Raw genomic sequence first — 288,358 nt, 5'->3', positions numbered from 1 at the left:
ATAACCCATTAGTGAATCGCTCCTATGGACTATCCAGTGATTGCTTTTAGCAATGGGTGTTCTTAGATACCTACTGTGGAAACACTTATAAGTGTGAGACTTTGTCAAAAACAAAACAATTAAAGAGATATCTGGCAAAATGGGTTATAATTGGTTGGAAGGGGAAGACTCTGGAGATGGTGTCTGTGTGGTTTTGGAGAAGCAATTATGTGACCTTGTTTGTGCTAGTACTTCCTCCTCATTCAACTTCAAGGCCCAAATTTGTTTTGTGATGCACTCATTTTCTAATAGATAGACTGGTGATGTTATGAAATAGGGGGACAATTTCAAGTCTCTAACCTCATGTTGAAATAGTGTCAAATGTCATTTCTTGTGATAATCTTTCGGAGCAAAATTTGAAACATGACAGGACAGGATGTAACAAAGGAACAAAACTGTAGACCCATAAAAAATACATAATTGATAGGTCTATCAGATGACATCTGCAATATGTCATTTGTTTGTAATTTGACAAAATATGCACTGGAAGGGCATCTTACATCTTAAACTTTTTCAACCTGAAGATGGAAACTTTCATGAAAACTCTATCTACTGAAAAATGTGTGCATCACAAACATTCGACTTTGGAGCCCTTGAGTATTATTTTCTGCCAAGTAATAACTAATAATACAAATTGCCTGGTGAAAGGATGACATAGTTGAGAGAAATAAAGAATTAAAACAACTAAGTTTGTGGGTACAACCATGGTTAAATTTTTCTTGATAAATGTTGGTTACAAGTGAGAAGTGTGGTCTGGCCATTAGAATGAGTATACTCTTCTCGTCTCCAAGAGAGTGCTGGGTTGCTGGTCTGCATAATTTGAAACTGAAGGAGACAGTTATTGTATTTTCCATTCCATTTAGGATCTCTTTATTGTACCCATGATGCTACGGTCAGGAATTTATTGGTCTTGACAAAACAGAATTTTGATGAGTTGAACAGGATGGGGAGTGGTGTAATAACTTGCCATATTTAAGATGACTCCTCTTAGGTTATTAAAGTTGATGAGGCATATAATTGGGTTTCAGCCTGATGATAGGATAAGGGGGTGCCATGTGCTTCATTTCCCACGATGGTTGATTGGGGGGGGGGGGAGGGGGGTTAGAAAATTTGCAAGTGAAAATTTGAGAACTTTGTTATTGAATCTGGAAGTAGTTGGTTTTCTTTCATCTGTTTAAAAGCAAAGTACTAATAATAAACCAAAAGTGACAGGTACTTTGAAATGTTTCGATGGGAACTCTAGTTTTCCATAAAATGACATATTTTTGTATTATTATTTTTTTTTATCTTAATCCATTTTTGTATGCACACATTATAATAATAATAATAATAATAAACCGAGTCCCAATGCGCTGTACAAAGTCAGAAAGAAAAAACAGACAAAACTAGTTGGGGTTTAACAAGTGAGTTTTGAGAAGGCGTTTGAATTTATCCAGAGTTTTAGCGTCTTTGATGTTGCGGGGGAGTTTGTTCCAAAGAGTAGGAGAAGACGTTGAAAATGCACGCTGGCCGTAAGACTTAGTAGAAGTGGATGAACAGGCAAGTAGAGATTGTGATTGAGAGCGGAGATTTCGAGAAGGCTGGTATTTGTGAACAAGTTCTTGCAAGTATGTAGGTGCGTGGCCATGGATACAGCTGTATGTCAGAAGAAGGGTTTTGTAAGCAATCCATTGTCTAACTGGAAGCCAGTGCAAGTCCAAGAAAATAGGTGAAATGTGGTCACAGGTTTTGGATCATGTGACCAATCTGGCTGCTGAGTTCTGAACTCGCTGAAGTTTGGAGATTCCGGAGTCAGGTAGACCGAGAAGAAGACTATTACAAAAATCAAGGTGGGATGTAATGAAGGCGTGAACCAGTTTTTCCGTGGTGGATTTGTCAAGAAGATTGCGAATTTGTCAAATTTTGTGTAATGCGAGGTACGAAGATTTGCAGATATTTTTCACATGGATGTCCGTTCGAAGATCGTTCTGAATAGTGACACCGAGATCTCATACTCTCTGAACCGGTTCTATTGGAAAACTGCCAATTGAGATAGGTGAAAGTGTGGTAGAGCTTCTGAAGCGAGATGTAATGTGAATGACCTCGGTCTTCTCTTCATCCAGTTTTAGCTTGTTGGCGACAGACCATTCTAGCTGTGAGATGGTAGTTGGGCGATCTTGCTCGTTAGTGATGACGTATACCTGGGTGTTGTCGGCGTACAACATTCTATTGATATCATGGCCCTCGATGATGTCTTCGAGGGGGGATGTGTAGAGAGTGAAACATAACGGTCCCAAAACAGATCCTTGATGAACACCGCAGAATGGCACTTGAGGGTTCGAAAGAGCACCATTGATGACGACACTCTGGGTGCGATTTTCTAGATAGGATTCAAACCAACCGATAGCCGTATCTGTTCGTAAGACGCTGAAGCATGATGTTATGGTCGATCGTGTCAAAGGCAGATGAATAATCAAGGAGGACAAGATAGCTTCTTGCCCCTTATCGGCTGCCAGGAGTAGGTCGTTTTGAACACGTAGAAGGGCAGTCTCAACACTATGATGTTTTCTGTAAGCGGACTGGAAGTGTCCATGAAGATTGTTGTCGGTGAGGTAATTTTGAAGTTGGGCAGCGGCTGCACGTTCTATTGTCTTTGAAAGAAACGAAAGGTTTGCAATGGGCCTGTAGTTCTTGAGTTGTTCTGTGTCCAGGTTAGGTTTCTTAAGCAAGGGAGTGATGTGGGCGTTTTTCATTGCTTCTGGGAAATGACCATGCAGCAGAGAATGATTGACGATATTCGTGATGATAGGAACGAGCTCGTCTAAACACATCTTCAAAATCCATGTGGGAATCGGATCAAGCCTGGATGTAGAAGAGGGGGAAGCAGCAATGATGTTTCTCACTGAGTTCTGTGAAAGTGGTTCAAACTGATGAAAGGTAGTCATGCATGAGTCGAATACTGGTTTAGAAACTACGAGCTCAGGAGTTTCGTCAAGTTCTGTAGTTATGTTCCGCGTTTTCTGGACGAAGAACTTAGAGAAATGTTCAACAAGAGGTTCAGATGACAAATCGGCCGACGGGAGGGTTTTTGAAGAGGCTGGTGTGCATAATTTGTCAACCTTGCGAAAAAGTTGGCGGGAGTCACAGTCCTTCAGTTGGTTCCTGTGATATTCCGATTTAGTCTCGGTTATAAGTTGATTGTAGTGATAGCTCTGCTCTTTAAGTAGTTGTTTGTGAACCATCAATCTTTAAGACATCCACCTGCGTTCGCACTTACGCAGTTGTCTCTTTGCTTTGCGAATATCTTCATTGTACCAGGGAGCATGAGGGCATGATGAAATGGTACGCCAGATTTGAGGGGCATGCTTGTCCAGAAGATCTCCCAGACTTGTATCATATTGATGAACAAGAGAGTCTAGGTCAGTGCCTGGAGTTGTAGATATTGGTGAGGCCAGAACATCTTGGCGAAAAGCCTCAATATCAATATTATTTCACCTTGTAAGGCTGGAATGCACGATTGGATTTCAAATCTATTTCCTCAAAGAGCAGTAGTCTTTTTAGCTGGAAACATTTTTGTGGATGTTTTTTTGCATGCACCAGTACCAACCCAATCCCAATTAAACTTTTATCTCTATCAAATAATCACTTAAAGCTATGCCATGTTTGAAAATGTCTGATGAGAAATGAAAATATTTGCAAAGGTTCCATAATTGGAAAAGGGATTGTAGAGTGTTTGTTTGCCGATACTTCGTTACACGCGAACTCACTCACTTATCTTGTAATAGCAGTGAGTCATGTGCTACACTCATCAATCTTTCCAACTCATCTGAAGGGAGGGTTAAGAAAAATTAACAGACACAACAAATCCTTTGTGAAGTAATCGTCATGATGACCTTAACACCACAAATAGCGGAGGGAATGAAAACCTTTCATCATTGGGTGGGAGACCCTGTGTAAATCTGTGGAACGTGACTCAAGTTATGTACGCTTATTGCCTCAAAACAAATCACTGTGGAATCCTTTTTGTTTTGTTTTGGGCTGTCCCCAGTGGGAGTTTGGTTTTCTTGTTGGTGTGGGATACACACATTGTTGGGAGCTAGGGGTATTGGGCAGGCGGCACCTGGGAATTGGGGGAATTCTTACAAGGGGTGTTTTTACCTGATGAGTTTTTGGATTGAAGTTTCTCTTTTGTTTGTTGGTGGAGTTCACTGAAGGTGGTGGTTTTAAATCTAATTATAGATTATGATATTTAGTGGAATGAGTTTTGCCCGAGAGCTTCTGTAACAAAACCTTGGTGTTTTCAAGGTTTTTCCCAAATCGTGCCTTTAAACTGAATCCTTATGTGGCTGGTGCTCATTGATGTTTTGGAATCAAGAAATCTATAAAAATGTAAGCATAGACCCAATGAAGGATTTGAAATTTAACATCCCAATTAGCGTTTTAGGGAATTTGCATAATTAATAAGCCTTCTCATCTCACTGCATCTCTTCAGTAATCCACAATTTATGAATCTTTTAAGGTGTGTATAAAACAAATTTGCTCAGAGAAAATTCTCAGGTTTAGTTTTTAGGTTAATGTAAAAAAAAAAAAGTTCAATAACTTCCCTTTAAGCCAAGTTGATGACAGCCAAATATCCTCCTGGCTTGGGTTTCAATTTCAGAGATCTATTGACAGGTGTATTACATATTTAAGATTCACCAAAATAGGATGGAGGTACTGGCTTCTGGTGGGTCAAAGACATGGCTAAACTATGTGCAGGCATACAGGTCATCATTTAAGTGTCGGTAAAGTTAGTGATGGGCACACAAAATGATACCTTATTAATGTCAAGTTTAAACAGTGTGCTCTCATTGTTGTTCCTATAGAAAGAAGAGATGAATTACTGTCTGCCTGGTGAATTGTTCTTCAGATTTAGAGAAATAATACTCTTTGCCTGCATTCTCTTGTGCTGAGTAGAGTTTGCCCACGCTGAAGCTTCTTGAAATTTATAACTCCAGCGGTTACTAAAATGTGGAACATGTCAAGTCCTTATAAATTTGGATCCAATGCTCAGACCTGTTTGTCAGGAATAACACTAGCCACAAAGAAAGGAATGCCCCTTTTCACTCCGTGCAAAAAAACAGCCTGACAAATTAATACTACTATGTTGTAATAAAATGGCTGCAAACAAATCATAGCTGAATGAAGTAGAGACTTTTTTCAGTTGACTGCGAATCTAAATTTTGCAGACTTTTCACTGAAGAGACAGTACTTGAACTCAAAAGCATCTAATTTGCAAAGATAACTTTACATCTGAGCATTTCTCTGGAAGGGCCCTTGCAATCTCATCATTCTGTCATCTTGCTTCAAGTGTGACAGTCACCTCTTGTCAACAATGTCCTCAACACCTCCTTAGCACCAAGGATGCGGTTTCCAGACGTATTTGTTATCTTAGAGTTATAAAAAGAAAAGGTTGTTCATCAGTGTTTCTACAACTGCTGTCCTGCCACCATGGAATGCTACGTCTCACTCCGTCTCACTCCATCTCACTCCGGGAGGGCTATTGCAGCTCATCTTCAAGTGTGTTGTTTCTACAGGATCCCTTACTGTTTCCCCTGCAGGGTTATCAGTCAAGAGAAATACTACCCACGATGGGTCAATATTGTCTTTGTAACAATGAATTCAACCAATGGTCAGATATCTGGACTGTTTTTTGAGGAACCGGGCATGATATTCCTCCAATGTACTTCTAGTCTTCTTGTTTTCCTAAGGGTGAATATACACGTAAATCGTTCCTGAGGAACTGAATTTTTATCCCTCGAACCCTCTTTTGCTTTTGAGTCATCTTGAAAAATGTCGTCTTAATAATGCATTGATTAATGCTTGATGACTTAAGGGTGATTTTGTAAGTGGGGGTTAATTTAGTAATGACTTTAAAACAAGATTTGAATGCGCACTTTGCTTTGTCTTTACTACCTTTAACAAATCCTGTAACCATCCATTGAGGTACCTTTTTAGACTTTCCTTTTTTATTGTGTTGAGACTAACTAAAGATTAGAATGATGAGCTTGCATAGACTTACTCCAGTCACCTGTCTAACCAGAATTGACAAGTCGTTTTCTTTACAACCCACTCTACAATAGTAAAGAGGTTACAACAGATCCACTAAAACCCTACTGAGTATCTTTTTGCTCAGATGAACGATGTGAATAAGAACCAACTTAGGTTTGCCGTCTCCCAAATCGGTCACTCGGTCCTGCCACCCCAGACTCAATAGTCATCACAATCTGGTTCTAAATTTCATTGTTAAAGTAAAGTAAACCCAATCTTTGCGGTCAGTAATCGTTTCTCTTGAATTCCATAGGCTTATTTATACAACAAATGTTCTTATTCCCCCTCCAGAGCTTGATTTGATTCTTATCTTGTACAATCTCATTTCCTTCCTTAATGAAAGGGTCCCTTGGGCTTTATTTTGGTCATTACTCCTGTAATAGTACCTGATGATATCAGTGCAATGCTCACCGATTGTTACTTTGTCCCAAAGCTGGGTCAGGGGAGGGGAGCAAACTTACAAAGAACCAGGTCCCAATTTCATCCAGCTGTTCAGCATAAACAAAAAATTGCCTTGCAAAGAAAAATATTGCAAAAAACAAGTAAACAGCCCAAATACTTTGTAACATGTAGGTCTTTTGTGTTGTATTGGTTGCCTGCTAATTTTTACTTAGCATTATTTCAAGCGGGGACTAGTTTATGAAATTTCCCCCAGTTCTTGGTGTGAACTGTAAACAAAAATTAAAATAATCTCAGGAGAAATCACATAATGACTCTTAAACCGTCTTTAGATGTGAACTGCTGTTGTTGTGCCCTAGAATAGGCTAGATGTTTGACCTAAAATCCCCTGCTGTCGGCCACTGATTCACAAAGAAGATTTTGGGATTATGAGAGGCTTTTCTATTTGGTTAATTCAGATGAAGTTAATATGGATGTAACCATGGATCTATGTTGGTTTCTTTGACAATAACATGACAGTTAGTCTGATAGAGTAGCCACCCCCCCCCCCCCCCCCCCCACGATCTCATTAAAAAAATTGTTTTCAGGTGAGTTTTCTGGTATTGAAAGTAACCATGATGGTGCCAAACTGTTTTCAAAAAAGATTTTCTTTAACTGTCATTCAGTTTTAAAGTCAATTGTGAAACCATTGCTCCCGGCAAATACTTCTGTTCTGTTAGTTATAATGTGTTTTCAACTTTGAGGGAAATAATGAATGGCAGTTTGAGATACTTTTCAAGGAAAAGTGGTCATCATTATTGAAAAGCAAAACAAAAAAGGGTCCTCAAAGATTCACTCTCAGGGGTCCCCAAGATTCACTCTCAAGGGTCCCCAAGGATTGACTCTCATGGGTCCCCCAAGATTCACTCTCAAGGGTCAGATTCACTCTCAAGGGTTCCTCAAGATTCACTCTCAAGGGTCCCCAAAGATTCACTCTCAAGGGTTCCCCAAAGATTCACTATCAAGGGTCCCCCAAGATTCAATGTCAAGGGTCCCCCAAGATTCACTCTCAAGGGTCCCCCAAGATTCACTCTCAAGGGTCCCCCAAGATTCAATGTCAAGGGTCCCCCAAGAGTCACTCTCAAGGGTTCCCCAAAGATTCACTATCAAGGGTCCCCCAAGATTCAATGTCAAGGGTCCCCCAAGATTCACTCTCAAGGGTCGCCCAAGATTCACTCTCAAGGGTCCCCCAAGATTCAATGTCAAGGGTCCCCCAAGAGTCACTCCCAAGGGTTCCCCAAAGATTCACTATCAAGGGTCCCCCAAGATTCAATGTCAAGGGTCCCCCAAGATTCACTCTCAAGGGTCCCCCAAGATTCACTCTCAAGGGTCCCCCAAGATTCACTATCAAGGGTCTTCTTTGCAAACCTCATCATCCCCTACTAATGATGACAGCCTGAGCCACTAACTGCGCACTGTTGTTTTCCCCCATCACCAATTATTATCCTAGAACCCAGTAACGTCCAATCACTCGATACCAATTAGACAATTATACCAGCCAGGCTTAAATGAACTTCCCCAGGGGAGAGAAACATAATTCGATTGTTCCAGACTGGTGAAAAACCATTTCTGATGGGTTTACAGAAGAAGCGGCTTGACATTGTATATACAGGTCTTTTAGGGAAAGTGCAGCGAACTTCTCTTTGTACTTTCCTCCTCAGACATGGTTTTCACTGATTGATGAAAAAACCTAGCAATACGGTGAACAATTAACAGAAACTTCCTATCTGAATGTTTGCATTCGTGCCTCATTGATCATTGGAATAAAACCTGGCTCCTGTAAGTTATGTCTACAGTACATGAACTGTGTGTTAAAAGAAGATTACACACTTATCTAGACGCCTACATTAACAAGCACATTATCAAAGCCGCCTATAGCCTATTACAGCAGGTCTAGAGTGCTGACAGGTGGCTTGACTCATGAGAGTCCAAAGTATTTTACTTGATGTGTTACAAAATATTAATTTCCCATAAAATGGATAAATCGCAAGGATGGCTGTCCTTTTATTGACGATGATGAGCTTAAGTGATGATACCACATTTTATATTGATTCTCAGTGAAGACTGAAAATCAAATTGGATTCAATCAAATTGTCATTATGAAGTTTCTGTTTAGAAGGGTTTTAGAAGCTCTTTTAAAGTATTTAGAGGTGGGAATAGAAAGAAACGAAAACATGTAGAAACTGTTTGTTTTGAGTTAACAACCCTTGTGGATGTTTTTCCTATTCCCAATGAATTGTTTTGGAATAAAACCACATGTACTGCAGTTACATGGTTTTAGCACTCTGTGGTCCTTCCTCTATGGTTTGAGGGAGAATTATTATCAAGCATTGAGTGGTCACACATTCCAGGCATTTCACCCTCAGTGGTCGTGATTAGAAAAAGAAGAAGAAGCCAGATTCGGATTGCTTTGGAATGTTGTCAAATATGCGGATATCTTTTCTTCTTGTAATTACCACAGGGCAATTTCAATCAAAGCTGGCTAGTTCTGTTGTCTCTGGCTTGTTACAATAACAGACACGAGCATTACAGGGAGGTTGTTGACAAGTAAACAGTGGTTGTTGATGAGTAAATAACTGATTGAGAAGGTGACTGAAGACACAAGACAGACCTAGACAAGACACTGAGCGATGTCAAGAGAGGACAACCCAAGCCCCCTCTGAAGGTCCTCTTTATAAAAGCAATGTAGAGAGAGTGGACTGAAGATGGTGTTAACACTAACAGAGAAGGGTAAAAAGGCTGTTTCACTTTGTGTTCATTGTGTTGGTAGGGGTAAAGGACCTGAGGAAGTCTTGAAGATTTGCGAGACGTTATCGGCTTCGCTTTGATGTCTTAAGGCCAGAGTGGTTTTTGTTGAAGTGCAGGGGCTTCTGCATTCTGTTGAGCTTGTACAAAGCAATCAGCATACATGCGTAAGATGGCATAGAGGACAACCCACTTTTGTACACCTACTGTTTTCTCCCATTTCTGCATTGGAATGAGGGTTGTTTTGCTGTTTTATGTGACTTGAAGAGTTGGCTTAGCAATGTTTTCTCTGTGCACTTTCTTACGAGAGAGAAGAAGTTAAAACAGAGGAGGAACCCTATTTGCCTATTTACATAGCACTAGTAAACCTTGTGCACATGACGTTATATTTGAGTAGGGCACCCATGGCTTGAGGTCAAAAGAAGGTTGCTCATTGACACGTCTTGTGCGTGCATATGTAACTGTGTTTCGATTGTCTCATCACGTTTTAACTCTAAGATGGCAGTGTGAAGAGTGATTATAGCGTCAATGCATTACTGGATTTTGTTTGGGTGCGAATAACCACATACTCTAGGCAGCAAAGTGCAAACCTGGATCATGGCCCCATTTTATGGAGGAATCAGAAAATATTTCCTATATGTTTGCTGCTTAGCTAAAAGGATACCAGTCACGAATGAAATTGGGCCCTGGAAAAAGTGTTTTTAAATTCGCCGAAGGATAAAAAGTTGATGAAAAGTTAACATACTAACTAAGCTATGGATATTTAGAAGACGTCCAGACACTTTAGTAATGGCAAACACTCTGCTTCAAGTTAGGATCCTTCATTCTCCTGGCAACAGAGCAAGTACACTTTGGGGATCATTGAGGAAACCTCCAACTCTTCTCAGAATTCATTAAAGCTCAGTTCATACACCATGCCAATGCAAGTGTAAAGCAAATGTTGATGACAACATGCATCATTCAGAAGTGTTAAGCACCATTCAGCTTGAGCGAAATGTTTGTTGCAAATCAGGGGCGTCAAATTCATTTTGATTGAGCATATCTTTTTGTACCTCCACCAGGCAAATATTCAAATCGAGCTCTGAGAGTCCACCTAAGCCAAAGTTGTTAGTCTACATGGACTCCAGTTTAACCGTAGTAACATGGAGTGGGCTTGACCTTGTTGCCTGGGACCTTTGTTTACTTCAATAATTCAATTACTGAAATACAAGTGTGCGATAATGTGTTACTCTTTGTCAACATGACTAATGGTTAGCAATTGCCCATCAATAATGTACTCATTTGCTTAGTAAGTTGTTACCATGCTGTCATGAAAACAGTAGAGGAATTGTGAACTAGGAGAACCACCAGAAAATGTAGCCATAATCTGTTTGGACTCAATCAGCCTTATCCCTCCTACTCCTAGTACTAATTTCCAGCAGGGAGATGACCAACCATTAATAACCATTAACTGCAATGTTGTGTATGGTTGCACAGCTGTGCACAGAACTTTGTGTTTACTTAGTGGATATGCATTCACTATACAGGGCCAGGCTAGCATAGTTTATCTACCATTCCTAACCACAGTGATAGGTTATGAATGGTCAGACAGCTTTCTAGGAAAGCCTGGATTTTTGTCATTTTCAATCAGGATTCAATTATGAATGCTTTGTGTGAAGTTGTTTGTAGAGAGGATGATTGTCACTGGTCTACTGTTGTTCTATTATAAACATCATCATCACAGGATGGGCCTGGAGAAGAAAACCACACTCCCAAACTGTTTAGTGGATACAAGCTTTCTTAATCATTTGGATTGTGAGTAGCTTGAGCCAGACATTTATTATAAACCCTCACAAGTGTGGAATTGGTTTTGACAATAGGCAGTTATCATGGCTTGATTGTTGAGGGTTAATAATGAAAGGAGGGAGAGAGGGGAACTATTATTAGCCACCCTCACAATGGTCAACCCCTGTAGTTAGATTCTAACTCTTTAAAAATAGGCCTCCTCCCCCACCAACCAACAAAATATTAACTAGTTTCAAATCCCACTCCCTAAGAAGTGGAAAGTAGCAAACAAAAATGAGTTGAACTAAAGTTAACCTGTTCCTGTTGGACTTTTTCTTCCGCTGCCATGGGGAGAGTTACCATGACTGGCTTCTGTGTTATTCTACCATGCGTTCCCACTTGGACTTATATTCCGCGACGTTGCATAGCATTTTACAGCGAGTGTGGTAGCTGTAGATTTACAGCGCGGAGCTGTTCACATTGGACTGTTTATTGGCCTGTGGCTGCGCAGTAGTCTACAGCGACCCCTTTTGGCCTGTTAGTTTTATATCACGGTCGTGGTATTGAAGTTGACATGGATGTCAGTCTACGGTGCGTCCCCATGAGATTTAATTTTGTAATTCTGCAGAAAAGTTGGGGTAATTTAACAAAAACAAGTCCAAAAGGAACCTGGCTTTAGTCACCAGCAGATGGACAGCATATCAAGCAGTCAATGCATTGGGAAAGCATGACAGAAGAATGGTTCATATGTTGGTCAGGGTGGATGTCCAGACTGTGTGGTTTGAACGATTCAAAAGATGGCACCTTGTCTCTCTTTAAGCTGAAGCTTAAGGAATTATCAGGGGTCAGTGACCAGACTCTAGAATGGAGATGTTTAATCGTATTCAATGGGTGATTTAGAATTGGAGGTTAAAGCCACATTGACAGTTAGAGAAGCCTTAATTCGAAGCCTTAAATCATGAATTCTTCTCCTTGTCTTCTAGCACTGGTCTAAACCAGTTACAATCAAGTTTTCACAGATCAGTTTGAATGAATCATGTAACCTTTGTTTACTTCTTGAAAGACCTAAATTCCATCTCTGCTGCATCATCCTCAGAACAAAGGAGGTAAAAATGAAATCATTAAAACTTAAACCCAAATTAATTCCTCTGTAATGCTTTTGTTATTTTAAATAACTAATCATAATGGCTGTGGTCATGTAGGACCATTGGATACTCCATGATTTATGTGACTTATGAATGCCTACTCTATACTGTACTCTACAAGTGCTTATGGACCATTGGATACCTGCATGATTTATGTGACTTATGAATGCCTACTCTATATTGAACTCTACAAGTGCTTATGGACCAATTCCCATTTTGTGCTCACCATACATGTAGTTGTCAAATCTTTTTCTTTGTCTGACAAAGGATAGACAATTTTTCGTGACTGTCCGCAAGCTTGATCCAAAGTGAGCCTGGAGCTGTACGAATTAATCATGGCAGCTGAAATCCGAAGTCCAATCCACCATGGCCATTAATAGCCACACGATGTAAATACAACTGACAAGTGCCGAAATAGATTCATCCTCAAGCTACTGTTTTGCCAGGGATTATAATTTTCCAACATTGTATCAAGATAAAGCGGCTTTAACAAGACTTTCCACAGGCGTACAAATTACTTTACCACAATCTACCGCTGTTTGCCAAACAACAATCTTAAATTGAACTGACAAGCTCCAAGACAAAGCTACATTATTATTAGGAGAAGAATGGCCCAATAGCAATGTTTGGACAAGGATCTTGGTTCTCTTTCTTGCAGACAACATATCAAAACATCAGCCAAGATTCCTCACCTTCAGACAATTAATGAGAAATCCAAATACCAACTCAGAATTAACAGACAATGGGGAAGGATGCACACCCATTGTGGTTGACATATTTTTCAAAGAATTACCTCCACCCAATTATCCTTTGTTTGCCTGGCACCCCACTTGCCCCTTGTGTTGTTTCTTACCATTGTACGAATGTCCTTAGTGGGTACCCACTGGGGAAGTTCTTAAGGAATCCTTTGGTTTACCCAGTGTGCTGAGTTGCTTCTCAGAAGTTTATGTTTGTCCAAGTCTTTAGAAGTCAGTGACTTGTTAAGACCTATGTTTTTAAAGGTAAAGGCCTACGCTTAGGAATTATGACAGTATTCAAATCTTCAGTTATTTTGACTTGTATAAAATAATACATTCCTAACCCTTCACAGTTGACAGAAAAACTTAAGGTTACAAGTGGTATATTTGGCTTGCAGTAACACCTTATGTTTATCAACTTGCTGGGTAGATTAGGCCAAATCAAAAATAATACCAGTTGATTGTCCCCTCCTGCATCCTTTTTTTTTGAGGCCACATCCTTTTTTTGTTTACTATTTATTATTTTACATTTTGTTTTCAAAAAGACAAATTCTCTGTGTATTTCTTATTTAAGTAGGATTTGAAACTTTGCATGGTGGAAGTAAGATATAGAAAAGTTTGCGGTAACACCATGTAATAACAATCTCTCAATGAGTTGGGGTGGTTCTGAATTAATGAGTTAATCCAACGGTTCTTTTCAGAACCACCCCAACTCATTGAGAGGTTTCTTATTTAACTTACTTTAAAGTAAGTGGTGACTTTAAACTGAAGAATGGTGGCCAATTTGAATTAAAATGCTTGGCAGCCACCTTTGAAAGAAAGAAAAAAGAAAAAAAACCTTTATCCTCCTCTTTTTTTAAACACCCGGACGATCAACTGGTATTCTTTTTTACTTGGCCTTATGTTCCTTTGAGAACTTGCCTTGCTATATATTATACTATCATGGACGCGGAGTAGATTTTTCAGAAATCAGGAGGCTTCTCTAATACCGCAAGGTATATTTTTTTCGGGAGTAATTCGGGACTAGACTTCTCAGTTCGTCAAGTGGATTATGTTTCAGTCGAACTTAACTCAGTAGGTTGGTAAAATAGTATGATATATAATGTGCCTTTAATAACCTGTGTGAAGTCATTGAGTGTTCCTCACATTTAATTATAAAGATTCATAGATTTTATATTCTTGTTTTGTTAGAGTATCAGAATCTAGATCAACTTGGTAAACACTCTCTTGATGAAATCTGGACTATGGCACACGCGATAAAACAAAACAATAAATCTTGAAATCTGTCATTAGTCTCACCCGTTGTGATCAAGTTTTCCCCTGATACTCTTAACATTTCATCACTGCCTAGTGCTGGTTTTAATACCACTCTGATTGATTCCAGTTTGTACACTGAATTATTGCTCCATTTTATTTTACGCTCCACGTTCCATTTGAACATTTGGTGGCGTCTTTTTCTTCAGGTTTCATGATTGAGATTCCAAAACACAATATTTTTAGATCTAGATTGATTTTTGAGCCTGGTATAAAGTAGAACATGACTCTTGTCGCGATGTTGTTTTTTGGTCAGCTAACATTTGGAAATTGTTAATTCCTAAGTAAAGTTTTATAGTGAGGAGATTTGTTAGAAAATATTTATATCAGAAAGCTCTGCTGAATTCTTGGTAAAATAAACTAGTTTTATTATATACTTTTTAATTTGTCACTTGAAAATGATTTTCCAATTGAATGAAGTAGTATTCCAGAAGCAATTCATATTAGGGGAAATATTTTAAATTATGTTTTAAAATAAAGGTCTGTATTAAAAATAAATTAAATGTGAATGGATCTATGAGTGGTGTAAAAATTGACCACACTGGGCTGAAATATTAGTCATAACATCTGAAAAACCTCTAAAATCTTAGTCATGACTAAACTTATGTAGGTTATGGTACTGCAGGCTGAATTCAAAGTTGCTTATCATTGGAACTGGCATGCAGGTCTAAGTAAGGTTTAGTGGGGGGGGGGGGGAGAGGAAAAAGAGAAAATATAAAAGGAAGACGATCCTTTTTAATGAATTTTCTTATTGAAATACTTTTTTTTTTTCTTTTTCATACTGCTCTGTCAAAAATTTTCATTGAATTCAATTAAAATTGTAAAACCTCTGTTGATGTTGGTTAAACTCTTTTTATGAATTATCAATGTTTAATTTTCCGTTAAACTTACTCAGAATACTAGTAGGGAAATACACTACTTAAAAATGTGTCCCTTTTTAAAATTTGTTTGGATGGGAATTAAAAGTACAAGTCCACCATCTGAAGCTCTTCTGAGTTCTGTTGTAATGGTCAAGTGCAGTTAGGGATAAAGCTGGGATTATTTCTACCCGATTACACAGCGCTTCCTATCTGCAAAATTACTCCACAATAGTGATCAGCGTTCTGCACCTGCCTTGAAACTCAATACTTCTGCTGGTTATCTCAGCTAATAAATATCATTATTCTTCAGCATGTGCTGGTTCTGTTTATCAAACGGTTCTCCAGTTTGTTTAAATTGATTGAGGATTTACTGGCAAAGCTTGTCAAAATTGTGTCTTATTTGTTCAAGGATTCGGCCGACTCTGAGGTAGAATCTTGGAGAGTCATTGTAATTGAAGGTGCCATCTGTTAATGGACACGTTCCCAATGCATGAGAGCTTTAAAGATATTCAGTCTGACATATGGAGGATGATGAAACACCTAGAGAAGTGGTCATTCAAATATGCATACATGTAGGTAACTGAATGTACCCCCCCCCCACCAACCAACCAGAATAAGAAGCTGTCCAAGGAATTAGGATTAAGGAGATGATGGTTTGTTCATGTGGATAATAACTATGGAGGGAGGATGTTTTTCCAATTGTGGTTCTTGCATTTCTTAAGAAGGTTTGGCTCGCACCTCATTGTTTTGTTGCTTGACACTGCGCCTAGTTCTCCCTTGCCAATAGACTGTAGTATGAATCACCAGTTTAGCTTAGGAGACATACGCCTGTTATGTTCTCCTGGGCACCCCACTGTTGTTTTACTTTGTTTTCTTAAATATTTTTAATGTATGTACATGTGCTTGTAAATGTGATTGCCCGAATAAATATTATTATTATATTATTAGTTGATCTCTGGATCAGGGCTTTGTGCTGTCTTAATCAGGCTTGACTTTGAAATTGAAATAGCACTGTCCCTATACCATCTCTCTCATGGTTCTGGACAGGAAATATTGATGTAATTCAGTGCAGGTGTGAGTCAAGTACAGAACCAACAAAGGTTACCGCTCTTCTTTTTGTCGTTAACAGGTCTTTGTAAGTTTATGAATTTAATTTATTCAGTTTTGTGGGAGACGGAGATAGCATAAGGCTGAAGATGAAAGGGCCATCGTCATGGGGGGGGGGGTATAAGATTGTGAAATTACAGTCGGCACCTTCAGAAGGTGTCATTGGAGTTCATCTTATCGGGAGTAATGACCAGAAGAAAATATATTCCATTACAGTAATATCAGGATTGATCATGCTGGCATGGATAACACGACGTTTGTGTGCCAATGTAATTTGTGGTTGGTCCGAGCATTGTCAAAAGGTGTTTCTGGATGAGGGGTAGACGGGCTCCGTCGCGCTCGATGCGAGACGTGACATGAAATAAAGACTTCTGTTCATGTGTGTGTCTATGCAAATTGATTTCTACGACAGAGGATCCGCTTCCTTAAGTGTACCCGGCCTAGACCGTGACTCAGGGAGGTTAGCATAGACTAGGCTAAGTAGTTGAATCTTTGTAGGGGGTCATTTGTGGTCAAAACCAAACTATTCACAGTTTTTTTATATTGTATCTGGCAAAGTTTAATAGCTCACCACACCTGTATAAGTTTTCTAATGGCCTGAACCTGAATTGAAGCATAGACAGCTTGAATGGGGTACTGGTTTAATGTATCTGTATCTTGATTCAGCACGTACTTGAGAATTAACTAAGAGATCTGGTCATAACAGAGCAAGGCTGCTGCAGTTAGAACTTCACCTCTGGGGGGTTGTTGGCAATGACCCGGGTAGCATGTATGGGGCAAGTTGCAAACTGAAGGGGTGCAAGATAATGGCCATTCTAGAGCTGTCCATTGTCCTGCCAAATACTGAACTATTGAGGGTCAAGTGGTAATTTGAGTCTCTGGCTGCAGAGAATGGTACTGGGAAAAACGGGTCATTTCTCTGCAGAAATGTCTGTAGTGTCTTTGCTCCTGTTATAAGTTGGTATGAATGTGGATGATGTAGTGTATAATGTGTTTGTTTGTGTGAAGTCATACTGCTTGATAAACCTCATTGCAGCAAAATGCTGACTGGGTTATTTGAAAGAGAGTGCATTGATAAAAAGCTGGTTGGCAGACTTGTCCTGGCATGTGTAGTGACTAATTAAAATGCTATTGTCCACACTGTATAGCTTTCAATGGCTATTCACAGCACAGTCTCCAGATTTAAACCCAATCTTCAGCAGCCAGATTAAACCAAAAGACCCCCAAAACGAGTTTGAAAGAGCGTGTATCATTTTATTGTACATTAACCCAGCTCAATAAAACTGTAGGCCTACATATGGTATCAATATCAGTACATGTAGTATGGACTTTTTTATGAACTGGCCCTGGAAAAATAAGTTGATTCAGTGTTGTTTGTTAACATTGTGGCAGTAATGTCTATTCCTACACACAACTTCCTTGACTTATGGAGTGAAGAATAGAAAGATGTTTCATTCATGGTTCCTTTCTTTTTTCTGAATCCCGAACATCAAGGTTTAATAATTCTGACGTTTCTAAAGAATAAACATCCCTCAAACCATAGTTTACTCCCAGTAAACATCCACACATGGGCAAGCCACTTGAAGATGTAGTTTTGGTTTACAGTCATTTAAGAAAAGTCGTTGAGAATTGTTTGCTCTCTTTAGAGGAAAGAACAGCAAACAAAAGAGCTTTACTTACTGGAAGGGTGAACTGTTCTTATTGACTTGTAGAACATGAGACCATGTCTAGTTCCTGTGTACCTATGCTTAAAACACACTGCCTGATGTGTCAATCAAAGATTAACCACTTCCAGTGAAATTTGGCCTTTTTAAAAAAGTTGTAAATGTTTCTTAGTATTAGCTAAGATGTGAGGGAAATTGTATTTCTTTGAATGATGTTTTAAAGTTCTTACATTTTATCAAGCTACCTGCAAGTTCACAGTGTGTGCCGCTATTGCACTGCAACGAATCAGACTGAACCCATATTGACAAAAAGGATGGGCTTGATGGATCAGTTGGTGAAACACATGATCCAATAGTTTAAAGGTTGCTGGTTCACAACTTCATCAATTCATTTTTTCTTTATTCACCTATGATTCATTAAAAGTAAAACTTAATACTGTACAAAGTTTTTTGCAGTTTTCAATCTTGTATTTTCCCGAGATTTGATACAGTGTTTGTGTCTATATACTAATGTTTTCTGGATTTTCACAGAGAAGTTTTTCACAGCCTAATTCTTAATCCTTACTCTTTGGTTAGTTGCAAGGTTAAGTACAAAACAATAGACTTTGTTAATCCCTATTCTGACAAGGCTGCCACCCTCTCACATTAAATCAGCATAATCCTCACAATACACAATCCCTGTTAAATCCCCACACCATCCAGAACAACACTGAAATCAAGGTCCTCTAATCCTCTAGTTAGATCCCTCAACCTAAACCCACCCACCATCAAATTCAAATACCCCCATTTTGTAAAATGAACTGTGCTAAATTTGCATTTCTAAAGACCTTGCTGAGACTGTTCTATTATTGGTAGGGGCTTTGTTGTGGTGACTCACCCACAGGTGTGCATGGCAGCTTTTGTTGGTGGGGGAATGCAACATTGAAATTGAGAATGGGATCATTATGGTAGAGAGTGTAGTTTGGTAGGGGTTGTGCTAAAGATAGGACACACACCGCTTGTCAATACAGGATCTTAGACTGAGGGCAAACATACACAAGATTCTCATTCTCTCATGGACTATTACTTCTAAATCCTGGATCCAGTTTCTCTTATCAAAGTGAAACTTTTATATGATTTACTCTAAGTGAACAAGTGGTAAGTTTCATAAAATATTGTTCTTTAAAATGTAGTTTGGTGTTAAATGAAAAAAGTTTTTTGGTGCAAGCTTGTTTGAGTTCTCGTTGGCGATAACAGTCTGTTTCTAAATTGTATGTTTAAAGTACGTATTTAGCGATTGATTATTTGAAATTATTCACATCTGTTTTGACTTCAGTGCACTGCAGTCTGGAGCTGTATTTCGATGAAGAAATTTACCTCATGGGTAAAAACTAAGTTTACTAAAATATAAGTAAGAACGGGTCCTACTACTTGCCGTCAACTCGCCGTCAACTCACTTGCGCCGTCAACTCGCCGTCAACTCCTCCAATATACATTAAAAATCCACAAAAGAAGCATAGAACTGTAAAGTATCAGCTCAAAGAGAATTCGCGAAAGTTTTAGGTCATATTTCGGAATAAAAATTGAGTTTTTTTCTCGTGAAAAAATTATCTCGAAACAGCAAAACCGTCGGCCGCCATCTTGCTTTTTCACATTGATTAGTCTTGGCCCAAGATGTCAATGATTGGTACTTTTTTTTTATCAACACAAAGTCGTTTTGATGAATGAATTTTTACCGAAAACCATGAGAAATATGTAGTTTAGCCCAGACTTAACACTTCCGTGTCCCATTTATAAATTTTTAATGTAAATTTAATGAGTTGACGGCACGAAAATGAGTTGACGGCGAGTTGACGGCAAGTCGGCGAGTTGACGGCAAGTAGTAGGACCGGTAAGAACAGAGTGTACATGTACATGTACTGTATGAAGTATTGATGCATTGAACCCCAAATGTTTTCATTTGTCAGTGATGGTCAGTGCAGGTCAAAACATCAGGCTAGTTGTACTCCTTCTATTTACCCTTAGGAGAACCGGAGAACAATTTAATCATGTGTTAGAGATAATTATTTGTTGGGGAATATTCAGTTGTGTACCTTTATATGGACATCCACAAAGACGGTCCCCAATCAGCTAGAATATTATGTGGTAAAAATAAATTCTGCCACTTGGGAGAAGTCTGGAATTTTGTTTCAGAAATGTAAATTAACCTCTTACCAAGTATTTGGTAGTCAAGGGTTAATATCCATTTCTGATAACAAAATTCCAAACGTTGTTAGACAATCAAAGCAATTTAACCTTAGTAGTGTGGGGGGGGGAGGGGAGATGGGGCTGGGAGGTGTGTTAAGCGAAGCTAGTGTGGAAAATAACCACAATATTTGGAGTTGAGTGTACTGGAGCGCTACCCAATTACTGGTACATTGTTCCTGGCCTAGTGCAGAGAGTATTTCATTTCAGTTGCTTTTCATAGCTGTGTAGTCCTACGCGACAAGTCTTTATGCCCCCCAACTGGGCGCAAAATAAGCCAACTAAAGAACCTCATTATAATGCGTCAAGGTTTGCTGAATGCCTTAGACCTTTTAAACTCTAAAGATATATACATGGGGGGGGGGGGGTTGAAAATTAATGCGCGATGTTTGCAAAACATCTACCTTAATCTACGTTGATTTTGTTTTTTGTTTTTTAACAGTTGTGAACTTTAGTTTAGAGCCAGCATTGTGTTTGTTGCCAGTAACTTTACTTAATCAGGGCGAATTGAAAAATGAAAGTTGTACATGCGCTGGGTGTATAGAACTTACACTTCCATTTTATGATGTTATTTGGGTCAAAAAGACTTTTCCATTGTTTGAAATTACCAACAGTCATTGAAATAAACTTAGTCCTTAAAATAACCTTGTCAAATCTTTGTATTTTTACTGACTATGCCCTAGATGTATAATGTGCCTTGTCAAATCTTTGTATTTTTACTGATTATGCCCTAGATGTATAATGTGCATACATTTTGAGTATAGAGGAAAATAAAGGGATATAACCTCTGACATCAGTTACTATAAACCATTGCCCTAATGGTACAGCATTATCTTAGTTCAGTAGGCCTATATATTGTTTTTGTTTTGGAGTAACCGTCAGAAGTCATCCTAAAAGTGCAAGAACCTAATTCTAACCATTTCATGATCTTGTAAGTTTCTACACCCGCAATGTACAAAATTGTGTTTGCCATGCACGTATTGTATGTATACATTCAGTTAAAACGTTAACAATGTATGCATGTATCGTACACGCACTGGAGTGTATTGGATTCCAGTCTGACTTAAGAATTGTAAATTGACTCGGTCAACTCTCTGTACCCTTTTAACATTCAAATCATGTCGTGGTGTATGACAAGCGTTGTTGTGCTATACTGCAAACTAGCTTCCTATGTGTGTCAGATATCATTTATTTATATCACTGCTGATTGGTTCTGGTCATGCTGATCGAACGGAGTTGTCTTTTCATTATCCCCCTACAGACTTCTTCATGATGTGCAATGCTTGTAATGTTCCCCAAATGCAACAGTAATAGTGTTAACTGATCTCCGCTTAAAGTGAATGGGATCAGACTATGTAGCCCTTAAACCTCGGTTTGGTTTCATTGATGTGCATAGAAGGAAAAAGAAAACAAATCAAATAGCTGACCTTTAGTTGAAAGCAGCCTGGTTGCAAGCAGAAATATACTTGAATGTCTCTGGTTCAATTTATAATAGGGTTACAGTATGTAGTTGTCACATAGTCATAGTGAGACTGGAGTGAACTTGAAATGACCTTTGAATGGTTATAGTGTGATGAGAATCAGATGCCCAGAATTATAGTTTGTCTTATTTTCAGAATCGAGCTGGAAACTACATACCGGTACATGATGTAGTATCGAAAATTGAAAACATGTGAGGGCATTGTCCAAAGATGGAGGAGGTATTATTGTCTACCTTTATTGTGACAGAATTTAATCACTTGCTGAAATCTAGACCTTTATAATATGGAAAAGCCAGATTTTACTTTGTGATTACATTCTGCGGCATCCTCAAAGAAATGATTCAATTCTTGTCACTTGAAATTTGTTCGCAATGAACACAAGACATAGAAACTCGTTGGACCAAGTCTTTTAAAATACTTTGACAAAACTTCTTAACAACGTGGATTGATCCATGTATAGACGCCAACCTCGTCGGCTGTGGCAGGACCTTGCCTCATTTGCACAAACGGGCAGAAATTATTAATGTGGGAATGAGACTTTGCAGGTGAAGCATCCTGTATTGGATACAGTTATCCATATTGGACTACAATGTTACAGCGTCTCGGCAGTCGTGCTTGGCAAAATAATGTAATGCATGTTCCACCAATAAATTAGCAAGGATCAGAGTGTGGCTCTTTAGCCTGAAATTCTCTATGAACAAAAGCTGTCTGCTTTATTGAACCTTTGGTTAAAAACAATGTCAAAAATTGTAACAATACAATAATTACAGTCAGTTTGAGTGGTTTGTAAATGGCTGATGTTTTGATTCAAATATGTTAACAGTTGAAGTGCAAAATCTATACAACGATATTTTAATGTGAGTTTCCCCTGTAATTTAAAAGTCTTCAAATAATAATAAGTCCAGAAAATATCAGCCAAGAAGAGGCCCAAGAAGATTCAATAATATTAAATTTAGAATCTGCATTGGAGATATTTCTCATGGCATCTTGAATTCATGGCGGTCTCCTGGTAGATTGCTCTCAGCATATCCGCCCTAAGGCGGCGAATTCCCAACTAGGCAGAAAGCTAATATCTGTGCTGAAATTGCTCATGGACCCGAATAAGACTGAGTCAAATCATGGTGAGAGCAAGTCACGCAATCTGGCGCCGTAATCAAACCTATGTAGCATTGGGCCAATGTTAGGTACACTGCACACACATGATGCATCTTACTTGATTAGGTTTGTGCACTCATTACGTGTTAATACAGAGATCCTTACCTTACATGTCTCATATAACTGCTAAGCACATTGCAATCTACTTAGCTCAGAATAGTTTGCTTTGAACAAGTCACTGTCTGCAAAAAAAGACATTCTTCAAACAGCATGACGTCTAACAAATTACTACCTTCAAGTAAATGTGAATGTTTTGATTTCTATAATGAGGATTACCTGGACCTGGTTGCCTGTAAGGTTTCTTGTATGACGTGGCCTTAAAATAAGTAGGACTGGACATTTAGCACGATTGAAGAATTCTTTCCCGTGCTGCGATTGATCTGAGATTTGAGAAGAATGGGGTTTTGAAGGCTAGTATGCAAAGTATAAAAAGTATCCAGATTTGGGAAGTAACTGGGCTGTTATTTTACCGTTTCAAAAAAACCACTTGTTCCTTTTTGTTTGTTCTCAACTTTTAGTTTTAAAATACAAACACTTTTTACCATCACAAAAAACAAAATTTGGTGAGGCACTTTTTGAAGTTGAGACTATCAACACCTCTTCTCCCTATACAGTCTAATATTCTCCAACAACCTGGTCAACACCTTAACACTCTACCCTACTATTGCATTTCAGGCAATTCTACATCCTCTACAATTGAGTACACTACACCAGCCTGCTCAATAATGTGCTGTGTACATAGCCCTTAGGCTGTTCCACACTTGCCTATTGTGTCTGCCTGAGGAATAGCTGCTAACACCCCTATTCTCTGCCTTTGTGTCCCACCTATACAAGGACTGTGGCCAGTGCTTATTACTTTCCAAGACTTCCCCCACCATCTACTCCCCTGGCACTTTTCTCCCTGAAGGAGCCCAAAAAATCCAGCAGATTTTTGTGTATATCGTTTTGGATTATTCACTGTCCAAATAACCGTGGCGTGAGAAGGTGCAGAAATTATTTTGTGGCGTAAAAACTGCTCAGTCGCTGTACTTTGGTATTTGTCATGCATGGAATTGGGTGCATTATACCTATAGAAACATAACTGTAGACCCTGCTTTTGTGATTCCTTCAGTCAAGTGGATGACTGCTTTCTTTCTGTCATCGTGTTTCTTGTGTCTTGATACTGAAATAATACTGAATATTATTGCAACGTGACAACAAGATTGGGGTTCTCTCTCCCTTGTGTGTGAATTTCAGAGCACTTTTGTTGCATTTGTTTGGGTTTGTTGAAGGGGTTGAGTGAAGAGATAGTGATACAATGTATTGCCATCGCGCCGACACCATTACTTGTATAAAATCTCATCACATTGATGTGTTATGGGGCACAAGAAAGTGCACAATTTTTTGTAGGGGCACTTCTGGTCAAATCAAACTGTAGTTTCCGTATTCCGTAAACCCCTTTTCATAGCTCTCAGCTGTAGATGTCCTTTTCTTTTTAAAATAAGATAATTTTACATCAAGGTAAGTTGTTGTACATTTTAAAAACAAGCTATTGTAACATTTTCTTTCCAATATGTTTTATATAAAAGTCCAGATTTCAAAGTGGATCCAACTCATTACTCCACTGCCTACATATTTGTTTGCTTTTCATGATTGATTAAGTGCAGGCCTATGCTACTGTACTTGTGTTTTTGAATGACACTGAATGCTCTTGCTGCCAAATCAACATTGGCACTTACTTGTCAAACCTGGTCCTATAAGGCACTTTAAATTCAGTTTCTCGGAACGACTCCTTAATGATTTCTTGCATGTGATGTTGTTGTTCTCCATGATAGATGTTTACACATACCCACATGTACGTGGAGTAAATTTTTTCAATATTTTTTTGAGGTTTTTAATCAGACACTTCTCACCATAAGAAAACTTATCTGGGTGTTGTTTACATCTCCAGCACGTTCTCCATTATTGTTAAATTCCAAAGAAATTTGAGCCATTGCAGGTTGTACATTTCCCATTTCAAAATCCACAATGTAGGGTGGGAAATATTGCACGCTTGGCACTTTCTGGCTTTATTGATGTGATTGGTGCCATCCTGTCTCAGTGACAGTATGACTTGATAATTTATGAGCAAACCCAAACATTCAAGAAAGATATTGACAAGAAGTGTTTTAGGGGGAATCATTCCTGTCTACTTCTAACTCTTCAAATCGTAACTTATTTGGTTAAATTGTTAACAATTCCCATAACCTTCACATTTTCTCACCATTTGATAGAGACTGTAGATAATGTATTTATTAAGCCAGGTCAGTTAGGTTTTATGGCTTCTTTGTGGTTTAGAGTAGTTTTGCGGCTGTTTCTAAAACTCCTTGTTGTTTTAGTAAAGTGTTTGGGAGTTGTGTTTCTATTGTTTACAAGGGCACACAATCATTGCTTGACCTCTATGGTTTAGATGTATTATGGTTCATGATGTATAAACTAAGCTCCCCTAATTCACTACCCCCCTTGAGACTCATAATGTGGGTTTTATTGCATTGTGGTTTTACAATTATCATATATCCTTACTGCCAACCATCTGCATCCAAGAAATAAACAAATAAACACAAAACAAATACGTAAACAAATAAATAAATAAATAAAACACAAACTAGCAATTAAACATCAAGAAAATAAAGAAAAAGGGGAAACAATCCAACAAAAACAAGAGGTTTTCGCTCCCTTCTTGCTGCATGTTTCACAAACACAGCTCCATGACCGGTCCCCACCAGTAGTCAACCCAGTTGAGAGCTGCTCTATTTTGTCTGAACGAGTGCCAAGTTTCACAGTTATTGACCAACTGTTATATCTTGCTCACCATTCATGAATAAATACCCCGTCCTTAACCTTGACAAATTTCTTGCACTTAGACCAAAAGCGTCAAAATTTTGCCTTGCTTGAGTTGTCGCCTAAATGCATTAAAGTATTTTAAGCTAAAAGCAACTTTTCCATATTTTGGGATTCAAAGGCTTAGAACCACTCAGGGTTTTTTTCAGTGTCATAAAAATATTGATTAAATGCTCCATGTCGGTCAATACGTCGCCAATCCTTGTAAACTGGACGTTGGAGCGTGTTGAATGGCGCACCTACCCTGGCGCCGTCCATCAATTAAATCTTGGCATCAATTAATTCCAGACCAACAAGACATGTCTTTTCCTCTCTGTGCCTTTCTAGAAGGGTGGAATCCTCCCACCTCTGTGTGCATAGGTAGGCCTGTGACAGGTGAATCATGGGTTATTACATTGATAATCTCATTTTATGCTTGGTAGAGTTCAAGGCGCTGTGTTCATCTTTCAGTATCGGAACCAGCTTCTTCAATACTGTATCCAAAGACAAGAGCTTAGAATCCCTGCTGTGTCCACACAAACGTTTTCATGGGGGGGGGGGGGCAAGCGAAGGCAAAGGCGTCATTTAGGGGGGGGGGGTCCTATTATTGGTCGAACTGCTCATTTGTGCATTTTTCTGAATCTCATGGGGGAGGGGCCTTAATACATCGGGTGTAAGCCTACACGGTCATCCTGTATTGATTCATCATCACTCTTTCTCTCGTTCTGAGAGCACTATTGTTCTCATATTGTTTCAGGTTATTATTGCTTTTCTGAAACTTAATAATGCTTAGGCTATGGTTCATGTCTACCCAGCAGCAGGACCCAATGTTATGGCTCATAGGATTGACGCTTACCACAGCACTAAGTTTTTCATAGGTTAGCGGCCGAGTAATTTTTGCGTGTTTGCTAATTTCCTATATAAAATCTTAAACGGGCTTGAAGGGATGCATCTAGAAGTCTGAGCAGGTGATATTGACACTAGGCCTAATTGACACTGGTGTATAAAGACAATGCTACAATCATGAGTCACCTTAGAATAGAGAAGACAAAGCTCTATTTTGTTCTTCTAACACGAACTGGGAGATTAATATTTCTTGGAATAAGTTTACACCCCCTTTTGATAAAAATTGTAGAGTAGGCGTGACCATCATCATTGAAGATGTCTTCAAAACCTTAATAGTAAGAATAAAGTCCATCTTAGAAGATCTATAAATCCTGAGGGATCTGGTTGTTTCATCTTCATCACCAAGATTGCATGTAATCATATGGATGAGATGACCTCCTTTTGTCTCCAACTTCACTAGAGAGACTCCCATGGATGATCAGTCAGCTTCTACTGGTCAACCTGCTTTGTCTTAAACGCTCCAGTGACGTTTCCTCCTCCTAATGGGAGTCACCCATGCAGCTTTTGACTGATGTGATTTGACCATGCATACTTGCCTGCTCTTAAAATGAATATCTGGAGGATTTGAGACTCAGTGTCCAGCAAGGAGTGACATGTACAATAACACGGCATGGTTTGAAACCAACTTTCTATAATTATGAGAAGACATGTGGACTATTGGGGATACACAACCCATGTTCATCTGAAAAGGATTAGGGTGTAGGTTATATGTGAATGGTAAGCAACTTGTGTGTACATTTGATTGCCAGTGCTGCATACTCCTAAGGAGTTGTGGTTGTTGTAGGAATGCTCAATAGGGGCTTGATGGACAGCCTTTGGTAATAGTTTTGAAAGGCCCTTTAGGAGCCTACTTGGCTTGAGCAATCATATATTAGATCCACATCAGTATGATAGGAGTACATCATGTCCCCTCTTGGTGTCGTATCACTAATCACTGATTGATTAATAATGTATTATGGATGAGTTGCTTGTCAGGGGCTCCCTTAAGAGATTATATGGCAATTAAACATTATTTACATCTCTCTAATTAACTATAAGAGGACCAGTGGGCATACCATTCCTTAAATATTCCAACACGATACACCAATGAGCCATCAGAGAGTTTTAGAGCAGTAGTCTTCATCAGCAGTCAAGTCCAGATTAAAGGAATAACCAAGGATGAAGTTGCCATAGACTACGGAGAACCATCAAGGGAAGGAATGCATGGGATAGAAGTTAAATGTCAGAGTGGCTTAGGGAAATATTTATAGACTGACTATGATCATGTTTTGTGCACATTGAATGTGAAATGACAGGCATGGAATTACACTAAGGTCTTGGCCTTTCAGGACTATTTCAAAAGTTTCCCATAGACTTACAAATTATTCCAATGGAAGTACCCTTTATTTGCAAAATGAAGATGGCAGTGCCCTACCAAACATGAATAACCATGTCTGTATTTAAGTAGTAACGGATACATTTTGTGTTGTATTTTGCTATGACATCATTCACTGATTGTTGAATGGAACCATAGCCGATACATCAATCTACCCCCTCCCCTACCCCGCCTCTCCAAACATTATATTGCTGCAGATCAAAACCAATATCTGCATATACAATTGTGTTTCTTTTCTTTCTCACACTAAGAGAGAGGGGAAGAGAGACCGAGCAATCCAGCATAGGACGTATTTAAATTGGACTCGGATTCCCTGTGCTGATAATGGGATCGCATCACTGAGTTATAAATATTAATCAAAATCATTTTGGAAATTGGTTTGGGAATAGAAATATGAATCTGGAGGGGGGGGGGGGTAGTGGTGTCGTTGTTAATTTCATTATTCCTTAAATGAGTGAGTCATCAATACAAATACAGGTAAAGGGCATGAGTCTATAAACCCCTTCTTGCTTCACATCACAATATTTATCAATCCCTCAATTTGTGCCTATTTGCCCTGGTTTTCTCTCTCTCTCTGCCCTCTCTGTTTCTAGGTCCTGTTGTCTGTAGGGCATATCATGTTGCACAATCCATAGAATGCTTTAAGGCATGCCGGCACACCGATGTCTTCAGAGACTAACACCCTTTTTTCTCTTACATCGTGTGGTTTTTTTTCTCTTCTTCTTTCCCCAGACAAAAAATTAATGCTAACCCCCTTCTTATAATCTATGGAGATTATTTATTAAATCAACAGCCAGTTAATAAAATGAAATATGTTGATATCTGTAACCTAAGATGTCCTCTCACATTTCCAAAATCCCATAACATGATTTATCTCACTTTTGTACGTGTAATATACCCGCATTGCCATTTCTCTGTCAATAGGATTATAATACTATGCACCAAACAGCGGTTAGAAAGTCTACACTCTTATTTGCATATGGACATTGCCAATGGGCCACCCTCAATCTTTGTTTTCTTTTCTATTCTACCCACTGCTTTAATTAGTAGATCACGGCCTGTACTGAACTTGTGTAAATTATTTTAATCTTCTTGTACAACCTGGAGGGTTGTGTAACCTGGAACGTCCAACGCTTGGCTTGTATTTGTTTTACTTGGAAGGTGGAGGGCTTTCATACAGTGTTCCCTGGCAAACATTTTGCTGGGTTTATGTTGTACACGAAGCCACCGGTGTCCTGCAGTGATTTGCTGCCTTCAACCGGTCAGCTATAGCGCAAACTTTGTATACATATGTATGTCTGATATCAATTACCCACCCTGGTGGCATAATTGTGCGTGGCAGTAGGGCACTACTCAGTGATGACGACGTGTGTAAATGTTGAGCCACTCACAGCCAGCAGCCTGGTCAGGTTTGACTGTGGTCTTCTCGTAGTCAGCACTAGGGTTTGGTGTAAGGTTGCGTGTATACCGTGTGACAGGATCACATGGGTGTGTTTAATGCATGATTAGTATGTGTTAGTACATTCCAAGATCCAAATACAAGAGATTGTCGTATTAACTAGCAAATATGATGGATACTTTATCGCTGGACACACCAATGCGATTCTTGTGAAGGAGTTTATGTCTAAGATGCTTTTGATGATTTAGAGAACTTTACTGGAAAAGCAGGTAAGTGCCAAATAAAACAATGTATTTGAATGAATTAATAGACGTGAACTGAACTTTAGGTTCTTCAAAGACCTATTCATCTTTCGTTTGAACCACAGTGATTTGCTATCGACCGGCACCTTGAAGAGTCCTTCAGATACTGTGCAGCACCATAGTCATTGGTCTTTTATTATTATTTAATCAAAATACATTTTAATCAATTGTAAGTTTCTTGGAGAAAAATAAGCATTGAAGACATTTATTTCTTTTTTTAGCAAGTGATAATTTCTTAATCATTGTTCAAACACAAAGATGTAAATTTAACACTGTTTTGTTGTATATGCGATTTCAGCTGCTGTTTTGTCAAATAATAATGTTTCACTTTTGAATCATTTAAGAAGAATAACAAAAACTCGAGGGAATGTACTTTAATTAGTTTCACATACAATTAATGGTTTCACAAACTCACTACCTAATGACAACGTTATTTTGTACTCAAATGACATCATTTTTTTTTCATTTCTTTTTTAATAGGGTTTAGTTTCAAAAAAACTGGAAGAATATTCATGTAGTCTTTCAATATTTTCAGAAAAAAAGTCAAAATTCACAATTTGTGTTTGTTTCATGACCATTGTGTATTTAATTTACTTTCTTGCTGGATTTAGTTTCACTATCAGTTTAAAGGCACTGTACATGTTTGGTAGTTACTCAAAACAAATACATGTGTTTGTATTAACTTAAAAACTGACTTGGTAATGAGCATTGGAGAGCTATTGATAGTATAAAACATTGTGGGAAACGACTCCCTCTGAAGTAATTTAGTTTTTGAGAAAGAGGTAATTTCTCACTAAAATAATAAAAGACTTCTAGCTTAGAGGTATTTTATTCCTATCTGAAAGCACTCAAATTCGTTCAACAAGGGTGTTTTTTCTTTTCATCATTTTTTTGCAACTCCGATGACCAATTGAGCTCAAATTTTCACAGGCTTGTTATTTTATGCTTATGATGGGATACACCAAGTGAGGACACTGGTCTTTGACAATTACCAAACGTGTACCTTCCCTTTAATATCTTTAATTGTTTACATAATAAAAAAAACATTATGACAAGTACATACACATATTTTGATTAAAATATATAAATATGAACTTAGATTCTGTTATGCAACCACAGATTGCAGAACATTTCCTGGTATAATATTTATTCACTTCAAAATTCCTCCTCAAATGCTATTCAATAAATCTCCAACCTTTAATACACAGAGGTAGGTGGGGACGTTTGGTCAAATTATTTTTTTAATAACAATGACGTTTTCAACAAATATCTGATATTCTCTTTTAAAGCATGTTGTATCACAAATAGTTTCGTATGCCAACTTCAAAAGGGTAAATTTATCAAATTTTGAACATAAATTTGTGAAATTGTTACAAACAATAGGTTTTGAAAGCTTAAATGTATTTTATTACAAATGTACATTGATTTCATATGTACATACTTCAAAAGAAAAAAGACAATTTAGAACATGAACATTATTAGATTGGTACAAACGATACGTTTCTGGGCTTCCCCCGAAAACATAACAAGCAGCGGAAAACAATTCTAAATTTGTATTTGAAAACCTGATTAAAATTAGTATTTACAAGTGGCTTGTCTCACATTATAGGCCTGTTAGTTAAGTATGGTTTTTGTTTTTATGGTACTTCTTTATTAGGGTATTATAAATTTCTACTGAACCATTTTAATGTCCACTAAGTCAATGACCAGAGCGGTGGGCGATTCCCTCATCAGTGAAGTAACAGGCCTTTTAACATAAACCAACGAGTCCTACCTTAGAAATCTGCCAGCAAGGCAATTAAAACATACTCCTTTATGAATGAGGCTCGAAATGGCTCTACAATATCAATACAGACTTAATGAATGACTTCAACCTCTCTAGTCGAGGTTAAAAGCAATATTTGGTTGTCAGTCTCTAGGCTAGCTGCTAAGCGCTTGTTGGTTATCGACGCACCGAGCTTTAACCAATAGATTTAATGTCAATTAAAGATAATCATAGGCTTTGTAAGTGGGTCAATGTAATAATGGATCAGATGCTGAAAGGAAAATATTGTTTGTATTTGTATGGCCCTGTTAGTTAGCACCAGCGTAATGGGTGGGGGGGGGGGGAGGGGTTCTGAGATGAATAATTAGGCAGCTCATAAGAAAGGACGTCTGTGGTGCATGGGTAAATGCTGGTCTAGTGTAAAGGCATCATGACAGCTGCAGTCATTATAAGATGGGAAGCTACCGGTACAAAAACGCACATGACTAACTTAAGAAATGCACTGAGCATTCTTCAGTTTATGTTTCTGGCTCACTTGGCCCATATTAATTTAACTTAAGGAACCCAATGGATTTATACTTCCTTTAAACACAAAAACAAAATGTATTAATTTCTTTGCAAATAGTCAATTAGGCAGGTCATCTCATATTTTTCTTCCTTTTGCTTAACTTTTCTTCACTTATCGAAAAGCCTCAGAATACATTACTAGAAAATTCACTTCACTAATGGTTGTTTGACTTATTAATTGATTGATACTTTATTGATAGATTGATTAAATGATACAATGCCCTCTTGGCAAATGGAATTTTCCAGGATGAAACCACTAGAAGGTTATTACAGATATAGCCACTCTCTATGCGCCCCTGTTTCTAACCAAGTGTGCTGATTTATATTTTCACATGTATTAAGCTTCTCAAATCAATATTTAGAAACATTTATACATATTATGTAAATCATGTTGTCAAAATGACAGTCTTTGTTTTTTCATTTCTGATTGACATTTGAGGGGAGATTTTGTTTGTTTTTAAAATTTATGTTATGAGAAAACCTCTGCAGCAGAATTCACATGGAATGTGCTTGTTAATATTAATGGTAGGATCGAAGAAATAATACTGTGAAGAAACAAAACAAAGTTATCTTTTAAGATTGCTGCAAAAGAATATAGATAAAATGATCTAGGTTTTTTGTAGCCATTGAAAAAGACTCTGCTAGTGTCAAAACGTCAGGCCATTAACTTTATTGCAAGAAGCACAATGTGTTATGATAGGTAGATTGTGAACTGCCTATCACCATCACATTTGGAATTTGCAAATATTCTATTTCAACTATTCCTAAGCTGGAGGTTGTGTACCCTGGCTGTAACTTTCAAAGTATGTGGCTCAAGCCAAGCCAGTATCTTCCCTGCAGTGTAGAGTCTGCAAGACCTCCTCAAACAAGTACACATCAGCAGGGCATCTCTTAATGGTTTTTTTTTCCTTCTTTTATTGATGAAGACTGATGAGACTCAGTATGTCTCAAACATCAGCCCCAAGCTTTGTATACATACACCTTCTCTCTACATCATTCAAACTGAAGGAAACATTTATTTAAAAACTCCGATATTTATTCAGAGGAAGCTGAGGTTTAAACAGGAATGGCCCTAAGAAAAAGAAACATACCACACACCAACTTGGACATAATTTTGGGACATTACTTCCCCTTTAGACATCAGGTTAGTCTGCCCTCTGTGGCTAGACTAAGTTGTTGATGCATTCGTGATTCCAGGGTGCTACTTATTTACCCAAACTATCAAGTCAATAATTAAAAGATTATTAGCGCCACAGTTAGTGGCAGTTACATCAATAGATGGACTGCTAATTGTGAGTTGGTGTCAAAAGGGAATCGCTCAGTGCTCAGAGTGTGATTGTGTTGGCAGCAGGCTTTCTTATATCATTCCTAGGGCTTCAGTTCCGCAGATTGTTTACTGGACATCAGTCAGATGTTCGGACAAGGAAGAGGGATCAGTGGTGTAACTCTGTTGCTCGTCTTGTGAACGATAAAGAGATAAATTCTGTTTTGTAATGAGAAAAGGTTGTTGAGCTGCTGTTGATGGTTTGTAAAGTACTCAAGCTTCGAGAGCTGTTATTGTGGTACAAAGTTAACACAACTTAAAGCTCCTGTACGCCCGCTCCTCCATAGTTTGTTATTTGCTTAAAAGCAAGTTAAACCACTATGGAAATTGGGGGGTGTCTTTGCTGTTGCTGAGTGAATAGCTTGCAGAATTCTGATTTTTTAACTGTGAATGATCCAAATTGGTTAAATACTTCTTCTTCTTCTTTTCAAAAGAAATCATGCAACCATTCACTGATGCCTAAAAGCTTTTTCTCCATCTAGGCCTTTTTTGCCCACAGATGTACTCAATATCCTTCTGTCCTATGTCATTCCATGTCAACATGGTTGGACTTACATATTGGAATACCTGACCCTGTGATAAGCAAGAACTACAAACCTCAATCCTTCTCAATCCTTTACTTTAGCAAAGAGAAGAGAATACAGAAGAACTTGGGAGGGTTAGGATTATCATGACTGATAAAGGTTATAAAAATGCTAGTTTATTATTCAATTATGTAAACTCTGGAACATTGCTTGCTTCGTGTACAGTGCTACCCTTTGCTTGTCGTCGAGCCAACTTCAAAGTCTGTAATCCTACTCAACATCTTGGCAAAAGGCTGCTCCAACATCTTGGCAAAAGGCTGCTCCATTGAATGTTCTCAAAATGTCACTGCTTCTGTGACTTATTGGATTAACTAGGAGTCTGTAAAAGACATGAATGTCATGTCTGATCATTTCTTTTCATCTGAATGACATTTATGATACCATTTAAACATTCCATCATTATGATAGAAGCTATAGGCTTTCATAGAAACACTAATGTCCACTGTTTTGTTGGGATGCTTGATGGATGACCTGTTTACCGCGTTAAGCTTCCATTGATGGAGCGAGAGGTACATTCCAGCATGAATATCCCCATACAATGCCGAGGTGTCTGTCTTTATCAAGAGGGAACCGGTTGTAGTGATTCCATCCCTCGTACACGGCCCAGACTCTCTTTGTGTCTGCCGCACTCCACCGATGAATGGACAGCGGCTTTCTTTTGAGACTCATGTCCGGTCGAATCCATCGTCTTGGCATAAACAGACGTAATTAGAGGCCGGACAACAACAAGTTTAATGACCGGCAAACGGAGGAAGCAAAAGGTACATAGTTTGTACGCTGGGTGGTGTGTGGTGCGTTTTGGTAGGAGCCCAGAGGGTAAAGAAGTGTTTTTCAGTTGGGTACAGGTGAAAAGTATCTTGTAATGGGCTTAAGTAGAGCAGAACCCTGTGGCAGTAGGTTTAGTGTTGTGCTAGGGGTGTCGAGGTGTGTGGGTTTTTAATTGAAGTTGTAATGGAGGAAACCCTATTTGGAGAGATGGAGCCAAATTGGTGATAATCTAGTTTGAGAAAAGAAGCACTTGGAGAATTGAAAGTGGATCTAGAGGTAGAACGTCCATGTGGGGACATTGTGCACTGGTGTGTGGACTGAACTCAATAACTACAACTAGCACAGGTAACTTAGGCATTGTATTTCTTGCTGTAAATGCTGAGTGGTTAAATCATTCAAGAATGGACCAGGGATTATTTTGTCTGATTTGCATTTTTCATTTTAGGGGTTGCATTTTTTACACAGTTGAATGTTTACTTAAAAAACAATCAAAATCCCCTAGAGCCTTTCAAGTTTCTTGAGAAAGTAAACCATTCACCATAGTGTGAGGAGAAAGAGATGACAACTTGTGTCTGAATCTCTAGTTATGTATTTGTGATGATGCACCGAGTCTGTTAACCTCCTGAACTGTAACATCTGGGAGGTACTGAGTCAGCAACAAGGAGGGAACCAACGCCAACAAACAATTTCAATTTTCAAACAATTTTCACGCAATTCAAAACTCATCATTGGCTAGATTAAAATAAAATAAAAACATGTATGTCACGATAAGCAAATTTATATGACAGAAAATTTGATGACCCTTTAGTTCATCTTCCCAGCCTTCACATTCAAGGGAAGCTTTTCAAGTATTAAGCCTACAATGTGTTTGTATCCTTGGTACACTATCTGTTATGACATTCTGGTCAATACTGTACATGGACAAAGTGACTGAAGTCAACTCAATAGTGGAGGTTGCTTGATTATGAGCTTGGCCTTCAGACTAAGATATTGAAATAATTTGATTTAATTTGACGAAGAATTAAATGAAGTGGTATTCACTTTGTTAAGATCAGAAATCCTATTATGGTTTAGGTGCTAACATTTTTGTGGGTGACAAAGTTCATTGTTAATGAAGTTGTGTTTTCCTCTTCAGTGGATATAATAGTTATCCAAATATTTGTGGTTTCACTGTAGTGTGGAAATCTCTGTTCATAAAGAATAAATGTTGTAACTAGTGATCATATTGACAGATTTGCATTTTATTGTTTTCACTTTATTGTCTTTGATGTGGGTGGTCCTATTTTTTGATCAGCGAGATTATCAGAGTTATGGCAATTTCTCCTTCAACACCCTCGGTAAAAGGTTGTTGCAACTATTACCAAATTTAATACCAAAGTGTTGCTGAGAATTCCCAAGTGCTGTAAATCATCACTATGGATAAAGAGAAACATTTTTGGCATTTTGTGGTTTGGCAAAAAACTATGGTATCCCTTCATGAGAACGAAAGCTTGGTACCTTGACTCGTTTGTATTGTTTCTGTGCTCTGATACCTTCATACTAACCTCATCCTGCCACACATGATGATCACAAATCATATTTCTCAATTTATAACACCATTGTGCCGCCAAACCACAAAGCAATAAATGCAGATGGTAAATAATACCAAGGAAACTGCAGGTTCTGCGTGATATAATTTGAAATACCCATTTTGTGAGAAAGTCAATAAAGACGGTGCACTAGTGGAACTTGGTGCTTGAATGTGTCTGTTCAGCCGTGATGCTTTATTCTTCCTGTATCCAAAGAAACTGTTTCAACTTGTCAAGTGTAATACCATTTGGCACCAACTCTTATGTTGGTCACCGTCTGCTGGGCCTCAATGCAACAGCAAAATAGACCATCAAAGTTTTCTATGGAACCTTTTCATTTCATCATCAAGGAAAAGATGATATTGTGATCCATCAGAAACGCAGAAGGTCATGAATAGGGAGTGATTTGTGGCTATAAATTGTGACGTTTGAAGTGCGTGGATATTGTGACATTCCTGAACTGTTTTTTTTTGTGTGTGACTGTAAGTCACTTGTACTTGGAACAGTAACATAAAAAACCTACATTGTACATGTACATATGCACTCTCCAACTAGAGCAGTGCAGATTGACTGGGATTCAAACAGGACACAAATATTCACTGGCAGCCAATTACATGTATACAACTAGAGTTTCTGCTTAAGTGTTTCAGCTATTATCCTGCTTGTGCAAAGGTCCTAACTGTAAGTTATTTTTATCATGTATCTTGTATTGTAGAAGTGTTATAGGTTTATGTGCACCTCATACACAGTTATAAACAGTTGAACTTTCTTATGTAAAATTAAAATTGCGCCTAAGATTGATTTGACACTTTTCATGGTGAAGATAAAGAAGAACCAGTGTTCGATCAGCGTTTCGATCAGAATGTCTGATCATCTTCAATAAAGATGATCCTGTGGGTGTGTAGCAAAACAAATGCATTGTTGGGTAACTGTCTATTTTCAAATACTTTGATGCAAGTCTCATTTGAATCCTGCACATTGCAGGCCTGTGATTGAATGGAGGCCATTGTCGCCGTTGCCCTGGGCTAGGCCATGATGCCCCTTTAAAACTTTCCGATAGACTTCAAGATTTTCCAATGGAAGTGCCCATTGCAAAATGAAAATGGCCTTGCCCTCTCAAAGATGAACCTATGGGCTAGTCATTGGGATCCCTAAAAGTGCATAATTTTGTTTGCTAGCAATGTTATGTGAATGTGAACTGTAGGTTTCCAAGTGTTTGTACTTAGTTGTGCAACACTTGCATGACCTTATCCATGCTCGGTGGTTCGAGGTGAACCATTTGCCTCCTCCATAATTGTACAGTGAACATCATATGCCACTACCAAACCGTGTGCAATGGGAGACAGTCAACAGCAAAAGGATACCCTTTTAAAGTTCTGTTTATTTTTTCTGATCATTTGAGACCCAATTATTATGATTACTAGCTCAAGGATTTATGCCCTAATTTAATCACTGACATTGTAATCCATCTTTACAAGAAGCAGTCACCAAAAGCATGTTCAATAATCTCTCACATCCAACATTCACAGTCAACGGATAAAACTTAATCATGCTAATGAAATCCCGCCACTTCCACGCACTTAACAGGTCCGGCAATCGTGCTATTTGTGCCAACCAGTAAACCTTGTATTATCTTTCCTTCTTTCCCTTAATTTCCTTGTACCATCTAGATTCCGGGACTCATCTTTAATCACAAATGTTACCCTGGGCGATCGTTGCCAATGCTAGAACGAGGTTGCTAATGAATGACACACTCATGTAACAGACTGCTAATATCTCCCTATAGGGCTCAGACGCTTAATGTTTCCCTCACATAGACCCCCATGAAATCTCATATCATTCTCTCCATGTCTGCCCCCTTACCGTGTTCCCCCTGCAGTGATACTCTGCTACATGATTGAAGGTGGTGTAACACCTCAGTTATTGGTCTGGTATTGGGTGCGTGGGTAGCTGAGTAGCTAGCTTCTACTAGCTTCTAGGTACAGGTGCATGAAGGGTGTAATGTGCATGCCCTCCCCTGGCTAGTAAACTCTAGAGTAGTGACTGAGTCTGATACAAGGCTAGTAGGAGATGGAATAGGGAGGGATTATGAGTAGGGTGTGTGGTATTTAGGTCGTTACCCTTCGGTACAGCTACTCTACCAATACCATCAGTGGCTTTTGTGTACATTATTAGCCCTTTGGCGTTCAAACGCAAGCAACCCATTGGACTTGATTGTGGGATACTCTGGGGGTAGCTGTGTCATTTTACTGGGATTTGATGTCTGTGTTAACATTAAGCTCTGCTGTATTCTTCAGTCTGTGTAAGTGTATGGATGGAGTCAATAGTGCATTCTAACTAGTGTTATTTATAATTACTAGTAAGATGATGGATGCTATTAGCATTGTGTGTTGCATGTTAAGTTTGATTTATTTGTCATATGAGATTAATACCAGTTAATAGTTGAACACCATTAAGTTTAACGCATAAAAGAGATTGCCAATTTTGGCGCGTTTCCACAGTTCGTTGAGTTATGTATTCTCTTTGGGTCTGGTCATTGAACTAAATTTAAACCTGTTGAAGATATTCATCAATGTTGAGTTTTTCAAACGTTGAGTTGACAGTTCATTTGTTACTAAGAGGTCTGCTTTGGGTATCGTACCATCATGCTGTAAAACTACACTACCCTGTCTGTAATGTTAAATCAACCCAGTGCTTTTGTGCCTTCAATATACAATTTGATGTAAAAAGTTCAAGGAGGGTGTTAACCCTGAGTGTATGCATAAATCTGGCCTTTCACATTCAGGGTCAGCCATTCAACTCGGCTCAAATCCATTCAGAAAATTGAGTAAGACCATATTTTTTTGTCGTTCTGATCAAATAAAAACCCAATATTATCTTTGTGTTGAATCCTCTTAAGGCTTCCCTCCTTTCAACAAACAAAAATTACATGTTGGAATAAAATTTGCCGAATAATTCATCATTGCCTTCCATCCAATAAATAAATGTATGTTTAGATAGGAGGGAATTGACGTGGTAGGAGATTAATCACGATCTTTAAAGGGAGTCGTTGGGACGGGCGTTGGCCTCGCATGACTGCTAGTGTCACATCTCATCCATAAATGCATGATAGCAACCAAGAGATAAAGACACGGAGCATAGAACCACTACTGCCAGAACGTAGAGTCAGTAAGGCTGGAGTAACATACCCCCCCCCCCCCCTCCATCGTGCCCTTAAGGCCCCTCTAGAATGAACATGGCTGCCTCTTCAGACCTATCAAGTTATCACTCAAGTGGCGAGACTGTTCTCCAGCGGCCAGTCACCCCTGTCCAGTGATCCTTCTTCGTCTTGGGAAACACACACGGCTAGCCGAGGGTTAATCTGATGCTTAAGTGCAGTGTAACTCGGTCTGGGCTGCCTGGTTGGAAGGAGAATGAAGAGGACTACTAAACCACATCACCGGACCATGGAGCTCAGACCGTTGTGGTATTTCATCTGTATTTACTTGAAGTCAGAGGAGCTCAGACCATAGAGCTCAGACCGTTGTGGTATTTCATCTGTATTTACTTGAAGTCTTAGGGTTGCAGCACTTAGTCAAGAACCTGGAGTCTTCATGAGTGCAGTTCTTTGAATTTCAAATCAATTTTGAGGATTTAAAATCAGGAATGGCACTAACTTGATCAATTAGATAACACGGGTATTGACACCCTTCTATAGAGTCTTGGCCTTGATTTAATTGTGTTGAATTTATCTTTTTTGAGTATTCATCGATTTTCTTCACAATATTTTGTTTAACGTTATCCTTGAGATATTTCTGTCAAAAGACGACATTAACGGGTCCCTCAGAAGATGTTTTAAAAGTTGAAACCATTGAAACCAACTCCTTGAAATCTATTATGCGTTGTTTGACTAGGAATTAAATTAAGAAGCAAACATGTAGGTGCGTCTTATCTTCAAAGTTGTTGATGTTTATACTGATTGTAAGTTTCTAGAAGACCCCCCTTGACTGGGGTGTGAGCCACAATGATGTAATATGATTGGTCAACAATCTAACTGACCTCAAGTAGTGTCTGATGGTATTGGTCAATAAGGGTTAGGACCACAGCTGGGCTTTCCTCTGATTGGTTGACAGAGGCAAGCGTGGGTAAACTGGTTGTGCTCTGTCTTGTCCTTGGACATTGTGGCTGTTTGTTTGTCTTTAAAGTTTTGCTGTTTTCCCCTTATCAGACCATCATTATTTCTAGGTGTGATCTGTATATTAGCATGGATGTAGAACTACAGTCAGGGAGGTAGAACCATGGAGGTAGAATTAGTTAAAACAGTCACGGGAGGTAGAACCATGGAGGTAGAACTAGTTAAAACAGTCACGGGAGGTAGAACCATGGAGGTAGAACTAGTTAAAACAGTCACGGGAGGTAGAACCATGGAGGTAGAACTAGTTAAAACAGTCACGGGAGGTAGAACCATGGAGGTAGAACTAGTTAAAACAGTCACGGGAGGTAGAACCATGGAGGTAGAACTAGTTTAAACAGTCACGGGAGGTAGAACCATGGAGGTAGAACTAGTTAAAACAGTCACGGGAGGTAGAACCATGGAGGTAGAACTAGTTAAAACAGTCACGGGAGGTAGAACCATGGAGGTAGAACTAGTTGAAACAGTCACGGGAGGTAGAACCATGGAGGTAGAACTAGTTAAAACAGTCACAGGAGGTAGAACCATGGAGGTAGAACTAGTTAAAACAGTCAGGGGAGGTAGAACCATGGAGGTAGAACTAGTTCAAACAGTCACGGGAGGTAGAACCATGGAGGTAGAACTAGTTGAAACAGTCACGGGAGGTAGAACCATGGATGTAGAACTAGTTAAAACAGTCACAGGAGGTAGAACCATGGAGGTAGAACTAGTTAAAACAGTCACGGGAGGTAGAACCATGGAGGTAGAACTAGTTAAAACAGTCACGGGAGGTAGAACCATGGAGGTAGAACTAGTTAAAACAGTCACGGGAGGTAGAACCATGGAGGTAGAACTAGTTAAAACAGTCACGGGAGGTAGAACCATGGAGGTAGAACTAGTTAAAATAGTCACGGGAGGTAGAACCATGGAGGTAGAACTAGTTAAAACAGTCACGGGAGGTAGAACCATGGAGGTAGAACTAGTTAAAACAGTCACGGGAGGTAGAACCATGGAGGTAGAACTAGTTGAAACAGTCACGGGAGGTAGAACCATGGATGTAGAACTAGTTAAAACAGTCACGGGAGGTAGAACCATGGAGGTAGAACTAGTTAAAACAGTCACGGGAGGTAGAACCATGGAGGTAGAACTAGTTAAAACAGTCACGGGAGGTAGAACCATAGAGGTAGAACTAGTTAAAACAGTCACGGGAGGTAGAACCATGGAGGTAGAACTAGTTAAAACAGTCACGGGAGGTAGAACCATGGATGTAGAACTAGTTAAAACAGTCACGGGAGGTAGAACCATGGAGGTAGAACTAGTTAAAACAGTCACGGGAGGTAGAACCATGGATGTAGAACTAGTTGAAACAGTCACGGGAGGTAGAACCATGGAGGTAGAGCTAGTTAAAACAGTCACGGGAGGTAGAACCATGGAGGTAGAACTAGTTGAAACAGTCACGGGAGGTAGAACCATGGAGGTAGAACTAGTTAAAACAGTCACGGGAGGTAGAACCATGGAGGTAGAACTAGTTAAAACAGTCACGGGAGGTAGAACCATGGAGGTAGAGCTAGTTAAAACAGTCACGGGAGGTAGAACCATGGAGGTAGAACTAGTTAAAACAGTCACGGGAGGTAGAACCATGGATGTAGAACTAGTTAAAACAGTCACGGGAGGTAGAACCATGGAGGTAGAACTAGTTAAAACAGTCACGGGAGGTAGAACCATGGAGGTAGAACTAGTTAAAACAGTCACGGGAGGTAGAACCATGGAGGTAGAACTAGTTAAAACAGTCACGGGAGGTAGAACCATGGAGGTAGAACTAGTTAAAACAGTCACGGGAGGTAGAACCATGGATGTAGAACTAGTTAAAACAGTCACGGGAGGTAGAACCATGGAGGTAGAACTAGTTAAAACAGTCACAGGAGGTAGAACCATGGAGGTAGAACTAGTTAAAACAGTCACGGGAGGTAGAACCATGGATGTAGAACTAGTTAAAACAGTCACGGGAGGTAGAACCATGGAGGTAGAACTAGTTAAAACAGTCACGGGAGGTAGAACCATGGAGGTAGAACTAGTTAAAACAGTCACGGGAGGTAGAACCATGGAGGTAGAACTAGTTAAAACAGTCACGGGAGGTAGAACCATGGAGGTAGAACTAGTTAAAACAGTCACAGGAGGTAGAACCATGGAGGTAGAACTAGTTAAAACAGTCACGGGAGGTAGAACCATGGAGGTAGAACTAGTTCAAACAGTCACGGGAGGTAGAACCATGGAGGTAGAACTAGTTAAAACAGTCACGGGAGGTAGAACCATGGAGGTAGAACTAGTTAAAACAGTCACGGGAGGTAGAACCATGGAGGTAGAACTAGTTAAAACAGTCACGGGAGGTAGAACCATGGATGTAGAACTAGTTAAAACAGTCACGGGAGGTAGAACCATGGAGGTAGAACTAGTTAAAACAGTCACGGGAGGTAGAACCATGGAGGTAGAACTAGTTAAAACAGTCACGGGAGGTAGAACCATGGAGGTAGAACTAGTTTAAACAGTCACGGGAGGTAGAACCATGGAGGTAGAACTAGTTAAAACAGTCACGGGAGGTAGAACCATGGAGGTAGAACTAGTTAAAACAGTCACGGGAGGTAGAACCATGGAGGTAGAACTAGTTAAAACAGTCACGGGAGGTAGAACCATGGAGGTAGAACTAGTTAAAACAGTCACGGAGGAATATCATGATTGCCTCAAAAGTTACCACATGTGTGATTTTGTGAAGCTCTGTGATCTTATGGATTGAGAATTTTCGAATCTTAGGGATGTTTTTGCCAGTTTGAACTGACTTCATGGGGGAGGACAACGCCCCTTCTGTATGGCTAAAAGAAAAAGGCTACCTCAGGCTGGCATTGAAATAAGACTCTCGTCAAGCTCCATTATCCTTACTTTATATCCGCGTAAATATTTGGTTTCCGTCTCTAAACATCAATATCTCATTCTGTAACAATGTTAGTACAATCCTAAAACATGCTCGGAATTGTTGGAATGTAATGGTTTGATGACAAGATAGGAGCCTCCCATCTAGTAATGTATCAATCGCAACGATTATCTTTAACCCAGCCAGACCATGTCCAGAGATACGCTTTGTTTTTATGGTTTCAGCCAGCGATTAAGCAGTGTGCAAACACATTTGTGCCCCTTTAGTGAGTCTGTAACTTTGGGTTGGTTCAAAAACCTAGTTCAAAGAATCACAGTTGAATGACGTGCAGAGGTAATGGAATGTGGTAGACTGCTATAAAGCTTGGGTGTTTAGTTTACCTGGTCTAGGCTTAATAAGTAAATGGACAAACATTGCCCACAGACTGGCAGCAATTGTGTATTTAAAGCAGTATTCAAAGTAACTCAATGGACACAGGTGGCTGGGTTTCTCAACAACATCTGCTCTTTTAGACTGCTTTGGATTCTATTTTCAACAAGATTTCTTTGATTTTAAGGTAGGCTCAATTGTTATCACAAAAATAAATGGTCTGTTTAGTAATAGCCCTTAAACAATTTTTGGTGACAGTAATGTTGTATTTTAAATTGAATAACACGGTGAACATCTAAAGACTAGTGTTTGCATGGTGTATTGGGAAGCAGTAAATAACACACATGAAGGGAGTTTCAACTGGGCTTATTGTAGATCTATGGAGCTGTTACTGTTAGTGTTAAATGGAGAAAAAAGTTGCTCAGAATCTAAATTATCTAAGTAAAAATATACAAAATACCTTTCACAAGTGATGAACTTTGCAAATATACATAGCGATGACACTACAATGTATGGCTGGTAACCTTGCCATTGTGCTGAGGAGCAAAGTGTTGTGCTTTTGAACAGCTTTTATGAAATTGGTCCAGCTGGTCTTAAGAAGTTTGAAGTGGATCACAATTAAGGGGTACCACTGTGATTGATTTTAGACTCATTAGTTCACCAAGTGGAGATTCACTCATCTGCAGAGAGTTGTATCAAATGATGCGCCATTAAGAATACATCAGCATCTAATTGATTATTTATATATTGATGATTCGGTACTTGAAGGAGCTTCTGTTTCCATCCTCAATCTTCATCTTGAGCTCCTCCTCACTGTATGACTACATGTAGGCTTACTGCCTCCTCTTTAGAAGCTCTGTTTCCATCTTCAATCTTCATCTTGAGCTCCTCCTCACTGTATGACTACATGTAGGCTTACTGCCTCCTCTTTAGAAGCTCTGTTTCCATCTTCAATCTTCATCTTGAGCTCCTCCTCACTGTATGACTACATGTAGGCTTACTGTCTCCTCTTTAGAAGCTCTGTTTCTATCCTCAATCTTCATCTTGAGCTCCTCCTCACTGTATGACTACATGTAGGCTTACTGCCTCCTCTTTAGAAGCTCTGTTTCCATCCTCAATCTTCATCTTGAGCTCCTCCTCACTGTATGACTACATGTAGGCTTACTGCCTCCTCTTTAGAAGCTGATGGATTGGTTCCGATGGTACCTACTTGAAATGTACAAAATTAATGTAGATTAATGGAGCTATGAGGGAAGAAGTACATCATTTAGTAACAATGACTGTTTGCAAAACATATCAGGAGTCAAGAGATCTTAACTTATGAAGTTACAGTTCTGCAAAATGTTAGTTTCATTGCAACATGATCTTTAGAGATTAGTCTTAGACAAGGCCTTTCCCTGCTCTACTATCTGTCCAATTCTCATAGTTTGTGTAGCTGCATTAATCAGTTGATCCTAGATCCTTAAAAGTGTTACCATAAAGGCATACATTTATAGCAAAACCTTGTGTGATGCTTAGAGGCATAATTCTACATGGACACATTTGAAAGAAATGTACGTGATTAAAGTACGCTTCGTGATGACACATGTAATTCCAGCCCAATATCCTTGTTGGCTAATACTGCACAATGTCATTCAGCTTTCACTGATAACTCATAGCGCTGCAATCCTTCATCCCATTCAAAGTGCGTGCTCACAACAAAAGCATGAAACTCATCTTTGCAGGGGTACATGTTGTGAACAAACGCTGACACATTTTATCTGTAGTCTTGCGTTAGGGGGATAAGGATGCAGTAATTGGAGATGATGGAACGTGTTGAGACAGTAGTGGGTGATAATGTTGCATCCTAGGCTTACCTCAAGGCTGTAATGCCCTGGTAATCTACTCACTGACAAAGTTTTAAAGGTCATGACCATAGTAACCTTAATACTTCAACAAAAATAGATTCTCTTCTAGACCTTTCTTAGAGTCTAGAAGGATAAAGAAATTTTGAAATTAGAGATTAAGGTATTTTCTTACTGATGACAAAATCACATGTTAGTCTTTATATGTAACGGGAATGGACGGATGGGCATTCCTAGGATAGAATTGGCAAACAGTGAAAGCACAGCCGTGTAGAAAGACACAAGGCCATAGTGCATATTATCTCTATAGATTCACAATGAATAATGCAATCTACAGAGATCAGCTCGTCATGGATGCATGGATCTCTCTACCTTTACCCTTTAAATAATGAATGGAACGTCTGCTTGCTTCTTACAAATAAAGGGGGGTACATGTATGCTTAGACCACCCCAAATAGAGCCCTAGTTATTATTCAATCACATTACACCTCTGGAGGCATCGTCTGTTCGTGGTATTTGACAAACCATAGCAGAGTTGAAAACATTTTCACAATGTAATGTTTAAATTTTGCAATGCAACAATAACATTGTTTAGTGCTATTTTTAACCCTCCATGGTCTCTTCTTAAATAAATAGATGCTGAGGATTTTGACACAAAGGTTACAGAGATTTTAACAAGTATTTTGTGATGCTTGGGGCTTAGTTATGAATCATTTGATTATAGATGAGAGCTCTTGAAGATTGCCACATTACATTAAGCGTACAATGAGTTTACAAACTTGGCTCTAAATTGGATAATCCTAAAATCCAATTGAGATCCGTGTTGTATTTTCCCCTTTAAGACCTACCAGTGCTCAGTGCCCTACAATCTTCATGACTAATATCCCAATCTTAGTGTCTCCCACTGGTCCTGTTAGAGGCTCATTTGTAATCTGTAATTAAAGCCAGTTTTTCTTCTCCATCTTTCCCTCTCCTCTTTGTGTCGTCTTTGTGGCCTACAGGAAGATCTGCCTACATTGTAAGTGTCCTCGGGAGGACCATTACATCATGTCTGGGGATCAAGAGAAGACAGTTAGTAGAATGATGACTGATTTTCAGAGGAACTCAACATCTGATGACGACAGTGGATGCGTGTTGGAGGAGTATACATGGGTGCCTCCAGGCCTCAAACCAGAACAGGTACATTTCCTTTTGGCTACTTGTTAACAAAAAAATCTATTATAAGAATTATTGGTAAGATTGTTTAATAGTGTATCTCTATTTGAGTTGAGGATGGAGCTCTGAAAGACTGATTTGTAGCTTCTAGGGAATAGGAACGCGTTGCCTAGATGTTTATTCTTTGATTATGAGAAACATGATGGGATACCTTTGTAGGTAGGCAACCCTATCCCAGTAATATGCTTGTGGAGGTGCTTAAAGGATTTGGGTACTTTTTGTAACACTAACACAATGTCCACAGGTTTTAATTAAACTTACACAGTTTGAAGATAATGATAGTAGAAAGCTTCCCTGAAAATATAAGATGCTGAGGTGCTGTAGTTTTTGAGAAATGAGTAAAACAATGCCATACAAATGTTTTTATGCTTAAAAAAAATTGTCTCGTGATCAGTGAGACAAAAATTATTTGCATGCTATTGTTTTACTCATATCTCAAACACTACAGCACCTCAGCAAATAATATTTTCTGGGAAGCTTTCTACTATCATTATCTTCAAACTGTGTAAGTTCAGTGTAAGTCTGTGGACGTCTTGTTTTTTTGTCCCATGTAGACCCTTAAACACTTTTCAGTGCATGTATAAAACATTATAAGTATTTGTTACTTTTGAATCAAAGTTCACATCTATTCAAAACCAAAATCTATATGGAAGAAAAGAAATGTTAATTAGTGGCTATTTATAGTAGGCATTCCAGTGATCGATTTCCCTTGTATAGCAAAACAAAATGCTACACAAATTGTATCAGTTGATACTCAAAAATTGCCATTTTGCCACTCAATATTAGCATTCAATGTGCACAAAATACGTCAGTCTTGATGCTTTGCTATGCACAAGTGCTGATTTAATAATAATAATGAAGTCTTATAAAGCGCCGGTACTACCAAACAAGGTACTCAAGGCGCTGAGTATATACAAACTATCAGAGAGATACATGTAGGTTATTGCAGTGATGAAATCGTTCCCTGGTTTCTTTTAATCTGCTCCCGGGGTAGGAATTAGTTTTTTCTTTTTTTCTATTCAATGTATTTTTAAAACCACAAATTTTATACAATATTTTCAGCCAGGTGCAATTAGTAAAGGGTTTCATTATTTATTTCAAATGTTTGCCCTAATCTTAAACACCTTGTTCTTATTTTCCCCTATCTCTAGGTTCACCAGTACATGAGTGCTCTTCCAGACAATAAGATCCCATATGTAAACAGCGATGGTGAGAAGTATCGCATCAAGTCTCTGATGCAGCAGCTACCACCTCATGACAACGAGGGACGCTACTGTAATGGGTTGAGTGAAGAGGAGAAGAGGGAACTAAAGCTATTCAGCACCCAGCGGAAGAGGGAGGCTCTAGGAAGGGGATCAGCAAGACCTTTACCTCTTACCCTGGCAGGATGTGTCTGTTATCAGGTGGGTACAGGGCTCTACCAGGCTAATGGGGGGGGGGGGGGGGGGGCTCTAGGAAGGGGATCAGCAAGACCTTTACCTCTTACCCTGGCAGGTTGTGTCTGTTATCAGGTGGGTACAGGGCTCTACCAGGCTAATGGGGGGCTCTAGGAAGGGGATCAGCAAGACCTTTACCTCTTACCCTGGCAGGTTGTGTCTGTTATCAGGTGGGTACAGGGCTCTACCAGGCTAATGGGGGGCTCTAGGAAGGGGATCAGCAAGACCTTTACCTCTTACCCTGGCAGGATGTGTCTGTTATCAGGCGGGTACAGGGCTCTACCAGGCTAATGGGGGGGGGGGGGCTCTAGGAAGGGGATCAGCAAGACCTTTACCTCTTACCCTGGCAGGTTGTGTCTGTTATCAGGTGGGTACAGGGCTCTACCAGGCTAATGGGGGGGGGGGGGCTCTAGGAAGGGGATCAGCAACACCTTTACCTCTTACCCTGGCAGGATGTGTCTGTTATCAGGTGGGTACAGGGCTCTACCAGGCTAATGGGGGGGGGGGCTCTAGGAAGGGGATCAGCAAGATCTTTACCTCTTACCCTGGCAGGATGTGTCTGTTATCAGGTGGGTACAGGGCTCTACCAGGCTAAGGGGGGGGGGGGGGGCTCTAGGAAGGGGATCAGCAAGACCTTTACCTCTTACCCTGGCAGGATGTGTCTGTTATCAGGTGGGTACAGGGCTCTACCAGGCTAAGGGGGGGGGGGGGCTCTAGGAAGGGGATCAGCAAGACCTTTACCTCTTACCCTGGCAGGGTGTGTCTGTTATCAGGTGGGTACAGGGCTCTACCAGGCTAATGGGGGGAGGGGTTCTAGGAAGGGGATCAGCAAGACCTTTACCTCTTACCCTGGCAGGTTGTGTCTGTTATCAGGTGGGTACAGGGCTCTACTAGGCTAATGGGGGGCTCTAGGAAGGGGATCAGCAAGACCTTTACCTCTTACCCTGGCAGGTTGTGTCTGTTATCAGGTGGGTACAGGGCTCTACCAGGCTAATGGGGGGGCTCTAGGAAGGGGATCAGCAAGACCTTTACCTCTTACCCTGGCAGGTTGTGTCTGTTATCAGGTGGGTACAGGGCTCTACTAGGCTAATGGGGGGCTCTAGGAAGGGGATCAGCAAGATCTTTACCTCTTACCCTGGCAGGTTGTGTCTGTTATCAGGTGGGTACAGGGCTCTACTAGGCTAATGGGGGTGGCTCTAGGAAAGGGATTGTATTGGGGCTGATGGTCTAATCCAATATAGAAATATCACAGCCTCTTTGGGTTCCCATTTATACAATTGAGTTAAGAGAACCAATTAATTGTTGAAAGATTTACACTTTCAAATTTATTTTTTGGGGTTGAACAAAGAATTGACTAGAGTGGGATTCGAACCAACGACCTCCGGATTAACGTGCCGGCGCTCTACCAACTGAGCTATCTAGCCCTATATTGGCGTTGTCCCTATTTTGTCAATATCTTTGTTCGGGGGTGCCAGTCAGAAGCCATACAACCGTTAAGTGCCGTGTAGCCAGGGATCACACCCAAATTACGATACAACCTGGGAAGCGGCAGCTAGGGGATCACCTTAAGGGGATGCGACTTTTTGTTTCAGATAGCAATATAAACCACAAGGGAAACTGACTGGGTAAATTTGTAAATGATTTTTGGGTTTGAACAAAGAATTGACTAGAGTGGGATTCTAACCAACGACCTCCGTATTAACGCCAACTGAGCTATCTAGCCCTATATTGGCGGTGTCCCTATTTTGTCAATATCTTTGTTCGGGGGTGCCAGTCAGAAGCCATACAACCGTTAAGTGCCGTGTAGCCAGGGATCACACCCAAATTACGATACAACCTGGGAAGCGGCAGCTAGGGGATCACCTTAAGGGGATGCGACTTTTTGTTTCAGATAGCAATATAAACCACAAGGGAAACTGACTGGGTAAATTTGTAAATGATTTTTGGGTTTGAACAAAGAATTGACTAGAGTGGGATTCTAACCAACGACCTCCGTATTAACGCCAACTGAGCTATCTAGCCCTATATTGGCGGTGTCCCTATTTTGTCAATATCTTTGTTCGGGGGTGCCAGTCAGAAGCCATACAACCGTTAAGTGCCGTGTAGCGAGGGATCACACCCAAATTACGATACAACCTGGGAAGCGGCAGCTAGGGGATCACCTTAAGGGGATGCGACTTTTTGTTTCAGACATAAATATAAACCACAAGGGAAACTGACTGGGTACATTTGTAAATGATTTTTGGGGTAGAACAAAGAATTGACTAGATAACTTGATAACTTTCAAATTTATACACAACATTAGAATTGAAGAATAAAAATCGTTCTCAAGAAAATTGTACCAGTGCCAATTTGTACAAAGTAAAGTCACAAGTAAAAAATGTGTTTCTTCTATTGCTTGATCATCAATGATACTATGTCTCGACGAGTGACATTGAAAGACTTATCAAATGTGAAAACTTCAAATGCAAAATGGATACATATATCTGTTTTATCATTGAAAACAGTAACTAGTCATACTGCGTGTGTGTATTATAACTGAAACAGTAACTAGACTTTACCGCTACGGTTGCCTGACTGTCACGAAGGCTGTATAACATCCCCGGTATCCAGCCAAGCTTTTGACATTCAAACAACAGGCTAGTGTTATTAAAGCAACACGGTCAGATACCTTACACGAAGTACCAGCGCTCCACAGTGTGAGATCATATTGATGTAATCAAGCCACACAGCGTGGGGTATTGAGAATGACCAAAACAGAAAGAAAACTCTAGCTGGGCGCTGTTTTATGCCTGAGTCAAAGCAACCAGTAAATGGCAGTGGGTATATACAGGCATACCTGATCAGATGAAATGCTATATTTGTCCCCCAAAAGAGGGGGGGGGGAAGAGATGAGTTAAATTAGTTTGAAAATGGGAAAACTTACTTAACTTTACATTGAAATAAACTAAATAATAAACCTCCTGAAAAGACAACTTGATTTACAAGAGAACTAAACATAGGCCTTGAATTACACAGGCCACTCATGCCATTACTTCTGATGCCTCTAGGCCTTGAATTACACAGGCCACTCATGCCATTACTTCTGATGCCTCTAGTCTTGGCCTTGGTGTTTCCATACACTTGAAGATTTTGCAATATGAAGTGCACCTTACAAAATGAAAATGGCCTTGCCCTCTCAAAGATGAAATTGCAGGCTCGTGGTGTATTGGAGATTGTAATGAAATGGGAGCCCATTTCAGACCATTATTGACTCAACTGACTAAAAAGTGGCACAATTCGAGGAAGCACTTGATGAATACAAGTGTTTAATATAAAGTGATTTATTTAAAAACTTGTCATTAAGCAGGGCAATGAATGGAAATTAATTCCTAACATTTCTAAAGTTTGTTAGTTCAGGGTTTTCGCTCTGATTGTCTGCAAACCTTCATCGGCTGGCAATTAATTATAGCGTTTCAATCTGAAGTGCCTTCCAGTTTTCACCATTTATCAACCTGATTAAAACCAACACTCACTCTCCGACACTCACTCCCAGACACCCTGTGTCATCATCAACACCAGACTAAATCAGTGTTATGGCGCGCTGAGCGACTTACATTAATGTATGACCATGTGTTTTGTGTATACATTAGGACATGGTGGAAGTGTGGCATGAACAGTTAGGCTACCTAGACCTGATGATATAAAACAAGAAACTCTTGACTCGTGACGCCACTTACCCTTGATAAATGATGCGTATACGTTGCTTGAATTATGTATAGATCCGCTTTGATTTACAAAGGGCTGACATTATATGAGTCAACCCCTGGTACATCAAGCTCTTACTTCTCATAATGGGAAAATTATGGATGAGCCAATAAAGGATTTTGTAATTTGTAAATCTTGTGTTAAAACCAGGCACTTCTTACTCAGCTCAATATTAGGATTATTTGCTTGTCATATAGATGGGAAGAATAGCTTTCAAGTATCACCTGTATAAGATAATTATCAGTCTATATGAATATATGTCTCGTTAACTCATGAAGAAATCCACCAATATGAGAATTCTAAATTGTATTTAAGAAGGGAATGTAACTATTCTGTATTTTATGTGCCATTGTTTGTGAAATTAACTTGTAGCTTCTGCAAACTTTAGACAATCTTGTTTCTTGGCCTTAAAACTCCTTGAGAAACCCAGCTTTGTCCTCATTCAGGCTTGTATTCAACCATCCTCAGCATTACCTTGTATACTAAACCTCTGCTTGGCTTCTCAATCCATCCTACAGTGTGGTAATGCAATCTGCGGTGGTGATATCGCAATCTCAGCCTCTAGGGCTGGTCATAACGCCTGCTGGCACCCGGCATGCTTTGTCTGTACCGTCTGCAAGGAACAACTAGTAGACCTGATATATTTCTTCCGTGATGGCAAGATACATTGTGGCAGACACCATGCGGAGTCCCTTAAGCCTCGCTGTGCCGCTTGTGATGAGGTGAGTCCACAATTCAAGTTAATAACCCAGAAATTACTATGAGTCACATTTATATTAAAAGGGTGGAAATAATAGCTGTTAGTTAGCAGACAAAATGAGAAGCTGTTTAAGGTTGGTTTTGATGAATGGACTTGATTTCAGTGATGAATTCATCATAACTGGACATCAGAGCCCAATTTCATCACAGCTGCTCAAGCAGAAAATATTGCTTACCAATGATCTACTTAGCAGAAATGAGCAGGACATCAGTCACGAATTGTACATTGGTACATTAGTAAGCGGTTTCTGGTTTAAGCAAAATGTTGCTACGCTTAGCTACTTTTTGTGCTAAAGCAGTTCTGTTAAACTGTGCCTAGGCCTCAAAAATTCATCTTTGATAGGGCAAGGCTACTTTGATTTTGTTAAGACCATTTTCGTTGGAAAATCTTTTAAGATTAAAGGAAACTTTGAAGGGACGACAAGGTCAAGACCAGGGCAACCGTAGCCATGGCTTCAGCGGCCTGTTTGTTCTTCGCCTTGGATGTTTCTTGAGTTTGCCTCTTAAAGCAATACTTACATATATTTATAGCTAATTCGGTTACTTACATATATTTATAGCTAATAGGCACAACAAAAGTGTAACCGATTTCCTTTAGTTTTTCACTTTTTATTTGGTGAAAAACATAAAGCACCACTCAACATCAGTTATGATGTATTAATATTTGTGTATACTTGTATTTCTATGTTTTTTAACGTGGACAATAAATCAAATCTAATCTAATCAAATCTAATCTAATCTAATCTAATCTAATCTAATCTAATCTAATCTAATCTAATCTAATCTAATCTAATCTAATCCATTTACCAATAGAAGTGAGAGTGAATTGGTAACGATTGAAGATGTATGCAAACTGGCAGCTGAAATCTACTCACAATGCTTTATGACTACTAAGTTTGACTAGAATGACAGTAATGCAAATGGTCTTTGTATCCTAGCTAATGAATCAGCTGAATGTGGAGGGTGCTCGGTCATTGGCAAACTGACAAATACTTTGCAGGGAAATTCCGAGATTTGTATCTGTTGTCAGATTATGTTATCTGCCAAGTGGCTTTGATGCAATTCTGTGTTGAGAGTGGTGTAAACAGAGTGTTGTAACATTAACATGTTTATTGCCTGGAGGTTATTTTTGACAAGTATTTATTTGTTATTTTGTATCTTTAGATCATCTTTGCTGATGAGTGTACCGAGGCAGAAGGTCGCAGCTGGCATATGAAACACTTTTGTTGTTTTGAGTGCGACAAAGAGCTTGGTGGTGAGCGTTACATCATGCGGGAAGGGAAACCCTACTGTTGTACATGCTTTGAGACCATGTTTGCTGAGTACTGCGATACCTGTGGGGAACCTATTGGTGTAGACCAGGGGCAGATGTCACACGAGGGCCAACATTGGCACGCCACCCAGAAATGCTTTCAATGCTGTACTTGTGGGACGTCGCTACTAGGCCGACCTTTCTTGCCCAAGCATGGACTGATCTACTGCAGTGGAACTTGCAGCAGAGGAGAGAAAGCTCCACAGGAGATGGATGATCCCATGGGATTAGGATCTCCCAAGATGAGCCGTAGTCGACGTCCAATCAACGTAGAGGAGCTCAATCTAGACAACTTGTCTGTAGTGAAGAAAGAGGAGGAGAGGACCCAGCAGTCTATTCATAGATCTCGGAATCTATCTCGTCATTCTCTCCCTGACTTAAGGAGACAATCTCAGACAGCGGCTGAAGATAGGAGACGAGCTAGTGTAAGAACTGCTGCTGAAAAGAGACGTAATAGCACAGCTTCTGCACAGAGTCGCCACTTAAAGACAGATAAGGCTGACAGTCAATATCAACCTCCCCCAAACACGGAACAGATACAGCGTAGAGGGGCAAGCGAAGTAAGAACTGCCACCAATACAATTGGAGGCTCTCAGCGAACTCGCTCCACGCACAGCATCAATGATGAGCGCTATATAATCCCTCGGACTGATAGTAGTTATAGACATGGTCTGGTACCCAAGACTAATGCTAACTATCATAATGGAATGAGAAGGCCTGAAACAATGGGACACTACGGAACCCAACCAAGGAATCCACGTGAGAATGATTACTTTGACAGGAAATCCAACGTGTACCACTCAGAGAGAGTAACTGGACGATCTCGATCAGAGGTCACTTTAGACCAGAGAGCTGCCATGGATCGTTACGCTCGCGGGCGTAGACGTGGTTACCATGATGACTACATCTCAAGCTCATCATCTTCAGAAGATGAGGATTATTTCAGTCCGAGTGATCAGGGCAAGCCAAGGATTCGATATGTAGAGACCTACGCAAGGGCGCGGTCACAGTCACAACCATCCAATCAGAAACAGCCTGGTAGTCGCAAGAAATCCAAGAGGAAAACAAAGAACTGTATCGTTTCCTGAGTGCGGGGGAGGTGTAAAACTTTGAACTGTATTGTTTCCTGAGTGCTGGACGTTATAAAACAAAGAACTGTATTGTTTCCTGAGTGGTGGACGTTATAAAACAAAGAACTGTATCGTTTCCTGAGTGGTGGACGTTATAAAACTTTGAACTGTATCGTTTCCTGAGTGCTGGACGTTATAAAACTTTGAACTGTATTGTTTCCTGAGTGGTGGACGTTATAAAACAAAGAACTGTATCGTTTCCTGAGTGCTGGACGTTATAAAACAAAGAACTGTATCGTTTCCTGAGTGCTGGACGTTATAAAACAAAGAACTGTATCGTTTCCTGAGTGCTGGACGTTATAAAACTTTGAACTGTATTGTTTCCTGAGTGGTGGACGTTATAAAACAAAGAACTGTATCGTTTCCTGAGTGCTGGACGTTATAAAACAAAGAACTGTATCGTTTCCTGAGTGCTGGACGTTATAAAACAAAGAACTGTATCGTTTCCTGAGTACTGAATGTTGTAAAACTATAAGTAATGTGCTGTGTGGCATTGTAAAAAGATTAATTGTTTGGCCATGTACAAAAGAATAATAATCGTCTTATAAATACAGAAAGTTTGGGGTTTTGTTTGCATTCATGTTCATATTTCTATAATAAAATCTTGCATGTGTGATTTGGTTTTGGAGGAGCATGCAAAGGATTCAGTGCATTGTTATTTCACTATTTGAAGGAAGACTTTTTTATATGAGATGTCTATTGTGTTTGCCCCTTAGATTCAGTTGTGAATTATGATTATTGTCAGTGTAGTTATTATAAACTAAAGGCTTTTATGATAATATTATTAAAAACAACTTAAAAATAATTAGGAGCTTCTGTTCTATGAAAATACAGCCTTCCATCATGAAATAAGTCACTTTTTTAGGGGGGGGGAGTTGTGGCTCAGCTCTTGAATTTTGTAAGATTCAAGTAAGTACGTCAGGCTTGGAATTACACAGAGGTCATGACCTTTGAGTTGCCCTCTGCATAATGAAAATGACCTTGCCCTCTTAATGCTGAAATTGCAAGCCTGAGTATGGGTATATGTTACAATGTTTTTGTACAAATGCTACTTGATTCATCTATTTAGAATTGGAAGAAGTTGTCTTTATTGGGACCAAAGAAATAAATCAACAATTCGCTGCTAAAATCACTTTTTAAACCTACTCTCTGCAACCGGTTTTAGTTTTAGTTTTAGTAAAATGAAATATTTTTCTAAGTGAGTACTCAAGGCTAGTAACCAAGTACCATAAAAGGTAAAAAGCTAAACAAAAAAAGAGTAAGATTGGCCATTGGCCTTCATTACGTTAAAGCTTAAAATACAGAAGTGCTTCTGTTTTGAGTGTAATGGTCTTTATATTACTGACCAAAAGCTTTGCTGAACAAATTTGTTGTATCTTTTCTTTTAAAAATGCACAAAGTTTTGTTATCCAATGGCACTTTGCAAAATGCTTTTAATTCTTCTTTAAAAAGAAGAATTCTCTGATTCGCTTTAATAATGATAATTGCATAAGTAAATTACGAACAAATAATTCAATGCATTTATTAATGAATGGAGAGAAAAACTTGATTCAAAAATTAAGCAATTTTAAAAAACTTATAAAACTTTCTTGAATTTGTTAGGACACATTTTAACTTTTGAAAAGCAACTCTTGAGTTGTATTTGACCTTGCCTGGAATTATGCAGATGTTCTTTTGTAACAAATGCTCTTTTTTATTGTGTACAGGTTTAAACCTTACAGTACTTCTGACTTTCTAAACACTGTGTTAATAACCATATCATGTTTTTGCTGTTGACTATTTTCTATATTGACAAATTGAATAATGTTGTGAACTTTTTTGACGTTTGGTGAAGGTGACATCACTTTTAACTATCACCATAGGTAGAATCACTGTGGATAGTTTCTTGTTGTTTTTGAAACCATGACATTCAGATTGGATTGGACTGTAGTTTACATTCAGCCATAGTGAGGCTTTGGAATGCTAGATGGCAGCAGACTTACCAGGTAAATTTCTGTTGTTTATTTAGTTCTGATCAATGGGTTTACCTAGTATTTAAAGTCTGCTGCCACCAAGTGTCCCCAGAAGACTCATGTTGGATTACTTTATAACTTTGTTGTGAGGAGAGATCACTCAAACCATTCTATTTCTTGTACTCTTTTACCAGCCGCTTGCTTTGAAGATTTAGGAAACTATCAGAATGTCTCAAGAAGATGTCTGAAGAACTCAAAATAAGAGTTCGGTTCTTTTCATACGACTTGTAAGCAGAAATGATACACAAAATGCTGACCCGACTTGAAGTTGACCTGAACTCAAAGAAAATGTTTGTAAATCAATCAATCTCTTTCTGGTTATCCAACTTATATCCAGAAAGCATTGAGAGTTTCTACGAGTCAAATTGACTGGACATTTATAGTTACTCAATGAAGTCTGTAGAGCAGACTCGCCATAAGCTGTAAACTCTTTCATTATCAAAGGCCCATCTTATGTACTAGAACAAGACACGTATTAGCTTTGTGATACATTTTTTCAAAACGCTACATTTTTGTCCATAAAGCAGACATTTATAATTGATTCAGTAAGGTAAAATTTAAGTTTGTTGATGTTCATACAAACCCCAATAATTATAAATTTTATGTAAAATGTTAAAAATATGTGTTTGTATAAAAATATTAAATAAGACCATTTGGAAAAATAGAATTGAAAGCTGTTGTTTTCATTGTTATTTGTATGTGTTCAGATAAAACAGAACCAGAAATGTGAGCTTCATGGCCAGACATTAATTCTTATTCTAGGGTTCACCCTTATGGACGTGTGGTAGGCCTGATACCGTTAGTCCTCACTTTCCAATCAAACAGAAAACAAGATTTGGATCAAACCCAATGTCACAGTTTAACCTCATGGAGACATGTGTATATAGTATTTCCCTCCTCAGTAGCTGTGAGCTTAGTAATAGTTTGCTGACCTCATGAATAGTTCATCAGTGGGCAGGGCTAGTACTATAGGTAGTTATTCTGTGTCTTTGTTATATTATTTAAATGCTTTGCCTTATTTGGGTCTGCAGTGGTAAGTTACACCCAGAAATTCCTTAGGGCATTATGTTCCGTTCAAGTATGACGTTTTGAATGGGTGAAATTTTGGGGTATGTTGAGTACATGGGTGTGGTCAGGGAGAGTGAGTGTATGCTAGCTGTGTGTTGGATAGAGGGAGGTCATTCTAGCAGCGTCTTAGATAGAGAGAGGATGTGATCCTTGTTGATCCAGTGACAGAAAATTGCACTGGGTGTTAGTCTCTGCAAATCTTTGTGATTGTGCGCCATTGCCAAAATCAGAGCAGATTTTCAGGCTGCTATTAATCGTAAGGCAAATTGGTTGAAGTGAGGAGACAACAATTCTGAGAGCTGGACTTCAAGAGCTATACTATTATGGAAACCGTAAGTAAATTTCTTGTTTTTATTGCATGCTTACTGCATTTCAAACTTTACTAAAATCAAGTGCATGATGCTATTTTTGTTCCAAGAAAAAGTTTAGTTTTAAATTGATGTGGTTTGAAAAATGCAAGTCATGGCTATTTTCAATGCTTAATACATTTATTCAAAAGGCGTGTTCATCTAATTCTCTATTGTTTGGGAACTTGGAAATATTCATCAATTTTTGTGTAAGAAAGTTTATGAAAGATTCATGGAAATCGTTGAGCAGTTTAGTATTCATTTGTTGGACAAATTTATTAGAAGATTTTGGTTTACTTTTTCCAACAAATAGATGGTTTTCACCCCTGGGTGTGAGTAATTTGGAACAAAAGAAGCAATGCCAGACTGAGTGTCGGCCGAGGCTAATAAGACGTCCCGAGTCATAGTTGCTACATTTAGCAGCAGAGGGCGCAACAACTTTGTGAGAACTTTGTGAACTTTGAACTTTGTGACTGGTTTGAGTTTACTATGTGGAAGCTGGGATTGTCTCTAGCTTTAATCTTTGTGGAGTGGAAAGTGGACGCCAGTCGCCTATAATCCGGTGGGAACGTTTCTTTACTTATTAGGCCTATTGTATATTATCGTAGCGTCATACGTTATCGACCCTCATATGTTTTCGAACCCCCAACTTTGATTCCCGTTTACCGCGAGATTGTGCAAGCTGCACCGGTTGCAGAAGCTATGCAGTTTACTTACGGTCTGTATTTTTATCAGGCTTAATCATGCTGAGAATAAAGTTTCCTGACGTTGGTTATGCTCAAATATTTATAAAATGATTGATTTTTGGTATAAATCACTAGTGCATTATTATGCCAACATTCAAATGAGTCAAAGAAACATCATCCAACCTCGAAAGTTCAAAACAAAATTACTATCTGTAAGATTGAGTTTCTTTCATCCTGTTTTAGTCACTTAAATAGATGGATCACGTGAGGTGGTTACTTTTTGGGATTCTATGGTGTGCCAATATGAGGAAAAAATTTAAATATTTTAAGTGAAAATTACAAAAAATCTATATTAAAGAGAATATATCAAAGATTGGTTTGTTATCTCCTGAAACAAAACATTACTGGTCTAAAATGGGGGAAAACGGATTGTTATGAAGTGTGTGTGTTTTAAGGGGGGTGGGGTGTTTTTACTACCATGCCTTATGATATCTCTCGATTCTAATATAGTAGCCATAATGCCTTGGGACAAAAATGTAATTAAATTTGTTAAGTAGTAATTGAATAATATTTTGATTTATTTTGCAAGCCATACTACTAGCTTCGGAATATTCAATAAAATACCAACCAATGAAAGGTGTGAAAACATATGACGTTGCTCCAATGTCGTGCATGCATAATCACTGTTAATGGCGGACTGTCTCTCGCAACGTAAAACCAAAACTTTAAAAATTTCAGCACACCATGAAGTGTAAGTGTTATTGTTAAAAAATTGGATAGATGATTTGAAAAAAAAATCATTCAGTTTTTGATTGTGAAAAATTTTCCTGTTATCCTACTGAAAACACATGACACCAGGATAATAAATAGTTATCTCAGTAACTCGGAAACGCGGATGGTCACTTTAAGCTTCCGTAGTTTACCGCTAATGTGAAATATATTTATGCGGAGAGAATAGTCCAAAGGACGTAACTGTTATTACTTATTATTGTTGACTTTGATTGAGTGTGATCAATAACCTATAAAAAAGTCGCCAGTGTTACTGTCGCTCTTTTGAAGGGAGTTGATATTTGTAAATAATTTTGGGGAGTAAAGTCTGCCCCAAGTTCATAGCTGAACTTTGCTTGTCCTTTGTGTATAACAAAAACGTTAACCAGGCTTAGAGCAGTGAACACTCTAGAGCTGTGGGTTTTTGGGATTTCTTTGATTGTAAATATTAAGTACATGTACCTCCAAATGTTGATCGAGGGCATAGTTTGTGTATATTAGAAAAGGTGCCATAATAAAGGTAACTGTTAAACTGGGATTAATTTATCCAGTCAAATAGTTTCCTTTAATTGGACTAAAGTTTATGTCGGCAGGAATTGGACACAGTCTGTTTTATTGAAAACCTTTCTGAATTTGAGAAGTCCTTTTGGAACAGGTCGTGACCAAAGTATTTAGATCATTCATTGATTTGGATTTCATTTAATACCGATTTGTGAGATAGACGCTACTTAGTGACGGTTGGAGAGAAGTGTAATTAAACTTGTAATTATTTATTGTAAATATGTAACTCTTGTGTCACTTGTCTATAATTAATGAGTTTGCCTAGATTGTCTTTCGGTCATGGGTGCCTTGCGGGGTAAGCTGTGACACCCACAACCTTGCAAACTGTGCCCAATTTCATAAAGCTGCTTAGCATTAAAACCTTATACATAAAATTATGCTTACCAGGGTTACCAGCCTAGGTACCATGTCATTATATACAAACTCTATTTGGGGTCCTGCTAATATTTGCTTAGCATTTTTATACAACATATTTTTAGACACGCAAAACCTAAACGAATTTCACTGTACAAATATTTGTTTTTTTTACAAGTGACAATAAAACATTCTATTCTATTCTATTCTATTCTATTCATTCTAAAATGATAAGGCAACATCCTAGGCAGCTGGGATGGCAGGTGTCCTAACCAGTAGACTATGCCAGTAGATTCTCCTTCAATTCCATGGGATTTACAAAGCATGAGGTGTACATTGTAATTAGTACACATTTGTATTCAAATTCAAAGGGCAACACCAACATTCCTTATCCCATATGTGTTTAAAATAAACATTCCTAACCCCAACCCTAACCCTAAATATTCCTGACCTCAACCCATGGGACAGCCATTGATCAAAGTCATAATTTTATCCAAGTGAATGTAATTACTGGTGACATTGGCATCAAATACACCAATACATGTACATGTATTAGTCTTTGAATATATGTATTACTGCCACCACATATTCACTGGGTATCTGTTTCGGTCACAATGAATGAGAAATTGGCTGTAAGATTCTGCATATTTCCCCATGCAATTATCGTACAGAAATTACCATTTGAACTATAAACAGGAAAATACAAAGACAGACCTCACTTTTTAGAATGCTTTAAAAGAAGCCATATTTATTTGCGTTTGTTCCAAGATTTCAATACTATAAAAAATACATAATTCCAATAAATTGCTATTATATGTAGGCCTTAATGATTTTATTTTCCAATCTTCATTTCAAGGAAGGATCATTGTTAGAGATGTTAAATTGTTTATGTCATAATTCTGATTTATAGGCACTTTTAAAAAATAAAAGTCACCTGTGAAAGTTTCAAGTTTCAGCTGCATACTTTCAAGATGTTTCCATCAAAACGTTGTATCATAGGGCTCTATGGTTGCAACAACTGCATCTCTGGCTGCAGCATGGCTAATCTCAAGCTCCAAATCTCGCCTTATTGATTTCTTATCAAGAGGGACACTTCAGTTGAAACAATTTCACAGGATATTTACGTCCATTACCATCAGATAGAAATTATTCAATATGTTTGTAGTCATTACCAATGCATGACCCTACCATGATGGTAACAACTTTTTTCTTCCCATATAAAATAAAATAGATCACATACGTCAAATTTTAATAAGTAAAAACATACATGACAATGGGAGAGTTTCTGGGACGCAGACTTACCGGGTAAATCCATTGTTCTCAGAATTACCGCATGTTCAGAACTACGTAAACAATGGAAATTTACCCGGTATGTCTGCTGCCACCTAGCGTTGGAAAGTCTCCTATAGAATCTGATAAAAATTTACAACAATTTGAATTTAAAGACAAATGATGACGTTTTGGGGCAATTCTGTTCATTCACATTAGTGTAACTCAATTTTGGTTTCTTGAATGCACAAATAATTTTCACCCCAGTACATTTCCTATTGTTCACTGCACATACAGGAATATGAAAATAGTGCAAAGTTCAGAAAGGCAATTTCACACGTTTTCACGCAAAACTAATTATTTGGTCATACAGAAAAATCTCTAGCAGTGTTGGGAAATATTCTGTATCAGAGCCCACCTACTCATTTGTTATTAACAAAATGCGCTATCAATGAGAAAAATAGAACAAAATCATAATATAATATAATTTCATAATCATAATATAATATAATTTCATAATCATAATATAATATAATTTGTTGAATTATAACATGTACATGTATATAATATAATTTTGTAAAACGTAACCTTAAAGATTAATTTATTCACAATTATGTATCTGATTAGAATTTCCAACGTAAACCAGTGATCACAATCAGCTTTATCTCCCTGTAAGATTCCGGTTACCCAAGTTAACACTCACCAACTTAAATACAAGCGGTCAATTTAGGTTAACACTTTCTTTCTCCCTTAGGTGACCGCTTTACTTCTTTCCCAAACATTTGAAGGTTCAATAAGATTTAGAGAAAATGCTGAAATTACAGAGTACCCTGAGAATTCACATGGCTAGATAAAAATCAGGTAAACTTTCTTAAAATTTGTTGAATTAGGTACTGGGTGTGTTTGAGGCTTGATTTGGATGACATCACCGACGACGTGTTAGTTTAATCTTAACATCATAATGAGCTTTCATAACAATGTGATTAGACACAACTACAGGATGGTCAGGATGTAACTCTAAATGGTATCTTCTCAACAGACGAGCAAGTAACACCTTCTCCTCATTCATAGCAAAGTTCTGACCGATACAATTCCTGTATGAGAAAGAAGTAAATTCAAAGCAACGTTTATTTCCACACAATCATCATCAAAAAGAAAAGAAACTACAGTCAATAAGGAACCTCCTACAAAAGAAAACACAACAACAGCTTTGAAGTGTGTGTGTTGAAGTGTGGGCCAACAGCTAGCAACAGTAGTAAGATGCGAACCAGTTTTATAAATACTGACATGTAATATCATGAAGGGAAGTAGGTTTTACTTGTATTCCTATGGTTGTTATCACATACTATTTGAGAATACACCATGGATTAATGTTGTTGGAAGAAGAGTTGGCTTTGGAACAAGCCTTCTGGGGTTTTTTCCTATTATTTTAACTTGTGTATTACAGTCAGAGTTGTAGCAAGGTTTTTATAAGTGGGGCAGCAATTCATTATTCATCATCCAATCCATTTGTTGAGTAGCATAGCGCCCTCTCGTGACCATGTTTGGTTTACATACTTTGTGATTCTCCAGTGAATGGAACAGATAAATCCTCACTCTCTAATAAAGTCACACTGTTCTGATTAAAGATTACTGCTCTTTAGTGTCAAACTAAATTGCCAAAATGCTCGTCTACACAACACCATTTACAAATCAGCAACCATCAACCCTGGCAGTGGTTGGGGTGGGGGGGGGGGGGGGTATATCACCACTTCCCAAAGGGAAAAACTTTTAAGGTAATATTAGTTCTACTTATTGGTATGAACATCGTGTCCTGTGCAGACACCGTATACATGCAACATGAGAATTCCACTGTTGGCTGACAAAACTAATGACATTTTTTCCATCTTATTCTTTACCGAAATTTCTTGACAGATCTCGTCAGCTAAAAGACTCGCCACTGTGACTTGGTTTAGGCAATCTTAGTTAAAATATGTATTGTTTAAATCCTTGAATCTGCCCAACATGAGTAATAATTGGGGCGACCATGGGCAGCCAACCACCCCTGTTGCTAAAGAGCTGGGCCTTGTTGTCACTAGTCTCTTGAAGACAACTAAAGCACACTAGTTGAAATGTTGACAACATGAGTAATAATTGGGGCGACCATGGGCAGCCAACCACCCCTGTTGCTAAAGAGCTTGGCCCTATGTTGTCACTAGTCTCTTGAAGACAACTAAAGCACACTAGTTGAAATGTTGACAACATGAGTAATAATTGGGGCGACCATGGGCAGCCAACCACCCGTTGCTAAAGAGCTGGGCCTTGTTGTCACTAGTCTCTTGAAGACAACTAAAGCACACTAGTTGAAATGTTGACAACATGCGTAATAATTGGGGCGACCATGGGCAGCCAACCACCCCTGTTGCTAAAGAGCTGGGCCCTATGTTGTCACTAGTCTCTTGAAGACAACTAAAGCACACTAGTTGAAATGTTGATAACATGAGTAATAATTGGGGCGACCATGGGCAGCCAACCACCCCTGTTGCTAAAGAGCTGGGCATTGTTGTCACTAGTCTCTTGAAGACACTAGTCTCTTGAAGACAACTAAAGCACACTAGTTGAAATGTTGACGACATGAATAATAATTGGGGCGACCATGGGCAGCCAACCACCCCTGTTGCTAAAGAGCTGGGCCCTATGTTGTCACTAGTCTCTTCAAGACAACTAAAGCACACTAGTTGAAATGTTGACAACATGAGTAATAATCGGGGTGACCATGGGCAGCCAACCACCCCTGTTGCTAAAGAGCTGGGCCTTGTTGTCACTAGTCTCTTGAAGACAACTAAAGCACACTAGTTGAAATGTTGACAACATGAGTAATAATTGGGCGACCATGGGCAGCCAACCACCCCTGTTGCTAAAGAGCTGGGCCCTATGTTGTCACTAGTCTCTTGAAGACAACTAAAGCACACTAGTTGAAATGTTGATAACATGAGTAATAATTGGGGCGACCATGGGCAGCCAACCACCCCTGTTGCTAAAGAGCTGGGCCTTGTTGTCACTAGTCTCTTGAAGACAACTAAAGCACACTAGTTGAAATGTTGATAACATGAGTAATAATCGGGGTGACCATGGGCAGCCAACCACCCCTGTTGCTAAAGAGCTGGCCCTAGTTGTCATTAGTCTCTTGAAGACAACTAAAGCAGACTAGTTGAAATGTTGATAACAAACCAAGAAGATTTTCTATAAGAGCCAGAAATCTTCCTAAATAGACATGATGCCCCTAATGTCACTTGAGTACAACAAATATTTGATCATTGTCCACCAGTTTGGGTGTTGAGTTACCCCTACGTGTTGGATTTTTTTAAAATTAGGAAGGATTCTAATAAATCATTCAAGGATGGTAGAATTAAAGAAATAAAGTTTGAACTTTAAGGATCCTAGTTGTTTGAAATGATAATTATTAGGACACTTTACCTTGGTCCAGCTGCAAATGGAATGTATGAGAAAGGGTCCATCTTCTGAACATTCTCTTGAGAGAAACGATCTGGAATGAAATCCTGAAAATGAAAAGAGGAAGACACAGTAGTTGGCATGTGTAATATTATAGTTTAGTAGGCTTGAATGGTGTGGTATTAACATAGAGGAGGTTTGCCGTAACACTACGTGTATGTTAAGCTTGGGCGATATCACGATATTATCGAATATCGCGATATTAATTTGGAAATGATTTCAATATCGGATGGATTTGGTTTTAATCAATATATCGCGATATATCGTGATATTCGCGATACATCGCGATATCGATTAATCATCGCGATGTATTTGCTAGCTTAGACATCTTGCAGCCCATGGGTTTGGAGTAAAACCAGAAGACTAGGTCATTAGAACACCTCTCTTATGCTATGACTGTCTCTTCTACAACTTTCACTTGGAGTTTGAAGACTGATGATGTCAAATTTAATTAATCGCGTTTATATCGAATATCGCGATATATTGTCGGTGATATATCGTGAATAAAATAAACCGATATCGCCCAAGCTTAGTGTATGTAAATATTTAGTTTGCTGTGTGTATTCTTGTTCTTTTGGAACTTGCTTATAATAATAATAATAATGAACAGTTTTTATATAGCACAAAACCACAATAAAGTCTCAAAGCGCTTAAGGAAAGTGAAAGAGTGAATACCAGGACTGTTGAATACAACAATTACAGGAAATACAGAAACTACAAAAAGCATACAATGAAAAAAACAACAAGCTTTATTCAACTAACGCAGGGTAGATTTCAGAATTCGGGAGACCACTCAGTTTTGATTATATGTCTCAATGTTTCAACTAGCTTGCTCTAATCATTGCAGGAGAATGAAGAGTGTAAGACATGCTGGTCTATTTATAGAAACATTTACTGCTCTGATTGGTTCTTCTGAAAGGGGAACTGTGATTGGAGGGCTCAGTCACTGCTTGCACACATTGTTCAAATTCAAGTTCCAGAAAAATAAAAAAGTTGAAAGAAAGAGTAGAATACAAATGTTAGCTGCTTTGAGTGCTATGGTTGAAACTATAACGCCCGAGGTGATCCTTGGACTTTGGAGCGTACTACTTTCCAGAGGTGAAGCCAATGAAAAAAAGACCGCTCCTGGATCACCGAGGGAGTCATAGTTTTAACCATAGCATGAATAAAAGCATTAATTATTTGTTTTATGATACTCCATACATATATTGTGCCTAGACATCTTGGTACGATGAAGCTGCTGTTGCCATGGTTATAGTACATTTGCTACGGGTCTGGTACCTTGTTTGCTGTGTGTACTGTGTAAAGCATGTTGAGTTTGCACAGCCTTACCAAAAATAGGACATATCATGTGACCTGCTCTAAACCAATCAAAAAGGCATAATCTTTGTATGGGGTATTATAAATTATAACATCAAATGTTAACTAGTGAAATGACAAGTTTCCTGTTCCTATTGAGTGGTCAAGACTATTCTGTGTTTAACACATGTTCACTTGTGAAATGACAAGCTACCTGGTCCTATTGAGTGGTCAAGACTATTCTGTGTTTAACATTTCATGTTAACTAGTAAAATGAGAAGCTATCTGGTCCTACTGAGTGGTCAAGACTATTCTGTGTTTAACATTTCATGTTCACTAGTGAAATGACAAGCTATCTGGTCCTACTGAGTGGTCAAGACTATTCTGTGTTTAACACTTCATGTTCACTAGTGAAATGACAAGCTACCTGGTCCTACTGAGTGGTCAAGAGTATTCTGTGTTTAACATTTCATGTTAACTAGTAAAATGACAAGCTACCTGGTCTTACTGAGTGGTCAAGAGTATTCTGTGTTTAACATTTCATGTTAACTAGTAAAATGACAAGCTATCTGGTCTTACTGAGTGGTCAAGACTATTCTGTGTTTAACATTTCATGTTAACTAGTAAAATGACAAGCTACCTGGTCCTATTGAGTGGTCAAGACTATTCTGTGTTTAACACATGTTCACTTGTGAAATGACAAGCAACCTGGTCCTATTGAGTGGTCAAGACTATTCTGTGTTTAACATTTCATGTTAACTAGTAAAATGAGAAGCTATCTGGTCCTACTGAGTGGTCAAGACTATTCTGTGTTTAACATTTCATGTTCACTAGTGAAATGACAAGCTATCTGGTCCTACTGAGTGGTCAAGACTATTCTGTGTTTAACACTTCATGTTCACTAGTGAAATGACAAGCTACCTGGTCCTACTGAGTGGTCAAGAGTATTCTGTGTTTAACATTTCATGTTAACTAGTAAAATGACAAGCTACCTGGTCTTACTGAGTGGTCAAGAGTATTCTGTGTTTAACATTTCATGTTAACTAGTAAAATGACAAGCTATCTGGTCTTACTGAGTGGTCAAGACTATTCTGTGTTTAACATTTCATGTTAACTAGTAAAATGACAAGCTACCTGGTCCTATTGAGTGGTCAAGACTATTCTGTGTTTAACACATGTTCACTTGTGAAATGACAAGCTACCTGGTCCTATTGAGTGGTCAAGACTATTCTGTGTTTAACATTTCATGTTAACTAGTAAAATGAGAAGCTATCTGGTCCTACTGAGTGGTCAAGACTATTCTGTGTTTAACATTTCATGTTCACTAGTGAAATGACAAGCTATCTGGTCCTACTGAGTGGTCAAGACTATTCTGTGTTTAACACTTCATGTTCACTAGTGAAATGACAAGCTACCTGGTCCTACTGAGTGGTCAAGAGTATTCTGTGTTTAACATTTCATGTTAACTAGTAAAATGACAAGCTACCTGGTCTTACTGAGTGGTCAAGAGTATTCTGTGTTTAACATTTCATGTTAACTAGTAAAATGACAAGCTATCTGGTCTTACTGAGTGGTCAAGACTATTCTGTGTTTAACATTTCATGTTAACTAGTAAAATGACAAGCTATCTGGTCCTACTGAGTGGTCAAGAGTATTCTGTGTTTGACATGTTCACTAGTGAAATGACAAGCTACCTGGTCCTATTGAGTGGTCAAGACTATTCTGTGTTTAACATTTCATGTTAACTAGTGAAATGACAAGCTACCTGGTCCTATTGAGTGGTCAAGACTATTCTGTGTTTAACATATTATGTTCACTAGTGAAATGACAAGCTACCTCGTCCTATTGAGTGGTCAAGACTATTCTGTGTTTAACATTTTATTCCTTCCATCATTCATGATTAATATACCTCGCTAACAAACTGTGAAGTTTGATTGGTCGAAAACCAATAATGTGACGCGCAACAAAAACGCATGTTACATGGCTCGCAACGGGCCGGGTAACATGTAAAGTGATGTACACCGGTGTACCTTGATCGTTCCCAGCATTGGTCGATTTCGCGCTGTGTACGAAACACCCGCGGGTTCGAGGGAATTGTTTCTCGTTCGTCTGCTTATTAAACAATGAATAGTCCGTCGTAATAATGTCTGATGATGACAACAGAACTTCGAGAAGAGGAATAACAATTATACAAAGGTATAACAAAACAATTGTTGCACGTTGTGACTGTGGTCCATGGGTTTTGTACACCCTCGAAGGAAAATGGCACCCTCGGCTTCGCTTCGGGTTCCATTTTCCCCCTCGAGTGTACAAAACGCCATGGACCCCGTCCCAGCGTGCAACAATCGTATAATGAACTAAATCTCACCATATGATCAGTCCATACAACCGGATTATGATGTAGGTTGTAGATAGATACATCAAGCGTCGTCCCAGCTGGGAGAATCTTACCATCGATTTCAACCTCTTTCTGGATGACTCTTTGAATGAATGGCACTGGTGGGTACAACCTCATTGACTCCTTCAAACACTGGACTAGATACTTCAACTTCCCTAAGTCATCCCTGAGGAATAAAGAAAAGGAAATCATGGATGACTCTTTATAATTCATCCCTGAATTATAAAGAAAAGGAAATCATGTCACTTCGAAGTCCAAAACGTGCATCATGTATTTAGTTAAAGTTTACATTCATTTATAATGTCCAATGCCTGTCATAAATGACACTCTTGGCGCTGAATTATCAAATCTGGTGAAGATTGTTAAGAAAGATTCTTTAAATCAAGGGGTTAGGTCAAAAGCTGCAAGACCATCTCAGACATATCAGGGAGGGCCTCTTTATTATTGTTTTGTTCTTAAGTAATCTGGGTTCTTTAACATCCCATCTAAAGGTTGTCTTGCTCAAGGACATAAGTGATGATACCAGGACATAAACCTACAGGACATGAGAACAAGAACTTGAGTTTTACGAGTTAGGCACAAAACATCACATGAAAGGGATATACAGAGTAAGCTTAATGCAGAGTACAAATAGCAGTAGATCTGGGCCCAATTTCCTGAAGCCTGTAAGCACAAAAAATTGCTTAGCAGGAAAGACTTAGCTTTCTTAGCAACAAAAGGTTACCAGCCAAAATACCATACAATTACCGTTGCTGTGTTTGGTACCTCTGGTTTTTATTTGCTTAGCCAAGAAATTTGCTAAGCAGAATTTTCTACTTTTACAGCTTTATGAATCTGGGCCATGAACAAATATTTACACACACGGCATTATGCGAGTTCTAGCTTTTCCTGTAACTCATTCCTGGAAATCAGGCAAACTTTTCCTATTAATTCAATCTGTTCCTATTGATTCAATCTATTCCTATATATTCACCATTCAATGACATCAGAGTCTCGATCTTTCAACAAATCATCAATTTCTTGCTGGACTTTCTTCTGATGTTGAGGATGCTTTGCCATAAGGTACAGTACCCAAGTCAGGCTGCTGGAGGTGGTGTCATGACCCTCAAAGAGAAATGTATCTACTTCATTACGTATCTCTAGATCCGTCAAGCCTTCACCATCCGAGTCTCGAGCTGAGAGAAGGATGTCCAAGAAATCAAGATACCTGCGGCTGGACGATGTACCGTTTCCATTTAAGCCATTCTTTTCCTAAAGAAGAAAGGGTTCAAGCAGAGATTGAAAAACTGTAAAATATGAATAGAAATAACCCATCACACTATTCTGCAATTCATCAAATGGCATGTACAAAAAAATGACAGGTGACTCTGTTACATGAACACAGGTGTCAAAAATCTGGTTTTGTAAAGATTTTCTTTGAATTTAAAACTTGCGGCAAACAGAACAAAATAAAACTGCATTATATTTCTGTAAACCAGTAACTGATAAGATTCAAGTTGTGGTGAATACTTATTATAAATCCCTGAAAATGTTGCAATGTGACCAAGTAATAAATCATAGGGGAAACTGACTGGGTAAATTTGAAATAACTTGGGGTTTAAAACAGTTTACTAGAAAGGGACTCAAACCTGAAACCTGCACATTATCGTGATGGTGCTCTATACCAATTGGGCTATCTAGTCCTAATGCTAGAGGAGTCGTTATTTTGTCAATATCTTTGTTTGGGGTAGCAGTCAGAAGGCATTCAACCTGTAACTGCCGTATAACCAAGGATCAAACCCAAGCTTATGATTCAACCTTGGAAGTAGCAGCAGAGGAATCACCTAACGGGATGCAACTTTTTATATCAAAATATCAAGTAACAAATCACAATGGAAAATGTCTGAGTACATTTTAAACCATTTATGAGGAACAAAGACAGCAGTTTCCCTTGTGGTTTATAACTTGATAAATGAGTACCGAAGTAAAGAAAGTATTTATAACTACTTACTATTTCAGCACGACGATCACGAATTATATCATCGGAAAACTGATGCACAAAATCACATTTTTTATGATACTTCCTTCCGAGACTAGACATGTTGAATAGAACATCAAAATACATCCAGAAATTGCTGCCAGAGGGAACACATTCAAATAAAAGTTTAAAAACATGGGGAAATGTCCTGCCATCTCTTGGATATTTACAGGATATTTACTACTACTCTTTATCTCTGGTCATTGACATTGAACAGGGTCTCCAAGGTACACATTCAGTTATGATGCACTCAATTTACAATAGAGGAAGTCCCTACCAACAAAAGTCTCTAACCTCACTTAAAAATGGAGAGTCCTTTTATTTGGTTTTCTTTTCTCTTTCAGGGTGAATTTTAAAACATTACATCCTTGGCTGTTAACATTAAAGTGGGTCTGTACAGTTTGTCAAAAGGTCAAATTACAGTTTACTTTGATTGATTGACAAGGAAATTCAGGAGGAAAGTACAAGATTCTCGTACACAATGAAACTACCCATTATATTGAAATGATGCATTGTTGGATGGTTTTGGATGTTACCAATCTTCACACTGGAGGGGTATTTCTCAACAAGAGGTTAGAGACTTAATGTTTTCTTTTTCACTAGGAATAGTGATTCTGAATCCGACCACAAAGCCCCTCTTTAAGGAATGTAAAATAAAGTGCTTGGCCCAAGATATAAGGAAAAACCTACAGGAGAAATCCGTTTGGTGTACCCCCTCCCCCATTGTGGATTCATTGTGTTCTGGGAACCTCAAGAAGTCATAAAGGATTGTAAAGGAAGAGGTTCCGTACTAGAAGAACTAGAAGAAAATAGTGTCTTAAGTATGGATCATTGAGGGGGATGTACCCTCAGCCCTTATGTCTTGCATAAAACAATCATGCTGAGTATAGAAACCAATGCAAGATAAATGGGCTCCTATTCCAAATGGTATTGAAACGGCCCACTGTGGTAAAGCACTGACAATTACCCCTATATCAACGACATAGACTGTACAAATCATGCCGCATGTATTGAAACGGCTCACTGTGGTAAAGCAGACAATTACCCCTATATCAACGACATAGACTGTACAAATCATGCCGCATGTATTGAAACGGCTGACTGTGGTAAAGCAGACAATTACCCCTATATCAACGACATAGACTGTACAAATCCTGCCGCATGTATTGAAACGGCTCACTGTGGTAAAGCAGACAATTACCCCTATATCAACGACATAGACTGTACAAATCATGCCGCATGTATTGAAACGGCTGACTGTGGTAAAGCAGACAATTACCCCTATATCAACGACATAGACTGTACAAATCATGCCGCATGTATTGAAACGGCTGACTGTGGTAAAGCAGACAATTACCCCTATATCAACGACATAGACCGTACAAATCATGCCGCATGTATTGAAACGGCTCACTATGGTAAAGCAGACAATTACCCCTATATCAACGACATAGACTGTACAAATCATGCCGCATGTATTGAAACGGCTGACTGTGGTAAAGCAGACAATTACCCCTATATCAACGACATAGACTGTACAAATCATGCCGCATGTATTGAAACGGCTGACTGACAATTACCCCTATATCAACGACATAGACTGTACAAATCATGCCGCATGTATTGAAACGGCTGACTATGGTAAAGCAGACAATTACCCCTATATCAACGACATAGACTGTACAAATCATGCCGCATGTATTGAAACGGCTGACTGACAATTACCCCTATATCAACGACATAGACTGTACAAATCATGCCGCATGTATTGAAACGGCTGACTGTGGTAAAGCAGACAATTACCCCTATATCATTGACATAGACTGTACAAATCATGCCGCATGTATTGAAACGGCTCACTGTGGTAAAGCAGACAATTACCCCTATATCAATGACATAGACTGTACAAATCATGCCGCATGTATTGAAACGGCTGACTATGGTAAAGCAGACAATTACCCCTATATCAACGACATAAACTGTACAAATCCTGCTGCATGTTATAAACATTGCGATTTGTTTCCTTCGCACACTAAGCAATGCAAATGGGAACTAAAGGGTGTCCAAAATGCTTGAATACATGTAAGACGCCGACAGTCTCTTGGCAAAGAATTTGGTATTGAAATGAGTTAACCCAAGTTACTTACAAGCATCGCTCTATTGTATCTGCAGTCAGTTCATTCACAGCTTCAACATAAGGGTGTTTACTGAAACAAAATGGCAGATGTCAAAATGTTTTAAGAATTGCCTTCTCTTTTAAGGTTGATGAACAGGAGATTTCACACGTTTATGATTGTGAATCAAATCTTGTGGAATGTTGATACGTGTGCCTCACACTTTCCCATCAAATGTACTTCAACTTGTTAGTCCTAATATCAGTAACCACACAAGTGCAAGTGCAATACAGAGAAATATAGGGCATCCGATGGGGCCAAAGGAAGAGTTGAATATGTGAGGCCATTCCTATTCCATGAGCACACGTGTGATAATGAATTTATCTTCAAGCAAACTTGACGCGTTGATGATTGCAACACCTGGTATTGAAACGGCTGCATGTTTTGTGTATACTTGGCTTCAAACAACACAGTCATTACATGGTGTTACCGCAAAACTTTCTATATCGTATTTCCACCATGCAAAGTTTCAAATCCAACTTAAACAGCACAGAGTTATAACAGATCAATATGCAGGGTGTGATATGGGCTATGTGGTACATGTATATGCAGGGTGTGATATGGGCTATGTGGTACATGTATATGCAGGGTGTGATATGGGCTATGTGGTACATGTATATGCAGGGTGTGATATGGGCTATGTGGTACATGTATATGCAGGGTGTGATATGGGCTATGTGGTACATGTATATGTTTATATCACACTCCTTGTTGCTATGGATCTACCAATCAAAATCAAGGATTCAAGTTTGCTTGACGATAACATTCATAGAACACCAGAGCCCAATTTCATAGAGCTGCTTAAGCACAAAAGTACCTACGCACAACAATGCTTACCAGAATAAGGTTACCAGCCAAAATACCATAAGGCACCATTTCTGACTGGTGTCCTGCTCATGTTTGCTTACCAGAAATTGTTAAGCAATATTTGTCTTAATAATTTTGGTTTTACCCTTACACTGATGTGTGTTAGCACTGTATACTCAGTTCCCTGAGTATGGTGTCGTGGACGAGCCGATAAGAGTACACTGATGTGTGTTAGCACTGTATACTCAGTTCCCTGAGTATGGTGTCGTGGACGAGCCGATAAGAGTACACTGATGTGTGTTAGCACTGTATACTCAGTTCCCTGAGTATGGTGTCGTGGACGAGCCGATAAGAGTACACTGATGTGTGTTAGCACTGTATACTCAGTTCCCTGAGTATGGTGTCGTGGACGAGCCAATAAGAGTACACTGATGTGTGTTAGCACTGTATACTCAGTACCCTGAGTATGGTGTCGTGGACGAGCCGATAAGAGTACCAAACTAAAGCTCTACGGTACTTCTGTTCAGCAGAGTGTGGGTTCGAGTCCCGGTTGTGATACTTGTGTCCCTGTGCAAACTCATATTAAAATTGCACAGACTGTATACCCCCAGGTACATTAGCTAGGGTGGTTCAAGGAATGACTTAAGGCCCAGTGATCAGGGGTAATCATTTTGGTGTGATAAGCGCTATATAAAAACTGGTTATTATGTTACTATTATTATTATTATAGGTTTTCAAAAGCAAATGAGCAGCCAATTTCATTTTCATGCGATTTCGTTTTGAGTTGAGTCAAATTCCTTTAGCTCTCTTTTCAATTTAGTGTATCATCATTCTTTTTCGTACCACACCATCATCATTCAATTTAGTACAGCTAGTTCGAGATTTTGCTCATTGTGTTATTTTCAATTTTGTAAAGAGGCAATCAAGTTCGCTAAATGAGAATTCAAATAAGTACGACTTAAGAAATACAAATAAACAGATAAACTGTACTAGGCAACTGTTAAAAAAACTGTTAAATTAAATGACGCAACACTATTCTTGACTTTTCATGAAACAAAATCGAATGACCCTTTTGAGTAGCATTTGACTTTGCGCGAAATAGAATAGCTTGGAGGTTTAATTGGCTGCTCATTTTTCGAAATTGACCGAGAAAACCTATATATTATTAATGTTATAATACAGTGCTAACAAACATCAGTGTTAATGTAAATCCAAAATTAATATTCTTTATCCTAGATGCAAGTTTAACATAATAGTAAATAACTTTCTGCTTAAGAAACTCTATGACATTGAACCCAGATACTGAGAGGTTCACTGTATTCATGATTCTAATCCATTACATCCTCACTCAGTTGTCTGGCAGTTCATCTCCTTAGAGAAGACGCATCTCAGCAGGATATCCAGGGTGCATTTGCTCACATTCTTAGTCACCTCAAAATACTCTCCAGTGTCCACCATCCCCTCCATCTTAGACTGTTGGGAAAAACACACACCAGGGGTGAGAGTGGCCACTAATAGAAATGTCTGAAACTAGTATTCAGATCTCATCAGGTCATGCTGAAATGATGGCATGAGCACCTTTTGATAAACCCCTAAGCTATAGATTCCTCCAAGAAGCTTAGGGAACAGTATCCTTAGCATAAGGAACTCTGTATGTACGAATGTTAATTACTTCAATTAGGGAATAAAAGAGTAGCGACGAGTTCTTAAACGGCTGTTTAAAACTGGCAGGGTCATTGCTGTGCGGCAAAGACCGTGCAAGGTTTTAAACGGCCGTTTAAGAACGAGCCCCTACTCTTTTATTCCCATTCATAAATGCCTTTTTGGTTAAAAGGCATAATAAAGTAAGAAACTCAGTAAAACTTATCTGTTTCCGACGTCCATGAGCTCTGTAAGTCATTGTGTTGTATTGTTATGACTGAGACGACAGTTTCCGGATCCGTTGGTGCGCGTATAGTCTTTGGTGCAAGACGTTCTTGTTTTCCTTTCACACACAGCGCGGCCAACTCACCGACAGTGACGGCATCACCCATAACAAGAAACGTCTTGCACCAAAACTAGACGACCAGTTATAAACAGAGCTCTAGCTGGTCATTATGTTAAATCTATATTGATTTTATTGTGTACCCCAGATGTCGGGCAACAGATCTATGGATCACAGTATGTATTTGCTTTTGTTGTCCCTTGCCCATCTCGGGGTATATTGTCTTGTAATTTGTTTTGTACTGTGATGGCAAAAATAATAATAATAATAATAATAATAATAATCAACCGTTTAAACAGCCCCACGTGACGCGATCTCCACGAAATGGAATAGCGAAACTGTCTGAGGTATTTATAAATGGAGGTTTTTCATATCGGTGTAAATATTCCAATTTTAACTGTGAACCTACCAGTAAGACATCAACTGCCTCGTTGAAAACTCCCATATAAGATTTCAGGATGTCAAAGTGAAAAGCAGGAGTTAGAAGGCGGCGGTTTCGAAGCCACTTGTCTCCCTTTGCTAGTAGAAGACTCTCTCCAAGCCAAGGTAATGTAAAGCGATAGCTAGGTTGTCCTTGCTGTAGAGGCTTTGGATCTGTCAGGCAAAGGATTTATCCATAAAACCATGACAAAAATAATTATTTTTAATACTGCAAAATACTATCAAAGGCTTTGACAACAACTTTGCTAGGTTTGAAGTGGATGCAATTTCTGGCAAGCAAGATTGTACATTCATCTAAAAGAGAAATTACATCTTTTATGTTATCGCCAAATAAAATCAAGAATCGTCATAAAATAACAGCTGAAAGTGCTGGGATGTGACTCTTCCATCGTATCAAAAGTTGTGCGATCTCCCTAAATGTAAGGTTTAAGATTTCGAACATAAAGCTGGGTAAAAAAAACCTGTTAGTGTTAGAAAGACTCTGCTAGGGTCGAAACATGCCACTAACTATTTTTGTCGCATATAGGACTCTGTGTTTTTAAAAACGATACCACTACCTTTCTCTATTCCATGTTCAACCCCATGTTTTATCTATGAGTATCGCATTAACATGGCTATTTATATACTTGTCTAAGATGGGTATGAAATGCAATCTAGCCAAAATCAACACATGGATAAATAAATCTGCTTATACCTAATTCTCTGGTCTATGTTCAATATCAATAATGAGAATCAATTAAACATTTTGATTGAAAATAATCTCTGCATTAGTCACCTCCATTCTTCATGATTGGTCGCATGATGTCCGGATGGTTGGCCGTTAACACTCCCCCTGATGGGCCCATGAAAAAGTAGAAACCTCTGGGATGTTTAGCGGTTAATTCTCTATGGAACTTCAATCCAGCCTCTGCACCCTCCCTGCGCACTTTAGAATCAAACATTGGATGCTGCAAATGAAGACACGTTTAAAACATGACTAATGTTACATTAATTTGTTGAAGATTGAAGATTAAAAGATTTGTTAGTGTAAGTCCTGTTGTTACCAGTGTTTATGTATTTACTTATATGTTCTCATAAATACATCCTCCATCCAACCTTAACCCTGGTAACTCAATTATACCAAATTATTAAGCTTCCGTCCCACATCCCACATCTGTGTGGGTACACCCAGGTCCATAAATCAGCCATGTGGTATGCACACCAATAACCCAATGGACCAGGCATTTGACCATCACCATGAACTGGTCAGGGACCAAGCTTCCCCTATATAATGTCCTTACTTTCCTAAAGTCAGTCTCTTCTCTAGTCTGCTCTCATCGACAGACCCTCCTGGTTTAGCCCAGTGTGAAGTCTTAGGCCGTATCCGAATTGGCGGCTACGGCTACGGCTACCGCTGGATTGCCGCGTCATCATGCATTGAAGTATAGGACACCCTTAGCAACACCCCTGGCAACGGTCGTAGCCGCAGCCGTAGCCACCAATTCGGACACGGCCTTACATTGTGAGCCCCATCCAGTGTACTTCTGTTACTGCCTTCTTTACTGATTAATACTCTCTAAACACCTTTGTTAAGCCTAATACAGTAGTTTAAATAAAATACTCTGTATCGTTAAGCCCAAAGATACGAGTTTGTAGTTTCATTCTTATTGGCCTGCCTGCTGTTACATTTATAGTGACACCTGCAACTTTAGCGTGTTAGTGTTACATTAGGGAACAAAAGTATGCTAACTCTGGTCAGCTGGATGTGGTAAGTATAATGTTGCGCTTAGCAATTTTTTGTATCAAAAGCAGTTGTATGAAATAGAATAGAGGTAGATCCAGCCAGTTACTCAGTGGATACTTGGCACTTGGTAGGTTTTCCTCCTGAAACTTCCGCTGGGGAACTTAACACTCCCTTTCAAATTTGTGTTTTGCATTTCGGTTTTACAAGAACAACCGAATTACAACCAAAGATGTCAAACATTATTTTAAGGAGTTCAGCATCCCAGTTACTGAGCCTAATAGCATGGAGGTTATAGTGTGATGTTACAGGTACTGCTGGCTGAAACTCACCCACTACAGTGGGATATAACAAGCACAATGCAGCAAACAAGTGAACTTACACTGGACACTATTGGTAATTGTCAAAGACCAGTCTTCTCACTTGGTGTATCTCAACAAATAACAAACCAGTCAAAATTTAAACTCAACTGGTCATCAAAGTTGCGAGATGATAATGAACGAAAAAACACCCTTGTCACAACAAGTTGTGCGCTTTCAGATGCTTGATTTTGAGACCTCAAAATCTAATTCTGAGGTCTCAAAATCGGAGAATTACATCTTATTGAAAACTACGTTACTTCAGTAGAGGGAGCCGTTTCTCACAATGCTATCAACAGCTCCCAAATACTTGTTACCAAGTAAGGTTTTGTGCCAATAATTATTTTGAGTATTTACCAATAGTATCCAGTGCCTTTAAAAGTGCATTATAGTTTGTACAAGACATTGGCTTCATTTTATCAAATAATGGCAATTGCATCCACAAAAGGGCCACTGCAACCATGCTCCAACAATATACATACTACATGTGTATATTATATTCTGATAATATACCAAAGTCAGGTCCATACTTTTATTTTTAGCCTAGAATTACAATAACCTTATTCATCCTTTACATGTCCTACAAACCATATAGAGCAATAACCTTATTCAACCATTCAATGCCCTGGCCTAAATGCCTGGAGCCCCTCCCCATCCTCCCCCCAGGGTCCTACTAAAAGCCGACAACTCGCCGACAACGCCGACAACAAGTCCAGAGCGCCGACAACTCGCCGCCAACAAGTTTTAATTACCTCGAAAATTGCCAATATACCATAGATGTATTAGAACTATATGTGTGCTGTAATATAAACATAAATTTAATGTAAAAACTTCACGAAAAGTGTGAATTTTTAACCAGAAAAAAAACTGAACGTTCACGGAAAACGGTCGGACGCCATCTTGGCTTAAAATCGTGTTCGGACCAGTCCATTATGATGCGGGTGAGTCAGACTTAGCAATAGAGGGCGGGCGTCATGCACTGTGCACACTGCAGTGAAGGTCTTCACATGAAGCCCGCCCTCTGTTGTTGACAAGTGCTAAATCTACCCGTATCATAATGGTCTGGTCCAAACACGGTTTTTAAGCCAAGATGGCGTCCGACCGCTTTTCGTGCAAGTGAAGTTTTTTTCTGGTTAAAAATTCACACTTTTTGTGAAGTTTTTCCATTAACTTTATGTTTATATTACAGAACACATATAGTTCTAATACATCTATGGTTTATTGGCCATTTTTGAGGTAATTAAAACTTGTTGGCGGCGAGTTGTCGGCGCTCTGGACTTGTTGTCGGCGTTGTCGGCGAGTTGTCGGCTTTTAGTAGGACCGTCCCCCACGGTCACTCTGCGGCCTTTTTTAGTGCCATTTGTAACAGCAAATTTGCCAGCGTTTTTCTTAGACTAGCGACTGTGCTGTTTCACCAACACTGTATTTTTTCCAAAAAAGCCCCAGCTTATTAAGGTAACAGGTACAGTGTTACAGTGTTGGCTGGTTCCACCCCTTGCTGCCAGGTATGGCTCTCTCTTTAGTCTTTACATCAGTCGTATTATGAAATACCCAAATTACGTAATGATGATACAGTAACAGAAAACACACGTCATACCTGGTGAATATTGCCATAGAGCCAGTGGGTAGGAAGACCAGGCCATTGCTTGAGGACTGCATGAGTTTTACGTCTTTGTTGCAGAAGGCTGCCAACGAAGTACACGAAGTAAAGAATTGCTACCAATCCAATCGCAACGATCACTGAACCTACGGCCATCTTGGAAACGGCAAAGCTAGAGTCACGTCAGTCGACCCATCGTGTGTGTTTATGTGGAGGGCGACCACACGTTTGAACACTGACCGTGCGCAATGCGCAATGACGTACTCACTTGAGCGACTTGTTTGAAAGTTTAGTCTTGGTTCTAGTTGCGATAATGTTACCCTCCTCCTGCCGACGGCGTAGCTCCGCCGTCGGCAGGCAGGATCCGTTATCGCAACTATCTTGGTTCTTGATTAGTTAATAGTGCAACTGCTAATAAGGTAGCCCTATATAGGACTCTTCCTCTGTACACAGATATATGCCCCAATTTTCATGGTTTATAAAATAAACCATGATTTTGATGCTTCAATTTTTATGGTTTATAAACCATCTATAAAGATGCGTAATGTTCATGGTAACCATGATTTATAAATGTTTATTTTCATGTTCATGGTTTGTAAACTATAAACCTACACACAACAAATACTAGTGGTATAAACCATAAAAAGGATTTGGCAACACTTTCTATGGTTTACATCTAATTGCTATAAACCAAGAAAAACATGCCAAACAATTAAAACAGACAGACGGCGCCCCATAGCCGAGATCCAAACAACCGCTCTTACTTTATCACATGTAGGCCTATACAACTGCTATACAAGCTGGATTCATAGAATACGCAAAAATACATTCGGGTCATGGTTATTCGTTTCGTAAGTCACATTTAATGATTTTTTTTTTCCAGAGCTGACTCAAACAAAATAATCATCACCATAACAGCTAACACTAAAATTGCCGAAAATTACAGTAAGTTAATGTCATGTTTAAAATTGGAATGCTCTCCCTTAGGGGACGTTGTGGAAACACTCGGATAAAGCTTACCATAACTTGTTTTCAATTGTTCAGGGTGATCAGGGTCCGATATGTTGCACAGAAAATTATTGTCCTGCCTACTAAAATGTAAGAGCGAGACAACGGGGCCAAATTTCATAAAGAAAGCCAGTAAGCACAAAAACTTGCAAAGTATTGCCAGGTTTGCCAAGTATATTGATCCATGCTTAGTCAAGCGTAATGCACAGCCTTGAAATTGGGCCGAGTTGTACAAAATAATAATATTCTTAGGCCGGTTCTTTGTTTCTGATAACTACTTTGTTCTAATGCGTAACCTGTTGAACTACAAGCGTTATAAATGTGTGCATTTTATAGTAGCCTACGTCCAAACTGATATACTTTGGAGGAAAGAAGAAAACTCATAGTGTTCTACATCTACATATACATGTATGTCGGTACTCATCAAAGCCTGTTGACATCTAGATAAGGAACGGTGTGCGGTGCTTCCAGTAGTGGACACTAACAATACAGATGTTCATTTACATCTCAATACAGGAATATTTTTCCTCCACCTTCAACACACGGGACGGGAGAGCCTCCTCTGCCCCTTCTTGATTGTTGACCTCAGCAACCTTCAGGCCGTCCCCTTCACGGTGAAGGAGCATTATATATTGACGCCCTGCTTCAACCTTTGTGTTGGCACAGTCCCATGACCCGCCAAAACCCTCCACTCCTTTCAGCAGAAGAGGGAGCTCACTACCAGCACCGTTGGTATCCTTATATAGACGCACATCACACTGAGGTCTGCAGTGTAGGGACCTCTGGCTCCATGGGGACCGGGGTAGACGGCATCGACGTAAGCAACGATGGCGAGATTGACCTCATCCAACTCTATTCGTTCTACGAGGCTCTTGGCGTGCCAGCCTGGGGGAGGCAAACAGAATCCATACGCGGTGCTTGTCAAAGTAGTGGCGATCAACACCAGAGAAACAATTGCGTTGGAGATCATTGTTGGTATACCTGTTCATGGAGAAAAAAAATGCAATTTAACGTTCTTTCAAAACATGGTACCTGCCTGCGGCCGGACACCTTTGGTAATTGTCAAAGACCAGTATTCTCACTTGGTGCATCCAACAAAGGACTATGCATAACAAAAAAATGAGAAAAGTTAAACTCAATGGGAGACTTTCTGGGACGATAGAGGGCAGCAGACTTACCGGGTAAATCCATTGTTCTCAGAATTATGCGCATGTTCAGAACTACGTAAACAATAGACCTTTTCGCAAATACCGGGGCGCGCGCGTAAAGCTTGGAATTAGGTGCATTGTGGTCTAGCTGGTATCCAAATTTGATCCATATATATCCCACAATGCACCTCATTCAACAGTCTGCGCTTGCGCATTGGTATTTGCGATAAGGTCTATGGAAATTTACCCGGTATGTCTGCTGCCGCCTAGCGTTGGAAAGTCTCCTATTGGTTGTCAAAGTTGCGAGGGAACAAGAAAACACCCTTGTCGCACGGTTGTGTGCTTTCAGATGGCTTGAACTCGAGACCTCAGCTGAGTTGCATTTTCCCCGGGCTAAAGACATTTTCCCTGGTATTGCTTTTAAAAGGTGTCATTTGACAAAGATAGAAATGCAATCAACATCTGTGAGCGAAATAATCATGTGGAAAATGTATAACAGGCGTCTCTAAAGTGATTTAGATCTAGAAACTTTCTTTAGCCTACACGGCGTTTAACGTGGGGCCGAAAACGAACAGTATCAAACAAAAAACTATTCAATCAAGTTCTCCAACGTAAACCAAAAAAAACATACACAAAATATTTTTGGATTTGTTTTCTCGCAAAACTTATGGCAATTTCATGCGTGTCGCGCATCTAACACTAACGTGAACGGATAATTAGGGTTGAGCATATGCAAATTTGCACAGCTTTTTACTACAGTAAAAGAAGCCCAGACTAAAATGACATAAGCTGAAACTTTTTCTTTGCATAATTTAATTGAATGGATCTTTCATTTTAATTTTAAGTGTTAACAAACCCTCATGTTTCACAGGGGAGGTACATGTGTGCATAAATGTATATTGGACCCTGTTATGTAACCTTTATAAACTAAAAAAAAGGAAATTCCAGGGCCTTTCTGGTAGGCAATATACAACACTGGTCACATTTATTATGCTAAATTTGTTTAATTTGTGTGTCTTAATTTCCATATAAATATACCAGTTACAAAAATAACAACAGTTGAACAAGTATTGATCTGAGCCCCCTTTAAATTTCTTCACACCAAAAAGATGATAAAAATTGCAGAGTGCAACTTCCATACAAAAAAAACAAGATTTTATGGGGTTTTTTTCACTGAGCAGAGACAATTTGCCTGCAGGAAATCCAGGCTTTGTGGCTCTTTTGTAAACATGAAATTTTATGAAGTCATAGGTTGGTTAGGTGGTCTATAAATAATACTACACAATTATACGCGACTCAAAATACGAGGTTCTTAACGTAAAATAAAAAGCTTGCTACTAATTGGCATTATGTAGACTTTCACACTGCAATAAACATGTTTGTAGCCACACACAATGTACTATACACGTATAGACCTACTTACCACACGACGCTTTCCAGAGGAACTGATGATGTTGTCTGAGCAGATACAAAGTGCAAAGCTGTTGTGTTATAGCAGAAGAAATTTGCCCCATATTTATACTTTTTCAGAGTTATTTTTCAATCATAATCGACGTAATAAATACATTTTGGTCACTGACAGGTATTGGTTTTATTTTCAGCAGGCCTTGGGGGTTAGGATTCACTTAGTGTTACCATAGAGTGTTACGTTCATGTATTTAATTACAACAGCACAATTGTTTACAACATAGCCTTCAAATTTTCAAATAATTGTTTTAGCAAATTTGTTCTTGAATTTGAGATTCTCCATAAGACAGAGTGGCCGATGGGGAAAAACACTTGGGCCTATGGGAAAATCATGACTATAAACATGACTTTACTATCCTCTGCGCTGATGGGCAATCTTAACACTGAAGTTAATCGCACACCATGCAGGGGGCGAATTCACGAAGAGCCAACAATGATCTTAACTCCAAATTAATCGTAGTTGCTAAAGTAAAGTGTGATGACACAATACAAAGCACATGGTAGAACTGACAATTTGTATTGCGATGAATTTGATTGCTTTGTGCAACGAGCCCACAGCTGGAACTTGCGTGTCTGCACTGCAATGGGAAATATAATCATTCTGAAAATGGATCTATGTTTGGAAATAATCCATTTCAAACTAAACCAGGCCTACTTTTCATATGTTTAAACCCTAAATAATACATAGAGAACTTTGACCTCGTGTCAAAATAGTCTTCAGGACTGGAGACAAAATAGAGGACGGTCGATACGCCTGGCTTCTTGAGGTTTATGTAAACACTATCGAATTTCTGTGTGATGTGACACGTGGCACGATGCATGTTATGGTCTGATACAATATTACAAATTAAAAGACACTGGACAACTTTGATAATTGTCAAAGGCCAATTGTGTCACTTGTACCTCAACATAAAATGCATAAAATAACAAACCTGTGAAAACTGGAACTCAATCGGTCGTCGAAGGTGCGAGATAATAATGAATACCCTTGTGACACGAAGTTGTGTGCTTTTAGATGCTTGCTTTCGAGACCTCAAAATCTAATCTGAGGTCTCGAAATCAAATTCAAATATTTTAGTGGAAAATGACTTCTTGCTCTAAAACTGCGTTACTTCAAAGGGAACCGTTGCTCACAATGTTTAGTATAATTTTTTAAAATAATTTTAAATTACGAATAATGTCGGCTAGGCCTATAATAAGACGTTTTTAACATCAAACAGAAGTAAATTTGTAAAAAGACAATACAAAATAAGAGCAAGAGCTTATTATAATCTTGAAACGTGAACTATAAACAGTTAGTGATAGCTAATTCTGTTTTTAAAGAGTTTCCATATAATCATACACCACTTTTTTATTTTGACCAAGAAATTTCAGGGATACCCGTTGCATTAAAAGTTAGTTCACATTAAATTTTGGTAAATGTTTCACATTTTGGTTTCAATGTTTGTATATTATTGTAAAATTGAAACTAAATAAGCGAAAGTGAGTAAGATATTTTGTAAGGAGATGTTAATAGGCCTACTGTGTACCTTATTATAATGGCATCCACATTATTAAAGACACTGGACACTATTGGTAATTGTCAAAGACCAGTTTTCTCACTTGCTGTATCTCAACATATGCATACAATTAATAACGAACCTGTGAAAATTTGAGCTCAATCGGTCATCGAAGTTGCGAGATAATAATGAAAGAAAAAACACCATTGTTACACGACGTTGTGTGCTTTAAGATGTTTGATTTCGAGACCTCAAATTCTAAATCTGAGGTCTTGAAATCAAATTTGTGGAAATTTACTTCTTTCTCGAAAACTACATCACTTCAGAGATTTCTCACAATGTTTTATACTATCAACCTCTTCCCTTTATACTCAGAGTAACTCGTTACCAAATAAGGTTTTATAATAATACATATTTTGAGTAATTACCAATAGTGTCCACTGCCTTTAAGGACTAAACTTTCCTTCTAATTTTCATCTCAGTAGTTTTGAGTGAGCGGTAATTCGAAAAGCCATACCACCTAATTCCTTCCACATTGGCACTGGCCTCATTGAAGTATCTCCCGTTCAAATTGGAGTCGTAGCAGCTGGAGTACCACCAGGCTCCGTGGTTAACCTCGGCGCAGTTACCACGCCAGAAATCGTTGTCTCGGTCTTTGGTCGTAAATGCATTGTTATTATGATGTGCTAACGAGTCTCCTGAAAGATAACACACGTAGCCATAGTCATATACATGCAAAAGGGAATTGTTGGCAGGAGGTAATTTGAAGACCTTGACACTATTGGTAATTGCCAACGACCAGTCTTCTCACTTGGTGCATCTTAACATATACATGTATGCATATTAATAAACCTGCGAAAATTTGAGCTCAATCGGTCGTCGAAGTTGCGAAATAATAAATGAAAGAAAAAAAGACTCTTGTCACACGAAGTTGAGTGCTTTCAGCTGCTTGATTTCGAGACCTCAAATTCTAAATCTGAGGTCTCGAAATCAAATTCGTGGAAAATTACTTCTTTCTCGATAAATATGCGTTACTTCAGAGGGAGCCGTTTCTCACAATGTTTAATACTACCAACAGCTCCCCATTACTCGTTACCAAGCAAGGTTTTACTTTTATGCTGATAACTATTTTTAGTAATTACCAATAGTGTCCACTGCCTTTAAAACATGTACTCGTTTATTACATAACTTAGGTATCTCAGTAAAGTGTTGGTTTGGAAACCAGTTGATTGATTGGAATAGGGTAATTGGGAGAAGTGAAAAATTTATTTTTATTTTTAACCGCATTTAAAAATATGTTAGTATTTAAAATGTTCACAATTTTTAGCTTAACAATAATCACCACAAGCCGAAAACTGCTATCGAATCAGGATTGACAAGCAAATATTTTTTTATTTTACCATTTTCTCCTCTAAATTCTTACCTAATTGTTCCTCCAGAAGTATTTTAGGAAAAAGGTACACATTTTTTTAAATGACCTCATGATAACTTGATAAAGGAGTGGAAGCAAAATAAAAATAGTAGTTTAAAAAAAGTGAACTTGTTCCAGTGAAACATCTCTAACATGTAAATGGATCCACTGTTGTTATGCATGACAAGTGTTGGTTATTTCTTCTATTGTACGAACCACTGGCTTAATGAAATGATGTTGCTATTATGCAAAATATTAATGATTCTTTAATAGTCAGCACGAAGTTCTACGCATTGCTGTCTTCCGTGAACTTTTTACCAAAAGCAATAAATTATAAAAGCAATCAAAGTCTCCTATTGTGTATTATCAACTATTATATAGGGGCGACTTGTAGTTCGGCTCATGACAAGTCGATGGGAAACCAATGCGCTCAAGGATCGTTCCGAACCACTGCAACACTCAATCTTTTGACTTCTAAGTGCTTCTAGTCGCTCCAACTGTTTCGGACGTCGAACTTTTCACGCACTTTATTCAATAATTTGGTTCGGCGTGACTATGGAACGCCTGTCTGACACGGGGGGGGGGGAGGGGTTACCTGCGTTTCCTGAGAAACCGTCTACTATCAGCCTGTAATTGTCGCTCACATTGGCGATGTTGACCGAGTCATACACGGCATACCCAGTGACGTCGTCGAAGCCTGTGAGATCTACGCGGAGTTCGTACACGCCCTGAGCGGTCAGACGGTGCAAGTTGTCGTTACCAAGCCAAAACTCTCCCTCTAGACTCCCAAAGCCCCGGCTGTAGCTGGCAAAGTCCAAATAGAAATCTACACTGCCGTCCTGGCGCCGCTGGAAAACCTATCAAAGGAACGTGGTTTTTTTTATACGCGGTCTCCTTCAACTTGATAAAACTCCTTTATAATGTAAAGGCAGTGAACACTAAAATAATGTAGTTTTCGAGAAAGAAGTAATTTTCAACGAATTTGATTTCGAGACCTCAGATTTAGAATTTGAGGTCTCGAAATCAAGCATCTGGAAGCACACAACTTTTTGTCTTCTTTCTTTCATATTATCTCGCAACTTCGACGACCAATCAAGCTCAAATTTTCACAGGTTTGTTATTTTATGCATTATGCTGAGATACACCAAATGAAAAGACTGGTCTTAGACAATTACCAATAGTGTCGGACACTATTGGAATTGTCTAAGACTCACTTGGTGTGTATCAGCATCTGATTTGGAATGTCTTTTCATATTTTTAAAGGTTCCCGAAATCAATCATTTGAAAGCACACAACTTCGTGTGACAATGGTGTTTTTTTCTGCTATTGTTATCTCGCAACTTCGACGACCAATTGAGCTCAAATTTTCACAGATTTTTGTGAGCATATGGTGAGATAAACCAAGTGAGAAGACTGATCTTTGACAATACCAAAGGTGTCCAGTGTTTCAAAGATGAGTAGGCCCCTAATCTTATCCATGTTTTCTTACCGTCCATCCACCACCGTCTGTCTCCATATCACAATACACCTCGAAAGCTTCAGTAGAACCTAGAGTTTGAACCGTGTACACGCCACTGATCATCATTCCCCTCGCATGAACCTCGGAACAATCCTTTTGGAGGGTCACTGGGCAAGGGTGAATAAACCAAACTTGTTTTCTTTTCTTTTATACCGTAATTGTTATTACCTTATCTATATAATTTACTTTCTCCAAATCCTATGCAATGGAAGTTCATTGGTGTTACATAATAATAATACCGAAGTCTTCTAGCGCACGTAATATCTACCAACCAAGGTACTCAAGGCGCTGAGTATATACAAACTTTCAGAAAGATAGGTTATTGAAGTGATGAATTCTGAGATCCAGTATAGCACTTTAGGTTTTACAAGGTGCTACGGCGCATTAGCAGCCACAGCGAGGAACACCGGGGCTGACCCCTTCTCTTTTCGATAAGTGAACTGGATTCTTTTACACGCGTTACACAATACATGGGACCAACAGCTTTACGTCCCATCCGAAAGACGAAACAACGCTTGTTATTGTCTTGCTAAAGGACGCAAGTGTCACGGCTGGGGAATCGAACCCACACTCCTGATCAGAAACACAAGAATTTGAATTCGGTGCTCAAGTTAACCGCTCGGCCACGACATTTCCTTCTAAAAGTATTTTGCCCTCTCGAAATCATTGCACATCAGAGATTCGCAGTCAAATCAATCTTACGTTCGTGTTTCATGCAGATGACTGAGAAGGCAACTGACAAACTTCACCTCAAACCGGCCATTCGGCGGACTAATGAAAAGCTTACGTCAGTGCAAGTTTATCCAATAAAGTCATTGTATCCATTGAAATTATTGGCAACTGACAAACATCACCTCGAACCGGCCATAGACAATTAATGAAAAGCTTACGTCACTGCCAGTTCATTGTCCATTGAATTCATTGTATCCAATGAAATCATTGGGTATGTTAAACCAGTGCCTGTTTTAATATCAAATTAAGCATAAAGAGAGGTACCAGTCTGTCTTAAACTGCAACTAAAGAAACTCCTATGATCCCCCATATAACGACTATTATTTGTTACCAGATAGGGTCTAACTTGTTTTCAATCTATATAGACTTTGTGGCTTTCTCTTTTGTGTAGATAGTTGTCGATCTATAATATTCTTTAATTCTTTACAATTGATACAAAATTTCATTTGTGTCAAAAAAAAACGAATAGATAAGTTGAACGAATTGAAAGTGATCGAACGCGGTTATGATGACTGTAAAGAAATAAAACTTACTTCTACTATGAAGGAGTTCCACCAACATAGAAACAGATAATTGTAGCTCATCCACCTGTCGTCTTAAACCTTGTGCCTCAGAGGAGGCCGTTTCTTGATTTCTTAGTACTGTACGAAGTGTTTCCTGGACGGTCGTACAGTTGTAGCCGGTACCGGAGGAGTTCACGGGAGAGGAGCGACTACAAACAGGCGGATTGACTGTGATGTGTGGCCGGCACACACATCGTTCAGTCTCGCTTGTTGTGTAAGGTCCAATGCTATGCTGAGTTTGGGATCTTGCTTTCGTAGCAAACAAGGCTATGAAAACCAAGAGGGCAATTTTCATACATGCTGGTTGCATTTTAACGCAAACTGATAACCAATAATGCTATTTAGCAGGCAATCTCGTACTTTCAGTACAAACAAGACGACTTTAATTTGAACTTTTATTGTGGCGTACTAACAAAACTGTTTGGCCCACAGTGCAAAAACCTATTTTATTTGCACACAAATATTTTGTTTCTTTGTTAAACATTGGACCAAAACCTACCCCAACAAAGGTTGTTTTTCGATCTATTCATTGCCGTATACAGCATTGTCATTCTATGTATGAGGAAGTATATTGCATTACACTTTGTACACACGGTAAGGTAGCATCTGTTTAATAATGTTTAAACACTGTATGCTGAACTTATAAATGTATTCGTTTTTTAACTATACTTTTAATAAAACCTAAACCGAAATGTTTGTTTCATGTAAAAACTCGTAAGTTGTGAAAACTCGTAAGTTGTGGCCGAAGGAGGATCGTCTCGTTAGTTGGAGAAGTTGCTCACAGGCGACGTGTGATAACTTACTATGAGAGCATCTTGCTCGGACGGCAGCAAGGTTTTGGTTTTGTGTAGAACATTACCTGACTGCACGACGTCTTCAGAAAAATCAGCACAGCCTCAAGTCTCAAATGTTCATCATTTTGATACAGTGAAATGAATCACTGAAATATTTTGAGTAGCCCCGCCCCCCCCCCTTACAGGTAGTTAAAAACTAGCCCCTGTTCGAGGCATTATTTGTTACAAGAGCAGGCCAACGATTGTTTAGTTTTTGGTTTTCTTCATAATAGGCCTACCTTTGTGTGATAATATTTCTGAGCATTATTAACCAGGGCACATACATTTCAGTTAACATGTCAATCTTTTTGGGATCACAATGTGACGGCGGATATGCTTAGGGACCTCACGCACGAGAACGGGACTTAATGAAGTTAGTATACCCGCACTCCGGCCCTTCGATCTCCGTCGGGAAAACGGCGCACAGCTATCCGCAAAATGTTATTACATTATTATGTGCCTATACGTACGTGTCCCTCCCTCCGCGCCTGCCTCAAATTTAAACTGTTTTTTTTTTAGGCACTGGAAACTCAATGACCACTGATTCTCTCTGCCAGCTAGGGAAGCACCAAATTGGGCAGACCGACATTTTGAGTCTTGAAAGAACAACGTACGTGGCCTCCTGGAAATTCAAAGGTAGCGGGAATTTCGTTTGTCAACATTACATGCGTGATCTATTTCGGGAAGCCTCTTCCTGCGAATCAGCATGACCAATAAGGGCATTTCTCATGTCAGTATGCAGATGAGCGAAACAAATCAAAATCGTTGCCAACGCTTGACCGATGGCGTGACCAATGTTGGATTTCTTTCCACTGACCATTTATTAAAAATTAAAAATCTTAAGTATTGGTCTTACGGGATGGGGTGGGATTGGATGGGGCAGGGGCCCTAAACTTGTAGCTCAAGTATTATGTGGTTGCCAAAGCAGCCCTTGTGTAGGGTAGTGGTGGACACTTCATCTTAAGTAGTGTCTTGCCCGGAGGTGGGATTGGGTGGGATGGGTTGGGGGGAGGGGTGTGCCCCCTATATAGCTATTGGAAGCCGTTGGACACTTTCGGAACAGAAAAAAAAAAGTTCACAGATTTACAAATAACTTACAGGGTTTACAGAAGGTAATGGTGAAAGACTTCTCTTGAAATATTATTCCATGAAATGCTTTACTTTTGAGAAAACAATAACAACAATTATCAATTCTCGACATCAAAAATTACGGATTTATTAACACCATGTCATGACACGGCGAAACGTGCGGAAACAATGGGTTTACCCGTTATTTTCTCCCGACTCCGATGACCGATTGAGTCTAAGTTGTTTTGCGATTGCTTTGCAAAAGACATAGGCCTATCCTTCTACTAACTGTTTGAGCATTCTGAGCCTAAACACCTGACGTCACGCTTCGAGGCTCGTGAATAATACGCGCGCCACTGCCTCGAGACCGGTGTCAGATAATAATACTGTCCGCTCCGGACACTTTAATTAGCTCTTGTCAGGCCCGGGAGTGAGCACCGCGGGGTCGACCAAGGCCGTCGGATGGGTGGCGCACGGGGGACATGTCCCTGCCCCCCCCCACACCCACTTTTTTAGACTGGGGGTGGGGACACAGTATATCAGATGTCCCCCCACCTTTTGATTGACTGTTTCATTAGAAATATGGAGTAAAATGTAAATGAATAACACGCAAGTGCTTAATAAAGTCTTAAAGAGCCACGTAAGTAAACGATTTACGTGGGCTTCGTGAATACGGCCCCTAACTAAACGATAATAAAATCCACAACTAAGACACAACTATGAACAGCCTTGAGGGTAAAAGGTAGACCTACATTGCTTTAAAATGAAATTACAAGGGAAGACAAATAAAGAGTGATAAGAGTAATAAACGAAATCTTTCGATAGAGCCTCAGCAATGAGCTTTTTTTCTCTGGCCAATCCGCTGCGCGTAAAAACAAAAACACCTTGAAGCGTTTCATGCTAGCTTATGGTTTATTCAGTATTATGAGTGATAAATTAAAATTTCAAATGTAATATTAATGTAATATCTTACAATAGGGCCCTCGCGTTGACATTCTTCCTTGGCCAATCTGCCGTGCGTAAAAAAAGACCATCTTTAAGCGTTTTTTTTTTTGCTGAATGACGTCAGTGCAAAAGGTTAATGCAAAATTTCAACTTTGAAATTAAAAGATCATGAAAGAATGAATGCATAAAAAAAATATTCATGCCGTTTAATATCACCCCCTTTTACTCGCCTCCTGGTTAAACAAAAATTAGTGAGCAAGTGTACACAGAAATTAAATGTAAAAGAAATGGTATGGGGTACAAATAATGTAAGGTTTTTAAAGACTGCCCCCTCACTTTTCAGTAGCGATCGACGCCCTTGGGAACGACAAAGGGAAGCTATTAATCGAACGCACCAACGAACATCACTGAAACTTCTCGAAAACTTTATAGTGGTCGCTTGAGGGCGCTTCAATAAAGATGGCAGCCCCCAAGACACCACCCAGACAGAAAGTCACAGAAGGTTCCTTTTCTGTTAGCCATTCACTTGCAGAAGTCAAAACACAAAGATGTTTATTAGAAATGCTTCCCACGGAGTTGCTCATGAGCATCATGGGTTATCTTTCAACTTTAGATCTGCTGGCATTGAGAGAAGTAGATCGAATATTTTGTGAAGTAATTGATGGTTCCACTTTGTTTAGGTAACGTTGTTGTTTTGGTGTGTTTTCTTAATCTTAGCTTAGTTAGCAGCACCAGTGTTAACTCATACTTGTTACAGTGTTACTATAATGAATAGGGCCTAGTGTAGATTTCCACTACTCTAGATTCAAATACTGCCAGATATTATGGTTAGCAAACACTGATTCAAACAATAATTTTATTTATTTATTTATTTGATTCTAGAATTATCACAGCTCTACAGCCTACACATCTCAATTCTGTTTACAATTTCACTTCAGCCATCTTGATTATGCCCCAGCATGCAACTCGCTCGCACTTGAATAAGCAGTTGGTGCAGCCTGTGTACGCTGTAGCAATACCCTCACATCATGTCACATCATTAAAAATTGGATAACTTTCCGTATGGCGCCACCACTTTTTCACTCATTTTTACAAAAAGGGATTTATCATTGAGGTAAATAAGATACTATATTATTTCATATCGGATGAAAAAGTGGTGGCGACATACGGAAACTTTTCCTAAAAATTTATGAGCAGCAAAGCACATACCTAATTGGGTGTTTGATTCTGATAAAACCCAAGTTTCACTTTTGTGTGCAATCCAATTAAAATCTGACAAAAGTAATATAGTAATTAGTAAAAAATTAGCTAGTGCTCATTCATGCAGAACAGCTGAGGATTGATTTGGTAAGTATTTAAAAGCTAGGACCTTGGTCCACTGATACTTCGTGCCAGATTTTTGTAAACTTATAAAAAAAATCCATTTGGGATACATTTTTCTAAATTATCCTTTTTTTTTAAACACCCTGTAGATCAATAGACCTGCATCAGAGTTATCGAGTAACACCTCACACCCTATGGGAGCTGGGACGCCTCAACAAAATCTCCTCAATCCGATCTTTCAACATTTCCAACTGCTACTGGCTGACGGCAAGCCAGCTCAGTACATGTATACTAAATCCTAAAATGACCAACTTGAAACATCTGGACATCAGAGGCTCAAACGTTCCTATGAGAACTTTGGATAGGATCTTATCAAGTGCTCAGACTCTCAAAAGTCTCTCGTATAATCACTCAGCTCCATTTGGCGAGGTGGCGTCAAAGACATTGTCCCAACTCGTAGAGCTTAACATGGTCATCTCGCACCGCTGCGACTTTACTTTCCTCAATCATTGTGAGAGCCTTAGAGTCTTCACTCTTGACTTAAAGCATCAACTAGGAACACAAAACTCAGCTTTCAGTTACAGATATATCCCACCAATTCTACTTGAACTGCCTTTGTCATGTTTGTTAAGATTACACCACATCGATTTTCTAGGAGAAGCTCAGAAACCCTTCCGAAGCTACCGTGCCTATGGCCTTAGGTTTCCAAGAGGGGTGATGAAAGCTCTGCGCACTGTGTCGTCTTCTTTGACGGCGTGTCTGGGTGATTCAGAGGAGCTTGATTTATCCAAGATCCTCTCGCTGGAGTCAGCCAGCTCAGACGAATTCCCTATTTCTTCAAGATTTAGTTCTTTACGTCATCTCAATGTGTCTGGGACATCATTCACAAAAACAGAACTGTGTTCCGCAGGGGAAAATTTACCTCGGTTAAAAAGTCTTAACATCAGAGGATGCAAGAATGTTCTCTTGACGGTAAGCCTTTTAGGCATATGCCTCATTTGGATTTTATATCTTTTTGAGACTGTCGCAGAAAACAGGTATGTTTTTTTATTTTAAACAAAGTTAAATGCCAGCCCCTTATAAACAGGCTAATAATGATAATATTATTCTTATACATTTCTTCATTGTGTCTTCAAAGTTCTTTCAAACGGTCAGTCATTTTCAGCTCCAATTCTATCCTCTTACCAGTTTTCACGGTATTATGCCTTTTTCTTTGAATTGGGAAACAAATAATGATGCTATATATCAACTGATGCCCTTATTATCTTCATTTGTTAAAATGAAGTATGCAAACATATATTAAAACTTGATGGACATTGAAATGTTCACACCACACACCGATCTTCAATGACTTCAACTGGCCCCATTTGTTTTGAGTTTTCCCTGTTTTCACGGCAAACGAGAAAGTATGGTTTCCCGGTGAAGCCATACATGGAAGAAACATCTGCAGTGACTACAAGTGTTCTTTGAGACTCTGTGTATGACTCTATAGCCAGCAGTTGTCTTCATCTTATTCAAAATATTTTTGTATTAAATTTTTAAAATTACCATGGTAACTTGCAAAAAATAAAACAAATTAAATTAATAATAAAAAGTGTGAATAATTACTGGCTTTCAAATCTGATTTTTTAAATTTTTATTTATTTATTTATTTATTTATAATAAAGCGTATAAATAAACAGTGATAATTGAATCAACAAGCTGATGTTTAAATTTTAATATTAATAATAATATTGATATGAGGGTTAAAAAATAAATATAAAAATGTAAAAAGTTGCGCAAATCTGACAGCAGAAATGAAGACGGAAATATTTCTCTGAAGGAACTGGTATGAATTTTATTGTCATACAGCTTTCAGTCTGCTTTTGATGCTTTTGAATCTGATCGATCAATGCAGAAGACTGATTGATGGATAGCAAAAAAACCTGATCAATCGATGTAAGACTGATTATGGTATGTCTGCAAGAATGTATGCTCCCTTGGCGTTCCATTAGTAATAACCACTGACACTACTCATAAACTTTGTTTCTAAGTCATCGTTGGCACTTATTTCCAGGAGGGAGACAGGAATTTGGATCTTTCATTCCTAGAGGTCTTGGTGGAAGCCAAGTCGCCCTTAGAGCATCTTAACATCAGTCGGCTTCATCTTCATCATCCAGATGATGACAACCGTCTTACACAACTTCTTGGCCAGTTTCATGGTGTGTAAACTTACCTTACATCGTTGTATAATATGGGTAAAACCAAATTGAACATTATGTATCCCCATGCAAATTCTATTGAATCATTTTATGAGTGAGTTTGAGTGAGTATGGCACTGCACATGTACATGTACATTGCTGGTCAATCAGGGGTCGACTACATGTGCCCACTCGAACTTGCTCATAATTGGTTGAGTGGCAAAAGTTACCATAGTTACCAGATAATGTACGAGTGTGTGGGATGATGAGCAGTCTTAATTATGAACAAGCTGCCACCGAAAAGAAAGCTGGACATTGTGTTGGGAGGCAGAGCTTAAAGGCAGTGGACACTTTTGGTAATTACTCAAAATATTTATTAGCATTGCGCCTTGAACACCCAGCAGGGTGGATACGTGCGCATTACAAGTCTTATTATTATGTTATTATTATTATAGCATAAAACCTTAATGGTAACAGGTAATGAGAAGAGGTTGGTAGTATACAAATATTGACTGCTTCGAGTGCTATGGTTACAACTCCCGAGGTGATCCCCGGAGCGTTCTATTTTCCCGAGGCGAAGCGGAGAACGCTACTGGGATCACCGAGGGAGTCATAGTTTTAACCATTGCACGAGTAAAAGCAGTCAATATTTGTTTTATAACACCCCAAACATTTCTAAATACTGTACTATTATTATTAAGTTACAGACCTGAATGCTACAATCCACGGACGACGCGAATACAGATTGCAAAAACTTTTACTGTGCTGCATGTAGTGTCGTGCAATCCGAAATGGTTACAGACTATTAATGTATCATCCTCGTACACGCAACGGACGCCTGGGTACTGCACGCCGTGTGCTAGTCTTCGGACTAGCGCACGGCAAACCGACGCACTATCACACGGCCGTTCGTCTAGCAAAACTAAGACATGTCATGTGACGCGCTCTAAACCAATGAGCAGGCAGAATACTTGTAAGGGGTGTTATAATATAAAACATTGTGAGAAACGGCTCCGTCTGAAGTGGAATAGTTTTCGAGAAAGAAGTAATTTTCCATGAATTTGATTCGAGACCTCAGATTTAGAATTTTAGGTCTCGAAATCAAGCATCTAAAAGCACACAACTTCGTGTGATAAGGGTGTTTCTTTTCTTTCATTATTATCTCGCAACTACGATACCTATTGAGCTCAAATTTTCACAGGTCTGTTACTTTATGCGTATGTTGAGATACATCAAGTGAGAAGACTGGTCTTTGACAATTACCAATAGTGTCCATTGTCTTTAATAGAAGGGACAATTCATGGTCATTGGTATACTATCAATTGAATTTATTTTCCTTTTTTTAAAAGTGAGTGTGTTTTGAATGTTTCCTTAGGTCTCAAGTCCCTTTCGTTGCCGCTCTGTTGTCTGGCTGACAAAACCACATCAGAGCCACTGTGGATGAAACCATCACATAGAATCCAAACCTATAATACGAGGAGCCATCGAGATACCCAAGGTAGCACCAGCAGGCGACAACGCCTTGGCATCAGGGTCAACGAGCATGGCAGGTCAAAATCAGATTCTATGCTTCTTTGAAAAGATTTCATCTAGAAGACAAAGTATAGAGTTGGTAATGGGGGAAAACATTAAAAGTGTAAATCTAAAACCTCTTTGATTTCAACATTTTGAAGAGAATTTTTTTCATCACCAGAAAATCTCTGAGAATTGCATTTTTTATAATGAACTTGTAAAATGACCCACATTTTTGTATTTTTGCTTTCAGATGCGAAAGTTGTATGAATGAAACGACCTCCCCTGTTGACACAAAAGAGGTACATTAATTCTAACCTAATGGTCACTGAAAATTGTGCACAAAAAGTACAGCATTTTTTGGGCTGAAAAGGAAAGCATTGTCAAGCGTAAATTAAAGCTTTACAATCTTGTCATGGAACTTGAACCTTGTAATTTTTGTATTTCCTGTTACCAGAGGGTGGTCATCTTGCAGTGGTCACTACAAAGCATTATACATTTTAAGTGGTATGAGTATAACAGAGACTTTAACCCTACCAAGGTTCCATTCATTGTATTAAAATCTATGTGGATGATATTGAATGGTCATACAGTAGGAGGGTTGATTGTGTACTGTGTAGACGCAACAACCACACCATATCATACTGCAGGCTGGCACAGTGCATCTATCAATCAAACAACAGTGGATGATATTGAATGGTCATACAGTAGGAGGGTTGACTGTGTACTGTGTAGATGCAACAACCACACCATATCATACTGCAGGCTGGCACAGTGCATCTATCAATCAAACTACAGTGGATGATATTGAATGGTCAGTCAGTAGGAGGGTTGACTGTGTACTGTGTAGATGCAACAACCACACCATATCATACTGGAGGCTGACACAGTGCATCTATCAATCAAACAACAGTGGATGATATTGAATGGTCATACAGTAGGAGGATTGACTGTGTACTGTGTAGATGCAACAACCACACCATATCATATTGCAGGCTGGCACAGTGCATCTATCAATCAAACAACAGTGGATGATATTGAATGGTCAGTCAGTAGGAGGGTTGACTGTGTACTGTGTAGATGCAACAACCACACCATATCATACTGCAGGCTGACACAGTGCATCTATCAATCAACACCACAGTGGATGATATTGAATGGTCAGTCAGTAGGAGGGTTGATTGTGTACTGTGTAGACGCAACAACCACACCATATACTGCAAGCTGGCACAGTACATCTATCAATCAACACCACAGTGGATGATATTGAATGGTCAGTCAGTAGGAGGGTTGACTGTGTACTGTGTAGTATTCACACATGATATGTTGCAGGTTGGCTTAGTTTCATTCAAAACCACAGTGGATGATATGAAACGGTCAGACAGTAGGAGGGTTGACTATGCACTGTTTAGGTGCATTCACCGCATGATATAAAATAGCCTTTAGAAATGATAAAGCAGGTGTGAAGTCATTCCTTACAGTTGCACACCAAACATTTTCTTCTGATTTTCTTTTGAATGTAGGTTGACTTCAAGGGATGCATTTACTGCGGCAGTCACTTAGCTAGGGTTGTCAATGGCGCCAGGCAGTTACAGTCACTTGAGCTTGTAGGGGTGGCCTTCAAATCTGTCTTGAAAACAGAGCTACACAAATCCAGTTCCGCACCGAAGCAGGCAAATCACTGGTGAGAATGTGTTACAGGCATGATTTTGCAAGTCTCGTGTTTTTACTTCAGGCATAGAGCAACGTCCTTGCTCTATGCTTCAGGGAACCTTAAAGAATGAGTTTGTTCCTCCGATGAGACGTAAAGCCATTGGTCCTGTGTGTTGTGTAATGCACAAAAAAGAAACCAGTGCGAAAAGAGAACTGGTTCGCCCAAGTGTTTCGGGTCTGATTGGCTGTATTTTAAAACAACAGAGTTTCTGTTTATAAAAGCAGCTACACATTAGTTTAAAACAGGGTTAAAGCAGTAGCATGACCATAAACTAAGCATAGTTATAAAAATAAAATATCTTATAAAAAGGTTCAATTTTTTTTAAATGCTGTATAATGATTAAACTCTGACCTCTTAACTTTTGATCACTCTTCTCCAGTGGCCCTTCATCATTCTCATCGGTGTCTGAAGATGCTTTCCTGTGCATCTCCCGTTGGACCCAGCTCCACTCCTTGGTCTTAGCCGGTATACCAACATTTCTCCACGGTCACAGCCTCGTGGAAATCCTGAAGAACTGTAAACAGCTCCGCAGTCTAACCCTGGCCAATCTGGGACCTTCTGCTAAGTGTCAGTATCTGAAGGGTCTAGTGGAGGCATTGAAGTATGCAGACCGCCTTGAAGACCTGAGGTAAGACTTAAAGGCACTGGACACCTTTGTTAATTGTCAAAGACCAGTACTCTCACTTGGTGTATCTCAACATTTGCATCAAATAACTAAACCTGTGAAAATTTTGACTCAATTGGTCATCAAAGTTGCAAGAGAATAATGAAAGTAAAAACACCCTTGTAACACAGGTTATGTGCTTTCAGATGCTATGATTTCAAGACCTCAGCTGAGATCTCTTATACAATTTAAATATTATAGTAAGGGAGCTGTTTCTCACAATGTTTTATACTTTCAACAGCTCTCAATTGCTCATTACCAAGTTAGTTTTTATGCTAACAATTGTTTTGAATAATTACCAGTAGTGTCCGTCCCAGTGCCTTTAAAAGCAGTGGACACTATTGGTAATTACTCTTTGTATCTTATTTTATTTGTTGCATTTTCTTGTGGTGTGATATATTGTTGATTGACTCGTATTGGTGTAGCTCATTGTTGTGTTGTTGATTTATCTCAATGTTCGTATTTTATTTGTCTTATTTCACAACGTAATCTTGCTGTATTTTGCTTATCTCTTCTTATTTTGTAATAGTGTAAACAAAATTTGATATAGCATTTTGAGATTTTTTTATTTAAGACGCTTTATCAAAAATAAATTAGTATTATTTTAAGTGTCTTACTTGAAACACTATTGACTTAACAAGAAACACCAGAGCTTGAGTCCGCTGTTCTTATCCGCTCTTATTAGCAACAACGTAGTTTGGCTCAAGTAATGTCAATTAGTAGAACTTGAAGTAGGACTTTAAAAGCACTTAGCAGGCAGTGCTTCTCAAAACATCAGTGTAGGTTTAAAACCAAAAAACCTTTGCTCTTCGTTCCCTTATGAAATCATTACATCATCAATTAATAAAAAAACCTAATTGTCTTGTTTTATCTTCTCAGATTGGAGCAGAGGAATATTGATCGGATGCACTCCTTATTTGAAGCCCTTCATCAGTGTCACTCCCTCACAAGACTGTGTGTCATCTCTACAAACAGCGAGTAAGATCTTAAGTTAAGAGTAGGATTGAATGAAGGGCAGACGAGTAATCTTAATGGTATGAAACACCACAATACGTAGCCTTGTCCGAGGTGCTTTACGCAAGCACCGGCCCGCTCTGAGTTCACCAGGTAGCGTTGGACGACAAACTATATAGATACATGTACTGGCATGGTATGATATACATGTACAGTACGTGATACCGTGGGGTCGAAGCACGGTTTTTCAACCTCAAACAACGAAGCCTAGTTCGGCTTCGCCGTCTGAGGTTGTATTCATACCGTGCCAGTACATTTGTCTATGCAATTCATCGTCCAACGCTACCTGGTGAAGTCAGAGCGGGCTGGTGCTTGCGTAAAGAGCCTTGGGCAAGGCTACACAATACGAAGAAGAAAAGTTATGAACCTTGTCTTTATAAGGCCTTGACATGGTCATAATCATAATCATAATATAGTCTATATGTATCTACCAAGGCAATTGAACACACAGAAATGTTTGAAGAAAGGTTTTAAAGACAGGTTATCAGTTTCTGCCTAGCATATAGTTTGCAGAGGAAAGACTTTACTTAAAGGGCGGCTACAGGATGCTCTGAAATATACAGTTATTACATTTTTCTAATAGATGGAGTCCATAGGAAACAGAAAAAAAATATAACGAGTCTCTTACCTCACGTTAAAACATGGTAAAAAAGTGTTTTTTTCCAAAACACTCCAAGCCAAAATTCAGAAAAATGCGAGGTTAAACAAACCCGCGCGACATAGGACTTGTGAAGTCATCGGTGGCTATTTGATATGGAAAATAATGCCCTCAATTGGCCAAAGCTGGAGAACTATGCACAAACCCTATTGGGAAATTGCGCCAATGACTTCAAGGGGTCATTGCATATCATTATCATAGATAATAGAAAAAGCGGCGCGGAGAGGTGCATCTTTGACTTAGTTATTTATTACTAAATGCAAATTATTAAATGGTTATAAACCAGTTTCTACAATCCTATTTGGCCCAAAAAAGGTAATACATGTAGTTAAAATATTGAGATTATCCTGAAGCCCCTGTTTAAGAGATTTTTTTGAACTAGTGACGGAAGGGAACAAAACAAATATGAATCGGCATGGCAAGCGTGCATTCAAACATTTATGAATCGGCATGGCAAGCGTGCATTCAAACATTTATGAATCGGCATGGCAAGCGTGCATTCAAACATTTATGAATCGGCATGGCAAGCGTGCATTCAAACATTTATGAATCGGCATGGCAAGCGTGCATTCAAACATTTATGAATCGGCATGGCAAGCGTGCATTCAAACATTTATGAATCGGCATGGCAAGCGTGCATTCAAACATTTATGAATCGGCATGGCAAGCGTGCATTCAAACATTTATGAATCGGCATGGCAAGCGTGCATTCAAACATTTATGAATCGGCATGGCAAGCGTGCATTCAAACATTTTTGGGACGTGAGGCTTCTTCATTTGTTGCAAAGGAGCAAAATCTTTACTTGTAATATTTGTGTATATAATAGATGTAATATTAAGATAGAATAATTTTAGTTGTAATCATTATTTTTATCCAGAGTGGACGCACAGGACGTTTTGATGGTTTTCAATCATTGTCGGAAACTCATCCTTTTTTGTCTGATGTCCTCAGTGCCAGTCCAAGTCTGCAAGGATCTCTCAAAGGAAATCTATGCTCAGTAAGTCAGTTGCTATTCATGAGAAAATACTTGTTTGCTTAGCAAATTAAAGCAGAAAATCACCTACAGTACGAGTAGTATACTTTGCATGATTATTTGGTGGTAACCCAATTTAGCAAGGGCTTTCTTTGCTTAGCATCGTCTAACAGCGTGGTGGTAACCCAATTTAGCAAGGGCTTTCTATGCTTAGCATCATCTAACAGCGTGGTGGTAACCCAATTTAGCAAGGGCTTTCTATGCTTAGCATCGTCTAACAGCGTGGTGGTAACCCAATTTAGCAAGGGCTTTCTATGCTTAGCATAGTCTAACAGCGTGACGTTTGTTTGGTGGTAACCCAATTTAGCAAGGGCTTTCTATGCTTAGCATCGTCTAACAGCATGACGTTTGTTTGGTTCTACCCTTACATCGGTGTGTGTTAGCACTGTATACTCGGTACTTTCCCGAGTAAATTTAATGTCTTAAATCAATGCGGTACCCGCTGCTAAAATGTAGAATTCAAACTGCCTCTAACTATCGGACAATCTTGTATGTCTAGTTTGTAAGACATCTGATCTAGATTGGCAAAGGTCGTGGGGGTCGAAGTCCCACTTGAGTAATGGGAAACGGGTAAAAACAAATGATGCTTTTTTTTTATTTATCCCCGATGCAAATTTTACACCTCTTATATGGAGCTTTTAAAAAGGCAATCAATGTGTGGTGAAGAGGTTTTCAACTAGTGGTTTAAACCCACCGAGGCCTGGTTCTTGATAATTTAACGAGACGAAGTAAATTATTAAGAACCAGGCCTCGGCGGGTTTAAACAACTAGTTGAAAACCGATTCATCACGTATTTTGGTTAACCATTTTAAATTGTCTGTTTTTGTACATTTTTAATATTTGTACGTTTAACTTTTTTTAATGATTGAAAAGTACAACTCAATTCAGCCTCCTTAATGCTCTGAAGCTTTTATTCCTGAAACAAACCAATCAAAAAACGTGTGCTCACACCACTATTCTTATTGTACTCTTTAGATACAGTTTAAGTCGTCCGGCTCTCTGTGTTGCTTTTGGTCAAAATCCCCAATTCGAGGACAAGCTGCTAGAATTTGCAAAGAGAATACAAAGGGTCCACCTAAAGGAGTTTGTGTTTTACGAGAGCAGAGTTGCTACAACTCCACCTTCCTGGCCTGAATTGGAGAAGATGATTCGAGAGCAGAGTTGCTAAAACTCCACCTTCCTGGCCTGAATTGGAGAAGATGATTCGAGAGCAGAGTTGCTAAAACTCCACCTTCCTGGCCTGAATTGGAGAAGATGATTCGAGAGCAGAGTTGCTAAAACTCCACCTTCCTGGCCTGAATTGGAGAAGATGATTCGAGAGCAGAGTTGCTACAACTCCACCTTCCTGGCCTGAATTGGAGAAGATGATTCGAGAGCAGAGTTGCTAAAACTCCACCTTCCTGGCCTGAATTGGAGGAGATGATTCGAGAGCAGAGTAGCTACAACTCCACCTTCCTGGCCTGAATTGGAGAAGATGATTCGAGAGCAGAGTTGCTAAAACTCCACCTTCCTGGCCTGAATTGGAGAAGATGATTCGAGAGCAGAGTTGCTACAACTCCACCTTCCTGGCCTGAATTGGAGGAGATGATTCGAGAGCAGAGTGGCTACAACTCCACCTTCCTGGCCTGAATTGGAGAAGATGATTCGAGACGAAGAAGCAGAGTCACAATCAAGATGATCAAGACTGATCCGAGTAAAACTTCATAAAAGCTCTTCAGCAGAAAATACTGCAAAACAAGATTCTTTGCTAAGCAAAAATTGAGTTCAGCACCAGTCGCAACAATGGAATGTTGGTTGGAAATCTGTTTTTGCTGAAAAAGATTTTTTATTTATTTTTTATTTATTTATTTATTGACATCAAACAGCGGAAAGCCGCCACTTACAGGAATCGTTAAAAACTATGTATAAATATAAATATAAATATGAATATAAATATAACAATATATAACAGTAAATTACACAATATTGATAAAAACATTATTATAAGTAGACAAAAATAGAACACCGAAACCCACATCAAACAGACCAGGGAACACCAACAAGTACACAAACACACATCAGACATTAAAACAGACACATGTAGTAAGAATACACAAACAGAACAACACACGAACCCCAATTAAGTACACACAAAAAACAAAAAACAAAAAAAAAACACAAACACCAACAATAACTTAAACACAAACACACCAACAAACACCCCACCGAACAAACAAACAAACAAACAAACAGACAGACAACTTAAACAAAATTAATTTAGAAATAAACTGACCAAAATGTTAAAAGGGAGACCTGTGCTTAGCAGGTTTTTGTGTTTTGCTCTTCCTCCCACCGATTTCTGCGCTTGCTATGGCCATTCTCCACTTACTGTTCACAAGCTCTGAATTCCTGTGCTAGTTGTGTGCGAGTGAATGCCTAGTAATGCCTAGTAATGTGGAGTACACACACTTTTGCAGACAGAGTTGTGCTTGGGACTTCTTTTATTCTCTTTTCTAATGAATAACAACAGTGTAGGGACCAAGTTTAACCAAGAAAAACATTGAAGGATCCTTGGTTCCATTGTGTTAAAGCCCCCACAACTCTGGGTCTGCCTATACCCGTGGCTAACCTGCGAGATACGCATTGAATTCCCTGCTCCCGTTAGCACCAATTGTTTGTTGCTTACGCTAAGGGGGAGCAGGGGGAGGATTTCACAAAGAGTTAAGACTAGTCTTATTTCGAGTTAGGACGCATTACTCGTCCTAACTTAGGACTAGCCATACGTTTTGTACATCTCTTAGGACAAGTCCTAACTTTTTGTGAAATCGACCCCGGGACACTTATCAGTCAGATGTCTTTTCTTAGCTTTTTGGGGCCATCATCTTAAAAGCAGGTATTTGAGCAAACAAATTTTGACAGGAATTCTCATTAAACTTGTTTTTAATGTGTTTGTTAAATCATTTAAATGGAATTAAGATATTTGTACATCTCTTAATTTTCGTTATTATCTATCTAACAATTAGGCCCCAACTGCAAGGTTTTGGAAAACTAGAAACACTTTATACTGAGTACTAAAAACAATACTGAGTAAACAGTGCTAACCCACATTGGTGTAAGGGTAAAACCAAATAAATATTTTATTATCTTGATGCAACTTATCATCTATTAAATCAATGCGGTACTGCTGCTGCATGTATTTAGGATTCAAACTGCCTCTAGCTACCAGGCAACCTCGGTAGTCTAGTTGGTATGACACTGCTCTAGAATTGCAATGGTCGTGGGTTCAAATCCCACCCCAGTAATATGCCTGGTTTTTTTCACAGAACTCTGGAAAGTACAGACTTTATACAGTGTTAATACACATCGATGTAAGGGTAAAACCAAAACTTAATTTCTTTATCCAGATGCAAATTAAACATCTATTCAATGGGTGTAAAGTGTACTTCTAGGTAAAAGAATATTATTTATCTTTTATCCAACACCAATGCACTCGGGAAACAAAATCCAAAAAAGAAAACAAAATCCACAGGTATATCTATCGGAGGGGTTTGTAGAAGCCTTTGGCCATTTGTGTCTACTATTAGGGTATCCAGGCTACATGTACTGTTCAATTATGGGGTTTTTATGACAAAGATATCTCTCGTTTTGTTTGTGTGTTTGTGTGTTTGCGAGTATTGCATGTTAAGTCTTCATAAAAATTATTTTCTAACGTATATTGTAGCCTCTACTTGACAAGCGTTGCTTTCTAGAGACCCCCTTCCACATCTATATATGATTGGTTAAGTTATTTATTGTTCAGATTAAAACTATGACTAAATGTAACTTTCTCATGCTTTATTTTTTATATTGATGCATTGTCATGATTTTGCGGAAAATAGAGTTAAGTAAGGGGATTCAAACCCACAACCTTTGCCACTCTTGAGTAGATGTCTTAACACTTAAAGACACTGGACACTATTGGTAATTGTCAAAGACCAGTCTTCTTACCTGGTGTACCTCAACATATGCATAAAATCATTTGTTAGTAACAAACCTGTGAAAATTTCAACTCAATGGTCGTCGGAATTGCGAGATAACTGTGAAAGAGAAAACACCCTTGTCACATGAAGTTGTGTGCTTTCAGATGCTTGATTTCGAGACCTCAAATTCTAAATCTGAATTCTCAAAATCACATTCATGGAAAATTACTTCTTTCTTGAAAACTCATACGTCACTTCAGAGGGAGCCGGTTCTCACAATGTTTTATACTATCAACCTCTCCCCATTAATCGTTACCAAGTGAGGTTTTATGCAAATAATTGTTTTGAGTAATTACCAATAGTGTCCACTGCCTTTAACCACTGTGATTCCCTGATAGGTAGAGGCGGTTTGAATCCTTTTATAATATGGGTGAGTAAAAAAAAGCGAACATTGGTTGGGAGCTTTATTTTAAGAACAAGAAAAACCTTGAAAAAATAATGTCCATTTCTAAAAAATGTCGTGGATTAATCTTTACAACGATGAAAGAATGGGGGGATGATTGATAAAGGCGTTCCAGGGATGCTTCTTTTAATCGAAAGGCATAAAAACATTTCTATCCAACTACATTTGGATCATGTTTCATCTTAAAGAGGGCATGTGACAATGTCTTTCTTCTCACTTTTCTTTTTTAAGTGGCCCTCAAAAGGGCTGTTTGGTTTTGTTCCTATCTATGGCCGTCTTAAATTTTTACTTCCAACCTCGTTTTGTTTTGCAGTTTTTATACTGCTAAAAATCATTTATTTTCATAATTTTGTTTTATATTTAGCTATTTTGCTTGATTCTGCAAAGTAATAGTAATTAAAAAAATAAAATATGAAACAGCAGTCAAGTGATGCACTTGCCAACTCCAAAATGGTTAAGACCTAATTAATGAACATAATTGTATTCAAGGTAGTTTGGAATGACCAGGGAAACCAAGTGAACAAACTGCCTCATTTATTATTCCACACCGATTTCTAGGCTAAATATTCTAGGTATGAACATTAAATATTACCACTGTCATTTGCTTCTAAATAGAATCAATGAGCCTAAAACAGTACAACTAAATCAAGGGGGAAATAAAACATTGCAAAAATTGTTCGTTCAATGTTCTTTGAAATAGGCAATTTCGAATCCCATCATCTGCATTTTCCTTTTGGAAACATCAACAAGTACCGACACAGTACTACCATGTAAAAAAATCACATTGATGTTTTACCCTATACTAAAAGTGAATATTCGTTATCCCCGATGCAACTAAAATTTAACATCTATTAAATTTCAACATTATACTCTAAAGGTCTATCGTGTTTATGGCATTTTTTAAATAAAGAGGAATTGTAGGCTCAACTATTGGACAATTTTCTCACACATACATTTTCGATCATAAAAATATAGATGGTACAAAGTTAAGTGCACCCGCCCTCCCAAATCGGATAAAAGTAGTGTGCACGGACGGCCGGTCAGTCGAGAGTTTGTAATGGTCGGTCGGAGGGGGGCGCCCTGTACGACTAGCGCACATTGTAAAATATTGTAAACAGAAAGCAGTTCCCAGATTTGTTTTGTATCGACTTTCACACTGGCTGAGCTCTCTCCTCTTAGAACAAACAACTTGTCAGCTGCGTGACTGTGCAGTTTTTGGAACTTAAACTGCACTGGAATTCCGGTTCGACATCCATGAGGTGCAGTGGTGGTGCATGTGTGGGAAAAGTTTCCGTATGGCGCCACCACTTTTTCATTCGATATGAAATAATATAAGATCTAATTTACCTCAATGAGATATCCCGTTTTGTAAAAATGAGTGAAAAAGTGGTGGCGCCATACGGAAAGTTATCCCATGTGTGTGTTACGTAAGTTGGTGAGTTTGAAGCTAAATTCCATCTATTTCTAAACTCGACGTGGGTTTACTCTACTCCTACTCCTAGAACTATTTCGGTTATAGATATAGATAAAGAGAAAGATATAGATATAGATATATATATATAGATATAGATATAAACGTTTATTCTGTCTTTACAAGAAATTTGAAAAAGCAACTACTTGATGGATATTCATAGATTCTGCATTGCCTAGGTTATGTTATCGGAAAAGTTTCCGTATGGCGCCACCACTTTTTCATTCGAAATGAAATAAAATATAGTATCTAATTACCTCAATGAGATATTCCTTTTTCTAAAAATGAGTGAAAAAGTGGTGGCGCCATACGGAAAGTTATCCATGTTATCTTTCAACACACCTTACATTAGCCGTTGTTGTGTTTGTCTGTCAAGTCTATTGTCTGTACAATATGTGCTGGTGCTGTTCTTTTTGTGTTCGTCTGTCCATAGGTTAAGGAACAAAAGCCACGGCTTCACCTGAACCTAATTGTTGTCCAACCGCTTATTACATATAAAATTGTTGTTAATCTATTATTTATATTGCGTATACATTGTAATAGCCTACTTTATCATAAACATGTTATTGTGTAACTGAATGTAATGTTAATCTATGTATTGTAAGATGAATGGACAACGATGAAATAAATGTTAATTAATAATAATAAATTAATAATTCAATGTTGCAAATAGTGTATAATACAGAGTAATATGGACAAAATAAAAGTAAATATAAAATATATTAAAAGATGAAGCAATAAACAAAAGGCAACATCTAGGTCCGGGAAGAAGCACAGCTTTTGTTCCCCAGCCTATGAACAGACAAACCAAAAAAACAGACAGACATTAAAAATACAGGACAAAACTAACAGGACAAAATTGACAGGTGTAAGACAGAAAATAAAGCCGTTACAATTTCTACATACAAAAATAACATCAGAATCTTAGTATTCATTAAGAAAACGAGTTTTAAGTTTTTTGGTAAAAGTTGAGAGAGTACGCAATGAAACCAAACATTACTGGTCTGAAATGGGGGAAAAAGGATTGTTATGAAGTGTGAGTGCATCATTCTGTTTTCCCCCATTTCATACCAGCCATGTTTGGTTTCAGGAGATAAGAAACCCATACTGTTTTTATTTTCTCTTTTTGTTTTCATTTTCAATTCAAATATTTTAATTTTCCCCCCATATTGGCATGCCATAGAATCCCAAAAAGCAACCACAACACATAATCGATCTAGTAGAATTAAACTTAATCTTCCAGACGATAATTTTTCTTTTGAACTTCCGAGGTTGGATGTTGTTTGTTTGACTCATTTAATTGGTGGCATAATAATGCACTAGTGATTTCTAACAAAATTCATCATTTTATAAGCGTTTGAGCATAACCTACGACAGTAAACTTTAATCTCAGCATGATTAAGCCTGATGAAAATACAGACAATGATTAAACAACAGAGCTTCTGTCACAGGTGAAGCTTGCACAGTCTCACGGTAAATGGGAATCAAAGTTGGGGTCATAAATATTACTGTCAAAAACATGGTCCAAAAATACTTACTAAACTAGCATCAAGTGCTCTTATAGATGTTTGCCAAACCACTTGCCTTCTTACCTTGAACTATTTATTGGGCTAATTATCAACCAAAAAATTGATGTTTCTCTATCACAATCAGAAGATTACAATATTTTTCAGATCAGATCCGAGTATCAAACACTCAGTCACACTAAAAAAAAGTCACTGGTATGTAACTGGTTGGATTTTCCTTCCTCCCTGGTCAAACCATGGTCAAGTAAGGACGAGAAGGAGCTCGAACGACCTGCAAAACCTCAGAGTAACAAAAGAATACTCTGACAATGCCCCTGTCTGACCAGTGGAAAAAGATAGGAGACCTCCAGCTGGACGGCCGATTAACGAGTAGGATTAAATCTCTTTGTACAGAACGTGTGGTGCCGCCATTCTGCGCTCTTGCCTGCGTGTAAAGTTGAATCATTGGAGACAAGAATTGTGAATATACACGTTTTCATTTACCGTTTGTGGTGTTTCACGGAAACATGGCATATTTTTACATTTTTTGTGACTTTCCGGTCACTAGCGGTGGTTCAAAATTTGAGTATTAGCACATGAGGGTGGTTGGTATTCAATTGTGTTTTTCGATTTGGTGAGCACAAGTGTACACAATTTTGATCAGGTCTCAAAAAAGCTGTTTTCTGTATTATATCCATACGACATACGACACCATAGTTGAGTGAAGAACCAAGTGCGCATGCGCAAACTCACATACGCCAGGTCGCCCGTTGTCTGGGAAGGTATGTGGGTGATTACGAGGTGTCGTTAAACGGTTGCGGTACCACGGGTTCGACTTTTGAAGTCCCTTCGTTCGAGCTCCTTCTCTTCCTTCCTCCATGGTCAAACTGTGTAGTGTAGCAGATCTATTCCACCTTGTGACCTTGTTTGGCTGTTGTGTGACTTTCTCTTTTAAAACACCAAGCATGCATAATGACTAAATGACTGAATGGATCCCCTTGTACTGCCTGATTTGATTTCAAGGCTTTTGGTACTTTTTTGTAATACAAAACACAAATGTCCACAGATTGACACTAAACTTACACAGTACTGGAATTATCATTGTACATGCTATTTTAATTGTTGTCTCCTGAGGCAAAAACTATTTTCAGGACAAAACTTGGTTTACTGATTTCTCAAATACTACAGCTATCCAGCACCTTAGCAAGTACATAATTGTGTGAATATATTTTAAGGGAAGCTTTCTACCATCATTATCTTCAAACCGTTTAAGTTTTTATGTACTTCTGTGGGCATTGTGTTTTGTGTCCTACATGAATAGTAATTATTGCCTTTTTCTGCTGTATAAAATAGTACATTTCTGCCTTCTCTCTCTGTTTGTTTATAAGCCAGTATCATAGGAATCAAAGGCCCCCAGTAGGCCACAGTTTTTAGGTTTGCTTTGTTTTGTCGGCATGTGTTGCTGGCTCTATTGTATGTTCCCATGTCATTTTGATTATTGTCTTGCTCTGTATTGTATGATTGTCTTTTAAGCAACTTAGTAATAAAAGTACCCAAAACCTTTAAAGGCACTGGACACTATTGGTAATTACTCAAAATAATTGTTTTTGTTAGTGTAATACTTACTTGGTAACCGCAAAGGAGAGCTGTTGATAGTATAAAACATTGTGAGAAATGGCTCCCAGGTTACTTCAGAGGGACTCCCTCTGAAGTAACATAGTTTTTGAGAAAGGGATAACTTCTCACTCAAATAATAATTCAGCTAAATCTGTTTATTGGGCATCTGAAAGCACACAAAGTATTGCAACAAGAGTGTTTTTGTATTTGGTTTGCGGTAACACCATGTGTGTATCTACTTGCCAGGTAGAGTTTGTTCTTAAAGTACTGTCTTGCTTTATTCTACTGCCGCGGAGTAGATAATCTGAGAAGAACTGTCCTGCTTTTTAACTATTACCAGGGCGGATGGTATAGAAAATAGACTGGACTACTTCTGTAGCTTAAATAGAATCGTATTTAACTGTACTGTCGCAGAGTCAGTTCTGAATTGGTTTAAACGTTGTGACTAGCTTGCTCTAGTCATCGTCAGGAGCCCTGACAAAATAAGATAAATCTTCTTAGTGCTTGTTCTAACCATAGCAGTTCAAATGTTAAAACTGTGGGTATTTTGCTTTCTTATCTCATTTTCAATTCTGGTCTTGAGCTACAATGTATACTTGTAGAAGCCAAATCCAGCTTGGCACACTCAATGGTTTTTGTCACTATTCCCTAGAGAGTTTTGCTCTTATATAATTGTGACCTGTCAATATTGGTGTTAAAGCATGTCCAAAAGAAAGGCAGTGAAGTGTTTTTTAAAGGAGTGACCCTGCAGGCCTTGCTCTTAAACATAAACTTTTTGCATAGCCAATTGGGCCTGTAAAATGTGAATTTAGTGGGTGTCCCCCCCCCCCCGAAAGGTTAAATAGCCCAGATTTTAAACTCTGTTATTGTCATGCAGTTCTTTATCTTTTTCTGAGTGTTTTAGTGGTAGCGATCACAACCAGTTACAGATGTATAAATGGTAAAATTTGTAAATTCACAAAAGGAAAAATATGAGCGTTTTAAACAATGTAGGTTGCATTTTTTAGTAGCTCATGGGGCAAGTTTAGAAGGGTAGTTTTAGCTACACCAACCCATAGCAGTTTTTTTTCTTCTAGACATTGTTATATTATGTCAATGCCAGGCTATAGTGTCAAGGGGAGCCCTGCTTTGTACATGCCAGGGTCCGTATGGCAGGCAAGAAATGCTCATATTATGTGACAACATTTTGTGACATAATTTCCATGTTAAATCAAGAGCAAGAAAAATCTCAGCTGAACAAGTTTAGAAATGTGCTCCTCTTCATATATATGAAAAGTTTATACAAATAAAACAGTGCAATCTTTATAGCATCTTAGATTTTATGTTTCATCCAAAAGCAAAGTAAATGCAAAACAAGCAATCAAGACACATTTCATGAACAAAACTACACTTCAGGATCAACAAAAGTTGACTAAAAAACTGTAGCTTGAAAGTTTGTTGAATCAGTCGCATTAGGAGATATAGCCTTTGGTTGGCATCTACAGCTACATACATGTACAGCTACACAAGTTTTTCTAAGCATGTTGATATAAGGAAGCACTTAACTTCAATGCTGATGATGTGGAAGTCTAACTGTAGCCTCCACTTGTTATGATAACAATAGGCCTTTGCACATTTAACACAAAATAAATCAAGAAAATATCACGGACGATCCTCCAATCATTTGCAACTGATCAACACTGTTATACATGTAACTCTCAAAAAATCTGGTTCTTTTGCAAATACAGGTTGGTATTATAGCTGAAGATGGCCACGCCCACAATGGAGAAGTTCAACTGGTACTGTGGGGTGAACAGCACAGTCACCCTGGACAACTTCACTTGGGATCTAACCCACACCCTCTACAATACCTGCTTCACCGATCTCGTCTACACCGTGCCGCATCTTCTCTTCATCCTCCTCTCCATCTTGGTGTTGTTCATTAGCGGATGCTGCACGACGCTCCGGCATAAGAAATACGATCATCTCATACCATACCCTGGGCACTACCTCCGCTGGACTGTTTACATTCTACTGATGCTTCAAGGAGTGCTTGCGCTCGGGGAGAGCCTCCTGACCGTCTTGAATGAGCCTCAAGACGTCCCAACCAGACCACACCTTTACGTACCTGCTGTGCTAGCCCTCGCTGCATCTCTTCTCTCATTGATTTACTACCATCACGTGGAGGTCTGGAATAAGCCGACCATGTTGTGGCTCCTGCTGCTGTTCTGGACAACAGCGCTGGGATCAGAGATACTCAGGTTGTTGAATTATGATGAGGATGCTGACGTTGATTTCACGCTGATGAGAGCGCTGCTGAATGTCTCTGCCATTGCTCTCTATGGTGTCCTGTTGTTACTGGAGATAAATGCCATCAGGTGTAAGGTTGGTTCATCTTGAGGTTTGGGGGAGGGGGGACAATTTTTTTATATTGTCATTCAAAGTAAGGTAACCAAAGTTTCCTCTTAAAGGCACTGGACACTTTTGGTAAATACTCAACATACGTAATTGTTAGCATAAAAACTTACTAGTTAACCATCAATGGAGAGCTGTTGATAGTATAAAACATTGTGAGAAACGGCCCCCTGGGAAGTGATTTAGTTTTTGCAAAAGAAGTAATTTTCCACTGTAATATTTGAATTTGATTTTGAGCCCTCATAATTAGATTTTGAGGTCCCGAAATCAAGCATCTGAAAGCACAACTTTGTGTGACAAGGGAGTTTTTTTCTTCCATTATTATCTCGCAACTTTGACGACCAATTGAGTTCAAATTTTCACAGGTTTGTTATTTTGTGCATTTATGTTGAGATACACCAAGTGAGAAGACTGGTCATTGACAATTATCAAAGGTGTCCAGTGTAACTTCACACCAAATTGTTTTGACTAGGATAACATTGGTATGACTGACCCTTTGATTTATAAACACTTGTTGTTTGCCCCAACTGACCTACTTCTGAATCCTTCACTTTGACCACAATTGCCAATTGTTTTGTTCCGCCCTTCCCAGGTTAATGTGACTGAACTTGTGACCCCATCTTGGACTAAGTGAAATAGTTGCCTCAGTAATGTACATGCAAACTGTAGCTGTGTATAGTACATGCAATCTGTATGTCTCTAGAGTCTGTTGACATGACCAACACTCAAACACACGCACTACAAAAGCCTGCTGGTATTAGTTGCAGAAGGGTTTTGCAAGTTATCAGGGGTGGTCATGTTAGCGCAGTGGTATAATTTCTTGCCTTCCCTCTCTGGGATTCTGGTTCGAGTCCCACCAGGGCACCATTTGGATTTGGTTTTCAGTCAGTCCCACCTGTTGGAGGGGTTTTCCCTGGAAAATTTTTCTAGGGTTTTCCTCCCACATCTAAAACTACATTCCTCATCTTCTCTCCGTTGGGTTCTTGTCTAGATACAGTGATTAACTTCGCTTTTCTGAGCGTCCTTGGTTTCACTACCAGAATTTATGACTTGTCTCCCAAAATGACTACAAAACTGGCTACAATATGATGACAATAACAAAACAAAACCCCACCCACCTTTTACCTGCTGATAAAACATAGGATACAAACCGCCTCTAGCTACCGGACAATCTCGGTAGTCTAGTTGGTAGAAGACACTGATCTAGAATTGCACGGGTCGTGGGTTCGAATCCCACCCAAGTTATATGACTGTAATATTTGTTTCATATGTCTTGGGAAAGTACTGAGTATACACTGCTACCACACATCGTTGTAAGGGGAAAGTACTGAGTATACACTGCTAACACACATCGTTGTAAGGGGAAAGTACTGAGTATACACTGCTAACACACATCGTTGTAAGGGTAAAAAATTAGCAAACCCCACCTCCATCCCACCCCTTCCACCAGATTAACCTTTTTTTAAATATCCATTATTGACTAAGGTTTTGAAATGCTGTGCACAAGAGGAGCCGTTTCCAGAAGATCTGAAGCGTCCCGACATGTACTTCATGCAGGGCTACTGTAACTTCATCTCCATGTTCACTTATTCCTGGCTCAGATGGGTCTTTGTCAAGGGATACAAGAAGAGCTTAGAGTTTGATGACCTTGGAACTCTGACGGAGGTTCATACTGCCAAGTATCACAGGGACCGCTTCAACAGAGCTTTTAAGATGGAGCAGGTAAAAGAAAAACCCTCTGAATTATGCACTGATGACCCCTTGCACACTTGTCACACACAGCGACTGTGCCACACACAGCGACTGTGCCACACACAGCGACTGTGCCACACACAGCGACTGTGCCACACACAGCGACTGTGCCACACACAGCGACTGTGTCACACACGGCGACTGTGCCACACACGGCGACTGTGCCACACACAGCGACTGTGCCACACACAGCGACTGTGCCACACACAGCGACTGTGCCACGCTCACCATTTTGGTGGTCAATAGGTTTATATGTAAACGCCGCGTCGCCTAGCGCACTTTACTGAATAACGCACAGTAACATTGACCACCAAAATGGCACATCAGAGAATTTGCTGATGATGACGTCAGGTGAATTAGGTCAATACATGTAGCACTACCACACTTTTCACACTATCTTTTATTCCAGTGGAACACAGCCCTGAACACGTCCCAGAATTTTGTTTTACCCAGGCACACTTTCACATTGTGCATGTTGTGTCCAAAATTTTGACTGCACAAATGGCCGACCATGTTAGTTTGCATTGGAAAGGAAAACTCTGCAATTTCGAGGCATATTTGTGTGGGTCATTATATTCTACTTATAAAACATCTATTTCTAACCAATATGCATTTTATAGCAAACGGTTTCAAACACTTTTCAAAGACCAACTTCAAGGCAAGTTTTCGTCAGTGGAGACCGCTAAAAGGCTAAAAGTGGAACTACGTCACAGGGTACCAATCAACAAATATTGTTTGTTTCTATTTGTCAAGAAACGAGCCGAGGCTAACAATACATCCATCAGTCTACTGCGTATTTATACACGCGCGTACGCTAGGGAGATGGTACCGGGATTCCTGTGTATGCTGCTTGGCAACACTGTCATGTTTGCCCCTCCGTTTATTGTAGCGGCCATTATCAACTATGTCACTAGGCTGAGTGATGCACAGGCATTTGTTGTGAGTATAATAATAATAATAATTGCAAACAAATAGTTAATGGCCTGACGTTTGGACCCTAGCAGAGTCTTTCTCAAAGGCTTTGAGAAAGACTCTGCTATGGTCCAAACGTCAGGCCATTAACTATTTTTTGGCAATTATACCATCGGTCCATTTGGTTGGTCAGTTGTTTGCAACAGCTAATTCTATTTTCTTAATAATAATTATAATGTCTAGTTTTTATTATAGCGATTTATCTACAAGCGTCTCAAAGCGTTTATCCTAAGTGTGAAGTTTGATAGGTCGGGAACCAATCACATGCCGTGCAACAGATACGCATGTACCATGGCTGCACAGCAGGGCGGGTAGCATGATTGATGTTAACCGGTGTGGTACATCAACTTGACCGTTCCCACCGTTGGTAGGTTTCCACCGCTTGGCAAGAAACGGGCACAGGTTCAAGGGCACAGTGAAGAATGGTTTCTTGTTTGAACAACTGTATTACTGTTCATCTGCTTATTAAACTTTGCATACTCGTCATAATAAATTTTTGACGATGACAACAGAACTTTGAGAAGAGGAATAATCATGTTATAATTTTAAAGCTGGGCCGGTCAAGACCGGTGCCAACCATGATAGTGGCTACATTGTTGATCAGTTGTCACAATAATGACATCAATAAAAAAATTAAAAAAAGGCCCACATTTGCTGCAGACTATCCTAATAGACCATTACAAAAATGATCTATGGTGTTAACTTTAATACATTTTGACTTTATTGCAACGCAACTCACACTTTGTGGCGACATACAATGACTGATGTGCCGACCGCCAGTCACTGCACATCGCCACAAAGGACTGCAAATACACACAGCCCCTATCTTTGTGCGCTGGTGACTGCGGTTTATATGCCGGGCGGTTTATACGCATACACCTAAATATTTTTGTCTATATTTTGGGGAAGGGCGGTTTATACGCCGGGCAGTTTGTAATTCGTAAATTACGGTATATGGGTAAAAACCAAAATGAGTATGATTTTTTTCCTCTTCGTCATTAGACGAAGTACGTGCCTGCTACAGACTTCTTCAGCAATGGCTTTGTGTTGGTAGTGCTGCTGTTCCTAGTGTTGGCAACCAGGGGAATAGCTCTTCATGGGAACTACCACCTGGTCATCCAAGCATCTGTGCATGTCCAGAGTGCATTGCAGGTAAGCAGCACAAACCCAGTTATAATAATAAAAAATAAATTAATAGCCATTACAAGTCTCAAAGCGCTTCCAACATTATTACCTCGGGTCACTGGGCCATTTGATTAATTCCTAAAGGCACTGGACACATTTGTATTTTTCAAAGACCAGTCTTCTCACTTGGTGTATCCCAACATATATATGCATAAAATAACAAATCTGTGAAAATTTGGACTCCATTGGTCATTGAAGTTGCAAGAAAATGATGAAAGAAAAAACACCCATGTTGTACAAAATAGTGTGCTTTCAGATAGGAATAAAAGGCTTCTGGCCAGAAGTTTTTATTTATTTTAGTGAGAAATTACCTCTTTCTCAAAAACTATGTTACTTCAGAGGGAGTTGTTTCTCACAATGTTTTATACTATGAACAGCTCTATGATGCTCGTTACCAAGTAAGGTTTTATGCTAATATATATTTAGAGTAATTACCAAACGTGTACAGTGCCTTTAAACAGTCTCAGCTCCCTGGGGAGTATACAGCCTGTGTAACACATATGCGCTACTAAGCTAAGTCAGCTGGAGCCATCTCTGCCATCTCATTCCCTGGGTGGAGAGAAGCAATTGTAGTTAAGTGTCTTGCTCAGGGACACCAATGTCATGACCAGGATTTGAACCACACTCCGCTGAACAGAAACACAAGAGCTTTTAGTTTGGTGCTCTTATCCACTCAGCTATGACCCCCTACAGTTATCAGTGGCCTGTCGTGGCTGAGCGGTCTAGGTCATCAGACCCAAGCTCTGGAAGTGGCAGCAGCAGAGTATGGGTTGAAATCCCAATCTTGACATTTGTGTCCTTGAGCAAGGCTTTTTATCATAATTGCTTCCTAAAATGTTGGGATTGTTTTGCATTCTGCCGTACCAGCCGGGCTCCTAGTGGATGATACCATGCGTATATGTACATCCTTACGGACTGTGAATGGTATACCCTGTTTTCAACCCCAGGAGTAGGTGGAAACCCCAGGAGTAGGTGGAAACCCCAGGAGTAGGTGGTTGCCCCTTGGTGACAGTTGATTTGGGTTAGTAGCCCAAGTTAGTTTAGTGTAGCCCTCACCCTAAAGTGGCCGACCGTGGCCTCGTGATGTTACATGTAGGCGATCTCTCTCTCAAAAAAAATATATTATATAAAACCGTAGGGCTGATCTCAAGAGCTGAGATTTATTTTACCTGTCTTTTAGTCTTAATTTCTATAGCAAAGTGAGATGTCACAATACAAATCTTTGAGAACTATTTAAGTTATTTACCTGTTCATGTGAGTTGTGTTGTCATTTAGCCTTCGAGAAAGTCTCTGCTAGGGTCGAAACGTCAGGCCATTAACTATTTTTTGCAACTATTTAAGAACTCACTCCGCGGTAGTGCAGTTAATAACAGTCCTTTAAACCAAAGTAGTAGTCCCAGCTGATTTTCTATTCCTTCGCCCAGGTAGTAGTTAAAAAGCTGACAGTTCTTTTTGAGAAGTCTCTCGAACAATCCAATTAATCTACTCATTGGTAGTAGAATATATATAGCATGAGTTCTCTAAAGACAGACTCTATTTTGTAAGTAGATACACATATGTTGTTTCCGCAAACCAAATATATATTACTACAAATCTTGTTGTTGTAATGAATCTCTTGTTTGTTTATAGGCGGCTGTTTATGACAAGTCACTGCGTCTGTCCAGCTACACCATGACTGGGGGCGCCATGACACAGGGTCAGATCACCAATCATATGTCAGTGGATGCTATAAACGTCTTAGATGCATTCCAGATGATTTGTTACGCATTAATCGTACCCTACCAAGTATGTATGGCTTCAATATAGTATCCACTTTTCTGCAGGGGACCTTATAAGAATAAGTAATGAATGTTGCACACTGAGTAGTCAGGACCATGTTCTATTATTCCCCTTTTTAAAGAATCCACATGTGGGGACCCAGTTTAACAAAGAAAAAGGTTGCAGGGACCTTTGTTTCATTTTGTAAAAGACCCCACAACTCTGGATATACCAAGCCATGGTACCGATTGAGGACTGAAAACCCCATCCACTGGAATCAAGTCTGAGGCCAAGATTCGAATCAGGGTCCTCGAGGGTGAAAGGCAGCCACAAAACCACTGAGCCAACCTTGAGCAAGTGCGATGGTTAATTATAAAAGGTCAACTATTTTTACTCAAACCCAGGCTTGTTGACCATTGATTGACTACTGCGGTCAACCATTTTGAATTAGCCTCATGACCATGGTTTCATCTGTGGGGCTGATAGCCTGTTCCATGCTAACATTTGTAAAGTGTAGAAGGGAACTGGCAGAAGGCAGAAGGCAACAGAAGTGTTTAATAATGTACTGATGCTTGACTAGACTTCCAAACTATTATTCCGAGTGAGCACATCACTGTACATTGCTATGTCAGTGGTAAATCACTCAAACTTGCTACTAGATGCCACCCTGACATAACTATATTGTATCTTTTCTTCTCAGTGCGTGGGCTACTTAATCATCTTGTACTATCAGCTAGGCGTCTCTGCCTTGATTGGTTTCTGCATGGTCTTAGTAATAGTTCCAATGCAGTCTGTCATTGCAAAGAAGGCTGGTGTGTTCCAGAAACAAGCTTTGGTAAGTACATAGAGCTATATATATTGATTAGACCGCATAAACCCCGTTATACACGCACCAAGGTTTTGAAGCCGTGTGGGCACATCCATGTTTATGAACAGTGTACAAACCAATACAAAAGCTTGAAATTTTGTACGGCAATTGTACGGCTATTTGCATGATAGTGCGTTTGTTCTTTTCTATGTGTTATTGAACCAAAAAATGTAGCAAATGTGAACGCACAATCTGCTGTTGAGCATACAAACTGCGAGTGTCATGTGTGTTATGGTTAAAAGGCATGTATGCTTTTTTAGTACATCAATCAAGTCGAAGTTACAGTTTTTGTAGCGCGTTTTTGTTTAACTACATTGTTGCTTATAAATGATAACATACTGTATGTGCAAATACAGAGATGCAACTTTTCTGATAGAATTTGGACTTTGTTTACCCCCATAATCTGGCTTTCCTGATTTGTGTCCTAATTTTGCGGTACCCACTTTACATTTGGATGGTTTGTTTGCTTGGGTCACAATCATGGATACACTTTTTGTTACAAATACACCAAATGAACAACACAAATATGGAGTGACTCTTTGCAGTAAACTCAAGCACTTTTTATTAATGATTGACACAGCAATAGACCTAATGCACATGACGTCATTTCAGTTGGGCACCCTCACCTAGAGGTCAAAAGGAGGTTGTTCATTGGCCAATACTGTGCGCCGTGTGTCTTGATTGTTTCATCGCTGTTTTTCTTCTAAGATGGCGGCTGGATGACGTCAATGCACAAGGTCTATTGTTTTAACAAGGTCTATTGCTTCAAGGTCTAAGGTCTATTGTTTTATACATCAATCAATTAAAATTGATGTATAAATAACATTGAGATAACTGCTACATCAGTGGTTTTCAAACTGTTGTTCATAAAATACACACCAAAGAAATGTGTGCCCATGAATGTGGCTATGCACGTATACATGTAAATTTGCCAAACTGTTCTACACTGGCTTAGGGTGACATTTTTCCTAGCCGAAACAACTACAGGAGTAGACAAGCAGAGAATTCCAGTTAAAATGTGGAGACAACATCAGTTCTTTTCAGAACCCACACTCCTCCAAAAACAGTATTCTACATTGTTATTCCCACAAGTTTTGTTTCTCTTATGGTCTACATTAAGCAAAGCTTTAAATACCTAATTTCTAGAATGACTTCCCACTGTCATGCAACGTTTGGAATCTCACACTAGCAGTTAACGAGAATTATTTGTTGAAACCACTGAACAGGAAAGATCTGATGAGCGACTGAAGCGAACCAATGAGCTCCTTCAAGGTATCAAGTTGATCAAGCTGTACGGATGGGAAGACATGTTCTATGACGCCATCAGTAAAGTACGCACCCGGGAGATCATCGCACTGGCCAAGCAAATGGGAACAAATGTGTTTCTTGGTAAGCAGCACCCACCAGCCCCCCCCCCCCACATTGTGGGGTGCACCAAGGAAAAAATCCTTAATAGGAATGCACAATCTAAGAAAAGTTTCTGACAGTACCACTTTTCAGATTAAAGATTTGGGCATAAGAGCTGCTTGAAACTGGTCAAAATGCTTTATACTATCGAAAGCTGCTGTAGGCTTCTAACCCAAAGTTAATTTGAAGAGTGATTACCAAGTGTATTGGTTTCCTTGAGGTTCTTTATCTACATTTAGTTTATCTTAAAGGCAGTGGAAACTATTGATAACTACTCGAAATAGTTATTAGCATAAAACCTTTCTTGATTACGAGTAATGGGGGAGAGGTTGATAGTATAAAACATTGTGAGAAATAGCTCTCTCTGAAGTGACAGAGTTTTCGAGAAAGAAGTAATTTTCCACCAATTTGATTTTGAAGCCTCAGATTTAGACTTTGAGGTCTCTAAACCAAGCATCTGAAAGCACACAACTTTGTTTGACCATGATGCGACAAGGGTGTTTTTTTTTTTATTTTATGCATATGTTGAGACACACCAACTGTGAAGGCTAGTCTTTGACAATTACCAATAGTGTCCACTGTCTTTAACCACCACTGTAAGGTAGTTATATATATAGTAACAAGTTTGATTACTTATTTTAATTTGATTCGATGTTGATCTTTCTATTTCTACAGTTACACTTTCAACTGCCTGTCCGATCCTTCTGACTTTAGTGGTAAGTGAAACTTAATCTCAATTCCCCATCTGGAATTGTATTCTAATTTGGACTAGTTTATTATTGTATATTTGGTCTGCACTAAACACCATGTGTATATCTACTTGCCAGGTTGAGTTTGTTTTGTTACAGAACTGTCTTGCTATATATTCTTCTATCGCTGAGTCGATTTTTCAGATTTTTCGAGAGACTTCTCAGTTAAGAAAAGAACATCCTGCTTTCCTGGGAAGAAGAAAGAAAATCATCTGGGACTACTACTTTAGCTTATAGGATCGTTTTAACTGCACTACCTGTGAGTGCGTTCTTTCTACCTTCCGCCAAGGTAGTAGTTTAAAAGCAGGACAGTTCTTTTCAGAACTGAGAAGTCTCACCAAAAATCTGAAAAATCTACTCCAACTTGACTTTAAACCTCTTTTTTCCCAGTTTTATTCTCTCGCATCTCTTTGTGATTCTACTTGTGGTTTGACTATTTGTTTTGTCGTCATGGCAACCATTTTGTTTTAACAGTCTTACAGTTTGTACACCAAACTGACCGGTCTCCCTCTGACCCCAGCCGTGGCCTTCTCCTCCCTAGCAGCCTTCAATCAGCTACTCCTGCCCATCTTTATTTTGCCCTTTGTGCTGATGACCACCATTAATGGAGTGGTCAGTACCCGACGGCTCAAGGTGTTCTTAGCGGCCCCTGAAATAGAGGACATTATAGACAATCAGCCTACGATCAAGAATGAGGTAAAAAAATGCCTCTTTAAAATAAAATGACATAATTTGTTTTTGTTTCCAAAACAGTTGCTGGCAGTGTAAGCACTTAGCGTAATCCACCACATACATAAAATGAGAAACCTGTAGAAGTTTTAGGTTGATAGACTTTCTGGGTCACAAGAAAATTGTGCGAAAAAAACCGATTACACATTTTGCATGACAGCTTGCAAAAATAAAAATGAATAAAACGCTCATATGAGCGATAAACTCCAAACACAAAATTTGTTTATTTATTTCTCATAAAATATGCCGTTTCAGACAGAAATGTTTCAAGGGATATTTTCTACTATCAGCATCATTAGACTGTGTAAGTTTTATGTAAATCTGTGATCTTCACAGTTTTTGTTTTTTACCAATTCTGTAACAATCCTTTAAGCTTAAATGGGGTCGTCGGTTTAAGGCCCCTTTTGATAATGCAGGAAGATTAGGAATACACAATCTGAGGGACCTTACTGTCAATAATGCTTCTTGGGGATCAAAACTGATTAGGAATACACAATCTGAGGGACCTTACTGTCAATAATGCTTCTTGGGGATCAAAACTGATTAGGAATACACAATCTGAGGGACCTTACTGTCAATAATGCTTCTTGGGGATCAAAACTGATTAGGAATACACAATCTGAGGGACCTTACTGTCAATAATGCTTCTTGGGAATCAAAACTGATTAGGAATACACAATCTGAGAGACCTTACTGTCAATAATGCTTCTTGGGGATCAAAACTGATTAGGAATACACCATCTGAGGGACCTTACTGTCAATAATGCTTCTTGGGGATCAAAACTGATTAGGAATACACAATCTGAGGGACCTTACTGTCAATAATGCTTCTTGGGAATCAAAACTGATTAGGAATACACAATCTGAGAGACCTTACTGTCAATAATGCTTCTTGGGGATCAAAACTGATTAGGAATACACCATCTGAGGGACCTTACTGTCAATAATGCTTCTTGGGGATCAAAACTGATTAGGAATACACAATCTGTGAGACCTTACTGTCAATGCTTCTTGGGGATCAAAACTGATTAGGAATACACAATCTGAGGGACCTTACTGTCAATAATGCTTCTTGGGGATCAAAACTGATTAGGAATACACAATCTGAGGGACCTTACTGTCAATAATGCTTCTTGGGGATCAAAACTGATTAGGAATACACAATCTGAGGGACCTTACTGTCAATAATGCTTCTTGGATATCAAAACTGATTAGGAATACACAATCTGAGAGACCTTACTGTCAATAATGCTTCTTGGGGATCAAAACTGATTAGGAATACACAATCTGTGAGACCTTACTGTCAATAATGCTTCTTGGGAATCAAAACTGATTAGGAATACACAATCTGAGAGACCTTACTGTCAATAATGCTTCTTGGGGATCAAAACTGATTAGGAATACACAATCTGAGAGACCTTACTGTCAATAATGCTTCTTGGGGATCAAAACTGATTAGGAATACACAATCTGAGAGACCTTACTGTCAATAATGCTTCTTTGGGATCAAAACTGATTAGGAATACACAATCTGAGAGACCTTACTGTCAATAATGCTTCTTGGGAATCAAAACTGATTAGGAATACACAATCTGAGAGACCTTACTGTCAATAATGCTTCTTGGGGATCAAAACTGATTAGGAATACACAATCTGAGAGACCTTACTGTCAATAATGCTTCTTGGGAATCAAAACTGATTAGGAATACACAATCTGAGGGGCCTTACTGTCAATAATGCTTCTTGGGCATCAAAACTGATTTATATTTTTCCATAACCACATTACTTCAAAGTGAAATGATTTTCAAAATGCTGAAAGCATGGTTCATACTTCCTGCGAATGTGAATGCGATGCAAATGTTCACGTCACAAATTTGCATCGTATAGTTCGCAGCAGTTGAGCTGTTGCAATTATCGCAGCGAAAATAGAGTGGTGACTGTAACGATAGTTAGTCTAGCGCCCTCTATCGATCAGGCTGAGATAGGGCACTTGCTTAATGGCCGCTAAATAAATACAACCCAGATCATTGTAAACAGAGAATAATCTGTCTTATATCATCGTCATCCTTACAAGTACCACTAGCTTTTTACATGGTGTCAGAAAGGTAACGACCTGCTCTCCCGCTCTACACGTGAGATTCGCCATTTTGAACATTGTATCGACGAACTTCTACGTGACTTTCTCAACATCGATTCCGCTCGTTTGCATCGTTCATCCTCACGGGAAACCTCCTCACACGGTGCGCCCGCACTCACGTCGCGAAAGGACTGTATGATGACTGTACATTGTTTCGGACGGAATGGTTGCAACATACATGTAAGCTTTATGAACGGTACTTCGAACTGAATGGACACTATTTCACAGGTTCTCTGCAATTTTATTAGGTATAGATCTGAGGTTAGCACTTTTAAACAATTTGAGAGATAATATTGTGCTCGATAGCGTGACCATTTTCATTTGTCATTTTCGTCTAATTAGAATTTAGACTAGCTACTCGTCATCTTTATAGCTTAGTTATATCTGTAGCTTATCTGTAGTTACTATCATGAATACTACGGTGTTAACTCCCACATACATACCACTGCCACCTCCATTGCAGGTGACAGGTGATCTCAAAGCCAACTGGAAAAAATTCAGGCAATTGTGGGACAGCTATGAAATTATAACCAATATCGTAGACAAACCGGACAGATTCCGGGTGGCAACATTTATTACTGCTGTTGGCAGAGATGCCCTTGACATTCACAACAATCTCCCATACCAATCAGAGGAGGACAAACAAAAATTGGAATCAATTTTGAAGCTCTGGGAAGAGCATTGCGCAGGCAAAAGTAATATAATCTATGAAAGATACCAGTTTAATAACTGTGTTCAACAAGTCGATGAGCGATTTGACACTTATTTGATTAGAATGAGGGAGTTGGCATCAACATGTGATTTTGGGAGTCTTTCAGAAGATTTCCTTAGAGATAGAATTGTTTGTGGTATAACTGACAATACACTACGTAAACGATTACTACAAGAATCGAACCTCAAATTTGATAAATGTGTAATCTTATGTAAAGCAGCAGAGGCTACAGTAGTACACATGAAAGCCATGAATTTGACAATGACCGATGAGTCTGATGAAGTGAAATTTGTAAAACAGAAACAAAGATACACTCAGAACTGCAGATATTGTGGTAAAAAACATGAGTTGGTAAAAACGCAATGCCCTGCGTATGGCAAGTCATGCACAATTTGTGGAAAACAGAATCATTTTTCTCAAATGTGCAGGCAAGGTGCTTCAAGTGACAATAAGGTGCATAAAAAAGCACACAGATATAGAACGGAAAGGAAGACAAGAGTTCATGCACTAGATGATGAAGATACGGAAGAATTTGAGTCTGATTCTGATTTTGAGGTTATGACTGTAGATGTGATAGGAAAAATAGACACTCTAGAAGGGAATGTAAACAAAAGGTACCCAAATAAGATCATGGCCACATTTCTAATTAATGGTCAAATGACTAAGATGCAAGTTGATTGTGGTGCAACATGCAATGTGCTACCTCAGAAGTATTTACCTATAGATGCAAAGGTTGATAAGTCAAAGAAGACACTGTCACTATATAACAATCAAGCAACCATTCCCGTCATTGGAACTTCAACTGTGCTACTCGCGAATCCTAAAAACAAGCGAGAATACAAAGTGGCCTTTGTGATAATTGATGGCCAAAGCACTCCACTGCTTGGATCGCGTACCCCGCAACGGTTGAACTTGATAAGCGTACAACATCACAACATCGCGATGATCGACGAACAACGCACGCTTCAAACTCCAATCGCAGAGAAACCAATGAGCACAAAGAACGACGTCAAAAATGCGTATCCGGATGTGTTCCGAGGACTTGGCCAGATGCCAGGTACTGTACATCTTGAACTTGACGAATCGGCAACGCCCACTGTTATGCCACCACGGCGTGTGCCAGTCGCATTGAAAGATAAACTTAAAAATGAACTTGATCGCATGGAGGAGCGACAAATCATCATCAAGGTTATCGAACCTACTGACTGGGTATCAAGTTTGGTAACTGTCACAAAACCAAACGGGAAGTTGCGAGTCTGCATTGACCCCAAGCCTCTCAACAATGCTCTGAAACGGGGGCATTACCCACTACCAGTGATTGACGACATCTTGCCACAGATGTCAGGTGTGAAAGTTTTCACTAAAGCAGACTGTAAGGAGGGTTTTCTACAATGCGAACTTGATACAGAGTCCTCCTACCTAACCACCTTCCAGACACCATGGGGGCGATATCTCTACAAACGAATGCCTTTTGGCATCAGTCCAGCCCCTGAAATCTTTCAACAAAAACTGGACCACAATCTAGAGGGTCTGGTTGGCGTCTATGAAATAGCAGACGACATCTTGATCACTGGACGCGGTGATACAATTGCCAATCGCGATCATGATAGAAACATGCATCAACTCCTACAACGATGCAGAGAGCGACACATCAAACTGAACTTTGATAAGCTCGAGTACAAGAGTTCGGAAGTGACATATATCGGACATGTACTGTCTAGTGACGGACTAAAGGCGGACCCAAATAAAGTAGCAGCCATAAAGGACATGCCAAAACCTGAAGATGTCGCAGGAGTACAACGTTTCGTTGGAATGACAAAATATCTTGCGAAATTCCTGCCACACCTATCAGATATTAGTGAGCCTCTACGCAAGCTCACTCACAAAGACATTGCCTGGAACTGGACTGAGGAACATGACAAGACGTTCTCAGCCATCAAACAAATCGTATCTGAATCCCCTGTTCTCCGGTACTTCGATCCGACACTTCCTACTGAAGGTCAAGGAGACGCATCGTGTAAGGGCTTAGGATTTGCTCTACTGCATGAGGGTCAACCAATCACATACGCGAGCCGCGCACTGACCTCAGCCGAGACACGCTACTCGCAAATCGAAAAAGAGCTGCTTGCTCTTGTGTTCGGAATGGAGCGTAACCACCAATATGTCTATGGACGCAGAGTTACACTCTGGACCGACCACAAACCGTTGGTTACTATCGTACTCAAGCCACTCAATGCAGCGCCCAAAAGGCTGCAACGACTTCTCATCCGCTTGAACCAGTATGATGTGGAAATCAAGTACAAACCAGGACCACAAATGTACTTGGCGGACACATTGTCTCGCGCATACTTGCCACAAACAGACAGATCGCCCACGGAAAACGCGGTCGAAAGTATCAACATGACAGAGTTCTTACCAGTCTCAAAGAAACGACTGACCGAAATCCAACAAGCAACAGCAAGTGACTCGACACTACAACTAGTCATACAGCAAATCACAGCAGGGTGGCCAGAAACAATGCATGACTGCCCACCTGAAACACACGCGTACTTCAATGTTCGCGATGAACTGACAACACAGGACGGCATAGTCTTCAAAGGCTACCGCTGCGTCATACCCAAGACACTAAGAGCAGACATGCGCCAACGTCTTCATGCTACTCACACTGGTGTTCAGAGCACTCTCAGGCGGGCCAGAGAATGTGTGTATTGGCCGGGAATGAACAGTGACCTGAATGACTTTGTTTCCAAATGTGAAACTTGCAACATGTACCAATCCAGTCAGCCTAAAGAGCCATTGATCAGCCACGACCTACCTCAAAGACCCTGGGAAAAATTGGCTGTGACATATTCACACTGGGAAAACACGACTACTTATGCACGGTTGACTATTTCTCCGACTATTTTGAGGTTGACCCACTACCCGGTAGCAAAGATGGCACGGCCATCATAAAAAAACTGCAAAAACACTTCTCCAACCATGGCATACCAAACACCCTGCAGACAGATAATGGACCTCCCTTCAACTCGCGACAGTTCGAGAACTTTACCAAGCAATATGAATTTGACCACACGACCAGTTCCCCCGAATACCCGCGAAGCAACGAAAAAGTTGAGAACGCTGTCAAGCTTGCCAAGCGTCTGATCAAAAGGACCCAACACACCCACGGTGACTTCTACTTAAACCTACTCAACTGGCGAAACACACCCACCGAGGGACTCGATAGCTCACCTGCGCAACGATTCCTTGGCCGACGCACTAAGACCGACATCCCAGTAGCCAGCGAACTGCTCAAACCAAAAATCATACAGGATGTTGCCTACAAGAAAACCCAGAAACAGGCCAAGCAGTCACACTACTACAATAGAAATGTCAAGCCACTGCCTCCTCTGTGTGAAGGAGAGACGGTGCGGTTCAAACAAAAACGTGAAAGTAAAGTGTGGCAGAAAGCGCAAATCCAGAAACAAGTTTGCATCCGGTCATATCAGATCATTACCGAGGATGGTCGTGAGTATCGTCGCAACAGACAACATCTGAGCAAGAGTAAAGAATCATTCATCAACATTCCGCAAACTGTATCAATCCCTGCACAAGACCTACAACCTACTCCACAACACAGCGCTGCTGAGACAGTGTTGCAACGAAACGATCCGCCACAACAAAACACTTCACAGGCCCATGCTAACAACGACCGCGCAGTTAGTTCTCCGCCTAACCCCAAAACAACCACCTTGAGAAGAAGCAACAGAATCCGTGAAACCCCAAAATACCTCGAACATTACGTAACAAAATAAGAACTCATGGACAATGGACTTGTGAAACAAAAACACAGTGCAAGAATTGTTATTGTTTATCAAAACAATGGTTTATTGTTGTAGTTCAAGTTTAACCTCAGTACAAGGTTATTGTTATTGTTATTGTTTTATAATGGTTGTTTATCGTTGTAGTTCTAGTTAAATGTTAAGTTTATAAACAAAGGTTCTTTTATGAAAGGAAGGGTGTAACGATAGTTAGTCTAGCGCCCTCTATCGATCAGGCTGAGATAGGGCACTTGCTTAATGGCCGCTAAATAAATACAACCCAGATCATTGTAAACAGAGAATAATCCGTCTTATATCATCGTCATCCTTACAAGTACCACTAGCTTTTACAGTGACGTCAAATTCCCATGGCATTTGCTCTATACTTTCAAATGCTGCTGTACCTCTTACCATGTAAGTTTGTATTGCCATTAGTTTTAAAGGCACTGGACACTTTTGTTAATTACTCAAAATGATTAATAGCATAAAACCCTAATTGGTAACGAGTAATGGGGAGAGGTTGGTAGTATACAATATTGCGAGAAACGGCTCCCTCTGAAATGGAGTACGTTTCGAGAAAGAAATAATTTTCCATGAACTTGATTTCGAGACCTCAGATTTAGTACTTAAGGTCTCGAAATCAAGCATCTGAAAGCACACAACTTCATGTGACAATGGTGTTTTTCTTTCATTATTGTCTTGCAACTGCAATGACCGATTGAGCACAAATTTGCACAGGTTTGTTATTTTATGCATTTGTTGAGATGCACCAAGTGAGAAGACTGGTCTTTGACAGTTACCATAGTGTCCAGTGTCTGTAAGAGATATCACCTTTTACTTCAGTCTTCAGTGGGTTGCTCCTTCTTGCAGCCTTGAAGGCTAAACTAGGAGGTTGGTGACCTTTACCTTCCCTTTAATGTATTTATTAAGGTTGAAGTTCGCCAGCCACGACACAAGGTGTACATCAATAAGAAACCTGAAGATAGAAGGAGGTTACTGTCCAACCAAGATCATGTTGATATCACTGCCACACCACCATCAAGACTGCCAGCCGATGTGGCTTGCCAGGTCAGTTTTCTTTCATTATTCATTAGACACTGCCCTAGAATTGCAAAGGTCAAGGGTATGAATCCCGCTCGAGTAATTTTTTATGCCCTTGACTTTTTTTCACAGAACTCGGGTAAGTACTGAGTATACATTGCTAACTAATTGGTGTAAGAGTAAAACCCAAATAAATATTCTTTATCCTGATGCAAATTTTTCATCTTTTAAATTGGTGCAGTACCCGCTGCTAAAACATAGAATTCGAACTGCCTCTAGCTACTGGGCAATCTCCTTGGTCTAGTTGTTATGAAAGTGCTCTTACATAAAACAAAATTGTCATTTAAACATTTTCATTTATTTTGTTGACAGAGTTTTAGCAGAGATATTCACAAAAATAGGGTGACTACCAACAGCGGGCTACATGTAGATGGCTCAGTTAATAGAGTGTTGGCATGCTAATCCAAAGATCTCACATTCAAGTCCTGCTCTTGTCAATTTATCTTTGTTCTTTCCTCCATTACTTTTAGCCGTGTTACTTATTCCACTACCAATTTTGATTACAATTATTTAGATAAACGGAAGTTTCTCCTGGAATGAAACAGCGAGTGCACCAACACTTCCAAACATTCAGCTAGACATTCCAGCAGGTAAGAATGTAAAATGGGACAGGTTTTCAGCAGGCATGGTATTTTGATTTCATATTCACTTCCTTATGAAGCTTGCTTACTTGCTAGATCGTGTCCTCGAATCACAATGGTTCTCGATGTCTTTTTGTTCCAAATTATCGACTAGAAATTTGCTGATTCCACACCCAGGTCCATTTTAAATATGTCAGCTGAGGCCTCGAATTCAAGGCATCTGAAAGCACACAACTTGTGTGACAAGGGTGTTTTTTCTTCCATTATTCTCTCGCAACTTCGACGACAAATTGAGTCAAAATTTTCACAGGTTTGTTATTTTGTGCGTATGTTGAGATACACCAAGTGTGTAACCACTCTTTGACAATTCCTAATAGTGTCTAGTGCCTCTAAATCATTGCAATACCCGTTGTTAAAACATAGAATTTAAACTGCCTCTAGCTACCGGACAATCTCAGCGGTCTAGTTGGTTAAGACATCTGCTCAAGAATGGCAAAGGTCATGTGTTCGAACCCACTGCCTCTAGCTACCGGACAATCTCAGCGGTCTAGTTGGTTAAGACATCTGCTCAAGAATGGCAAAGGTCATGTGTTCGAACCCACTTGAGTGATATGCCTGTAAGTGTTTTCACCAAACTCTGGAAAGTATTGAGTAAACGGAACTGAATACACAGGCAGTGAAAATGGTTTTCAAATTATATATCGCAATGATGGAAAGTCTCAACGAGAGTAGGAGGGTTAATGTTGTAATTGCTAAAGGTGGATTTCTTTTATTACACAGGAAAGCTGACCATGGTCATTGGTCAGGTTGGGTCTGGAAAGTCATCTTTGCTGGCGGCCATTCTTGGTGAAATGACCACAGTGTCTGGTGGAGTACAATGGAATGAGTAAGTGTTTTGACTTTAAGTTGTATCCGGGCAATGACTAGACTGCATGCTTGTTGTAATGTGGATAAAATGTTTTGACAAGCTTAAAATTGGCAGTGGGTACCATGAATAAACACCACAAAGATATTCCTCATCCAAATAAAAAATTTAACATCTATGAAATCGTTGCAGTACCAGCTGCTTAAATTATAGGACTGGAACTGCTCTAGCTACTGGGTAAACTTGGTGGTCTAATGGTGTGATATATGCTTTAAAATCGCAAAGGTTGTGGGTTCCAATCCCACTGGAAGTAATATGCCTGAGAAAGGTTGTGGGTTCCAATCCCACTGGAAGTAATATGCCTGAGAAAGGTTGTGGGTTCCAATCCCACTGGAAGTAATATGCCTGTGAAAGGTTGTGGGTTCCAATCCCACTGGAAGTAATATGCCTGAGAAAGGTTGTGGGTTCCAATCCCACTGGAAGTAATATGCCTGTGGATTTTTTGTAGGTAGGACTGGGGGGGGGGGCGGGGTTTGGGTGGAGAGGAGCAATGTCTGTGTATGGTAAAACACAAATAACCTTCTTTATCCCCAATGAAACTCTAACATCTTTTTAAAAAGTAATTTGAGGTTCAACAAAGAAAAGTTTACTAGAGCAGGATTTGAACAAAAACTGACCTCCAGATTAAGTTATCCGGTGCTCTACCAACTGAGCTGTTCATATCCTTATGTTAGCGGGTTCCCTATTTTGTCAATATCTTTGTTTGGGGTGCCAGTCGGAAGTCATACAACCTGTGACTGCCTTCTAGCCAGGGATCATAACTTCAAGAACAAAGTAACACTTTATTAGATCAACCATGGTTAACCCTTTCAATACCATTGTCGAGTTTACTCGACCGCGCAGTGCAAGCGCTTCCTTACCATTGTCGAGAAAACTCGACGTGCGTTGTGTAGTCGCTCCGTACCAATGTCGAGAAAACTCGACAGAAAAAAGCCTTGCCTTTGAGAGATTGTATTTATTTTGTTTGGCGCCATCTGTTGTTAGGTTTTATATAGACGGGTTGCTTGTTTACCAAGCATTGCAATGGTATGTATTGTATAGGGGGTCGCCATTATGATTTTCCGAGAAAAGTACGTTTGAAATCACCATCATGTCTCCTCATTGCACGAAGGTTTTGGCTGATATGTTTGCCTATAGTGACTCTATAAAAAGACTTGGGAAGTTCTGAGAGAGAATCTAGTGAACATTTGGCAGCCAATCGTGGTATTTCGTCGCCAGACATGCAGTCAGATGATGACAAAACCGGATTATATAACAATGGTAGCTAACTGGACCGAGCACGTCACCCGTTCAACGCCGTGGGTTTGGGCGTGCATGGCGGGCGGGCCCCGACCGACTCGTGCTGGTCGAAGTGACCGTGGTGGCTGAACACTTTCAAAACAGATTTTTCAGCAAAATACGTTCCGATTTTGGTACAAATGGAAATAGAAGCTTATAATAAAAACGATTATATTTTCTGAGTAGTTTTTACAAACTTTTCTTGAGGAAAATTAGGTTGAAAATCTTGTCGTTTTTCTTGAGACAGAAATCCTGAATAAAAATAGAAGTAATTCGTTTTAGCCAGAAATCTTGCAAACAAAATTAAGATAATAAAATCCAAATTTGACATCTGGGAAAGGTTATTTCATATGCTACAAATTGCATGCACAAAGTTTTTCCAAAAAATAATGTCTTCCCACAGAAATTCAAGATTGAAAACAGTACACACTGCAAATTGCGTTATATATTTTTTAGTGTGAAAAAATACGGTACACAGCATTGTGACCTTTGTCAACAATGCGGTATCCGGTTCGGCGCTTGCAATAAACAATGTGGTATTGAAAGGGTTAAGTCTAGTCAACACAAGTCATCCACCTGAGCTTGCTCTGTGACAACAATTAATCTTTAACTTCAGGAAGTGCAGTACCATTGCATACGGAGCGCAGAAAGCTTGGCTTCTGAATACCTCACTTAAAGAGAATATACTCTTTGGAACAGAGTGTCAAGATAGCAGGTAAGTAAGTAAGGTAGGATGCTGATTTCCTAATATAATTTTGTTGTTGAGATGTTGACATCTTAAAAGCAAAGTGAACCTTTGGTTTTTGGAACTGTTCAGTTGTTTTAATCTTATATAACTGTAGATTTATACATGTACAATGAAATTAATATGTGGTCACGTTTTTGGGATATTGAAAATCCGGAGTGAATCCGCCTAAGCAGGAAGACTAATCCTTAATAGGAATACCCATTCTGAGAATTGTTACTGACAGTATTGATTCAAAATGTGCACAAAGGAATTCCCAAAAGGGCAGAAATGGTAGTCGTTCATTGTTCGGATTCGTTCTGCAAGGGGTCTATGTCATTCATATTAGCGTAAACAAACGGAACCTGAAATGGAAAATAGTCATGTCTCCTTTATGGCAACCAGTATGTTTAGGTACTTCACTACGAGTGTTGCTACTAGACCAACATTAGTGGTGGGCTCTAAATCCACCAAGGCAGGCGGTTCAACAAATTTATTCATGTTTAGATATGGGGCCATCATTGCTAAAGTGCAATCTGGCGGAAAGCTGTGCTTGGCAGCACAGTGAATTTTGCTTTAGAGTGCTAGGCAAAATTTGTTAGTTCTGGGCATGCCTGCCCAGCACTGCCCACCGAGGCGACAACACTGTTCACAACATGTGCATAGAGAACATAGCAAAGAAGATGCTGACACTTTGACAAGGTTCTAAAAGGTGAGTTCTTTCTGGCTCTTATAAACAGATACAAGAAAGTGATAGCTGCGTGCTCCCTGCAGCCAGACATCGACATCCTTCCAGGAGGTGACCAGACTGAGATTGGAGAGAAAGGAATCAACATGAGTGGTGGACAGAAACAACGAGTCAGCGTCGGTAGGGCCCTGTACAGCTACAATGATGTGGTCATCCTGGTAAGTTGGTACTATCTCTGGGTTCAGAAGACTTTTACAATTTTGTTTTCAAAGTTTAAAAGATATACAGAATTGCTAAGGATAAAAAACATGTTTATTCGGTTTGCGGTAACACCATGTCTATATCTACATGTGTACTTTATATATTTGGTTTGCAGTAACACCATGAGTGTATCTACTTGCCAGGTATAGTTTCTCTTTAGAGAACTGTCTTGCTTTATATTCTACAACCACAGAGTAGATTTATGACTAGAGCAAGCTAGTCGAAACGTTGAGACCAATTTTAAGAACTCACCATTACTCTTTACTTCCTAGCTTGGATTATGACTAAATTCTCCTTACCTCCATTCCTCCTCAGGATGATCCCCTCTCAGCCCTTGACATGCACGTTGGCGCTCACCTCTTCAAGGAAGGCATCGAGGGATTCTTGATGAGAAAAAGCAAACGTACCGTCATCCTGGTCACTCATCAGACGCAGTACGCAGAGAAAGCAGACAAGGTAATGTTTATTTTGATTGAGAATGTCAATGGGAGACTTTCAGGATGCTTGGTGGCGCAGACTTACCGGGTAAAATCCATTGTTCTCGGTAATGTGCACATGCTCAGAACTACGTAAACCATGGAAATTTACCAGGTAAGTCTGCTGCCACCTACTGCCTCAAAGTCTCCCATTGTGCCCTGTTATGTTTGGTTTAGTTGTCAGCCCGTGGGCAGAAAGCAATTTACAGTGAAGTTGCTTATGGGTTAGATCTGCTATTGGGCAAGTAACATTGCTGTAATCTTGAGAGTAAACAGCCATGGGCTGCCGTGCCCTCTCGAAAGGCTTTTTCAAGCATACACTGTATATCCTTCAATCTATACTGTTTTTAAGAGGAATATCAATTCCGACCTGCTGCTCCCCTGAGTAATTTTCATCTTTAATATTTTTCTTCTTGTAGCCCCTTATTACCAAGGGTGGCTTTTTAGCCTTGTTTGGGGCAAACTTGCATAAACAAAATTAAAAAAAAACCATAGAAACCAATCCCGTTGAAGGAATTTTACATTCATAAAATCTCATCCCTGACGTGAATTCTAACAGAGATTTATTGACGTTATTTTCCCTCAGATTATTTACATGAAAGACGGTCGCATCGAGAACCAGGGCAACCTGGAGGAGATCCGAGAAGCCAACCCGGAACTCGCTGCCTCCTGGATCTCGGCTGTCTCTACCTCTCGCCCCGATTCTGATTCTGAAATGTCAGCTACAGAGGAAAGGGCGGAGCTTCTTCGACAGATATCAGTCCATGAGAAAGAGGAGATGATGACAACCGACAGTGAGCTGGATTATTATTTTTCATTTAGTATTATTTTGGTTTTTATTCATTTGCGTACTCTTTGTAGGACACAAAACACAATGTCCACAGATTTACATTAAGCTTAAACTGTTTGAAGATAATGATAGTAGAAAGCTTCCCTTAAAATATTACTTTCTGAGGTGCTGTAGTTGCTGTAGTTTTGAGAAATTAGTAAAACAAGTCATGAAAACAATTTTTGTCTGAGTGAGACGCAAATTGTTTGAGCAATGTAAAACCAGTTATCTTAATTATACCATTACTTGTAACAATACGTTTTACATGCAAGAACTAAGACGACAATTATTTTGTGACATTGTTTTACTAATTTTTATTTTTATTTTGTTTGACTTGAAGATAAAACAGAAGAGGGTCGTCTGGTTCAGGATGAGGAGAGGGAGAAGGGGTCAGTGTCCTGGAGGGTCTACCTCTCCTACATCAGTGCCATCGGTTACTTTGCCTTCCTCTTACTCTGCCTGTTTGCCGTGATACAGAACGGCCTGCAGATCTGGACAAACCTCTGGCTCTCCCAGTGGTCACAGGCCGGAGAAGATTCTGCTAATAATAATACAGAGGTTGGTTGTAGATGCTTCTGATTGAGAGTAACTATAAATATAAATAGTATACTTAATAATAATAATAATAATAATAAGACTTGTAATGCGCACGTATCCACCCTGCTGGGTGTTCAAGGCGCAGTAAAAAAAAAAACAACAAACAAAACAAAACAAAGAAAAACAGACACACGAAATTAGTCCTTGTGGGTACAACCATGTGTAAAATCTCTTTTGAAGAAGTGTTGGCTCTGAAGTGTTGGCTCTGAAAAGAGCCGGTTTGGTCCCGACGTTTGGAACAGTATACTCTGCTCGTCTGAACGAGTTGGTTAAACCTAATCTAATACCTACTAGTCCCAAAACCTTCTCTACCCTACCTTAGTGATGGATTCAGAAGGACTGGGCACAGTGGGCCCAAACAACAAGTGCTCCATTTCATTTTCATTTCATTTTCATTTCATTTTTATGTCATTTTATATTAGGGTCACATTTCGTGGCCACAGGCCAAATTGGGTTGTTTTACAATAATTAAAGACATTAGACTCTATTTGTAACTGCCAAAGACCAGTCTTCTCTATCTGATCTCAAAATATGCATAAAATAACAAACCTAAATTTGAGCTATATCGGTCGTTGAAGTTGCGATATAATAATGAAAGAAAAAACTCCCTTGTCACACGAAGTTGTGTGCCTTCAGATGCTTGATTTTGAGACCTCAAATTCTAAATCTGAGATCTCAAAATCAAATTCGTAGAAAAAAAATTCTTTCTCGAAAACTATTTCACTTCAGAGGGAGCCGCTTCTCACAATATTTTGTACTATCAACCTCTCCCCATTACTCGTTACAAATAAATGTTTTATGCTAATAATTATTTTAAGTTATTACCAATAGTGTCCACTGCCTTTAAATACCAATAAATAGTAAAAACATTAAGAAAATTAATGTTTTATCCCACTGCTATGCGCTGAATACGCACACACTTATATCACCAATGGAGGGCGTGCATTGTTAACGTTCTCGTTTTGGTTCATTTTATCGAGGCCAGTATGACCGGGCCTTAAGTCTGTTTTGTTTTTGATTACTAGAAACCTCCTTTACAGTACTATCTGATTGGATACGCCGGCCTCTCTGTCAGCAGCATTGTGACCGGGCCTTAAGTCTGTTTTGTTTTTGATTACTAGAAACCTCCTTTACAGTACTATCTGATTGGATACGCTGGCCTCTCTGTCAGCAGCATTGTGACCGGGCCTTAAGTCTGTTTTGTTTTTGATTACTAGAAACCTCCTTTACAGTACTATCTGATTGGATACGCTGGCCTCTCTGTCAGCAGCATTGTGACCGGGCCTTAAGTCTGTTTTGTTTTTGATTACTAGAAACCTCCTTTACAGTACTATCTGATTGGATACGCCGGCCTCTCTGTCAGCAGCATTGTGACTGGGACTATAAGTCTGTTTTGTTTTTGATTACTAGAAACCTCCTTTACAGTACTATCTGATTGGATACGCTGGCCTCTCTGTCAGCAGCATTGTGACTGGGCCTTAAGTCTGTTTTGTTTTTGATTACTAGAAACCTCCTTTACAGTACTATCTGATTGGATACGCTGGCCTCTCTGTCAGCAGCATTGTGACTGGGACTATAAGTCTGTTTTGTTTTTGATTACTAGAAACCTCCTTTACAGTACTATCTGATTGGATACGCTGGCCTCTCTGTCAGCAGCATTGTGACTGGGCCTTAAGTCTGTTTTGTTTTTGATTACTAGAAACCTCCTTTACAGTACTATCTGATTGGATACGCTGGCCTCTCTGTCAGCAGCATTGTGACTGGGCCTTAAGTCTGTTTTGTTTTTGATTACTAGAAACCTCCTTTACAGTACTATCTGATTGGATACGCTGGCCTCTCTGTCAGCAGCATTGTGACTGGGACTATAAGTCTGTTTTGTTTTTGATTACTAGAAACCTCCTTTACAGTACTATCTGATTGGATACGCTGGCCTCTCTGTCAGCAGCATTGTGACTGGGCCTTAAGTCTGTTTTGTTTTTGATTACTAGAAACCTCCTTTACAGTACTATCTGATTGGATACGCTGGCCTCTCTGTCAGCAGCATTGTGACTGGGCCTTAAGTCTGTTTTGTTTTTGATTACTAGAAACCTCCTTTACAGTACTATCTGATTGGATACGCTGGCCTCTCTGTCAGCAGCATTGTGACCGGGCCTTAAGTCTGTTTTGTTTTTGATTACTAGAAACCTCCTTTACAGTACTATCTGATTGGATACGCTGGCCTCTCTGTCAGCAGCATTGTGACCGGGACTATAAGTCTGTTTTGTTTTTGATTTCTAGAAACCTCCTTTACAGTACTATCTGATTGGATACGCTGGCCTCTCTGTCAGCAGCATTGTGACTGGGCCTTAAGTCTGTTTTGTTTTTGATTACTAGAAACCTCCTTTACAGTACTATCTGATTGGATACGCTGGCCTCTCTGTCAGCAGCATTGTGACTGGGACTATAAGTCTGTTTTGTTTTTGATTACTAGAAACCTCCTTTACAGTACTATCTGATTGGATACACCGGCCTCTCTGTCAGCAGCATTGTGACCGGGCCTTAAGTCTGTTTTGTTTTTGATTACTAGAAACCTCCTTTACAGTACTATCTGATTGGATACACCGCCTCTCTGTCAGCAGCATTGTGACCGGGCCTTAAGTCTGTTTTGTTTTTGATTACTAGAAACCTCCTTTACAGTACTATCTGATTGGATACGCTGGCCTCTCTGTCAGCAGCATTGTGACCGGGACTATAAGTCTGTTTTGTTTTTGATTACTAGAAACCTCCTTTACAGTACTATCTGATTGGATACGCTGGCCTCTCTGTCAGCAGCATTGTGACTTGGACTATAAGTCTGTTTTGTTTTTGATTACTAGAAACCTCCTTTACAGTACTATCTGATTGGATACGCTGGCCTCTCTGTCAGCAGCATTGTGACCGGGACTATAAGTCTGTTTTGTTTTTGATTACTAGAAACCTCCTTTACAGTACTATCTGATTGGATACGCTGGCCTCTCTGTCAGCAGCATTGTGACTGGGCCTTAAGTCTGTTTTGTTTTTGATTACTAGAAACCTCCTTTACAGTACTATCTGATTGGATACGCTGGCCTCTCTGTCAGCAGCATTGTGACCGGGACTATAAGTCTGTTTTGTTTTTGATTACTAGAAACCTCCTTTACAGTACTATCTGATTGGATACGCTGGCCTCTCTGTCAGCAGCATTGTGACTGGGACTATAAGTCTGTTTTGTTTTTGATTACTAGAAACCTCCTTTACAGTACTATCTGATTGGATACGCCGGCCTCTCTGTCAGCAGCATTGTGACCGGGACTATAAGTCTGTTTTGTTTTTGATTACTAGAAACCTCCTTTACAGTACTATCTGATTGGATACGCTGGCCTCTCTGTCAGCAGCATTGTGACTGGGACTATAAGTCTGTTTTGTTTTTGATTACTAGAAACCTCCTTTACAGTACTATCTGATTGGATACGCTGGCCTCTCTGTCAGCAGCATTGTGACTGGGACTATAAGTCTGTTTTGTTTTTGATTACTAGAAACCTCCTTTACAGTACTATCTGATTGGATACGCTGGCCTCTCTGTCAGCAGCATTGTGACCGGGCCTTAAGTCTGTTTTGTTTTTGATTACTAGAAACCTCCTTTACAGTACTATCTGATTGGATACGCTGGCCTCTCTGTCAGCAGCATTGTGACTGGGACTATAAGTCTGTTTTGTTTTTGATTACTAGAAACCTCCTTTACAGTACTATCTGATTGGATACGCCGGCCTCTCTGTCAGCAGCATTGTGACTGGGACTATAAGTACTGGTATCATCTTCATGTTCTCTCTGCTGGCCGGCAGGAGGCTTCATAACTCCATGCTGAAAACTATCATGCATGCACCAATGAGGTGAGTCTGAAGTGGCGTGGCTGGGTGTGGCTAGGCGTGGCTAGGTGTGGCGTGGCTGAGCAGATAAGAACACAACAGGGTTGAGAAATGTCAGACTTTTATCTGACTATTTTGTTTCTGCCTGATGAGCAACAGCTGTTATTTTTCTTCAGACATTAAGAAATCCTGCTCTTAGATCTGCTTTTTTTAGTGCTGAGGATCAGTGTTTTACCCACGATGGGAGGTGCCGGGCGGGCCTGCTCGGCACTACCAAGTTTCAACCAGCACTCTGAGCAAAATACACTGTGCTACCCAGCACAGAATTCCCCCAGATTGCAAAAATTAATCATTTTGTTGAACCGCTCACCCTTTGTGAACTAAATTGGAGCCTACCAATAAATAAATTGTATTAAACTCTTGTAGCTACAACAAATACTATTCCAAGAAGCTTCTTGAAATCTGTAACTCCAGGGGTCACCAAAAGGGTGAAATCTTTAATTTTGATCCTATTTTCAGACCCTTTTGTTATTAATGACTTTAACCCCTGACTCAAACTCTGGTGTTACTGATCATCAGCAGAGAGGGGGTTCCAGTCCTGGTCGTTACACTTGTATCATTATGCTTGACACTTAACTAGTTAGAAATGTTAGCATTGGCCCTATCACCATAAGTGGCATGGTGAGTCTGGGAACAGCTGTTATCTAGTGACTGATCGTGATCTAATTCTCCCACCAGGTTTTTTGACACCACACCCATTGGACGCATCCTGAATCGCTTCTCGTCTGACACTAAAGTTATTGACCAGGTTTGAAAAATAAAAAATGTTTTCAATCGCTTAAGTTTACTGGGTTTATTATCATTAGTCCATCTTTGGTTTGGTGAAGAGTAAATTCATTTTTGGTTGAACAAAGACAAATTTACTTTAACCTGGGGCCTCCAGATGAATGTGAGGGCACTCTACCAGCTAAGCCATCTATTCACCGTATCGAACACCCTACAACATGGTGTCTGTAAGCGTGTGCCCTCGAAATCAAACCGGGAAGGATGCGAGTTGCAGGCTTCATTGAACAAAGAATTTTTTTGACAAACTAGGGAGACCGCAGTTATCAGGGCTGGGTTGTCATCAGTATTGCTTTGTTCATCCCCAAATTAATTAAATTTAGTCCAGTCAGTTTCCTTTCAAAAATAAATATTTTTATTCTAGTTTCCTATAAATAAGAACATACAATTAGCTGTCATGCTCCTCAATGAACTTTTGAAATAAATTGAGATAAATGTTTTTCCCTTTTTCCCACGTCCTTGCAAAAAACAGCTTCTTGGAAACACCCTCAAAGGTTTCGTGAATTATTGGCTTGCCTGCATCGGTGCGATCGTTGTCAACGCTGTCGTCACCTGGTACTTTGCCGTGACTCTCATCCCATTCATTTTCATCTACTTCCTCATCATGCATTACTTCCTGAGGACATCAAGGTGAGTGACATCACTGCCCAACTTCATAGAGCTGCTTAGCGGCAGATTTTGTGTTTATTGTGCTAATCTTCTTGCTAACCTGTGAAATATGCTCACACCTTAAAAATTTTCTGTTACAGTAAGTACGAAAAGTTGCTTACCATTGAAAAAACTTTCCTGTGAAATGTTCTTGTTGTGACCGAGCGGTTCAGAGCACTGAATTCAAACTCTGGTGTTTCTGTTAATTGGAGTGTGGGTTAGACACTTTAACCATTGCTTCGTGACCGAGCGGTTCAGAGTACTGAATTCAAACTCTGGTGTTTCTGTTAATTGGAGTGTGGGTTAGACACTTTCACCATTGCTTCGTGACCGAGCGGTTCAGAGCACTGAATTCAAACTCTGGTGTTTCTGTTAATTGGAGTGTGGGTTAGACACTTTAACCATTGCTTCGTGACCGAGCGGTTCAGAGCACTGAATTCAAACTCTGGTGTTTCTGTTAATTGGAGTGTGGGTTAGACACTTTAACCATTGCTTCGTGACTGAGCGGTTCAGAGCACTGAATTCAAACTCTGGTGTTTCTGTTAATTGGAGTGTGGGTTAGACACTTTAACCATTGCTTCGTGACCGAGCGGTTCAGAGCACTGAATTCAAACTCTGGTGTTTCTGTTAATTGGAGTGTGGGTTAGACACTTTAACCATTGCTTCGTGACCGAGCGGTTCAGAGCACTGAATTCAAACTCTGGTGTTTCTGTTAATTGGAGTGTGGGTTAGACACTTTAACCATTGCTTCGTGACTGAGCGGTTCAGAGCACTGAATTCAAACTCTGGTGTTTCTGTTAATTGGAGTGTGGGTTAGACACTTTAACCATTGCTTCGTGACCGAGCGGTTCAGAGCACTGAATTCAAACTCTGGTGTTTCTGTTAATTGGAGTGTGGGTTAGACACTTTAACCATTGCTTCGTGACCGAGCGGTTCAGAGCACTGAATTCAAACTCTGGTGTTTCTGTTAATTGGAGTGTGGGTTAGACACTTTAACCATTGCTTCGTGACCGAGCGGTTCAGAGCACTGAATTCAAACTCTGGTGTTTCTGTTAATTGGAGTGTGGGTTAGACACTTTAACCATTGCTTCGTGACCGAGCGGTTCAGAGCACTGAATTCAAACTCTGGTGTTTCTGTTAATTGGAGTGTGGGTTAGACACTTTAACCATTGCTTCGTGACCGAGCGGTTCAGAGCACTGAATTCAAACTCTGGTGTTTCTGTTAATTGGAGTGTGGGTTAGACACTTTAACCATTGCTTCGTGACCGAGCGGTTCAGAGCACTGAATTCAAACTCTGGTGTTTCTGTTAATTGGAGTGTGGGTTAGACACTTTAACCATTGCTTCGTGACCGAGCGGTTCAGAGCACTGAATTCAAACTCTGGTGTTTCTGTTAATTGGAGTGTGGGTTAGACACTTTAACCATTGCTTCGTGACCGAGCGGTTCAGAGCACTGAATTCAAACTCTGGTGTTTCTGTTAATTGGAGTGTGGGTTAGACACTTTAACCATTGCTTCGTGACCGAGCGGTTCAGAGCACTGAATTCAAACTCTGGTGTTTCTGTTAATTGGAGTGTGGGTTAGACACTTTAACCATTGCTTCGTGACCGAGCGGTTCAGAGCACTGAATTCAAACTCTGGTGTTTCTGTTAATTGGAGTGTGGGTTAGACACTTTAACCATTGCTTCGTGACCGAGCGGTTCAGAGCACTGAATTCAAACTCTGGTGTTTCTGTTAATTGGAGTGTGGGTTAGACACTTTAACCATTGCTTCGTGACCGAGCGGTTCAGAGCACTGAATTCAAACTCTGGTGTTTCTGTTAATTGGAGTGTGGGTTAGACACTTTAACCATTGCTTCGTGACCGAGCGGTTCAGAGCACTGAATTCAAACTCTGGTGTTTCTGTTAATTGGAGTGTGGGTTAGACACTTTAACCATTGCTTCGTGACCGAGCGGTTCAGAGCACTGAATTCAAACTCTGGTGTTTCTGTTAATTGGAGTGTGGGTTAGACACTTTAACCATTGCTTCGTGACCGAGCGGTTCAGAGTACTGAATTCAAACTCTGGTGTTTCTGTTAATTGGAGTGTGGGTTAGACACTTTAACCATTGCTTCGTGACCGAGCGGTTCAGAGTACTGAATTCAAACTCTGGTGTTTCTGTTAATTGGAGTGTGGGTTAGACACTTTAACCATTGCTTCGTGACCGAGCGGTTCAGAGTACTGAATTCAAACTCTGGTGTTTCTGTTAATTGGAGTGTGGGTTAGACACTTTAACCATTGCTTCGTGACCGAGCGGTTCAGAGCACTGAATTCAAACTCTGGTGTTTCTGTTAATTGGAGTGTGGGTTAGACACTTTAACCATTGCTTCGTGACCGAGCGGTTCAGAGCACTGAATTCAAACTCTGGTGTTTCTGTTAATTGGAGTGTGGGTTAGACACTTTAACCATTGCTTCGTGACCGAGCGGTTCAGAGCACTGAATTCAAACTCTGGTGTTTCTGTTAATTGGAGTGTGGGTTAGACACTTTAACCATTGCTTCGTGACCGAGCGGTTCAGAGTACTGAATTCAAACTCTGGTGTTTCTGTTAATTGGAGTGTGGGTTAGACACTTTAACCATTGCTTCGTGACCGAGCGGTTCAGAGCACTGAATTCAAACTCTGGTGTTTCTGTTAATTGGAGTGTGGGTTAGACACTTTAACCATTGCTTCGTGACCGAGCGGTTCAGAGCACTGAATTCAAACTCTGGTGTTTCTGTTAATTGGAGTGTGGGTTAGACACTTTAACCATTGCTTCGTGACCGAGCGGTTCAGAGCACTGAATTCAAACTCTGGTGTTTCTGTTAATTGGAGTGTGGGTTTGACACTTTAACCATTGCTTCGTGACCGAGCGGTTCAGAGCACTGAATTCAAACTCTGGTGTTTCTGTTAATTGGAGTGTGGGTTTGACACTTTAACCATTGCTTCGTGACCGAGCGGTTCAGAGCACTGAATTCAAACTCTGGTGTTTCTGTTAATTGGAGTGTGGGTTAGACACTTTAACCATTGCTTCGTGACCGAGCGGTTCAGAGCACTGAATTCAAACTCTGGTGTTTCTGTTAATTGGAGTGTGGGTTTGACACTTTAACCATTGCTTCGTGACCGAGCGGTTCAGAGCACTGAATTCAAACTCTGGTGTTTCTGTTAATTGGAGTGTGGGTTTGACACTTTAACCATTGCTTCGTGACCGAGCGGTTCAGAGTACTGAATTCAAACTCTGGTGTTTCTGTTAATTGGAGTGTGGGTTTGACACTTTAACCATTGCTTCGTGACCGAGCGGTTCAGAGTACTGAATTCAAACTCTGGTGTTTCTGTTAATTGGAGTGTGGGTTAGACACTTTAACCATTGCTTCGTGACCGAGCGGTTCAGAGTACTGAATTCAAACTCTGGTGTTTCTGTTAATTGGAGTGTGGGTTAGACACTTTAACCATTGCTTCGTGACCGAGCGGTTCAGAGTACTGAATTCAAACTCTGGTGTTTCTGTTAATTGGAGTGTGGGTTTGAGCCCCAGTGGTGACACTTGTGTTATAGGTGTGACACTTTAAAGCCATTATACACTTCCGGTACAGAAAAGAAGAAAAAAAGTTCACAGATTTACAAATAACCTACAGGGTTTACAGAAGGTAATGGTGAAAGACTTCTCTTGAAATATTATTCCGTGTAATGCTTTACTTTTTGAGAAAACATTAAAACAATATCAATTCTCGATAGCGAGAATTATGGATTTTTTAAACACATGTCATGACACGGCAAAACGTGCGGAAACAAGAGTGGGTTTTCCCGTTATTTTCTCCCGACTCCGATGACCGATTGAGCCTAAATTTTCACAGGTTTGGTATTTTATATATAAGTTGTGATACACAACTGTGGGACTTGGACAATACTGTTTACCGAAAGTGTATAATGGCTTTAACCATTGCTTTGTCCTTCGTATGGGACGTTAAGCCGTTGGTCCTGTGTGAAATGCATGTAAAAGAACCCAGTTCACCCCGGTGTTCCTGATTGTGGCTGCTGAATGAGCCGTAGCATCTTGTAAACCCTTCTAAGGTGCTACATAATTGGGTCTCAGAATTCATCTCTTCAATAACCTATCTTTCTGTAAAAAATTAAATACTAAGGGCCTTGAAGTACCTTGTTTGCTAAATATGTGCGCTATATAAGACTTTGATACTATTTTTTATTTTTTTATTATTATTATTGTGAAAAATACCATTGCTGTTGCAGCAAGTGGACACTGTATTCAGCTTAAACTTGAACATGTGAATTTTTTGTATCTTTCTTAATAATCTTTCCGTTAAATTAGCATTATGTTGATAAAAACCTTAATTGTTATTATTACAATCTTCGTCAGGAACCTTACTGAAAGGTTGTAAATTCTTTTCATATATTTTTTGTAGAGAGTTGCAGCGTCTGACCAACATCAGCAAGTCACCAGTCTATGCTCATTTCTCAGAGACTCTGGGAGGCCTATCAACCATCAGGGCCTACAAGTAAGAAATAAAATACTTTCATTTCATTTATCAGATTCTCTCTTGAGAAGTTCGTATTTTTGTTTTTTTCTATTATCTTTGTGTTTCTCACCAACCTGCCTGTATATCTCTTCCCCTTTGTATTTATTTCTATTATCGTTGTGTTTCTCACCAACCTGCCTGTATATCTCTTCCCCTTTGTGTTTATTTCTATTATCTTTGTGTTTCTCACCAACCTGCCTGTATATCTCTCCCCCTTTGTATTTATTTCTATTATCTTTGTGTTTCTCACCAACCTGCCTGTATATCTCTCCCCCTTTGTATTTATTTCTATTATCTTTGTGTTTCTCACCAACCTGCCTGTATATCTCTCCCCCTTTGTATTTATTTCTATTATCTTTGTGTTTCTCACCAACCTGCCTGTATATCTCTCCCCCTTTGTATTTATTTCTATTATCTTTGTGTTTCTCACCAACCTGCCTGTATATCTCTCCCCCTTTGTATTTATTTCTATTATCTTTGTGTTTCTCACCAACCTGCCTGTATATCTCTCCCCCACCATATGTTTACTAGTAGGCCTATTGATTGATTAATTGTTATAGAAAAAACATTGTTGTTTTAATGGGTTTTTTCTCCTAAAAACATTGAGTTGAAGCCAACGGTTCTTTTACTCATTTAAAGATTATCATTACATGGTGTTACCTTAACTATATTATATTTCCACCATGCAGAGTTTCAAATCCTACTGGAAAAGAATGTTTGAATTGAACTAAATTGAATTGAACTAAATTGAATTGAACTAAATTGAATTGAACTAAATTGAATTGAACTAAATTGAATTGAACTAAATTGAATTGAACTAAATTGAATTGAACTAAATTGAATTGAACTAAATTGAATTGAACTAAATTGAATTGAACTAAATTGAATTGAACTAAATTGAATTGAACTAAATTGAATTGAACTAAATTGAATTGAACTAAATTGAATTGAACTAAATTGAATTGAACTAAACTGAATTGAATTGAACTAAATTGAACTAAATTGAATTGAACTAAACTGAATTGAACTAAACTAAATTGAACTAAATTGAATTGAACTAAACTGAATTGAACTAAACTAAATTGAACTAAATTGAATTGAACATTGATCGTTTTCTGGTGCAGTGCCACAATTTCTACCTGATTTTGCACAGTAGTAACCTTAGCAACCAAAGGTTTTTTTCAAGAGCTGTGTTTCTCAACAATATCGAAGTACAGTTTAGGAGGAAAATTGAAGTTGAGAAAAACCTAGTTGAGAGGAAAGAAGGTTTTTTTTTTTTTTAAAGAGAACATGAAAAAGAAATTTTTTTAAAAATGCTTCTTAATGATGGTTTGACTACTCTTTGTATTTCCAGACAGCAAGAACGTTTCCGGACCGGGCTGATCCAGAAGATTGAGAAGAATAACATCATGTTCATGTACTTGAATACGAGTAATAGATGGCTAGGAGTCAGACTGGTAAGTGACCCTTCCTATGTGCATAGCAATTTCCTATGTGCATAGCAATCCAATTACAATCCTTCTACATGTCCTAGATCATCCACTTCTTCGTTACTGGTTGTTCCTCAAACCCACACCCATTGGGCTGACAGGGCTTTTTCTCATGCTGGTCCTCTACTTTGAAACAATCTGCCTCTTAATATCCGTAACATGTCTTCTATTCATAAGTTCATAGAGGGTCTCAAAACCCACTTTTTGGATGCTGCTTTTCACTGGATATTTGTGTTTCATTCCTTGCTCCATGAGCATCATTTTGATGGATACCGGCGCTTTATAAGTCTTCTTCTTATTATTACTTGTGGGTGCTGTATTTGTTGTATTTGCTCATGAAGGTTCATTTTGTTACCTTTATGATGATGCATTTCAGTTCCTGGCTCATGGACTAGTAAAGGGAACATTGTCTATTATAACACCCCTAACAAATATACTGCCTTTTCATTGGTGTAGAGCACGTCACATGATATGTCTTAGTTTTACTAAGCGGCGGTCGCGTGATACATGTAGTGCGTCGTTTGCCGTGTGATAGTCCGCCGACTATCACACGCCGTGCAATACCCAGACGTCTTTTCACCCACCTTGAACCCAATCAGTTGTGCATCTGTGTATCTGAAATGCGCGTACGAACGGTTTGTGTACGAAGATGATAAATAGTCTGTTGGGGTGTTATAAAATAAATATTGACTGTTTTAACTCGTGCTATGGTTAAAACTACGACTGCCTCGGTGATCCCCGGACCGTTCCAAAATATAATGCTCCGGGAACCACCTCGGGAGTCGTAGTTTTAACCATACATGTAGCACTCGAAGCAGTCAATATTTGTATACTAGCACTCCTTCTTAAAGGGTGTATGTACATTTTGTAGGACAAACAACACAATGCCCACAGATTTACACTAAACTTACACAGTTTGAAGATATTGATAGTAGAAAGCTTCCCTGAAAATATTACGTGCTGAGGTGCTGTAGTTTTTGGGTAATGAGTAAAACAATGTCATGAAAATAATTTAGGTCTCATGCGACCAAAATTATTTTACGCATTTACAAACGTATTTTCAGTACATTGTTTTACTCATTTCTCAAAAACTACAGCACCTCAGTTAGTAATATTTGAGGGGAAGCTTTCCACTATCATCATCTTCAAACATTGTAAGTTTAATGTAAATCTATGGACATTTTGAAAAAGTACCCAAATCCTTTAATGTAACTTTTTTGTTTCTTGTTTGTGCAGGAGTTGATTGGTGCATTTATTGTGCTGTTGGCGGGTCTTTCCACAATGATAGCAGCAGCTCAAGGTTTACTGCTCCCAAGTCTAGTAGGCCTCGCTATTTCCTATGCTTTAAGTGTAAGTATCAATCACAATGATAGCAACGGCTCAAGGTTTACTGCTCCCAAGTCTAGTAGGCCTCGCTATTTCTTATGCTTTAAGTGTAAGTATCAATTTCCTGATGATGACTAGAGCAAGCTAGTCCAAACACTGAGACTAATTTAAGAACTCATTCTGCGGTAGTGCAGTTAATAACGATCCTATAAGCTAAAGTAGTAGTCCCGGTCAATTTTCTGTACCTTCCGCCCAGGTAGTATAGTTAAAAAGCAGGGCAGTTCTTTGCAGAATTGAGAAGCTCCAGAAAAATTCAAATGCGATTCTGAATTCATCCTTGTAGTTGTTGTGCAAAATCTCCCTCATCGCAAGAATGATCCAAGAATCTCACAAGGGATGGTTACAAAAAGCGTAACTCGTGAACCATCTAGAAGGCAATAGTTATGGGCATACATAGTGCGTTCTGCTCTACCAACCAGGCTCCTAGTGGATGATACCCATTCAGGCTCCTAGTGGATGATACCCATTCAGGCTCCTAGTGGATGATACCCATTCAGGCTCCTAGTGGATGATACCCATTCAGGCTCCTAGTGGATGATACCCATTCAGGGGGTAACCCTGTATTAGCGCACAGTGAGCAGGTTGCAATGTGTCCCTGGTTGATTAGTTGGCTTGATATCCCAAATCAGTTAAGTGTAGCCCTCACCTTAAAGTGGCAGTCTCGGGCCTTAAGACACTTCTGGAAGCCCTCCCTCACCTTGAAGTGGCAGTCTCAGGCCTAAAGACACTTCTGGAAGCCCACTTGTTTCAGGAGGCATACCATCAAGTTTAGCCCTCACCTTGAAGTGGCAGTCTCAGGCCTTAAGACACTTCTGGAAGCCCTCCCTCACCTTGAAGTGGCAGTCTCAGGCCTTAAGACACTTCTGGAAGCCCTCCCTCACCTTGAAGTGGCAGTCTCAGGCCTTAAGACACTTCTGGAAGCCCTCCCTCACCTTGAAGTGGCAGTCTCAGGCCTTAAGACACTTCTGGAAGCCCTCCCTCACCTTGAAGTGGCAGTCTCAGGCCTTAAGACACTTCTGGAAGCCCACCCTCACCTTGAAGTGGCAGTCTCAGGCCTTAAGACACTTCTGAAAGCCCACCCTCACCTTGAAGTGGCAGTCTCAGGCCTTAAGACACTTCTGAAAGCCCACTTGTTTCAGGAGGCATACCATCAAGTGTAGCCCTCACCTTGAAGTGGCAGTCTCAGGCCTTAAGACACTTCTGGAAGCCCTCCCTCACCTTGAAGTGGCAGTCTCAGGCCTTAAGACACTTCTGGAAGCCCACCCTCACCTTGAAGTGGCAGTCTCAGGCCTTAAGACACTTCTGAAAGCCCACCCTCACCTTGAAGTGGCAGTCTCAGGCCTTAAGACACTTCTGGAAGCCCACCCTCACCTTGAAGTGGCAGTCTCAGGCCTTAAGACACTTCTGGAAGCCCTCCCTCACCTTGAAGTGGCAGTCTCGGGCCTTAAGACACTTCTGGAAGCCCACCCTCACCTTGAAGTGGCAGTCTCAGGCCTTACGACACTTCTGAAAGCCCTCCCTCACCTTGAAGTGGCAGTCTCAGGCCTTAAGACACTTCTGAAAGCCCACCCTCAACTTGAAGTGGCAGTCTCAGGCCTTAAGACACTTCTGAAAGCCCACTTGTTTCAGGAGGCATACCATTAATAACTTGTTATTTCTTCTGTGCCTCATCAGCGCCTTTGATTGATTGATTGTGATGGTAGGCGATAATACTAGGGATTTAGGTCTGTAGTGAGATTCAGGACTATGATGTGATCTGACCTTTGATTATGAATGTTTTCCTACCCCCACCTTCAGGCATCAGGGCAGTTGAACTGGATGTTACGTGCAACGGCGGACCTTGAGATGCAGTTGAACTCCATTGAGAGAGTGCAATATTACCGCAATGTCGAGACTGAGAAATATAGAGGTAACTGTCTGACTAATGTAGTTTTTTGCAAACGGGTGATGAGAAGAATTTATAGTTCAGGGTCTTGCTTAAGGGGCCAATTATCATGACTGGATTCGAACCCACACCCCAGGGACTTAGTGCTACATCAGTTGTCCTTTTCCTCACTGGGTGAAGAGAAGCATTTATAGTTCAGGGTCTTGCTTAAGGTGCCAATTGTCATGACTGGATTCGAACCCACACCCCAAGTACTTAGTGCACCATCAGCTGTCCTTGCCCTCACATGTACCTACCTCTGGGTGATGAGAAGCATTTATAGTTCAGGGTCTTGCTTAAGGGGCCAATTATCATGACTGGATTCGAACCCACACCCCAAGTACTTAGTGCTACATCAGTTGTCCTTTTCCTCACTGGGTGATGAGAAGCATTTATAGTTCAGAGTTTGCTTAAGGGGCCAATTGTCATGACTGGATTCGAACCCACACCCCAGGGACTTAGCCACCATAATCTGAATCCAGTGCATTAGTCCTCCCTCCAAATACACACAATGAAAAAAGAAATGCGTCTTTTTTACCCTTTCACCAGCGGCTTAGAAATTTTACATGATACTTGAAACTGTATTATCGACCGCCCCTAAAAATTCTTCTAGCATCCGTTTTTTAACTTTTCCTTAAATTTTGATGATATTTAAGGTGCTCTGACGCCAAATCCTAATTGGCCGGAGAGAGGAGAGATTGTTTATGACGGTGTGTCGGCTCGTTACGACACGGAACTCGACCCAGTCCTACAAAACATCCATGTTCGTATTCAACCGGCTGAAAAGGTAAGAGTTGCATGGGGATTAAACTGAACATTCATAGAAGAGAATTTGGGTGAATTGTTGATGATTGTTAACATTCAACTACTACTGTATGATGATTTTTGTATGAGCACTCCCTAACACAAGCTGTTCTTACTTGGCTGTTCCCAAAATTCCTTAAATTCTTGTATGACCTTTTTTACATTGTATTAATATTGATTGAGGAATTGGGAAACAAATGTTGTTGAATTTAATTGAATTTAATGGTAAGTAACTGGTGGCAGTTAATTTGGGTTGCTAGCCCAAATCAGATTAATGTACATGTAGCCTTGAAGTACAAAGTTTTTGAGAAAGAAATAAATTCTCACAAAAACATTTGAATTGAATTCGGGACCTGAGGGCTTCGAATTCAAGCATCTGAAAGCACACAACTTGTGCGACAATGGTGTTTTTTCTTCCATTATTCTCTTGCAAGTTCGACGACCAATTGAGTTCAATTGTATGTTGAGATACACCAAATGAGAAGACTGGTCTATGACACTTACCCAATGTGTCCAGTGCTGTTAAGTGTGATGAATATCATGCAGTTCAGTACTTATTCGGAGCCCCTTCTCTTGATTCCTTTTGTGGTCAGGTTTTGCCTGCCATATCCTCTACCAGTAACTCATGTGTATTTGAACTGTTTTTTAATTTTTTACTGTTCATTTATTTGAACATGTACTTTTTCCTTGGTTGTTTCCCCTTGTAAATTTTGTGGTTTTATCTTATTCTGAATTTTATTATTTTAACAACAGCAAACAAATTTCTTATTTTTTTTTATTTTTTTATTTATTGTTAATCAGTCTGTTTTGTTTTATTTCCTTTGTTATTTTTACCTTCAGTCTTGGTATATACTTTATTTGAAATAGTTATTTTTTAATTTTTTTAATATTTGTATTGAATTTGGTTTTAAATTTATTATCTTGTTTTTAAATGTTTATTTTATTTTATGATTTAATGTAGGCCTGTGCTTTTAAAATAAATTTAAATTAGATGCTTATTGTTTCTTTTCCTCATTCTAATTTATTAAATTTGTAATGTTTGCTTAAATTTTTCCAAAGATGCATCTAGATGTTTCTATTTTTATTATTAATGTACATATAGGCTATATGAATATTTAAAATGGTGTATTATCTTTTCCTGTAATTGGGGGATCATCCGCTAAAATGTAATATAACATCATAAATGTAATATAATTATAATATAATTATTATAATATAATAATATTATAGTCAGCTATTTAAAGACCATTTTCTTATTAACAGATTGGTATTTGTGGTCGGACTGGCAGCGGTAAATCCTCCCTTACTTTGACTCTCTTCAGGATTATTCAGACGTACAAAGGTAGATAATTTATTTTGAAGTGTCCCTAGTAAGGTGTTTTCAGACAGGCGCTCCAGAGTCGCGCCCAACCAAATTCTGAACTAAGTACATGAAAAGTTTGACATCTGAAACAGTTAGGATTGACTGGACGTGATTAAAAATCGAAAAATCGCCTGTTGCACTTGGGCAGAACGACTCTGGAGCGCCTTGGTTTCAGACGTCATGGTTTCCGACGTCATGAGCCGAACCTAATGTAAATGTTATGTTAAGTCCGTCTGTCTGAAACCAAAATTTAATTGGGTCGACCCAGAGTGGCTCCTATTTGGTTGGGCGCGACTCTGGACACCTGCCTGAACCAGGTGTTATTATTCATTATGCCTTGTCAATAGTTTACAATAGTTTACAGAATATTATTAAATTAAAGATAACCTGGATAATCTGAATCCATTCTTGTTTTATAAATGTTTGATTTGTAGGTAGTATATCAATCGATGGAATCAACATTGCCAATGTACCCCTCGTTGAGCTGAGGGGACGTCTGGCCATCATTCCTCAAGACCCAGTCCTGTTCATTGGAACTGTCAGGTAATAATAATAATAATAATAATAATAATAATAATAATAATAATAATAATATTAATAATAACAATAGTGCCTTCTTATATTGCGCTCAGGTCGCTCAGGTCCGTCACATCCAGTGACGCTCATGGCACTTCAACATTATTACCCCTGGTCACTGGGCCTTGAATTATTCCTTAAACCATCTTAGCTCTCTTCTGAGTATACAGTATGTGCTGCCAAGTATGTAGCACACAAAGCTAAATCAATCACAAGAACCATCTCTGCCCACGCAGGTACCCATTTACCCCTGGGTGGAAAGAAGCTTAGGGATGAGAACATTCAGACTTTCATCTGAATTCAAACTTTCAAATCGGCGTGGTGAAGAAAATGTGTTTTTTTCCCCACGTATAAAGAAATCCTGCTGTTTGGTCTGCTTCTGTGGAGATGAGGATACTGTTTTCAAAATCTGTGTGAAATCTAAACCCAAGGGGTTATAAAGGTAGAAAGGCCATCATTTCAACAAACCTCCTGAAATCTAAACCCAAGGGGTTATAAAGGTAGAAAGGCCATCATTTCAACAAACCTCCTGAAATCTAAACCCAAGGGGTTATAAAGGTAGAAAGGCCATCATTTCAACAAACCTCCTGAAATCTAAACCCAAGGGGTTATAAAGGTAGAAAGGCCATCATTTCAACAAACCTCCTGAAAATTGCATCCTAGTTTCAGACTTTTCTTGTCAGCACGGAGTCTCGCTCCTGGACTAATAAATAATGACTGCACTTTATTCCATGAGTTTGAGCGGTTGAGAGGTCTAGAGCACTAGACTCAACCTCTGGGCCCAATTTCATAAAGCCTGTTTAGCATAAAATCTTGCGTGGCCAATTCCTTTGCTATTTTTTACCAGTCATATCAATAGTAAACGTACAATATTTTGGCTGATAACCTATTGTTGCTTAGCAAGAGTTTTCTGTGGTTTAAAAGCTTTTGTATGCACTATCTTATGATCCAGAACATACAATGTAACCGAAAAGGCAACACAATTAAAAGATCTCTTTTGGGAATTCTAAACAGGGGTTCTCCACAAGGAATTTTGTGTACAAAGTCTATGTGAGGCTCTTATAAATTACAGGGACCAAAGGACAAAATATGTCTCCACAGAGATGCAATAAATAGAATGTGTGTACTTCACAGCAGGCTTTTAAATGCACCCTACTTGCAACAGCTAAGGTGAAAAATAGATGGGATAGGCCAAAAAAATAGATGGGAAAATGACATTACTGCTAAACAGCACCTTTTATGTGGAACACCGAAAAGTAAAAGGGGGACAGTGGAGAGTAAAAAGTCTTGGAGGTAATATCCTTTGGGATATATTGTGCAAATTGAACAACTCTTTTATTTGGGGTCATCAAATGGTTTCATCTTGTTTATTCTTCTACCCAAGGTATAATCTAGATGCGAGGGGTGAGCATGATGATGATGCATTATGGGAAGCTCTTGAGATCGCTCAGCTGAAAGGCCTGGTGTCGGAGTTGGATCTCAAACTGGGTAAGAAAATAAGATCTTATGTACGAAACCAAAACCGGCATTTGAGCTTTCTGCCTTGATGTTCTCTGTATAGATTAAACAACTGTCGTTGTATTTACGAGATATTTGCTTTCTGTAACAGATGCGATGGTGACTGAAGGAGGAGAGAATTTTAGCGTTGGTCAGAGGCAGCTCTTCTGTTTGGCTCGTGCCTTCTTGAGGAAGACTCGCATCCTTGTCATGGACGAGGCCACTGCATCCATTGACTTGGAAACGGTAGGTTTAGGTCACAGGTCAATTTAGAGGTGGGGGAAGGGTGGAGAGAGAAGAACAAATTAATAGTTTGTTCCTTCTTGAGAAAGATTTGAGTCCTTGTCAGGATGAGTTTGTTCCTTCTTGAGAAAGATTTGAGTCCTTGTCAGGATGATCGAGGTCGTGCATCTATTGACCTAAAGTGGTAGGCTTGGGTCATAGGTCAATTAAGAGGCGGAAATGGAAAGTTGAGGTGTGTTTCCGAAAAAGGCAACTTCGGCCACTAGCTAGGGCTTAGCTGTAGCCGAAGTGGCTGTTTCGGTATTTTCTTACGGCTAGAGATAGATCTTGGACCGTAATATTCTTGTGCCATTATCCTTTATAGTCCCAACTCCTCCAAAATCATACTCGTGATTTGACCATGGTTAAAATTAAGGCTATTATTCAAGGCAAAGGAAACAAAGCATAACTTTGATTTTGCAGAAGTAGGTCACATTTAATGTTTGGGTATTGATGTTTGCATTACAGGATAGTATACTGCAAGCTGTCGTGGCCACTGCCTTCAAAGACAGAACTGTTCTCACTATAGCAGTAAGTAGATCACATTTGTAGTTTGTGTTAATTGTCATGTCGTAGTTTTATGTTCATTTTCAGGCAACAAAATCCAATGGAGGAGCTCCCTTGGTGCCTAAATTGAACATGCTACTCCTTTCTAACTCAAATCAAGTCACAATATGTGATATAAAAATGCATGTACCATGGCCGTTAACCGGTGTACATTACCTTGATCGTTCCCATCGTTATTCGATTTCCAGCGCTTTGTATGAAACAGCCGCGGGTTTGAGGGAACAGTGAAGAATTGTTTCTTATTTGAACAACTGTTCGTCTGCTTATTATATGAAACTATGCATACTCCAACATAATAATGTTTGAAGATGACAACAGAACTTTGAGAAGAGAAATAATAATATACACCATAGACCCTGTCACAGTGTGCAACAATTGTATAATCCTTGGATCGTAGTCATGGTAGTTGGTGCCAGGTTTTGTTTTGTTTTTGGACGGACTTTACACCAATTGTTTGTTAACGCCTGGAAAACTTAAGATTTTTCTCATTTTTTTGCAGACGGCCAGGATAGCTAATTAATACTATTGTTCTTTTATTTTACAGTGTTTATTCCATTTTTAATTATTCTTAAACAATTGTTAACACCAGTATTCTTTCACTTTTGTAATGCGCATCTGTACATATTTTTATGAAACTTGCGCATAATAAATGAGTAAATTATTATTATTATTTACCAACTGCTCCAGGTTTCAGTAAATGATTTGGCAATGTTTGTATTTTGCTTGTAGCATCGAGTGCAGACAATCCTTGACTCTGATCGGATCCTAGTACTCAATGAGGGTCGGATAGCCGAGTTTGACACGCCGGACGCTCTACTGACTCAAGAGGACAGTATTTTCACCTCACTAGTAAACGCTGGCACATAAGGCAGATGCAGGAAGTTATGAACAGTGCGAACCAGGCCCTTCATAGAACTGCTTAAGCACAAAATAAGCTAAGCAAAATTATGCTTACAAGAATAAGGTTACCAGCGAAAATACCATGTCACATGAACATTTTGTGACTGGTATCCTGCTAATTATTGCTTAGCAGAGATATTTGTTAAGCAGTATTTCCTGCTTAAGCAGCTCTATGAAAATGGGCCCAGGATGCATGATGGGCCGTTGTGTGTCAAACTTTAACCGCGTCTCCAAGAAGTGGACTAGTAGATTTCGGCTCTCAATTCATGATTCCTGACACCACATCTTGAAAGTGAATGGAAAGCGTGCAAAATTGCGTCGCCTGGGATATTCCCAAAATGCTGCAACTAAGAATGAATTTTGAGATGATGATGAGGTGAGTTGAGCCAATAAACAATCAGATTAGTTAGACATGTTATTTTTGACCATGTCGAGGGCGTTTGTAAACCAAATTGGCGCGTGATGCAAAGGAACTATGTTTTCCTTTTTTTTTTCTTTTTTCTTTTTTAAGATACAATAAATTAATGTTGAGGCAGTTTAAAGAAAGTGTTGTGATTTGTGTTATGCAAGAAAATGTTCTGGTGAAAGGCATCCTCATGCTGTCAAAACTTTGGCCAATTGATCAGGTGCTTCTTAATATGTTAAGTGGTTGATACTTCATGTTCTTATTGCTATGTACTCTCTCAAAGGCAGTGGACACTATTGGTAATTACTCAAAATAATTATTAGCATAAAACCTTTCTTGGTAACGAGTAATGGGGAGAGTTTGGTAGTATAAAACATTGAGAGAAACGGCTCCCTCAGAAGTAACGTAGTTTTCGAGAAAGAAAAAATTTTCCACGAATTTGATTTCGAGACCTCAGAATTAGATTTTGAGGTCTCGCAATCAAGCATCTGAAAGCACACAACTTCGTGTGACAAGGGTGATTTTTCTTCCATTATTTTCTCGCCACTTCGACGACCAATTGAGCTCAAATGTGCACAGGGGAGTTATTTTATGCATATGTTGAGATACAATGGTACACCATATACATTGTATGTTGAGATACAATGGTACACCATATACATTGTATGTTGAGATACAATGGTACACCATATACATTGTATGTTGAGATACAATGGTACACCATATACATTGTATGTTGAGAAGACTGGTCTTTGACTATTACCAATAGTGTCCAGTGTCTTTAATGTAAAAGAGTGAAAACAGTTTTGGTTCTGACTTATCAATGTATCCATGGTATTGCCCCTGTTTATCTTCAAAGCTTAGTTCAGGAGTACAAAACAACCAGGAATCTACGATCTTCAAATAAATCCCTTCCGGACGCCTATGTTGTATAACATGATCGGTCTGAATGTTAAAGTCCCATAGGATCTTGACCTGGTCGTTCTCTACAACTTTCTCCGGAACATGGTCGTACCATTTCGCAAGTACTTTGACACCATACTTCTTACACAGATCCCAGTGAATCACCTTGGCCAGCTTGTCATGTCTTCCTTTGTACTCCGTCTGGGCCATCTTACTGCATTCGCTAACAATATGAAATACAGTCTCCTCTGCTTTATTGCACATTCTACACATAGGAGAGACGTTTGCTTTCTCTATCCTTGCCTTCATTACATTTGTCCTTAGAGACTGGTCTTGCGCCGCAGTATTATTATTATTATTATTATTATTATTATTATTATTATTATTATTATTATTATTATTATTATTATTATTATTATTATTAATATTATTATTATGTCAGCTATACCACTCTTACAAATAGCCATATGGCGGACAACTCTTTCAACTTGATTTAGAGTGAAATTCGTTCCATTTTCACTCACAAAAGAGTGACGCAGATTGAGTTTCACTCTCAAAAGAGCGAAACTTGTACCCCTTGGACAAAAGAGTGAATTTTTCACTCTTTTTTACATTGTTAGAGAGTAGAGAACCCTGTAGTATTGAATTTGTTTATTATTGAAATAATGAAGGGTCGTCTTTCCAGTGCATCATGTGGACCAAGAGTGTTGCACTCCGCTGCTGGTCCAGCCGTTGATTTCACATAGAGTTAGGACTAGTCCTAACCAAACTTAAGGCTAGTCCTAAGTTAGGACGAGTGACTCATCCTAACTCAAGATAAGACTAGTCTTAAATCTTATGTGAAATCGACCCTAGGTTCGATTCAGCAACCTCACTCTTTGTTAATATAATATATATATATATATGTCCTGAAGTTGCCTCTGAAGAAGGTCCGGATTGGATCGAAAGCGAAGGCCATCTACCCTATTCATTATATATATATATGTCCTTATATTTTTGTTGTTAATACTAACATTTCAATTAAGCCACTTTGTCTACCACCGGGGCCCCATTTCTGTTCCCAGAACACATTGAATATACAATCAAAAGGGGGGGGGGACACAATAAACCATGCCACATATTGAGTATGACGTGCTTTAAACAATAGAGTTAGATTCACTTGAATGAAGAGTGGGCCCTGGACTAAAGTCTTTCATAAGTACCTAGGATTTTATTATTTCCCCATACTGAAATTTCTGGCGTCCTTTTACAGGTCATGTGTTAAGTGGCATTGATTCATAACGCACAAACATTTTGAAATATAATACTCTTTTTTATTCTTTTTTTTTATAACCATACATGAAATTTTATTTGAAAAAATAAAAAAACATACTTTTGTAGGTCTTTGTTTATTTTTTTAGAAAAGTGTCTTCAAAGGCAAAGTATACATTTGGTATACAATGGAACTGATGTAAAAATGTCATTTTAAAAGGCAGTCTTTATGTTTCCTCTTTATAACTAATTCTAAACAATGGTGGAGGGTTGAAAGTAATTATCTATAAAACTTGTCTAGAGAATATTTGAATTAAAAATTAATCTATGTTTCTATATAAAACCTTATGATTTATTTGTTGTGAAGTTATTTTTGCCAGTGCCTCTCTTCCCCTTAATAGCAACCTAACATAAAAGCCGAGCCCTTGGTTTTTGGAACAATTTGATTATTTCAGTCCTATACAAATGTAGATTTGTACAATAAAACTAACCAGTGAACGTTTAAATTCAAAAGGTGGTAGTGTTTTTGAGATATCGTCAAACATCGGAAGCAAATAATGTTCTCGTAGGAAGAATTAGGGCCTATCCATTATTACAATACACAATATTTTAACGCTTCTCAGATTCAAATTTAAGTGCCTAAAAACTGATACCTCTTTATGATACAAACTAGAGACGTTTATTTAAAGTGCCCTATGGTTGTTTCGTATAGGTTTCCTGCCATTTTGGGGGAAACGACCTAGTTCATTTTCATGTTCAGTTGAACTGTCTTTCATTTTCACTATGATATTAAAAAGTACGAACTTAAAAGTGTCCCTTCCATCCATGCGTGCATTGGCATTCAAGTTTAGCAGAGGATAGTATTATGTGCCTCCATTGATTATTATTACAGAACAGAAGCCAAACAAATCACATCCCAAAACCGTTACATTAGAAACAGTTTACACCTTTAACATTGGCACATGTTCATACAAAGACACCCGACATCCGAGTTCGTTTGGAGCTGTTGACAGGAAAAGTGCCAACCTCTACGTGCATTGTTTCCTGAAACAAGGAAATTTAATTCCCACAATATATCCGGATCGGATAAAATGTCAGGGCGTTTAATTTTACACCATGCAAAAAAAAAAAAATAGAAAACCGGAGAAGCATTTCCCTATTCCAAAAATTTGGGCTCCACGTGTGTAGAAAAGTCTTTTGACTAAATGGTTTCAAGATCTGTCCGAACAACATAAGGAAGTTAGATATTATGCTCTGTTCGATTTGTAGCCGAATTGACCAGAACAGAAGATACAAATTTAAAAAAAAAAAAAAAATTTGTATATGCTTACAAAGCGTATTGAACAGGCAAAGATTCACCAATGATAAGTGATATTATACGAATGATAACCAAAACTGCATTGTTATGATCACCAAGTCCATAAGCTATGGCCTATATATAGGGCCTATTGCACAGTGTCCGTGGCATGTGCGAAAGTTGTTGAATGTTTTTCCTTTTGAAACAGTCTGTCATCATTCTTTCAAAGAAAAAAGGCCCTAGATATAATAAGAAAAAATCGGACCATGCATCATGAAAGTGTAACAATATTATTATTCTTAAACAACAACTCTAACAACAAAGGTTACATGCCTTATACGGTTACAGTAAACACCCACAAATCATTTTGCATTCTGAAAATTAATTTACAGTTCAAAGAATACTCAGATAACATTGAGCTCTCAATGAGCTCTCATGATATTTAAAAAATTCAATGTTTTATTCTTTTGCAAACCTTACAGCCCCTGTCCCAACTTGTAAACCTTGTATTAAAATAAAATAATACTGTTAAAAATTCACTAAGACAAATCAACCTCGATAAATCACGTCTCTTTAATTGCTGGAAAAGTTTACTGACGTCACAACTCTCATCCACCGTTTTGGTTTCCAGTGCCAAACAGGAAGAGTTGGATTCCACGCATAAAAGGACGCCGTAAGGTCATGTGAATTAAAGGCGCATCCTGGCTATGAAATAGTCTCTACATCTTCTTCATTTATAAAAATGAAATGGCTTTACCTTTTGGCCATTTAAAAAGGCACACTTAGTTTTACCTTTTTTTTCCTGAAGCCTGACAGTTATGGTTATTGTATTTGTTGTGTATTTTTTTAGTGAAGTAAATTATTTAGGGTAGTAGTCCGTGAGGTTAAAGAGAAAAACATTTTGAAAATGACACTTTTCGCAAAAGAAAGCCCTAAAGATTAGTTTATTATTTGCCGGGTCACATTGCACTCTAAAAGTAAACAATATAAATGTAAACACTTTGCATTATATTATAAATAAATAAAAACCAAAAACATTTCAAATAATCAAAATAAAAAACTCAAGACCTTCACTTAAAATACTAAGTTAATGTCACATCCTAAATTTAACATCCTTTTAAAATTCATGGGGAGGGGGGGGGGGGGCTAAAAGCGGAAGGAATTTAGTTACCCGGAAATTTCCGGTGAACTTGTCCTGAACAAAAATATCAAAACCACAACTTCATACAGAACATCTTTAAAACAAAGTCAGTCAGACTGCAAGAAATTCCGCGGACGCTGATGTTGTGTGTGTATGGATTATAACAGCCGGGTTGGTGTATGGGCGTTGTGCGTAGGAGCCGAATTAGGACAGTTAGTTTACAGTTATTGCCTGGCGTGTGTGCATTGTATGTACACTACAGGTTCATCAACTAAGCACATCATTGAGCAACACTCGCCGCATATAGCTGTTCGTCTTATCTACAGTGAACACAAATGTCACACGAAGCTAGAGAGCTACAGGCAGATTGGAGATTATGTAATTAAAAGTGAAAGTTTGGGGAAATACGATTTGAAGTTTCATTTGGAAGGGCAAGTAATTGTTTAATAAACAGATTGGAATCAGTCAGGGACAGGAATGGCCGCGGAGAAGAAGGAAATTCCTTGCGAGGATCGGCAGGTATGTTAGGAATTATATAAATAATAATTCGATTAATTGTTAATAATTGTCTTTGTGGCAAAACCAATTTGTATAAATCCTTTGCGGATTAGCTGTTATTTGTATTGCAGATTGAGCACAGTGATATACATCTGGTTCATAATTTTCTTGTATAAAACAATTTACAGTATTTGAACGGGGATCAGATAATAACTTGACTTTCAATCTGCAGGATTCTACGTGTCATTTCTCCCTTTTGAACAAACTCAGTCAAAATTATTGAAAGACACTCGACTAATGATTTATTTTCTTCATTTATATGCCTACATGTAAGTCTCTCTGAAAAGGGAAAAAACACACAGAAGGCACAATAGAACAATGCGAAATGTAGTACCTTTTAAATTATTTTTACACGCTGTTGTGCATAAAAAAATAATGTTCTCAGAGCGGGGTCTCAAGAAAGACACCTTTTCAAAACATGGTAGGAAAAAAATATAAATTAAAGTGGCGACCCTCGCGTATCGGTCGGTATTTTTAATCCCGAAGTTGAGAAAACCACGCTTACGGTTATCAGCCAAAACACGATGTCGCATGCACCATTTTGAAACGTGAATCCTGCTCGTTTTTACTGAGCAGAAAGCATGCTTAAGCAAATCCATGAAATTGACCCATTAAAGTCCTATTTTGATGTCCCACTACTTTGATACTCAATTAAGGCCTGCCTAACTATTACCAATCTTCACAGTGATTCACTGCAGAGTAATGTCTCAAAACATTATTTGTAATATAAAATCTGGTGAACAGATATCATCTAATTCAGCATGATGATGCAGCCAATTGGAGTGCCGTCAAAATGTGACAAACAGCGGGGCCGCACAGCTGCTGCATGCGTCAATTTATAGACTTACCTCACAAACAGACTGTATCTTGGATCAATAGCTCAATTTCATCAAGCTGTTTTTATAAGATCAAAAATTACCGAAGCCAAATACCACATTAGTTTATGACTTGTTTTCTGCTAATTTGTGCGAAGTAGAACCATTTTCTGAGGAACTGTTTAAAGGTATACCAGAACCAGAATGAAATATTTTACACAAAAAGACGTTTAAATATAGGGACAACCCATTTTCAGATTTTTAAGCCCTATGGACTCAGTATTTATAAGCTTTCAGACTAAAACTAAACAATGATGTTTTGTGTATTCTTCCAATCCTACAATACCTTTCTTTAGTCAGATCATGTTGCCTGAATAGAACATTTTCTTTGGTGGCCATAAAACTACGGTACGACTTTCAGCTGAGCAAACTGTTTCAATGTTTTGCCCCCAAAAATGGTCTCCATATTTATGCTTGGGTCTATCCATCAATCAGAAAATGTTATATTCTTCTTGGTCAATTTTCAGTATCAATATGAATATCCTTGCATAGCTAACAGGGGACAGTCGAGGAGCACTGCAACTTACACATTGGATAGAAGCGAACTTAGAAGTAAACACTTCCTGGTTGATACACAATTATAGTAAACTGAAGAGTTTAAATGTGAATAAATGTTTTTCATTTCAAAAATGTCACTTTGAAACGTAAGTTTAGATTTAAATCAGTAATCATGGATTGAATGGTTCTCTTTTTGGACAGTTATCACAAATGTAATTAAAAGGGCGGATCCAAGGTGCTCAATATTATTAGTGAATAAAAGGGCGGATCCAAGGTGCTCAATATTATTAGTGAATAATACCTTTTTATGGCCTAGAGATATCCCCAAAGACTTTCCCAAAAGTATGAAATCGCATATTGTAAAGATAATTAAACACTTAACTTTTTAACTTTTAGGTCTCAGTATGTAAAATTATAATATGCTCTGATATTAAACTCACAATGCTGTGATTCAGGATATGCAGCGTATATAAACCTTTACTCTTATGGTCACCTAACCCGTGTGGAATACAATTTAAATCCTATGAAAATTCACAACTAACAGTGTTGAAACCTGATGCAAATCCTTTGGTTTTTTAGCCAAAAGCCCAAAATAATGTTCTTCATCCCTTATGCACTTGTTTATTACCATTTAATTATTACCATTTTATTATTACCATTCATTTGAGAGAAAAAGCTGTGAGCCTGCTTTAGCTTTGACCGTGAATTTATTCAGAATGATCAGCCACTGGGTGCAGAGCACTGATGGAATAATCATCTCAAATAACAACGACCCATGGCATAACCCATTTTTAATTATGGATTTCTCTCTCTCTCTCTCTCTCTCTCTCTCTCTCTCTCGCCCTCTCTCTCTCTCTCTCTCCCTCTCTCTCTCTCTCTCTCTCTCTCTCTTCACTTCTTGCAATGGCTTTTTGAGATGAGATTTTTGTTTGGACGACGACGGAAGTCATTGGTGTATGTCATTTATTACGCCGGCTCGTGTTGAGGAATATTCAATAGTAGGGATCGAGGTTGAGCTTACTCATAATGTATTCGATTGCCGATGGCTGCAACCTCATTTCCATCTTAAGTTAATGATTCTTTTTATACACTTGCCCTTTTCTAAACCAAGTCTTCGGCTTAGCACGGCTCCGGTTTCTGGCTCCTTCAGTCATATTGAAAAACCTGTGTTTTTGGTTTAGGGCTTCAAACAAGCAGACAGAGCCTTGAAGCCTATAAAGCCCATTGAAGCCGTGGTTTCGAAAATTGGAGCTGGCGGGACTTTTTGTATGACAGTCGGGGCATGTGCTGCCGTGCATGAAGGGAATTGACAACAATATTGACAGGCATGGCATACTAATATCACGAGACTATACGATAATATGCGAAATTATTAGTCGAGAATGCGATTGAAATGGCTCCAATACTGCATCGGTCTCTATTTGGAAAAAAAAAATCAAAGTAAATGGGCATTCATGTCAATACGTAACAATAATATATCACTCTGACTTCGTATAACACTGAATATTGCAGAGCTCTGGAAAGTCGAAAAGAATGCAGTAACAAGAATTGTCAATGGTGACACAATTTATTTTGTATCAACTGCGATTGAATAAGTTTTTTGTGTTGTTTATGACACTTATAAATCAAAACAAAACTGCAGCTTGTATAAGGGACTTTTCGTTTTCGACGACGGATGGTTCTGCGACGGTAAATATGACATTTGGCGTCATCTGCGCATGCGTCGGCTTTGAGGACGGTCGTCCCTATTTCTATGACAGTACTTGGGATGAAGCTTCGTTGTGCTGAAAACGACAACGTTTAGCTGAACAACCGTCGCAGAACCATCCGTCGTCGAAAACGAAAAGTCCCTAAATTGAAGAAACATAGGGGGACACCAATCGCTCCCAACGTTTTTTAATTCAAATCAGGTCAATAAAACATTTATTTCGGTCGTGCCCCCACATGATATATTCATCGTTGGTGTTTCAATTAGCATTGGCACTAACAGCAACATTGATAACAAATCAGAAAAAGGATTGGTTGAAGCCTTGGCTCCCATACCCTAACATGTTGACTGACTCGCTGCCTAGACCCACAAAGACAACGACAAAGACAAGGGACAGTGACAACCATGACATCCGAATACAAAGTGGTGTACCACGGAAGAAGTGGTGACCGGCCGCACGCCCACAGTGCTAGACATTCTTGCAGTTGATAATGGTTACTATTGGTGTTTAGTCAGCCACAACAAAAACAAATAATTCACAAACACAACCACAATGACGTAAATGCAAATGGTTGGATGTACGGGCTTTCGTCACCGTTTAGAGCACGTGGTAAGATTGGTAACAATGTCAAATACATCTGCACCCTTTTTTGAGGAAATAACAAATCTGTTTAAGTTCGAACTCAATCTATAAACAAAAAATTTACTGTCAAATATAATGTATGATGCAAGATTGTTGTAAATTGTTTCATAAAGACAAAATACTCATGGGTTACAAAAATTAAGACCCCTATCACATGTCGGTGTAAAACGCCGACGAAACATTTTAGAAAGAAACAGCGAACTTTGATATAAGGTTTCTATACACAATCTGTACCGCACAGCACATCCTGATAAGTCGCAGAGTGTAAACAGCGCCACCACCTTCCGCGAAACATTTTCTCTTTTCCGTACTTCATGATGCCAGTCAGCATCCACAACTTATAATTCTAAAACAATTTTCCTGTCATTCAATTTGCGTTTAAAATAGGGGGAGAGCCGCGGTCAGCTTAGGGTTCTTGATTTGTGCATTTTTAATTTGACAAAGAATGCGTGCAGCGGTTTAATGAGATGTTCCCCTGTATACGGCTACTATAGGGGTAAGGGAAAAACAACTATATAATATTCCCACTATTAAGTTTGTAATAATTATTATCTCACGGAAAAAACAAAACAAAAAACATTAAAAACTGAAGGAACAGGTGATTTTAGCCCCTTCCAAAAATGTTTGTTCCCAGGCTCATGCTAATTTTTATCATTTTGTAAACTATCTTTCAATTAATAAATTAATTTGTATTTTATTTTGTTTATTCTTTGTTGATTTGTTTATTTACTCTTTTTCTGTCTTTCTTCCAATCTGTAACTATTTTTTTATTTTTTACATTTCCGATATTAAAGGCAGTGGACACTATTGGTAACTACTCAAAATAATTATCAGCATAAAACCTTACTTGGTAATGAGTAATGGGGAGAGGTTGGTAGTATAAAACATTGTGAGAAACGGCTCCCTCTGAAGTGGAGAAGTTTTCAAGAAAGAAGTAATTTTCCACGAATTTGATTTCGAGACCTCAAGTTTAGAATTTGAGGTCCTGAAATCAAGCATTTGAAAGCACACAACTTCGTGTGACAAGGGTGTTTTTTCTTTCATAGTTATCTCGCAACTCCGACGACCAATCGAGCTCAAATGTTCACAGGTTTGGTATTTTATGCATATGTTGAGATACACCAAGTGAAAAGACTGGTCTTTGACAATTACCAATAGTGTCCACTGGCTTTAAGCAAAGTAGCCGATTAATTACTTAATTAAAATTAGTTTTATTCATAACATTAACTAGTTTCTTTATTACTCTTAATTTATAATTGCTTACTGTTGGATGCAAACTACGGACGGTAAATTTGCTGAATTCAAACGTACTAGAACATCGACAATCTGTTTATACATGGGGTGAGCACTGTGTGATAGATGAAAGAGAACTGACAACAATACATTTACAGGCCATGGCAATATCCAAATGGGGAAGGTTGTAGCCGGTTTAGGACTAATTCCTATATCGTGGCAGAAGTTCCTACAGGCAAGTAGGAAAAAGTTTACCCGTGGCGTTAGATTCAACATATTTATGATGGGCGTGGCCCCACTCAATGTTTAACATTTGACAAACAATTCCTTAACGATATGGGTTGTTAGCAAGTCTGGTTGTTCGCCTTCTACATACCAAAGATAAGCGACCCTTGTTAGATACGGTTCGGTGCAGACTGTTATTCGGTCGCGTCGTAATCATCCACGTAGCGGTACTACGGAACCTCAGAACTGTCAAACATAATCACGTGTGGTAACGCCAATATGAAAAGTTTTATAGTAGACCACAAGTGAGAAGCTAACAGAAATAATGTGCAATTAACTGAGGTAAGGTGCATGTTTGCACACATTAAATTGCGTCTAGCTGGTGCTACAATATAAATACTTTAAGACAAATCATAATGCCTTGTTTGTAATTCCGTACTGCCGTGTCGTCGTGTGTATCCGACCGCATCGGTCGTCGCCACATCGTACACACGCGTCTCCTATGGACCAAAAACTGCGTACGTATTTTTATTACACATTAAGCAGTGCCGCCGCCGAGGGCTGCTGTTCGCTTCCCCCAGTCAGCTTTAACTTGTTGTCTAATCCCTTTCGGAAATATCCACTTACGAGGGACTAAAGGAAGTGTCACTTGCAGCGATTGGCAGTTAAAACTCCTTGGAATTTCCCCAGACGAAGGGTGGTTTGTGTTTTTGATTTTTTTTCAAGATGGGTGACGTCCAACACGATGTGGGTGACAATCCTTACGAATCCATCGCAAAGATCGACACCAGCAAAAAAGAGGTTTGGAAATTATGAAAATGAGTCTCGCTGCTTTGGAATGAATGGAATGATGATTATGAGTTAAATAATATAAATGTTGTAACGTTACTGCTTGCAAATGTGTTGACACATCCATAGTGAGGAAGTAATATTATTTTATTCCTTATCGCCTGTTGTAATTTATTGTTGATAGCACTGTTGGACTCGGAATTGCTTGACAGCTTTTTAAGTTTTTGATGTGTCACTTGAAGAATGGAAGTTTTTGCATTGTTGGACACCACATTGGCAAAAAACACATTTTGAATTTTTCCAATCCACCATACTAAGTGGAATTTTGTTTTGAAGTTTTTGTTTTTTAAAGTTTTAAAGGAGTCATTTAAAATTGGTTTTCTAGACCCAGTTACTATGGCAGTATGGGGGGAATTTTTTTTCCATATAGGGCTAAATGACGACCAGTAAATGACAATAAAAAACTAAAAAGGAGTACAGCAGGGCCCGGTAACATGGTACTGGGTCTAGTCTAGTGGCATGGTTTTCATGGTAATACCCTGGTAGTGGTAAGTGGTAGGACGTCAGTCAGTCAGTGCCCACATGCAACACAGGAGTCCAACCTGGGCTGGGTTTTCATAAATATGCACTTGCTCAATGTAATAGTTGCGATAACATAACCCTCCTCCCGAAGGCTGCAAATCGGGAGAAGGGTTATGTTATCGCAACTACCATCAGTGTAAATGCATTATTTTTTTTATGGTGAGGCTTGTAGTGGTAAACGGTCCATGGTTAAATTAGTTGCGATAATCGTTTACAACCCTCCATCCTCTCGACTCAGTGGTCAGAGGAGGATGGAGTGTTATGATTTTCACAACAAGGTTAAACAGGTTTTGCAAACAGGTGTTACTGCATATTAATTTTGGTTTTTACCCATACACCGATGTGTGTTAGCACTGTATACTCAGTACTTTCCCGAGTCCTGTGAAAAAATATCACAGGCATGTTACTCGGGTGGGATTCGAACCCACGACCCTTGCAATTCTAGAGCAGTGTCTTACTAGAGCAGGTGTTACTGCGTTAGAGTTAGAGCTAAGCACCAGCCATGTGCATTACAATGATGTGATTACCGCTGGAAATTTATGTACTATTTATAAATATATGCAATGACTTTGTATTTTAAAATATTGGCTTGTCTTGCTAAATGTTAAAATATTGGCACCAAAGAGTAAAAGTAGTACTGCAAGTGTTGTACTACTACACTAGAGTAGAGAAGAGGGGCTAAATATTACACATTTTCCCATACTACTACACTAGAGTAGAGAAGAGGGGCTAAATATTACACTTTCCCATACTACTACACTAGAGTAGAGAAGAGGGGCTAAATATTACACTTTCCCATACTACTACACTAAAGTAGAGAAGAGGGGCTAAATATTACACTTTCCCATACTACTACACTAAAGTAGAGAAGAGGGGCTAAATATTACACTTTCCCATACTACTACACTAGAGTAGAGAAGAGGGGCTAAATATTACACTTTCCCATACTACTACACTAGAGTAGAGAAGAGGGGCTAAATATTACACTTTCCCATACTACTACACTAGAGTAGAGAAGAGGGGCTAAATATTACACTTTCCCATACTACTACACTAGAGTAGAGAAGAGGGGCTAAATATTACACTTTCCCATACTACTACACTAAAGTAGAGAAGAGGGGCTAAATATTACACTTTCCCATACTACTACACTAAAGTAGAGAAGAGGGGCTAAATATTACACTTTCCCATACTACTACACTAGAGTAGAGAAGAGGGGCTAAATATTACACTTTCCCATACTACTACACTAGAGTAGAGAAGAGGGGCTAAATATTACACTTTCCCATACTACTACACTAAAGTAGAGAAGAGGGGCTAAATATTACACTTTCCCATACTACTACACTAGAGTAGAGAAGAGGGGCTAAATATTACACTTTCCCATACTACTACACTAGAGTAGAGAAGAGGGGCTAAATATTACACTTTCCCATACTACTACACTAGAGTAGAGAAGAGGGGCTAAATATTACACTTTCCCATACTACTACACTAGAGTAGAGAAGAGGGGCTAAATATTACACATTTTCCCATACTACTACACTAGAGTAGAGAAGAGGGGCTAAATATTACACATTTTCCCATACATGTACAATGGTCTTGTACACAGTAGTACATGAGTTCAATTGCAAATCAAAATGAGTAGTTGCGATATGGTATCCCTCCGACCGTTGGGAGGATGGAGGGTTCTGATTATCGCAACTACAAAAGTAGTTTTAGTAGAAGTGTGTACTGAATTATTTATGCAAGCAATTTTATTAATAGCCTAAAAAGTTTCAAGCTCAAATTAGTAATAATGCGAGTATTTAAACAAATTTGGTAACACATGATTGAAGGAAGCACTTTTGTGCACTTTACGGGTCCCATTGTTTGAATTTCTGCAAGACTTGTCTTAAACATTATGCCTAACTAGTAATAACATGTCAAAGCAATGTAATCTGTGCGATTAGTGTGCCTCACAAGCTTAAAGGAACATTACAGACTTGGTTTTGATAGCAAACAAGTTGCTGGCAGTGTAAGCACTTAATGTAGTCCACCATACTTAAACTAACAAACCTGTAGAAGTTCGAGTTCGATCGGCCATCTGGGTCACGAGAGAATAGTGAAAAACCGATTTTTACAAATTTTGCGTTGTATCAATGCCAAAACAAAAATGAATAAAACGCCCACTGAGCGATAAACTCCAAACGCGAAATTAGATTATTTATTCCTCATCAAATATGTAATTTCAGACAGAACTATTTCAAGAGGTATGTTTTCTACTATCATTATCATTAGACTGTGTAAGTTTTATGTAGTGATCTTCACTACCATATTCTGTTAACGTTCCTTTAAAAGCATGAGATGGCATCAATTAAAATCCTGCAACAAGCTTGATGCTATGCCTGATGTACCATCACTGGCAGAACTGGCCTGCACATTATTGTCTGGACATTTTATGATCTTGTTAGTTCGCGTGTACATGGCGCTAGATTATCTCAAGATGTGATGATTCATTTGATGTGCAGCTGCAGCCTGTGTTCACCTTCATAAGGAGTTTGTCTTAATTCTGTAAAACAAGCGTGCAAGCAGCCCTGAAGTTTCATCTATGAAAGGGCAAGGCCCTTTTTCATTTTGCAAAGGGCACTTCCCTTGGAAAATCTTAGTCTAATATAGAAAACCTTTGAAGGGGCAATAATACAAAGACAGTGGCCTTCATGCAATTACAAGTCCAGGCCTTAAGTGTAAAGCCTCTGCATTGATGCATTGTAGTTTAAACATAATATGTAGGCCCCTATAATTAGGTATTTATAACAAAGAAACTTGTTCTAGTTTCACTGCCATTTTGCAATGACCACTACATCAATGTGTTTGCAGTATGATCCATCCTTAATGTTATAACATTGGCTCTTTACATGCTTAAAATTGTACAATTTGCACATCGTTTGTGTAAACTTATACAGTAACACAGTGAAATGGTCAGTGAACAAATTATACAAGGTGTGAGTTTTACATTCTTTCTATTGATCACTGATCAGGTCATAGGTCAATGTATAGTGTGAAATATGGCTGATCCTACTATGTAACTGTGGGGTATGCAAGATGTATAACGTTAAGAACATTTATAGATATTTTTATACTACCTTTATTCTTGGGTACTTACATCTGTGTGTAATCAATTCAAAGTACACATTGTGTAATTTAACACAACTTGCTACAGAAACATACCCAGTGACTAAAAATGTACAAGAACAAAGTTCATGTTGTTCATTTTGAGTGCTGTGATCGTGTTTTGATTGTGTATTTTTGTAGTCCTGGGAGTTTTCCCATGGAATGTACCTACTATGCCATCTCAGCTCATGCAGCTTTAGGGTCAGAGACCTTGACAGTGCCAGTCTTCCATTTATAAGGTCAAAGTCGTTCACACAACAGACATCCTCTAGAGGGATGGTGTCTACACAGGTAGTGCTCTATGGGTAGTGGTCCTGAACTATTGTAAGCAACACTTTCCTATCATGTGGATGTAACATCTCAGTGCCTCAGTTTGACATCCATAATTGGTACATGTACAAATGCAATCCATAAAAGTTTTGCTAGGTGTTCGTTTAGTGATGTAACTGAGGTTTCCTTTTAGAAATCTTGCCAAAAAGAGGGGAGAAAACCAGGAAACTTTACTTATAGAATTTATTTGTCTAAACGTGGTTCATGTGGGTTAGGTTTTTGCAACCACCAGACTTTACGTTTAAATCATACGAGAACAGTCTGACACGCAGCTGCCATGGAGAAATGGCTGACCGCACATGTATATATCAGTTGTATTTTGACATCAAATTAAATAGCAGTGTGCTTTTTGGATTTAAAAACAAAAATATAAGAAAGTGGACATTTTGGATGGAATAACCTTCGACCATGGTGTCACAGAGCATGAACAAAAAGCCCCATAAATTCATAATGGCCATTTATAGTACCCGTACATGTCTTGTGGCAGTTTTCCCAATGTCAACACACAAGGTCATCATTGAGTTTTGTACAGAATTATTTTACACGTAGAAAATTTACAGCCAAAATTGTGTGTTTTTTGCATTTGTTTGTAATTAAAAAAAGATTCTGCTCAGCTAATTTGCTAAGCAAACATTATAAACTAAAGGTTGTTTTTGTTAAAAATTCCTTTTTACCTAATATGGGGCTATAGCATGTAATTGTAATTGTTTTTAAAGGTTGAAGTTGTGCGTGTGCAGCTGGACACATGCTATGATGAACAGCACTAAAGGATGTATACACTATTTACATCATCTGATTGATAAATTCTAAGGCTGTAGTCCGCACGATGCAATGGCTTGTTATGTATAGCTGACTACACACGCAATAATAGATTTTTCAAAGTGGAGGTTTAGGCCAACTGAGAACAATACGTAACTGCACATCAGCGTGCGTGACCTTCACAGATATAAAAAGCCGCCATTTTTGCATGAAATATTGTGATTGCTGCTTTCAGTGTGTATAAGTAGTACTGAAAGTGTAAGTGAGCTCAGTATTTTGTTATATTATATTTTGGTCTCTTGAAAATGGGGTGGTTGGAGTATACTGTTGATTTACAGATTTATTGAGATTTTGAAAGATAATTTTGTTGAGGTTTCTTTTTCACAAAGTGTACAGTACTGTGTGAACATGACTGGGTGTGTTCCTTGCCTTGAGTTAACATGCGCATTGTCTCAGAAATCAAAACCATTCAGTCAGTGTATAAAATGACATGGTTCAAACATTAGTCATACTACTACTATGTGCATTACGTTCATGTGCTGAACACATTAGACTCACTGGTGATTACATAGCAATTGTAGCTTGAATTTCATGACTCAAGGGTGCAATCACATGTAGCTGGGTTTTTTTAATGCATGAAAATTAGCTTTAAAAGCACAACAAAATAATGCTGACTCGGGCCTAATAATACTTCATTGCACCTTTGGCATTGTCTCAAGGAGTGCCAAGAATCTTAGCCCAATTAAGCTGGCCCATAAACATTTGCTAAGCACTGTAACCAATTGATGCCAGAATAAGGTTATCAAGCTAAATTATCATACATGTGGTGTAATCTATTGATAATAATATCTCGAGCCCTATAAATGTATTGTTTGTCGTCTGGATAAATGTGGGGTTGAATTTTAAACTACCCATGGTACAGTATGTATTGCATTTCTCTGCCTGGAATAGTCAAGCATATTTGTTTTGCAACAAATAAATGCAGAGTAATAAATGCATAGCTAAGCAGCAACAAGTGAGATGCATTGTAATGTTTTTACAACTGCTGTGCATGTCAAAAACTTATTTCATTCTTGCAGATTTTAAAGAAACCTGGACCAAAATGTAAACAAGAGCTGTAATTGCAATTTTACTAAATTTAAAAATGATCTTGATATAGTGTGACTGACCTTAGTCTTCCAGTATTTCGTGTATTTTTTCTCACAAGGCTACAATTAAGATGTATACATGTCAATAAACATTTTAAACTTGGTTGTTAGCCCGAAAAAAAAGTATTACAAAAGTATGACTGTACTTCTTAAACTGTGAATGAACAAAATTGCAAATGGTGTGAATGATGTTCAATCATTATTAATATTTATGTTGTGAAATGAATTTCCCTTTGGCTTATGTTCTTGATTCCCATTTTATTTAGGTGGTGCTTGGACATGAGATTGGATCAGGAGCACAGTGTCTTAAGTGCGGACCTGCCTGCACTGGATTAGAACTCCACTTCTGGCGGTAAGAATCACATTGTTTCCTTCGAGACTGTTGTTTGGTACTAGAGAGTTTCCTTTTTCGACGACAGATGGTTCTATGACAGTAATATTAGTTTTCAGCCAAAATGTTGTCGTTTTCAGCACAACCCAGATTTATCCCAAGTACTGGTGTAGAAAGTAAGGGGCGACTGTCCTCAAAGCCGACCCATCTGTAGATGACGCCAAATATCATCATTATTGTTTCAGAACCATCCGTTGTCGGAAACAAAATCTCTCTATTGTGATGTCCAGGGCAGGAACTTAACCCTCTCCATCGTCATGAAATTGGAACTGTTCGTTTTCTGGGTACCCTGCAAAATGCATCAACATATTTAACATATGAAATGAAAACCCTGCTAAATGTAGCCTTTCACCAAGGCCTTTAGAGGACAAGCATTACAAGCAAAAATGTTTGAAGATTTCCACCTTGAAATCTTTATCACCGTATAGGGGAAAGGATTTCACTGAACTGAATGACCACTAAGGAACAAGGCATTGAACCCTGTTAATGGCACCCCCCCCCCCCAAAAAAAAAAAAAAAAAAAAAAGAACAAAAAAAACACAAAACCCACGCATTGAAGTTTTCTGGCAACAGAGTATTGGATTTTTGTTCACTGCTAAAAGTCAACAAAATACATCAACTTAAACTTTTACCATCTAGTAAAACTGTAGTTGTCACGTTAAGTTATATAATGTTAGGTACCATCTAAGTTGTTATCATTTCCCATTCCAACATGTAAGTTTGTTTTAACACCTAGACTGGACAAAGTGGTCATGTTCTCTTGAATTTGAAGAGTTGTTACAGTGTATATTATTATTAATTACTGTGGATGCAACAAAGAACCTGTCCAGGTTGTCCCTGCATGCCATGAATTGACCTTGGCCTTGGCATTCATTTCCTCAATTTGTTGAGTTGCTACTGGTCTTTTTGGATGTCGGAAGTGCCTGTCCTATTTAAAGTTGTTAGGGTCATACAGTACATACATGTAGATTGGTAAATACCCATAAAAACTTCTTCATGCATTCTAATTGCTTACACCGGTGAAGCATATGTAGTTCTGCAATACAGTAATATAAATTAGTTTAAACAGCATTCCCTTCTAATGTGTTAAAATAGTATGGTTTCGATAATTTTTATTTAATTAATTAATTAATATTAATTAATAAGTTTTCACCCCAAACACATTCTTGAATGAATCGCTTTTTAGATTTCTGAGGGTTAGTGTTCATCCGCCGTCACCTCTCTAAATACTGGTGGGAGGGTTAGTGTTCATCCGCCGTGACCTCTCTAAATACTGGTGGACTGATTCACTATCCGCCGTGACCTCTCTAAATACTGGTGGACTGATTCACTATCCGCCGTGACCTCTCTAAATACTGGTGGACTGATTCACTATTCTTTTGTAATTACCGCAACATTTTGTTTTGTTTTCTCAGCGAGTAGACTCTGTGTACTCAGCTGCAACTTTCACCTGTGACTTTTATTGTATTATTTTTTGTTGTATCTGTCTTGACATTTTTTCTATAAACCAGCAATACCTCGACAAAAACCAGTCTACATGTAGGCATGAACCTACATTTATTTGGAACTTGGATTTGTGTACAGTATTACTTTGGTTTTATCTTTCTTTGTATAGTTTTTCATACAAATCAGCAATTAGAAATTAGAGGAAACAATCTTCAAGATTTATTCTTCTCACCCCATTTGACCCCATCTGATAGCTACAAAAACATGAAACAATAATTCAAAAAGCACAATGTTCTTCTCTTTTTATATAACACAAAATTCATCAGGAGAATCTGTAAGATTTGTAAGTGTTCACCAGAGGAACATGCCGTCACAGTACAAGTGCAAGAGACTGTCCGCAAGGTTGGACGCCTCTTCGATGCCTCCAAGTTGGAGAAGTACACCATTGATCGCATGACCATGGAGCATACAGAGATGATGGCCATGCCCACCGACGAGACGGCCAATGCTGACTCCAATGCCGCCCAAAAAATTACCTTTGAGTGGATCCCGCAAGGGGCTACTGAAAACCTGGTAAGTTTGCTATTTTCCACTCGGGCATTGAACTGAATTGAATTGAATTGAATTGAATTGAGTTGCTTTACTAAAAATGTACATGAAATTTTAATTTTAATTGTACAGTAACAGATCAAGTAAAATACAATACAATACAAAAGGCATTTATAGCCCTCTTAGAAGCTTTATCACAGTACTTAACAAGCAGAATAGTAAAAAATAAGGTAAATTAAGCCTGAGAGACTAGTGCGACTTGTCTCAAAGTGGCAACTATTGATTGCTTATTCGAGTCGCAACTACCGTTATTCAACTATCCTTCCACCACGACTTCTACAAAAATAGTCGGACTTCCTGCTTGGTTAAACAATTGTGTCGCTCATGACCCAACCTAATTTACTTACGAAACATACTCAGACATCAGTGACACAATCCTTCTATACTTTCAGTACAAATTTAACTCTTTTGTGCCGGTGACAAACAATATGTCGCAATGCATCTTGGGAAGTAAAAATTAATCCCGGCTAGTGTCGAAGTTGCAGCTATTTGAGGCGCGACTAGTCGAGTAGTTTATTTCACTAGTCGCCCAGGCTTAAATAAAGTTAGGATAAGGAGTTACATGTAAATAGTTGAGTCTTGGGAGCTTTCCTGAAGGCTGCCAGTGATGGAGCATGGTGAATTTTATGAAGTAAACTTGTTCCACATACTGTAGTTGGCCTAGCAGCAAACCCACGGTCAACAGGGTAAATGTTTGGGCCATGTATTTAAGAAATTGTTCTCTTAAAAGATTGTACCGATGAAGCCCAAGGATATGAATGATGCCACAGTCAAGAAGTCCAAGATACGAGGCGGATCTATTTGGCATGTTTATCTTTGGTGTGGGGGTGGCATGGTTGTCACAGAGAACGAATTATGTGCATGCTGCTTGCACAGAATGCATCACAAGGGTCTATCATAGTATCATGCTAATGCAATGCTGTGCAAGTATTCACGGCACGAGATTCAAGTGGAGGAGTTATTGGCTCGAACAGTTTTTGAACAACATGTTTGCTGGTATGACACTGCATGTAACTAATAAGTTACATGTACTTAACACTAAAAATGGAAGGGGAGGAGGGTTCTGCATGATGGGTCTTATTGTGTGTGAGTCAAGATGCTCGCCTAACTACAGTGCATCTTATAATGAGTCTATCTTATAATGAATGCATCTTGAGTTTATTTTACCAATGATTTGAAACACGCATGGCACATCTAGACATTTAACTTTCTCCCTTGGCAATCTCTTTGCACATGGGTCCAGGGCTCGAATTTGGGGAAAAAATCCACAAGACTGCAGGGCTTGTTGCTCAGAATTTTTACTGGACCGGAAGATTTTTTACAAGACCAAAATTTTATTAGGAAAAAAAAAGTAATCCTGATAGAACAGCAGGCCTTTTTCATCCCTTAGGAGGCTTTTTTTTTTGCTGTGAAACCCAATCACTAAAGTTCCATATACCTACTTCACGTCATTCTCGCCGCCTCAAAAAGAAATTCCGATTTGACAGGCAAATCACCAACAAAACACTGCAACGTGCAGCATTCATAAAAAGATCGTCATAAAAAGATGAACCAAAAATTTGACAGCAGTAGTCAGAAGCTCATTACTGTTGGTAGCCATACTTAGCAAGATGTTTGGCAACAAGACCTCCAGTCTAATAATTGTACACTACCATCATGCATGACCGCATTACCTGTATCACTTGGAACTGAGTGTGACAATTTAAACAAAGACAGGCACTTTTTAGAGATTTTAAAAATTAGTTTATGAGATAGTCTTTTACAATTTGGTCCCTATCAAATCAGGCCTCGCGGATAGTACAAAGGCAATTGCCTCAATGCCCCCTGGTCAATGCCTTGGTGCCTTTGAAATGCTCTGCAGTAGAAATGTACAATATAGGGTGCCCTTAACCAAGGAGAAATTGTATTGGTGCCGTTGCCCTTTCAGAAATGAAGCATACAGGCCTTGACTTTTCTTTTAACCAGGTTGTTTAAATGGGTGTCTAATCGGAGCACCCACTCTAGGAACTACTTGATATGTTAACTCCTTCCTGCGCTTCCTATACGCGCATCCTGTGTGGAGTAATACAGGAACTTGTGAACACCGTTTTAGTGTGTGGGTGCAATATATTTGGGCTAAGGAAGCCCATTAATGGATGTGGGCAATTCCAAGCAAACATGGACATAACACCAAAAAATAAAATTTGTGTCACAACTTTCTTTCCACTTAAAAGTTATAGCTAACATATGAAAGGAAACAGACATTAACTTTTTTTTACACACTCTGTACCATTTTGTACAAATTCAGCTCATGTTTGCACAAGCTGTGAACAGACCCTAAAAAGTGAGCACATTAAGGTGATTTCTTCAAACTTAAATATTTTCCCCCACAAAGGTTCTTCCAGCAAAACTTTAATAGTTGTGATTAGCAGCAGGTACAACTATTTAAAATCCAGAATGAATTTTAATTCGTGTTTCTCATTTAAGCAATATGTGAGTGTACTTGTGGGAGCTTCAACAGGGTGTAATGCGACTAACCGAGAGATGAAGTTATTTCAATTGCACGAAAAATCCACTGTCTATCTTCATGGCAATTCAAAATATGCTTCTACCCTTATTACCAAGTCTGAAATGAGTAAAGAAATCAACACTCTAGTTGGTGTATTTTAGTAACGAGTCATCGAAAGTGTATTGCGACTAACCGGTAATGCAACTGACCATGCAATGTAATGCGACTGACCATGCAATGTAATGCGACTGACCATGCAATGTAATGCGACTGACCATGCAATGTAATGCAACTGACCATGCAATGTAATGCGACTGACCATGCAATGTAATGCGACTGACCATGCAATGTAATGCGACTGACCATGCAATGTAATGCGACTGACCATGCAATGTAATGCGACTGACCATGCAATGTAATGCGACTGACCATGCAATGTAATGCGACTGACCATGCAATGTAATGCGACTGACCATGCAATGTAATGCGACTGACCATGCAATGTAATGCGACTGACCATGCAATGTAATGCGACTGACCATGCAATGTAATGCGACTGACCATGCAATGTAATGCGACTGACCATGCAATGTAATGCGACTGACCATGCAATGTAATGCGACTGACCATGCAATGTAATGCGACTGACCATGCAATGTAATGCGACTGACCATGCAATGTAATGCGACTGACCATGCAATGTAATGCGACTGACCATGCAATGTAATGCGACTGACCATGCAATGTAATGCGACTGACCATGCAATGTAATGCGACTGACCATGCAATGTAATGCGACTGACCATGCAATGTAATGCGACTGACCATGCAATGTAATGCGACTGACCATGCAATGTAATGCGACTGACCATGCAATGTAATGCGACTGACCATGCAATGTAATGCGACTGACCATGCAATGTAATGCGACTGACCATGCAATGTAATGCGACTGACCATGCAATGTAATGCGACTGACCATGCAATGTAATGCGACTGACCATGCAATGTAATGCGACTGACCATGCAATGTAATGCGACTGACCATGCAATGTAATGGGACTGACCATGCAATGTAATGGGACTGACCATGCAATGTAATGCGACTGACCATGCAATGTAATGCGACTGACCATGCAATGTAATGCGACTGACCATGCAATGTAATGCGACTGACCATGCAATGTAATGCGACTGACCATGCAATGTAATGCGACTGACCATGCAATGTAATGCGACTGACCATGCAATGTAATGCGACTGACCATGCAATGTAATGCGACTGACCATGCAATGTAATGCGACTGACCATGCAATGTAATGCGACTGACCATGCAATGTAATGCGACTGACCATGCAATGTAATGCGACTGACCAAATCTTTTTTCAAGAGGAAGACCAAGAGGTCAGCAAAGCTGGATATCTTGGTTTTGACTAACTAGAGGACAATATTACATGAATTAAGAGATCTGGGGCTCTGCAGATGCCACTCATGCCCTACCCACAATGCATTTTTCCAAAGCATATGCTGAAACCTATAACATGTGTTGTACATGTGCCACTCCAATCTGTAACTTCTAGTTTCATCATTTGTACAGAGTCTTAATGTTAACATATGAAACAAAATAAAGAAAAGCAACATTTCTGAGAATTTTCAGTAGAAAAGTGAAGTAATGGAACTAATTTATTCCACAAATTGTGGACATATGTACATGTTGTTCCATTGCCTAGGCTGAAAAAGCAGAATGATATTAAAATACAAGGAATTCAATAAAAGCACAGAAAAATCCCCCAAAAGAGCAAACAAAAGCAAAAAGCTGATGTTCTCTTGCCACCATTTTCCTTCAGAAAGAAGAAACATGATGACTACAAAATGCTGCCTTACAAACTAGGGTAGCAATGCAAGGATAGCAATGCATGGTCAGTGGTGTGTGGTGTTACATGCAGTGAAATGTATCCAGGTAAAGTCGAGGAGATGGGGGATCAAGAAGGTTTTTTGTTTGTTTTATACACTTTTTCGACACAAAAGAAATTGTTTGTTGCATTGAGGAACCTGTGATAACCAACAAGGCCATTTTAAATTCACAGTCCACTTTTAAACAATAACCCAAACTTCGATTTTTCAGGGACAATATGTTTACATGAATGTAAGTCACTTTAAATCTGCGGTTTTATTTTTGTTCAATTACATACTCGGCAAGACATTTAACATTTTATGTTAAATGCACAACTCTGAAAACAAAATTGGTCAGTAAAATGGGAAATAAAAATATTTCCGAAAAATGTAAGTTTGCTTTTCTAAAAATACACATTTCAGCCTTGTTTCTATGATTATTTTAGTAAATACAATGAAATTAATTTATTTTGTTTATTGATAAGGAATTGACCCAATTTTGCCAAACAAGAACTCAGTTTGGGCTCCATTGGGCTTGGCTTAAGTGGCCGGACAAACTGTGATGCGACTAACCATGGTTTTGCCAAGTAAACCTAAAAGTTCAAGTTGCTGACTATTTATAAGTATCCTGTTGGATACTTATGTATAAGAGTTGTGTGTTAAATGTAGTTAAACTTTTGCAAGTTTTTTAGTTTGAGGAAACTTTTGAATTGAGACAAGTGTATTTTTTACCATGTCCTTTTTGTGTAATGCGACTAACCGCTTTTTACAACGTTATAACATCCAGAGTACAACGTCCACAACATTTTTAATATCATCACTTCAAAGCCTTGGGGGGGGGGGGGGGGGGGGCAAGTACAAATCAGTCAATAAACTTAGTGGAAATAATATCTCACAGAGAACTACTAGCACCAAGATCAAGAAATGACACAGAAAAGTGTAATGCGACTGACCATGGAATCGCGTACGTGGTTTCAGTGGAGATGGGGAGGATCTGGAGATAGATTCTAGTCAGTTGTGCGTAGCCAGTGGGACGGGGTGGTTGTCCCCTCTAAATGAGATCAAAATCTGCACAAATACATGTAGATGGTTTAATACATGAACAAAGTATACACTACAAGGTATACACTGAAAGCAGACAATTTGCCACCTTCGTGAAGATGTCAAAGCTGAATATTGCCAGCAAAATAGATTTAACTATACCCTGCGGACCCATTAATGCGGTTGTTGCCTGCTCAATTGTTTGTTGAAAACATCAACAACATTTTCTAATGTACACATACACATTGTATGATTCATGTGCAATATTGGAGCGATGTGATTGTTAGAAATGTGAATGAATGTTTGCTGCTGGGCATTGGTTCAGCTTTTGATGGCGACTATAAGTGGTTCTGACGGTTGTTATCATCCACGTTAGTGGGAGGGCGCTTTTAACTCATCAAGGAAAGGTTTTTCATCTCTCCAGGAGGTACAGAAAGTCTAAATTACAATTTCACTCTTCATTGATGTCTTAATATGAGAAGATAGCTGCATCTAAACTAAGTGACAAGCTATGGCTAGATACACCAAGGGAGGTACACTGAGTCTAAATTACAATTTCACCCTCCATTGCTGTTTTCACATGATAATATCTTTAGCCATGTCTAAACCAAGTTCCCGAGATGGCGTCGGCTGAAGACAACCTCTCGCTCAACTACTACTAAACCAAATGACCTCAACTATGGCTATAGGTACACTTACAACAAGAACCAAGTGTAAATTACAATGTCACTCTTCATTGATGACCTTTAAAATGTGAGGAAATAGCCTCGCCTGAATCAAGTGACTTCAGCTTTGGATATTAAAGGTACACCAAGGGAGGTACAGTACACCAAGGGAGGTACAGTACACCAAGGGAGGTACAGTACACCAAGGGAGGTACAGTACACCAAGGGAGGTACAGTACACCAAGGGAGGTACAGTACACCAAGGGAGGTACAGTACACCAAGGGAGGTACAGTACACCAAGGGAGGTACAGTACACCAAGGGAGGTACAGTACACCAAGGGAGGTACAGTACACCAAGGGAGGTACAGTACACCAAGGGAGGTACAGTACACCAAGGGAGGTACAGTACACCAAGGGAGGTACAGTACACCAAGGGAGGTACAGTACACCAAGGGAGGTACAGTACACCAAGGGAGGTACAGTACACCAAGGGAGGTACAGTACACCAAGGGAGGTACAGTACACCAAGGGAGGTACAGTACACCAAGGGAGGTACAGTACACCAAGGGAGGTACAGTACACCAAGGGAGGTACAGTACACCAAGTATAGAATACAAGTTCCCTCTTGGTTGTCCTCCAGCGGTGCAAAGATCAAGAAAAAGATTTAAATTGCTTGTGGGTTCACTTGGGCATGGTACTTAAACAGTACAAGGAACATTTTCTAAAAATATTCTCGTTACATTCATGTTTAAGTACAATATACATGTATGTAGTATTTTACTAACATTTGTTAGTGGAATGTAACTTTTTAAGTCGCATGTTTAAAATCAGAATTGTGTATTATATGGGCAGTCAGGTTGGCTCACTTAGGGCCACTGATTTTCCGCGATCGCGGAAAACGGACGGAATTCGCGGAATCCACCCTTTGAAACGGAAAACGGGATTTCAGAAAATTTGATTTTTTTTTTTTTTTTTTTTTTCTTGACGCCAAAACTATTGAAATTGCATTCTTTATTAAGATTCTTTTTGTTAAACTAAAAATGCATCAGAAATCAGACCATTAAAAAGTACGAGATCGTAACCGTGGATCATTCTGTTCTACTTCACACCATCCTCAATGTTTACACACATGATGTACACACGTTGTTAACATGGTTAAGCGAAGGGCATTATTCGCGGCACGTTTTAAACATTTTTTGTTCACCCAAATTGCACTTTCTCCCTCTCTTTTACCAACAATAATACACAAACTAGCTTACCTATGATCTATAAGAACACATACAATGTTTTTTTCATCTTGGAAAGGTCTAAAATAAAACCGTAAACTGTCAACATTCTGTCGCCAAAGCGAAAACAAAATGGCTGACATTTTGTTTGTGGATGGAGAATGGTCACGTCCATAGACTTGTTCCCAAGTCTTTGATCATGCTGAAACAGCGCCCTCTTGTGGATACACTCCTGTCATTAGCCTACAATGTGGCTGATGCAGAGAATCAACTGCAGTTTTAGACTTGGAATCAAGTCTATTACATCATGTGCATTGATACTGCAGTCACAGTGCAACCTTTTTAGAACAGCAGTATACAAAATAATCCACAATTATAAAAAAAAGTATTTTTTGAAATTTGTCAGTTCAAATGAACATTTTACGAAGTCAACAGTGCAACTTATCTCAAATTGATTTTTATAAGTGTGTCCCTGGGTATTAAACAACCTTTTATCTAATTAAAAAAACATGAAACGGAATTTTTTGTGCCTGAAACGGAATTCATGTTTTTGCCAAACGGAATTTGCACTTTTCTGAAACGGAAAATCAGTGGCCCTACTCACTGGGTTTTGTCTCCTCTATGGACCCTTGTTTGATTCACGAACAGGAGTCTTGCATGGATTAGATTTTCAGCCCCTACCTGACTGCGTGGGTTTTCCTTTCACGTCTAAAGCTAAAGTTTCTTCATTGTCTTTTCTACAATAGTTGGTGGGATATTTTCATGACATTAGGATGATTTGCGGAATTATATCTTAATTCCGATTCAGGTACAGGCATGCAACTTCCTAGTGAATAATAAAACTTATTCCCTCTTGTTTCTTGGTTATTGTATTGAAAGCAAAATTTTAGCAATGTACAAATATTCATGTTCAACCCCTTGAGGCAGTTGATGACAATAAATATGTGACCTTAATTTTTCTATCAAACTTTCACATGCTGTTTTTATTAGAAAGGAATGAAAGCAGGGTTTGCCCTTTTTCAGTGACTAGCCAGCAGTGGGAACAGTTTGCTTGTCCTTTCACTAGTCTGTCAGTTTTTCACTTGTCCGTATTTTTTAAATAACTAAAAGGATGCTTTAACCAGCCATGGACCACATGTAGAGTGAACTTTGACTGGCATGTTTTGACAAGCATTTGGCCAGCGGACCAAACCAAACGCTGGAAAGTCCAATCAGTTTCCAACCATTCAACATTTCTTTAATACAAGTAGTGGTTTTTGTTCTTGGTTATGGTACTTGCTCAAAAGTTTCCCAAATACTTGAAGATTTTCCAATAAAAGTGCCCACTGCTAATTGAAAATAGCCTTGCCCTCTCAATGTTGACATTCTCAAAGATGAAATTCATCTTTTCTTTTTAATTGGTGGTCTGGAATTACAAAGAGGTCATGGCCTCTGGTCATCGTACCCCCCCCCCCCCCCTCAAAAAAAAGGAAGAAGTTTCCCAAAGACTTTAAAGATTTTCCAATAGAAGTGCCCTCAGCTAATTTAAAATGACTCTGCCCTTCCAAAGATGAACTTCACCATATTGAGCACTCAATACATTAAGACAGAAATCCTGTTCAAAGTTAAGAATGATTATTGAAATTCCTGCATCCACATATTATTGCTACATGAATTAGGTGATGCGTTCACACCAAGTTGTTGAAATTGGGCTTGCCCTAAACCGTACTCTGTGGCACATTAGACGGCATTAAAACGCCAGCTCAGATCCAGCGCTGACTAACCCTTAAGGCTCGACTGAGCACGAGTGAATGGGATTACGCTCACTACACAAACCCATAGGAGAAACGAGGGAGGGGAAGGAGGAAAAAAAATACTACTTGTGTGAGTTGTGCCGTGAGAGTATCAGTGTAATGCAGCATGCAGTCTGCGATCAAGAGGAAAAGACTGATGCACACCCCCAGGGGAATGGAAATATAAATTTATTTCTGAAATTTATTTCAGGGGGTAGTAGTTGTTTAGGCGATGGCCGTAGGGGAGATTCATTGTTACTCACATTGATTGCTGGAGTTTGGTGGAGGGCATTTGTAGACGATGCAAATTGACTTTCGTAAAGTGAACATGCGTGGATGTCAATGTTGATACTTGTACTGTTGTATCAGTGTTTACAAACCGTGTACATGTACATGTACATGTACGTCTGGAATGTATTTGCTTTAGTCACACAATGTTGGGTTGAGGACGTGTTCAATGTAACAAATGTTTTTAGAACATACACTAGTAATGAAATACATACAGTGGTGTACATTACATAAAGCATCGGGTGGGACAACTGCAAGCTGGCACAATATTAATATACATGTGATTACAATGTATGTGCAGGCCTTGTAATTTTTGGGGGAAATTTGTCCAAACCATATTGCTTTGAAGGGAATTCTCTCCCAAAGATATTTGGGTACTAGATCAACAGCTGCAGTGCTTTGTACCAAGTCAGTTTTATGGTAATTAATGTTAGGCTTGTAATGTAGACCCTACCTTTAAAGACACTGGTCACTATTGGTAGTTGTCAAAAACAAGTCTTTTCACTTGGTGTATCTCAACATATGCATAAAATAACGAGCCTGTGAAAATTTGAGCTCAATTGGTCGTCGAAGTTGCGAGATAATAATGAAAGAAAAAACACCCTTGTCTCGCGATGTTGTGTGCTTTCAGACGCTTGATTTCGCGTGTGATAACGTATTTATCTTCAAGCAAACTTGGCGCATGACATAGAACACACAATACGCATGGTAGTGATATTAGCACTGCAATATATATAGGTTTTTATCACCACTCCATTCTGCCAATCTGATTGGAGGATTAGCGCGTACTTGAAGATAGTACTCATTATCAAGTAAGGTTTGATGCTAATAGTTATTTTGAGTAATTACCAATAGTGTCCACTGCCTTTATTACAAATTTTGGCTCATTTATTTTTTGTGAGTCAGTAGATTTTGGCAAGCCATACCTTATCGGTAATTAGAGTTGTTTAGTAAAACGTCCATGCACATGTTTGATTTCAAAGTCCATGGAAATGAATTAAGACCTGCTGATGGATTTGAATTAAATTGATTCCTGAAGAGTTTACACCTCCCCACCCCCCCAAAAAAAAAATAAGTAATTTTTTTCACAATTTTGCATACGTACTTATTATTATTATTATTATTCTTTTATTCGCCATAACAGTACAAAACAAAATACATTGACAACATTATACCCCAAGATGGGCAAGGGACAACAAAAGTAAATACATACTATGATCCGTAGATCTGTTGCCCCACATCTGGGGTACACAATAAAATTAATATAGATTTAACATAATATAGTACACAAAGCAATAATAAAAGCAGAAAATTAAAAATCAATAGAAAATGCTAAATATATATTAAGAATAAAAATAAATTAAATTAAAAATAAATAAATAAGTAAAAATAACAGATGGGGTAAGGATAAACAATAAAGGGAAATAAATAAATAAATAAAACCTAAACTTGTAGATAAATTAAAACGACTTAAAATATTGCACAAGTGATAGGGCTAAAGCTACTATTCAGTAGATTCATGAGGTTGACAGACAGAAAATCTAAGTGATTTGAGAAAGCTGTGGAAGGGCAAGAGCAGTAGTGAATTACGAATGTTTTCTGGCAAATCCATGTATGTTCACTAGGCCCTTAGTTCACCATGGATTGTCATTGTTACATCAATCATGTTCATACAGTACATGTATAGAAATAAAAGAAAAGACTGCCAATGTGATATTCATCGATTGGCAAATTAGATTTCTTGATTGGCCTCAATTACTGTACATTTAGGTTAGCAGTTGAAGTCTCACCCAACTGGGGGATTCCTAATTAAGTTTCCCAGTGTGCTGTCTGTAGTCTGTGTGCTGTAGAGCATAGCTTCATCTGGAATGAGAACTGCCTAAATTAACCTGTGGGTGTTCCTCTCTTCTCCTACAGATGAACAGCGCGCTTTGTTTGGATTGGCAAGACTTTTCTCACCCCTGGTTCTCTTTTCAGAACCTCTTGCTCCGCATTTACACTCTACAGGTGGATTGAGATCAGGCATTTTTATCAGGACCGCAGATCATGATCTAGTGTAGTGTTTTACACCAGTGCTTGATCTAGAAAACAGTGCTGCTAAAACACCAGCAAGAAAAGGCCAGCTAGCCTCCCGATGCCATACTGTATGAACATGATTGATGTAACAATGACAATCCATGGTGAACTAAGGGCCTAGTGAACATACATGGATTTGCTAGAATTTCAATTAACATCTTGAATAAAACCACAATAAACGCAGTCAGTAAATTAGCCAGCAGGATCAGTGTCTACTCCAAACCTCTCATCACGTCTTACATGGTCTTACCAAGCGTATTGAATGCTAATTGTGCACAACTGGTGCACAGACATTATGAAATGGCTGGCCAGTCAAGTCTTGCGATGCATTGATGATCGTGTTGTGTTTTCAATATGAGAGGAGTTGCAAATTGATTTCTCAAACATTTGACAATTCAAATCTCAACTTTGAAATAACTGGGGATCGAAATGTAACAGGCAAAACTGGTAGAGAATGTCCATTTTTATTGCAAAGTCAAAGGCAAACCTATAATAATAGTCTACAGGTAGTAAAGCACAGGATCTGCACAAAAAGATGCTCCTCAGAATACAAAAAAAAACAGTTCAAAAGAAAGAATATGTAGATTATCACTGGAAAAAATTACTTTAAAAACAGAAATGTTTGAGGCTCAGTTTTTTTAATGTCCTAATGAGGTACAGAAAACTACTCCACACTTTTCCTGCTGGAACTAGGAACGAACAACACACAAGCGCCCTCTGACAGCTGACTATTGGTAACATAATGTACATGTTCCTTGCATAACTCAAGTTAAAAAGAACTCCTGACATGATCAATGATTGAAGTGAATACAGTCTGAAGAGCTGTACAAGAAGCAACTGTGCCCCTCCTCCTTCTTGAGAAGTTCTCCAGAGACGTCTGAATATTGATACGATCCGTTGAGAATTGCCAAGGAAGACGCCAGAAATGTAAACATTGATGACATACTGCACAAAATATGCATGTACTTGATGTACTTGACATTATAGATCTTGTGCATAATGAAGGTAGTACAACCCCCCCCCCCCCTTACACACTATGCTCACAATATAAATATTCACAACCAAATTAATTGCAAATTTTTATCGGCTACTTGATGAGTTCTCTGCTGTTTTTACAGGTTGGAAAGCCTCCCTGCTAATCAGCACATGAAGGACTTTGTTTTTAATTAAACGCTGGATAAAACTGCACACATGTCGGCATGTACGAATGTACATGATGTATAATAGATAGAGTAGTGTACCTCATAAGACTACTACATGTGTATGGACACTATACAAAACATACAGTGTATTATACTTTTTCTTTTCTTTAAAATGACACAATGCAAAATTCCATGCCCTTGAACATTGCTGGTCTTTGAGCAAGTGTGACCGCTATTCAATGTACATTGTACAAAATGTGTAGCTTTGCACTTTACACATGGTGTTACTGCATTTCCATTGCTTGCCTCAAATCCCATAAACAATGTAAACAGGAATAACAAATTTGAGACTGTTTTCTGTCTGCTTGGTGAAAACGGTAGCCGTATTTTCCTCCGATATAAAGAAATCCTGCTCCTCGATCTACTTCTCTAGTGCTGAGGATACCTATTCCCAAAAGCTCCTTGAGATCTATACTTTCAGGTGTACCAACAGGAGGAAATGACATTCCACTCTGCTTTTCCTACTCAATTGCCACTAAATGTCATACTTTTTTGTCAGCATGGACTCTCATCCCTGATAGTGATTGATTTGGGTAACGTGCCTGGGTACATAATAACGTTGAACCTGTAGATGTTAATAAGTATGCGTCAGGCATGTGTATCGGATTGTATGCTGGTACGCGCACATTGTATGCTGGTACGCGCAAATTGTATGCTGCTACGTGCACATTGTATGCTGGTACGCGCAAATTGTATGCTGCTACGCGCACATTGTGTGCTGCTACGCGCAAATTGTACGCTGCTACGCGCAAATTGTATGCTGCTACGCGCAAATTGTATGCTGCTACGCGCAAATTGTATGCTGGTACGCGCACAAAATCAGGATTTTTTGTTGTTAATATCCTGAATTGTCTTTTAAAGCTTAAACACACACCAAGTGTACTACAAATGTAGAGTAGGTCAGCCCAGTGTAATCAAAACAAATGTTCAATTATCATGCCTGATGATTTGATCTACAACCTCACAACAATACACTTTGAACCACCGCCAGGCAGCAAACAGCATCTCAATGCTTCACCAACTCGCTGTCTCACCACCAGGCAGCAAACAGCATCTCAATGCTTCACCAACTCGCTGTCTCACCACCAGGCAGCAAACAGCATCTCAATGCTTCACCAACTCGCTGTCTCACCACCAGGCAGCAAACAGCATCTCAATGCTTCACCAACTCGCTGTCTCACCACCAGGCAGCAAACAGCATCTCAATGCTTCACCAACTCGCTGTCTCACCACCAGGCAGCAAACAGCATCTCAATGCTTCACCAACTCGCTGTCTCACCACCAGGCAGCAAACAGCATCTCAATGCTTCACCAACTCGCTGTCTCACCACCAGGCAGCAAACAGCATCTCAATGCTTCACCAACTCGCTGTCTCACCACCAGGCAGCAAACAGCATCTCAATGCTTCACCAACTCGCTGTCTCCTCCTCAGTGCATTTTTCCACACTACTCATCCATAATAAACTCTACGCTCTGGATTGAAATGGCTAATTCCTCCACGCTGCTAGAATCAAGGCAGAGGTTACTAAACCCATTCTGTATTGTTATCTAACTCAATCATAATCCCAAGGTTAATTTAGGCATTATTTTTGTCCTATTCTATTTTGTCTTTCTGGATGGCCTGGTCGCCCAGTGCAGTGCAGGTGTCAATAGTAACACATTGAGTATGCTACACCACCTGTGTATGAATTGATGTAAATTTACAATTGGATTTGGCTCAAGGACTCATCCAAGCATGTGTAGTGTGCAGTTTACAGGCAATATAACTACATATCTGTATTTATAACTATAATTGCACAGCGGGCATTAAAAATAGCCACTCCTGGATAGCGTCCCTTTTCAAAACCTGGGCTTACTGCTTCAGCTTGGTGTCAGGATTACGGCTCTGCTTTGGTTCTGGCTTGGGCTCTGTCTGCCTGTTTATGAAGCCCCTTCAAGAAAACACTTCAAGGGTTTTTTAACTGACGGAGCTTTGCCAAAGCAGTGGTTTTGAAAAGGGCTGACAATGACTAGTTTTGCTGTGGAGGTGAAATCTCCTGCTGAAAATGTTTTGGTTTTTACCACAGTTGGTTCATATAAAAGGCACAGCAGACAATACATACATCATACACTGTACTTCCCATTTCATAGAGTGACTTCTCTGCATGTTCCACCACAGATGATCCCACTATGTTTGGATGATCCCTTGTTAAGGTTAGGGTTAGGGTTATAGGGTTAGGAAAATGTCATTAGGGGTGTAACATACAGGGCCCAGGGGTGTCTGAACACTGGGGTTTCTGAACATTTCCAAGTTAGATTCTACAGATCTTGACTGGGCATACATTTATTGCATATTGCTTGTCACTGGTATTCAGCTGTTGTTTGCTCATCCGGAAATCACGTTTGAATATGGTTGGTAATCCTGTCTTTATCAAGGCAAAACATTCATGCTAAGCAAGTCATTCATGCTAAGCAAGTCTATGAAATCGGGCCCTGTACATGTTGATAACATCACCATGGATGTCTCTGTAAATGGAAATGACCTTTAATTGATGACCTGTGAATAGTAGCGAGATTTGTTGGAGTGATTGTGCTAAATGTTACAGCTGTACTGCACCTTTTCAAAGAGGAAGACAATATGCAGTAGGGTTGCTCAGATTTCAATTTGATTTTCCTGCAGTATTTTGGTTACCCACAGGGCAGTCTTCATTGTTAGTCGCTTGTGGTGATTCCGCAAATTGCTTTCACTGAGTTTTCAGATTGGCAATCTTGCATTTAAATGCAACCATAGAGCTAGGGTGCAACAGAAGGTAGCACACTACATGTAAAATAAAGAAACTGAAAAAAAAATTAAAATAGAAATGTAGTGTTTTAGAAACAAACTTTAGGTGTTTGGGTGTAATATTTAGCTTTATGAACTAATATAACTCAACACCTCATAGCTGAAGTACATGTATCTCATTGGGTATACACAGCAAACCCAATGAGATACATGCCCTTCAGTTATAGTACTAGCGGTGTGTGAAAATGTTTGCACATTTGTTCACACATTTGCAAGAAACAAGGTAGACCTATATGTAGGACTAGGGCCTATGGTCAGGCTGGTCAATATTCTCTTGGAAGGTTATGAGGAATGGGTCAAGCAATTAGTTAATTCTTGAGTAAAAAACCTGATGTTTTTTTCACAAATCTTGTGTGACTCCATGACCGACTGAGCCTACATGTAAACTGTCAAAGGTTTGTTATTTCATGTGAAATGATGGGTTAGAAAAAGAGAAAAAGAGTGAGTCTTGGTCTTTTGACAATAACATTCAATTACCTCAATTTCAATGTTTGTACAGTTGTTAATTGTCAAAGACCTTGTGTTTTCCTTGTGCTTTTAAAAAAACCAAGTACGTAGGCCTACCTAAGTTAAATCGCTTGCCGATAGGAATGTTGTTTACATAGGTACAACACATACATCACTTACATGGGCCTACTGCTGAAGCAGTATATTGTGCAGTACATGTGTATAGTACAATTTTATAAAAACCATTCAGCTAGAAATAAGCTGTACAAATGGACAACAGCAAAATCACACTACATTGTGCAGAGGGAGAATGGAAAGTGCAGCAAGCACACAGTCACATGTAAACCAGGGAGTCGTCTAGTACACAGTATTGTAATAAGAGGGAGTCTTTCCTGGTTCCCCCCACAGGCTACAAGTAGGCTTCACTCGTAAATTAAATTACTCTCTTTAGTGTATTTCCATAACTCAATTGACTTGTCTACAACTGGACTGCACATTTTCATCAATTTAGCCCCAGAAACACTGCAACTAAAAAAAATGGTCAAACCTTACTGATTCGAGTTAAAAACCAATCTTAAAGGGGGACGCTCCTTTGGATCATCATCAAATGCTTTGGGCTATGAAATGAAGCGTTTGTTTTGAAATGAACATGTTTGGAAAGATATTGCACAGTAGAGCTTTTAAAAACCAAACATAAACATCAAGTACATAGGCCTACTAACATGTATTCTGAGGACCTTGTCTCAGGTTCCAAATTATCCACAATTGAACAATTCTGGAGAGAACCCTGTAGCAAAATGCAAGTCTTTTGCAAATCCAAACAATTTTCTGTCCCACGTACATTGCTTTTCTAATGTACTTTTTTCTTGTATAATATTTACAGGTGTATGAAGGAAACAAGCTCTAAAGCAATTTAACAGGTCCCAATATTAACTAAGCTTAAGAATTGCACAGTTTATTTGGGGGGGGGGGGGAGGGGGGTCAAACAAAACTAATCTACTATTTGCTTGTGTGTTTGTGAGACATCATCAATTAAATAACCGTCAAGATTTGACTTGACAGTCTGGTACTCAGGTTTACCCTCATCAGAGGCTTTCTGCCCTGGGTAGCATGGGGAGGTGGTAGTGATGGCTGACTGCAGATTACTACACGGCTGATAAGTTTACTAAATGAGAGTAATTTACTGCCCGTATCCCTGTCAGGTACACATGCATGCCCAGGCCATATGATGGTAGCTTGATTACAATACGGGATACGCTTGGTAAGACTTCTGCTTGCTTTTCATCTCTACAATAATATATACAATTTACATTGATTAAAGAGGAAATGCATCAATTAGTTTTGGGTTTTTATGTGTCAATTTCAAAAGAGTAACAATTAACAGGGGTGAGAAAATCCAGACTTTTATTTTCAACATTTTATTTAATGTCGTAAATTTGCAATGAAGTAGTAGAGAGTCACGGCCGAGTGGTTAAGAGCATAGTATTCAAGTTCTGATGCTAAGTCCTTGAGCAAGATACTTTACTATAATTGCTTCTCGTCACCCAGGGGTATAAATGGGTACCTGCGAGGGTAGAAGTTGATATTGTGTATGAAAAAGCCTTCGGAGCGCCACGGCAGCTCGGGCTGTATACTCCCTATTGGGAGCTGAGAAAGAATAAAGGGATGTTATTGGCCCAATGACCAGGGGACTAATGTAAAGCGCATTGATACGGTTTATTGTGAAAAGCGCTACTATAAGAATTTGTTGTTATTATTATTATTTGTTTTGTGAAACATACCCAGCTAAAACAGAGTTTTTATGTAAAATTCACTTTGCGTTTGCATTAAAAAGAAGCATGGACCAAGCTTTACTCTTGACTTAATTTTTTCGGAACTGTCGCAATTTTGTTCGGAGGCCCTGTAAACACTCCTTGAAAGAGTAGTGGGGGCAGCAGTCACAGACTAGAATTTACACATTTTATTCATACATGCGTACAGTGTGCTATAATGATACATTCTTGCATGTAAAACTTGACATTATCACATTCCATTCAGCCAGGAACTGACACGCCCTAATCATGTTTCCCTATGATGTTATTACAAACACTAGTAGGTGTTGTGTTACAGGATCAGTTTTAAAATATACCAATTCCCCCCCCAAGCCTTTACGCTATAAATATAAAACAATGAAAGAAAAAAATAAACAGAGACTCTGCCTCACTGACTGATGATATGTAAACAGAGTACATGTATTATGGAAGGTTGTGGCTACGGCTAGATTGCCGCATCATCATGCGTTGAAGTATACATGTATTATGGAAGGTTGTGGCTACGGCTAGATTGCAGCATCATGCGTTGAAGTATACATGTATTATGGAAGGTTGTGGCTACGGCTAGATTGCCGCATCATCATGCGTTGAAGTATACATGTATTATGGAAGGTTGTGGCTACGGCTAGATTGCCTCATCATCATGCGTTGAAGTATACATGTATTATGGAAGGTTGTGGCTACGGCTAGATTGCCTCATCATCATGCGTTGAAGTATACATGTATTATGGAAGGTTGTGGCTACGGCTAGATTGCCGCATCATCATGCGTTGAAGTATACATGTATTATGGAAGGTTGTGGCTACGGCTAGATTGCCTCATCATCATGCGTTGAAGTATACATGTATTATGGAAGGTTGTGGCTACGGCTAGATTGCCGCATCATCATGCGTTAAAGTATACATGTAGGACATCCTTTAGTAAGACCCTTAGCAACAGTAGTAGCCGTAACTGTATTCCCCTAAGTGGCTACAGCCTAAGATGGTTAAATGTCACTGATGGAGGTTATTGAAAACTCCATGTTTATTTACCATACATATCAAGTCCATTGTGATCATTATTTGGTATTTTTTATTATTATTTCAGAACCAAGCAGGACTATAGACAAACTGAACTGAATAATATTTGTCTACATGTTACACACAACAAATACTTAAATTTGCCATAGTTTTAACCACATGAGGACACTAATTTCCCTGTTGCACAATTAAAGGTTTTTTGACAGCCAATAGAATAATGTTGTTTTCTTGTATCAATGGCCAATAAGTTTAACAATAATAAGTTTAACAATAAAAAAAAACTATGAACAACTCTACAACTACTTGTTTCTCATCCCATAACTTTGTTTCACACACGCCCTCTCGCGGTCAAAACTACTGCAAATTAAAATGATTACATATTTTATCACAATGTACTTATAACCAGGACAAGAAAATCATGATGGAATTTATGTGCTACAGATTGAATTGAAGAAACTTGACCGATATTCCAGGGCAAAAAAGGGGATCTTATCGCTACCAAGATGCATAGCAGACTATTGGGATGCATTCCTTACGTGTTTCAGAGACGTTATCAACTGTTGAGACTCAAGTGTAAAGTTTTTATTGAAAGGGAGTGTTCATTAAGCTTTTTGCCGAGAGCCATTTCTGTTGAAATAATCGGTGTTGCTTGAGGTTCTGTTGACACGGTCAATATTGGTCAGCAGTGGATGAAACAACATACAGTACTTATTAAAGGTAGGGTCATACATGTACATTAATAGCTACTAAAAAAATTAATGACCATTTATGAAAATCTATGTGGTAAGAAGCAGTGCAGCTATTGAAAACCTACATGTTGTACATGGTAAGAAGCACTGCAGCTATTGAAAACCTACATGTTGTACATGGTAAGAAGCACTGCAGCTATTGAAAACCTACATGTTGTACATGGTAAGAAGCACTGCAGCTATTGAAAACCTACATGTTGTACGTGGTAAGAAGCACTGCAGCTATTGAAAACCTACATGTTGTACATGGTAAGAAGCACTGCAGCTATTGAAAACCTACATGTTGTACATGGTAAGAAGCACTGCAGCTATTGAAAACCTACATGTTGTACATGGTAAGAAGCACTGCAGCTATTGAAAACCTACATGTTGTACATGGTAAGAAGCACTGCAGCTATTGAAAACCTACATGTTGTACATGGTAAGAAGCAGTGCAGCTATTGAAAACCTACATGTTGTACATGGTAAGAAGCACTGCAGCTATTGAAAACCTACATGTTGTACATGGTAAGAAGCACTGCAGCTATTGAAAACCTGCATGTTGTACATGGTAAGAAGCACTGCAGCTATTGAAAACCTACATGTTGTACATGGTAAGAAGCACTGCAGCTATTGAAAACCTACATGTTGTACATGGTAAGAAGCACTGCAGCTATTGAAAACCTACATGTTGTACATGGTAAGAAGCACTGCAGCTATTGAAAACCTACATGTTGTACATGGTAAGAAGCACTGCAGCTATTGCAAACCTACATGTTGTACATGGTAAGAAGCACTGCAGCTATTGAAAACCTACATGTTGTACATGGTAAGAAGCACTGCAGCTATTGCAAACCTACATGTTGTACATGGTAAGAAGCACTGCAGCTATTGAAAACCTACATGTTGTACATGGTAAGAAGCACTGCAGCTATTGCAAACCTACATGTTGTACATGGTAAGAAGCACTGCAGCTATTGAAAACCTACATGTTGTACATGGTAAGAAGCACTGCAGCTATTGCAAACCTACATGTTGTACATGGTAAGAAGCACTGCAGCTATTGAAAACCTACATGTTGTACATGGTAAGAAGCACTGCAGCTATTGCAAACCTACATGTTGTACATGGTAAGAAGCACTGCAGCTATTGCAAACCTACATGTTGTACATGGTAAGAAGCACTGCAGCTATTGAAAACCTACATGTTGTACATGGTAAGAAGCACTGCAGCTATTGAAAACCTGCATGTTGTACATGGTAAGAAGCACTGCAGCTATTGGTAGTAGACTACTATTTTGAGGAAGGATCTTTAGAGTAATATGGTTGGATGATTTTGCACCCAAAAACATCTGAATCTGAAAACTGAATCAGACATGAATCATTTCTCAGTGAAGGTCAGTGCCACTTACAGAGAAGCGGTCGGTGTCACTACGCTAAATGTGGATGGATTGGACAATCTGGTGAAATAATGCTGTTTCTCAACAAGTGGTCATGTATTCAGCTGAAACTTTCACATGTGATTTTAATTGTAGCTGTCTTGATAAGCATTACCTTGACAAACACCAATCTACGTGTATGCATGTATTGGAAATGGACCCTACCTTTAATCGATAAAGGTTGAGTGCCTATAAAACCTACAGTACTGTCAATACATCCAGGTCTTAACAATGAGTGATATTGAGCGTTGTTATAGTGCTTGTTCAAATATAAACAGCTTGTTTGGAAAAATCTATGCCGACAAGTTTTGGATTCAAGTAAAGTCTTTGAGCTGTAGAAGTACATCGATGTTGTTGATCATCCTGGGGGTGGGACAACCCGTGAACCCCCCCGAGGGGGGAGATTGGTCCCGCCCATAATTGACCATAACACTAGCCTCTGATACATATTGCGTATCTGCCTGTCAATTTCAAGGTACCCGCAGTCTCACTTCCTGTGAAATCACGTCCTGTTTAAATTTGTCAGTCCGACCTAAAAAAGAAAAACCACCTCACCGTCTTCACCGCCCATTTCCACAACAACAAGATAATCACTCTTAAAACTTCAAAGATTACTCGCGGAGACATCTTCTTAGGAAACATCACTTGTTTGCTGAGTTTTGGTACTCTGAGAGAGAGTGTAAATGTTGTTTTTGCCTGCGACCGCCGGAGTGAAGTCATTGATTGAGACAGGAACTTACTGTGTGATCGTTGTCTGCCGAGGAGTTGTCTTCGGACGTCTTGAGAGTTCTTTTCCCATGGAGTCTTCACGGAGGGATAAATTGTTACAGCTTCAGCAGAGGATGTCTGTAGCCGTGGACAGCCTATTTGGCATGATTCATGCAAGTTTGTCTTGTTTTAGCGTGTAAAGCTGCGTTAGCTAGCATTGGACTTAAGTGGTTTACGTTATGGTAATAATGTATGCATTGCCAACTTTGAAAGTACAATGTTTTAAGCACACATCGGAGCAGCGATAGAGTACCACACCCAAAAGTCCAATGTAAATGCATCTTTAAAGTTTATGTGATATCATTTTGGCAGAGAGTTTTCTCAATGCAATGTGTTGATCCAAAACAACAGTATGTATACATTTTAGTGTCATTTTTCAGTATTTCTCTACTGTACATATTTTACCCCTCTGAAAATTTGAGTGTGTCTTTCAGGGTTTGCTCTAAACGTTTTCAGTGACTGAGGCCAACAGGACCAGCTAGTTTGTCTTTTTAATAGTCGTTTTAGCTCATGTGAAAAATCTGGAAAATTGTGATATAACCTGAAAAGTTTATTTAAGCCTTCACCATCATGTGTATCAATGTAGATCAGCCCTTGTATTTGATAGAATGTTCCTAATGTTTTGCCAAACTCGATAGTACCTGCATGAGTTTGAAGCTGTACAAACAACCAGTGGATAGTCATTGGTTTACAACATCACAATGTACATTTTCATGTAGCATTTGAATTTTGTTTGGTCTTCAGAAGTTATGTACACGTTTAAAAGGATAAATTATGGTGTTGTATTACATGTACTCGTGTTAGAAATGGGATATTCAAAATTGTATCCGAAATCTGCAATTTTTATCTCTGCCTGGTGAAAAAAAGCTGTTGCATGTATCACGCAATTTCTAAAAATTATAAAAAGAAGTTGTAAAAATGTATAAATTGCTCACTGAGCAATATAAAAAACTCCAACTGCGAAATTAGATTTTTTATTTCTCATCAATTATGACATTTCAGACAAAAATAATTCAAGGGATGTTTTCTACCATCATCATCATTAGACTAGTACATTTGATGTAAATCTGTGTACTTCAACTCAATATAATTATTTTGCAAACCACTGTCTCATTGATCTCGTAAGATTTAATTAAATACATTATACAAATCTTACCAAGGGGCAGAGAAACTTCAGAAGCATTTTGTCATCATTTCCTGTACACACTCCGAATACATTATTCACATCAGTCTCTGTGCTGTTTGGGGTGTCATGGCCGGGCAGTGTAGGGCGGTGGACTCAACTCTGTAATTTGCAGAAAGGTGGTGGTTCGAATCCTGGCCTGGTCAGGCATGACACTTGTCCTTGGCAAAGGACTGGCATCATGTCCAGGGGAATAGAAGTTCTCAGTCGTTTAATACCAATAAAGCCATATACAAACACTGACCTGATGAGCTATACATTGGCTCGGGACAGACTTTACTTTACTATTCTCCATGCTGCTTACCATTCTTCTCTCCACCCTACCCCTCTCCTCCTTTACAGGCCAAGCGTTACATGGAGATGATCCCCATGGAGAACCAGCCCATAGAGGGTACGTCCGGGGCGCAGCACCGCAATCGCCAGATTCAGAAGCAGCTTCCAGACCATGACCAGCAGCCGGAGCTCTGCCAGCAGCTCAACACCGAGGAGGCTGAGAAGATGGCAGACTTTGTCAAAGACTACAAGGAGAAGGCTGTCGGCATCGGGCAGGTCAGTTCACAATTATCAACAGGCTTTGGGTTGGGTTTGGGGTCAAAGTTTGGTGGACAGATTTGTTGCGTGCTTAAACGTTTTGCTGAGCACTATTTGTCGTTCCAAATACTGTGATCAAAACTACAAATTAAGAGTGGTCTTGTTATGAATGTTTTCTTATAAGTAGTCAGCTAGTTTGCTAAATAATTACTCACTTGGGGAATTTATGTCAACTTCCCTATCAGGTATGGAGGTTGGCTACTGAAACAAGGTTGACTCGACCACTAACAATTAGAACAACACAGAACAAAAATGACAAAAATCTCAAAGAGGCCACTTAGGTTTTTTTTCATTTTCCCCTAAAGACATTTTTATTTTCAATTTTTTCTTTGACAGTTCCACCCACAATTTAGCAAAAAGTATTTGTTTAAAGTTTTAAACTTAAATGAAACTTAAGTCCCTTTCTAGAGATGAGCATTTCCGTTGTACATTTTATGTACTGTAGGTTATTGTTGTTTTATATAAAAGTTTGTGGAAATTGGTGTTCATGATGGACATGATTCGTGGAAAAGCATGAGTGAATTTGTGCAACATTAGAAGCACCGTGGATTTCTGTAGTTATTCTTTTGAATGCTTGCTTCAGAATGCACTGATTTATCGTTTGCATTTTTAAGAGCTTCAATTTTGCAGAAACTTCCCTACATTAAAAATAAACCAACTTTTCCAAGATCTGATGAATAAAAGGAAAATCTCACTGATTGTGGATTTTGTTTTCACTATTATGTTGAATGGAATTCTAAATATTTCCCTGATTGCTGGGCAAAATTTGGCTGATTGTGAGATTGTTGGCAGCTCAGGCCTTTACCGGGGGTACTTGGGACGGCTGCAACCCTCAGGTGTTACTTTACCAGGGGTATTTGGGACGGCTGCAACCCTCAGGTGTTAACAGTGAAATATGCATCTGTCTGTGTGCAATTGGACAGGCCCCTTGCTTGACACTGGCTGTCTCGCTTCTATGTGCGCTGTGAATGTTTTGTGGAAGAGAACTTTCAAGACCTTGAAACTTGAAATGGCCCTTTTCAATGTGGTGGAATTCTTTGAAGCATTATGAAGAAAGACTTAACCACAACACTGGAACGTCTGACTTTTGACCCCTTGGATTGTAACCAAGTTGGAAACCATTCTCATAAAACGGATTATGTTTAGAGATGTTTATGTGGGTTTTTACCCATTTTATTAAAACAGTAATGTTACATGTATTAATTCAATTGTTGTTCTTCTCCCACAAATATGTTGTGTTAACCTTTGTGTACATGTTACATGTTGTAAAAACTAGATGAGAAAAATTATGTAGTATTTGTAAAGTTGACGTTTCTTGTGGGTTGCCAATACACACTTAGAGGCAGTGGACACTATTGGTAATTACTCAAAATAATTATCATCATAAAACCTTTCTTGATTACAAGTAATGGGGAGAGGTTGATGGTATAAAACGTTGTGAGAAACAGCTCCCTCTGATGAAGTGACATCGTTTTCGAGAAAGAAGTAATTTTCCACGAATTTGATTTCAAGACCTCAAGTTCAGAAAGCACACACCTTCATGTGACAAGGATGCTTTTTCTTTCACTATTATCTCGCAAATTCGACGACCGATTGAGCTTAATTTTTCACAGGTTTGTTATTTTATGCATATGTTGAGATACACCAACTGTGAAAACTAGTCTTTGACAATTACCAATAGTGTCCACTGTCTTTAAACACTAAGTCTTTACTGAATGTACAAGTGCCTAGAATAAACACACAAGTAGAAAATATTTGATTATCGTTAGAAAACATCTGGACCAATAAGAATGATACAGAGCAGAACAATACAGAACAGAGCCAATTGAAAAGGATTTGGCAGGATTTTGGGGTGATAATTACGTTATGTGGAGTAGCTGTGTCAAACAGCAAGCAGGCCTTGAACTTCACTCTCAAAATAATTATTAGCATAGAACCTTACTTGGTAACAAGTAATGGGGAGAGGTGGATAGTATAAAACATTGTAAGAAATGGTTCCTTCTGAAGTGATGTAGTTTTCGAGAAAGAAGTAATTTTTAACAAATTTGATTTTTGAGACCTCAGATTTAGAATTTGAGGTCTCGAAATCAAGCATCTGAAAGCACACAACTTTGTGTGACAAGGGTGTTTTTTTCTTTCATTATTATCTCGCAACTTCGACGACCGATTGAGCTCAAATTTTCACAGGTTTGTTATTTTGTGCATATGTTGAGATACACCAAGTGAGAAGACTGGTCTTTGACAATTACCAATAGTGTCCAGTGTATTTAATGGGGCCGTCAATTTTCCTCAAGCTTGTAAGGGTGTACCTGTGTAAGGTGTGAACCGTATTTCATGATGAACTTTATCCGTCTCCCTTCACAGGTCCAAGCAGTGGTCCCCCACTCAGCACCACAGAGACAGATGCAGAACATGTCCCTGGATGACAAACCCCAAGGTCAACCTGGAGCCCCTGATGTGATCGTAGGATCGGACAGTCAGCCTATCAAGTCATCGGTGGGCGTTGGCAACGAGCATGCTTCCCCTGCACGGACTGCCGTGGGAGCTGAGACACCTAAAGCTGGTGGGGATTCAAAATGGGTAAGGTTATTGTCGGTCAAGATGAAGAGTAAAAGTTTGTTTGGATCAAGTTATTAATGGTGGTCGCACTGTGAACCAGGTCGACTACTGTACGCATTGGTTGTGTTTGCACAGAACTTAATCACAAGGTGAAATCTGGACTATTCCATTTGATGAGGCAAAAAGCAAGTGAAATAAAAAAAGCCAGACTCCACATCGTGGTTATATTCTGCAACAATGCACAAATGAAATGCATTCAATATTCGTTACATAACTCACACATAGATTGTTGTCGTTTGATAATTCTTTCATAGTAGACAAAAATAAAGACATGAAACACATCTGTCCCGTACTATTTAAAATTCTTTAAAAAAACCTTTTAAGCAGCGTGGACAGTGTTTAGATGTGGGAGGAAAACACCAAAAGGGCCAGTTGGAAGTGCAGGGTTTAGAATGGGGTTCGAAGAGGTGACAGGCAGGGAAGAAACCACGGAGCCAACCTGAATACAATTAGTAGAGTGACTTTTCCTAGATACATGTAGATGCCCAAAGACAAAAAATATAGAAAACAGGATGCATCTGGGTCCTTTACAAAGCCATTCGGGGAAACCCTATTTGCCATAACAAGTCCTATTCCCCTTGTCATTGTACGTTCCATAAACACAACCTTTATATTTTAATATCACCCTTTACTTGCTGCCTTTCGATTGGTCGAGAGTGCATCACATGATACACGTATGTCAAATGTTATTCTAGAAGGCTGCAAAAACTACAACCCTCTTAGTGATACCTGGAGCGCTTTATTTTTCCTGAGGCTACGTCGAAGCAAAATTATAAAGTCGCTGAGGTTCATCAAGAGAGTCGTAGTTTTAACCACAGCAGGAGTAAAAGCAGTCAATATTTATATACTGTATGTACATTGTGTAAACCAAACCCCAACTGAATTCTTGAGGGAACTCCACACAGGTAGCCAAGGTGACTTAGGGTCCGACTGTTTTAACAATTCTCATGAATGACTTCCTCTTCCCATCCCCCACTCCCTTTCTTTTCCCTCAATTTGTAGAAATGTTGCCGCTGCACCAAGGGCATGACTGGAGGTGATGTAGCCGTATTCGCAGAGCGTGCCGGTAACGATAAATGCTGGCATCCAGGCTGTTTCCGTTGTAGGACTTGCAACGAGCTGCTGGTGGATCTAATCTACTTCTACAAGGATAATGATATCTTCTGTGGACGCCATTACGCTGATCTCCTCAAACCACGCTGTGCTGCTTGCGATGAGGTATTTTTTCAATTTAGAAAGTTGTGTTTGTCCTTTATTGACCTCTTGCATGTGGCGTCAAAAGCTCACACATCCCCCTAAATAAGAAGACCGTTGAGCCTAAAGTGTCATGGCCAAGCGGTTAAGAGCACTGCAACCGAGCTCAAATTCTGATCTGTTTAAGGGAGTGTGGGTCGTGACACTTGTATCCTAAAGCAAGACACTTAAAGGAACACAGTGCCTTGGATTGGTCGAGTTGGTCTTTGAAACGCGTTTGTAACCGTTTGTTATAAAATGCATAGAGTAGAAAGATGTTGTAAAAGTAGAAGACAATAGTCCACACAAACATGCCTCGAAATTGCACGGTTTTCCTTTAACATCATCGGCTAACACGGTCGGCCATTTATGGGAGTCAAATTTTTGACTCACATAAATGGCAGACTGTGTTAGTCTGCCATTTATGTGCCGACCGAGTTAGTTTGCAGAGTAAAAGGAAAACCACGCAATTTCGAAGGCAAATTTGTGTGGATCATTATATTCTACTTTTAAAACATCTTTCTAACCATGCATTTTATAACAAACGGTTACATATGTTTTTTATTGACCAACTCGTCCGATCCGAGGCAACGTGTTCCTTTAACCACTGCTTCTTCTTTCGGATGGGACATAAAGCTGTAGGTCCCGTGTGTTGTTCTAACGACTATCACCGCAAGTAAAAGATCACAGGAGAGAAAGGGTTTGCCCCGTTGACTATCTTCAATGTTGAAGGCTGCACAAGAAAGGAAGAAGAGTGTGCATAAAACCTACACGCATTCACGTTTCAAATGTTGTTTCAAAAGGGGTTGTTTATTCTTGTGTTCCTCCTTTTTTATTCTGTGATGTGTTCAGAATTGTTTTTCTTCAAATTTTACAATTGATGCTAGTTCATTTATAATATAACAAAATGTGAAGGTTCATTTATTATATAACAAAATGTGAAGGTTCATTTATAATATAACAAAATGTGAAGGTTCATTTATAATATAAAAAAATGTGAAGGTTCATTTATAATATAACAAAATGTGAAGGTTCATTTATAATATAACAAAATGTGAAGGTTCATTTATAATATAACAAAATGTGAAGGTTCATTTATAATATAACAAAATGTGAAGGTTCAGTTCCTTCACAACGTTTGAAAAGGCACTACTTTAGGCCTAACAACCTTTTTTTTACTGGCATTTCTCAAATAAGGATATTAACCCCCAAAAAGAAAGTCATAATACAATTAAATACACTTTGAAAGTGTCTCATCAGCATTTCAGATATCTCCCTTCCTTTCTAAAGATTTTCAACTTTCCTGTAATCTTACCCCCCCCCCCCCCCCATCATGACCTACTTCCCCAGCTTAAATCCCTAGTTAATCCCACTTTAATCCTACATCATTCAAATTAAAGCCATTCCGGATCAAACTGCTTATCTCTTTCGTCACAAATTTCCTCTTTCTCTATTGCGTTCAGTTTGTTTCCAGACACCCGAAACTCTGAGATAAAAAGCAAAATTAACTCCTAGAGTCAGCAGCTGATTTCACCAAACGCTAGGGTTAATCCCGAGTTAGGACAAGTAGAATGGATTCAATGAATCCTAACGTCTATGGATACGGAACTTAACTCTTCCCAAGCCCTAAGATTAATCCTAATTAGGGAGAGTTTGGTGAAATCGACAGCTGGACTTTTATTGCCACTGTGAACAAGATTCGCTTTTACTCAAGAATGTAAAGCTCAGAGATAATTTTTTGATGTCTAGGCGTCCAATTGTAAAGTCTCTCCTTAGTGTGTTACTGTGTTCCGTTTTCTGTAGGCCTTTTATAGTTGTTCAATGATCTGTTCTGTTTTCTGTAGACCTTTTATAATTGTGCAGTGATCTGTTCTGTTTTCTGTAGACCTTTTATAGTTGTTCAATGATCTGTTCTGTTTTCTGTAGACCTTTTATAGTTGTTCAGTGATCTGTTCTGTTTTCTGTAGACCTTTTAAAGTTGTTCAGTGATCTGTTCTGTTTTCTGTAGACCTTTTATAGTTGTTCGGTGATCTGTTCTGTTTTCTGTAGACCTTTTATAGTTGTTCAGTGATCTGTTCTGTTTTCTGTAGACCTTTTAAAGTTGTTCAGTGATCTGTTCTGTGTTCTGTAGACCTTTTATAGTTGTTCAGTGATCTGTTCTGTTTTCTGTAGACCTTTTAAAGTTGTTCGGTGATCTGTTCTGTTTTCTGTAGGCTTTTTATAGTTGTTCAGTGATCTGTTCTGTTTTCTGTAGACCTTTTAAAGTTGTTCGGTGATCTGTTCTGTTTTCTGTAGACCTTTTAAAGTTGTTCGGTGATCTGTTCTGTTTTCTGTAGACCTTTTAAAGTTGTTCGGTGATCTGTTCTGTTTTCTGTAGGCTTTTTATAGTTGTTCAGTGATCTGTTCTGTTTTCTGTAGACCTTTTATAGTTGTTCAGTGATCTGTTCTGTTTTCTGTAGGCTTTTTATAGTTGTTCAGTGATCTGTTCTGTTTTCTGTAGACCTTTTAAAGTTGTTCAGTGATCTGTTCTGTTTTCTGTAGGCCTTTTAAAGTTGTTCAGTGATCTGTATGATCTTTTGTGCTGTATTTGCCCTTTCTAGCCCTAATATTTTCCTGGATTTGCTGGGAGTTAGGAGACATACGCCTTTTGACAACAGTTTTTTGCTCTCCTGAGCATCCCACAAAGCTGCCAACTCTACCTGATTCTGCACAACGTTACTAGAAAATAAACAAATCATTCCATGTTCTCATTAACAGGGGACCTTTTCCCTAACTACATTGTTGAATGTAGTTCTATATTAATCTGCTTGATTGTTGAAACATAGTCTCCCGGACTGCAAGATGCAAATAATGGCAGCTCTGCCAACAGAGGGCAGTATTAACACATTCTATTCAATGTAATACTGTATCTAGATTGGTGGCTTTTTGACAGTAGCAGTAGCCAAAGACTGCCAATCTTCAACATTGCTGCTGCAAACAATAGCCATATCTTTAGTTGAAGTCACATGATTCAGATATGGCTTAGGACAGCAACAAACTTTTCCCACAATGCCCATTTGGTAATAAACAGGTGAACAATTTAGCTAGGAATGTCTGTCCCCTCCTTGATAAGATGGTTTTTAAAGACACTGGACACTATTGGTAATTGTCAAAGACTAGTCTTCTCACTTGGTGTATCTCAACATATGCATAAAATAACAAACCTGTGAAAATTTGAGCTCAATTGTTCTTCAAAGTTGCGAGATAATAATGAAAGAAAAAACACCCTTGTCACACTAAGTTATGTGCTTTCAGATGCTTGATTTCGAGACCTCAAAATCTAATTCTGAGGTCTCGAAATCAAATTCGTGGAAAATTGCTTCTTTCTCAAAAACTACGCCACTTCAGAGGGAGTCAGTTCTCACAATGTTTAATACTATCAACCCTTCCCCATTACTCATTACCAAGTAAGGTTTTATGCTAAACATTATTTTGAGTGTTTACCAATAGTGTCCACTGCCTTTAAAGGGAATGTACACATTTGGTAATCATCACTCCTAAATTGAATGGTAATACAAACTGACTTGGTTTGAAGTACAGCAGCTTTCAGTAGTGTAAACTTTCGTGTGAATCATTTCACTTCAAAGTAATGTGGTTTATGGGTGGCATAACCGCTTTGGATTTTCAGCAATATCTCAAAAATACAATTTTCACATGGTAGTTTGGTTGTATACATTGACATTCATATGGATTCAAACAATCAAATGGTTTGGAAAACTAAATTATACTTTGCCTTTTTAATTACTTTTTGATTTTTTAATTGACAGCTGATTTTCTCAGAGAAGTACACCCTAGCGGAGGAGTTGAGCTGGCATATAGATCACTTCTGTTGCTGGAACTGTGATACGGTCCTTGGTGGTAGACGCTATGTGGCTAGGGAAAGCCACCCCTACTGCTTGCCATGCTACGACAAGCTCTTTGCAAAGGTAATAATAATAATATCAAATTCTTATATAGCGCACATATCTACCAAACAAGGTACTCAAGGTGCTGAGTACATACAAACTTCCAGAAAGATATGTTATTGAAGTGATGAATTATGAGACCCAATTATGTAACACCGTATAAGGGTTTACAAGGTGCTACGGTGCGTTTAGCAGCCACAGCCAGGAACACCGGGGCGAACCCCTTCTCTTTTTCGATAACTAAGCGCACTGGGTTCTTTTACATGCATTACACAACACAAGGGACCAATGGCTTTACATCCCATCCGAAGGACGAAGCAATGGTTAAGTGTCTTGCTTGAGGACACAAGTGGTACTAGTGTATTGCCTTGCTTTTGTGTTCTCGGCTTTGTTTAAGTGGCATGGTCGAACAGTCAAGCGCACTGGACTTAAGCTTTGGTCAGCAGAGTGTGGGTTTGAGTCCCGGCTTTGACACTTAAGCAAGACACTTAAACCTTTAATGCTTCCTCCTTTGGATGGGATTTAAAACCATTGGTCCCCTGTGTTTTGTAAAACTCGTTTGAGAACCAAGTTACACTTAAAAGAGGGGTTTGCCCTGGTGTTTCTTTCAGTAGCTGCTAAATGCACAACAGTTCTAGACAATTAACACTGGGCTAGTGTTCAGGGCAAGCCCTACGCTAAACAAAGTTTGTGGGGTGTCGTGGCTGAGCGGTTAAGAGCACCGAACTCAAGCTCTGGTCTTTCTGTTCAGCAGAGTGTGGGTTCGAGTCCCGATTGTGACACTAATGTCACTGAGCTTGACACTTGACTATGATTGCTTGTCTCCACCCAGGCTTAAATGGGTACCTGTGAGGGCAGAGATTGTTCTAGTGATTGATTTATCTTTATAGTAAGGGGTAATGATGTTGGAGCATATTGAGGGTCTGAAAAGTGTTATAAACTGCTTACTACTAATTCAATTCACTTTATTATCCCGGTGGGAAATTCATTTCGACATTTACATTAAAGGGACACGTTGCCTTAGATCGGACGAGTTGGTCTATAAAATGCCGTTTGTAAAAATGTTTTTAAAGTAGAAAACAGTGATCCACACAAATTTGCCTCGAAATTGCGTGGTTTTCTTTTTACTTTGCGAACTAACACGGTCGGCCATTTATGGGAGTCAAAAATTTGACTCCCATAAATTGCCGACTGTGTTAGTCAACGAGGTAAAGGAAAACCGTGCAATTTTGAGGCATGTTTGTGTGGATCAATGTATTCTTCTTTTAAAACATCTTTCTACCCATATGCATTTTATAACAAACAGTTACAAACGCTTTTCAAAAACCAACTCAACCGCTTCCAGGGAAACGTGTTCCCTTAAATTTACAAAGATTTCTTAAAATTAACTTTTACCATAAACAGTTCAAAATATACTACAAGCCACAACACTCTATAAAATAATATTTGATAAGATATAATATTATTATTATTCCATGCAGTTTTCTCTCATATTTTAAAAGTTGCCATCTGGTTTATGATATTTTTCCCCCTCTCTTTCTCATAAACCAGTACTGTGGCACATGCAACGAAAAGATCGAGGCCGACAGCAAACGTCTGAACCATGAGAACAACTTCTGGCACGCTGACTCTGTCTGCTTCAAGTGCTCCACGTGTAGTGTGTCTCTCGTTGGACGTTCCTTCCTCCCCAAGGATCAAAACATCTTCTGTTCTGTGCAGTGCAAACGGAAGTACTTTAACCAGTGAAGGATGGTATTTATAGTAGCATTCATACTAATTATGCCAGAGACCTGCTGGAAAGATGTAAAATAACAAAATGTGGGGCAAATGTTTCCTGTTTATGTGTACAAACATTCAACAACAACAAATACACACAAAAAAGTGAGGAGAACAAAAATTACATGGTGTCAGTTTTGTTTTACCAGTTTAAAGGTGGGGTCATACTTTGGTGATGACCCTGGCAAAAGATTTTGACATTTCTATCCGCAGGCCTACTAAAGACGGTACTAAAGACATATCCTGTGAATGTACTTTCTCAGAAATACCCTTCACTCACTCATACAAGTGTGTATACGCCTGCAACCGGGGACCTCCTGTTGTCCCTCTTTTGTTTACATTCAACTTGTTTAGTGTACCACCTTGTTTCCTTGCACTGATGCCAAAGAAAACGGAAATACACCTTGCGACAATTTTGTGCAAGCTGATTTCCTATTTGCTGCTAAAAGGCGTCGCATATCTTACTTGTAATAGGATGATGTCACATTTTATGAACACCTTGAGCTCATGTGTGTAGAAAGCAATTATGGCTCAATTTCAACTGTTAAAGAGACCTGTTGCCTTAGGATATCATATGGGTGGTTTGGGCTATGAATGAATATGGTTGGAAAGAATAAGGTTTTACGTTGAGAACGAACACGGTCTGTATTTTGTGGAGTCAAATATTTTGATGGTCTTGAACAAGTAACTGGTATACAGTACAAATAAAGAGTAGATCCCCTTGCACAGGTTGCCATCACTAAACAATGGAAAATACACTCTACACTTGTCTCTCAGTAGTCTTGGTGCAAGAAGTTGATTTTTCACTAACACTCAACCATATCGCAATCCCCACTACACTTCTCCTCGCTGCGCACATTACTATCAATCGAAAGCGGGCGCTGTTGGAAAACTTCCAGAGACCTTATTGCAAATACTCGGTACAGGCGCTGTAGGCGTTGAATGAGGTGCATGCTGGTCTAGCTAGCGCTCAAGTTTGATCTCTAGCTAGACCAGCATGCACCTCATTCATCAGTTAGCACTTGTGCAATGGGTATTAGCGGAAAGGTCTAAATCACAGAAACACCCTCTATCGGTGGAATAGTCACGACGTGTGTAGGGTTGTTGAGTGTATGGGGTCTATGGTATTACCATGGAGGTTGACCAACTCAACAAAGAACGTCTTGCACCAAGATTGTCTCTCAACCAATGATAGGTCTTCCTTTAACCTCGTTGAGGGTGCTGTTTGGGTTTGTGAATTCAAATGCAATGGGTTTTATTAAGTGTTTAACCAACATTTGGTTGTGACTTGTTACTTGTATGTTACTTGAGTACATTTCCAAGTGAATCTAATGGAACAGTCTTTCTTATAACTTGTTAATTTACATCTTGTAAAATGGCATAACAAGGTGTATGTCTCCTTCTTAAGTATGATGAGGATTTTGATCTGAGATTCTTTGAGTCCACTTAGAATTGTACCACCTCCAAATATCAAAACATAAAGAGAGAGAGAGACGGTGGTTCATTTTCCTTCTTCTTTTCTTGGGACAAATCCTTTAATTATTACTGAAAATGTGGATAGTCTTTGTTTTTGCACAGAAGCCAGAATTATTTTGGGATTATAAAAATGTTTATATTTAAGTATGGTTAAACTTTAGACACACTTTACTCTAATATAGACTAACTTGTAAAAATAACTAAAACAAGCTGAGCAATTTTCCCATTCTTTTGATCTATTTTCAGACTACATGGGTGGGTCTATGGGTTAAACTACCACTCTTCCTACTTCAGTCTAATTTCCGGGTACATGTATTTAATACAAGGCACAGCTCTTGTTAACTATGTAATCGTGAAACATTAGTCAATCCTTTAGAAGGAAATATTAGACAGTACATAAGGTGAATGTAAATTCGCATAAACAAATAAACAAAAATTTACACATTTGTATATTATCCATAAGTTGTGTGAGTTTTCATCGCTTATAATTTGATGCAGATATTTTATGCAGAATTTATACCAAAATCACCAACAGTAGCCTTTTGTTGTGTAAAAAAAACAAAACAAGTATTAATGTCTTTGATTAACATGTGATGGCGCAATTCAAGCTTGTCACTCTTAAAACACAAATCATGTCAAAATGATATTACAAATATTTGCCTTATTAGTGTGAAGTGTAGCATTTCTTGTAGATGTATTATTGTTATATTAAATCGAGCACTACTGTTATTGGTGTTTAAATTGTTAATGGCCAAATTGAAGCATAATTTCATCGCTTGTATGGTTGGATTTATGGATTTTTTTCTTTTTTTCTTTTTCCTAATTTAAAAAATCAAACAATTGTTGTTACACAGATATTATTTCCCCCTTTTTGTACTGACTATCTCATGTTTAAGTCCCTGTTTAGTAATTATTGTTTGCTTCGGCTTCTGTGTTGATTATGTTGGTCCAATCTCACATGATGATATTAAATGCTATGATTGTCTCAACATTAATTATCTTTTATTAAATTTTCTGTTTACGCTGCTTCTGATAATTACACATTTAAATAAAATATTCACTTTCTAATTGACGTAATCCAATTTTGTGGAATTAATAACTGGGTTTGTATAATGTTGTACGGACAAATAATGTTATTATGAATAAACAACAATGATCTTTGAGATGTTGATGTGTGCACTGGCATTATTTTTGCTTAACGGCACTGGCCACCTTTGATAATTGTAAAGACCAGGATTCTCATTTGGTGTATCCAAACAATATGCATAAAATAACAAATCTGTGACCATTTGGGCTCAACTGGTCATCGAAGTTGCAAAAAAATGATGAAATTATTGTACAAATTTGTGTGATTTCAGGTAGAAATAAAGGCTTCAGCTGAAGTCTTTCATTAATTTAGTGAGAAAATATCTCTTTCTCAAAAGCTATGTTACTTCAGAACCAGAGGGCGCCGTTTCTCACAATGTTTTATGGAGGTAGACGTAGATCACAAGCTCTCCGTTGCAAGGCTTGATTTTGAAGTCAACCTCAGCTTTGTTGTCCACCCATTTTTACTTCAAAATGGGTGGACAAAAAAGCTGAGGTTCAATCGGAATTAGAAAAAGTACAGCTGGCAAAAAGATATCACAAAATACTGCAGCAGTCTTTTTGCATAGCGCCCTCTAGTGCGTAGAAAGCCGCCTTTCACATTATTTTTCGTTGTGCAAAGCGGAGCCTGAGTCCAAGATATTAGCTGTGGTTTCTTGAACAATTGTGTACTGCATGCCTGATCTCGTCCTGGTCCAAGTTGATTACCTGGCCTTCCTAAAAGTTACGAGTTCTTATCGGTAAATTGTCTTCTCATGTTGCAACTACATACTAGGGGTGCCTGCAAACAGGGATTACATTCATTCCTACCAAACACTACAGCAGATGAAACCTCATCCCAGCTGCTGTGAAAGAAGCCCCCTCTACCCACCCCTATTCAAAAAAAAGAAGAAAAAAAAGAAAAAAAAGTGAAACATCAGTAGAGCGCATTATAATAAGAGTCCCCAGCACCAAACACCTGCAACCAACCTATACACCCCAATTAGACCCCCCCCCCCCCCCCCCCATTGGGAGATAGCCAGAATATTAGCTCACTGAACTCACATCCTATAGGCAAGATTATTGTCATTTTATGAGAAACAATAAGCTGCGCCTGTTTTAGCCTTGTTCACACAAAAAAGTGTTTTTTCCCCACAGGACTGTGAGCAAAGAAATTGGGTACACCTAACTTTTGTAAAGACACCGTACAACCATACAACCAACTAACGGGATATCACAACTTGCGCATACACTAAGATGGCGCTATCTTACACTTGCTTGCTGAATTAAAGGTCTTTGTAAAAGCGATCGGCGAAGTTGAGGATTCGTATTGCTCGAGAAACATCAATCCAGGCAGGCCGTGTCAAATTGGCTACGTCTAGCTATAGATTTCCGGTTCCGTCATCATGCGTTAAATGGACGCCCCTAGCATTGCAATAGGCCCTACCCTTTACACAACCACCAATCGGATATGAAATGTCTTTCAACATTCATTCATTCCTGATCCTTCAATTGTTTATGTAGAACTTGTGGCTTATAATTCATTATCCGCCACACTAATTCGGAAACTCTATTGTATCTTTTATAGTTCTCGCTCGCCGCCGGCCGATGACCTGGTGACGTAAGTAATGGGCTTTTTGCGTACGGAGTCTAAAACCCAGAGAGAAACTGAGCCAACGATTAACAAACCTTGAAAAGGTTATTAGCTATAACTTCACAAACAAAACTCAATTACTTGTTTTTAAGCATCAAACGAGGTGTACTAAATACGTCAACCTTACGTTGCCCACGTGGTCAAACGTAAATAATCGGATACAATCTCGCTCATGCGGCCGTATCATTTTTAATGATGTTATTGACTCGTGTGGACACAAATACGTCATCATCATGCTCCAACAAGGGGTTAGCCCCGAACCACTGAACACATCCATACATGTAGGTCATTACAGCCTAGTGTCATTGTCAATCAGAACATTTGTGGTAATATGCGCGGGTGTCTTAAATTCCATTAGGAAACCTGTTTCCTTGTATTCCTTGTATCTGAGAAGCATTACAAATCTCCGGTGAAAATTATGCCACGCCCACCTACTGTACGGGGTTTGCTTGAAAAGCGCATGCGCTCATAACAAAATAATAATGTGAAATCCCATCAAAGATGGCGAATGGTCACAATGCACTCGGATGTGTCTGTCGACAAGCCCAAATTTAACAGGAAACTGGTCATGACAGCGCGAAAATTTGGACCACGGAAGCAGCACAAGGCACCAAGTTCACTCTGAGGATCCTGTAGAGTACTGCAGGGACCATGTTGGACCCATCTTCGAGCGAAGAAGAGTCCGAAAATGACATCTACGACGACGAAACGGATGCGTTGTCCGTGCCGAGTCAGGCTGGGCTTCGGACCAGCGCGTCCAGCAATGACAGCCTGCAGACCAGCGGCGCTGTCCCCGGGGCGGGCGGCCACCGAGCGTCCGTCGTACGACCAGCAAGCCCCAGTCCCTCCCTGATTAGTGAAAAGGAAAGGGAAGAAACAGAGAGATTACAGAGGGAAGAAGAAGAACACAAGAAAAGACTACAGCTGTATGTCTTCGTGATGCGATGTATCGCCTACCCCTTCAACGCCAAGCAGCCGACCGACATGGCGAGACGGCAGACCAAAGTCACCCGTCAACAGCTGACAACAATCAAAGAACGATTTCAATCTTTCATCAACGGTGAGACTCAAATAGTTGCCGATGAGGCTTTCTGTAATGCCGTTCAGAACTACTTCCAGGTGTTCCTGAAGAGCGATCGGGTTCTGAAGATGGTCCTAAGCGGAGGGTGTTCCTCCCATGATTTCCGGGAGGTGTTCAAGAACAATGTGGAGAAGAGAGTCCGGAGTTTACCAGAGATTGATGGGCTGAGTAAAGAGACGGTGCTGAGCTCGTGGATGGCTAAGTTTGACGCAATCTATCGTGGGGAGGAAGACCCAAGGAAACAGCCACAGAGATTGTCAACGGCAGCTGCATCTGAGCTTATTCTCAGTAAGGAACAGCTGTATGATATGTTCCAGAACATCTTGGGAATCAAGAAGTTTGAGCACCAGTTATTATACAATGCATGTCAGGTGAGGATACTTTGTGACGTGTACATGTGTGCATCTGCGTTGCATGAGAAGTAGAGATTTTCCTATATAAACCGTCAGTCTTAAAATCCATCATGTATTATTAACATTGCGATTACGTAACCCTCTTCCCAAGCCAAGGGCCATTGGCCGCCCCTGGGACCGGGAGGAGGGTTATGTTATCGCAACTAGTGTAATTATAGGAAAAACAAAACAGATTTAGGAGACTGGTTGAGGATGTTTAATTTTAGTTGCGGTCGGGAGGATCAAGGGTTACGATAATCACAATTAGTTGAGGTTGAAATAATTTTTTGTTTTATACTTGCATTCGGATAATGACTGGCTGGAGTTGTACATGTTCATTGCTCTATGCTACAGCCAACAGCCAAGTACATCATGCTTTCTGTATAAACAAACACATGAACTTTGGGGGTGTCGTGGCCAAGCGGTTAACAGTACACTCACCGGACTCTAGCTTTGGTGTTACCGATCAGCAGGGTGTAGGTTCGAGTCCCGGTCATGGCACTTGTGTCCTTGAGCAAGATACATACGTCATACCATAATTGCTTTGGCCCTGCGGATGGGACACTGAGCCGTAAGTCTGGTGTACAAGTGCCCATAGAAGAAACTTTAACAATTAGGGGTTTAACCCAGCTAGCGTTTCCGGTTAACATACTTGTAGGAATTAGCAAGCACCCAATTAGTTAACATGTTTCCAAAGCCTTGCTAGTTACAATATTATTGTTACGCTCCGGCGAGGGTCGAAGTGTTATATATATTGTAACTGCAGCCTTGCGTGTTGCAAGCTATCAGTATATTCAAGTTCATTTATGAGGCATTTTTGGTTTCATTACCGTAAATGTGTGTTGTAATCTTGTCATTTCCATTGTTTATGATGTAGTGTTTTTCAAAGTATCAGTGACTTCACAAAAGCAAAAAACATGGTACATGTTGTAGGAGAAAAATACAGACAAGTTGGGCGGCCAATACCCAAGTACATCTATGTATGACTAAGATTAAGAATCTTTCAATTGTAAATCAAAACACCTGAAAATTTATAAGGAAGTTAAGGTTATACCACCAAGCCTATTCTAGAATAGAGCCTTGGTTGTACAACCTTACTGTAAATTAAACTACAATTACCTTTTTTAAAATACTAAAAATTGGGGAAATTGATTTCGAGAGGTATCAGTGTATCTTGGTCTATCAGAGTTGTCTAATAATAATAAAATAATAATAACCGTATTTATACTGCGCCTTGCCCTTTTGCCAAAGGATACAAAGCGCCAGGTATTATTACTGCAAGGAGTGGGGCGAATTTTGAGATATATAAGACCTAATCCTTAAGCACCATGCTTTACAAGGTGCTGTGGCGCAATATGCTGCCAATCCAGCCAGGAACACCGGGGCGGACCCCTTCTCTTTTCGATAAGTGCAGTGGGTTCTTTTACATGCGTTTACACAACACATGGGACCAACAGCTTAACGTCCCATCCGAAGGACAAAGCAATGGTTAAGTGTCTTGCTTAAGGACACAAGTGTCACGGCTGGGGATTCGAACCCACACTCTGCTGATCAGAAACACCAGAGTTTGAATTCGGTGCTCTTAAAGACTCGCTCGGCCACGACACTCCCACAATGCCCATTGAAGCGCATCCGAGTAGGAGGTCTTGAAAGTCCATCCGTTGTATAACACTGGCAAACGTTAAACATAAACACAAAAAATGAAGTGTAAAAATTGTGTAAATAAAATGAATAAACATTTTGGTATGAACAACACAAAGCATACGCACAGCGCATTGGTAATGCATGCACAGAACAGTACATACAGTGATGTACATCATATACCTGTGCATACATGTGTCCAGTAGTAACAATATTAAAGCCATAGGTGCTGGTAGAAGTCTGTACAGTGTTATACTGTATGCATTCAATCTCTTTTAATGAGGATGGAATCCATAAATGGATCCCATCAAATTTGCACATCACCAATAAGGGGTGATTTTCCCATCCTGATTCAATTATGATTCACCATTCTGATTGAAAACCAACAGTATTGAATACAAAAATAAATTTTTCTATCTTTTTATCAACTGAAAATATTGAGTGATGGTAAAAGATGCAAGGAGTTGTTCTTCATAGTAACAATATTCCTCATTTGAACCCATGAGTATCGGCGCTTTGGCCAAGATCTTGATGTGGGCAAATTGGTGTGGGCTCTTGGAATCTTTGGTGGAAATGCTTAAAGTTTATAGTTTTTAAGAAGTTGAGTAAAACAATTAGTTTTGATCTCGCAATTCCAAAGACAATTCCAAAAACGAATGTTTGAAAACATGTGTTGTTATTGTTTCATTTTGTGGTTCACACAAAGTGTAGAACACTGCCCTTTGACAACTACCCAAGTTGTCAAAAAGTGCACTTAAAATCAAATTAGGGCATCCAGATTGTTCATTTCTAATGCTTAAATTACATGTAAATAGACAGATGAAACAAGCATCAAGCTCACAATAGGGTGTGTATAAGATGCCCATACAACCCCTCTGGCTACAGACATTTGTACAGGCACACCCCTCCCTCCCAGCAAGACCCATCTCCTAATGGTGACTTCATGGTAAAAGCAAATAATGGAGGCTGTGTCATTTACACAGCTCTTGTTGGGTTGAGATTGTGACCTTCCTCCAACATCAAACAGAGTTAATGTCGTAAACTTGACGACTCTAGAATGCAGGGGAACTTTGCAAACTGTGATCTGCATTTTCTCAATATCGGTGTTTACACACATTGTTTACCATTGATAAGATAACAACATGTGCAGTCTCTTGAAGGTGTGTTCATTGCTATCAATGCCTACACATTCGGTTAGTTCCCTGACACAAAGCAATGCTGATTTCTTATCCTTGGTGTAGAAGGGGGGCCAGACTACTTTTCCTTCCAGCCTCAGTCTGGTTATATTGGTTTAAATGGGAGAAAACCAAGATGTCTGAACCATGGTCTGCTGGTATCCAATTGGCTGGGGGGGGGGGGAGCACAAAGTATGCATCAGTACTCAACACTCATTGATGTATGGGTAAAAGCACAAACAATTTGATATATTTGAAAACAACAAATATTATTCTGAGTAAAGTAAACGTTAAGCGTACACATACAGTATGTTACGCAGGGAATAATTTCGTCCAGCAGCTTTGCACAAGCAAACATATTGAATGAATATGTTTGTTTGTGTACCCCGATGTTGAGTAGCATCATTTGGCTGTAGATGATAATGATACACAGCGAAATCGTGCCCTGATGTGCCTTTCATTGCATTACATGTACGTGTTGCCCTGATGTGCCTTTCATTGCATTGCATTACATGTATGTGTTGCCCTGATGTGCCTTTCATTACATTACATGTACGTGTTGCCCTGATGTGCCTTTCATTGCATTACATGTACGTGTTGCCCTGATGTGCCTTTCATTGCATTACATGTACGTGTTGCCCTGATGTGCCTTTCATTGCATTACATGTACGTGTTGCCCTGATGTGCCTTTCATTGCATTACATGTACGTGTTGCCCTGATGTGCCTTTCATTGCATTACATGTACGTGTTGCCCTGATGTGCCTTTCATTGCATTACATGTACGTGTTGCCCTGATGTGCCTTTCATTGCATTACATGTACGTGTTGCCCTGATGTGCCTTTCATTGCATTACATGTACGTGTTGCCCTGATGTGCCTTTCATTGCATTACATGTACGTGTTGCCCTGATGTGCCTTTCATTGCATTACATGTACGTGTTGCCCTGATGTGCCTTTCATTGCATTACATGTATGTGTTGCCCTGATGCGCCTTTCATTGCATTACATGTACGTGTTGCCCTGATGTGCCTTTCATTGCATTACATGTATGTGTTGCCCTGATGTGCCTTTCATTGCATTACATGTACGTGTTGCCCTGATGCGCCTTTCATTGCATTACATGTACGTGTTGCCCTGATGTGCCTTTCATTGCATTACATGTACGTGTTGCCCTGATGTGCCTTTCATTGCATTACATGTACGTGTTGCCCTGATGTGCCTTTCATTGCATTACATGTACGTGTTGCCCTGATGCGCCTTTCATTGCATTACATGTATGTGTTGCCCTGATGTGCCTTTCATTGCATTACATGTACGTGTTGCCCTGATGTGCCTTTCATTGCATTACATGTACGTGTTGCCCTGATGCGCCTTTCATTGCATTACATGTACGTGTTGCCCTGATGTGCCTTTCATTGCATTACATGTACGTGTTGCCCTGATGTGCCTTTCATTGCATTACATGTACGTGTTGCCCTGATGTGCCTTTCATTGCATTACATGTACATGTTGCCCTGATGTGCCTTTCATTGCATTACATGTATGTGTTGCCCTGATGCGCCTTTCATTGCATTACATGTACATGTTGCCCTGATGTGCCTTTCATTGCATTACATGTATGTGTTGCCCTGATGTGCCTTTCATTGCATTACATGTACGTGTTGCCCTGATGTGCCTTTCATTGCATTACATGTACGTGTTGCCCTGATGTGCCTTTCATTGCATTACATGTATGTGTTGCCCTGATGTGCCTTTCATTGCATTACATGTATGTGTTGCCCTGATGTGCCTTTCATTGCATTACATGTACGTGTTGCCCTGATGTGCCTTTCATTGCATTACATGTACGTGTTGCCCTGATGTGCCTTTCATTGCATTACATGTACGTGTTGCCCTGATGTGCCTTTCATTGCATTACATGTACGTGTTGCCCTGATGCGCCTTTCATTGCATTACATGTATGTGTTGCCCTGATGCGCCTTTCATTGCATTACATGTATGTGTTGCCCTGATGCGCCTTTCATTGCATTACATGTACGTGTTGCCCTGATGTGCCTTTCATTGCATTACATGTATGTGTTGCCCTGATGTGCCTTTCATTGCATTACATGTACGTGTTGCCCTGATGTGCCTTTCATTGCATTACATGTACGTGTTGCCCTGATGTGCCTTTCATTGCATTACATGTACGTGTTGCCCTGATGTGCCTTTCATTGCATTACATGTACGTGTTGCCCTGATGCGCCTTTCATTGCATTACATGTATGTGTTGCCCTGATGCGCCTTTCATTGCATTACATGTATGTGTTGCCCTGATGTGCCTTTCATTGCATTACATGTATGTGTTGCCCTGATGTGCCTTTCATTGCATTACATGTATGTGTTGCCCTGATGCGCCTTTCATTGCATTACATGTATGTGTTGCCCTGATGCGCCTTTCATTGCATTACATGTATGTGTTGCCCTGATGCGCCTTTCATTGCATTACATGTATGTGTTGCCCTGATGTGCCTTTCATTGCATTACATGTACGTGTTGCCCTGATGCGCCTTTCATTGCATTACATGTATGTGTTGCCCTGATGTGCCTTTCATTGCATTACATGTACGTGTTGCCCTGATGCGCCTTTCATTGCATTACATGTATGTGTTGCCCTGATGCGCCTTTCATTGCATTACATGTATGTGTTGCCCTGATGCGCCTTTCATTGCATTACATGTATGTGTTGCCCTGATGTGCCTTTCATTGCATTACATGTATGTGTTGCCCTGATGTGCCTTTCATTGCATTACATGTATGTGTTGCCCTGATGCGCCTTTCATTGCATTACATGTATGTGTTGCCCTGATGCGCCTTTCATTGCATTACATGTATGTGTTGCCCTGATGCGCCTTTCATTGCATTACATGTATGTGTTGCCCTGATGTGCCTTTCATTGCATTACATGTACGTGTTGCCCTGATGCGCCTTTCATTGCATTACATGTATGTGTTGCCCTGATGTGCCTTTCATTGCATTACATGTACGTGTTGCCCTGATGTGCCTTTCATTGCATTACATGTATGTGTTGCCCTGATGTGCCTTTCATTGCATTACATGTACGTGTTGCCCTGATGTGCCTTTCATTGCATTACATGTATGTGTTGCCCTGATGCGCCTTTCATTGCATTACATGTACGTGTTGCCCTGATGTGCCTTTCATTGCATTACATGTATGTGTTGCCCTGATGTGCCTTTCATTGCATTACATGTACGTGTTGCCCTGATGTGCCTTTCATTGCATTACATGTATGTGTTGCCCTGATGTGCCTTTCATTGCATTACATGTATGTGTTGCCCTGATGTGCCTTTCATTGCATTACATGTATGTGTTGCCCTGATGTGCCTTTCATTGCATTACATGTATGTGTTGCCCTGATGTGCCTTTCATTGCATTACATGTATGTGTTGCCCTGATGTGCCTTTCATTGCATTACATGTACGTGTTGCCCTGATGTGCCTTTCATTGCATTACATGTATGTGTTGCCCTGATGCGCCTTTCATTGCATTACATGTACATGTACTTGTAGTGAGCAAATTGAAGATATTGACAGTACGAGACATTGCCTGACATTTTGTTCCTGAATGTCAACGGTCATTTTTCGCAGAGAAAGAGTTCTTGCATTTGAAAATCAACAATTCAATGGGAACATTTTCAAGATGGAACAAAAGCCAATAAGGGTAAGGGTAACATCAGACACATTGTCCACCCTTGCAAAAACTTCCCTTGAAAGATTTCGCACACATCCTTTTTTTGTACATGCATGCTTTGTTTCTGAAAGGGCAAGGGCACCAAGGCATCTTCTCCTTGGTACAGGGCTCCCTGCATGTATGAGGAAATTGTTATCAACTGGAGCATTTCAAGGGCAACAAGGCAATGACTAAGGAACATAGAGGCAACCTTTGTTGCCCCCGTAAAGTATCAATTGTACAATACATGTGCACATATGCACCCCTGGATTAATTTTTTTTTTTGATAAACCCAGGCTTGGTCATCATTGGACTACAGGTTTAACTGTGACAACTACATTGTACGTTACAACCATGAGAGTGAGAGTGTTTCAATATAAGGCAATATTGGACAACGAAACACACATCATTATATTATGCATACGTGTCCAGTAATCCAGATTTCTGTAATCTTTACAACACAGCCTACCTCTGCCCTGTGGTGTATTTTAGTGCCTACAGTTTACATTAGTCAATACCAATGATAGTCAAATCGAATGAGTAGGTCTAGTTAATAAATATTCATGTGACACCAGCGGTATATAGTCTGAAAATGTCAAAGTGCCTCCCACCCTGGAGAAGGGAAGCATCCGTGTGTAAATAGTGAGCTGTTTTTAAGCAGTGGCCATTTGATTGATTCATTGACCCTAAGGAGCTATTGAAATCAAATTGAAATACTTAGGTACGAGTAATAATATATCATGTTTCATTGGTACATGTGAGACTTTTTTTTTTTTAAACCAATTGTTTTGGATTGTTCAGTTGTGATAGAGTATTTTCGACTGCAGGCCACTGATTTGAGCGTCCGGCCAGTAAACCCATGACTGGACAAGCCAGGTGGTCTGTTTTTTTTTTCCAAATGAATAATAAGAGGCTATCCCCTTGTGTAATATCTTTGTAAAAAATAGTTATGGAAGTTCACTTATAAATCAGACAAATGAGATAGATTTTCTGCTAGTGCTTGCTCAACTCATTTTGAATCTGGTCTTGTAAATTGAATTCTGGGTCAAAACAGAAGTGACAGACTTTTCGAGAAAGAAGTAATTTTTCCAAGAATTTGATTTCGAGACCTCAGATTTAGAAGTTGAGGTCTCAAAATCAAGCATCTGAAAGCACACAACTTTGTGTGACCATGGCTTTTTTCTTTTAGCAATACTTTCGAAACTTAGACGACCGATTGAGCTCAAATTTTCACAGGTTTGTTATTTTATGCATGTTGAGATACACCAACCGTGAAGTCTAGTCTTTGACAATTACCAATAGTGTCCAGTGTCTTTAAACTGCATGTCAGGCTTGTAGTCTGAGGATATTCCACCCACATTAAAAAACTGAATAGGAATAAGTGGTTGTACATTGATTGTTTTGTATTACTCAAAATTACTAGTTGGTATTTTTTTAGCAGTGTCCATGTCCAATTGGTTGTACGTACACGTCTGAGGTTGCCTGAAAATTGTCAAAATGTCTGATCCCTTTTGAATAGTCAAATGGGTTGAATGTGTACAAAGCACATTGTTCGTGGTCCTGTGGCCAATTTCACAAAGCAATATAAGTTCATCGCAAGACAAATTTTCAGTATAATTACCATAGTGATTTGTATTGTGACATCACACTTTACGATTGATTTGCAGTTACGATCAATCTTAGATCTTTGTGAAATCGGCCCCTGTTAAAGTAAGGATGCCCTTGACCTGCAAAAACACCTTGGCCTAATTTCATGGCTCTGTTTACCTTAAAGCAAAGAATCACTGCGTATGGAAGAAGGGAATTCCATGTTTATGTCAAGCGTATTTCATGGGTAAGCAGGAATTTTTGCCTGAGCGTGTGCATAAAAATTATGCCAACGTTACTAGGCATTCTTTTCTTACACAGCTAAATCAGAAACTTGGCGCTTGCACAAAAAATAGGAGAAAATGGTGATTGTAAGAGCAGAATTTTGCAGTAAGCGGAGCCCAGGTGAGGCGGATGCATTGTAAAGTCTTCAGTTTCAGTGCGTAAATATGCTCACATTTTTGCGTTCTCTTATTTGGATGAAGATTACACACTATATTTTTTCAGTGAAGTTCCTAGTTTATCAAACCAACCAGATTCTGTTTATTTAAGTCATCTCGGTTGGAATGAGCCATTTGCGAGTTAGATTTGAGTAATGTCTAGTACAATGACTTGCTTAGTTACAATTGAATTCCTCAAACTATCGAGACAGTTGCTTCGCCATGTGATTAGGGGCAAGCTTTTGTATAGCAACCTCATGGATGGGCAAACCCTGGTACCATTTTGCCATCCATTCAGAATTGTGTATGGGTGTTCACCATCTCTTACGTTTAGGCAAAAGCTTGCCCCTAATCACGTGGCGTAGCAACTATCTGTATAGTCTGAGGAATTCAAATGCAAGCGTTGCAGTGTAACTAAGCGAGTCATTGTACCAGACATTATTCAAATCTAACTCGCAAATGGCTTATTCTCAACACACAAGCTGGATACACAGGGCCATTCAACCTGTCACATAACATGTTTACAAAAGATCCAGCAGAGCCTGGACTTCCTGCAGGCACAATTTGTACACAGCTCAACGGGAAAAAAAACCCTTTAAATCTGAAATTTTACGTAGAATGCACTATTTGATTTTTGTCAAATTTTAATATAAGAAAGGGGGCCCATCTCAAAACTTAAATTATTATGTATATGCTCTTGAATTTCTGTGGAAATTACATACATGTAGTGTATTACAGTAGGTCCTATATGACACAAAATGTGAAATTTCTCATAGTGACTAGTGTAGTTTCTTGCCTGCCAGGAAATACCCCGGAATATACATGGTGTCTTTTTGTAAACAAATGATACATGGCTGCAATGGCATGCACTTAATAGTAGGCGTGTATTTCTCTAACTGACCTTAACACTAACAGATACGAGGGATAAATACATAATGTACATGGCTGGCTTGGCTCATCATCATAATCCATGGTTGCCAGGTATCACTGGGATTAGCCTACTCTATAAATGTACCATTTATCATTAGCTGCAAAGCTGGTCATCTTTTCAAGATATTGACCTTTATTTAAACAAAATGCTCACACAGGCTTGATTTGATACTGTGGTATTGTGTGGGCAGAAGACTGGGTTTGCCTTGGTGTAGGGCAGTTTTAAAATGTCTGCTGGAATATTTTAAAGGACACCGAGGCAGTATCTGGTGACTAGGTCTGTGTGTCATTACATGTACTGTAGACTACATATCCTGGATTCTTTTCCACAATAATACTACATGTAGGTTCTTATCAGCGCTTTATCACACACATTGGCCATATCAAAGCTGGCCATATCAAAGCGCCCAGTAATGTTTCTTGCAAGGTGTGGAGCTACGCTTTGTGTGAGACCTATTTCCCTTTAAACGCAGAACTAGCCAGCTCTACCACTCCGAGAGAATTTTGACTGGTCCGTAGGTGATATAACTTGCATTAGGCCAGCAGACCACCAAACAAAAACAAAAACATGTAAATAGCGTACTACTAAAAGGCAGGAAGAGGGCCTTTTTCTCTTCTTTTTTTTCAAAAAAAAAAGAAAAGAAGCCCGACACATTTTTAAAGACAACCGGCTGGGCTTCTTAAAAAAAATTAAAAAAAATTGTCTGAGATTGTTAAAATGTATCCCTTTTTTAGTGGCCTTAAGGGAGCACGCTGACTGTCACACAATAAGGAGTTTTCCTATGTAACTTTGTTTTTTTCAGATCCCCTTTGGGGGGAAGATGGATCCAATCAGAGTAAAATTATATCCCAAAAGGGATATTTTATAATACAGGTAGCCGACTTAAATGACACATGAAGTATGGGACTAACATGTAAAGCAGATGTTGGCTTCACTCTAGGGAACTTCCCCTCCTCCCTTTGGGACATCTAATACCCTCATTGGGACAACAGGGTATGAATCAATGTAGAAGTATCTCCCAATTGGGCTAGTTTTATCTGTCAATGATCCAGTGAGGTAGCGTAACTGACCCGACCCAATCACGCCATGAGTGATATGGTAATTAATCCAATATAAGGTGAAGCTTCAAGTGAACTACTAGGGGCCTACTCTTTGCCAGAAGCCTTGTCTCACATGAGCGATTGTGATGAATCGCATGAAACGCAAAGTTAGTCACGTCACCTGTGTGTTTTAAAATGATAAGAAATAAACATTTGGACACATTAGAAGAGAACAACGACAATCAACGACAATCAACGACAATGTACTTATGGACTAAAGGTCCAAGGCCAGTGTTATTACTGTCGGGCCAGTAAACTTAAGACTGTACAACTTACAAGTTTTGTTTTTGTAATAAAAAAACCCTCACTGCATTGTTTATTTAAACTCATACAAATATCTTTTAATCTGATGAGTATTGAAGTACATGGTACAATGTACCAATAATTGATTAATCTCTTCTTCTCATTTAGTGCTTGTTCAAACAAAAAAAGCTCAAATGTGAAATTATGTAAAAAAGTGTTCTCCACATTTTGATTATAACAAATGGTTGGTCCAGCAATTAGTTTTAAGCTTCAAGCCGTGCAGTCTTGTGGATTTTTCCCCCCAGAATTCGAGCCCTAGGGCTCCAAGGTCAAGTTAAGTTTTGCAATATATTACATCATTTTCAGTTCAATTAGATAGAGTCCTTGATATGATTCCTATTGGAAAAAGATTGCATTGCAAAACTGAACTCAATTTTGAACCCTTCTTTCAATTTTAAAAATTGAAAAATGTTTTCATAGTAATTGTTTAGTTTGGTCAATGTACTCGCTGCCATTGAAACTACAGCGTAGAACTGAATGATAACAGCAGGCCTGTATTAATGTACATGGCGGGCATTGTTGTCTTTTTATTGGTCTTGGTTTTCCCTATAAAATAATGCATTCTGAGTTTCAGATTGAAGTGCCCTTGGCAAAATGATATGGTCTTGCCCTTGAATGCCATTATACACTTTTGGAACAGAAAAAAAGAAAAAAAGTTCACGGATTTACAAATAACTTACAGGGTTTACAGAAGGTATTGGTGAAAGACTTCTCTTGAAATATTATTCCATGAAATGCTTTACTTTTACATTTACTGGATACATTTACACAAACATTAAAAAGACAGGTTTTTAAATTAATACAAATGCAGCTAAAAACTACTAGAATTACTAGAAAAGTCAATTGGGCCTAAAAATAAAAAGGACGTTTAAAATCCAAACCAAAATAAAACCATCAGGTACAACAGGTATGCAAGTAGGCATTATTACAGACCTGGAATTTCACCTTTGAAAGGGCAAGGCCATTTTCATTTTGCAACTTAGGGCACTTCTATTGGAAAATCTTTAAGGCAATTGGAAAATGTTGAAGGTGCACCAAGGCCAAGACCAATGACAGGCCTATTGTACGTAAAACGGCAAATACAATATAGTCATTCAAAGGGCAAAAAACTTAATTAATTCTGTGTGTAATGTACATACATCATTCATGATTATAAGAAGAGTTCTGTACTACAAGTACACTGCGCATATTATTTCCATTGGCTAATCCTCATTTTATAATGGCAACTTGGACTTCATGCAGTTCATGCGAGTACATGTATAATATACGTTGTGTATGTACTGTACGACGTACCATCAACAAACTGATTACCCCAAAAGTGTATTCCGTTCAAAATCATACAGTCAAATTACCTGCATATTGTACACAAGGACAATTGGATGTCATAATTCCAATGACTAAGCTTGTCTGATCTGTCAGTTATTAATAGGAATTGTTTGCATATATTTTTATGTACCATGTAGATGGTACAAATCAGTGCACTTCATCAGCAGTGCTCAAAACAGGTTTAAACTATTATTCTTGTGTTTGGTTTTTAAAAAAACTGCCGTTTAGAATGTGGAACAATTTGACAATGAGTGACCTATACATGTAGGTTCCTGTAAGGAACTGAAATATATTAAGTGTGTAGATAGGAACTAAAAGATATTTCGAGTGTGTAGATAGGAACTGAAACATATTGCGAGTGTGAGGATGTGGGAACTGAAAGATATTTTGAGTGTGTGGATGTGGGAATGAAAGATATTTTGAGCGTGTGGATGTTGGAACTGAAAGATATTTCAGGTGTGTGGATAGGAACTGAAAGATATTCAAGTGTGTGGATCTGAGAACTGAAATATATTGAGTATGTGGATAGAACTAAAATAATGTATGTGTGTTTCTTTTGTCGTGAGTTTGTATCAGAAACTGAACTGTGTTTGAGTGTGTGCTTCAAATTATTGTGAATCTGATTACCTGAGTCTACCTTGTTATAATGTAGAACAATTAGTTAAGTTTAAAAAATAGACAGGTCTACAATCATATTAAAAGTCTGTAAACTTTGTCCAGGAAATTGCTATTGTAACTCAGTTTTATGTAGTTGGCCTAAGTATAAGAATAGAAAAATGATGCGGGTTGAACAGGCTTCCAACCCAAAACCACTTACATTAATATTCTCAAGGCAAATGGAGCTCATCATAAAGGGTGAGCGATTAACCAAGTAACTCTTTTGACACATGTCCATCCATATGGTCTTGTAGAAGGCAAGCATGATCATCTCCTTCCTTGCGATATTTAAACTACATGTTGGTTTTTGTTGACTCATGTGGTTGACTATGGAATACTACAGTGTAAAGCCAAGGCTGCATAGCTTCCTTGCAGCGGCGTGAATCATCAGGTGCTGTGTGGACTTTTATTATTATCCTGCTACCACAATGCTTACAGTTCCCCGTTTGCAATTAGTAATAATCAATATTGATTCTCATTATTTAGACCAGCAAAGAGCCAGACCTCTTTTTTGGTCCTTCCAAACTCTTTTTTTTTTTTTTGGGGGGGGGGGGGGGTTTGAATGGGAAGAAAACATGGCTACACTACTTGCATTACATGTACATGTCATATTTTTGGTTATTTAATAATAAGGGTAGCCCATCACATGGTATACACGATCGCTTGTCAAGTTGTACAGTCATTTTGGGTTGAACAAAGAAAAACTTACTAGAGCGGGATTTGAACTCTGCGACCTCCAAATTTACATGCTGGTGCTCCATACCAACTGAGCTATCTAGCCTGACTGTATGTTGCGGTCTTCCTATTTTGTCACTACTATACAACCTGGGAAGCCGCAGCATACATGTAGGTGTCATTCGAAGTATTTACATGGTCATCGTGGTTGAGAGGTTAGTCTTCAGGACTTGCAATTACTAGGCTATGGGTTCGAGTCCTACCAAGCTAACCACTGGTTACTTTTACATTGACTAGAATACATTGCAGGACTTGCAATTACAAGGCTATGGGTTCGAGTCCTACCAAGCTAATCACTGGTTTTACATTGACTAGAATACATTGCAGGACTTGCAATTACAAGGCTATGGGTTCGAGTCCTACCAAGCTAATCACTGGTTTTACATTGACTAGAATACATTGCTGGACTTGCAATTACAAGGCTTTGGGTTCGAGTCCAACCAAGCTAATCACTGGTTACTTTTACATTGACTATAATACATTGCAGGACTTGCAATTACAAGGCTGTGGGTTTGAGTCATACCAAGCTAACCACTCACTGGTTTTACATTGACTAGAATACATTGCTGGACTTGCAATTACAAGGCTTTGGGTTCGAGTCCAACCAAGCTAATGACTGGTTACTTTTACATTGACTAGAATACATTGCAGGACTTGCAATTACAAGGCTATGGGTTTGAGTCATACCAAGCTAACCACTCACTGGTTTTACATTGACTAGAATACATTGCTGGACTTGCAATTACAAGGCTTTGGGTTCGAGTCCAACCAAGCTAATCACTGGTTACTTTTACATTGACTAGAATACATTGCTGGACTTCCAATAACAAGGCTATGGGTTCGAGTCCTACCAAGCTAACCACTGGTTTTACATTGACTAGAATACATTGCAGGACTTGCAATTACAAGGCTGTGGGTTTGAGTCATACAAAGCTAACCACTCACTGGTTTTACATTGACTAGAATACATTGCGGGACTTGCAATTACAAGGCTTTGGGTTCGAGTCCAACCAAGCTAATCACAGGTTACTTTTACATTGACTAGAATACATTGCAGGACTTGCAATTACAAGGCTATGGGTTTGAGTCATACCAAGCTAACCACTCACTGGTTTTACATTGACTAGAATACATTGCTGGACTTGCAATTACAAGGCTATGGGTTCGAGTCGTACCAAGCTAATCACTGGTTACTTTTACATTGACTAGAATACATTGCAGGACTTGCAATTACAAGGCTATGGGTTTGAGTCATACCAAGCTAACCACTCACTGGTTTTACATTGACTAGAATACATTGCTGGACTTGCAATTACAAGGCAATGGGTTCGAGTCCTTAACTTTACAAGGGTATTCTACCTCCACGGATACTCCAAGCAATTGAACTCTTGATTATGCACAGTGTTTGTTTATCTACAAACAAATCGTAACACTCAAGGTCATTATATCATCTAATTATGCAGCCACAAATTAAAAAGCTGTAGTCCAAGCAATTTTAAAGGGCACACTATGAGGAAATTGTATTGTAGCATTTCAAGGGCACTAAGGCAATGACCAGGAGGGGCATGGAGGCAATCGCTATCAATGCCTCCTCCATGAAGGATCAGGCCTGCCAATGTTGAGAAACCTTATGGGCAGTACTAACACAGTCGTCCCTCCAGGTGGCATTTGCCTGCAAGTGGTCACGTAATTGCTAAGAGAACATTAATTAAATTTCTTTTAATTGATTACTTTACAGTGGCATGCTGCTATCATGGGGAGGGAATAGATGCACTCTGAGTCTTGACATCATTATTGCCTGGTCAAATGTAAACTTTAAAGGCACTGGACACTGTTGGTAATTTCTCAAAATAATTGTTATCACAAAAACCTACATGATGACAAGCTATGGAGAGCTGTTGATAGTATGAAACATTGTGAGAAATGGCTCTCTCTGAAGTAATTTTTTAGAAAGAGGTCATTTTTCACTCTACTTCAGCTAATTAGACATTTATTAAGCATCTGAAAGCACTTAAAGTAATGCACCAAGGGTGTTTTTTCTTTCATTATTCTTTTGCAACTTTTGATGACCAATTGAGCCCAAATTTTTAACAGATGTTATTTTATGCGTAATGATATATGTACACCAAGTGAGAATACTGGTCTTTGACAATTACAAAACGTGTCCAGTGCCCCTAAGTGTTGAAAACTGCTCAGTTGGATCTAGACATTAAAAAAAAAAATGTTCACACAATGACTAATCATTTTAAATACATTGTATGTGTCAGTAATGATTATGATATCATGGAGCTACTGTATAAGATGATACCAGGTTCATGTATTACTCTCTTATCACAGTGCATAATTCCAAGTACTGTAAATTACTGTTGGGAACCTATGGCCAAATTTCATGGCTCTGCATACTGCAAGCATAGAATTGGTGCTTACCCTAATTGGTGCAGGGAATTCCGCGCTTACGTCAAGCACGTGTCACTGGTTTTTGCTTGTGCGCATCTGTTACAATCAATGTATGCTGGTCCAAAACCAAAACCCATTTGTTTACTTCACCCATTTAATTCATTCTTGCTCTGTTTGTATATTTGTATTTCATTTTGTTCTGTATTTCTTGTACTGCGCAGAAGAGTTTAGGTCACTGCACAATATCCTAACTGTTCAGATTGTTATTACTGTCTCAAAAACCTCGGCCAAAGCCACTGTGGATATTCTGCTTGGTACATGCATAAGTACATAGATGCTCAAATCTTGGAAGGATTGTATATCGTTGAGCCAAGTACACTAATTAATAAACAATGGTGGCTAAGTCTGTCAATTCATGTAAGCCACATTTGTATCGACCTAGAATCGAGAATTTAACAATAACTCCTAGTACAGTATGTACATGTTAGGTAGTTCCTGATAGACCCTTATCTTTACAGGCAACTTTGACACTCTTATTTTTGGTTGGCTGCTACATGTACAGTGTACTTTTGCAAATACCAAGTCCTGTATGCAAACAGTTGCAGTCAATGTCAGACTGCTATGAAATCTTACAATCATCGCAAATTGTGCGTTTACCTAAAATATTCTAATGCTAACTCAAACTCTGGGGCATAATTTTTTTAGAGCCCTACAAGCCAAGAAACTGAAAATATGGATTATTGGTTTGAGAGATGACACGTATTCATTTATAGCTAAAGTCGTTCGAATACACAGTGTAGTAAATCTATGTGTACAGGTTTAATTAAGTCAAATTGACTTGAAGTCTGGCCCCTACATTAAACACCAGTTTAAAAAATGTCAAAGTTCGTGGCAGCCTTTTTATAATGTAATACAGGCAAGTACATGTAGTTAATATGCAAATTAGGTCTCCCACAGTGTCTACCAAGCGTAGTGGTGTTTAATAGACTCTATCACCTGTTTAACATAGATCACATTAGTCTACATAAATGTGATGCTGGTACATGCATGGAGGTACATGTAGGATGCTTGCTCTGTCCTTACTCTATGTTGCTACATATCTACACAGGTATGATACTTTACGTGGGTAAAAAGCGATTGCCTCCATGTCCCCTGGTCATTGCCTTGGTGCCTTTGAAACATTTCAGTAGAAATTTACAATTTCCTCATAGGATGCCCTTTACCAAGTTACCCATGGATAATTGGTGCCCTTGCCCTTTCAAACACGAAGCATACAGGCCTGTTTATCTTCTATGACATGCCCATGTCATTTTGCCAAGCCCTGGTTTTGTTATTTTCAGGGTGGGCACAGTTGATTGCTGTGCCCTGGGCACAGCTAATTATCATACGACTTCATCTTGATAGAAAAAGGGGGCCCAGGTATTTCAATGACTCCATTTTTAACCAATCAGATTAGATAAATCTATGAAGTATAATAATAGAAATTAACAACTTCCTCATAGAGTGCCCTACAGTGACCAAGGATAAAATGCCTTGGTGCCCCTTGTCCTTTCAAATCTGAAGCATACAGGCCTGTATACCTACGTACGTATGCATTGCCCATTCGTTGTCACGTTGCCAGAAGCCCAGTTCATTCTCTGCCAGTTTTGACAGCTCATCAGTGATACCACCTTGGCTAGCAATCAATGACAATTCATTGCAATCCAAGTGAGGTCCATCGATTTGCCAACATGTAACGTAAAGAAGCCTTACATTTATAAGCAGACTCTTCTCTGGGCAACGTACATGTAGGCCCTAATGTACACACTTCATTAAGAAATGGAAAAGTCTCATCTATATCCAAAACAAGCATGTGAGGTCTCTTAGCCTTTAAAGGCAAAGAGTACCTGTGGTTTTTGCAACTGATGTATTATTTTTTATTCTATATTAAATTTTATTTATACAATAAAAATAACCTTCAAAAAATTTATTTCAAAAGGTGGAAGCTTTTTTGAGATATTGTTGAAAATCGGGAGTTGTTAAGATCCACGCAGGAAGAATAATCTGGAAATTGGAATACATTATACAATCTGAGAAATGTTTTTACAGAATTGTCTTTAGGTTGAAGAGGTTTTGAATATCTCTGTCTCTAATGTGTATCCATGTTCCTTTGAATGGATTTGTTTTTCAAAAGGGTACATTATCATTCAACAACTGCAGTGCTTCTCATCCAAGTAAGCTTTTATGCTTTTTTTTGAGTAATCACTAACAGATACCCTGCGGTTAGAGCAAGTTTAAACAACAACATTTATATTAAAATAAATAGATTTCAAAACAACTTTTTTCTTCAACACAACATGACTCCCACATGCCAAAATCGTGTCTTGGAAAAAATTAAATTGCATTAGAATAATAGTTAAGAGTAAAAAATTGCCATTATGGCTTCTAATATACAAAGATAAAAAAAGGCAATTAGAACATGACAATACCAAGGGGTTTCGGAAGAAAACAATTTAACAAGGCAATAGTGCAGAGAAGTGTAGACTTGTAACCAAACCATCAGACATGATGTCAATGTGATGTGATGTCTTCAACATGTTGAGTAATACTTAATAGCCTAATTAGCTGTTATTTGTAAAGCGTATTTTCTCATCTACATCTATTTGATGAGTAAATATAATTAAACCCAGTTTTGAGTTATTGCAGGAAGTGGTAGGGTTCAGGTGGAGTTTCACAAACAAAGCATTTAGTTTACACAGATAATCAAGTTTTCATTGTATGTATTTCACAGGGCAATAATTGTATTTGATTGCTTGAGATGGCAATATTCAGGCCTGATCCTTCATGGAGGCAATGGAGGTGATTGCCTCTGTGCCCCCTGGTCATTGCCTTGGTGCCCTTGTAAATGTGCAGTAGAAATAGGAAGACAAAACACAAATAATTGATCTACATGTAGGTTAAGTATGAACAATACCCTAGTCAATTTCTATAAATAGACTTGCATAATATGCGTTGGCTAATTTGCATTTTGTAAAATCCATTAGTTAGTTAAAGTGGATCAACATGCACTGTGTAATGTGGCCTTTGTAATGTGCTCTTTAAAATGATGCAAGAGTGTCACGTAATTTCACCATAACCAATGGCCATCAAGGGGTACATGTACCTCTGTTCACCATTGTGTTAGCCACAGGGGTAAATGGGTTGTACACTGTTTTAAATTTAGACACCCTGTTTTATCTATCATTTACATGTACATGTACCTGTAATATATGAGTGAGTAATTTGGGTTAGGGTTAGGGTTTTAAATTTCCAGCAAATTTTGACAACTTTTTACAAAATCCTGGCTAAAACCTTGAGGTCCACAACCCTAAACACTTGTATGCTGTGCATTTAGGATTAGGGTTATAACTTATTTAGATAATGACTTTGATTCATGTTGTCACATGAGTAATTTTCAATTTTGTTTTTCCATGGTGGAAAATTACCAGAGAGATGACTAATTTATTTTCATGGAGCTTCATTCTGAGACATGTTAATTTAGGAATAAGATTTTGATAAAACAAAAGTATTAGCGTAATCTACATGTAAATGCTCACTTAATCATTATGTACAATTAAGCTGTTAAAGACACTTGACAATGTTGGTAATTGTCAAAGACTAGCTTTTACAGTTGGTGTATCTCAACAATTATGCATAAAATAACAACCTGTAAAAATTTGAGCTCAATCAAAGAAAAAACACCAATGTCACACAAAGTTGTGTGCTTTCAGATTCTTGATTTCGAGACCTCAAATTCTAAGTCTGAGGTCTCATAATCAATTTCGTGGAAAATTACTTCTTTCTCGAAAACTACGTCACTTCAGAGGGAGCTGTTTCTCACAATGTTTTATACTATCAATCTCTTCCCATTACTCGTTACCATGTAAGGTTTTATGGTGTACATTATTTTGAGTAATTACCAATAGTGTCCACTGCCTTTAACTCGCCTGATTCTACAGAAAGATCAGTGAAAAAAAAACCATCATCCACCAATTTGGAAATCTCCCTGATTATAAAAACTCTTTCCCTATTATGTTGAAGGTAATTACCTCCCTGATAGTTGTACAAAATCTCCCTGATTGCAAGATGCAAAATGTTTGAAGCTCCAGTGTACATGTCAAACAGTCTGCTACATATCTAAACAATACATGGTAACCATGGTTATCTCCCTCCCTGATTCTGCAGAAAGTTCCTTAAAAGTAAACCAACTTTTCCACAAATTTGATAACATCTGGTGATGGAAACCCTTTCCCTATTACACATTGACATTACACTGTTCACGTACATGTTGAATATAAACATTTCTCTAATTGTTGTACAAAACCTTCTTGATGTACGTGTATAGTAAACAATCTGCTACATCTCTAAACAAAACATCCCATGGTAATCATGAAAACAATCACTGCACATGATGTACATGTACATCATGTCCAAGTGTCATAGAATGCAATCTTCCTGATTCTGCAGAAAGTTCCCTGAATAATAAACCAATCTTTTCACAAACTTGAAAATCTCCCTGATTATGGAAGCTTTTTCCTCGTAAAATGTTAAATGCAATATCTCATTATGCCCCTCTGATTGCAAAATTCACATGTTGGACGCTCTGATGTACAAACCACAGTATTGTCTTCATCATGTCTTAACAATCATAAAAGTGATCACTGCACATGATGTCCAAGCGTGTCAAGCAATTGCTACAATCGCCATCATCCTTCCACAGAAAATAGAAGACAAAACAAAAAGTAGTCGCCACTACCCTGAGATGAATTTCGGCAAGGCCGGAAATTAAGGCTTATAGGCTGCGTAGTAGTCAGTGACATCACAAGAGAGTGGAAAATCCATCTATGGATTCCCAGAAGAATTGAAGAGATGTGTCATTGTATCTATTTCATCATCGGGAGCCGTTAAAGGCACTGGACACTATTGGTAATTACTCAAAATAACTGTTACATGGGTAGCATAAAAACTTACGTGGTTACGAGCAATGGAGAGCTGTTGATAGGAGAGCTGTTGAAGTAATGAAGTTTTTGAGAAAGAAGTAATTTCTTACTAACATAATATTTGAATTGAATTCGAGACCTCAGCTGAGGTATCAAATTCAAGCATCTAAAAGCACACAACTTGTGCAACAAGAGTGTTTTTTCTTCCATTAATTTCTCGCAACTTCGACGAACAATTGGTTTGTTATTTTATGCAATTATGTTGAGATACACCAAGTGAGAAGACTGGTTTTTTGACAGTTACCAAACGTGTCCAGTGCCTTTAACAGGGGGATAAGGAGACGATGGTGGACAATGAAATGATAGACGGCTTGAAATAATAGTCGGTGGTGGTGGTACACGCGACTCTTGATAGTACAGCCGTTTGGGAAATCATGACAGGGGATACTGTGTGTGTAGACGGAGCGTAAATCATCGTTGATTTTCTTTTTGTTGAGACTTTGAGCAATGGTTGAGGGCAGTAATTTGTGGGTTCTTTTGTTTGTTTCTTTGGGTCGTTCGGGGGTTGTATGTCGCCAAGATTTATGTATGTAAACTTGTCAGCGATTTTTGAACTAAAGATAATTTATAAAAGTGATGTTTGAGGACACAAGGAAAGATGTTGAATTTAATTTTTTGAGTTTTGTTTTTTCATTGGTTGCTTGTTTGGCAGTTGTTTGTCGCAACTTTTGTCCCTTCTTTTTCAAAAGGAGCTTTTGTAGATGGGATGTTTTGTTGTAAGGGTTGTTTTGTAATTGGGTTTGAGGGTAAGCTGTTTGATTCGGTGTTTGTGATTGAGCTGTTTTTCTACAACTGCTTTGTTTTTGTAAAGAGAATAAACATTGATTTTAGTTTTATATTTTGATTCACAAAACAACAACCCATATCCACCCACACACATTTCTTGTTTTACACACACACGCACACCCACCCTACATGAATATCAACCCTGTTGTAAACTAAAACTGAATGTGTTTTCATTCTAGCAGGCCCAGCCACCTCTGCAATTTACAAATTATACATATTTTTACAAATTATACAGTAAAATGTAGTTTGAGTTCCACAAGAGATTAATTTTGTGATTGAAAGCCGTTTTCTTTCAATGTTTATCAAAGAGAGGATTATACTGACCCTATCGTAGGTGTAATAGGCACCCTGCTAAATGCGCCGGAAAGCATTCAGTTGAAATGTAATACAGTTTGTTTTTATCATGGGATAAAGAAGATGATTTGCATTCAGCATAGTTTTGATTTTAACTGTATATAATTACCCTTACACCAATGTGTACTGAGCACTGTATATTCAGTGCTTTCCCGAATTCTGTGAAAAATAAATCCACAGGCAATTGACTCGGGTGGGATTCAAAGACAACCTTTGCATTGCTGTAGCAGGTGTCTTACCACTAGACCACCGACTGCTGCCTCTAGCCACTGGGCCAGCTCAGTGGTCTATTGACCCATTTCACCTGACGTCATCATCAGAAAAATCTTGAATGCACCATACTGGTGGGCAATTTCACTGTGCGTTTTCATATATAACTGTATGCATTGAGTATGCTGTGCGTTATGCAGTGAAGTGCGCGTTTTAGGCGACGCGGCGTTAAAACACGTAAACCTAACTGCCCACCAACATGGTGAGCGTGGCATCAGTCGCCACGTGTGACACGCGTGCAAGGGGTCAATAGTGGTACATATAGACTATCTGCTCTAGCGATACAAAGGTCGGGGTTCGAATCCCACCCGAGTGGTTTGCCTGCCGATGTTTTTTTTTACTGAACTCAGGAAAGTACCAAATAAACAGCACGCTTAATACACATCGGTGTAAGGTATGTAATTTCGTTGCATTGACAAAAGAGTACTCCCTTGGGCACATGCCCACACCACCTAGAGACCCCTACTCCTAGAATGGTAGCGCTACTGGCAGGAGGCACACAAGATACGTCTTCACTGGTACTAGTGATGACTGAGAATGAAAAACTTGATAGTTCAGTGGTAACCAGCTCAGCTGTAGTTGTACTTGTACCATGGATGTACTTGCGTCGCGTGGACTGTTTGTCTATTCATTACTTGGTGTCTCGTGTGAAGGCGCTGAAGCGTGAGATGAGAAGTAAACAATCCGCACTCATAAAATTTGTGACATCGAATCTAGAATTTATAAAGTTTTTTTTATAGTGGGGGGGGGGGGGGTCGAGTGAAAGGGCTCATGCCAGCCTCCTGCAACAATGCTATTATCTTGAGTTAAATGCATTTCACTGTATGTAAATTTACAGAGCTACAGGCCTGTATGCTTTGTTTTTTAAAGGGCAAGGGCACAATACATTTTCTCCTTGGTAAAGGGCACCCTATGATGAAACTGTAAGTTTCTTCTGTAGCATTTCAGGAGCACCAAGGCAATGGCCTGGGGGCATGGAAGCAATCCCTGTCATTGCCTTCTTGACGTACATGTATCAGACCTGCAGTTAGTTCTGCGTATGGTCTTAACACCACACTTTACCTGTGTAACACTAACAGCTGATTGGTTGATCAATATGGTTGGTCAATAGACTGGGAAATAACACCAAGAGTTGGCAGTATTGTATACTCAGTACTTTCCCCGAGTCCTGTTCAAAAAAATATACCCCCATAGGCATATTACTAGGGTGGAAAAGAGAAGACTGTTTTTTAAAAGGGGACATCTGGTAGAAGAGGGAGGTGACTCAAAAGACTTCTCATACATGTAGGAGACAATGGGGGATGTTGAAAGAGGGCGTCTTGTAGGATGGAGGCGATCAATGGATACGGGATACAGGGAGGAAGACGGACATGAAAGGAGATTGTCCACTCGCTGGGAATATGAGACTTCTCTCTGTGTATAAGTCAGTCACTGGAGATGAATTGAAATGGGAAAAAAAGATTTTTAAGTTCGGATAGATGTAGGAGGAGGATATGAAAGAGTTGACGGTCAGTTTGAATGTGAGGATGAGAAGGGATGGGGGTGCAAGGAGTTATATACAAAGGGGTTTCAGGGAGGGGGTGGGGAGGGATTGGAAGTACTTACATGTTGTAGGGTTTGCAAGGGTTTGGGGCGAGAAATACAGTACACAAGATATTAGGGGTCGGCAAGGCGGGGTTGAAAGTAGTTTATAAGATATACTCAGGGTTGGTAAGGGGGTTGGAAGTGAATTTAAGATATATGTTTTAGGTGTTGGCAGTGGGGGGGGGGGAGTATTAGATAATATATTTGGGGAAGACAAGGGGGGGGAAGTGCATGTAGATGATACAAGATCTCTGGGTAGGCAAGGGGAGGGGGAAGGATGTTACAAGATACTGGGTGTGGCAACCGAAGGGGGCGAATGTAAAGAAGATCTTCAAAAATAAGAATCTTTTGGTTGGTGAGGGAAGGGGCAGATGAACATGCACCGTTATCAGCTTAGTTGTTTTGAATGATTTCCAGGCCTGATACTTTCTGGAAGCAACGGGGGCACGATCCTCGGTCATTGCCTCGGTGCCCTTTGAAATGTTCCAGCAGGAGCGTTACAATTTTTCTCACAGCAGTGCCCTATTGAAAAACTGCCTCTTCCTCCCAAGAATGAAATGACAGGCCTGGGTTCGATGAAGTTGTTGTCTGCACCGGCTTGAGTATCGCAAAAATGTTAAAAGGTTACATCTATCCCAATTAACATGAAACAGTGATACAAATTACATTTTATACTGGTATTTCCTGTTTTGCAAGCAAGTTATTTTACCATATAAGCCACAATCAAGGCCCTTTCACACAGCTGGCTGCATGGATTACAAAAACCCACAGGAAAAGTTTCATGTAGAATTTAGTATTGAAAACAAAAACAAAACAATGTTTTTGGTCTTTGTTGCCTTGCTCATCACAGTTTTGGACACTTTTGGTAGTTTTCAAAGACTAGTTTTCACAGTTGGTGTCTCTCAACATGATTGAGCTCAATCGGTCGTTGAAGTTGCGAGATATTAATGAAAACAAAAAACACCTTTGTTGCACCATGGTCACACGAAGTTGTGTGCTTTCAGATGCTTGATTTCGAGACCTCAAATTCTAAATCTGACGTCTCGAAATCAAATTCGTAGAAAAATACTTCTTTCTTGAAAACTACGTAACTTCAGAGGGAGCCATTTCTCACAATGTTTTATACTATCAACCTCTCCCCATTACTCGTAACCAAGAAAGGTTTTATGCTAATAATTATTTTGAGTAATTACCAATAGTGTCAACTCCCTTTAAGTCTTCACATGATTTTATGAGGTGTCATGGGCGATGTTTGTTCTCCTCTTTCGAAAAATTCTACGTTCTTGGCTTCACAACCAGAATGATTAAACAAATGAATTGATTAAACATTTTTGTTGTTGTGTCCTATTAATTTTGTGAATGGCGATTGGACTTTTGGATATATAAATAAAATACTAAAACTAAAATGAAGAAATGGTTATAAGTAAGTATGGCAACCATTAATCTTTTGCGTGTTTAACATTATTTCAACAAGGTATTTTGGTACAATTGTTGGATTATAACGGGACAATTTCTTGCATCTTTTGTTTGATTACAGTTGGACAATGCAGATGAGCAAGCAGCCCAGATCAGGAGAGAACTGGATGGGAGACTGAAACAGGCAGAAGATCTTGCCAGGGTAGGTACCTTAATGTTGTCATTTAGTGGCTGCTTAAATACACCTTTCATCTATCACGCTGTCGCCATCTTGGTCTTGTTCTCTGCAAACATCAGCATTAATGCATGCTAACATTCAATGTACAAAAAAGGAACCAGACTTTATTTCCTCCAGCCTCAGTTTGCTTACATTGATTTGAATGGGAGAAAATCAAGATGGCCGCACCATGATTGTTTTTGGATAATTATGAAGTAACTGTGTAGAGCTATTTGAACGGCTGCTTTTGTGCTTTACTGTGTGATTTCCATGTCACAGAGCTGCAAACTGGTAGCACAGAAAAAGGCATGCTATTAACCTTCTTCAAGTGCTTACTGTAAGAAAATGAATGACGCAAAACAATGCCCCTTGTGAATGCGCAACCTGGGCCCAATTTCATAGTGCTGCTTAACGGTAAGCAAATTTTTGTGCTTACTGTAGCAAAACAATATTGCTGAGGTGCAAGGGAATTTCACAGGTTAGCAGAAAAATTAGGCGGTCATATTGCACATTCACCATGGCTTTGCATTGTGACGTCATTTATTTACCTGCAGTAAGCACCGGAAGGTTAGCATGCCTTTTTGTGTGCTTACAGTTAGCAGCGCTATGACATGGAAATCGCACAGTAAGCACAAAATTGGCCCGCGTTCGGATTTTCACGCTAACCTGTGAAATACACCTTATCTTGAGCAAACTTTCTGAAAATCTAAGCAGAAAAGTGTACTTACCGTTTAGCTGCGGTTTCCATTCTTTGACCTTAGCGATGGCGGTCTCAAGCAAGTGGTGTTTGGTAAGGGGGAATTCTTGACCTTAGCGATGGTGGTCTCATGCAAGTGGTGTTTAGTAAGGGGGAATTCTTGACCTTAGCGATGGCAGTCTCATGCAAGTGGTGTTTGGTAAGGGGGAATTCTTGACCTTAGCGATGGTGGTCTCATGCAAGTGGTGTTTGGTAAGGGGGAATTCTTGACCTTAGCGATGGTGGTCTCATGCAAGTGGTGTTTGGTAAAGGGGAATTCTTGACCTTAGCGATGGTGGTCTCATGCAAGTGGTGTTTGGTAAGGGGGAATTCTTGACCTTAGCGATGGTGGTCTCATGCAAGTGGTGTTTGGTAAGGGGGAATTCTTGACCTTAGCGATGGTGGTCTCATGCAAGTGGTGTTTGGTAAAGGGGAATTCTTGACCTATAGCGATGGTGGTCTCATGCAAGTGGTGTTTGGTTAAGGGGGAATTCTTGACCTTAGCGATGGTGGTCTCATGCAAGTGGTGTTTGGTAAGGGGGAATTCTTGACCTTAGCGATGGTGGTCTCATGCAAGTGGTGTTTGGTAAAGGGGAATTCTTGACCTTAGCGATGGTGGTCTCATGCAAGTGGTGTTTGGTTAAGGGGGAATTCTTGACCTTAGCGATGGTGGTCTCATGCAAGTGGTGTTTGGTTAAGGGGGAATTCTTGACCTTAGCGATGGTGGTCTCATGCAAGTGGTGTTTGGTAAGGGGGAATTCTTGACCTTAGCGATGGCGGTCTCATGCAAGTGGTGTTTGGTAAGGGGGAATTCTTGCAATTTATTTACAAGAGATTAAGACAAAAAGTAGGTTAAAAATTAAAAAAAAGGAGTGATCACACAGGTTTAAACCCAAAGTAAAAGTGCATTATTCCTGTTGTTACATTGACCACATAGTGCACTCTTACATATGTACATGTAGTGCCTTTATCAGCTGAAACCATAGGATAAGATTTTGAATGACGAGTCAGTACGAGATGGGATTTAAGGCATTGCATGTTGAGCTTTCAATATTTGGTTTGCAGTAACACCATGTGAGTCAATGTGACAATAAAACAAGAAATGGGGGGTGGTGGGAATAAGGCCCAAGCAGCCACTCAAAGTCACTCTCGGCAAAAAATAATTTTGAGAGGTAAAATTTCTCTTCTCTCCCCAGACGAAGAAGGGGCCAAGGTTCATCGTGAAGGAGATGGAGAGTCTGTTTGTGGAGGAGCTACGGTCTGCCGTCAACCTTCTCATGGCCAACCTGGAGAGTTTGCCGGTGTACAAGGGCAATACAGATTCCAAGTATTCACTTCAGAAACTCAAGAGGTATATCTCCGTCCGCGATGGATGGCCAAAGGAACAGATGGTTGCTTGTCAAAAAAAAAACATCCAAGAGAATATTTTATTACTGAATTCTTTTATTTTCTTTGTATCCCCCCTCCCTATATCCAGTGAGACTTACATGTTTGGTAATAGTTACTAAAATAAATAAAGAATATGTACTAAGCTTCAATTTGGTATAGCATTTATTACCTCTTTCATATTCACTAAGTTTGTTTTGATAAAAGCGTTTACAAACATGACAAATGCTTTGGGGTTTCAAGGGTCGGAAACAGAGAATAATAATAAGAACAATCCAGACCAAAATAAAACTTGTTCCGAAAGTAAGGTCAGAAAAGCTAATGAGACATTCAAAGTAAAAGTAGCACCAAGGCGTGAAAGACCAAGTTTAGCTTTTTATTCAACTGGTCCTCAAGCTTTTGCATCATTTTTTGTTATGTCAATATTTTATAATAAACATTATTGTTATTATTATTATTGTTATTATTTATTCGACATAAAAACGCATACAAAATACATTCATAAACTAAACAAAAGCCAGGGACATATGCGGAATTAAAAAAGTTTACTGAAAAACTAAGGCCATCAATTGAAATATCTCTGGCCACATCAACACAAATGTATTTTGAAATATGAAATATATTTCATACTTAACAGGGATGCTTTTATAGAAAAGCAAAATATTACGCAAACACTTACAATCGGAACTGAAAAAGGCACATATAATTAGCTCCTCAGTTCTGGATTTAGTGCGTACACAGAAATAAACTACCCCCAGTCTAAATATTTGCCTGTGCAAAATGGCCTTAAGGATGAAATAATTCCCTGAATCCCGCCGTCTGCAAAGTATTCAAATTAAACCAGCCTCCATTATTGCGTAGTACGGTCAATGAATTAATTAATGGAATATTTGTCTTCTCGTGGGTATATACATAATTCCTGGGAGGATGTAAGGTTGTCTAGCCAAACAAACCCAAGGTCTTTGAACAAAAGGGTAAAATTAGTAGTAGTTCAACTGGCAAATAGTGTGTAGCCTTGACTGTGGTGAAATTTCCTAGTTGGTCACGCATCCCTATAAATAAGGTCCCCGTCACAACCAATGCTAATTTTTAAATATTCAAATTGATTGCAATACATTTTAAAGGCAGTGGACACTATTGGTAATTACTCAAAATAATTATTAGCATAAAATTTACTTGGTAATATTTACTTGATAGTATACAAATATTGACTGTTTCGAGTGCTGTGGTTAAAACTACGACTCCCGAGGTGATCTCCGGAGCGTTCTATTTTCCTGAGGCGCAGCCGAGGGAAAATGGAACAGCCCGGGATTACCAAAAGCACCCAAATTTGTGCAACAAGGGTGTTTTTATTTTTTTGCAACTTCCCTTATCAATAGAGCCCTCACAGGTTTGTTACTTTATTTAATGTTGGCATAAACCAAGTGAGAATGCTGGTCTTTGACAGATTACCCAATGTTGGCATAAACCAAGTGAGAATGCTGGTCTTTGACAGATTACCCAATGTTGGCATAAACCAAGTGAGAATGCTGGTCTTTGACAGATTACCCAATGTTGGCATAAACCAAGTGAGAATGCTGGTCTTTGACAGATTACCCAACGTGTTGATTGCCTTTAACCACTCGGCCATGATACACTGCAAATATGATATTACTATCACAGAGTTTTAGACTAAATGGTATACATGTAAACGCTTCATTCTTTTTGAATCTAACCAGGGCTCAGAACACAGCTGTCTCCATGATGGAGGTTACCGAGGACTCAGAGCCCACATTGTCCAAGTCGGATGTCGTCCTTTCATTCACGCTGGAGGTAGAGACAATCTAAACAGAAATAGAATTCGTACATTTGTAATTTGACCAGAGAACATCTGTCTGCTCGTTATCCACTTAATAGCAAGACATGAATGTTTGACGACAGAAGTCACGATCTAGGGATCACTTATCATAAGGTTTTATCAAATAATACTTTTGGTTAAATTGTTGACCTGTTGACACATCCTAGCGCTGTGCAACCTCTGGGAAAGGCGCTCTATAAATGGCAGCTTATTATTATTATTATTATTATTATTATTATTATTATTATTACTAGGTTATTTTTAATTGGTTCACATCAGTTGCTCAATCAAACCAAGACTTGGGGAAATTTCATCCTAATAAAATGTGGTTGTGTTTTAGTGAAAGCAACACAAACATTGTAAAATTATTCTTCGCTGGTCTCATGAAGTTGCCGTTCTGTCAAGGGCTTTTTTATTGACACCTTGCTGTTCTACTTCTAGGTTCTTGTGATGGAGGTGCAAGGTTTGAAGTTCCTAGCTCCTAACAGGATTGTGTACTGCACCATGGAGGTAGACGGTGGAGAGAAACTGCAGACAGATCAGGCAGAAGCCAGCAAACCAGCGTATGTTCACTTCTCACTTGTATTGTATTGCTGGGACTTAATCAAGCCTTGCCTGCTTCCTTTTTAAAGGCCGCCTCCTTTTTTATTAAAACAATACCAGCTAGAAAAAAGTTTTGAAAAAAAGCCCTGCCAATTACCTAAAAAAAAAATTTAAAAACGTGCCAGGCAGCCATTTTTTGAAAAAGAAAAACATCCTCCTTTCAAAAAGGGAGGATGCTAAACATATTTTTTTATTTGTTTGGCCTTGTGGGCTCTGGTTTCGTGTGTGATGTCTCATATCTTTCAACCTGTTTTTTTTTACGACAAAAAGTATCTCTGTGTTTACTTTTCGCAAAATTTCATTTGCGAAATAGGCTGTTTTGGCATGTATGCATTTAAGCTTTCTGTGTATTTACACGCTTTATAACCAAAACTTACCAGCATATTCAATATTATTCTTAGTTGGGACACGCAAGGTGACTTCACTACAACGCACCCACTGCCTGTGGTCAAGATCAAGCTATACACAGAGAATACAGGAGTGCTTAGCATCGATGATACCCTCCTCGGAAAGGTAAAAACCTGCTTAGCTAATTGGATTTACTAAGCAGGAGCAAGCGGGAAACCAATCACAAACACTGCACAGTATCACATTACATTTTGACTGGTAACCTGCTTGACTGTGTGTCTGTGGTCCAGTATGAACAAAAGTATCTTTCTTAACTGGATGTAGAAGTTCAGGCAAGGAACCATGGTTGACTGTTGGTTGTTAGGTGCACATGCACAAAGTTTACTCTTTATCTCTAGTCAATTACCGTCTTGCATTTGCAGATTGTGACGAAACCGACGCCCAACAGTCCTAAGACGCCCGAATGGTACAAGATGAACACGCCCAAACAGATGCAGAATCCCATCAAGATAAAGCTAGCCATCCGAATGGATAAGCCACAGAACATGAAGCACTGTGGGTGAGTAACATGGTTACTAGTTTCACGAAAGAGAAGTTTCAAACTTTTACTTGAAAATATTGTTGGAAATTTTCTTTAAAGACACTGGACACTATTGGTAACTGTCAAAGACCAATCTTCTCACTTGGTGTATCTCAACATATACAAAACAAACCTGTGAAGATTTGAACTCAATTGGTTGTTGAAGTTGCGAGATAATAGTGGAAGAAAAAATACCCTTGTCGCACGAAGTTGTGTGCTATCAGATGCTTGATTTCGGGACCTCAAAATCTAATTCTGAGGTCTTGAAATCAAATTCATGGAAAATTACTTCTTTCCCGAAAACTACATTACTTCAGAGGGAGCCGTTTCTCACAATTTTTTATACTATTGCTTGTTACCAATTAAGTTTTTATGCTAACAATTATTTTGAGTAATTACCAATAGTGTCCACTGCCTTTAAAATATTTGTATCTAGTCAGTTTACCTTGTGGTTTATTTCTTGACAGTTATTTTGTCCACATAAGAAATCCTGCTCTTTGATCTACATCTCTAGTGCTGAGGACACTGTTTCTAAAAGTTCTGTGAAATCTAAACATCAGGGGTTACCAAAAGGTTCAAATGTAGTCACTTCAACATACCTCCCGAAAATTGGATCTCTAGTACCAGACTTTTTTTTGTCAACAATGACTCTCCCCCCTTGGTTTTCAAGTGAAAATTCCACATGTTTGCACAAAATTGATAAGATTATTAATTAGTACTCTGAGAAACTTGACTGATTTTCTTTTGGCAGATGGATGTACTGTATGGGAAAGACAGTCTGGAAGAAATGGAAGAAGCGGTTCTTTGTTTTAGTCCAGGTAGGTTTAAGGATAAAGAAAGAATCTTAAAAGGTTAGGTTTTTGGAGTTATGGCTTCTGACTGGCACCGTGATTAGTAGGGATTACTGTACTGGCACTCTACCAAATAATGAGGTATCCAGCCCTATGTTGTTGATCCAGTAGGGAGATCCCCAACATAGGGCTGGATAGCACAATTGGTAGTATGCTGGTACATTAATCTGTAGATTATTGGTTTGAAGCCCACTCCAGTCAATTTGTTTTTGTTCAAACCTCTTTACAATCTAAGAGGTGTGTTTAAGAAACATGGGAAAAGCGCAGGTAGGTTGAAGGATGAGTAGACATTCTTACCAGGTTGGTTTAATAGTACCATTGCCATTATAGCTCTCTGATGAGTTGAAGATTAAGTTTGGATCAGTGTGGAGCTATAAAGCCTCTATTGACTTCTATTTGTGTCAGCTTTGAAAAAAAGTGTCATTTGAGTTGCCATGACTTCTTTTAAAAAGGTCAAATTCCATATTGTGACAACACGTTGACGTGTTAAATGCAAGAGTGTTTAAATAATAGGATTCGAAGAGAGTGAAATTATGCACACTGACAACACCAACTGTTTATCAGCTGTGTTTTTAGGACACTAGAGTTGTGTAGTCACAAAAACCTAATCGCCATCCGTCACTCCCAATAAATCACACGCCACTTGAGGGCGCTATCATTCCTTTTAGCGCTATTGTACCATGAACCGCTATGAATGATAGCAACCTCTTGTTGAAACCAAATAATAAAGGTTTATATGCTGATGTAATGTGTTTATGTTCTTGAGGTTCTTGTTTGTGTATGAAATTAATTTGTGATGAGGCCACCAAAGAGTGTAGAACATTGATTGGAAGTGGTGTTAGTTCTCTTAATGGAAGTCACTCTGTAAAAGTGCATCCCATTAGCTTTGCACTTAATGATCAATACCATTAACGATCTTGTAATTAGACCAGCAGCTGGTGTCAATGAAGGATTGTCAGGAGTCTGCAGAGGAGAGTAAGTTGTTCTTCAGTTTGTTGGTTATTTGCGGTGCTTTTTCTCCCCCCGCTGCTGGATTTTCTGCTTCAAATTAATACTTGGACTAGGACCTGAGCTGCTTTAAGATAATGATTAAAAGTGTAATCTGCAGGTTACATAACATGTATGGAGATGGTGTGATCATTCTAATAAAAAAACACTAAACAAAATAATTTGGTTTGCAAAAATATTTGCTTTAAAGGCACTTAATTGACATGTTTGATAATTACTAAAAATATATATTAGCATAAAACTTACTTGGTAAAGAGCAAGAGAGATTTGTTGATAGTAAACAGGTTAAAAACATTGTGAGAAGCGGCTCCTGATGAAGTAAAGCATTAATGAGAAAGAGGTTATTTCTCACTAACTTATTTGAATCTGACAAAGACTTCAGACCTGAAGCTTATCTCAGGCATCTGAAAAAACACAAATTTGTTCAATAAGGGTGTTTCGTCTTTCATTATTTTCTAACCCTCGATGTAACATCGATGACCAATTGAGCCAAAATGTCCACAGATTTGTTATTTATTGCATATGTTTGGATACACCAAGTGAGGAAAGAATAACACCCTTGTCACACAAAGTTTTGTGCTTTCAGATGCTTGATTGCGAGACCTCAAAATCTAATTCTGAGATCTCAAAATCAAATTCGTGGAAAATTACTTCTTTCTCGAAAACTACGTTACTTCACTATGTTTTATACTACCAACAGCTCCCCATTACTTGTTACCAAGTAAGGTTTTATGCTAATTACCAAAAGTGTCCACTGCCTTTAAATCGAAAAGGGCACTTTGGATCTTCTTGCTTGCGGAAATATTTGCTAAGAATTCATTTTGTTTTAAAACAAAATTGAAGGTAGTCTATAAGTTAAGGATCTGTATGGTGAGTTATATAAAACAAAATATTGAAAGCATTTCATTCGAGCATTTGCACAAAATACAATCACCCGGTGAAGTCTGGCTTTTCCATTTCATCTCTGGAAATATGAAATGGAATAGTCTAGATTTGACTTGCTAATTATATTTCATCTCTGGAAATATGAAATGGAATAGTCTAGATTTGACTTGCTAATTATATTTCATCTCTGGAAATATGAAATGGAATAGTCTAGATTTGACTTGCTAATTATATTTCATCTCTTGAAATATGAAATGGAATAGTCTAGATTTGACTTGCTAATTATATTTCATCTCTTGAAATATGAAATGGAATAGTCTAGATTTGACTTGCTAATTATATTCTGCTTCAGTGTACCCAAACGCATTCAATATTTAAATGTGCAACACATTTGAGAAAGACCTCTTTCAAAAATTACCTTTTCCCCCAAAAGCATTGATTCACTTTCTAACGCTACAGCAGCTTGATTTTTGGGCGGTAATGTTGTTTGCCGAATCCTTTTTGCTTTGAAATTTGGTTGATTGATAATACCACTTGGCTTTGATACTAATGACAATGAGTTTTGACACAGTTTGGATTAACCTTGTTTCCAGCAGGGATGCGGTGCTTTTGGTTGCTGTAAACCAATTACTAACTTGTTCTGGATAAATGCCAGAGTTTCATCATTTATCTGGATCATTTAAGCCTCACAGAGTTTTCGCCACGTTTGAAAAAACTAATCAGTTGATGCCCACACTCTTCATGACTTGAGTTTCAGAAAAATTAATTCAGCCGTAAAAAACATTGTTTGTACACTTGAAGTCACTCAAGATCTTTGCACATGGTAGCCTTCAGCTAACACAATATTACTAATTACATTTTCAATGTTAATTGGCCTTCGGGCTATTACCTCGGTTAATCCCAGGAAGTTTGTGTGTTCAGAATTGGGAGTGCATTATAACTTACTTGTTTTGACAGTGTTTTGCTTGCTGTTTTCAATGAACGTATAATTGCCCCCTTTTTTCAAGACAAACAGCCCAATCAACATGTTGTTTTGCTAGGTCAAGAAGGGTGTGTGTGTTGGTAGGCATACATATTGAAACATTCATACGTACATCTAATGTCCTGCCAATTTTTTCGCTAAGCAGCGAAAGGTTCAACAACATTTTTCATTCAAGAGGTTTGAAATTAATAATAATAATAAGAAGAATACTAATTTACTGGGTTATAGTGTTTTGCAAGGTGTGTGTATCTACATTTCTTTGTACATTCCATACACAACACAGCACACTGGACCTAGTACGACTTTACATCCCATCCGAAGAATGCAGCAATAATGGTTAAGTGTCTTGGTTTCTAAGGACACAAGTGTTATGACTTGGACTCGAACCCACACTCTGCCGATCAGCAGAAACAGGTTGATGTTCTTATCTTCTCCGCCACTACACTTCATAATCTCCTATTGCTTTGAACCCTCAATAATGTGACTTTGTTTTTTGTTTTCCCCCCTCTCTTTTTGAATCTTTTGACAGGTGAGTCAGTACACATTTGCTCTGTGTAGCTACAGAGAGAAGAAAGCCGACCCCAACGAGATGATGCAACTAGACGGTTACACAGTCACCTACACTGACCCCGAACCAGGTCAGTATGTTTATTGTCTTTCTGTTTTTGTAGACCCCTCACTCTGATGGTACATGCGGCAACTGCGAACCAACGGTCTGCCACTTTGTGAGTCAATGAGCGAGGAACAGTGAGCAAATAATATAATGCAGGCTCATCACCTAAAACGCTTGCTGCGCAGTAGAACACACAGGGAATTAGACTCTCAAAAATGGTGCAACCATGCTTTATTGTGGTGATGACGTCGGGTGAAACTGTCCCTGAATGTTGGCTGGGTTCTCCGGGACCCAAAGAGTTGTTTCTACTTGATGTTTGTCTTGGTTTTAAATGCCCTAATGTACAATCTGGAGCATTGTAAATGGTAATATCGTCATGATTTTGGGGAAATGAGTACTGCAATTTGTTTTAAATAATGTTTGTGTTTGTTTGCGTACCAGCCTTAATATGCGCATATCGGCATGCAATTTGTCATGGCCAAGCTGTTAATCAGCAGAGTATGGGTTCGAATCCCGGTCGTGACACTTGCTACATAAAGTTGGGGAGGTAGTGCTTTCTGCTCTACCAACCAGGCTTCGGATTGATGATACCCAAGCCTACACATCTGTATGGAATGTAAAAGAGGTAACCCTGTTTCAGCCCTAGGAGTACATGTAGGTGGCAGCGGCCTCTGGAAAAAAATATTTGTAGCCCACACTTTGAAGTGGCCTTCAGGCCTTTTTTTATATTTCATTTCAGATACATTTATTTCATGTCAACATCAATCAATACATTGTAATAACATTGTTCAAAAATCATATAATAACTTGTACTAAAGAAAACTTAATCCAGTTAATGAACAATAAATAGAAAATAGCTTGACGTTAACATGTAGGATAAAGAAGAAGCAAAAGCTTTTATTTCCTTTCCTCTTTCAGCCTGAAAATTGAGCTGAATTTTAACTTCCAATGACCTTTTCTGTTTCCCACTCAGACTTGGAGAGCCAAGGAGGTCGTTTCTTCTTCAAAGCCCTGAAGGAAGGTGATGACATCGTCTTGGCATGTGATGAGGAAGTGGACCGCCAGCTGTGGGTCCAGGCTATGTACCGGGCCACGGGGCAAACCCACAAACCTGTCCCCCCTACGCAGATTGCTGGCGGTAAGGGTGCCAATGCCATCATCTCAAGACTGCAAGGAGGTAAGCAGTAATCAGGCCTGTGATTTCATACCTACATACATTGTAGATGTAAATTGTTATGTACCTCAGTCACAAATTGTTGAAAACTAATCATGTGATGTGATACAAAAACGCATGTACCATAGCTACACAGCGCTGGGGGGGGGGGGGGGGGGGGTTAGCATGAGTTTTGTTTACCAGTGTACATTACCTTGATCGTTCCCACCATTAGCCGATTTCAAGCAAAACACCCGCGGGTTCAAGGGAACAGTGAAGAATTGTTTCTTACTTGAACAACTGTTATGTTATCCATACTCTGTCAAATTTGAAGATGCCTCCAGGGCAAATGGCACCTTCGCCTCTGGTGCACATTTCCCCCCTCGGGTGTATAGAGAACACCATGGACCCTGTCACAGCGTGCAACAATTGTATACTGTTTTTTAAATCGCCATTTCATCAAGGTCACAGCGCTTTGAAATTATTCTTATTTGTTTAATACTAGTTGATTCATAGTGTTTTATACTATCATTTGCATGTTACCAGGTAAGTTTTTATGCTAACAATTATTTTGAATAATTACCATTAGTGTCCAGTGCCTATAATACCTAATCAAAATTTACTCTGGGCTTTTATTTTTTGTCTGTAGATGCAGACCGTGCCCGCAAGCACGGCATGGATGAGTTCATTCACAAGAGTCCATGTGAGTTTGACCACTCGGCTTTGTTTGAGTTACTCCAAGAACTCACTCTGGACCATAGACTGAATGACTCGTACTCGTGTCTGGTGAGTAGCATTCACTTCCCACTTCAAAACCCAATTTTCGTTGTAGTGCTATAGACTCCTGGCACATCGCGGACAATGTGCGTCTACCTTTTCCACCTTTTTGGGAGTTAATACCATTGTGCACATTTTGACTCACAAATTGAGTCACTGACCAACAGTATGATATTACTGCTGGATTTTTGTAGCTAGAATTACCCCAAAAGATATTTTTTTCCATTTCCATGCATATTTTAACCTTCCCATAATGACTTCCCATAATGACTCCCAATAATATCAGAAAATTTGTTAAGGTTTATACATATTAATTGCTAAATACGACCTTTTTTCAATGTCTTACATTTTCCAAATACCATGCTTGATTTAAACACATGTGATTAAAGTTTATTCGTTTCATCTCTTTCCTCCTTCCCAGGGTTGGTTCAGCCCCGGTCAGATCTTTGTTTTGGACGAGTATTCGGCTCGGTACGGGGTACGAGGTTGTCACCGCCATCTCTGCTACTTGAACAACCTCTTAGACAGGGCAGAGAAAGGAACCATGATCGACCCCACACTTATCCACTATAGCTTTGCATTCTGTGCCTCTCATGTCCATGGCAACAGGTAAACAAAAAGTATACAGTTAACACTTCCACAATATCAAGGTCTTACAGGCACTGGACACTATTGGAAATTACTCAAAATAGTTGTTAGCATAAAAGCTTAATTGGTAACGAGCAATGGAGAGCTGTTGATTGTATAAAACATTGTGAAAAACGGTTGCCTCTTAAGTTACTTAGTTCTGGAGAAAGAGGTTATTTCTCACTCAGATATTACAGACTTTAGGCCTGAAGCCTTTTATTAGGCATCTGAAAGCTCACAAAGATGTGCAACAAGGCTAGTTTTTCTTTTATCTTTCATTATTCTCTTGTAACTTCAATGACCAGTTGAGCCCAAATTTTCACAGATTTGTTATTTTGCATATTATTTAGTTTCCCTGGTGGTTTAATACTTGTATTGAATATCATAGCAATTTGTCACTTTCCTTTTAATCCAAAGGCCCGATGGCATTGGTACAGTAACCATCGATGAAAAAGATAAATTTGATGAAATCAAAGACCGACTCCGCGGTCTGTTAGAACATCAAATCACACATTTCAGGTAAGAACAAACTCTGTGAACCAAATAGGTTGACAACCTTGCACCATTATCACATGGGGCTCTTGTCTGCCATGCTCATCATTGTATGAGTCAAGCTATTTATGGTAACAGACCATGGCCTCTGTGGCCCCCCGTTGCCCCTGGTCTTGGCCTTGGTGACCTTCAAAAGTTTCCCATTGACTTAAAGATTTTCCAATGGAAGTGCTCTCTGCAAAGTGAAAATGGCCTTGCCCTTTCAACATGTTCGAAGATGAAATTCCAGGCATGTGGTAAGCGTGTAAACCCAGCACCATGTTAAATTGGCACTGCACTGTATAACACACAGGGACAGTTATGTATATGTACTCCAACAAAAAGGCACAACCAAGATAAATGTCATGCCTTTGAGAAAGACTCTAATGGGGTCAAAACACCAGGCCATTTAGGATTTCTCATACAAATGTACTATACGTTATTTTTGGTTGTCAACAGCTTGCAACATTAATTTTATTGTCGTTATTAATGAGTTGAAACTAAAATAAATCAAATGAAACTAATGTTTTTGGTTCCTGCTGTGTCTCTCAGGTATTGTTTTCCTTTTGGAAGACCAGAGGGTGCTCTCAAGGCGACGTTGTCCTTACTGGAAAGGGTGAGTTTGTTTACCCCATGGTTACCTCGGCACATTTTCACACTGTCCCCGCCTAGGTTCCTATTCCACTGGCTTGCGCTTGCATGTTTCAAGAACATCTTGGGGTATTACCTCGTACCCCTACTCCAGAGTAGTGTTGGTATTCACCGGGGTATGCCCATTTGCCAAGTAAGATCAGGGGTAAAGCTAGCCGAGTGTGAAAGGGCCGGCTGTTATTCACAGGGGTTGCCCCAGGGGGATAGATTAGTGTGATAGGGCTCTTGTAACCTCTAATGCTGCATTTGCATTGGATTAATAATTCATTTTTTTATCCCATTTTTCAATGTCCACCCAAAAGTTAGATTAAAGTTTACTCAGCCAGTTTCCTGTGAGCTTTATTGCGTGATGAAAATAATCAGTTTTTTTTAACATGGCGTCTTTGATGTTAATTTGTTTATGAAGTAAATATACTAAACCTGAGATAGAAGTTGTTTTATCTTGACTGTACTTGTGCCCAGGTGTTGATGAAGGACATCGTAACCCCGGTACCTCAGGAGGAGGTACGCTACACAATCAAGAAGTGTCTTGAGAATGCTGCCCTCGTTAATTATGAACGTGTCTCTGCCTACGCCAGGATAGAAGGTATACACAAATGAGCGTCCATCTTTACTCATATACTCATTAAAAAAAATATACTCATCAAAAGTCCCCTTTTTTCACCTGTCATTTTCACTTTAAGTTTTTGGCGATAGGAGTTTTTATAATAAATTTGCTTTAGATATCTGATGAGAGTTGAACAAATATAAGGGTTGATTGCCTGGGTTTTTATTTTTAGAAAAAGGAGGATAAGGGGCTTTTTTATTTTTAGAAATTTCTGTTTTAGGAAGAAAAAGCCATACAAAAGAATTGCTGGCTTTGTAGCACTTTGACGTTTAAAATATGGGTAATTAAAACCAATCGGCTAAAGAATAGTGCTAAGACGAGGCAAAAATACATGACAAATGTTGTCCTTTTTTGGAGGGTTGGGGGAGGGAAAGGGATTGGGCTTCAAAAAAGAGCACAGGCGGGTGTGTTTGTTTACTTGGCCTTACATAAAAAGAGACGTTGGAAATCTACTAGGAAAAAAAGATGATAAATCAACTGATTCCCCTGAATGAAGTGAGCAATCATGGCTACATGGTTCACTCAATTGTCCAACAAAAGTCAAATATGCTGCATGTATCAACAATTGTATATGTACATTTTGTAAAGTTACAGTCTTTTCGAAAACCAGTGGTTTGACTTCAGCTCCAGCTTAGGCCCCAGTATTAGGCTCTATGCCAGAGCTATAGCTGAAGTGAGCACTGGAGCCCTGGTTTCGAAAAGGCCCTCAGGATACATGTACTTGAAAGACTGTTAATACTTGGATTGATCTTATCCAGCTCACACATCATGTTTCTCTCATTCTTCCTTTCTGTCATAACCATATCTGACCTTGCATGGTTTGACCTTTGATCTTTGACTTATCACATGACCAGAGGATGGTGAGGAGGGGCATGTTCGCAAAGGTGACTTTTGTTGTCTTGGTGTTTCAGTGTATTGGTGTATTGGTGTATTTGTGTATTGGTGTATTTGTGTGTTGGATTATTGTATATTATTATGTGTTGTTACCTTAAGCCTTAGTTCCTAACATCTCTTTTAACCGTTTTGCGCCGGTATAAAAACAAATTGACAGTGACTCGGTTATTGGTTTTTCAGAGTTTTCAGAGTGATTTGTTTTCTAAATGTCCCAATGAAACCATGACCCACTGATGAATGGATTCTGCTGCTCAGAACAAAAACACATTATTCTCCCCTAAATAGAAAGAAGGTTTAAGCATTTTCCTGGCAAATTTGTGCCGACCTGATTACACAAGGGATGCTCAAGGTCGACTATGGCTGTTGCAACTCAATTCAAAATCAAATCTTCTTTGATGTGACTGTGTCGTTGTGTTCTTGAATCAATTAAACAATGCATGTTGTTATGTAAATTTGGTTGCACGTTCAAAGTAATGATTCAGTATGGGTTTACCCTGACACTTTGTTGAGAACATTTCTGCACATAAACATTTGGAAGAATTTTCTTATGAACTAATTTTGAAAAAAATATACTTGATTAACTCCAATACATGTAATGCACTGCAAACTTGGTTAATTTGGCAGTAACAGGATCTAAGCGAAAACCAGCTATTTCACATCCAGGCCTGATACTTCACAGGGGGCAACTGCCTCCATGATTTAAGCCATTGCCTTGGTGCCCTTTGAAATAATCCAGTAGAACAGTAATAGGATCTTAGCGAAAACAAGCTATTGCAACATTTAGGCCTGATACTTCACAGGGGGCAACTGCCTCCATGATTTAAGCCATTGCCTTGGTGCCCTTTGAAATAATCCAGTAGAACAGTAATAGGATCTTAGCGAAAACAAGCTATTGCAACATTTAGGCCTGATACTTCACAGGGGGCAACTGCCTCCATGATTTAAGCCATTGCCTTGGTGCCCTTTGAAATAATCCAGTAGAACAGTAATAGGATCTTAGCGAAAACAAGCTATTGCAACACCCAGGCCTATTACTTCACAGGGGGTAACTGCCTCCATGATTTTAGTCATTGCCTTGGTGCCCTTTGAAATAAGCCAGTAGAATTTTCTTTTTACTTTACTCATTTCGTTGCCCTACACATAAAACAAAACTACCTTTCCCTTTTACAAGGGTGAAGTAAAAGGCCTGACAATGGAAGGCAGATTTATTGTTTAAATTTCCTGATTTAAGACTAAATGTCATTTGTTGTTTCTACTCCCCCCCCCCCCCCCCCCCCGCCCGAAAAGATCTACAACTATGAGACACCTTCATTGAGAGTAATTTGTATCTGATGGTTTGTGTGACAGCGAATTAACTGTTAACAAATTTTGATCAATCCCAAGTAAGAAAAGATGGTGACTTTTTTGATAGCATTTTGTTTCTCTAAATTCCACTTCAAGTTGCACATTTATGTTGGTTCCTGTGTGAGGATAACCACCTACAATCCCTTTACCCATATCTGTACAGTGTACACTGTTTGTTTTAATTACAGTGTTAATGAGTATGTTTTTCTGTTTTTCTTATGGAATGTGCGTATAAAATTTTTTTTTTTTATAAATTTATTGTTGTTCAATTTTTGTCAGTAGTTTGATTGATTTATAGAAATTCAATAAATTTGTTGTTTATTGAATGTAAAATTAAGGAATATATTTTACCAAACAGATACACCCAAGAATAGCATTGATAAACAAATAATGCCTTTGATCCATTGATTGACTGATTTTGATTAGTTTAAAATAAATAAGTGTTGATTGATCAATTTCTGGATGAATTAATTATTGATTGATTGATCAATATATTGATTGTGGCGTGTCATGGTTTAAGAGCGCCAGATTAAAACTCTGGTGTTTCTGATCAGCAGAGTGAGGGTTTGAGTTCCAGTCATGACACCTGTGTCCTTAAGCAAGACTCTTAACCATGATGTTTCGTCCTTTGGATGGGACGTAAAGCTGTTGATTCTGTGACGTGTGTAACGCACATAAAAGAACCCAGTGCACTTGTAAAAGAAAACAAAAGGGGCTTGCCCCGGTGTTCCTGGTTTGATTGGCAGCATGTTGCGCCACAGCACCTTGTAAACCATTGCATGGTGCTATGTAAAAGGAATTAATCTCATAATTCAGTCCCACAAACCTTGCAGGAAAAAACTGTTAGGTTAAAGTGCCTTGGGCGTCACTGAGTGACGGACTTGCGGGCCACTATTATTATTTTTAAAGACATATGGATTGATTGATTGATTGATTGATTGATTGATTGATTGATTAACAGAGAGTCTTAACAGTGAGGGTCTCCCTCCAGAGAAGCGTCTGGAGGATGTTCTCCATCTCGCCGAGCTGTGCATTGATGTCTTGCAACAAAATGAAGAACATCACGCAGAGGTGAGTAAACATCAGGAAACACTAGACGGGACTTACTCCCAGGAACACACTGGTTTACTCTAAGCCCGCTCCATGGCCCAATTTCCTAGCGCTGCTTTAGCACAAAAATAAACTAAGAAAAACAAAGTTGTGCTTATCAGAATAAGCTTACCGACCCAACTCCCATGTCACATGTACAATTTATGGCTGTGTCCTGCTCATTATTGCTAAGCAGGGATTTCTTAAACAGTATTTGCCGCTTAAATTGAGCCCTGGTGTCAATGTTATTATGAGGATAAATCTGAAATGTCTGAGCATCCTTCTATGAAAAATGGATCTAAAGAAAACGGTGTACAGATGGAGGTTTGGGGAGATGGGGGTTGTGGCAATTTGAGATCAGGGCACAATTTCACCGAGCTGCTAAAAACAAAAACTACTGCTAAACAAATTATGCTTGGCAAAAAATAAGCAGGAAACCAGCCACAGATAGTACATTGTGCACATATTACATGGTTGATAACCTTATATTGGTAAACATCATTATTTTTGCCGAGCTACTTTTTGTGCTGGAGCAGCTCTGAAATTGGGCATAGGATGTTAGGAGGTCATTGTCACTTGGGAAAGGATGACAGTTTTATGGATTGTTTGAATTAATCATCAGGGGTCAGTTTCATAGAGCTGCTTAGTAGCCGTATTTGGTGCTTCTTGCACAATTAACATTTTATAGTGCTGCTTACCATAAGCGCACGAAAAGGTATGCTAACCTTTTCAGTGTTTACTGCACAAAAATGAATGACAAACAATACAAATCCACTCAAAGCACAAAATGGCCGCCTAATTTTCTCGCTAACAAACCTGTGAAATATGTTCACACCTTTTCTGCTACAGTAAGCATGAAAATTTGCTTACCGTTAAACAGCGCTATGAATGTGGGCCCTAGTTGCAGACAAAGAAAAGAGTCTAGAGATCCATGCGATAAAAAAAGCAGTACCAAGAGCAATACGCCCAGAGGTTGCTGCTTTTAAGTACTAGTGATCATCTTTGTGGGAAAAAACGAGACGCAAACAAAATGATGAAAGAGGGGGGCTGACTCCCATGCAGTCACGGCACTCTATGCATGCAGTGCAGTTTACATTAATGGTTGGTAAATCAGAAAAAAATTGATTCTTGAAACTATAGAGAGCCAGTAGGTTATGCAAAATGCCTTAATTATGCATGACATGTGCATGCTCATACATACGCATCAGATGGGCAGGTTATTGGCAGGTCACAAGCCTTACCCACAACCCTCCTCCCCCCTTGCATTTGTGGCAATGTATTCCCCCTTCCCCTGGCATTCATCGTTAACAGTGGTTGATTATCAAGTTAGTGGAATGGTACTGAAAGCCGGCCATTGCCATACTTTTTTATTTGTATTTGTTCAATTCATTTGTTTGCTACTATTATCTCCATCTACAAAGAGATGTTTATAAGTGGATTAGCCTTCGGAATCCTGCTGCCCCCAACCCAACCTCTCCATCCCCTACCCTACAACCCCTTCAACACCACTTGTCCCACTTCTACCAAACCTCTAACCGATTCTTTCACCCAATATTCTATCTGCACCTCTCTAAACGCCCATCTAGCCCCAACCCGACCCCTCCTTCCCCTTTGCCTTTTACCTCCCCAAACACACACACACTTGTCCCACTTCTCCCAAACTTCTAACCTGTTCTTTCACCCAAGATTTTATGTAGATCTCTAACTTCCCCCCCCCCTCACTTAACCACCCTTCTTCCCCTTACCCCTTTTACGCCTCCCCAACACATACACTTGCCCCACCTCTCCCAAACCTCTACCCTATCATTTCACCCAAGATGCTACACTTGCCTCTCTTTACCCAACCTAACCCCCACCTCCAGCCCCTTACCCCTTACGCCCCCGCACCCAGTCTGTTTCTGAAATAATAAAAAGAGCCCCAGAAATGTGTTGCCATACCATGGTGGCCTGTCTCTTTATAGAATGTGATTTCAGGCCTGCTTGTTACTTGTTAACTATCCACTATTTGCTCTATTTCTTGCCCTACATACTATGTCATGTATATCATGCTATATACATCTATCACGTACTGTGTACCATTTCCAAATCTATGAAGGGGCCAGACTACTTTTTCCTCATTTTGTTTACATCAATTATTGTTAATGGGACAAAGGATGGATCCCCTCCTCAGTTCTTTTCACCTTCTTCAAGTCTCCGTCTTATCACTATTGCTGACCCCCCCCCCCTCCATGGTCTTCAAACAGTTCCACTCTGCCTCTTCAAGCAGTCATTAGTTTCACAGTTAATGCCCCATGTAGAACCATTTTTCTGTCTTACCCTATGTTGTTAGAAGACCAAAATACATTGTCCTTACTTCATCACCGCCTTTCATTCCCCTCCCCACAATGCTGGCTCTTTTCAACCTCTTTCTCAACCTCTCACCTTGAATCCAGCTCGATCCCTCTCACACCCCCTTTCCAATTGAGATGTCTAAACTTTGATCAAGGCCATGTTGATTCTGGTGGCTGTGGCTGTTGCTAAGGACCTAGCTATGCTTCAATGCATGTCACCATGGGGATCAAGGCGCAGCGCCATAGTTGACAAATCAAACTCGGCCTTACTCTTCAACACAAGCTTCTCCTTTTCTTCTCTGCAGTTCTCACTTGTTCTTGATTTATCGCTGCTCTAACTCTGGAGATCCCAGACCCCTTCCCCCACCATGTAAAATATTCCACAATGTCTCTTTTATACTACTTCTAGAATCTTCACGTCTTCAAAGTCAGATCCCCTGTACTGCTCAAATCTAACATATTGCCCATTCAAACTTCCTTGACTTTAAATACCAGTTCCCTTTTCCCCACAACCCCAATATACTTTTAAATAGATTCCCTGGTTTCTCACTTGTCAGCTTGTCTAATCCCCTTTTCCTTTTCTTAAGCTTCCCTTATTCCTTATCGTCTCCATCTTCTTCCTTATCTCTTTGTCTTTTCTTATTTCCTTGCTGTCTTTCCTTATCCCATTGTCCTTTTCCCTTATTCTCTTTTTCTTTTTTTCTTATTCCTTTGTTCTCTTTCCTTATCTTCTTGTCCTCTTTCCTTATCTATTCGCCATTTTGTTCTTATCCCTTTTTATTCGTCCTTTATTCTCTTCCATTATATCAAACTTATCTTTACTCATTTCTTAATCTTGTCTTTTCTTATCCTCCTCGCCTTCTTCTCTATCCCCTGTCCTCCTTAAAGCCAATAATTAAAGGCAGTGGACACTATTGGTAATGACTCAAAATAATTATTAGCATAAAACCTTACTTGGTAACGAGTAATGGGGAGTTGTTGGTAGTATAAACCATTGTCAGAAATTGCTCCCTTTGAAGTAACATAGCTTTCTAGCAAGAAGTAATTTTCCCTCAAATTTGATTTTTAGACCTCAGAATTAGATTTTGAGGTCTCGAAAAATCAAGCATCTGAAAGCACAGAACTTCTTTTGACAAAAGCAAGGGTGTTTTTTCTTTCATTATTATCTCGCAACTTCAACTACCAATTGAGCTCAAATTTTCAAAGGGTTTGTTATTTTGTGCATATGTTGAGATAAACCAAGTGAGAAGACTGGTCTTTGACAATTAGTGTCCAGTGTCTTTAAGGCTGATCCCAAGCAATGCATCTTGAATCCCAAGGTCATTCAATCTGTTAGATGTGATGTGCATCCACAAAATAAAAACTCAATCATCTGTGACTAAGAATTCTTCAGTCCTGTGATCTTGAATCTCTTGACATTCTCATCTTCGCATTTGCATCTGCAAGAAGTACGAATGTACCTTGAAACATTTCACTACAGCCCGGTCCACACATTTTGACGTCACAAATTTGCAACAAATAGTTCACAACAGTTGAGCTGTCTTTAACTGCTGAACATTCGCTGCGAAAACAGCAAGTCAAAATTCACTTCGCAATCGCATTCGTAGGAAGTATGAGTGAAATGCAATATGCAATGCAGATACCAGTGTTAGAAATTTTGGACTCGATTATTTAGTAATTTTCAACTGGAAATAATGAGCCGCATCTACAAGTAATGATAATTATAATTTTGTATTACTCAGGGCCACATTGACAAAAACAGTCTAATATATTACACACACATACAAACTTGCCCCTCAGGAAATGCTATGGTACTGAACAAGGTTTAAACAAAAAAGCTACAGAAGACCACTTCATGTAAAAAGAAAAAAATAACAAAAAAATGCCAAGCCCAACTGCCACCAAAATAGGGACAAGCTTTGTGACACCTCTACATTAGTTTTCAGTTCCACATCAAGTATAAACCAGCCCCAACCCCAGTCCTGAAGAGCCCTGTATCATAACCCGCCCCTCCTCTCCAGTACCCACCAATTTGACCCCCACCACACCCACTCTCGAACCCTACCCCGTACCCCCCCCCCCCCACTATCAAGCCACTCTTTCATAAGCATTCACATTTATTGTATCCATCGTATTTTGATCCCTTTGTCTTTTGATATATATTTTTTTATCTCCTCCTACCTTCGTCGCCATCACCATTCCATTTTTTCCTCCATCTCGACGCAGCGCGACAAACACAAAGAATCTCAGGTATAATTGTCTTTGCCATCCCAACATTGTTGCTTGTGTGTATAAACAGGCTGTTTTAATCATTTCTTTTAATCAATATTATTTTTTTTTTGAGCTGCTTTGTTTTTCTTGTCTTTTTTTCTAACTTCCCCCAACCTGCGTTCATGTAGCTGGATGAATGTTAACCAGATCATATTTACTTTATTTGTTTATTTAATTATTTTTTATTTTTTTTTACATCAATGACTGTGACAGTGTTTTTTTGTTTTATGCTGTTTGAAGATGTACCACCAATTTCCAGATGTTTGTCCTTTTCGTATATTGGAAGCTTTTCCATATATATCAAACAAATATAAATAAATAAAAATAGTAAGATTTTGGAAATCATTATTGAAGTTTGTAGAACTCAGTTTTTCTTTTGCTGTAAACTGCAAATTTCAAGACATGAATAAAAAAGGGTCATTTTGCTAGTATTGAAACCAATACCAAAGAAAAATCCTTGATTGAAATATTTCCTTCAAGAAACCATTGATTTATCTGAGGCACCTGCTGTGGCTTCTTGCCGGAAACATTCTAAAATCCCTGTGTTAAAAGCTTTGGTTTTTAAAATCAATGGTGATTTTTTTGAGGTAGCGGAAGCTGTTACTATTGGAAACAATGGCATAGTTGGGGTAGGTACATCTTGAAACAGTTATTTCTGTCCATGCCTAACACCACTAACTGTTTTTTTTTTGCATTTTACTCCCGATCATTCGGGCCGTTTCTTTACCTTCATTGTGTCTGACTTTTGTATCTCACTAACACGCAAAATCAAGCAAAATTTTAGCATTTATTTATAATTCTGTGCTTTGATTCATTTCTTTTTACAAATTATTTTTAGTAATTATTTATAATTATTGTGATTACGATGAGGGATTAATAAGTTTACTCGAAGACAAACTTATCCAGTCTTATCTTATCTAGCCTGGATGGCGACCATTAAATTGATGATGGCTATACAAGTGATATAGTGTGTACCATGTCAGTTACTTGTGTATTGACCCAGGCGCGTTGTGTAAAGCGTCAATTATTGACGCTTTACACAACGCACCTACATGTATCCTCATGATGGTTATACAAGTGATATAGTGTGACTATGTCAGTTACTTGTGTATTGGGCTTTACACAACGCGCCTATCCTCATGATGGCTATACAAGTGATATAGTGTGACTATGTCAGTTACTTGTCCATTGGGGCTTTACACAACGCACCTATCCTCATGATGGCTATACAAGTGATATAGTGTGACTATGTCAGTTACTTGTGTATTGGGGCTTTACACAACGCGCCTATCCTATCTGCCATGTTTGTAGTCAAAATGAACACAAGGGAACTGACTCCAAAGATGATTGAAATGGTAGATATGCATTGTGGGGGGGGGGGGGGATGGGCAGGGGGCAAGAAGTCAACACACCAAGTGCAGGTTGATCATGATATCTGTAGGTGAAGTTAAAGAACATTACATATTTTATTGATGGTCGACCTGATGTACAAAATAATTTTGTTGCTGATAACCTTTTAATGATTACATGTATGATTTATCATGTAATGGAAAGTTAGGACAAATTGCTCAACCACCAACTTTGCCTTGAAAAAGGCAAGGTAAGCCAAATGGCCAGAAATACAGAGTTACAAAAGGGTTGCTGGGTGGCTTGTGTGTAATGCGCGAGCCCCTGACCACTGTTGTCCTGGTTCGATATCTGGCCAAGGTCATACATGTACATGTATGTGAGAATTAAATTTAAATTATAACGGTGACGAATAGGAAACAAGAAGAAAGTTGTAGTTTTAGATGTGGGAGGAAAACCCCAAAGGAGGAGTACCCTCACAATCAGGTAGGGACTGTTAACCAATCCACATGCAAGGCTCTGGTCTGAGGTGGGATTCGAACCGGGTAACATGTACAGAGGTGAACCTACCTTTTCATAATAAAGTGTTCCATTCGTGAACAATTACCAATAAAGCTATTTCTATAACTTAAATGTAACCATTTATAAAAAACAATTTAACAGTAAAACAAAACATCTTGCATATTTTTTCTTTGATTATCTTCTTTACCACTCTTTTATCCTCTCTTTATTCCTATTTTGCAGTAGATGTTTTTAACAAGATGGTATATCATTGACTTAGGTAAAGTGCTGTCCAAAAAAGTTACAGGGAAAACAATACAGAAATTGCATCTTGTGCTTTGAAGAAGTGCAGTTGTTCACAAGTATTTTGGCGTGTTTTAGTTTTCTGTGCTCATTAAAGTTGGCCCACCGGTAATCTGTTTTAATATCAGTTGTCATCTTCTCATTGATGAAGATGTTTCTTGTTACTATAAAAGCATTTTTTAAAAAGGGCAGTTGACACTATTGGTAGTTACTTAAAATAATTGTTAGCATAAAAAATTACTTGATAGTATAACACAATGTGAGAAAAGGCTCTCTTTGAAGTAACGTTGTTTTTGAAAAAAGAGCAAACTTCTCACTCAAATATTTTGCATCAAGGGTGTTTTTTCTTCCATGTTCTCTTTGGCAACTTCGATGACCAATTGAGTCTGGGTTCCCACAGAATTTATTTTGTGCATAATGTTGGGATACACCAAGTGAGAATACTGGTCTTTGACAAAGCGTGTTCAATGCCTTTAATCATCATTTGATTGTTTATCAATGCTGTACCATCAATTTTATTCATTTGATTTCTTTTTCTGTCTCTGTTTTTAACTTTTAACAAATTGACTATTATTAATCAGTGTGTTTACTGCAGCAAGAGTGCAACTAATAAATCTAAAAGTCACCTGGGCCCAATTTCATAAACCCTGTATGCTCCAACATCTTGCTGAGCACAGAGAAATCTTGCTCAGAAGAAACCGGTTACCAGCCCTTAATTCCATAAAGTTTGCACTGTTGCAACTGGTGTCCACTCATTTTTTGCTTAACAAAGAACTTTGCTAGGCAGGATTTTCTGCTTATAACAACTTTATGAAATCGGGCCCTTTGCTTTTGCTAAGCAATTGTTAATTTTAGTTGTTCCAACTCGCTCATCATGAGAGCTGCAAATTCTCTCTGATTCTTTAGAAAATTCCTAAAACCTCCCCCAATGTTTCAGTGTTTATATGAACAAAATTTAAAATCTCCCCGATTATGAAAACTCTGTCCCCATTCTGCTGAAAGTAATTTTAGCAGCTCTGCAGCACCCAATGAATAAATTTTGTTACTATGCAGTGTGCATTTGAGGGAATGCGCGGCACTTACATGGAGTTCAAAATCATATCCTTACAACCATTTTGACTCCTAAAATGGCAGACAGTGGACGAACAGTAAAAGCATTTGATGCCAGTACCAGGGGTCAATAGTCCTTTTCTGTTTAATAAAAGGAGACTTTGAAATGTAGGTGACAGCAGACATAAAAGCAGTGGACACTATTAGTAATTACTCAAAATAATTATTATCATAAAACCTCACTTGGTAACGAGTAATGGGGAGAGGTTGATAGTATAAAACATTGTGAGAAACGCTCCTTTTGAAGCGACGTAGTTTTCGAGAAAGAAGTAATTTTTCACAAGTTTGATTTCGAGACCTCAAAATCTAAATCTGAGGCATCTGAAAGTACACAACTTCGTCTGACAAGGGCGTTTTTTTCTTTCATAGTTTTCTCGTAGCTTTGACGACCAATTGAGCTCAAATTTTCACGGATTTGTTGTTTTATGCATGTGTTGAAATACATGTACACCAAATGAAAAGACTGGTTTTTGAAAAATACCAGTAGTGTCAACTGTCTTTAACCAGGTAAATTTCCATTGTTTGCATAGTGTCTGAGCTTGTGCACAATTCTGAGAACATTGGATTTACCTGCTGCCCCCTAGCGTCCCCGTGAGTCGCTCATTAAAAGATGACACTGTAAACAAAACCAGCAGGTCTATTGTTTTTCTTAATATTCTTCTTTTAGTTGTGACCAATATCTGTTTCAATTGATGCTTAAAAATCAAAACTGAAACAGCACTGCTGCACGCCTAACGTTTCGCTACTTTCAGCATCAAAGCTGGCACACAATCGTGTGCAATTTCACCACAAATCACCCATGTTGTCCTTCAGAAGCATTTCTTATGACAGATAGTTTTAATTCTAAGAAGACTTCAGTCTTTGAAGAATGTTTGGTATGAAGAATCCAAGCCACGTTATTATACCTTTCTTGCATATTACAAACTAGCTCAATGCAAATCCTATAAGCTTCTGATCGATGTAACCAGTTTATTTGGAGTGGGCGTGGTTTACAGTTGAACTATGACACACTGTATAAACAGGGTTGGTTATGATCAATGGACGGCAGTACCTCAAATAATGTCTTCATAAAAATCATTTGACCTAATGGCTCAGATTGATAACATTTAATAAATTTTGGGGTACAAACCTCTCCATTGATTTCCTTCTGTTTTTGTTGCAAAATTGTCAAAATCCCTTCAAACATTTTCCTTCTCGCGCACAAGTCTTATTAGTTTGATTATCTTGTCTGATTCTTTAAACAAAAATGTCCCCACGGCTAGGGTTAGGTGTCAAAGTCGTAATTGCTTAGTGTGTCTTGTGCAATAACCTAACAAGCTAACTCTAACAGCAGCACTGGCTTTAACACAGAATCAGATAATCACAATAAGCCTTTTTGAGGTATGGCGGACTTGATAGGAGTGCACTGTTTGGTTGTGGTGTATACACACAAGTTTACCCAAACCTTATAGTGTTGTAGCATTGTGTCCCCCATGAGGTATGGCGGACTTGATAGAAACACTGTTTGGTTTGGGTGTATACACACAAGTTTACCCAAACCTTATAGTGTTGTAGCATTGTGTCCCCCATGAGGTATGGCGGACTTGATAGGAGTGCACTGTTTGGTTTGGGTGTATACACACAAATTTACCCAAACCTTATAGTGTTGTAGCATTGTGTCCCCCATGAGGTATGGCGGACGTGATAGGAGTGCACTGTTTGGTTTGGGTGTATCACGCAAGTTTACCCAAACCTTATAGTGTTGTAGCATTGTGTCCGCCATAACTCAAAAAGGCTTATTGCAAGACGCTTTAATTAGTAACACAAACCAACTTGGCCCAAGTTGAAAATGGCCTCCAAATTAAGTTAATCCAGATCAAGAAAGAGTTAATCTAGATTAAGCCAATCCAAGTTAAGTTAAACCAGATTAACATGTTAGCAAAGTTAAGTTAATTCAGATCTAGCGCCAGGTTAACCCTGCGTTAACCCAGCCATAGAGAGCACTAAAACCAGATCATATACAGACTACTTAAAATAAATCAAGGACTCTTATCAGGACAACTTCTTTACCAATAATTTTCTACTCTCTTTCCACTTAAGGCATTTGCATGGTTCAGTGAACTACTGGTAGAACATGCAGAGATCTTTTGGTCGCTGTTTGCTGTGGATATGGACAGCGCCCTCGAGGTTCAACCCCCTGACACCTGGGACAGCTTCCCTCTGTTTCAGCTGCTCAATGACTACCTTCGTCTGGAAAGTAGGTGCCCTTTTTTGAATTGCGGCTTTCTATAGAGAATTATTGTCAATTTTAAAAGATAATATTTTTGGATTGGTGATAAAGAACATAATTTGTTTTACCCCTACACCGATGTGTATTCAGCACTGTATACTCCCAGATCTCAGGGAAAAGTACTCGGTGAGTCGACAGTGGTTAATACCCATCTGAGTAAAAAGGCTAAAACAAATTATATCATATTCATAACAATACTCTTATTCAGTGTTTTTCTTATTTAGTGTTTTTATCACATTCGAAGGACATCTCAAGTGCTCCTTAAGTTTTCTATGGAGCTGTTTCCGAAATTAAAGACCCATTTATTATGGAGCAGCACCATGTAACGGTTTACAAGATGCTGTGGCGAAATTTGCAATGAATAAATGAATGAGGTCAACTGGGGCGGAGCATGTAGGAGGGGAACAAGACCAAATGGTAGGACAACCAGAAGGGATCAAAGTAAGGGCAAATCATGCGGGTCAGGGGTAACAAAAGTAAACTGCGCTGCTGTTGCTCGGAAGCATGCTGCCCCACGTATGACCAACAATGGACTGAATAAAGTTTGTCTAATAAAGATCTCCCATAAAGGACTCTAGTAACATTGATGTTTTTTTTGTTGCACAGATTTGAACGGTGGACGGTTCCACATGCATCTACAGGACACGTTTGCCCCTCAGGTCATTCGCTATGTAGACTTGATGGAGTCGTCTATTGCGCAATCCATCCACAGAGGCTTCGAAAGAGAGAAATGGGAGCCCAAAGGGTGGGTAAATGCCTGAAACCTCTGACACAGCTAGTATGTTAAAGGCAGTGGACACTATTGGTAATTGTCAAAGACTAGCCTTCACAGTTGGTGTATCTCAACATATGCATAAAATAACTAACCTGTGAAAATTTGAGCTCATCAAAGTTGCGAGATTATAATGAAAGAAGAAAACACTCTTGTCACACGAAGTTGTGTGCGTTTGGATGGTTGATTTCGAGACCTCAAGTTCTAAATCTGAGGTCTCGAAATCAAATTTGAGTAAAAATTACTTCTTTCTCGAAAACTATGGCACTTCAGAGGGAGCCGTCTCTCACAATGTCTTATACTATCAACAGCTCCCCATTACTCATCACCAAGTAGGGTTTTATGCGAATCATTATTTTGAGTAATTACCAATAGTGTCCACTGCCTTTAATTTTCATGCGCTGCATATTATTGTTTAAGTAATAGAGGACTTTTGGGACGCTTGATGGCAGGAGACTTACCAGGTAAAATCCATTGTTATTGGCATGCTCAGGACAACATTACTTACGGAAGTTTTACCGGTAAAGTCTGCTGCCAGCTAGCATTCTGAAGGTCTCCCATTGCAAGATACAAGGAGTTCTGAAATTTACCCGGTAAGTCTGCTGCCAGCTAGCATTCTGAAGGTCTCCCATTGCAAGATACAAGGAGTTCTGAAATTTACCCGGTAAGTCTGCTGCCAGCTAGCATTCTGAAGGTCTCCCATTGCAAGATACAAGGAGTTCTGAAATTTACCCGGTAAGTCTGCTGCCAGCTAGCATTCTGAAGGTCTCCCATTGCAAGATACAAGGAGTTCTGAAATTTACCCGGTAAGTCTGCTGCCAGCTAGCATTCTGAAGGTCTCCCATTGCAAGATACAAGGAGTTCTGAAATTTACCCGGTAAGTCTGCTGCCAGCTAGCATTCTGAAGGTCTCCCATTGCAAGATACAAGGAGTTCTGAAATTTACCCGGTAAGTCTGCTGCCAGCTAGCATTCTGAAGGTCTCCCATTGCAAGATACAAGGAGTTCTGAAATTTACCCGGTAAGTCTGCTGCCAGCTAGCATTCTGAAGGTCTCCCATTGCTAGATACAAGGAGTTCTGAAATTTACCCGGTAAGTCTGCTGCCAGCTAGCATTCTGAAGGTCTCCCATTGCAAGATACAAGGAGTTCTGAAATTTACCCGGTAAGTCTGCTGCCAGCTAGCATTCTGAAGGTCTCCCATTGCAAGATACAAGGAGTTCTGAAATTTACCCGGTAAGTCTGCTGCCAGCTAGCATTCTGAAGGTCTCCCATTGCAAGATACAAGGAGTTCTGAAATTTACCCGGTAAGTCTGCTGCCAGCTAGCATTCTGAAGGTCTCCCATTGCAAGATACAAGGAGTTCTGAAATTTACCCGGTAAGTCTGCTGCCAGCTAGCATTCTGAAGTTCTCCCATTGCTAGATACAAGGAGTTCTGAAATTTACCCGGTAAGTCTGCTGCCAGCTAGCATTCTGAAGGTCTCCCATTGCAAGATACAAGGAGTTCTGAAATTTACCCGGTAAGTCTGCTGCCAGCTAGCATTCTGAAGGTCTCCCATTGCAAGATACAAGGAGTTCTGAAATTTACCCGGTAAGTCTGCTGCCAGCTAGCATTCTGAAGGTCTCCCATTGCAAGATACAAGGAGTTCTGAAATTTACCCGGTAAGTCTGCTGCCAGCTAGCATTCTGAAGTTTTGAAATAGGTTATAGGGACAGTGTCTGTTTGGTAATCACTCGAGAGTGCACTCTTAAAATTGTTGGCGATAAAAACTTTTGTTTAAAAAATGTCACTGAGAAGTACAAGTATTAATGTGGTTATTTGCAATAAGATATTCGTTTTTGTGCCTCAATTTGTTGTTTTTTAGAAGTGTTACCGAAGAACCCTTCTCAGATTGTGTATTCCTATTAGGGATTATTCTTTCTGCTTGGACATATTCGCTCCAGATTAAAGAAAAGACTTGACCACCTTTTGAAACTCCTTACTTGCACATCCCTAGAAATCAAAGGTCTTTAAAAAAAAAAAAAAAAAAAAGGGGAATATTTCTCTTTTTGATACCATTACTTTGGAGGCCACCAGGAGCTTCAAAACATGCAAAACCACTTTTTTGAAATCCTGACTGCAAATGAAAAGCAAAAATGATCTGAAAGAGTCTTGACTATGTCTTGACTATGTCTTGACTATGTCTTGACTATGTCTTGACTATGTCTTGACTATGTCTTTGATGTAATTCTCTTGTACATATAAAGTAATGGGACAGAAACCTCCGAGGACCTATTTTGGAAGCTGGACGCCCTGCAGACGTTCATCCGAGACCTGCACTGGCCCCAGGAGGAGTTTGCCAAGCACCTAGACCACCGTCTCAAGCTCATGGCTGCTGATATGATCGAATCCTGCGTCAATAGGTTGGTGCTTTTCAGCTGGGATCAATTTACTAGAGTTGCTTAAAAGGAAAAGTAGACCATTTGTTTTTGGAACTGTTCTATTGTTTTCATCCTAAATCCAGGCATGCAGCTTTTCAGCTGATCATCTGAGTTACTCTTATTCTTTTTACAACAGTGCAATTTAACTTTCGGCCATTTCCTCTTTTTTTCTGCATTTAAAAAGTTAAAAACATGTATAGATTTAAATAATAAAACTAACCTGTGAAAATTTCATTTCAAAAGGTGGGTTACATGTAGAAGGACTTTTCTAGATTTGTTTTGACACGCATTTATGATCGGCCAAAGAACATGGTGAATTAAGGGCGGAGCTTGAGGAATTAAACTTTGAAATTAGCGGATAATTTTGCCTTTCATTTGCAGTATAAGTTTGTCTGCTCAGAACTATAATGTTGTTATGTCTGGATTTCATAAAACTTTTGTCGGAGCCTCTGGTAAATGAAGTTTCTTGATCAACAGTGGTCTCCAAAGTAATTGTTTGACAAAAAGAAACATCATTGTCAAACAAATTATATATTTTTCACTTTTAAACTTTAATATGAATTTTTTATAATTGCCCTTTGATCACTATAAATGAAATTGCAACAGCACTGAGACAATGAGTTGTCTTTTAGATATTAATTTCTAGATTTTTCAAACAATAGGCGGAATAATCACTCAAGTATTTTTCTTCTTCTACATGTATGTGACTCTAGGACGATGAAAGCATTTGAAGTATGGGTCAAGAAAGGTCGGGTAAACTGTGATTACCGCGTGCCCTCTGAGATGTGCGTCATGATGAACGTATTGACCGATGCCAAGGTCCAATCGTCAAAGCTCTGCCCCGTCTCTAAGGACCAGGAGAATGTAAGTTCAAGTCCACAGAACAACTACCACCAAAATACAAATCTACTCGTTTTCAAAAGACAAATCTGCGATGGTCCTATTGCCCAAATATATTTTTCATGACAAACCCTGGTCAGCCCCAGGAGAAGGGGAGCAACGTGCCCCTGGTGGCAGTTGATTGGGTCGATAACCCAAATCAGTTAAGGCCAAGTAAAAGAAAATACCAGTTGATGTCCGGGTTTTTCCAAAATGAGGAGGATGAGGACCTTTTAAAATTTGTGTTTGTTATTTCTTTCAAAGGTGGCTGCCAAACATTTTAATTCTAACTGACCACCATTCTTCAGTTTAAAGTCACCACCTACTTTATGTAGTTACAAGTTCAGAAAACATTAACAACTTAAATGAGAATACACCTTGCATTTTGGTGTATAATGCATGTAAATTAACCTAGTGCACTTATCAAAAAGAGAAGGGGTTCACCCCGGTGTTCGTGGCTGTGGCTGCTGGATGCGCCGTAGCACCTTGTAAACCCTTTTAAGGTGCTAAATAATTGGAATCAGAATTCATCACTGCAATAATCTATCTTTCTGAAAGTTTGTATATATACTCAGCGCCTTGAGTACCTTGTTTGGTAGATACGTGCGCTATATAAGACTTTGATATTATTATTATTACTATAATTATTGAGAAAATAAAATTAGCTGTTGCAAACAACTTACCAACCAAATGGACCGAGGGTATAAATGCAAAAAAAATAGTTAATGGCCTGACGTTTCGACCCTCGAAGGCTAAATGACAACACAACAAACATGAACAGGTAACTAAGTGAAACATTAGCAGTGAAGTGGAAATACATGAATGGGGTTAGAAAGCATACAGAAAAAAGTAGGGGGTAAACAATGAACAGGGGGACAAAAAGGGGGGTGGGGGTTGAATGCTATAATTATTATTATTGCAAGAAACCCTGATGATTGGAGAGACATTTGTATGATGTGATTTGTATGTAATTTGTTACCAGCATCAGTACCACACCAAGATTGACGATGTCGTTCAGACACAGAGTTCCATACTGATCAATACATTGGTGGCCAAGATGCGTTGCGTCCTAGAGGGCATGCTCTCTAAGCTGGCTCGATACGACGAGGGTACATTCATGGCTTCCATTCTCTCCTTCACGGTAAGTCATCATTGTCATTCGTATGAAAATTATGTGGACTTCTTTTTTAATATTTTATAACACTAAAAACAGTTGGATGTCCTGGCCGAGTGGTAAAGAACATCAAATTCAAGTTCTGGTGGTTTAGTCATCGGATTGTGGGTTCGAATCCCGGTCTTGACACTTGTGTCCTTGAGTAAGATACTTTACTATAATTGCTTCTCTTCACCCAGGGGTATACATGGGTACCTGCGAGGGTAGAGGTTGATATTGTGAATGAAAAGCTTTCGGAGCGCCGCGGCAGCTCGGGGCTGTATACTCCCTATTGGGAGCTGAGAAAGATTAAAGGGATGTTATTGGCCCAATGACCAGGGCACTTGAAAAAGAATGAAACGACAATCAAGTTGGACATTAGAGGCAACAGCTTTATGACATCCACGCACACATTTCATTTGCTGAGATTAATTCTACCTAAAGTGTCTTCCTTGAGAACAGGAACAAATCTGCAGACTTTAAGACTCTGGACACTATTGGTAATTGTCAAAGACCAGTCTTCTCACTTAGTGTATCTCAACATATGCATTAAATAACAAACCAGTGAAATTTTGAGCTCAATCGGTCATCAAAGTTGCGAGATAATAATGGAAGAAAAACAGCCTTGTCACACTAAGTTGTGTACTTTTAAATGCTTGATTTCGAGACCTCAATTCTAAATCTTAGGTCTCAAAATCAATTTCGTTGAAAATTACTTCTTTCTAGAAAACTAAATCTCTTCAGAGGGAGCCGTTTCTCACAATGTTTTATACTATCAACCTCTCCCGTTACTCGTCACCAAGTAAGTTTTTATGCTAATAATTATTTGAGTAATTACCAATAGTGTCCACTGCCTGTAAAAAAAACAAAAAAAACTTATGTTTGTTTTTCGTTTGTACAGAAACCCGGATCGGAGGTGGCTGATGACTATGCTTGCTTTGTCTGTGAGAACCTAGATGAAGTCAGAGAATGTCTACATGATGATGAGTTCATCTATTCGCTATTTGATGTGAGTTAAGGGTCATTAAAAGACCCTGCTTTATTATCTTTTTAAATTGTCTAATCAACTTTGTAACATTTTGGAAACATTTCTAGTGTGAGTTTGTTTGTAGACTAATGATTCTGACTAAAATACAACTGTAATCATACAGTAACTGCCTGGATTGTCCATTTTATTTGGTTCCATTATATGATTGTTTGATTAGATTAGATTAGATTAGATTAGGCCAAATAAATAAAAAAATACCAGTTGATTGTTCGGATTTTTCAAAAGAAGAGGAGGATGAGGGCCTTATTATTTACTATTTACTCTTTTTTTTCAAGATGGCTGCTTAGTATTTCAAATCAAACAGGCCACCAATTCTTCAGTTTGAATCAACCAAAAATTCATTTTATACCTTTATTAGTTGCATGAGGACCTGTGTTAACACTAACACTAACAGGGTCGGATAACACTAAAAAGATTTGCTGGTAGGCATTCACTAATAATTGTTTTATGGAACAGATGGTTACACTTTTTCGAGAGCATGTGTTTGACATTCGGGAAAACCTCCTTGGCCAGTCCTTTTGAAAAGATGGATTTAAAAAAAAAAAAATAAAAAAAATAATAAATAGTAAAAAAAAGGGATGTGGCCCCAAAAAAGGATGTGGTCGGGGACGATCAACTGGTATTTTTTTTATTTGGCCTTAGATTAGATTGTTGTAACACCGGATTCTTCAAAGAGTCTGCAAAAGTTGAGCTGTGAAAACTGGACTTGGAAAGCATACCAGAGTTTGTCGTATTATTAGTAGGAGTCTTGATTGTAGTGATTCTATTGTATTAGTAGGAGTCTTGATTGTAGTGATTCTATTGTATTAGTAGGAGTCTTGATTGTAGTGATTCTATTGTATTAGTAGGAGTCTTGATTGTAGTGATTCTATTGTATTACTTGCAGGCATTTTATACAGCCAACATGAACCTGTTGTGTGACTGGTTGTCAGATAGGATGGACCTTCAGCTGCATGTACATCAACTCAGCACATTGCTACGTGTTACCAATGTAAGTCATCATGATAATAATAACAGTAAGAAATAGTTACCATGTCTACAAATCTCGTTTGAGTGATGGTAGTTCTGAGAAGAACCGTAGGGCTAAACGATTTGGATACACTGTCTGTCATCACTGCTGGAGACTTCGGAAAACAGCTGGATTCCAACTGGGTGTGGGGGTTGTCAAAACTTAAAGTAAACTCAAACGAGATTTATCTACATGGTGTTGCAGCATAAATATTTGTTACTCTGCCACCACGCAAAACATCAAGTCTAAATAATAAAAACATTATGTGAAGCGCCATCTATTTATGACAAGTGGATAAACACACACTAAGTAAACGATATTCTCCATAGGGCTAGATAGCTCAGTTACTAGAGTACTTGTATGCTAATCCAGAGGTCGTTGGTTCGAGTCTCGCTCCAGTAAATATTTCTATGTTCAGACCCATGTTTTTCAAAACTTCCCTCATCAGTTTCCCTTGTGGTTTATAGCTTGATTTTTATATTTTTTGTGATTTCCTTCGGTTTGATGCAGAAAATGTACAAAGATTTTGAGATGCACGGCGTATCCAACCGGAGCCTCAACAGCAAGACGTACGAGGCCGTACGTCACCGGCTGCAAGTGGAGGAAGCCACTGCATCCGTAACCCACGGCAACCTGGCCTTGACCAACGGCAGTACAGAGGATGAGGACGATGATGAGGAAGACTAAAAAGGAGAACGTGGCGAGAAGTCTAGGAGCAAAAACAAACAAAATCATTCTCAACATTCAACAAGGTTTCTTTTAATTTCCCCCATTGAAAGGGTTTGATCATTCATTCTAAGGGCCTTGTCACGGGAGGCAACTTTTACAGGCAACTTGGAGGCAACCAACTGCAGGGCATGCTACATGTACAGGGGTGGATGTCACAAAGAGTTAAGACTAGTTTTATCTCGAGTTAAGATCAGTTACTTGTCCTAACTTACATGTAGGACAAGTTTTTAATATTTCCTTGAACTTGTCCTAAGTTAGGACTAGTCCTAACTCTTTGTGAAAACGTTGAAATGTGAATGTTTTTTCTTCTTGGAGATTGCCTGGAACTGGTTGGCTGTAAATTGTCTCATGTGACATGGGTTATAGAACACTCTGAGAATTATTCACACAGAATGAAAACCCTGGTCAATGTTGGTTGATTCATCTAGCAAGTCTGCATGATTGCATGTTGTGTGTAATTAGCGTCACTCATTGCTTTGGAAGCCCTTGTATATAGAGACCTCTCATAAAAGGCTGGTTTTTTCAAAATGGAGGCTACTGTCCATGATTTCCACCAAGAGGAGACTTTCCATAGTTTGGTCTTCCCATAATGTGGCTTATCGCATAATGTGGGGCTTGCCAAGTGGGACTTTATTGACTTTCCATTTGAGGGAACTTCCTGTAAAGAGGAACTTCCTATATGAGACTTCCCACAGTGGACTTCCCATACTATGGTTCTTCCATAGGGTGGGACTTCCCTCAATGAGAGGCTTCCTATACTGAGGTGACTTCCCATAAAACAATTTGCAACACGCGCTCACAAATAGTAAAACACCGGCTGAAAAAAAAACCAAATACCCGGCTGCCCATCTCCCCTTGCTCTTAGACCCCATTCCACTCTACTCTAGCCCGCATGTATATAGAGGGCGGTATACACAAATCTTGCGTCGTTGATCATGTTTGTTCTCCTGATCACTCTCCTCACCATCGTCCTCATCCTCTGCTGCCGTTGTCAAGGCCAGGGAAAACTCCCAACTGACAATAGATTGTGTACTGTGTATGCTGCCCTTGTGGGCTAAGATGTAGTTGTACTATCCACATATGGGCAGAAACCTTAATCGGGCACTCTGCCTCAATCGGGCGTGATTTTGTTTCAAAGATACATGGCTACACAGACCTATACAACATTAGTTTGATAAATTGGAATCTCAGGGACGTCCTACTCGGTTCTGATTTTTTTAGAACGTTTCATTGGCCTTGAATAACCAATAAGAAGTTTCTATCAGTTATAGAACTCAAAGAAGGGAACACACTAGCATTTGAGAAAACAAACTAGCCTTCGAGAAAGACTCTGCTAGGGTTGAAAAGTTTAGGCCATTAATAACAATGTTTTGCAAGAAAACTTTCTGGTTCCCAGTCTTGCGAGACTTGCACAGTCTCTTACTAGCCATGTGTATTGTATCTTTTGAATTTGTGAGTCCCCTGGATAATGCCGGGGGTTCCTCCCATCACGTCCGATGTAGGCTGTATCCCCTAATGTTTGATTTCCCCAATGGTTGAGTGTTAAATGAATCGGTGGTTATTGAATTCAAAATCTTTTGGTACATTTTTTGGTGGCGTTAAAGAGAGGTCCATCCATGGAAACGCCTTTACCTTTTAAGGGTTAGCAAAAAACATTTGTGCGAATCTTTTGTAATCTGGTATATAAACATTAAAAAGTTGTGTGGACATGAACTTTCCTTATTACATTGGTATTTGTTTTTTCAAAATGAATATTTAATGACAAGTTTTTAAACCATCGAGGTTGAATTTACAAAAGAGCGGTAAGTAGCTGTAGCAAAGCATGTATGAATTTTTTATTTTCATCAAGTCTGCCTTAACGCTGGTTCCAATCCCCACTCACACAAACAAAGTGCTTCACTGCTCAAAAGTGAACTTATATGTCCAGTACTGCTCTGTTAATGTTTCCTTTGATTTGTTTTGTTTGATTGACAAACATTGCTACAAATGTCATCTTTACAGGTATTTATTTATTTATTTATTCTTTGTTAACCTCAAGCATAATGAATAGCTCTGTTCAGACATTTTGTTTTTTTTATAATCCCATTTTGCGGGTGTGTAAAACAGACTGCACTTTATGTGCCACACTGGAAAAAAAATACCCTGAAAACAAAACAAAAAGAATGTCTTTTGTAGGATGATATCATCGATGTTAAATTTGCATCAGGGATAAAGAATATTAGTTTGGTTTTACCGATTTACACCAAAGTGTGTTAGCACTGTGTACTCGATACTTTCCCCGAGTTCGGTGAAAAAAGTCACTACAGGCCATATTACTTGCGATTTTAGTATGACACCAACTAAACCACCGATGATAACAGTCAGATTTTTCAACCACATTTGAAAAATAAATTTTTCTGAAAGAAGGAGTTATCTGAAGTGATGAACATCAGTAGCTTTCTTAATTTCAAAATGTTTTGTTTTTTTGTTTCCCCTGGGAGTTTTTGTGACCGTCATATTTCCCCCAGAGATGACATTACTGCATGCATTGTAAATACATTATGTACAAATTAAGTCACAACAAAGACTAAATCGTGCAACTTCTCAACTTAAACATTCGGAGTTACTAGTAATTTTATTATTTTATCAATGCAAAGGGCAGCACTGAAGTAATCCTATGACATAATGGAATATTTGAGGATTATTTGATAACTAAGAAATTAATCGGTAGACTTTAAAGTGATTACATATTTAATTTTAATATTTATTGAGTTAATTCTTAACGAGCTTAGTATTAAGTGAATCATATCAGATTTATAATGGGCTATGGCAATCTTTAAATGACTTTAAAAAAAGAAGTACTGTAGAATATATATTATGTTTATTTGAATATAGGACAGAATTAGCATCAGATTTTCCTTTTAATATGTTGTTAATATATTTAGTTACATATTTATATTTTTTACTTTGAAACGTTTCTCCTTGAGAAAATGTACAAAAACTAGTTTTCACTCTTTGTCCATTCACAATAGTTTGCTTAAGGAATGTTTTCATGAATCCACACTAATATTTTTGCATCTGTTTAAAGCGTGACATTTCTCAGCCATGTCCATTTTGTATATTTCATTTCCATCAAAACTCCATTTCCTTTTTTTTTTTTTACCTTTCATTTCATATAAAAAAAATTCAAAGCAATTTTAAACGGTGTCTTTCTGTCCGGAGATTCTTTGTATAATGTCAGTCACATTAAGTACTAAACAAAAAGACGGAAAAAAAAAATTAAAAAGTTGTGTCAAATACTTTGTAAATTTTAATAACGATAAAACCATTCCAACATTCCTGATAAAAGTAGTCAAAGATTCGTAGTGTAGTGAGTGTTACATTTTGTTGTGCCGGGCAAAATTTTATAGAGCTGCTTAGCGGAAACTAAACAGCTTTGTGCTAAGTAAATTAACTATGAACCAGTTTGAAGACATTAACCCTAACCCTCCCAAAGCCGCTTCCAAAGTATTATAGAGGAAAGCATCTGATTGCAGAGAATTAATAACTGTTGCCCAATACCAGAATTGCATATTGCTGTTAACATGTTTCTGTTAAGCAATTATTTTCTGTGCTACACAGTTTCCTGTGCCAAGCACTTTTTTTTGCCAAGCACTTTTCTGTGCTGAACAGGTTACTGCTCTAAGCAGCTTTATCAAATTGGGCTCAGTTGGCTGTTTCTGCAAAGTGAAAGTGTTTTCTGCTTAGCATATTGCTCACTTTGCAGCTCTGTGAGCTAAGCTTCATGCATTTTCACATAAGTATTATTGTTATTACTATTATTATTGGTATTATTATTATTATTAATTAGACTTGTTCTCATATGCTGCTTCTAATCCCCCATTTTACCTCCCTAGACTAGATAATAGATTACCAATTACTGCATGTTCTATGTTTGCAAGTTCCGTTGTATGGGGTACTATAGAGCTAACCAGGATTGAACTCAGTGAAGATGACTTATATTTATACCTTAACCAGAGTGTATAACAAACATGAAGAGTACCAGTCCAGGAAACAACTGTTTGGTCCACAAAGAATAATGAGATTTGAAATAGAAAGGCAGGGGTGTTGAAACAGAGGCTGGGAATATTAATTTGTCAGAAAGATTTGTATCTCTTTAGGGATCAACCAGCAACTTTAATTTGAAAGTTGGGGCCAAAGTATCTTAAAACAAAACTTGTCGGCTACCATACTAGGTGATAATAACTAGAGCTGCTCGTACGCTCTGCTGTAAACACAGTCAATTGTTTGAATTTGCAGTGATGTTAGGGCGTGTTCATTTAGGCTTTACAAGACTAGCGTTTTTAAAATTAATTTTGAATCATTACTTCACTGTACCGAATCAGCTTGGTTGGTTTGATTGGGAAAGTCGGTTCTGTTTCATTATCAATTCCTTTTCCATCTTATAGAAGGGTATGAAGTGCCATGGTCTGGGCCTTAAAGGCAGTGGACACTATTGGTGATTACTCATAATAATTATTAGCATAAAATCTCACTTGGTAACGAGTAATGGGGAAAGGTTGATAGTATAAAACATTGTTAGAAACTGCTTCCTCTGAAGTGCCGTAGTTTTGAGAAAGAATAAATTTTCCACAAATTTGATTTTGAGACCTCTGATTTAGAATTTGAGGTCTCAAAATCAAGCATCTAAAAGCACACAACTTCGTGTGACAAGGGTGTTTTTTCTTTCATTATTATCTCGCAACTTGGACGACCGATTGAAATCAAATTTTCACAGGTTTGTTATTTTATGCATATGTTGAGATACACCAAGTGAGAAGACTGGTCTTTGACAATTACCAATAGTGTCCAGAGTCTTTAACTGATTAAGTCATAATGATGTTTGACTGGGTGCTGGTAATGGACTGGGTGATAATGGACTGGGTGATAATGGACTGGGTGATATTGGACTGAATAATAATGGACTTGGTGATATTGGACACATAATGGACTGGCACAACTCATGTTGGTTACACACTGCTGCAAACACTCAAGTGCAATAATGTAAAGCTACTTGGTTGAGAAGGAATTACACAGTAAGAGATTTATCCGTATAGAGTCTGTAGACATACATAATATATTAAAGTATAAATTAAATAAGATCTATTAAAAGAAAGGAATTAATGGTAGTTTATATTTTATGACAAAGCCTTAGACATTTTACTGGATATCATGTACATGTTTATGGATGGAAAGTGTAGAAAGTTGTAAGTCTGTACCCAAAATGATTGTGGTAGCCTGAACGTTGAAAGCATTGGGGGACAATAACGATATTCTCTGGGGAGAATTTATGGGGATGGAAATGACATTCTGTCTAAAACTTTCTAAATGTACATAATATACACGGTTGGGTTTTCTTGTTAGGGTAATTATTGATTTATTATCAAGTGTTTTCTGAGGATTCAGAACCTCTGATTTAATCACTGCAATTGTGGATGCTGTAGTTTGGGACTATATGGCATTAACTTCTGCTCCAATCTTATATTTCAGACAACCTTTTGTTTTTCCGAGTTCATTTTAAAAGTGTATCCACTTTGTAATTATGGGTCAGTAAAAAGCTTTAAGGAAATCAGAGTGCGTTATTTCAAACACCTGCCTTACGTGTTTTTAAAATTGCAGGCCTACAAAACTGGCCAGTTGTTTGCGCATAAATCATACATGTACTGGGATATCAAGAAACATTTCAGAAGATTGTTTCGATCAACAATACACTTTTTGATTGTTCAAAATTAAAACAATTTATTAATTATGTGCTGTGGTAGCAATGGCATTTCATGGCACGTACATGTACATGTAGGCTTCAAGGTTTTATACGTCAAGTGTAAACAAAAAACGTGCAGCAAAAATTTGTGACTTGAAGGTTTTCCCCAGAGCAGCACTAGTTGAAAATACAGATTTACAAATCAAGATTGGAACATTTATCCCTAAAACAGTTTTAGACTCTTTGGGAAGAGGACTCTTGATAATGGTTTGGCAAATCACAGTCATGTTGCAAGTATACCTCAAAATTGAGAAACGGGGTAAGACGGGGTAAGACGGGGTAAGACATTGTGTTGGAATCAAGGATCTCTATTGTACCCTTCTATTTTTCCCATTGGTTTGTGTTTTCTTTTGGTCTGACAAAGTTTAAAGGACATTTCAAATCGACCTACTAAAAGACATGGCTCGATTTAAAAGAGCACTAAAATTTATAAAATTAAAATACAAATCACTACGTGGATGAATCTTAGTCCGATTTGATTAGTCAAAGTACACAAATGTAGCTCATTGCACAAATTGAAAGCGGAAATTGGGAATATTGAAGTCAAGCATGTCTCTGTTATCATTCTACAATAATATTCAACTCCCGTCGGATTCCACTATTTTGTGTAGATATACCAACTATTTCTTATGCCTGTGAATACTATACAACTCTTATATACAGTAGTGAAATTCTGGATGATATTTAAACTAGAGTAGAGTTTATAACGATCCCAGTTCGTGTGACATCCAACAACAACTCTTTAGGCATAAGGGAAGCATTTTTTATAACACTGTTTTGGGGTTAAAACTATCTGTTGAGAGTTTTCCCTCTATAAAGCCTGAAGTTGGATGTCATGTGGTTCATGCCTTACCCGAGATGGTGTGATCCCCCCTTGTTCCTTTGTGTTGCTTACAAGTTATTCATACATTAGCTTTGATGTTATTTCTTACCATTCCATCATTGTTATTCCATGTAGCTGGAGGTAGATATAGATACCATGCCTTGGTTAGTCACTATTTTAATAAATGTCCGAAAGAAAACAAAAACACTGTGTTGAGTTGGAAGTGCAATTTGTTCGTTGGTCTTGGTCCATGTAGACCATTTAGTCCTCTATTGAGACCTTCTTGGCAGTGTGTGCGCACTTCTTGGTTCACATAACTTTGATGATGATGTGATGGTCTACTGATCTGCCATGCTTTGTACTCATACCCAAAATTTATGCAAAAGAAGAACTGCATGCTAAAATCATCATTTACGTAGGTATCAAATCATATGCATCTTAAACTAATACAACATAAAGGTTAGAGTGACAGCTCATAAATGACACATTAAATCTTTCAACTAATCCTCAATTCTATAACCTTGCCCTAACCCTATATACCAACCACAACCCTAACCCTATCTAAACTCTAACCCCATCCCAAAACACATAGAAAGGCAACCTCTATCCCAATTAAATCCTGTAGCCTTACCATAACCCTATCACACCCCAATTCAACCCTAACCAAGATTGTGCAACCCTAGCTCCAACCCTAACCTTAACGCCATACTCTTACAGTAAACTATCCCACCCCTTCCAAAAGCTTAATCCCAAATCAGGGTAGTCAACTAAAACAAACAAATCAATAAATAACACAGTTGTACTTTGAGGAATACTTTAATAAACAACAAATGCAAACACTTCCATTTATTTTTTGTCACAAAAATGCAAAAATTCTGTCTGAAAAATTACACAACAGTGAAAACTTTTATTTTATATCCATCAAAAGACTGTTAGCAATTTTGTTTATAGAACTTGATTATAAAGTCAAACATTATTGCAAGTGAAAGTTTCCTCTAATCATGACATTCTGAGAAAGATCACCGCACTTCTTGGGCTCAAACAAAAGGTAATGAAAAACCAATATAGTTACGACACCTGGAAATACAGCAGCTTTAATACACTGATGTTGAAAATATGCAATTTCCTGGAGAATACTAGTGTCTTGTCATACTTTTTGCTCAACAATAGTTGGACAGTGACCGCTCTAAATTCTGACAACGCTATGGCGGTGTGGCGGTTTCGGTCTTTCGCCGTGTTCAGTTTTCCAGGACTCAGTACGGCACTAACAATTGACTACTATCGCTTGCTGTGCGCAGGCGTCGCATGACGTAATGTTTCTGTATTTGGTCATTCGGAAAACTGAACACGGCGGAAAGTTGAAACCGCCACAAGCGGGGTGTAACCTAGCTAGACAAAAAGATGGTTCTCTTTTGTCTTTTGTATCGGCGACGGCATGTGCTGTCAGAGTTGTAGTGACCTTGGAAAGCAAATCACATTGAAGAAGGTCCAAAAGGCATAGTTCACACAAAAATGAGCAAAATTACTTAAGCCCTGAGTTTCTTTCTGATTCTCACTTTGCTTTTCTAGATTGTTCACAATTTGTAAAATCCACTTTTTAAAGTACCTAATATGGTAATCAAGTAAAATACACATTTTCTGATTTGTCACATTACGAAAGTAAAGTGATCAGTTCAAATCAAAAGCAATGCAAGTACTGTATAACATTATATAATTGTAACACTCAAAACAGTCTTAAAATTATATTGTCATCATGATAGGAACAAGGGGGTGGTCAACCATTCAATTTCTTATGTAGTAAAATGTTAGCTACATCCCAGTGGGCAACCAATAATCAACAACTTCATCATAGTTTAATTATAATACCAAACTTCACAAAACTCTTAATACTACATTTCAATAAATACATTTTTTACTTGTCATATACATGTATTATGCCACTTTTATGTTTACAAATAAATAAAGTATATCACTATTTACAACAATGTATAGTACTTGAAGAAATAAACACAAACAAAAACACCATCAAGTATTACTTTTCTGATTTTTTTTCAAAATAATTATTCTGTCCCAAGTTTGACGGTGTCTGGGCGTACATGTCTGTATATGGTGATGAATACATGAAGTGAAGAGCTGCCAACATTTGCATCTTGCAACGAGGGATTTAAAAAAAATCAGTCAGGAAGATTGCGTATTAACGATCAGGGAGATACTTTGGATTACATTTTCTACAGTTTGTCCCTGTGAAATGTATGCATGCGAACATGACATGTATGCATACGTATGGACCTGGACAAATGTGCGTACGTGACATGTATGTGTGCGTACGTGACACGTATGCATGCGTACGTGACATGTATTCGTGCGTACGTGACATGTATTCGTGCGTACATGACATGTAAACATACACCTGTTAGTAAAATGTGATTGTTGTCTGAGATCCATGTACTGAGCTTCTATTTTTAGCGTCAGTTCAGAATAATATACAGGTCATGTCCACCTATGCAACATTATCTTAATAAGGCCGGAAAAACTTCCCTCAATAGTTAAATCAGGATAAACATGAAGACAATTTGACTTCACTTAAAATAGTGAATCATAGATTTCATTTGTAGATAAAACTGTCAACAAGTTATATTCCAGTACCTAGTACAAATAAATAAAACTTACTATGGCAAGCATGAATACTTAATGCATAAGTAAATCTGTAATGCATACTTTTCCTACAACACTCAAACAATAAATATAAATACAAAATATTTTGTGCTTTTCCAAGACTTCCAAATCTGCGTACAAATATCAATAATTTATCTTTCCTTTTAGTTCTTCAGAAAATCAGAAAACACTAAACAAAATCACAAACAACATTCTGCAGTCATTTTGGCCCTTCCCCCACTTAATAATAATAATAATAATAATAATAATAATAATAATAATAATAATAATAATAATAATAATAATAATAATAATAATAATAATAATAATAATAAGACTTGTAATGCGCACGTATCCACCCTGCTGGGTGTTCAAGGCGCAGTAAAAAAAAAAAAAAAAAAAAAAAAAAAAAACAAAGAAAAACAAACACAACAAAATTAATCCTTGAAAACCTGTGGCATAAGATAAGTTTTGAGAAAAGATTTGAATTTTGCGGTACAAAGACAAGATCTAAGATCTAAGATTAAGGGGGAGTTCCAGATGCGTGGGGCAGCTCAAGAAAAAGACCTGTCACCCCATGAGTGCCGAGACTTAAATCGAACTTAAATCGACTTAAATCGAACCATGCAAGTGTCTTTGATCCAATCACCCAACAGATCAGGGCCCAAAATCATGGTGCTGCTTAACGGTCGGTTTTGTGCTTAAACGGGCATATTTTTTATTTCATAGCCTTGCTTGTGCATTTGTTTTGCTTAAAGCGGCAAGCAAGGGAAAAGGGTCCTTATAAAGCCTCTATGTTTTGGCTGAAGCACCCTGTTTAGCACAGTGCATAGTGCAACATCATTGTAATACGTTGTTTCTGTGGCGGCGTA

General features: G+C 39.0%; 7 protein-coding genes across 14 annotated transcripts; 5 read left to right on the top strand and 2 right to left on the bottom strand.

The window, feature by feature from the left end:
- The first annotated feature begins 18,863 nt into the window (after window positions 1-18,863).
- On the top strand, window positions 18,864-55,331 carry LOC117304627 (prickle-like protein 2). Of its 4 annotated transcripts, none has more exons than XM_033789186.1 (5): window positions 18,864-19,019; window positions 46,428-46,605; window positions 47,793-48,044; window positions 52,343-52,546; window positions 53,748-55,331. In XM_033789186.1, exons 2-5 carry the CDS (start codon window positions 46,474-46,476, stop codon window positions 54,981-54,983), a joined length of 1,824 nt encoding a protein of 607 aa, XP_033645077.1. In that variant the 5' UTR covers window positions 18,864-19,019; window positions 46,428-46,473; the 3' UTR covers window positions 54,984-55,331. The 4 variants fall into 4 exon arrangements, with proteins under 4 accessions (XP_033645077.1, XP_033645068.1, XP_033645085.1 ...); XM_033789177.1 differs by lacking the exon at window positions 18,864-19,019 and adding an exon at window positions 29,227-29,528; XM_033789194.1 differs by lacking the exon at window positions 18,864-19,019 and adding an exon at window positions 36,796-36,818.
- Window positions 55,332-62,013: 6,682 nt separating this feature from the next.
- On the bottom strand, window positions 62,014-80,717 carry LOC117304619 (cytochrome P450 4F2-like). Its single transcript, XM_033789165.1, has 10 exons — window positions 80,379-80,717; window positions 77,478-77,649; window positions 76,671-76,855; window positions 75,626-75,750; window positions 73,444-73,503; window positions 71,270-71,393; window positions 70,253-70,530; window positions 69,250-69,445; window positions 65,547-65,629; window positions 62,014-63,184 (listed from the first exon to the last, which is right to left on the bottom strand). Exons 1-10 carry the CDS (start codon window positions 80,535-80,537, stop codon window positions 63,016-63,018), a joined length of 1,551 nt encoding a protein of 516 aa, XP_033645056.1. The 5' UTR covers window positions 80,538-80,717; the 3' UTR covers window positions 62,014-63,015.
- A 5,202-nt stretch (window positions 80,718-85,919) lies between these two features.
- Window positions 85,920-90,146, bottom strand: LOC117306963 (ficolin-1-like). The gene is made up of 4 exons (XM_033791565.1): window positions 89,699-90,146; window positions 88,404-88,540; window positions 87,510-87,771; window positions 85,920-86,201 (listed from the first exon to the last, which is right to left on the bottom strand). Exons 1-4 carry the CDS (start codon window positions 90,036-90,038, stop codon window positions 85,957-85,959), a joined length of 984 nt encoding a protein of 327 aa, XP_033647456.1. The 5' UTR covers window positions 90,039-90,146; the 3' UTR covers window positions 85,920-85,956.
- A 2,885-nt stretch (window positions 90,147-93,031) lies between these two features.
- LOC117307025 (F-box/LRR-repeat protein 18-like) lies at window positions 93,032-103,911 on the top strand. Its single transcript, XM_033791659.1, has 10 exons — window positions 93,032-93,254; window positions 94,047-94,869; window positions 95,954-96,098; window positions 97,453-97,627; window positions 97,843-97,891; window positions 99,113-99,273; window positions 99,683-99,931; window positions 100,847-100,945; window positions 102,518-102,637; window positions 103,649-103,911. Exons 1-10 carry the CDS (start codon window positions 93,034-93,036, stop codon window positions 103,839-103,841), a joined length of 2,235 nt encoding a protein of 744 aa, XP_033647550.1. The 5' UTR covers window positions 93,032-93,033; the 3' UTR covers window positions 103,842-103,911.
- A 4,284-nt stretch (window positions 103,912-108,195) lies between these two features.
- LOC117306780 (ATP-binding cassette sub-family C member 8-like) lies at window positions 108,196-158,349 on the top strand. The gene is made up of 33 exons (XM_033791285.1): window positions 108,196-108,350; window positions 108,491-108,509; window positions 113,395-114,031; window positions 115,547-115,783; window positions 116,567-116,752; window positions 117,788-117,937; window positions 119,600-119,755; window positions 120,429-120,563; window positions 121,823-121,985; window positions 122,679-122,719; window positions 123,227-123,448; window positions 131,061-131,198; window positions 131,746-131,821; window positions 132,593-132,698; window positions 134,632-134,730; window positions 135,480-135,645; window positions 136,004-136,144; window positions 136,751-136,958; window positions 137,334-137,551; window positions 141,317-141,477; window positions 142,192-142,261; window positions 142,769-142,926; window positions 147,376-147,468; window positions 148,844-148,946; window positions 150,216-150,329; window positions 152,163-152,274; window positions 152,946-153,076; window positions 154,357-154,435; window positions 154,891-154,999; window positions 156,417-156,520; window positions 156,642-156,775; window positions 157,280-157,342; window positions 158,108-158,349. Exons 3-33 carry the CDS (start codon window positions 113,414-113,416, stop codon window positions 158,243-158,245), a joined length of 4,629 nt encoding a protein of 1,542 aa, XP_033647176.1. The 5' UTR covers window positions 108,196-108,350; window positions 108,491-108,509; window positions 113,395-113,413; the 3' UTR covers window positions 158,246-158,349.
- A 5,107-nt stretch (window positions 158,350-163,456) lies between these two features.
- LOC117306639 (testin-like) lies at window positions 163,457-213,893 on the top strand. 2 transcript variants are annotated; one of them, XM_033791134.1, is made up of 8 exons: window positions 163,457-163,795; window positions 176,044-176,129; window positions 177,941-178,187; window positions 201,434-201,640; window positions 204,047-204,262; window positions 205,304-205,519; window positions 209,341-209,499; window positions 211,030-213,893. In XM_033791134.1, exons 1-8 carry the CDS (start codon window positions 163,754-163,756, stop codon window positions 211,222-211,224), a joined length of 1,368 nt encoding a protein of 455 aa, XP_033647025.1. In that variant the 5' UTR covers window positions 163,457-163,753; the 3' UTR covers window positions 211,225-213,893. The 2 variants fall into 2 exon arrangements, with proteins under 2 accessions (XP_033647025.1, XP_033647019.1); XM_033791128.1 differs by lacking the exon at window positions 163,457-163,795 and adding an exon at window positions 169,539-169,817.
- A 2,058-nt stretch (window positions 213,894-215,951) lies between these two features.
- LOC117307433 (calcium-dependent secretion activator 1-like) lies at window positions 215,952-278,371 on the top strand. Of its 4 annotated transcripts, XM_033792179.1 has the most exons (26): window positions 215,952-216,901; window positions 242,494-242,574; window positions 244,522-244,676; window positions 246,430-246,523; window positions 246,990-247,111; window positions 247,553-247,664; window positions 247,922-248,058; window positions 248,831-248,897; window positions 252,335-252,443; window positions 253,392-253,595; window positions 254,221-254,357; window positions 254,770-254,957; window positions 255,393-255,494; window positions 256,059-256,122; window positions 256,620-256,743; window positions 257,619-257,648; window positions 259,964-260,073; window positions 264,648-264,671; window positions 270,033-270,189; window positions 270,829-270,967; window positions 273,238-273,393; window positions 274,125-274,275; window positions 275,273-275,431; window positions 276,345-276,452; window positions 277,378-277,482; window positions 278,011-278,371. In XM_033792179.1, exons 1-26 carry the CDS (start codon window positions 216,101-216,103, stop codon window positions 278,185-278,187), a joined length of 3,813 nt encoding a protein of 1,270 aa, XP_033648070.1. In that variant the 5' UTR covers window positions 215,952-216,100; the 3' UTR covers window positions 278,188-278,371. The 4 variants fall into 4 exon arrangements, with proteins under 4 accessions (XP_033648070.1, XP_033648073.1, XP_033648071.1 ...); XM_033792182.1 differs by lacking the exon at window positions 257,619-257,648; XM_033792180.1 differs by lacking the exon at window positions 264,648-264,671.
- The last annotated feature ends 9,987 nt before the right edge of the window (window positions 278,372-288,358 follow it).

This window comes from Asterias rubens, chromosome 2, assembly GCF_902459465.1.
Source record: "Asterias rubens chromosome 2, eAstRub1.3, whole genome shotgun sequence".
NCBI lineage: Eukaryota > Metazoa > Echinodermata > Asteroidea > Forcipulatida > Asteriidae > Asterias > Asterias rubens.
The sequence above is the reverse complement of the archived record's forward strand: the minus strand, read 5'-3'. Positions and strand labels throughout refer to the sequence as shown.

Excerpts from the sequence above, each read along its gene's own strand:
- LOC117306639 (XM_033791128.1), top strand. The coding sequence starts at position 169,743 with ATGGGTGACGTCCAACACGATGTGGGTGACAATCCTTACGAATCCATC. Across the intron at positions 201,641-204,046 it reads AGGCTGTCGGCATCGGGCAG|GTCCAAGCAGTGGTCCCCCA; the intron begins GTCAGTTCACAA and ends CTCCCTTCACAG. Across the intron at positions 204,263-205,303 it reads CTGGTGGGGATTCAAAATGG|AAATGTTGCCGCTGCACCAA; the intron begins GTAAGGTTATTG and ends CTCAATTTGTAG.
- LOC117306780 (XM_033791285.1), top strand. The coding sequence starts at position 113,414 with ATGGCCACGCCCACAATGGAGAAGTTCAACTGGTACTGTGGGGTGAAC. Across the intron at positions 142,927-147,375 it reads TACTTCCTGAGGACATCAAG|AGAGTTGCAGCGTCTGACCA; the intron begins GTGAGTGACATC and ends TATTTTTTGTAG. Across the intron at positions 156,521-156,641 it reads GGAGTTGGATCTCAAACTGG|ATGCGATGGTGACTGAAGGA; the intron begins GTAAGAAAATAA and ends TTTCTGTAACAG.
- LOC117304627 (XM_033789186.1), top strand. The coding sequence starts at position 46,474 with ATGTCTGGGGATCAAGAGAAGACAGTTAGTAGAATGATGACTGATTTT. Across the intron at positions 46,606-47,792 it reads CAGGCCTCAAACCAGAACAG|GTTCACCAGTACATGAGTGC; the intron begins GTACATTTCCTT and ends CCCTATCTCTAG. Across the intron at positions 52,547-53,747 it reads GCTGTGCCGCTTGTGATGAG|ATCATCTTTGCTGATGAGTG; the intron begins GTGAGTCCACAA and ends TTGTATCTTTAG.
- LOC117307433 (XM_033792179.1), top strand. The coding sequence starts at position 216,101 with ATGTTGGACCCATCTTCGAGCGAAGAAGAGTCCGAAAATGACATCTAC. Across the intron at positions 256,123-256,619 it reads CGTTGTCCTTACTGGAAAGG|GTGTTGATGAAGGACATCGT; the intron begins GTGAGTTTGTTT and ends ACTTGTGCCCAG. Across the intron at positions 270,190-270,828 it reads TGACTACCTTCGTCTGGAAA|ATTTGAACGGTGGACGGTTC; the intron begins GTAGGTGCCCTT and ends TTTGTTGCACAG.
- LOC117304619 (XM_033789165.1), bottom strand. The coding sequence starts at position 80,537 with ATGGCCGTAGGTTCAGTGATCGTTGCGATTGGATTGGTAGCAATTCTT. Across the intron at positions 75,751-76,670 it reads AGGCAGTTGATGTCTTACTG|TCTAAGATGGAGGGGATGGT; the intron begins GTAGGTTCACAG and ends TTTTCCCAACAG. Across the intron at positions 70,531-71,269 it reads GTGATCGTCGTGCTGAAATA|GAAAAGAATGGCTTAAATGG; the intron begins GTAAGTAGTTAT and ends TTTCTTCTTTAG.
- LOC117307025 (XM_033791659.1), top strand. The coding sequence starts at position 93,034 with ATGGCAGCCCCCAAGACACCACCCAGACAGAAAGTCACAGAAGGTTCC. Across the intron at positions 96,099-97,452 it reads ACTTCTTGGCCAGTTTCATG|GTCTCAAGTCCCTTTCGTTG; the intron begins GTGTGTAAACTT and ends ATGTTTCCTTAG. Across the intron at positions 99,274-99,682 it reads CCGAAGCAGGCAAATCACTG|TGGCCCTTCATCATTCTCAT; the intron begins GTGAGAATGTGT and ends ACTCTTCTCCAG.
- LOC117306963 (XM_033791565.1), bottom strand. The coding sequence starts at position 90,038 with ATGCAACCAGCATGTATGAAAATTGCCCTCTTGGTTTTCATAGCCTTG. Across the intron at positions 88,541-89,698 it reads GGAACTCCTTCATAGTAGAA|TGACCCTCCAAAAGGATTGT; the intron begins GTAAGTTTTATT and ends ACCCTTGCCCAG. Across the intron at positions 86,202-87,509 it reads CGGTTTCTCAGGAAACGCAG|GAGACTCGTTAGCACATCAT; the intron begins GTAACCCCTCCC and ends GTTATCTTTCAG.